This window comes from Scyliorhinus canicula, chromosome 3 (assembly GCF_902713615.1).
Source record: "Scyliorhinus canicula chromosome 3, sScyCan1.1, whole genome shotgun sequence".
Lineage (NCBI taxonomy): Eukaryota > Metazoa > Chordata > Chondrichthyes > Carcharhiniformes > Scyliorhinidae > Scyliorhinus > Scyliorhinus canicula.
The window spans coordinates 82,649,546-82,926,073 of NC_052148.1; the positions used below are offsets into that span (position 1 = coordinate 82,649,546).

Here is a 276,528-nt window from a genome sequence, read left to right on the forward strand (position 1 = left end):
CAGCCCTATGTCTCAGCCACCTGCTCATGGTGACAGGTCCACAAGCAATTGAAATCTACAATACCTTCGCTTTTGATAGAAAAGAGGAAAGCAAGAGCTATGATGAGGTGATGAAGTGCTTTGATCGGCATTGCTCTCCGAAAAAAATTAAACATTTGAAAAATATATTATCCGTACACGTACCCAGAAACCTGGCAAATCTTTCGACAGTTTTGTAACCGACTTGAGGCTGAAGGCCTTGTCCTGCAACTTCAGTGATCTAAAATCATTGATAACACGCGACAAAATAGTACTTAGCATATTGAACGATAAATTCCGTGAGAGATTGTTAAGGGAAGAAGACTGAAATTGGAAAATACGATTAAGATTTGCCATGCGAGTGAGTTGGCTACACAGCAAATCAGAACACTAATTTTTAAACATTTTGGTGCCAACATGGAGGAAGACACCAGCACCATGAGCACTGTAATGCAGGTCAATGAGAAACGTTGTCTCAGTGCAGGCGGCCATTTTAAGCAGTCAATGGGAGCCGCCATCTTGTCAGAAACGTGGCAACCGACATGGCCCACGGTAATGTCCAGCATGCGGAAAAGTATGTCCCAGGTGTGGCTGTTCAAATCATTTTACGAAACAATGTTTTTCGCGTCCTGCATTGGACCAAATCAGATCAGTTGATGAGATGCTTCAGGACGAACAGTTCTTGATTAATTTCATATCACCCAAGGATCAGAAGAGCCTGGCCATAAAAAGTGAAGAAGTCCTTCCGAAAAGTCTGGACGATAGTAAGGACAAACCTGATACCATCAAAACCACATGGAAAACCTTATTGTGGATGAATGACACATTGGTAAAATGCGACCTCGACTTGGGAACAAGGGCCAACACCCGGTGGGGCACGGGTATGCCCACCCATGCCCATCCCATTGATAGGTCGGCTGGGGTTCCCATGAGAGTGGCCTAGGGAGGGAAGCCATACAACTGGTGGTGCTCTGCACATGCACAGGACACAGTGGGCAGCCAGCGTTGTGCGCAGCCAAATGGCTGCACTTCAGACCACGGAAATGGCAGTCCATGCCCGGCCACCCTGATCCTGGGGAGGAACCCCTAACCCACGGCCCGTCTCCAGGTTGATCCCCGCTACTCTCCGTGACACTGACAGGCGCCTCCAGCCAGCAGCACAGCCGTCAGCCCACCATTGCAAGTTTGGAAACTTTTCTTACCTCCTCTCTCTCCCTCAGCAGCCATGGCACCCAGTCCTCGCTTTTAAATACCTGTAGTAAACCACACGTTTACTCTAACTGCACGATTAGTTCACAACAGGACAGGCAGAAAACGTGGTTAAGAACGCCTATGGGAGTCTTGCCTTTATTAATCGAGGTATTGAAATAAGAGGAGGGAGGTTATGCTGGTGCTGTATAAAACAGTGGCCAGGCCCCAGCTGGAGTACTGTGTACAGTTCTGGTCACCGCACTATAGAAAGGAAATGATTGTACTAGAGTGGGTGCAGCGGAGATTCACCAGGATGTTACCTGGGCTGGATCACTTCAGCTTTCAAGAGAGACTGGATAGGTTGGGGTGGTTTTCCCTGGAGCTGAGAAGGCTGAGGGGGGGGACCTGATTGAGGTGTACAAAATTATTGCAGACTGCTGTGATGCAGTCATTCATACCTCCTCTGGAGGTATCTTTTGTTTCTTTATGATAGTCGCTGCCTTTAGCCTTAGTACCATTTAGTGAGGGCCACGAAGAATCCAGCACAAGTACACACACACCTTCCTTGCTGCTCACTCTCCTCCCTCTCTCCCACTCATTGGGGAAGCTCATACTCCCAAAGGATTGTGGGATTGCCATTAGTCCCCAGCCAGTGGTAAGCAGGCAGGTTATAACATCCCTCCCCCCAAAGTCCAAGGCATCCACCGAAGACCCTGAAGGAGGGCGCCAAACTCGTTTTGCCGTAGGCCGGACACCATTTGAACAAGACACTGGATCGGGCGGCGTGTAACGAGACGGAGAACGGCACTTCCCTGATGAACGGCATAACGGTTGTACATCCACATCCCGTGGGCCTGAGGATTCCCCCTCTGAGGCGTCTTGTGTCCACATCTCGGAGTCGGAGTCCGCTGCCTCCGTGATCTCGGCGTCTCTATCTCTGCGCGGTTCTGCAATGACCTGCGCAGGCTTTGAGTGCAGCAGCAGAGGTAGATTGTGAGGATACTTTCCACTGTGTCTGGAGAAATGAGCTCCGGGGGCAGGGAATCTTTGGAAGGGATGGTCTTCACCCCTCCAGAACCTGTTTGGAGGATGTGTTGCCACTGCAGCCGCAAATGGTGCAACCAGTCCCGACCCAACAGGGCGGGCCTGTGGCAGAGCATCACGATAAGTGGGAAACGCCCCTCCTGGCGTCCATAAACAACAGGGGTCATCGTAGTTCCTGCAATGTCCAATGGTTCCCCTGTATAGGTAGCCAACCTGGCCTGTGTGTCGGTTAATGGAAGGGTCTGTATACCCTGCTTGATGCGGTCGAATGCCCTCTGGGAGATCACGGAGACGGCTGTGCCAGTGTCCAACTCCATCTCAAGCGGGTGAACATTGACCCGTACTGTCACCTTAATGGGGGCCACACGGAGCTGCCACACAATGCGGCTGCAGACAGCCGTCCTCCATCTCCAGGTCCTCGGGGGTAGTCGCCGCAGGTTCATCCAAATGGAAGGTACGGCCCCTGGCTGGCCCCAGTTTCTGTTGGAACAGCTGGTTCCAGCTTTCCAGCGCAGCGTCAAAAACATCCAAATGTCCATACAGAGGCATAGTGTAATAGAAAACAACTTCCAACCTGTATCCAACAAAAATCCAGGAAGGTGGCTTCAGCAGTGTAGACAGCTATTCACTTTAACCCTCATCGCCAGTTTTGTGAGTTTTGTTGGAACAGGCCCCAAGGACCAACGTCCGCGATGGGGTCGGCGCCCACAAGTCTGACATGGAAATGGCTCCTCATCCATTGCTTTTGGAGAAGGCTCTCTTTGGGGAGGAACATCCGACGGCCACTGGCGTCGATCCGGACTTCGCCTCGCCCAAGGTACCGCAGGGGTGCGGGGGGGATGCTTTCGGATGGACGGGGTTGCACCCCAAGGCATGCACCTCCATTCCCTGTAGCTCCTGCACTCCCCGTTCTGCACTCTCTCGGGACAATACTATTTGAATGGCCTGCTGAAAAGTCAATGTTGGTTCAGCTAACAATTTTCTCTAGGTGGCCACATTGTTAATACCGCAAACCAAACGGTTGCATAACATTTCTAACAAGGTATCACCATAGTCACAGTACTCCGCAATCCTGCGTAGCCTGGATAGAAAATCGGCAAGGGATTCCCCTGGGGTCCTCTCAGCAGTATTACTCCGGTAACGCTATCGTGGACGGGGTTGGGTTAAAATATTGCCCCACTAAGTTCATCAAACATTTTGGTGTCCGGCGCAGCTGGGTACGCAAGGCTCCCAATCACCCCAAACGTATGTGGGCCGTAGGCGGTGAGCAATTTGACCACCTGGCACTCATTTTCAGTGATGTTGTTTGCCCAGAAATATTAACACATCTGTTGTGCGTACTGATTCCAGCTTTCCAGCGCAGCGTCGAAAACATCCAAATGTCCATACAGAGTCATGGTGTAATAGAAAACAACTTCCAACCTGTATCCAACAAAAATCCAGGAAGGTGGCTTCAGCTAGTCACTTTAACCCTCATCGCCAGTTCTGTGAAGGCCACAAAGAATCCAGCACGAGTTGAAGGATAGAAAGAAATGACATTTATTTACAATAACATATACACACAACAGCAGCACAAACTCCTTGCTGCTCACTCTCCTCTAGCCAGTTCCAAACTGGTCAGCTTTATTTATGCAGGGAATCTGCTAATGATTTCTCCGCCCCCCTCATTGGGGAAGCTCAAAGCTCATACTCCCTAAGGATTGTGGGATTGCCATTAGTCCCCAGCCAGTGGTAAGCAGGGAGGTTATAACATGTAAATATTGTTCATTTACAATGGAAAGATGTGGTGATATGCATAAGCAATCATATAAATATTAATAGACATGACCTCCAACCGCAAGTGGCAGTAAAGAACAACCACGTGACACTGTTACCTCAGGGAGACTTGAGCTATCGTAGTAGAGTGGCATTTGTTGTAGCTCTTAGATAATAGTAATTTATTGTTAGTAGATTTTGATAGTTTTCTTATTATTGTCTTACCCATGTTGTTTAACAATAAACATTTAACTACTCACAAACTAGACGCTCTCTCGTGCACTAATTCCGTCTGGCCAAGCACCAGAATATAACATCTCCCATCGCTTTACCCCTTATCTCCCAGTCTCCCACCCCCTTCTCTCTTATTCCTCTCTGCCATTCTCTACTTCCGAACCTCCACCACCACGACCTCTCACCCCCTCTCGCGAAAGTCCTACCCCCGCCACCCGGCGCATGCTCAGCCTCACGCGTCACGGTGGAGGGTTGTGTGACCTGTGACCTTTGGTCCCGTGACTCTGCGGAGCGTCCGCGGGTGCTCGGCCGGGAGCGGCGGTTCAGGATGGCGGAAGCGGTGCGGCCGAAAAAATCTAGGCAGGCAGCGAAAGCGCAGGTAAGTCAGAAGGAGAAGCGGCAGAGGCTCGGGCGGAAGGGAATGATAATTTATTAACGCAGTCCTTGCTGCGGCGGGGATAGCTGTCAGGAATCGAGAGAGAGAGAGAAGCCGGCAGAGTGTGTATCTGTGTAGGAGCTCCCTCTGCATTAGCTGCTCGTCTTCCTGCAAACAATCGGGTATTTTCTTCCCACGGAGTCTCACTGACATCTCGTCACCTTTGACTTAACATTGATAGAAATCCTACTCCAAGAAAAGGCTCTGTATTTGAATAGAAGAAGCCACACATTTGACACGATTAATTAAAACCGTTCAGTGATTTAATTTCACACCGCTCTGGCTGTCCCCTTGCCACATCTGATTATTCGCCGCTGTTGTTTACATATACAGCACGTCGGTATTCGCAAAGAAATACACAATTCCCCATTTCTCTTAAAACGCAAAGTCACTTGATGTTTTTTTTCTTGGGTGAAGCGGAAACTTGTGACTGCAGAATGTATGCAAGGGCACAGTGAGATAAGAGGCTGAATAAACAAGGAAAGTGAAACTGTGTTGAAAGCGGCCTAACTTCCAATGTTTTCTTGGAATTTCAGGACAAAAAGAAAAAAGTTACCACAGAAATCAAGAAAAATGAAAGGTCAAAACCTGAGTCTGACCAGGAATCGGTTTCTGGTGTTATTACAAAAATAGGACTTTCTTCATCCAGTTTTACTACTGTTGACAAGAGCCAAAACGAAGAAACTATTTTAAAACCTGATGAGGTGGGCCAAAGTGAAGATCAGCAATTGCTTCCAGATTTGCTCGTAACTGAGATGACTGTAGAAAATACTCAAGAATCCAAATCATATGTAGAAGCAGTATCCATTGCAATTGTTGAATCTAAAACTGATTCAAAACAGCATGTTGGGTTAGACAATAAAGATCAACAGATTCATGTGGATCAAACAAAAAAAACAAACTCTCACCATAGCCAATGCAATAATACTGTGCCTGAAATTCCAGAGGCTAATGAACTATCTTACTCTCGTAAGACTGATATTGGTCAAAACGAAGAAAATTTGAATGCTGAACCTGCTGTTTACAGTGCTTCGGACCAAATGTCATTGCACTCCAGCAGTATTTCTTCACAGAAAGTAACAGTTGATTTGAAGAAAAAGGAGGTCACAAGGAGGAAAGACAGTAAAAACCCTGCTATTTTAATACTGGATGATCACGAGAAGGAGACTGTTGATATGAAACTGCATGATATCATAGCAGATCTTCCTGTACAGTTGACCATAGAAAGGCTATACCCTGATTTACCATTGGAGTTCACGGAAAGTCCTGAAACTGCATTTACTGAGCAGGTTTCACTTCCTTGCAGAACCCTGTATCCAGCAATTCCACGTGGAGTTGCTCCATTTACAAAGGAAGAACTGAAAATGTTTGCATTAGGTTCATGGCTTGAAAATGTTGATACATACACTGAAGAATTTCTTTCTGTGGCCAATCAGGATAAAAATGATCTTTTTGAACTTCTTATGAACTATGGGCGATGTAGAAAACAACTTCTGCTGGCTGAAGCAGAATTGGAGACAATGACATGTGATTACAAGAGTATCAAAACGAGGCTGTGGACATTCAAGGAAGAGCAACTGACTATCCAGGTCAGTTTTTGTTTTTAGTTTTGCTCAATTGGTCTTGTACTTACTCTTATAAATAGAACAAATGCATTTGTGATGTCTATTGCGATTGACAGAAACAGCATTGTCTTTATAAAAGCAAATTACTGCGTATGCTAGAATCTGAACCAAAAACAGAAAATGCTAGAAAATCTCAGCAGTTCTGACAGCATCTGTGGAGAGAAAATAAAGATAACATTTCGAGTCTGGATGACTTCATCAGAGCTGGAGAGAGCTGGAAATAGGATGAGATTTATACTGTAGAGGGGGAGTGAGGGGTGGTGGATAGAGGGCCAGCGATAGGTGCAGGCTTGGGAGAGATTGACAAAGATGTCATAGACAAAAAGACAAAGGGAATGTAAATGGTGGTGATCAAGGCTAAGAAGGATGCTGATAGCGTTGCATTAAGAGATCAGAATGTGGGGACTTATGGTGGCGGCTATGAGGGAGTAAGTCGCATGTTTGGTGGCTCCCGCTCTGGCCGGACTTTTGGACCTTTTTCCCTGACTTTTTCGTGGTTTTGAGTTTTGGCTTTGAAGGCGCAGACAATCAGACTCTGGTCCCACACAGTGGTGCATGGAATGGATCACCCCAAGGGACCAAAAAGGAAGTAATAAAAAGATAAGCAAGGGCTGGATGGAGGTGGCCGCTGAAGACAACATGGCTAATGTTCGGACCCCTGCTGCGACGGCCCATCCATCAACGGAGGAGCTGATGCAGGTCATCCAGGAGGGCTTTGCCAGATAGAAACAGGACTGCCTTGACCTGATAAAGGAGTTGATCGATCGGCTGGAGCGCAGGCTGGGTGCCCAGGATTGGACGATTCAAAAGTTGGAGAAAGCGCTGGCGGCCAGGAGGAGCACCAAACGGTGGTCGAACTAGAGGTGGGGATGCTGAGGATCAGCAAAAGAGGCTGCTGGAAAAGGTGGAAGCTCTGGTAAACAGTGCTCGCCGGCAGAACTTCAGAATTGTCGGTCTCCCTGAGGGGGCTGATACTGGCGTGTTTGTAGTGAATATGTTCCAGAAGCTTCTGGGGGAGGGGGCTTTTCCCCGACCGTTGGAGCTGGACACGGCATACAGAACGATGGCGAGGAAGCCGCAGCCGGGGGACCCCTCAAGGGCGATGGTGGTCCGGTTCAACAGATTTTTGGATAAAGAGTGTGTTCTCCAGTGGGTCAAGCGTACTAGGAGCTGCAAATGGGACGATAGTATATTGCGGGTCTATTAGGATCTGAGTGTGGAGGTGGCCAGAAGGAGGGCAGGCTTCAGGCAAGTGAAGGAGATCCTGTTTAAGAAGAAGGTGAAATTTGGGCTCCTCTATCTAGCGCGTCTTTGGGTTACGCATGGGGACCAGCACCATTATTTCGAGTCGCCCGAAGACACGATGGACTTTGTCAAGAAGAAGGGACTGGCGCAGAACTGAACTTTTTGGTTTTAAGTTGTAACTTTTCTGAGCGATTGTAGATATGTTTTGATTGTCGTTGTTCTTCTGCTTTTTAAGTTTGGGCGAAGATGGGGCAGTAAACGTTATTCGGTTTCTAAGGTTTTCGGTGTTTTGATAGGTTGGCTGGGTGGGGGCTTTTTACTTTATATTACTCTGATTTGCACTATTTGAGGGGTTCTTTGTGGGGTTTTCTGTCTGTTTTGGGTTGTCTCCTATGGTAATTGGGAGATTGTTCGGTCTCGGTTTGATGAGGGAAGTGGGAGGGGAGTAGGGAACAATAGGTGGGAGACTTCTTGGCACCGTAGGCTAGGGTCACCAGGCTAGCTGGGTGAGCTAGTCTACGGAAGCAGAGCGGGGGGGTGTGTATATGTTCAATATAGGGCAGGGGTTACGTTACAAGGTGGTGTTGCTGGGGGGAGGGGCGGAGTTACACTGCTGACGAGGGAGGGACTTGGGTTTTGGGACAGAGAGGAGGTCAGGGGTGGGGGCTGCCGCCAGGAGGCTGGCCGGTGGAGGCGCAGCACATGGGCTGGGGGCGGGCCCAGGAAAGGGGATGGCTGATCGGCGGAGGGGGGGAGCGCAGTTTCCCCCCAACCAGGCTGATCACCTGGAATGTTACAGGGTTGAATGGGCCTGTGAAGAGGGCACGGGTTTTCGCGCATCTGAGGGCTCTGAAGGCGGACGTGGTGATGTTGCAGGAGACACATCTGAAAGTAGCGGATCAAGTTTTGCTAAGGAAGGGTTGGGTCAGTCAGGACTTTCATTCGGGCTGGACACCAAGCCTAGAGGGGTGGCAATTTTAATCAATAAGCAGGTGCAATTCCAGGTGGGCAGTATAGTCTTGGACGGGGGGGTGGTGCGTTATGTCATGGTGAGTGGTATGCTGGAGGGGAGGAAGGTAGTCTTTGTCAACATGTACGCGCCGCACTGGGACGATGTAGAATTCATAAAGAGGGTACTGAGGAAGATACCGGACCTGGACTCTCACAAGTTGATGATGGGAGGGGATTTTAATACGGTCATCGACCCCGGCCTGGACCAGTTGTGTTCGAAAACAGGGAGGGTGTCAGCAATTGCAAAGGAACTGATAGGTTCATGGAGCAGATGGGGGGGCGTCGACCCATGGAGGTTTCGGCAGCCGACGGGGAGGGAGTTCTCTTTTTATTCGCATGTGCATAAGGTTTACTCCCAGATTGATTTTTTTCATTTTGAGCAGGGATCTGCCGGCGGGGGTGGTGGACACGGGATATTTGGCCATCACTATTTTGGATCATGCCCCACATTGGGTTGAACTGCAGGTTAGTGAGGAGAGCTTCCAGCGCCCGCAGTGGAGATTGGGCATGGGCTTGTTGGCAGACGAGGCGGTGTGCGGGAGGGTGAGGAAGTGCATGCAGAACTACCTGCAGGTCAACGACACGAGGAAAAGTCTCATCAGCGGTGGTCTGGGAGGCGCTGAAAGCAGTGGTGAGAGGGGAGCTGATTTCGATCCAAGCTCTCAGTGACAGGACGGATAGGGCAGAGACGGACCAACTGGTTAAGGAGATTCTACAGATAGATAGGAGGTATGCGGCAACCTCGGGGGTGGAACTGTTGCGGGAACGTCGGAGGCTGCAGGTGGAGTTTGGGGTGTTGTCCACTGCAGTGGAGCAGCTTAGAAAGGTGAGGGGGACATTTTATGAACATGGGGAGAGGCCAGCAGAATGCTGGCACAGCAGCTTAGGAAGAGGGAAGCGGCCAGGGGAATAGAAAAGGTGGTTGATGGGGATGGGAATCTGGTCGGGGACTCGGTTGGGCGAAACAGGACGTTCAGGGACTTGTACAGCAGACTCTATCGCTCGGAACCCCCCATGGGGTCCGAGGGGATGAGACGCTTTTTGGACGGACTGACCTTCCTAAGGGTGGGCAGGGAGCTGGTGGACGGACTAGGGGCTCCGATCAGGGCCGAAGAAATAGCTGAGGGCTTGAAGGCAATGCAGTCGAGTAAAGCCCCGGGACTGGACGGGTACCCGGTGGAATTCTACAAGAAATTCTCGGGGATACTTGGGCTGTTGCTGGTCAAGGTTTTCAATGAGGCGAGGGATAGAGGGGTGCTGCCCCTGACGATGTCACAGGCCACTATTTTGTTAATATTGAAGCGGAACAAGAACCCGGAGCTATGTGGGTCTTATAGGCCGATCTCACTGCTTAATGTGGAAGCCAAGCTGCTGGCCAAAGTTTTGGCCTCCAGGATTGAAGATTGTGTGCCAGATGTGATTACGGAGGATCAAACCGGATTTGTCAAGGGTAGGCAGTTGGTGGCCAATATAAGGAGGCTGCTCAAAGTGATTTTGATGCCCCTGGAGAGTAGGGAGGTTGAGGTAGTTGTGGCCATGGATGCGGAGAAGGGGTTCAACCGGGTGGAGTGGGACTATTTGAGATCCGTAAGGGCTTTATTGACTGGGTCAGGCTGTTGTACCAGGCCCAGGATGGGCTAGTGTAAGGACGAATAGAACAACCTCGGACTATTTTAGGCTGCACCGGGGGACAAGACAGGCAGGCCCCTTCTCCCCACTCCTGTTTGCGTTAGCTATAGAGCAGCTGGCAATTGCTCTGAGAGCTTCAAGGGGCTGGTTGGGGGGGGGTGGAACATAGGGTCTCGCTGTATGCGGACGCCTGCTCTTATGTGTAGCAGATCCAGGGGCAGGAATGGGTGAGATCATGGCGATTTGGGGGGAATTTGGGCGGTTTTCAGGATACAAACTGAATATGACAAAGAGCGAGATGTTTGTAGTCCAGGCAAGAGGTCAGGAGGGTCGGCTGGGGGAGCTAGCGTTTAGGTTCGTGGGGGACAATTTTAGGTACCATGGGATACAAGTGGTGCGCGACTGGGGCCGGTTACATAAGTTGAACTTGTCCCAGTTGGTCGAGCAGATGAGGGGCGAGTTCCGGAGATTTGATGCGCTACTGCTGTCGCTGGCTGAGAGGATGCAGACGGTTAAGATGATGGTCCTACCGAGGTTTTTATTTGCCTCCCAATTTTCAGCCCACGGTCTTTTTTTAAGAGGATTAACAAAATCATTTTGGGCTTTGTCTGGGCGGGTAAGTCCCCACGGGTGAAGAAGGCGATGCTCGAGAGGAATGGGGGGGGGCTTGCCCTGCCAAACTTCAGTAATTACTACTGGGCGGCCAATATTACTATGATAAGGAAGTGGGTGGTGGGGGCGGGATTGGTTTGGGAGCAGATGGAGGCAGCTTCATGTAAGGATACCAGGGTACCAGCTTGCGGGCGTTGATAACGGCACCTCTGCCATTCCCGTCGGTGAGATATTCCACCAGTACCATGGTGGTGGTAGCCCTGAGGATCTGGGGTCAGTGGAGGAGGTACATTGGAGCAGTGGGAGCATCGGTCTGGTCCCCATTATGTGACAACCACCGTTTGCCCCAGGGAACCTGGACGGGGGGTTTCGAGTATGGCGCAGGGCGGGAATTGAGAGGATGGGGGACCTATTCCTGGAGGGGAGCTTCCCTAGCTTGAGGGTGCTGGCGGAGAAGTTTGGGTTGGCAAGAGGGAACGACTTCATATATTTACAGGTGCGGGACCTTCTGCGCCGGCAGGTATCATCCTTCCCACTCCTGGCACTAAGGGGGGATCCAGGATAGGTTAGTGTCGAGGGGATGGGTGGGGGAGGGGAGTGTCTCGGACATCTACAAAGAACCAATGGGGGCGGAGGAGACAGAGACCGAAGAGCTGAAGCGTAAATGGGAGGAGGAGCTTGGGGGAGAGGTGGAGGACGGCTTGGGGCGGACGCATTGAGCAGAGTCAATGCGATCGCTACCTGCGCAAGGCTCAGCTTCATCCAATTCACATGACAGTGGCCCGGATGAGCGATTCTTTGGGGTGGAAGACAGGTGTGTAAAATGTGCGGGCGGACCAGTGAACCATGTCCACATGTTCTGGGTGTGTCCAAAACTTAGGGGATATTGGCAGGGGTTTGCGGCCGTCATGTCCAGAGAATTGAAAACTAGGGTGCCAATGAGTCCAGAGGTGACAATTTTCGGGGTGTCGGAAGATCCGGGAGTCCAAGAGGAAAAGGAGGCAGGAGTTCTGGTCTTTGCCCCCTGGTAGCCCTGAGATGGATATTATTAGCTTGGAGGGACTCGAAGCCTCCGAAGTCGGATGCCTGGTTAACCGACATGGCGAGTTTTCTCGGCCTGGAGAAGATTAAGTTCGCCTTGAGAGGGTCAGTGTTCGGGTTCGCCCGGAGGTGGCAACCATTCATCGACTTCTTTGTGGAGAATTAATCGTCAGCTAGGGTAGCGTAAAATAGAGGGTTAAATAGGCGGGTCTTGAAGGGATGGGTGTCAGTGTTTGCACTATGTTTATTGTTCTTTGTACACTGTTTTTTGTACTGTTGTTGCGTGTAAAGCCAAAAATACCTTATTAAAATTGTTTGTTTACAAAAAGGAGATCAGAATGTGTTAATGACAGAACAAAGGTAAGCAGCGTGTCAAAGGACAACATGGAATTGGATGGGGGGACGGCAAAACAAGATGGAAGGTGTGATGAAAATGAGGATGGAAAAATAAATCAATGAAAGAAATAAAAATAAATTGATAGAAAAAAAAATGTGAAGGTGGAGGAGAGAATTCACAGTCTGAAGTTGCTGAAGTCAATTTTAAGTCCGGATGGCTGTAACGTGCCTAAGGGAAGATGAGGTGCTGTTCCTCCGGTTTGCCTCACTGGAACATTGCAACAGGTCAAGGATGAACATGTGGACATGAGAGCAGGATGGTGTGTTGAAATGACAAGTGACAGCATGTTCTGAAAAGTGGTTACCCAGTCTGCGTTTTGTTTTTCCAATGTATAGAAAAGCACATTGGGAACAACAAGTGCAATAGACCAGATTGAAGGAAGCACTGCCTCATCTGAAAAGAGTGCTTAACCGTTGGATAGTGAGCAGGGAGGAAGGAAAGGGGCAAATGTTGCACCTTCTGTGATTGCATGAGAAGGTGCAATGGGAAGAAGCTGTGAGGTGTTGGAAGAGTGGACCAGGGTATTGCAGAGGAAATGGTCCCTGCGGAATGCTGATAGGGAATGAGGGGTAGAAGTTTGGTGGTGGCATCGTGTTGGATGGCGGAACTGGCAGATGATTCTTTGAATGTGGAGGCTAGTGGAGTGAATAGTGATGACAATGGGGACCCTATCCTGATTGTGGGAGGGAGGAGAAGGGGTGAGAGCAGAGGTGCAGGAGACGGGTCAGACAAGGTTGAGAGTACTGTCAATCACAGTGGGTGGGAAACCACGATTAAGAAAGAATGACATGGCAGCACAGTTTTGGAAAGTGACATCATCAGACCTGATGCAATGGAGGTGAAGGAACTGAGAGAATGGGATGGAGTCCTTCAAAGATATAGGGTGTAAAGAGTCGCTATGGGAATATGTGGGCTTGTAATGGATACTGGTGGGCTGTCTATCCCAGAATTTGTATTAAGTTCTATGCTTGGTCCATCTGTTGTGGTCCATCTGTTGTATTATAGTCAAAGTTGCCTGTCTAGGTTGTATAATCACCTGGTTTATGCTGGAATCGATACGTGAAAACAACAAAATCTGAAGTTTGTTCCGTTGCTTGGACTGCAGATAGTGAGACTGAAAGAATAACTTTCAAAACCAATAACAACGCAATTGAAGCACATCTAGAGTCACTGGTTGGAGGTCTTTTTATAAAATGACCTGGATAAGAAGTACAGCTTATTTTCATAGAAGAATCATAGACTCCTTAGGAGTCTATCGGGTCTGCACTGACCCTTCGAATAAGCACACTGCCCTTTACGAGTATTTGTCCTGTCCTATCCCCGTAATCCTATAACCTAACCTGCACATCCCTGGACACTAAGGGGCAATTTCGCATGGCTGGTCTGCACATCTTTTGGACTTCTGGAGGAGGAAACTGGAGCACCCGGAGGAAACCCATACAGACATGGGGAGAACGTACAAAGTTCACACACAGTCACCCGAGGCCGGAATTGAACTCGGGTCCCTGGTGCTGTGAGGCAGCAGTGCTAACCACTGCCACCGTTTTTGTGTTTTTAACTTTCTGTTGTTGCTTTACCATGTCATTCTGTTGCCCCTTCTTTGGGACTGGAGTTATTATCCAGGATCTATATATCTATCGATCAATCAATCTTTTGTCTCATTCTTTCTTTAATAATGGTGGCAAGAGAGAATTCCACAAATTTGGGAATAATATCAAATTAAAAAATAAGCAAACTGCCCCCTCCCTTGGCCCATATGCTGCTGAAATGCTCATCAATGCCGTTGATATCTCCAGGCTCAAATATTCCAATGCTGTCTTGATCAATCTCCCAATATCCCTCCTCCGTCAATTTCAGCTGGTGCACAACTTGCTATTTCTTATCATGTTGTAAGCCCCATTTGCGCACTATTCCATCCGCATTGAACCAATGTGCCTCCCAGACCTCCATCATCATAAATTCAAAATGATAATCCATATTTAAATCCTCCATGGACTTGATTTTCCCGATCTTTGTAACCTACTTTGGCATTGCAACATACCCTTCCCGGAACCAAACTTCTCCGTTTCCTTATTTCCAATTTGTGTATTTATTCTTTCCTTTCTAATGAAATCCAATACTTATCTTGGTTTCGAATCAGCAGTCGCAGTTGGGAACCGGTTAGCCACAGAATATCTGCATATGTCCCGGCCTGGAACTAACCCCACATCAGCAAATATTTTTTAAACCTAGTTTGGGCCTTTCATGCATGTGTCGGTCTAGAGAGGGTTGCTTACATGCAAGTTAGTTTTTTTTTACTTTAGGCCAGGAACTGGCTACAAACACGTACAGAAGGCAAAGAAGTGAAACAGTATGAAACTGCAGGTCAGATGACCAGGAACCAGAACACAATTCAAGAGTAGGTGTCCCGGGGCTGGACACAGGGAGGAGGACAGGGGAGAGGGTTATGGAGAAGGACCTGAACCAAGCAGTGGGGCAGAAAGAGTTCCCAGGAGAGAGTCCCAGGCAGAGACAAAGACTAATCCAAGATCGATCCCATTGAGTCGAGATAAATGGCAGGAGCGGAAACAAAGGCCCCAGATTAAAGAAAGTTCTGTGGGGAACAGACTTGAACAAAATTGGCTTGAGAGAAGCCCTGACGGTCCGAGAGGGCAGCCGAAGGTTGGTATCTCCATGCTGTGGGCCATAAAGACAAAAGGTATCCCATTGAAGCAGTGGTGTTTTGCTTGGCATAGCCGAAGATCTGAAAGTATGCTTGGAGGGTGAAGCTTAATTGTAGTCCTATGCAGGGGAAAGGAATCTGAAGAGATGGATGATCGTCAAAGCTGTCCAAGTAGGAGAAACATTTGAAAAGAATTCCAGGGTGAGATCATATCTGACTGGAAACCTCATGAGAAGGACAAAGTTTTGATGAGACTGCTTGGCTCACAATATGGCAAATGTCTGGGTGGGAAACCATGGAACCTGCTTTGGTTGCAACTGTATTTACTTTTGAGTGTGGTGTGTTTGACTACAGAGTGCCGATTGTTTTACATGTAACTTGTATTAACCTGAACGTTACTGTAGGGTAGATTTTGACTTGATTTATTGTCACATGTACTGAAGTACAGTGAAAAATATTGTTTTCCATACAATTCATACTATACATGAAAAGAATACCTAGGACGTGCATAAATGCACAATGTAAATACATAGACACAGGCACCGGGTGAAGCATACGGAGTGTAGTACAATTCAGTAGAGAAGAGGTGTGAAAAGATCAGTTCAATCCATAAGAGGGTCATTCAGGAGTCTGGTAACAGTGGGGAAGAAACTGTTTTTGAATCTGTTGGTGAGTGTTCTCAGCCTTTTGAATCTCCTGCCCAGTGGAAGAGAAAATAACCTGGTTCGGAGGGGTATTTGATTATGTTGCCCCTTTCCCAAGGCAGCGGGAGGTGTAGATGGAGTCAGTGGATGGGAGGCAGGTTCGCGTGATGGACTGGGCTGTGTTCACGACTCTGTAGTTTCTTACAGTCTTGGGCCGAGCAGTTATCATACCCGGCTGTGATGTAGCCAGATACGATGCTTTCTGTGGTACATCTGTAAACATTGGTGAGGGTCAATGTGGACGTATTATAAATTGTATCTGAAGTTGTATGTGTCTGTAAACATATTGCCGAGGTAAAAAAAATAGTGTGGCTTGAATCATTCTCTTGTGTTTGTATTGAAATCTTTCCAACCTTTCTGTCTGGTGTAATATAGCTCATTTTTCTTGTTTCAATAAATGTTTTATTCTTTGTATTAAAAGTTCATCAGACTCCTGTGAATTTGTTCAGTAACTTCGCTCCACAGTTTCTGTAAACAATAGTTAGGGTCTGTCAAGCCAGGTTTCTCTCTGGGATCTGACTTATCCGGTGTTAACTTCAGTTGGTATCGTAACGCCTTTCCCCATCATTGGCTGTTGAGCTCTTAGTTTTTTAGATGCTCATAATTTCCTCCACCTTTGAATGTTTTAAGATCCTCCTTAAAACTCATGGTCTTCTCCAAACTTGTGATCACTTCTGATAGATCTTTCTTTGGCTTGGCATTCAATTTTTTCTTGTGAATGTGGAATTAATTTATTGGAATCTTTCTTTTCTTTCCATCAAAGACACTACAAATTTCAAAATCGATGTTCATATAATAGGATGCAGATTAACAATGTAAAATGACGGTAGGGTAATTAACTTTTTTCTTTCTTGGAGGTAGGGTAAAGCTGGCAAAACTGCATTTACTGCCGTTTCCTAATGGCCCTGAGTAGTTGCTGATAGACTTTCTTTAAGTGCTGTAGTCTTAAAGTAGTAACTATGCTTCCAATATAATGTTAAGTGGGGAATTCTGGAATATCAACCTCACTGGTGAAGAAATAATGATATGTTTCAAAATCGGATTCAGATGTTGAAGTCAGCATTCATACAATATTTTTGCCGTTGTCCTTGATGGTAGAATTCATCAGGAGGAGGATGTTGTCAAAGTAGCCTTCCTGCAGTGCATCCTGTTAATAATACATAACACAGCCACAGTGCACTGGTAACTGATGGGATGGATGCGAGTTAAGTGACAGATGTGCTGGCCCAAGTGAAATGCTCTGTTGTGAATGGTTCAGTTACGTGAACCCATGCATTTGAGTGGTGAGTCTTCGTCATCCTCCTGACTTGAGCTTTGTAAATAATGGAGAGGCTTTTAGTTGAGCTACTCGACACAGTGCCCAGCTTCTACCATGTTGTTGTATCCGCAGTCTTGACATGCTGTTTCAATTAAGCTTCTGGTCAGTTGTGATTTGATGTTGGTGAGGATGGACCTCGTGATGGTGGTATCATTAAGGTCAGAGAAACACTTGGGCTTTCTGTTATCTGTGATGGCTGTTAGCTGACACTTGGATGCTGTGAATGTATCACGTGTAAACCCAGGCCCGGTCGTTACCCAGTTGCTGCTGGTGTAGGCTGCTTCGTTAATAGAATAATTGTGAATGGAGCAGCACAATTGAATTGTCAAGTTATACCTCCGCTTCCAACTTTATGATGAAAAAAACGAATTGATGAAGTAGCTGAAATGGTTGGGTTAAGGATGCTTCCTTAAAGAACTCTTGTGGTGATATCCTGGGGTTGCAATTGTTGCCTCTGGCAACCACAACCCCTTTTTTGTAGCAAGTCATATTTTTGCGGCCTGTTATGAATCCAGCTGGGGAGGTTTTGAGGTTTGACCCCCATTGAATTCAGTTTTGCTAATGTTTAGTGCTGTATTTGGTGAATGCTGCTCTGATTTTGACACAGCTACTCTCATTTTTTCCTCTGGAATTCAGCTTTTACATTCACGCCCAGATCAAGGCTTCAATGAGCTACGTAGCATTGATTCTGAAGGAACCTTACTGGATATTGGCAAATGGATACTCTTTGACGGCACTATTGATGATTTCTTCATCACTTTTCTGATGATTGGAGTAAGCTTATCTATTCACATACTGATCATAGAATCCATACAGTACAGAAGGAGGCCATGTGGCTCATAGAGTGTACCGACTCTTTGAAAGAGCATCCTACTTAAGTCCACACTTCCACTCTATCCCAGTAACCCTACCTAACCTTTTGGAAACTAAGGGGCAATTTAGCATGGCCAATCCACCTAACCTGCACATCTTTGGTCTGTGGGAGGAAACCAGAGCACCCGGACGAAACCCAAATAGACACGGGAGAAAAGGCAAACTCCCGACTTGCGGTGGCGGCCATGAAGTGTAAGGTCGCACATTTGGCAGCTCCCGCTCATGGTGGTCTTTTTGTGGCTTTTCCGCTGGATTGTTGCAGGAATTTTGTGAAGTAAGGGTGTAGTATCAAGAACAGAAGGAGGGAACCCCTAGTTTATGGAGCTGCGCCCCAGGAAAAATCGGAAAAGGAGGAATGAGACATTGATGGCGAGTGAGGGCCAGATTTCAAGTGTGGCAATGGCGGATGTACAGGGTTTGGCCCCGCCAGCTCAGTGGGCGACGGACCAGTTGGTGAGCTTCTTGAATGAGAAGTTCTCCCAACAACGTAAGAGTGTGCGGAGGACCTGGCCTCCTAATCCACCTAATCGAGGTGGTGGACTCGATTAGGGCGGTGGTTGGCCGCATGTAGGCGAGACTGACGACCCAGGGACAAGCGATCCCGAGGTTGGAGGAGCAGGCGGGGGAGCATGAGGAGCAGTCCACCTTGATGGCAGCTGAGGTCAGGATCCTGCAGGACCAGCGGAAGCGATTGTTGGAGAAGGTGGAAGACCTGGAGAACCGTTCTCTGAGGCAGAAATCCGGGTTGTGGGTCTGCCGGAGGGAAAGAAGGATCGGATGCTGGTGCTATAAGTTAAATATGGGTAAGAGTGAGGTGTTCACGCTCCAGACATGGGGGCAGGAGAGAAGACTGAGGGAGTTACCGTTTAAAGTGGTTGGGAAGAGTTTTAGGTACCTGGGGATCCAGGTGGCTCGGGACTGGGGTCAGCTCCATAAGTTAAATCTGGGCAGGGTAGTCGAGCAAATGAAAGGAGACTTCCGTAGGTGTGACATGCTCCCGCTGTCATTGGCGGGGTGGGTACAGACTGAAGATGACAGTCCTCCCGAGGTTGCTGTTTGTTTTCAATGTCTTCCAATTTTTATCCCGAAGGCTTTTTTCAGGAAGATGAATGCGGCAATCTCGGATTTTGAATGGGCTGGTAAGACCCCGAGGGTGAAGAAAGTACTTTTGGAACGGGGGCGCAGGGAGGGGGGGCTTGGCCCTTCCAAATTTTATTAACTATTACTGGGCCACCAACATATCGATGGTTAGGCAGTGGGGGGAGGGGTCAGTGTGGGAGCGAGTGGAGGCGGCATCTTGCAAGGATACGAGTTTGGAGCCTTTACTAACGGCGTTCCTGCCATTCTCGCCAGCTCGGTACTCCACAAGCCCGGTGGTGGTGGTAGCCCCGAGGGTGTAAGGACAATGTGGACAGCACATGAGACTGGAGGGGACGTCAGTGTGGTCACTGATCTGTGATAATCACCGGTTTGTTCTGGGGTGACTGGACGGGGGATTTTGGAGGTGGCAGCAGGCAGGGATTGAGAGATATGTGGATCTCTTCATTGAGGAGGGCTTACCGAGCTTGCAGACATGAGAGTAGGAGTTTGAGTTGTTGGGTGGAAACGGATTTCGGTACCTGCAGGTACGGGACTTTGGCCGGAGGCAGGTTCCAAGCTTTCCTCACCTCCCCCTAAGGGGACTACAGGATAAGGTGATGTCAAAAACAACGGGAGGGTGACTCCGAGTCCAGAAATGGCAATATTTGGGGGATTGGAGGATCTGGGGAGGGGGGGGGGGGGGTGTGGTATTGTGCGAAGCAAATAATGGCATGATGGGAAAACTAGTCAAATCATCTTGGTAAAATTGAATTTAAACTGACTTCACATAACCTAAGGCACAAATACAAGCAGGCCAAGGTCAACTTGGCCTGAGAACTGGCTAACTCTAAAAACTCGGATAAGGCACGTTCGTCGTGAGATCAGAGCAGTCTAAATACATACCAAGCTAAAAAACTGTCTCTTCCTGTACTTAAACAAATTTGTCCATTTCTTAAAACAAAGACAAGATAATGATATGAGACCCAGTCCCCTAAATGTCAGCAAGGTGACGCCATTGTAATGATTATTACTTATGTTTTACTTTCGATCAAATTCCTGACCAAGCTGTATTCATGTTATCTTGATCCTATAATGTATAAAAATTGTCTTATTCTTCTGTGAGATTGCAGACTTGGGACGGACCCAGCAGTTTGTACTTGACTGCCTTCCGACTTCAAGTCTCAGCCATACTGCTAGCAGTTCTAATTCGTAAAAAAAGCTTAGTTTTGCTTACCTAATGAATCATGTTTGAATCTTTCTATCACAGTCTAGAAGCGGGGAAAATATTGATCACGACGGGGGTCCGGGGGGGGTTGGCCTTTGCCCCCCGGATGGCCCGGAGATAGATTTTGCTGGGTTGAAGGGACTCGGAGCCTCCAAAGTCAGGAGTGTGGGTTAGTGACATGGCAGGGTTTCTCAAGCTGGAAAAGATTAAGTTTGTCTTGAGAGGTTCAATTCAAGGGTTTACTCGGAGGTGACAGCCGATCATCGACTTTTTTAAGGAAAACTGAACGTCAGCAGAAAGAGGGGGAGAAAAATGAGAGGTATGGCAGTGTAAAATAAGCAACAGGGAATCTAGGGGTAGTTAGGAGCTAGGACAGGGGCGAGTTGGTTATGTTATTGTAATATTGTTGCGCGTGTCTCCCGCTAGGCTGGTTAGAATGTTAATTTGTCAAATTGTGAAAATTACAAATGCTTCAATAAAATGTGTTCTTAAAACAAAAAGGAAGTGCAAACTCCCAAGTCACCCAAGGTGGGAATTGGACCCGGGTCCTTGGCGCTGAGGCAGCTGTGCTAACCACTTGTGCCACCCCAGATGTGGGATATATATAATTCCAACCATTGTAAATCATTGCTATCACCTGCACGTTTAGTGTATAAACCATCGTAGTTAGTGGGAGCAGTTAATGGGGTGATAATCGTCCGATTAGGTTCATCCTTTTTTTAAACCAATGATGTATAACTGGACAATTTTATTTGTTGTTTAGATTCCATCTCCAGAGATCTCGAATAGGGGCTATAATTAGGACAGTCACCAGAGGCTTCAATTTTCCTTACTATAGTGCAAATTCTCTTTTCATTACCTGTGTCAATGAATTTCAGGCTGTCACTTGTCTTTCCAGACATAAAACCATCAAAAGTCTGCTCTTACAGCTGTACATCTTCCAGAAACTCCACCAGCTAGCTCTGATGTACAGGTTCTGAGCCATCGCTGGCATTTTATCAGGATAACATTTGTTCTGTCCCATGCACTCAAAAAGCTCTTAATGTCGAGTGGAAAGTTCGAAAGCATATCACACAAAGCTGAGGTGTGGGAGTGACAATATGGAAGAACTCAACCTGGTTTACATAAACTTTAGTAAGCTGCTCCAAAAACAATAAAGCCTTTAGTCTGACATTGAAAATTTAATCGAGGTCTGAGTATGAATTAGAATTCCAATGTAATATATGTACGTATTTAAAGTGTTCTGTATTTCTAAAATGAATTAGGTTGTCACCCAAATAATTGGGTATCTTTCCATTTTTAGACTACTGACCCAAAGTATTTCCTAGTATGTTAAAATTATTGTAATTTTCACGCTGGCTCAAAGACTGCATAAAGTACTCCCAACCCAGAATTCCAGTTCTTTAAATGGATGCAAACAATGTAAAATTGGCAAGAGTTGGGATATTGCTTTCTATTTTTCTATTTCCAAATCTAATATGCTAGCCTTTGGATTTATTCTTAACAGTCATTGAACCAAGCATCTTTAAAAGCTTCAACTTTTACTTCTGTCCTGACAGAGCTTTGAGGAATAAAAATTAGGTTTGACAGAGCTAAGAAAAAACAATGATCCCAATTCCCATGGCAGTATGCCAAGCCACCTTATTGCTTGTTACTAAGCTCCAGCTGTCTTCTCCCTGTTCTGTTAGAACAAATGTGAACACCTGTTGAAGATTGTGGAAAAGTGCCTAGGTATGTCCTATACACACAAAGCAGGACAAGCCCAACCCAGCTAATTACCAGCCCATCTGTCTACTCTCAATCATCAATAAACTAATGGAAGGTGCTATCAAGCAGTATTTGCTTTGCAATAACTTGCTCATTGATGCTCAGTTTGGGTGCTACCCGAGCCACTTGGCTCCTGACCTCATTACAGCCTTGGATCAAATATGGACAAAAGAGTGAAATTCCAGAGATGAGGTGAGCATGGCTGTCCATGACATAAAGGCAGCATTTCACTTGAGTGTGGCACCAAGGAATCCTAGCAGAACTAGAGTCAATGGAATCGGGAGTAATACCCAGCACAAAGGAAAATGGTTGTGGTTGGTGGAGGTCGTACATTTCAGTTCCTCGGGGTAGTGGTCTAGGCCCAACCATCGTCGGCTGTTTCAACAATGACCTTCTATCCATCCTAAGGTCAGAAGTGGAATGCACCATGTTCACCATTCACAGCTCAGATGCAGAAGCCATCCATGTCCAAATGCAGCAAGATCTAGACAATATTCAGGCTTGAGTTGACAAGTGGCAACTAACATTTGCGCCACATGTGTGCCAGGCTGACCATCTCCGCATGAACTAAAGGCAGCCAGCCCTTGTAAAATCATGCCCTAGCAAGAATCAAGAGAAAATTAACAGAAACATTTGGAAGATAATTCAATTTTAATGGGGAAGTAGGGCATGAAAGATATTTTAAAGGCACCAACTATTTTCCAAAAGAGTGTCCGTTGCAGCTGTCAGGTGAATTTATAGAACTGGAAACAGCAATGGATTCTGTCTTTAGAAGCCAAGTACTTGAAGTTAACACATAAGTATCATCTATCAAGGTGACTTTACTGCCTCTCAATAACATGTTTGTCAAAGTGGTGCAGCCACTGTTCAAATAGAGCATCAATCATACATGCCTTCTAGTCTGCCAATTATGAACAGAGTAACAAAAGCATCAGAGGGTTATGGAATTTTGCATCACCCTCAGGCTTAGCTTTTCCCTAATTGCATTTGCACAGTGTGATAAGTCGCTATTTTCCATTTCTCTGCCATAGATATTTTTGATGAAGATTGGCATTCTTCTTGGGTACAGCTTTTACAAGGAGCCAGCTTCATTACCAATAAATATGGGTTTGTGCTGCTAACAAAATTAAAGTTTATGTGTTACGTTGTTGATTCTGAGGAATGTTGCTTGCCTCCCGAATGTGGAGTTGGGTTTGATTGCATTCTGTTTTTTGAAGTAGATGATCCATGATGCAGAATTGAACTTGGGTCCAAATTCTTCAGCTTCCTTCTGAAAATGAAATGAAAATGAAATGAAAATCGCTTATTGTCATGAGTAGACTTCAATGACGTTACTGTGAAAAGCCCCTAGTCGCCACATTCCGGCGCCTGTCCGGGGAGGCTGTTACGGGAAGGCTTCTACAAGCCAATGTAGAATTACCCAGGAAGGTTAACTATTTATAGACCCCAACTATTTCCAATTTTTCAAGCTGAGGGAAGCTTACTGCACCACAGGAGTGATAACACTGACTAATAGATTTTGTTTTATGATAAAACAAACTTTAATTTAAACATAAAATTAACCACTAACATCTTTACAGTTAACATTTACAACAGCTCTTGGATTGGATTTGTTTATTGTCATGTGTACCAAGGTACAGTGAAAAGTATTTTTCTGCGAGCTGCTCAACAGATCATGAAGTACATGGGAAGAAAAGGGAATAAAGGAAAATACATAATAGGGCAACACAAGGTATACAATGTAACTACATAAGCATTGGCATCGGATGAAGCATACAGGGCGTAGTGTTAATGAGGTCAGTCCATAAGAAGGTCATTTAGCAGTCTGGTGACAGTGGGGAAGAAGCTGTTTTTGAGTCTGTTTGTGCGTGTTCTCAGACTTCTGTATCTCCTGCCCGATGGAAGAAGTTGGAACAGTGTGTAAGCCGGGTGGGGGGACCTTTGATTATACTGCCTGCTTTCCCCAGGCAGCGGGAGGTGTAGATGGAGTCAATGGATGGGAGGCAGGTTTGTGTGATGGACTGGGCGGTATTCACGACTCTGTTCTTGCGGTCCTGGGCCGAGCAGTTGCCATACCAGGCTGTGATGCAGCCCGATAGGATGCTTTCTATGGTGCATCTGTGAAAGTTGGTAAGGATTAATGTGGACATGCTGAATTTCCTTAGTTTTCTGAGGAAGTATAGGCGCTGTTGTGCTTTCTTGGTGGTAGTGTCGACGTGGGTGGACCAGGACAGATTTTTGGAGATGTGCACCCCTAGGAATTTGAAACTACCAACCATCTGCACCTCGGCCCCATTGATGCTGGCAGGGGTGTGTACAGTACTTTGCTTCCTGAAGTGAATAACAAGCTCTTTAGTTTTGCTGGCATTGAGGGAGAGATTGTTGTCGCTACACCACGCCACTAGGTTCTCTATCTCCCTCCTGTATTCTGACTCGTCGTTATTCGAGATCTGGCCCACTATGGTCGTATCGTCAGCAAACTTGTAGTGGAGTTGGAACCAGGTTTTGCCTCACAGTCATGTGTGTACAGGGGATAGAGTAGGGGGCTAAGTACGCAGCCTTGTGGGGCCCCGGTATTGAGGACTATTGTGGAGCAGGTGTTGTTGTTCATTCTTACTGATTGTGGTCTGTTGGTCAGAAAATCGAGGATCTAGTTGCAGAGTGGGGAGCCAAGTCCTAGGTTTTGGAGCTTTGATATGAGCTTGGCTGGGATTATGGTGTTGAAGGCGGAGCTGTAGTCAATAAATAGGTGGATTGGAAATTGGCAAACGTGATACCACTGTTTAAAAAAGGAGGTAGGCAGAGAGCGGGTAATTATAGGCCAGTGAGCTTAACTTCGGTAGTAGGGAAGATGCTGGAATCATCAAGGAAGAAATTGCGAGGCATCTGGATAGAAATTGTCCCATTGGGCAGACGCAGCATGGGTTCGTAAAGGGCAGGTCATGCCTAACTAATTTAGTGGAATTTTTTGAGGACATTGCCAGTGCAGTAGATAACGGGGAGCCGATGGATGTGGTATATCTGGATTTCCAGAAAGCCTTTGACAAGGTGCCACACAAAAGGTTGCTGCATAAGATAAAGATGCATGGCATTAAGGGTAAAGTAGTAGCATGGATAGAGGATTGGTTAATTAATAGAAAGCAAAGAGTGGGGATTAATGGGTGTTTCTTTGGTTGGCAATCAGTAGCTAGTGGTGTCCCTCAGGGATCAGTGTTGGGCCCACAATTGTTCACAATTTACATTGATGATTTGGAGTTGGGGACCAAGGGCAATGTGTCCAAGTTTGCAGATGACACGAAGATGAGTGGTAAAGCGAAAAGTGCAGAGGATACTGGAAGTCTGCAGAGGGATTTGGATAGGTTAAGTGAATGGACTAGGGTCTGGCAGATGGAATACAACGTTGACAAATGTGAGGTTATCCATTTTGGTAGGAATAACAGCAAACGGGATTATTATTTAAATGATTTTAATGCTGCTCTGCAGAGAGACCTGGGTGTGCTAGTGCATGAGTCGCAAAAAGTTGGTTTACGGGTGCAACAGGTGATTAAGAAGGCAAATGGAAATTTGTCCTTCATTGCTGGAGGGATGGAGTTTAAGATGAGGGAGGTTATGCTGCAATTGTATAAGGTGTTGGTGAGGCCACACCTGGAGTATTGTGTTCAGTTTTGGTCTCCTTACTTGAGAAAGGATGTACTGGCACTGGAGGGTGTGCAGAGGAGATTCACTAGGTTAATCCCAGAGCTGAAGGGGTTGGATTACGAGGAGAGGTTGAGTAGACTGGGACTGTACTCGTTGGAATTTAGAAGGATGAGGGGGGATCTTATAGAAACATATAAAATTATGAAGGGAATAGATAGGATAGTTGCGGGCAGGTTGTTTCCACTGGTGGGTGAAAGCAGAACTAGGGGGCATAGCCTCAAAACAAGGGGAAGTAGATTTAGGACTGAGTTTCGGAGGAACTTCTTCACCCAAAGTGTTGTGAATCTATGGAATTCCTTGCCCAGTGAAACAGTCGAGGCTCCTTCATTAAATGTTTTTAAGATAAAGATAGTTTTTTGAAGAATAAAGGGATTAAGGGTTGTGGTGTTCGGGCCGGAAAGTGCAGTTAGAACATAGAACATAGAACATAGAACGATACAGCGCAGTACAGGCCCTTCGGCCCACGATGTTGCACCGACATGGGAAGTCAAAAACTAAAGGCCATCTAACCTACACTATGCCATTATCATCCATATGCTTATCCAATAAACTTTTAAATGCCCTCAATGTTGGCGAGTTCACTACTGTTGCAGGTAGGGCATTCCACGGCCTCACCACTCTTTGCGTAAAAAACCCACCTCTGACGTCTGTCCTATATCTATTACCCCTCAATTTAAGGCTATGTCCCCTCGTGCTAGCCACCTCCATCCGCGGGAGAAGGCTCTCATTGTCCACCCTGTCTAACCCTCTGATCATTTTGTATGCCTCTATTAAGTCACCTCTTAACCTTCTCTCTAACGAAAACAACCTCAAGTCCATCAGCCTTTCCTCATAAGATTTTCCTTCCATACCAGGCAACATCCTGGTAAATCTCCTCTGCACCCGTTCCAAAGCTTCCACGTCCTTCCTATAATGAGGCGACCAGAACTGTACGCAATACTCCAAATGCAGCCGCACCAGAGTTTTGTACAGCTGCAACATGACCTCATGGCTCCGGAACTCAATCCCTCTACCAATAAAGGCCAACACACCATAGGCCTTCTTCACAACCCTATCAACCTGGGTGGCAACTTTCAGGGATCTATGTACATGGACACCGAGATCCCTCTGCTCATCCACACTGCTAAGAATTTTACCATTAGCCAAATATTCCGCATTCCTGTTATTCTTTCCAAAGTGAATCACCTCACACTTCTCTACATTAAACTCCATTTGCCACCTCTCAGCCCAGCTCTGCAGCTTATCTATGTCCCTCTGTAACCTGCAACATCCTTCCACACTGTCTACAACTCCACCGACTTTAGTGTCGTCTGCAAATTTATTCACCCAACCTTCTGTGCCCTCCTCTAGGTCATTTATAAAAATGACAAACAGCAACGGCCCCAGAACAGATCCACTCGTAACTGAACTCCATTCTGAACATTTCCCATCAACCACCACCCTCTGTCTTCTTTCAACTAGCCAATTTCTGATCCACATCTCTAAATCACCCTCAATCCCCAGCCTCCGTATTTTCTGCAATAGACGACCGTGGGGAACCTTATCAAATGCTTTACTGAAGTCCATATACACCACATCAACTGCTCTACCCTCGTCTACCTGTTCAGTCACCTTCTCAAAGAACTCAATAAGGTTTGTGAGGCATGACCTACCCTTCACAAAACCATGCTGACTATCCCTAATCATATTATTCCTATCTAGATGATTATGAATTGTATCTCTTATAATCCTCTCCAAGACTTTACCCACAACAGACGTGAGGCTCACCGGCCTATAGTTACCGGGGTTATCTCTACTCCCCTTCTTGAACAAAAGGACCACATTTGCTATCCTCCAGTCCTCTGACACTATTCCTGTAGCCAATGATGACATAAAAATCAAAGCCAAAGGCTCAGCAATCTCTTCCCTGGCTTCCCAGAGAATCCTAGGATAAATCCCATCAGGCCCCGGGGACTTATCTATTTTCACCTTGTCCAAAATTGCCAATACTTCTTCCCTACGCACCTCAATGCCATCTATTCTAATAGCCTGTGTCTCAGCATTCTCCTCCACAACATTATCTTTTTCCTGAGTGAATACTGACGAAAAGTATTCATTTAGTATCTCGCTTATCTCCTCAGCCTCCACACACAACTTCCCACCACTGTCCTTGACTGGCCCTACTCTTACCCTAGTCATTCTTTTATTCCTGACATACCTATAGAAAGCTTTTGGGTTTTCCTTGATCCTACCTGCCAAAGACTTCTCATGTCCCCTCCTTGCTCGTCTTAGCTCTCTCTTTAGATCCTTCCTCGCTTCCTTGTAACTATCAAGCGCCCCAACTGAAACTTCACGCCTCATCTTCACATAGGCCTCCTTCTTCCTCTTAACAAGAGATTCCACTTCTTTGGTAAACCACGGTTCCCTCGCTCGACCCCTTCCTCCCTGCCTGACTGGTACGTACTTATCAAGAACATGCAATAGCTGTTCCTTGAACAAGCTCCACATATCCAGTGTGCCCAACCCTTGCAGCCTACTTCTCCAACCAACACATCCTAAGTCATGTCTAATGGCATCATAATTGCCCTTCCCTCAGCCAAAACTCTTGCCCTGCGGGGTATACTTATCCCTTTCCATCACTAACGTAAAGGTCACTGAATTGTGGTCACTGTTTCCAAAGTGCTCACCTACCTCCAGATCTAACACCTGGCCTGGTTCATTACCCAAAACCAAATCCAATGTGGCCTCGCCTCTTGTTGGCCTGTAAACATATTGTGTCAGGAAACCCTCCTGCACACATTGTACAAAGAACAACTCATCTAATGTACTCGAACTATATCTTTTCCAGTCAATATTTGGAAAGTTAAAGTCTCCCATAACAACTACCCTGTTACTTTCGCTCTTTTCCAGAATCATCTTCGCCATCCTTTCCTCTACATCCCTAGAACTATTAGGTGGCCTATAGAAAACTCCCAACAGGGTGACCTCTCCTTTCCTGTTTCTAACCTCAGCCCATACTACCTCGGAAGAAGAGTCCCCATCTTGCATCCTTTCCGCCACCGTAATACTGTCCTTGACGAGCAGCGCCACACCTCTCCCTCTTTTGCCCCCTTCTCTGAGCTTACTAAAACACCTAAACCCCGGAACCTGCAACAACCATTCCTGTCCCTGCTCTATCCATGTCTCTGAAATAGCCACAACATCGAAGTCCCAGGTACCAACCCATGCTGCCAGTTCCCCTACCTTATTTCGTATACTCCTGGCATTGAAGTAGACACACTTCAAACCACCTACCTGAACACTGGCACCCTCCTGCGAAGTCAAATCTGTGCTCCTGACCTCTATACTCTCAATCTCCCGTACCCCAAAACTACAATCCAGGTTCCCATGCCCCTGCTGAATTAGTTTAAACCCCCCCAAAGAGCACTAACAAATCTCCCCCCCAGGATATTGGTGCCCCTCAGGTTCAGATGTAGACCATCCTGTCTATAGAGGTCCCACCTTCCCCAGAAAGAGCCCCAGTTATCCAGAAATCTGAATCCCTCCCGCCTGCACCATCCCTGTAGCCACGTGTTTAATTGCTCTCTCTCCCTATTCCTCATCTCACTATCACGTGGCACGGGCAACAACCCAGAGATAACAACTCTGTTTGTTCTCGCTCTGAGCTTCCATCCTAGCTCCCTAAAGGCCTGCCTGACATCCTTTTCCCCTTTCCTACCTATGTCGTTAGTGCCAATGTGGACTACGACTTGGGGCTGCTCCCCCTCCCCCTTAAGGACCCGGAAAACACGATCCGAGACATCACGTACCCTTGCACCTGGGAGGCAACATACCAAACGTGAGTCTCTCTCGCTCCCACAAAATCTCCTATCTGTGCCCCTGACTATTGAGTCCCCAATTACTAATGTTCTACTCCTTTCCCCCCTTCCCTTCTGAGCAACAGGACAGACTCCGTGCCAGAGGCCTGTACCCCATGGCTTACCCCTGGTAAGTCCCCCCCCCCAACAAGTATCCAAAACGGTATACTTGTTACTCAGGGGAAAGACTGCAGGGGGTCCCTGCACTGACTGCTTCTTCCCAGTCCCTCTTATAGTTACCCATCTATCTCCAGTCTTTGATGTAACTACTTCCCTGAAGCTCCTATCTATGACCCCCTCTGCCTCCCGAATGATCCGAAGTTCATCCAGCTCAAGCTCCAGGTCCCTAACACGGTTTTTGAGGAGCTGGAGTTGGGTGCACTTCCCACAGATGAAATCAGCAGGGACACTGACGGCGTCCCTCACCTCAACATTGAGTTGAGTCCACAAAAGATCAGCCATGATCTCATTGAATGGTGGAGCAGGCTCGAGGGGCCAGATGGCCTACTCCTGCTCTATGTTCTTATGTCTGATGTAGGAGTCCTTGTTTTCAAGATGCTCTAGGGATGAGTATAGGGCCAGGGAAATGGCGTCTGATGTGGATCGGTTGCAAGAGAGATGTTCTCTCTTGGCATCTCGGACGGCTTTGCGGAGGCCATACCTCATTGGAATGATAAGGTCAAGGTCGTTTGCCTTGAGCGCCTCCGATCTGTCCTTCAGTAGGGAGTCAACTCGCGATTGAGCCATGGTTTCTGGTTGGGGAACGTATGTACTGTTTTCATTGGCACGCAGTCGTCCACACATTTGCTGATGAAGTCTGTGACGGTGATGGCATACTCATTTAAGTTGGTCGCTGAGTTCTTAAATATGGACCAGTCCACTGTCTCTAAGCAATCACGTAAGAGCTCTTCTATCTCCTCGGACCAGCACTGCACAACCTTCTTCGCTGGATTCTGCCGCTTGAGTTTCTGCTTGTATGCCGGGAGAAGGAACATTGTCTTTGGTCTGATTTCCCAAAGTGCGGTCGGGGGATGGAACGGTAGGCGTGGTATGGCAAGTATGGCAAGTAGCAGTGGTCAAGAGTGTTGTCACCCCTGGTGGGACAGGAGATGTGCTGGTGGAATTTTGGCAGTACACTCTTGAGGTTGGCCTTGTTGACGTCTCCGGCCACGATGAACAAGGCCTCCGGGTGTTCTGTTTCGTAGTTGTTTATAACTGTGTATAGTTCTTAACTTTAACTTAACTTTTAACTCTTTTTTAACTCTTTAACTTAACTTACGTTAAAGTTTCTTTTTTCAGTTCCTAAACCCACCACTGTACTCCAATTAACCAAACCAATATAGTTCAAATACTACTTATGAATAAAGTTAACAACCAGGTTTTTTATGTGCTTTTCTCTGCACAGGATCTTAGGAGATGGAACATTTCAGAACCAAAACTGAATCACCCTCTGGTCAGATCAAAATCCGAGGCAGAGCTAACATTTTCAGACATTTCTGTACCCAAAATAAGGCATTCTTCTATCTCCTCCCACAAGATGTTCCATGACCTGTTTAGCTAGGACCAGACACAGTACCCCATATAAATTATCTACACCCCGGTTGTCCTTTAAACATCAACAATATTCCACTAGCTGTAAACAAGTAAATAGTTCTCAAATCTATATTATCAGAACATTTCACCTACAAAATCAACGATTACCTCACTTCTGCGACCTCTTAATCACAACTTCAGCAGGTATACTGTCTGTATGCATCTTAATCCAAGTTTTAATATCATTACTGGAAACAAAAAATGGATTATATTCATCACACAGGAGATTCGGTGAAGGAAATGTGCTGAGCAGACGCACAATGTGTTGCTGCTCCTGAAAACGTGAAATTATATTGAATTGGATTTGATTTTTTGTCACGTGTACCAAGGTCACGTGAACCATTTGTCACAGACAATTCGTTCCATACATGAAAAAAACATAGGACATACAATAAATACACAGTCGGGTGAAGCAAAAGGAGTGTAGTACGGCTCAGTAGAGAAGATGCATGGAGAGATCAGTTTAGTCCATAAGCGGGTCATTCAGGAGTCTGGTAACAGCGGAGAAGAAGCGGTTTTTTAACCTATTAGTGCGTGTTCTCAGTCTTTTGTATCTCCTGCCCGATGGAAGAGAGAATAACCCGGGTGGGAGGGGTCTTTGATTATGCTGCCCCTTTCCCAAGGCAGCGGGAGGTGCAGACAGAATCAACAGATGGGAGGCGGGTTAGCGTGATGGACTGGGCTATGTTCACGGCTCTGTAGCTTCTTCCGGGCTTGGGCTGAGTGTTGCCATACCAGGCTGTGATGCAGCCAGATAAGTTGCTTTCTATGGTGCACCTGTAAAAATTGTTAAGCGTCAATGTGGATTTGCTAGTTTTCCTTAGTTTCCTAGTGAAGTTGAGGTGCTGTTGTGCTTTCTTGATGATAGAGTCGATGTGGATGGACCAGGACAGATTGTTGGTGATGTGCACACCTAGGAATTTGAAGGTGTTAACAATCTCTACCTCAGAACCATTGATGCAGACGGGTGTGTACGATACTTCGCTTCCTGAAGTCAATGACCAGTTCCTTAGTTTTGCTGACATTAAGGGAGAGATTGTTATTGTTACACCATGTTCTCTATCTCCCTCCTGTACTCTGACTCATCGTTGTTTGCGATCCGACCCACTACGGTCATGTCATCAGCAAAATTGTAGATGGAGTTGGAGCCAAATTTCGCCACACAGTCATGTGTGTATATATAGGGAGTATAGTAGGGGACTAATTACGTAACGTTACGGGGCCCCGGTATTGAGGACTATCGTGGAGGTGGTATTGTTGTTTAACCTTACTGATTGTGGTCCATGGGTCAGGAAGTCAAGGATACAGTTGCTGAGGGAGGAGCCAAGTCTTAGGTTTTGGAGCTTTGATATGAGCTTGGTTGGTATTATGGTGTTGAAGGCGAAGCCTGGAAAGAAGGAACGAAGAGATGGCAAGCGGGCGGGTGGCAAGACCCGGCCACACCTAAATGAGAAGGACCGCCAGGCCGCATGAGGGCACCACCCTGACTAATGGATAGAGGGAGTTCCTTACACAGGAACTCTAGGATCCAAAGGAGGCCATTAAGATGGGTTGAGGACAACGGCAAGGTGGCGGATGCACTGATTATCCTGCAGGCAACACTGGAAAAGTTGGAAAGGCGGCTGGAGACTCAGAACGCAACGATTAGGGAGCTGGAGAAGGCCTCGACCGACCAGAGTGACCAGATTGCTGCAGTAGAGACGGAAATGACAAGGTTGATGGCGATGCAAGATACACGGGGGGGGGGCTCGTGGACCTCGAAAATTGGTCACAACGCTAGAACCTCTGCAAAGTGTGCCTACCGGAGGGAACCGAGGGTAGGAACCGCACAGTGTATGTAGGCCAGATGTAACCTGGTGGGAAGGGAACAACTGAGGGCCATCATCGCAAAACTGCACCTCAAGACCGGGAAAGGATTGTGAACTGGGTAAGACGGGCAAGGTCCTGCAACTGGGAGGGTCACTCAATCCGGGGGTCACTAGATCAGCGGGTGTGTGTGGGGCGGGTGGCGGCACATCTCCTGTTGGTGGAAGGGTACCAGGTGATGAGGGGTGGGCAGGGGGGGGTAAGAGCACTACAAATGGGGTGTAAATGGGGGGGGGGGGGTAAGGGAGACAGACTGGGGGGGGAGGTAGCATAAGGACAGGGGAAGAGCTCCAAGCTGGCTACGACAAATCACATATGGCAGCAAGGAAGACAAAGGCACCACAAACAGCCGCTTTGGAGAGTCCCAAGCAAAGGGAAACCCCGGAGTACAAGGGCTCACCCACAAGGCATATAAATCATTGGCAGCCATTTTGGATGACTCCCTAACAAAGGGAAACTCCGCAGTGCAGGTACGCTTCACAAGGTAAGTATAGTTAGTCTCACAAATTAGGGGACTTAACGGCCCAGTGAAAAGATCCAGAGTCTTCACTCACCTGAAAAGTATGAAAGCCGACATAGTCTTCCTCCAAGCGACACAGCTGAGGGAGAAGGAGCGACTGCGGGTAAGGAAGGGGTGAGTGGGACAGATGTACAATTCATGCCATGGGACGAGATTTAGGGGGATGGCCATACTGCTCAATAAGAGCACAGCGTTTACAGTGACTAGGACGGTTACAGACCATGGTGGATGTTAAGTCATGGAAGGGGATTAGTGGTCCTCTTAAACGTGTACACCCAACTGGGAGGATATGGAATTTGTGAAAAAGACCATGGCAGAAATCCCCGACATAGACACACACTGACACATCATGGGGGGGGGGGGGGGGGGGGGGGGGGGGGGGGGGTCTTTAATCGTGTACAAATCCCACAGGCAGAGAGATAAAACCCTAAAGCGGGGGCGGGGGGGGGAGGGGGGGAATCAAACAAGGCGAAGGAACTAGTCACGTTCATGTAACAGATGGCGGTATTGGACCCATTGAGTTTCACACATCCAGGGGAGGAGGAGTTCGCCTTCTCCCAGAAACACAGGGTCAACCCCAGGGTCGACTTTTTTTGTAGTGGGGAAATCGGTGGTTCCGGGGTAGTAGGAGCGGAATACTCCGCAATTGTAATCTCTGACCACGCTCCACATTACATGGATGGGAGGTTGGACACGGCAGTCCTTGCCAATAAGGCATTTTGCGAAATGATATCACAAGACCATAGACGGGTACGTTAACAACAATGGTCTCACCCTCCAAGTTCTGGGAGGCACTGAAGGCAGTCATTAGGGGAGAAATTATGTACAAAGTGCACAGAGATAGGAAGGAGAGGGCGGCTAGGCAACAATTGGTCTACTCCAAACTGCAGGTGGACCAATGGTACTCATCGTAGAGCTACTGGCAGAGATGAAAAAGATACAAATGGACTTTGATCTGCTCCCCATGAGGAAAGCAGTGCACCTTTCATTTCATTTTTCATTTCAACTCCGCCAGACACAGGGGACCTTTTACGAGTATGGAAATAAAGCCAACCGCATGTTGGCCCACCAGCGGAAAAAGCAGGCAGCCTCAAGGGAAGTAGAGCAGATTAAAACAACAGTGGCAGGCTGGTAGCTGAGTCGGAAAAGGTCAACAAGGCCTTTGAGGCCTTCTGCTGTACATCTCAGAGCCCCCCGAGGGAGACTCCGGGATGAAGCGGTTTCTCGGATATGCCAGTTTTGGGGGAAGATAGGAGACGAAGTCTGGAAGCACCGTTAGAATTGGGGGAAGTCATGGAGAGTATCAACTCCATGCAGACGAGAAGGCGTCGGGGCCAGATGGATTCCTAGTGGACCTCTGCAAAAAAAAATTAGAGCCAGCATTGGCCCCACACTTGCGTGAGATGTTCATAGACTGGCTAGTAAGGGCTCCCTTCCTACCAACACGAGCACAAGCTTCAATATCGTTGATGCTCAAAAAAGATACCTTCCTACCAACACTAGCATAAGCTTTAATATCGCGGATACCCAAAAAAGTCAAAGACCCGACTGATGTGGATGCAAAAATCCGAGCAAAAACCTCAGGCTGGGCAGTTGGAGAGCTGCGTACCAGAGGTAGCGTGGAGGACCAGATGGGCTTTGTCAAGGACAGGGAGCTAACAGTGAAAATCAGGCGCCTGCTGAACGTGATAATGACCCCATCTGGGGAGAGAACACCAGAAGTGATCATCTCCTTGGATGCATAAAAGGCCTTCGACAGAGTCGAGTGGAAGCACCTCTTGGAGGTACTGTAACGGTTTAGGCGTGGATCAGGGTTCACCGCTTGGGTGAAACTACTGTACAGAGTTCCCATGATGAATGTACAGACAAACACCTCCAGCTCTAAATACTTCCAGCTGCACAGAGGCAAAAGGCAGGGATGCCTGCTGTCCCCGCTGCTGGTTGCCCTGGCAATCAAGCCACTGGTTATTGCCCTCAGAACGGCAAAAGGCTGGAGAGGTATCCAGAGGGGACAGAGAGCATACAGACAAATCCAAGTTCCAAAAAGAGGGTCTGACAAAGGAAAAGAAGCATGGGAGGCCTAGCCCTCCCAAACCTACAGTTCAACCACTGGGCGGCCACAGCAGAAAGAATGAAGGGATGGGTGAAGGAACTGGGAACGGAATTAGTGAGGATTGAGAAGAGTTCCTGCATAGGGACGTCCCTCCGAGCCCGAGTCACGACCGCACTCCCATCCCCTCTGACCAAGCACTCAAGAAGCCCAGTGGTGGTGGCCACGCTCCGAACGTGGTATCAAATGAAGCAACACTTAGGCCTAACCGAAATAAACACAATGGCTCCCATCTGTAACAACCACAGGTTCACGGTCGCAACTTTGAATGCCACCTTCAAAAGGTGGAAACAGGACGAGGAGACAAGGTTAGTGACATGTATACAGATGACAGACTAGCAAGCCTGGAGGAACTCATGGGATAGTTCCAACTACGTTAAGGAAATAAAATGAGATATATACAGGTCAGAAACTTACTCTGTAGGGAATCAATGCCAGGACACTCGCTAGTTGAGGAACTGTTGGAAGCGGGAGAACTGTGGGGACCTGTACGGGCAACTGTGGAGGAGCTACGCTCCCCCCCTGCATAAGACGAGGGGAAAATGGGAGGAAGGACTAGGCATAGAAGTATGGTGTTCTCTGGATTGAAGCACTACAGAGGGCAAACTCCACCTCCACGTGTGCAGAGCTGAGCCTATTACAGCGAAAAGTGGTGGGACAATGCCCTCTCCTTTGCCTCCCTAATCACTTGCAAGAACCCAGCTTGGCTGGCGATCAGCAGCACAACCCAAAGCTACAGATTGGCTGCCCGACCTGGCAGAATTCTTCGAACTGGAGAAGATAAAGTTCACCATCTGTGGAAGCCCTTCACCAACTTGATCCAAGATCTGTTCGTAGTCAGCAACCAGTAGAGCAGGAGGGGGGGGTGAGACAGACGAGTAATGGAACATGACGGAAAAGGAAGGGGCAGAGAGGGAAGGGAGCAGCAGAAGAAGGAGGTAAGGGTCGGGGGGGGGGGGGGGGGGGGGGAGTGTTAATACACGCTTGGGCCAACACTGGGGAGGGTAGCCGAGGCAAATTGGCCAATTGAAGTCTACAGGCCACAGATGGTGGTGGGGGGGGGGGGGGGGGGGGGGGGGGGGAAACAAGTGGAGATGTAAATATTTATAGTGATCTTTGTTTGCTTTTCTTTCTTGCTCAAGGGTTTAATCACACTTTTGTAAATTTTAATCTTTCCATGGTTGCTTTTGCTTGACACTATCTGCGGTAATGAAACGCGTAATTTAATACACAAACTGAAATGTATAACATAAAATGTGAAAACCAATAAAAACATTTTTTTTGAAAAAGCATTCATCTCACACTTTTCAACCCACAGGTCACCATCAATGAATTTGTCTTAGGACTTTGTTTGTGGACTCTGGATCTCTCATGAACCAATATTTATTTTCTCCATGGTCTCTGTACCATAAAAACCTTCTTTTCTGTATCCCTTTGTTTGTTATATGACTGTGGAGGGGGAAGTTGCAGACCCTCCTATACACAGTTTCTGAATGTGTGCAATAAACTAACCTTCTGAGTTAATCCTACCTCGCATTTGCTTTGAGGTTATTGGTGGAAATCGGATCACACTAACCCACAGGTTGGGAAACATGCCACAGCTTATTTAACAAAAAAATCTAAACACCTCTACGGATGGGGTGCTGAGAAGAAAAATTAGTGCTGTTAGAATTGAACTTCCTCCAGTCCATAACAAAAAGGAGGGAGTGTCCACAATAGTGCACATGGTCTTTGCAATTATGCTCAAGGATTAAATGGCTTCTTTTGGTACACTATTAATGTTCATATGTATTTGACTTTAAAAAAAATACATTCTGTACTGGTATTGTATAATTCCACTGTTACTTTATGGAAGTCGACGCCTTCTGACTTCCTCTGTTGTTAACATCACCTTGTGTTTTTTTTTCATTTATAGGGAGTTTGTGCTGATCAATCAAAAGTTACAGCCTATCATAGATTTCAGGTTGTGGAGATGGACAATTTGGTTCTTGGAGAGCTGCAAAGGATTTTGGATATTAAGGCGGATCACTTGCATCAAACGCTGGCTTTACATGCCTATACCTCAGTGCTTTCTCGTCTACAGGTGGAATCTTACATATTCAGGTTGTTGAACAGCTCTTCAGCATTTAGAGCGGTAGCAGTTCTGCAAAGACGAGGTTTGTATACCATGAATCAATAGCTCACGTAGATTTTCAGTGAAGTGAAGGGTTTACACCAGAATGCTAACCTGTCCTTTCACTTAAGGCAGGTGCTGTGCATTTTAACTATTTTTTATCTTTATTTTTCTAGATTTCCAGTTTTTTTTTTTATTGACACTTGATAAAATCTACCAAATTCCTTTGAAAACAAAAAGAGTAAAGGCTAAATTAATAAGTCGATGCACACTTGGTTTTAATCCATTCAGAGTTTTTCAATCAGCACTAAATCTTAAAAGTGTACCTCCTCCGATTGTCTGATTGTACTGATTTTAAGACAAGAATTCTCTGTGAAGAAGAATAAAATCCTGGAAATGAGAAATAAAAATAGAAATTCTGGAATTGAATGGGGTCAACCAACATCTGAAACAAAGATGGAGTCAATCCATCTTTGTAACCGGTTCCAGCTCTGCAATCTTCCCATAACTTTCTGTTCTTGGCCTCATGCACCCTTCATTCCATCATTGCCATCAGCAGTTGGTAGAATTCCCCCCTACTTTTGTTGGTATTTGTGTTGAGGTGCCATTTTAATGTCAGCAGTTGATGTCTTGCTGTTAAAGGTTATTAGCAACAATAGATCCACTTTGGATAGGAATTATTTTTTAGAATTCTATCATCTATCCATACGTGATATATTGCCTTAATATATTGGATACAGTCAAGCATATGTACACTCATGGAAATCCTAAGTTTAGTGAATATAGAATAAAACCCATTGTCAGTTTTGCGATGGAATTTACCTTTTAAATACGATTTTATCTTTAATTTGAAATAATAAATATGGTGAAAATGCAATTTTGCATTACCAGTACTTTTTTTTTCAAATTATGACTAACAGCCAAGTAACATCCTCACAGATTCCTTATTTCGAACAGATGTTCAAGAAGTGGATTGCAGCCATTCAGACCTGCAACTTTTAAAAGAAAGTATCAGTGTGCTCTTCACTTTTACCCGAAGAACAAATGAAGATAGTAAATTCCACAGTGACATTCTTCTCTGGCTACAAAAATTGGTATGGAATTATAATACTGAACTTTAAAATGTCTGTTAGATAATTATAGTCTTGCTGTGGATGAATTTAATGCTTCAGTTTCTTCCTCCTTCTACTCTCGTACACCACTGGACACTAGCAATACTAATTGTATGCAATGCTCAACATTTGATATCCATTTCTTTGACCTAGGCTAGTCTCACACTTAATTGTTAAATACTCATCACCATTAGAAAAATATATATATCTAATTTGTTTATTGTGTTGCAAGACTGCCGTTTTGTGGAGAAAAAACAAAAACTGAGGAAATAACTTTCCATTGGAACCACAATAGTGGGGAAAAAATCCTATCTCCACTGTATTAAAACTATTGAAAGCATCGCAAATGTGCAGTTCAATTAGATCATCGCTGTACTTCAGCTCCATTTAACTCTCCTTGTTCCTTCACCCTTGATACCCTTAAGCAACAAAAATCTGCCTCAGTTTTGAAAATTTCATTGACCCAATATCCTTTTAGCGAAAGGCGTTTTGAATTTGAGTAGAAGAAGCAACTTCTTGATTTCACTCTTTGCTCCCTTATATCTCCATTTGCTTCAGAGGAAATAATTCTCTGATTCTACACAATTAAATCCCTTTTATGATTTTCTTGCTTGCATCACCCCTCAACTTTCTAAAATGTGAGAGAACAAAAATCAGTTTTATGCAGACTAGTGTCATAATTTAACCCTATGGGGCATGATACCATTCTGTTGAATCTGTGCTGTAAACCTTCCAAGGCTGATGTATGTTCCTTGGTGCCCAAAATTTAATGCTGCACATCCAAAGCGTTCTAATCAAAATTCTACGGTCGAGGCATCACTTCCTAACTTTTATATTCGAGCTCACTTACAAGAAAGAGCAACATCCCATTAACCTTTTTTAAAATCTCTGTTACTATGTTCTGGCTTTCAGTAATTTATACACATGGACAACTAAATTCCATTGCTCCTCTGCAGCTCCTAATCTCATTGAATTTCATTTGTCATGATTTTGATGACTCATTCAATCGGTTAATGCTGAATTCCTCCTTCCATCCATACAACTTTACTACACTTCCTAATGTAGTGTATTATGCAAACTTGGATGTGGAATTCTTTATTCCTTCATCCAAATCATTACGATGTGTGATCAAATTCTGAGGCCCCAGAAGAGATTCTGGAAAACAGGTGGCTTCCGTTTTACAGGTGTAAACAATTAGAAAAGTTACTTTTTTGTGACATTTTTTCCTTCATTCTAGCAGTGATTTATAGAAATCACCTTGTCTTACTATCTGTACTACAAAGCTATTTGTTAATTAATAATAATTAATCCTTTTAGGTTGCTGTGTTACACAGAGTTGGCTCCGCTGTTGACCACCTCTTTCTTCTGAATCATATCCTTAGATGCCCAGCTGGTGTGAGCAAATGGGCAGCCCCATTTGTAAAGGTATGAATTTACTCACTGCATGAAAATATTGCAACCTTGCTTTTGTTTTAATGTAATATTCAAAGAAAATGATGCTTTTTCAATTTCTGTAATGTTTTGATGATTCTAGTTTGTGATAAAAATAATACCAGAAATATCTAGCAGTACAGATTTGATGATTTGCCAATTTGAATACTTTTTAAAAACTGATACACAATAATGTACATTTTGAAATTCAGCATGCTGTATAATTTGTAGCTGCTTCAGGGTGTTGTTCAAATGTTGCTGAGGGTTTTCTTGATCCATGAACAAATCTCTGGAGACTGCCACAGCACAGCAGGTGACGCCCTCTATAATTTGCTTTAGTAATTGAGTCTACTGATTGTAGTCAATTCTTGCTTATTTGCCTATTTGCACAATATTTAAGGAGTCGTTTTTTTAATTCAAAACTGCTGGTAATTTTTTGTTTCAAATCCAGAGCTGTTCTACATAGATTACATACATAGAACGTACAGTGCAGAAGGAGGTCATTCAGCCTATCGAGTCTACACTGACCCGCTTAAGCCCTCACTTCTACCATATTCCCGTAACCCAATAACCCCTCCTAACCTTTTTTGGACACAAAGGGCAATTTAGCATGGCCAATCCACCTAACCCTCACATCTTTGGACTGTGGGAGGAAACCGGAGGAAACCCACGCAGACATAGGGAGAAGATGCAGACTCCGCACAAACAGTGACCCAGCGGGGAATGTCACGTCATGTCATTCAGCTGACAATAGTGTATGCAGTAGAATATGGAGTATAGAGGTTGATAGAGTCTAGTCATTTGGTAGTTATGGTAGATAAAGGAAGAGAACAAAGATTGGTAATCTAAAGGCCTGGACTAATAATCCAGAGAACATGATGAATTCAAATTCCACTGTGGGAATTTGAGTTCAGTTTATAACAAAAAGCTCTGGATATTAAAACAACTGATCAGTAAAAATGAACGCAAAGACAAAGCTGCTAAATTGTATTATAAACCCGAGTGGTTCATTAGTATTCTTTAAGGGAAGGAAGCCTGACATCCTTCTGTCAATCCTTCAATCAGCTGCAGTCTGTGTCAGAATTAGCAGTAGGCGGAGAGGTTAGCATGCCAGTCATCCCAAGGAAACTAATATTGAATCAGGGTCAAGGCCTCACCAAAATTAATTCAAGAAAAATAATGGTACTGAAGAATAACAGACCCCCAAGGACAGATGGTTTTCAACCCAGGGTTTTAAGGGAAGTAGGTGAGAACATTGCAGATATACTAATTATAATCTCCTGATGTTCTCTTGATTCGGGAATTGTTCCTTTGGATTTGAAAATTGCACAGCTCACTTCCCTATTTAAGAAAGGCGAGAGAGAGAAACCAGGGAATTATCAAACAGTTAGCTTAAAATTACTTGAGTCTAAGAATAGCCTGATGAAACAACTTGAAATTTTCAGCTGCTAGATCGTGCCTGCCAAATCGAATTGAATATTTTAAAGAGGTGACTAGAGTGGTGGATAAAAGAAAATCTATGAATATTATTTATATGGACTTCCAGAAGGCATTTGGTTAAGTACCTTATAAGAGATTGTTAATTGAATTGGAATGGCAGGCAAATAATTAAACTGGTTCAAAAATTGGCTGAACGACAGGGGACAGTCGGTGATGATTGGCAGAATATGACTCGTGATAATCTCATGAGCATCTGAGGCTTTGTCTATTCCGTATTAACAACTTAGATTATGAGATGGAGAGATATCAAAGTTTGCCGATGACTAATCGGTGAAATTGTACAGAGTGCAGATGGAACCATATTAATACTTGTAATTTTAGGTTCAGTGAATGGGCAAAAACTGTACCAAATAGATGTCAGTATTGGCAAATGTGAAGTCATTCACTTTCGACCTAAAAAGGATAGACTAGGTTTTGAAATGGTGAAAAGCTATTGCAATAGTCCAAGATGTTAAGAAGTCAAAATACATAGATTATTAAAATGTCATAAATAGGTACAGAAAACAATCAAAAAGGTTGGTGAAATGCTGATATAAAAACAAATAATGTAGATACTGGAAGTCGGAAATAAAACAGAAAATGCTGAAAATATCCAGATCAGGCAGGTGACGGAAGATTAAAGATCATTAACCTGAAACATTAACTCTCCCTCTCTCTCCACATAATTGTCTAATCTGCTAAGTATTTTCAGCATTTTCTATTTTCATTTTATAATAGAATGTTGGCCCTGATATCTAGAAGAATGGAAATCAAGGAGGTGGGGCTTAGATAACAATGGAGTATTATGAGCAGTTCTGGGCACCAGATATTAGGAAGGAATGCACAATGGACTTAACAGAACGATAGCTAAACCCCAAAGGTTCAGGAGAAGCTACACCAACTAATCTATGGAATTTTTAAAGTTAACGGGTGAATTTGTTGAAATTTTCAAGATATTAAGGACAATTGATCGGGTAGACAGAAACTCCTGCTGGGAAGTAAGGTTAGGATGAGGTTAGGCCAGTCAAGGACAGTACTGGGAACTTGTGCATGGAGTCAGAAGAAATAGGAGGGGCATTGAATGAATACTTTTCTTCAGTGTTCACCAAGGAGAGGGGCCACATTTTTGAGGATGAGTGTGATGCAGGTGGGTAGACTGGAGGAGGTAGATGTTCTGAGGAAGGATGTGTTAGCAATTTTTAAAAACCTTAGGGTCGACAAGTCCCCTGGGCCAGATGGGATATATGTAAGGATTCTTTGAGAGGCAAGGGATGAGATTGCAGAGCCTTTGGCTTTGATCTTTGGGCCCTCACTGTCCACTGGCTATCACATAGAAGGCAGAGGGTGGTGGTGGATGGAAAATTTTCAGACTGGAGACCAGTTACCAGCGGTGTACCACAGGGATCAGTGCTGGGTCCTCTGCTATTTGTGATTTTTATCAATGACTTGGAGGAGGGGGCTGAAGGGTGGGTCAGTAAATTTGCTGATGACACCAAGATTGGTGGAGTAGTGGATGAGGTGGAGGGCTGTGGTAGGCTGCAAAGAGACATTGATAGGATGCAGAGCTGGGCCGAAAAATGCCAGGTGGAGTTTAACCCTGATAAGTGTGAGGTGATTCATTTTGGTAGAAAAAATTTGAAGGCGGATTACACGGTCAACGGCGGGGTTCTGAGGATTGTGGAGGAACAGAGAGATCTTGGGGTTCATGTCCACAGATCTCTGAAGGTTGCCACTCAAGTGAATAGAGCCGTGAAGAAGGTTTATAGTGTGTTAGCGTTTATTAACAGGGGGCTTGAGTTTAAGAGCCGCGGAGTTATGCTGCAACTGTACATGACCCTGGTGAGACCACATTTGGAATATTGTGTGGAGTTCTGGTCACCTCGCTATTGGAAAGATGTGGAAGCATTGGAAAGGGTGCAAAGGAGATTTACCAGGATGCTGCCTGGCTTGCAGGATAGGTCTTATGAGGAAAGATTGAGGGAGCTCGGGCTTTTCTCTTTGGAGCGGAGGAGGATGAGAGGCGACTTAATAGAGGTTTATAAGATGATGAGGGGGATATTTAGAGTGGACGTTCAGAGACTATTTCCTCGGGTGGATGTAGCTGCTACAAGTGAGCATAACTATAAGATTCAGGGTGGGAGATATAGGAGGGATGTCCGAGGTAGGTTCTTTACTCAGAGTGGTTAGGGTGTGGAATGGAATGCCTGCTGTGATAGTGGAGTCGGACACTTTAGGAACTTTCAAGCGGTTATTGGATAGGCACATGAAGCACACCAGAATGACAGGGAGTGGGCTAGCTTGATCTTGGTTTCGGACAATGCTTGGCACAACATCAAAGGCCAAAGGGCCTGTTCTGTACCGTTCTATGATGTGGAGATGCCGGCATTGGACTGGGGTGAGCACAGTGAGATGCCTTACAACACCAGGTTAAAGTCCAGCATGTTTGTTTAAACACTAGCTTTCGGAGCACTGCTCCTTCCTGATTCACCTGAGGAAGGAGCAGTGCTCCGAAAGCTAGTGTTTGAAACAAACATGTTGGACTTTAACCTGCTGTTGTAAGACTTCTTACTGTCCTGTACTGTTCTATGTTCTATATTAAGTCTAGGAAAAGGTGCAAGGCCTAAAAATTAGAGCCAGACCTTTCAGGGAGCACTTATACACATGGAGGCTGGCAGAAGTATAGAACGGCCATTCCTTAAGCAGCAATTACTGCTGAATAAATTATTAGTTTTAAATCAGAGATTGGTAGATTTTCTGCCCTTGTACATGCAGCAGGTTTGGAAGGTGCTGTTGAAGGAGCCTTGGCGAGTTGATCCTGGGCAACTTATGTATGGTACACGCTGGATCCAGTTTAGGCTCCGCTGACATGGAAACTGATTAGTAAAGTCTTAAAATTTCTAATTCAAGTAGCTTCATTTGCACTGTTTCATCATTTTACTCCACATTAAGTCAGTCATTCTGTGTTGAAAGAATATTTGTTGCAGACTTCCAGTGGCAGCCATGGAGGAGTAGGTCACACATTTGATAACTCCCGTCTGTAACGGAGTTTTGGACCTTTTCCCCCATTTTCTTTCTGATTTATGGGATAAATCGGTGAAGAGTGAGACAGTAAGGAAAAATCCCCTTCCAGTGTATGCGGAATTGGACCAGAAGTGGGCGTGTGGGACGACAAAGTCCTATAAGGGAGACGCAAGTAGAGCTGGTAACACGGGACAGCATGGCGGGGCAGCAGGGCCGTGGGGAGAAGACACAGTGGTCGCTGGAGCAGCTGGTGAAGTTTTTCGAGGATTGCTTTGCCAAGCTGAAGAAGGACACACTGGACGCGATTAAGGCTTCGATTGATCAAGTGATTCAGAATCAGGAAACCCACGGGAGAGCGATCCAGGCGATGGAACAAAAGTTGTCCGAGCACGAGGAGTATAGAACCATGCTGGAAAGCAAGGTGGGGACAATGAACGACCGCCAGAAAAGAATGCAGGAGAAGCTGGAGGACCTGGAGAATAGGTCCAGGAGGCAGAATCTCAGAATTGTTAGCCTCCTTGAAGGCAGTGAGGGATCGGATGCGAGGGCCTACGTGACGGACATGCTGGAGAGGTTGATGGGGACTGAGGTGTTCCCTCGGCCCCTGGAATTGGACAGAGCGCACAGAGCCCTCGCGAGGTAGTCCAGAGCGAACGAGCCGCAGAGGGCCATGGTGGTACATTTTCACCGTTTCATGGACAAGGAACACATTTTGAGGTGGGCCAAGAAAGAACGGAGCAGCAAGTGGGAGAACTGTGAGTTGCACATCTATCAGGACCTGGAAGCGGATTTGGCCAAGAGGCGAGCAGGGTCCAATCGTGCAAAAATGACCCTCTTTAAGAAGGGCGTGAAGTTCGGGATGCTGTACCCAGCCTGTCTGTGGGTCACACATGAGGAACAGGACTTCTACTTTGAAATGCCAGGCGAAGTATGGACCTCTATTAAAGAAATGAAGCTGGAGGTGAATTAAAAGACACTTAAGTCTTGGAGAAGTACTGTGGCGGGGATTTGTGGTGCTGGATTATATCAATTTAAGTAGCTCTATGTGGTTGCTTTGTCTTGCGGGGACCTTGTTGGGGGGGATGGGCTTTGAATTTGGTTCTGCTTTTTGGGTGACTGTTTTTTCACTGTTTTTTCTGATGTTTGTTTACTGGGGAATGTGATGCTTTTAAAATGTTTATTCATTTGGGGGGGGGGGAGAGAGAAGAAAACAATAGGGAGACAGACTGCTTGGTGCCAGGGGTGGGAGCTACCGAGTCAGCATGGGTCAGCTGACTCTCAAACGCAGGGAGGGGTGAGAAGGTGTTAAGCTGGAGCTTGACTTGGGGGATTGGGTTTCTAATGTTTTGCTTGGTGGGCGGGGTGCTGCTTTGCTGACAGGGGAGGAACTGTTACTAGGGGACAAATGAGAGGTCGGGAACGGCGGCAGCCTGAGTGGGGACTCGAGGAAGCGGAGGGCGCAAGCTTGAGGCTGGCCTAAAAAGGGTGATGGCTCGTCTGCAGGGGAGGGGGGGGGTTTGGAAGCCCCCTGTCCAGGTTGATCACATGGAACGTGAGAGGACTGAATGGGCCTGTCAAGAGGGCTCGCGTGTTCGCGCATTTGAAGGAACTGAAGACAGACATGGCAATGCTACAAGAGACACACCTAAAGGTTACAGACCAGATGAGATTGAGGAAGCAGTGGGTTAGCAAGTGTTCCACTCATGGCTATCTTGATTAGCAAACAAGTGGCATTCAATGCAGGGTAGAATCATGTTAGACAAGGGGGGGGGAAGGTACATAATGGTGAGTGGGAAGCTGGAAGGGGTGCAATTGGTACTTGTGAACATATATGCTCCGAATTGGGATGACGTGGAATTTATGAGGCGGATGTTAGGTAAGATCCCAGACTTAGAGTAACCTGATCATGGGAGGGGACTTCAATACAGTCATTGAATTGGACTGGTCAAAATCCAGGACAGGGAAGAGGCCGGCTGCGGCAAAGGAATTGAAGGGTTTTATGGAACAGATGGGTGGAGTAGACCCATGGAGGTTTGCACGGCCGAGAACAAAGGTGTTTTCCTTTTTTTCACAAGCCCACAAGGTATACTCTCGCATCGGCTTTTTTGTTCTGAGCAGGACGTTAATACCGAAGGTGGTGGATACTGAGTACTCGGCAATTGCAGTGTTGGACCATGCCCCGCATTGGGTGGATCTACGGGTTAGCGTGGCGAGAGGGCAACGCCCGCTGTGGAGGCTGGATGTGGGGTTGCTAACGATCGAAGCGATCTGTGGGCGGGTTAACAAGTCCATCCTGAACTACCTGGAAACAAATGATATGGGGGAGGACTCAGCGACGGTCTGGGAAGCTTTGAAGGCAGTAGTCAGAGGGGAATTAATCTTGATACGGGCCCACAGAGAAAAGACTGAATGGGCTGAGAGGGACAGGTTAGTTGAGGAGATACTCGGAGGCCCCGGACGCAGGGCTACTTATGGAGCGGCGGAGGTTCCAGGTGGAGTTTGGGCTGTTGACCACAGGGAAAGCAGTGGAACAGTTGAGGAAGGCAAGGGGGGGGGGGCCGATCTGAATACGGGGAAAATGCAAGCAGAATGTTGCGCACCAGCTCAGGAAAAGAGTGGCCAGGGAGATAAGTAAAGAGTAGAGGTGGGAATACTGGACCCAGCAAGGTGAACGAGGTGTTTAAGGACTTTTAGAGTAAATTATATGAGTCGGAGCCCCCGCTGGGGTGGAGGGGATGAGGCAGTTTCTGGATCATTTGATGTTCCCGAGGGTGGAGGAGGACCTGGTGGAGGGGTTGGGAGTCCCAATTGAGATTGAGGAAATAATCAAGGGGCTGGAGAGCGTGCAGTCGGGCAAGGCCCTGGGGCCTGACAGCTATCCGGTGGAATTCTGTAAGAAGTTTTCGGAGATATTGAGCCCACTGCTGGTGAGGACATTTAACGAAGCAAGAGAGAAGGGAGTCCTTCCTCCAACAATATCGCAGGCCTCGGTTTCATTGATCCTGAAACGGGATAAGGATCTGGAGCAATGTGGGTCATAGAGGCCGATTTCTCTACTGAATGTGGATGCCAAACTGCTGGCTAAGGTACTGGCCACAAGGATAGAGCACTGTGTCCCGGGGGTGATAAGGGAAGACCAGACGGGATTTGTTAAGGGCAGGCAACTCAAGGCCAATGTTTGAAGGCTTCTAAATGTTATTATGATGCCCTCAGAAGGAAATGGAGTGGTAGTGGTGGTAGCGATGTATGCGGAGAAGGCTTTTGATCGGGTGGAGTGGAACTGCCTGTGAGAGGCGCTGGGATGGTTTGGGTTTGGTGAGGGCTTTATTGACTGGGTGCGGTTGCTCTAACTGGCACCAGTAGCGAGTGTGCATACGAACAGGCTGAGGTCGGGGTATTTTAAACTACATCGAGGGACGAGGCAAGGGTGCCCCCTCTCCCCGTTACTGTTTGCTCTGGCCATAGAGCCATTGGCCATGGCGTTAAGAGCCTCTAGGATCTGGAAAGGGCTGGCTTGGGAAGAAAAGAGCACTGGTCTTGCTCTACGCAGTTAACATGCTCTTGTACATTTTGGACCCATTGGAATGGATGGGGGAAGTAATGCGAATCTTGGGGGAATTTGGCAAATTTTGGGGGTATAAATTGAATGTGGGGAAAAACGAGGGGCGAAATTCTCCCCCCCCCACGACGGGTGGGAGAATAGCGGGAGGGCCTTCCCGACTTTTTTGACGCCCTCCCGCTATTCTCCCCCCCCCCCGCCGAAATCCCGACACGAATCGCTGCCGCCGTTTTTTTACGGCCGGCAGCGATTCACAGCTGTTAGAAGGGCCGAAGTCCCAGCCCTTTACGACCTTTTTACGAACGGCAAACACACCTGGTCCTGCCGTTCGTAAAAACGTCGTGACCACCTGGAAAAAAATAACCATGGCACCGATTGGCACGGCAGTACCACGGCCGTGCCAAGGGTGCCATGGGCCCGCGATCGGTGGGCACCGATCGCGGGCAGCGGGCCCGATGCCCGCGCACTATTTGTCCTTCCGCCGCCCCGCAGTATCAATACGCGGGGCGGCTGAGGGGCAACCCGGACCGCGCATGCGCGGGTTTCGCGCAAAAGCGCGATGACGTCATCCGCGCATGCGCGGGTGGAGTCTTCCCACCTGCGCATGCGCGGCTGACGTCATATGACGCGTCAGCCGGCGCTAAGTCCGACAAGCGGGTTTAACGATTTTCGTTAAGCCCGACTTGTCGGAGCCTCCGACGTCGGGCTGCTAGCCCCGACGGGGGACCAGAATCGGTCCCCCGTCGGGAAGGGGCGCGATGCCGTAAAACCCGCCCGGGTTTTACGGCAGTTTGACGATTTCTCCCGTTTTGGGAGAATTTCGCCCGAGATGTTTGCGATCCTGGCAAGAGGACAGGAGAAGAGACTGGAGAACTGCCGCTTACAATGGTAGGGAAGAGCTTTCGATATCTGGGAATCCAGTTGGCCTGGGAATGGGAGGCACTGCACAAGTTAAACCTATCCTGGTTGGTAGAACAAATGGAAGGGGACTTTAAGAGATGGGACATGTTCCCGTTATCACTGGCGGGCAGGGTACAGACCGTGAAAATGACGGTCCTCCCCAGATTTCTGTTTGTCTTTCAGTGCCTCCCATCTTCATCCCAAAGGCCTTTTTCAAGCGGGTGAATAAGATTAGGGCTTTGTATGGGCGAGTAAAACCCCGCGAGTGAAGAAAGTGTTGCTGGAGCGCAGTCAGGGGGAGGGTGGGTCGGCGCTGCCGAACTTCTGCAATTACTACTGGGCGGCTAATATAGCCATGATTAGGATGTGGGGGAGGGGTTGGCATGGGAGCGGATGGAGGTGGCGTCATGTAAAGATACCAGTTTGGGAGCGCTGGTAACGGCACCTCTGCCGTTCTCACCGGCCCGATACTCCACAAGTCCAGTGGTAGTGGCGGTCCTGAGGATCTGTGGGCAGTGGAGGAGATGTAAGAGAGAGGAGGGAGCATCGAATTGGACCCCGATTTATAATAACCACAGGTTTGTACCGGGTAGGCGAGATAGCGGGTTCCGGAGTGAGCAGGAATTAGAAGGATGGGGGATCTATTTACAGACGGGAGTTTTCCTAGCCTGTAAGCTTTGGAGGATAAATTTAAATTGCCAGCAGGGAATGGTTTTAGGTATTTGCAGGTGCGAAAGTTCCTGAGAAAACAGGTGCCGGCCTTTCTGCTGCTGCCGCCACAGGGGATACATGATAGAGTAGTTTCCAGTACCTGGGTGGGAGAGGGGAAGGTATCGGATATTTACCAGGAGCTTTCGGAGGCAGAGCTTAAGAGAAAGTGGGAGGACGAGCTAGGAGGCGAGATAGAGGCGGGGCTATGGGCAGATGTCCTAAGCAGGGTTAATATCTCCTTATCCTCAAGCCAGGCTTGGCCTGATACAATTTAAGGTAGTCCACCGGGCACATATGACAGCAGCTAGGATGAGTAAGTTCTTTGGGGTTGAGGATAGGTGTGCGAGGTGCGTGGGAAGCCCAGCAAATCATGTCCACATGTTTTGGGCATGCGCAAAGCTGAGAGGGTTTTGACAGGATTTTGCTGAGGCAATGTCCACGGTGCTAAAAACACAGGTGGTGCCAAGTCCGGAGGTACCGATCTTTGGAGTGTTGGGAGATCCGGGAGTTCAGGGGGCGAAAGAGGCCGACGTCTTGGCCTTTGCCTCCCTGGTAGCCCGGAGACGGACCTTGTTAATGTGGAGGAACTCGAAGCCCCCAAGTGCAGAGATCTGGGTTAGTGACATGGCTGGGTTTCTCAGTCTCGAGAAAATAAAGTTCTCCTTAAGAGGGTCAATGTTCGGGTTCACCCGGAAGTGGCAGCCGTTCGTCGACTTTCTCGGGGAAAATTAAAATGTCAGCAGATGCAGTATTCCAAGGGGGGGGGAACGGGCGGATTGTTGTATGGTTGAGGTGTGTGAAGATTGGGCTGGGTGGGGGGGGAAATGTTTATTTTACCATGTTGATGTCATTGTTTATGTTACCGTTATAAAAATTTTCAAATACCTAAAATATTATTTTAAAAAAAGAATATTTGTTGCAGATAATAACACCTTTCCCAGATATTTCTCACACTAGCAATTCATATCATATGCAAGGAAACATTCTCAGTCCAAATCAATACCTGATTTAAATTTTTTGAAAATAGATTTGGTTTAGTGAGTCCTATAGTGTCAGCAATCAAATACCTATGCTTTTTACCTTGTCAAACAGGTTGAGGTGAGAGTGACTGCCCTTGACATCAAGGCAGAATTCCACTCTGTGGTACCCACGAGACCTCGTAAAACTGAAGTCATTGGGTATCAGGGGAGAGCCAGCATGAGGAGAAATTCTCCAGTAGTTGGAGTCACACAAAGGAAAGTAATTGTTGTTGGAGGCTAATTATCCTGGCCCCAGGACATTGCTGCAGGAGTCTGCAGGGCAGAGACCTTGCCCCAATAATCTTCAGTTGCTCAGTCATATGTCAGAAGCGAAGCTGTTTGCACAAAGTCCAGCTCCATTCAAAATTCTTCAAATAATGAAATAGGCCATATTGCTGTGCCAAAATCCTGGAGCTCTCTTCTTACAGTGTTCTGGGATCACATTTGTCACATGGCAGCATTTCAAGAACATAGCGTTATCACCTTCTCCAAGGAACAGGATGGACAATAAATGTCTAGTGAAGCCCACGCCCCAAGATAGCATTTTATAAAATAAGTTTCAAAAAGGTATAAACTTTGGAAGTACTTTGTGGGATTTTCAGACTAAAATCTTAATGTATTTGTTTTACATTCCTTTCTCTAATCTTTCAGTAGTTTTTTTCACCTTTACATAAAAAATTAAGGGGAATGATAAGCTAAGCATTTGCACCTATTATCCTACAGCAGTTTCAAAGCACTTTATGACATTTATCGCAACACATCTCAGTACACAAAAATGTTAGAAAATGCCTTCCTTTTATTGGAGGGAATTTCTGAATGCCATCATCAATCATGCCACTACTTCATTTAGTGATGGGCAACATGCTGAGCTCTTAGAGTAGGTATTTTTAATACCCTTGTATAACTATATTTTGTGGCCAGACTTGAGAGATTCTGCCTCATAAAATATTTAATGTATTCAGTCTTGAGTCACAGCATTCGCTGGTGCTATTTCTTGACGCTCACCCAAGTCTATTTTTTCTGCATTTCAGATATCAGTGTTCGATAATCCTTCGGGTATCTTTCTCTTTATGCAAGCCCTAGCCTTACTTCTGTCACCTATCAAGTAAGTATCACCGCCTTTGTTCCAATTTAAGGTTTCTTTAGTATTTTTGTTTTACTTCCATTCCTTGCCAATGCACTGGCACCCTATCTGCGAGAGCATCAATACCATTTGATATGCCATTCACCGGACAATTCATGACAACAACCTACTTCCCTTACCAGCTGAGGTTATTCATGAAGGCCCGTCTTCTCAACCTTGCCCCTCGTCTGAAGTGTGTTGATCCTCAGGTTAAAGCATCACTAGTCAGCTCTCAAAGGGGAAAGCAGCCTATGGTCATCTGGGATTTAAATTAAATTATGGTACGAGCATTGAATTAACTACCCTTTAGAGAAGTATCTAACTCTACTACCATTATAATGCAGAAATTAAGTACTCAGTACTTGTGGAATCATTCCTATTATTTATTAATTCATGGAATGTGAGTGTCGCTGACTATTCCAACTTTTATTGCCCATCACTAATTGCCCTTGACAAGGTGATGAGATGCTGCCTGCTTGAGCTGCTTCAGTATATGTGGTGCAGGTACACTCACAGTATTGCTAGGGAATTGAGGATTTTGACCCAGTCGTAGTGAAGAAATGGTGGTATATTTCCAAGTCAGGACAGGGTGTGGTTTGGAGGGCAACTTGTAAATGGTGATGTTCGCATGTAACTGTTGCCCTTGTCCTCTCAATGGTAGAGGTTGCAGATTTGGCAGGTGCACTTGAAGGAAATTCAAATCATGATATTGGGTATGGAAATTCACACATGGGTATTGTAACTTGATCAAGGGTTAACGCTAGCAACCCAGAGCTCATGGTTTAACTCCCAGCATTGTAAGATTGAAATCAATAACTGGTCATTTGTGAACTATCTGTATTGGATTGTTGTAGAAATCCAACTGGGTTAGACCTACACCCCCTGGCCAACATAAGACATCTGTTTGGCATCTAAGGATGGGGAATAAATGCTACATTGCCACTACCACCCACAGGATTAAAATAAACAATTACATTAAGTCTTTTGGGAACAACCTACTATCTATTAATGGCAGTGAATATTGAACTTTCTTTCTGAGTTGCCTTCATATTTCAAATTTTAGCAAATCCCACTGAAGCTTCTCCTTCAAACTTAGAGTCAGAACGTTTTAAGCACAGAAAAGAGGCCCTTTGGCCTAACATGTCTGTGCTGATCATCAAACATTTACCTATTCTAATCCCATTTTCCAGCACTTCGTCCGTAGCCTTGCATGATATGGCATTTTGAGTTCCCATTTCAATGCTTATTAAATGCTATGAGGGTTTCCGCCTCTACCACCTTTTCAGGCAGTGAGATCCAGATTCCCACCACCGCCTCGGAGTAAACATTTTTCCTCAAGTGCCCTCTAAATCTCATGCCACTAAACCGTAACTCTATGTCCCCTGGCTATTGACTTATCTACTAAAGGGAAAGGTTTCTTCCTATCTTTTGTCATTTATAATCTATACACTTCAATCGGTACCCCCCTCAGCTTTCTCTGCTCTAAGGAAAACAACCCCAGCCTCTCTTCATAGTTGAAATTCTCCAGCCCAGGCAACTTCCTGGTGAATCACCTCTGCACCCTTTCTAGTGCATCACATCCTATAGTGTGATGACCAGACCTGCACACCATGCTCTAGCTGTGATCTAAAGAGCACTTTATGCAGCTCCAACATGGCCTCTCTTATATTCTGTGCCTTTGCTAATAATGGCAAATATCCAACGTGCCTTCTTAACCGCCGTATCGACCTGTCCTGCTGCCTTCATGGATCTATGGGCATGCACCCCAAATTCTCTCTGGTACTCTATATGTCCTACCATTCATTATGGCTTGTTAGGTGCTAATTCTAGCAATAAATTGAAGAAGGAGTAATTTTCCTTGGAGAGGGATGCTATATGTAGTTTCCAGAAAGATTACCTTTATACTGTTGCACATAGCCTTCCTTTAATTGGAAGGAATTTCTGAATGCCATCATCAATCATGCCACTCCTTCATTTATTGATGGGCAATATGCTGAGCTCTTAGGTATTTTTAATACCCTTGTATAACTCTATTTTGTGGCCAGACTTGAGAGATTCTGCCTCATAAAATATTTAATGTTGTATTCAGTCTTGAGTCACAGCATTCACTGGTGCTATTTCTTGACGCTCACCAAATCTATTAAGTCTTCTCGCTGAATTACTTTAAAACAAAACAAAAATAAAAGGAGGACATATTAGTCTTAATTAATTTAAGAGTTTCTGTTTGGTCATTGTCTGTGCAGAGTTAGCACGTTCTCCCCGTTCTGCATGGATTTCTTCCGGGTGCTCCAGTTTCCTCCCACAAGTCCTGAAAAGACGTGCTAATTAGGTGAATTGGACATTCTGAATTCTCCCTCTGTGTACCCAAACAGGAGAGTGGCGACTAGGGGCTTTTCACAGTAACTTCATTGCAGTGTTAATGTAAGCCTACTTGTGACAATAATAGAGATTATTATTATCTGCAATTCTATTTAAGATGCAGGCTGGGAATAAGGATGTAATTTTACAGTCATTGTTTTCAAATCATCTTAGGCATCGGCCTGAGTTTCTGATCAATATGAAACCCAGTGACAAAAAGTCACCTCCAGCTATGCCAGAAGGCAAAGACATACAGAACTGGACCTTGGTGGATGAAGCTGGTGAAGAGGTATTTACTTTTTTAAATCCTAGAAGCCATGACTGTAGATTGTTACACAACCACAAACTTTTCTATTAAACTCAATATTGAAAAATAGAAAACCTGTACATTGTGAATTCATTTGGCTAAAAAATTACTGAGTAAATTGTGAAGTCCGTGATCTCCCTCTGCCATTATTAAGATAATAAAATAACTTTGCTGTTTTAATCAAAGTCGCTGATTTGATTTATTTTATTTGAGTCACAATGGTGGAACTGAGTTGGGAGATTGTTCATCCGGATGAGGATTATAAATGCATTTTAATTTTATGGGTCCTAACTATAAAATCAGGAGAGAAGTCTAATAGAAACTAAATAATATATTTGAACTGAAACTAGTGGCTTGAAATGTTTGTTGTGACTTCCGGTGGCGGCGATGACGTAGGAAGCCGCACGTTTGGGAGCTCCCGTTTCAAACGGACTTTTCGGCTCTTTTTAGAGCCCAAAACGGAATTTTTTCGACGTCTCCCGGTGGGAGAAGGTGTGCTGATCGACTTTCTCCGCATTTCATGACTCGAACTCGGAGTGGAAAGGGGGAAAAAACGGCGGCAGCTCCCCAGAAAAAACGGGGGAAGGAATCCAAGATGGCGGTAGGCAGAACACCAGAGGAGTGGAAGCAGTGGCCCCAGGAGCAGCAAGCAGCTCTCCTGCGCTGTTTTGCAGATTTCAAGGCTGAGGTGCTGAGCTCTCTGCAGGAAACGAATAAAAAGCTCTCAGAGATTCAGACGACCCAGGGTGCTGCCATCAAGGTGTTGCAGACGCAGGCCACTGAACGAGAGGAGGATGCCGTGGTCCTCGTGAGTAAGGTGGAGGGGCACGAGGCACTCCAGAAGAAGTGGCAGGACCGCTTTGAGGAGCTTGATCACTGCATGAGGTGGAAAAATCTGCGGATCTTGGGCCTTGCGGAGGGGCTGAAGGGGTTGGATCTGACAACCTACGTGGCTACGATGCTGAACTCGCTAGTGGGGGCCGGATCTTTCCATCTGTCCCTGGAGCTGGAGGGAGCCCACAGGGTACTGGCCAGGAGGCCGAAGGAGAATGAACCCCCGCGTGCGGTGCTGGTGAGGTTCCACCGGTTCAGTGATCGGGAGCGTGTGCTGCGCTGGGCCAAGAAGGTGAAGAGCAGCAACTGGGAGAATGGGGTAGTATGGATCTACCAGGATTGGAGTGCGGAGGTGGCTAAGCGGCGGTCCGGGTTTAATCGGACGAAAGAGGTGCTCTACAAGAAGAAGATAAAGTTCGGAATGTTGCAGCCTGCATTATTATTTTGATTCCCCGGAGGAGGCGTGGGCCTTCGTGCGGACGGAGAAACTGGACTCGAACTAGGGATTGGGGGTTGCGGGTCGGTTGTAATACTTTATTGCTGGATTCTGCTGTTGCTGTGTTCTCTTTTTCTGTACTTTTGTAATTTTGATATGGTTATTAATTGGGGTGTTCTGTTTTTTGTTGTGGGGCATTGTTTGAGTTTTGTATCTTGCGGGGAGGGTTGGGGGGGTTTGTTGTATTCTATGTCAGGTTGGGGGTATGGAGTGGGGCTGGTATTTGGGCGCTGCGTCAGAAGGGTGTGGTGGGGCAGTGCGAAAGCGCGGGCTTTCCTCTGGTTTCCCGCGTTGCGGGGTTGGGGGGGTGGAGACGGGGGGGCCTTAACTGGTTCTTCCCCGCGCTGGAGTGGTGCCTGGAGGAGGGATAGGATGGGGGATGATCCCACTTTGGGAGGGGTCGGGTTTTTGGCGGGAGTTTCTGGGGTCAGCAGAAGTTAGCTGACCCACGGAAGTACAATGGAGGACGGTTCGCGGCTAAGAGGGTTCCTAGCCTGGGGGGGGGGGAATACCGGGTTGCTGTTGGCAGGGTCAGGAAGGAGCTGGTGGGGGCCGGGGGGACAGAGGTGAGGTGTTGTCGCTGTGGGACTGGGTCGGGCGGGGGGTGCTGGCCTGGGGCGGGCAGTCGACGGGCTATGGCTAGTCGACGGGGGAGGGGGTCAGGACGCCCTCTGATCCGGTTGGTCACCTGGAATGCGAGAGGATTGAATGGGCCGGTGAAGCGGTCGAGGGTACTTTCTCATCTGAGGGGGCTAAAGGCAGATGTGGGAATGCTTCAGGAGACCCACCTGAAGGTGGCGGACCAGGTCCGTCTGAGGAAGGGGTGGGTGGGGCAGGTTTTCCACTCTGGGTTGGATGTGAAGAACCGGGGAGTGGCGATTCTGGTGGGGGAAAATGTGTCGTTTGAGGCATCTGAATTGGTGGCGGATAAGGGGGGTATGTATGTTATGGTTAGGGGCAGGCTACAAGGAGAGAAGGTGGTACTTGCTAGTGTGTATGCCCCAAATTGGGACGATGCGGGCTTTATGAGGCGTATGCTGGGACGGGTGCCAGATCTAGAGGCGGGAGGTCTGATTATGGGGGGGGGGGACTTCAATACGGTGTTGGATCCTTCACTGGATCGGTCCAGCTCTAGGACGGGTAGGAGGCCGGCGGTGGCCAAGGTACTGAGAGGGTTTATGGACCAGATGGGAGGGGTGAATCCATGGAGGTTTGTGAGGCCGAGGGCACGGGAGTACTCTTTCTTCTCCCACGTACATAGGGTCTATTCTCGGATAGACTTCTTCATGGTGAGTAGGGGACTGATTCCGAGAGTGGAGGAGGCCAAATATTCGGCCATTGCAATCTCCGAACACGCTCCGCATTGGATAGAGTTGGAGATGGGGGAGGTGCGGGACCAGCGCCCGTTGTGGCGGTTGGATGTGGGGTTGTTGGCGGAGGAGGAGGTGTGTAGGAGGGTCCGGGCAAGTATTGAGGGGTACCTCGAGGTGAATGATACGGGGGAGGTCCAGGTGGGGATGGTCTGGGAAGCCCTGAAGGCAGTGATTTGTGGGGAGCTGATTTCCATCCGGGCACACAGGGAGAGGAGTGAGAGGGATAGACTGGTGGGAAAGATGCTGGAGGTAGACAGGAGGTACGCAGAGGCACCAGAGGAGGGACTGTTGGGGGAGAGGCGCAGCCTACAGGCTAAATTTGATTGCTGACCACGAGAAATGCGGAGGCACAGTGGAGGAAGGCACAAGGGGCAGTGTACGAACATGGTGAAAAGGCGAGTGGGATGCTGACTTATCAGCTCCGCAAGCGGGATGAGAGACGAGTGGGAATGTGGTGCGGAAGGGGGTAGAGGTGAATGAGGTCTTCAAGGACTTTTACGGGGAACTGTACCGGTCGGAGCCAACGGTGGAGAGGAGGGGAATGGAGAGGTTCCTCGACGGGCTTTCTTTCCCGAAGGTGCAGGAGGAGCAGGTGGAGGGGTTGGGGGTGCCGATTGAGCTGGAGGAGCTAGTTAAGCGGATCGGGCAGATGCAGTCAGGGAAGGCGCCAGGGCCGGATGGGTTCCCGGTGGAATTTTATAAAAAGTTTGTGGACCTAGTGGGCCCCTTGCTGGTGCGGACACTTAAAGAAGCGTGGGAAGGGGGAACTTTGCCCCCGATGATGTCGCGGGCACTGATTTCATTAATCTTAAAGAGGGACAAGGACCCCCAGCAGTGTGGTTCATACAGGCCCATATCTCTCCTTAATGTGGATGCCAAGGTGCTGGCAAAAATCCTGGCCACCAGGATAGAGGACTGTGTGCCATGGGTTGTACACGAGGACCAGACAGGGGGCGAAATTCTCCGACCCCACGCAGGGTCGGAGAATCGGCCGGCTGCGGCGTTAATCCCGCTCCCGCCGGGTTTTTTATTCTCCCAGCGGCCAAAAACCGACGTTGTGCAAATCCCGCCGGCAGCCTCTGAAAACAGCTGGCGCCGGCGGGATGTCATTGATTTTTTACTTTGAACAAATCTCCGGCCCGGATGGGCCGAAGTCCCGCCGACGTGGCCACGGGTCACGTCGGCGAAAAACAGAGTAGCTTTAAAACATGGTTGACGCCGTTCAGTGTCCGAGGGCAATTGGGGGGGGGTGCAGCGTTAGGGGGGGGGTGCGGCGTTAGGGGGGGGTGCGGCGTTAGGGGGGGGTGCGGCGTTAGGGGGGGGTGCGGCGTTAGGGGGGGGTGCGGCGTTTGGGGGGGGTGCGGCGTTAGGGGGGGGTGTGGCGTTGGGGGGGTGCGGCGTTAGAGGGGGGGTGCGGCGTTAGGGGGGGTGGTGCGGCGTTAGGGGGGGCGACGTTAGGGGGGGTACCGGCGTTGAGTGAGGGGGGCGGCGTTGGAGGGGGGGGGGGGGGGGGTTGGGGTAGGGGGCAGCGGCGTGCAGAGGGGGCGACGGTGCGTTGGCCCCAGCCATCCGTCGCCCCCCCCTCTGCACGCCGCTGCCCCCTACCCCAACCCCCCCTCACCACCCCTACCCCCTCCAACGCCGCCCCCCGCATCTCTCAACGCCGGTACCCCAACCCTCCTCTCAACGCAGGTAACCCCCCCTCCTCTCCTCTCCTCTCAAATCAACGCCGCAACCGCCCCCCCTCTCCTCTCAACTCAACACCGTAACCCCCTCCTCCCCCCCTCCTCTCAACGCCGCAACCCCCTCCCCCCCTCTCCTCTCAACGCCCCAACCCCCTCCCCCCCTCTCCACTCAACGCCGCAACCCCCTCTCCCCCCCCCCTCCTCTCAACGCAGGTAACCCCCTTCACCCCCTCCTCTCAACGCCGCAAACCCCTTCTCCCCCCCTCCTCTCAACGCAGGTAACCCCCTTCCCCCCCTCCTCTCAACGCAGGTAACCCCCCTCTCCCCTCTCCTCTCAACCCGACGCCGCAACCGCCCCCCTCCCTCCCTCCCTCTCCCCCTCTCAACTCCCCACCCCCCCCCCCTCCCCCCACAAACGCCGGGTCTCTCTCTTCTCCTCTCCCCCCCCCCCCCCCCCAAAACGCCGGGTCTCTCCCTTCTCTCCCCCCCCCCCCCCCCAACGCCGGGTCTCTCCCTTCTCCTCCCTCCCCCCCCCCCCAAACGCCGGGTCTCTTCTTTCTCCTTCCCCCCCCCCCCCCCCCCCAACCCCAACGCCGGGTCTCTCTCTCCCCACCACACAAACGCCGGGACTCGCCACTTCCGCAGCGGGTGAAACTGACGCGTATCGCGTCAGTCCGCTGCTGGCCCTTTCGGGAACGGAGATTACCGGCTTAAAAGAAGGCCCGGACGCCGGAGTCATCCGCACCGCTTTTACCCGCCGGAAATGGGCGTCACGTCGGTCTGCGGAGAATTTCGCCCAGGGTTTGTGAAGGGTAGGCAGCTGAACACGAATGTGCGGAGATTGTTGAACGTCATCATGATGCCGGCGATTGAGGGGGAGGCTGAGATAGTGGTGGCGCTGGATGCAGAGAAGGCCTTCGATAGAGTGGAGTGGGGGTACTTATGGGAGGTGTTGGGGAGGTTTGGATTTGGTGAAGGGTTTATTAGATGGGTGAGGCTGCTATATGAGGCCCCGATGGCGTGTGTGGCCATGAATGGGAGGAGGTCGGAGTACTTCCGGCTTTACCGAGGGACCAGGCAGGGTTGCCCCCTGTCCCCCTTGTTGTTTGCATTGGCAATCGAGCCGTTGGCGATGGCGTTGAGGGATTCGGGGAGGTGGGGAGGAACATAGGGTGTTGTTGTATGCCGATGACCTGTTACTGTATGTGGCGAACCCGGTGGGAGGGATGCCGGGGGTGATGGAGCTGCTAGCTGAGTTTGGGACCTTTTCAGGCTATAAACTAAATTTAGGCAAGAGTGAGGTGTTTGTGGTGCACCCTGGAGACCAGGAGGAAGGAATTGGTAGGCTCCCGCTTAGGAGGGCAGTGGAGAGTTTTAGGTACCTGGGGCATAATTTCACCAGGCTTGTGGATCAGATGGAGGAGGAGTTCAAGAGGTGGGACATGCTGCCATTGTTGGCGGGGAGGGTGCAGTCCGTCAAAATGACGATGCTTCCGAGGTTCTTGTTCCTCTTTCAGTGCCTGCCCATCTTCATCCCCAGGGCCTTCTTTAGGAGAGTGACTAGCAGTATTTTGAGCTTTGTGTGGGCACATGAGACTCCGAGAGTGAAGAGGGTTTACCTGGAGCGAGGGAGGGTTAGAGGCGGGCTGGCGCTGCCCAACCTTTTGGGGTACTATTGGGCGGCCAATGTGTCAGTGGTGCGTAAATAGGTGATTGGGGGGGGGGGGGGGGGGGGACCCGTGGAAAAGAATGGAGATGGCGTCATCTAGAGGTACGAGCCTGGGTGCCTTGGCAACAGTGCTGTTGCCGCTCTCTCCTAAGAGGTATACCACGAGCCCGGTGGTGGCAGCGACCCTAAGAATCTGGGGACAGTGGAGACGGCATAGGGGGGGAAACAGGGGGCTCGATGGAGGCTCCATTGGGTGGAAATCATCAGTTCATCCCGGGGAACAATGATGGGGGATTTAGGGGGTGGCAAAGGGTGGGCATCAGAAATGTTTGTTGTGATAGATGCTGGAGGATTTCTTTTTAACATTGCATTAATCCTTGAATTTTAGGTAAATTACCTAAAATTAGGCAGCAGTGTACAATGGGAGCAGAGTCCCAGGATAAGTGGTCAGTCATTTAGAACTCAATTGAGAAATCTCTTCACTCAAACGTTTGTGTAATTCTCTAGCCCAGAGGGTTGTGGATGCTCTATTGTTGCACGTATTCAAGGTTTTGGTGATCAGTGAATCAAGGAATATGTGGAGTGGGCCGTAAAATCTAGGCAGAAGGTCAGCCCTGATTGTATTGAATGGCAGAGCAGGTCTGAGGGTTAATATGGTCTATTCCTGTTCCTATTTCTAATATTTGTCTGTAACAGCGTTAGTCTCAAAATGCTATTTTAGATCCATCTAAATAAAAGTCACCAGTGCTTTATTATCAGCCTTTTACGGTTGATTATTTTTTAAGGGTGCCATTGTTGTGTAAACACATGTGGTCGCTAGCAGGATCTCTCAAACTGCATATGAGGTAAATGACCAGTTAATTATTTATGTTGGGTGATTAAAAAGGAATGGTGAAAGAACGCTCCTCTTCAAGTTGTGCTGTTGGATCTGTTAGACCTGTATGTGATCAGTCAAATTATTTTTGACTTCAGATGGTCTTATTCTTATGTCTTATTCTTTCACATTCATAAAACCTACTAATCCTGAATGAATGCATGGGTAATGGGTTGGTGTTTAGAACTTAGAAGGTTGGCATTAGAGAAGACGGGATTTCATGGTGTTACGATCAGCCGAGGTGGTGTCGAATGGCTCCCCTCTTTTCCCTCTCGTGGATTGATTGTAACAGGTTTTGCCTAAAATGGCCATATTTCCCAAATTATTGAGTGTTCACATGCTGCAACCATAAAGGACATGATCAGACAAATTTTCTTGAGTTTTTAAAAAGAAAGGGGATAGTTTTTATTGCACTTAACCCAGTCAAAGTGATCTGGTCCTGTTTTCCAAGTTTATGTTTAATGATGTGTCACCATTCAGTTAAGTACCCAGGTGATTGGACCCTTTGCTAATGGAATAGATGATCCCCATTTTTATTGGGGCAGCTGTTCAGATAGGTTGTTTTAATTTCAAAAAAAAAACTCCGACATTCACACTTGAAGTTCATACATGCAGATAGATTAACAGAGTGGGAAGGATCGATTGAATAATTTAGAGTCCAGTAAAATTAATGGGGAATATGACTCTTGAAGGTTGGTAATTTAACTCACTTCAGGCTGAATTCTGCAGGCCTGCTGCGTTTGGCATAAAGGTGGTTTAAAGTTGGAGATGGACGATTTATCCGTTCTAGAAACAACAGTACTGGGTTGAGTTATTTTTAAAATCTCTCTATGCCACCTGGATAGTCAAAATCAGCAGACAGTTCAAAATTTACAAGTTAGATGGAGAGAGGGAGAGAGAAAAAAGGAACTCATTCAGAATCTTGTTCCTTCAGTGAATCAGTTACTTGTCTAGTTTCTGCAGGGTAAGCATGTGATTAAAAGACACAAGTCAGCTTGTCACATGATTTATCTCCAACTGTCCAATGATCTAAATAAGGTCATGGCTAGTGTATTCCAAAAGTAACTTTTTTTAGACTTTGTATGGGAATTCCTTGATCAACCTAGTCCCATTGTCCAAGTTTATGTCGAATGATTTGTCACCATCCAGTTGACTAACCAGGTGATTGAACCCTTTGCTATTAGAATAGATAATCCCTATTTTTCTTGGGTCAGCTGTTCAGATAGGTTGTCTTCATTTCAATGGGTTTTGGAATGTAGAAAGTACAGTGATGAAAATGTGTAGCCATTATTGACTATGGTCCCAAATCTCTGGAATGTGGTTTTAGTCTTTTAAGAAGAAATCAGTCCAGGGTATCCAGCCAATACATTCAATAATATATTTTTCATATAAAGCATGTTTTCACAACAATGGAGGGGTAGTTTAAGCGAAAATGGGTGCAGAGAAATAAGAGATGTTGGGAATTGATATGGATCAGTAGAAATTTAAGTGAGATTTGGAATCACCCAAGAATGGGAAATCACACATGGCAGAGTTAAATGAGAAAAGAAGGGAGGATATTTTGGTTGGGAAATGGCCAGGGAATTTTATGCCGTAAATGATGAGAGTGCATCATTTCCTCAGTACTAAACTGCAGTGTAAACCGAGACTATGTTCTCAAGTCTCTGGAGTGAGGTTTAAACCAATGTCTTTCTGAGTAATATGTGAGTGCTATCATTGAGCCAAAATGGTTGCTTAAGAAGAAAAGGAAGTACTTCATACAGTCAGGCCAAGGTTTCCCTCATCCAACATCATTAAAACTAGGTTAACTGGCCATTCCTTTGCTGTTTGTGGGACCTTCGTCTATGAAATGCCAACTTTAAAAATAATTGATTGGCTGTGAACCATGTTCAACATCCGAGGGAGTGATAAATACAACTTTTTGGCACGTTTTGTTATCCGTTAGCTTATTCCTATGCTTAAAATCTGATTATAAAATGTTCTAAAAATGTCCTAAATTTTATTCATTTATAACTGTTTATGTACAGTTCTGAGTATAAGAGGGTAATAGGAATGATATACTGAGACATTGCAAAGACTGGGTGATGTGTACTACAAGAGTGAAAGGAATTCAAACACATTTGACAGTGAAGTATTTGGAATAGTTTATTAAATTTGTATGTAATTATCAGTTTATATTGATTCTTGATCTAGGATGAAGATCCTGACACCAGCTGGCTACTACTCTCCGAGGATGACTTGGTTACCCTTTTGTCGCAGTTTCCTTTCGATGAACTGTTTAAGCAATTACTTGGGATAACTGTAAAAGGTAACACTTTCTCTTCTAGACTTGCAGGTTTTGTAGAGCTAAGTTGTAAGGTCTTACAATCATGAGCATTATGCCAGGCAAAGCACAATATATAATTCCGTTACTTTGGCGGGGGGCGGGGGGGGGGGGGGGGGGGGTGGGGAGAGATTCTGGAAGTTCCCTTAGAGGTAGAACATTAAAACCTTATAACACATACAGCATCAGTTCACCAATATTAATCCAGGAAGCAGGAACTAAAGTCATAAGGAGCAACTTGCGACTTGTAGGATTTTTTTTTCAAAAGCAGAGGTGGCTATTTCAGGGCTTTATAAAAGTCTGAAGAGGTGATTACTGATCTAGATGGGGAATCCGTGATGAGGTGATCATAAATTTAAAATCATCACTAAGAGTAATACAAAGGTAAGAAATTTCCTCACAGCTAGCTGGAGCATGGTATGACAAAGAGTGTAGTTAGTTGAGGCAGACATTTTCTCTTTTTGAGAATGTTGGATCAGTGTTTGAAATCAAGGACGGTACAGGGCAGTTGGGGTAGAGGTTGGTGAGATTAGTTTTGGATTACTCTTGCAAAAAGCCAGAGTTGACATAGTGGGCTAAAGGTTATCCTTCTGTGATTCTTTTGAAAAAATATCTTGGCAGTATTTTGCATCTGCTGCTATGTCCCTTTCACAGTTATTTCTGCTCCCTTTACAAACATTTTTATTCACGCATTCTTAAGGAATTTAGCATTTCCTATGTAGAAGTTGTTTATTTATGTATTCTTTCACGGGATGTGGACATCGCTGGCTAGATCAGAATTTATTGCCCAACCCTAATTGCCCTTGAGAAGGTAATGGTGAGCCGCCACCTTGAACCACTGCAATCCAGGAACACCGATAGTGCTGTTGGGGAGGGAATTCCAGGATCTTGACAATATAAGACCAGAGACAGTTCCAAGTCAGGATGTTATGTGGCTTGGAGGGAACTTGCCCTGAGCATGTTGCAGTGTTGTCTTGGGACTGGGATGTTTTGCCTCTCAACAACCACAACCATCTTCGTTTGCACTAGGTATGACTCCAACCAGTGGAGAGCTTTTCCTCTGATTCCTGTTTGCGTCCTGATTCCTGGGGCTCCATTCGTCAAAAGCCCCCTAGATGTCAAGGGGCAGTCACTCTCATCTGACCTCTGGAGTTCAATTCTTTTCTCCATCTTTGGACCATGACTGTAATATGGTCAACTGCTGAGTGTCACTTGCAGAACCCAAACTTAACATCAGTGATTAGGTTATTGCTTTGTAAGTGCTGCTTGATAGCACTGATGCCGACGACTTGCATCAATTTGCTGGTGATCAAGAATGGACTGATTGGGAAAGTAATTGGCCAGATTGGATTTGTCCTGCCTTTTGTAAACTAGACGTACCTGGGCAATTTTCACATTGTCAGGTGGGTGCCAATAGTTATACCTATTGTGGAGTAATCTACAAAGAGAAAATTAGTTATCATGAATATCGCTAGGGGACAATGTAATTGGAAATGTAAACTTACACCAAATGTCATGATATTTCAACTTCAATGCATTGATTCAGATAAAAGAAAGCAACAACTCCTTTTTGACATTATATAATTGAAATGATTTAATCACATGCTGTGCAGTGACTGTACAATGAGCTTGGGAGAATTAAAAAAATAGAATCCCTTCAGAGCAGAAGGAGGCCAGTTGGGCCATTGAGTTCCACACCGACCCTCAGAAAGAGCACCCTACCTAGACCCAGTCCCCACACTTTCTCTGTAACCCTATAAACCCCACCGAACCTTTGGACAAAGGACAATGTAGCTTGGAAAATCCACTTAACTTGCACATCTTTGGACTGTGGGAGGAAACCAGAGCATCCGATGGAAACCCACATAGACACAGAGAATGTGAAAACTCCATACAAGGCTGGAATTAAATCTGGGTCCCTGATGCTGTGAGGCAGTAATGCTAATCGCTGTGCCACTGTAGCATACTAGTTATTGCATCAATATAATGTGAATGTTTAATAAAGGCAATGTTGATTTATGATATTTGACAAAAAAGGTTTTCACCTGCTTTCATGTTGACCAGGTGAATACAAGCCTGAAAATACCACTTGTGATCAGATGATGAAGATAATTGGATTTGCATCCTCGTTGGTAGACCTTCTGGCTGTGGGATTGGAAACTTTTAACAGGGTACGATACAGGCAGTTTGTGAAAAGGATTGGTCAGATGATCAGGTGAGATAAAGGTGATATACCTGTTATACTTGACAAAATATCATTTTTTTCAATTGTATTTGCAATATGCAGTATATATTGTTCATGCCTTTAACTTACCAAAATATCCTCTGTAAAGAACAATATTGTGAAACCAGAGGAAATATTAAAAAGTAAAAGCAGAACATGCTGAAAATAGCACGTCAGGCAGTATCTGCGGAGAGGCCAACAGAGTTGATGTTTAAAATCAATGCTCTTGTCAAAAAGGAATGGTTTGCACTTACATGACACCTTTCATGACCGCAGAACTTCCCAAAGTGCTTTATAGCCAATGCAGTAGATTTGAAATGTCAGCACCAATTACATAGGTACAAAAAAGATTGAGGTCCTGAATAAATATTTTATGGAGCCAGGTGAAACTTTGAAAAAAGGACTTCAAAGGTAGCAATCTATGAATGGTGTCTAGTAATTGACCCCTCTACCCTGGGAAAAAGTCTCTGACTATCCACTCTGTCTATGCCCATCATAAATTTGTAGACGTCTTATCAGGTCGCCCCTCAACTTCCTTCGTTCCAGTGAGAACAAACCAAGTTTAGTCAACCTCTCCTCCTAGCTAATGCCATACCAGGCAGCATCCTGGTAAATCTCTTCTGCACCCTCTCAAAAGCCTCCAGATCCTTCTGGTAGTGTGGCGACCAGAATTGAACACAATACTCCAAGTGTGGCCTAACTAAGGTTCTATACAGCTGCAACATGACTTGCCAATTTTTATACTCCATGCCCTGGCCAATGCAGGCAGCATGCCGTATGCCTTCTTGACTACCTTCTCCACCTGTGTTGTCCCTTTCAGTGACCTGTGGATCTGTACACCAAGATCTCTCTGACTCTTGAGGGTTCTACCATTCACTGTATATTCCCTACCTGTATTAGACCTTCCAAAATGCTTTACCTCACATTTGTCTGGATTAAACTCGATCTGCCATCTCACCGCCCAAGTCCCCAAACGATCTAAATCCTGCTGTATTCCCTGACAGTCCTCATCGCTATCCGCAATTCCACCAACCTTTGTGTCGTCCACAAACTTACTAATCAGACCAGTTACATTTTCCTCCAAATCATTTATATATATATATATATATATATTACGACCAGCAAAGGTCCCAGCACTGATCCCTGCGGAACACCACTAGTCACAGCCCTCCAATCAGAAAAGCACCCTTCCATTGCTACTCTCTGCCTTCTTTGACCTAGCCAGTTCTGTATCCATCTTGCCAGCTCACCTCTGATCCCATGTGACTTCACCATTTGTACCAGTCTTCCATGAGGGACCTTGTCAAAGGCCTTACTGATGTTCATATAGACAACATCCACTGCCCTACCTGAATCAATCATCTTTGTGACTTCCTCGAAAAACTATCAAGTTAGTGAGACACTGCCTCCCCTTCACAAAACCGTGCTGCCTCTCGCTAATACGACCACTTGCTTCCAAATGTGAGTAGATCTTGTTTCAAAGAATTCTCTCCAGTAATTTCTCTACTACTGATGTAAGGCTTACCAGCCTGTAGTTCCCTGGACTATCCCTTCTTAAACAAAGGAACAACATTGGCTATTCTCCAGTCCTCCGGGACATTACCTGAAGACCATGAGGAGCCAAAGATTTCTGTCAAGGCCTCAGCAATTTCCTCTCTTGCCTCCTTCAGTATTCTGGGGTAGATCCCATCAGGCCTTGGGGACTTATCCACCGTAATATTTTTCAAGATGCCCAACATCTTGTCCTTTTGGATCTCAATGTGACCCAGGTTATCTACACACCCTTCTCTTGACTCAACATCCACCAATTCCTTCTCTTTGGTGAATACTGATGCAAAGTATTCATTTAGTACCTCGCCCATTTCCCTTGGCTCCACGCATAGATTCCCTCCCCTGTCCTTCAGTGGGCCAACCCTTTCCCTGGCTACCCTCTTGCTTTTTATGTACGTGTATAAAGCCGTGGGATTTTCCTTAACCCTATTTGCCAGTGATGAGACCGATGCAAGCTGGACAGGTTGCACCTCGACAGATCCACTATCGATATCTTCGATCAATATCCTCATTGATGTTTTGCTAATTCTGTTGTGGAGCATTCAAATTAGCCTGGCAATGGGGTGGAAACCGCAAAGTAGATTCAGAAGGGAGAGAAGAAAAGTTGGTAATGGAAGACAAAACTAACAAGCATACTTGGAAAACAGAAGAAAAAAAAGACTAGAAAATAGACAGCAAAGGAGTTCGACCATACTAAATGGTAGATACTTCAATGTAAGAGTCTAAGGAAGTAGGCAGATGGGCTGAGAGCGCAGCATGGCACATGGGAATATGATATCACTATTACTTAGGCATGGTTGGAAGAAGCTCAGGAATGGTAGCTCATGGCTTTCAGGCAAGATAGAGGGCGATAAAAAATTAATGACTGGGGAAGATTCACATTATTGATTATAGTCGTGAGGAAAGATGACATGGTGAAAGATCATCAAATCTGGCCACATGAGTTAAAATTCAGAGTACAAAAGGGACAATCTACCTACTGGGAGTTTACTATAGATCCCCAAAAAGTAATTGAGAGATGCAACATATTTCATGGAGCAGACGGGATGGGCTGAATGGCCTCTTTCTTTCCCACAACATTTCTATGGAGAAAATTTGGGGGCAGCACGGTAGCATGGTGGTTAGCATCAATGCTTCACAGCTCCATGGTCCCAGGTTCGATTCCCGGCTGGGTCACTGTCTGTGTGGAGTCTGCACGTCCTCCCCGTGTGTGCGTGGGTTTCCTCCGGGTGCTCCGGTTTCCTCCCACAGTCCAAAGATGTGCGGGTTAGGTGGATTGACCAGGCTAAATTGCCCTTAGTGTCCTAAAAAATAAGGTTAATGGGGGTTGTTGGGTTACTGGTATAGGGTGGATACGTGGGCTTGAGTAGGGTGATCATTGCTCGGCACAACATCGAGGGCCGAAGGGCCTGTTCTGTGCTGTACTGTTCTAAAAGAAAAAAATAGGTAGTTAAAACAATGGATCATAATGGTGGGGAATTTCATATCATAATTCTATCATAACTGGGATAGTATTATTCTGAAAGGCACAGAGAGAGCAGAATTCATAGAATGCATTCAGGAAAAACCTTTTTTGCCAATACATAGCAAGCTGAACAAGAAAAGGTGATTATGGACTTGGATTTAGGGAATGAAACTGGGCTGGAAACTGTGTTTTAGTGGACGTTATGATAATTCAGTTAGAGTGGCTATGGAAAAGGTCAAAGATAGACCAGGAATAAAAGTTCTCAATTGGGGAAGAACTAATTTTACTGATCGTGGCTTCAACGCCACTTTCCTGCCTGTCCCTCATAACCCTCAACTACCTTGTCAGTCAAAAATCTGTCTAGCGCAGCCTTAAATATATTCATTAACCCAGCCTCCACAGCTATCTATATAGAGTATTCTAAAGACTAACCACCCCCTGAGAGGAGAAATTCCTCCTAATCTCGGTCTTACATGGAGGACCCCTTTTATTTTTAAACTATGTTTCCTAGTTCCGGATTCCCCTTCGATTGAAAACATCTTCTCAGCATCTCCCTTCCAAGCCCACTCGGAATTTTACATATTTTAATAAGATGACCTTTCATTCTTCTAAAAACCAATGAGTATAGGCCAAACTGTTCAAACTTTCCTAATAAGATAATAGTTTCATCCCAGAAATCCATCTTGCAAAACTTCACTGAATTGCTTCCAATGCAAGTATCTCCCCAGCCTTAAATAAGATCAGAACTGTTCACAAGTACTCTGATTGGCCAAGGTATTGACATGAAGAAAGAATGGGAACTATAGGCACCCAAGCTCTCCGGTAATTCAAAAAAGTACAAGGCTTGAATATATTCCTTTCATTTGCAGAGAATGAATCTGTGTATGTCGCTTTTAACAAGCATAGAACATAGAACATACAGTGCAGAAGGAGGCCATTCGGCCCATCGAGTCTGCACCAACCCACTTAACCTCACTTCCTCCCTATCCCTGTAACCCAATAACCCCTTCTTGGTCACAAAGGGTAATTTATCATGGCCAATCCACCTAACCTGCACGTCTTTGGAATGTGGGAGGAAACCGGAGGAAACCCACGCAGACACAGAGAGAACATGCAGACTCCGCATAGACAGTGACCCAGCAGGGAATCGAACCTGGGACCCTGGCGCTGTGAAGCCGCAGTGCTAATCACTTGTGCTACTGTGCTGCCATAAATAAGCCACATTGCAAGCAACGCACATTATCTTAAATTAGTTGTTAGTGTAGCTATTAGCGCAGTCAGGATTGTTCAACAAGTGTTGCCCGATCACAGAATCCCCTTTAATAATAGACGATTTAGACTTCCGGTGGCAGCATGTGAGAGATGATTGCAGGCAGCTCCGAACAGCATCCATACTTTTCTTGGCCCTTTTGCCTGATTTTTCAGGGGATTTTTAAAGGAAAACGCTTCTGATTGTTAGGTACAGGATTCAAACAACAAATAAATGGGGATAGAAGGAAGGAAAAAGACCACAGAAGACAACTCCTCGATGAACTCGGAAGCCCCACACAGCTCCTTGATAGACAAAATGGCGAAGGCAGCATTTTTGACGACGGCCACCCGATCACGGCAGACATGCTATTGGGGTGATAAGGGAATTTGAGAAATGCTTTGGCATGCGATGGGAGGCAATGTCAGAAACTTGACAGAAACAGCCGACATAGTAAAGAAACTGGACGAGGTCTGGAGGGAATGGAGAAGGCCCTGATGATGCAAGGTGAGCAGCTTGCATTGTGGGAGGCCGAGATGACGGCGATGATCAATGTAAACAAACAATTGAAGGCTAAGGTCGACAAGAAGACAGAAGCTCCGAGACATGGGGTTGCCAGACGGGTTGGAGGGGCCGATGCCCACTAAATACCTGTCGTAGATGGTTTGGAAAATGATGGACGAGAAGGGTCCGCGTCCCCTCTGGAGCTGGACAGGGCCTATCGAACACTACAGCAGAAGCCCAGGCCGAACGAGCCACCTCAAGCACTTAATGTTCGCTTCCACAGCTTTAGGGAGGAGAGAGTCCTGAAGTGGGCCAAAGAAGTGGGAGTCCATTATCAAGTATTTTATAGTGCAGCATTTAGCGTTCAGATGGGAAGGAAACCTCATAATTTACCAGCATGTAGGAGCTGAGCTGGCGAGAAAGCGAACGGTCTTTTATAAGATTAAGGCTGCTCCGTACAAGAAAGGTGTTTGGATCGGGGGGGGAATATCAGCAAGGATATGGGTCACACATGAGTCCATAGATTATTATTTTGAGACACCGGTGGAGGCAGATGCCTACATTGTAAAGCACTGACTCGGGTCTAGTTAAATGTATTGGATGAGTGTATTGGCAAGGCTCGAGATGCTGCAATTCTGGTTAGTAAAAGAATCCCTCTATCGGTCACTAGGATCATTACAGACACTAATGGGTGATACGTGGTGGTTAGTGGGTGGTTGGTAGCTACATTGGTGGTGATGGTGAATATCTATTCCCCTAACTGGGACGATGCCTAACGCTGGTAATAGGGAAGTTGTGGGAGTCCATTATCAAGTATTTTATAGTGCAGCATTTGGCAAGCAGTGGTGTGATCAGACAAAGTCAGCATGGATTTATGAAAGGGCAATCATGCTTGACAAATCTATTGGAATTCTTTGAAGATGTAACTACTAGAGTTGACCAGGGAGACCCTGTAGATATGGTTTATTTAGACTTTCAGAAGGCTTTCGGAAAGGTCTCACATAGCAGATTATAAGTAAAGTTAAAGCGCATGGATTGCGGGCATGGATTGAGATGGATAGAGAGCAGATTAGCAGACAGAAAGCAAAAAGTTGGAATCAATGGGTCTTTTTCTAATTGGCAGGCAGTGACTAGTGGGGTACCGTAATGATGTGTGCTAGGGCCCTAACTGTTCACATTATAGATTAATGATTTAGACGAGGGAACTAAATGTTGTATTTTCAAATTTGCAGATGATGCAAAGTTGGGTGGGAGGGTGAACTGAAGAGGATGCAGAGATGCTTCAGCAGGATTTGGACAGGCTGAGTGAGTGGGCATATGCATGGCAAATGCAGTATAATGTGGCTAAATGTGAGGTTATCCACTTTGGTAGCAAAAGAAGGAAGGCAGATTATTATTTGTATGGGTGTAAATTGAGAGAAGTGGATACTCAGTCGTCGAAGGTAAGTGCGCAGGTACAGCAGGCAGTAAAGAAGACGAATGGTATGTTGGACTTCGAAGATTTGAGTATAGGAATAGGGATGTTTTACTGCAATTGTAGTGAAAGCCACACCTGGAGTATTGTGTACAGTTTTGGTATCCTTATCTAATGAAATGAAATGAAAATCGCTTATTGTCACGAGTAGGCTTCAAATGAAGTTACTGTGAAAAGCCCCTAGTCGCCACATTCCGGCGCCTATTCGGGGAGGCTGTTACAGGAGTGCAGTGAAGATTTATCAGACTGCTTCCAGGGATGGTGGGACTGTCATATGAGGCGAGACTAAATTGGTTAGGATTTTATTCTTTGGAGTCTCGAAGAGTGAGGGGGATTTCCTAGAAACGAAAAAATTAACCGGATTAGAGACAGTAGATTCGGAAACAATGTTCCCAATTGTGGGGAAGTCCAGAACTACGGGTCATAGTTTGAGGATAAGGGGTAAACCTTTTGGGATTGAGGTGAGGAGAAATCTCTTCATCCAGAGAGTGGTTAATCTGTGAAATTCACTACCACAAAAAGTAGTTGAGGTGGAAACATTGTATGATTTCAAGAAGGAATTAGACATAGCTCTTGGGGCTAAAGGGATATGGGGGGAAGGCAGGATCAGTGTATTGAATTTGATGATCAGTCTTGATCATAATGAATGGTGGAGCAGGCTCGAAGGGCCGAATGGCCTGCTCCCACTTCTATTTTCTATGTATGATGTGGTATTTGTAAAAAGTCTGTTGGGGTCCATCCCAGACCTGAATATGCATCAACTGGCTCTGGGTGGAGTTCAATTGTGTGCTAGATCCTAAAATGGACCGGTCCAAGCCCAAATTAGGAATTAAGGAGTTTTCGTTCTTTATGCATGTACATTGAGTATACTCCAGGATTGATTTCTTTCTAATGGCTAAGTCCCTGCTCCCTTGGGTAAAATGCTCTGAATATTTGGCAATGGCTTAACCGTCACGGCTTAACCTGATTAACCTCAAAGTGGTACAGTAAATGGCACATGTCATAATCATCAAATTGTGAGATGATGCATTTTGTCAGGCCTAACAAGGCAAGAGAATACACAATAAGCAGTAGGATGCTGGGAATCACAGAGGATCAGCGGGACCTCGGTGTGCGTTTCTAAAGATCCCTGAAGGCAACAGAACAGGTAGGTAAGATGGGTAAGAAGGCATGTGGGAAACATACCTTTCTTGGACGAGGCACAGAATATAACTGTAGGGAGGTTATGGTGAAACTATATAAAACGCTCATTAAGTCACAATTAGAGTTCTGTCACCACACTGGAGGAAAGATGTAATCGCACTAGAAAGGGTGCAGAGGAGATTCATGAGGACGTTGCCTAGGCTGGAGCGTTTCAGCTATGAATAGAGACAGGTTAGGCTGAGGTTGTTTTACAATAATAGTCTTTATTGTCACAATTAGGTTTACATTAACGCTGCAATGAAGTTACTGTGAAAAGCCTCTAGTCGCCACATTCCAGCGCCTGTTCGGGTACACAAGAGGGAGAATTTAGAATGTCCAAATTACCCCAAAAATTTAGAATGTCCAAAAAACGGCACATCTTTCGGGACTTGTGGGAGGGAACCGGAGCACCCCACGCAGACACAGGCAGAATGTGCAGACTCCGCACAGACGTGGCCCAAGCCGTGAATTGAACCTGGAGCTGTGAAGCATCTGTGCTACCCTAGCGATAGCATAGTTTTGTGAAGGGGAGGCCATGTCTCACTCACTCTATCGAGTTTTTTGAGGAAGTAACTAATATGATGGATGAAGGAAGGGCAGTGGATGTTGTCTACATGGACTTCTGTAAAGCATTTGACAAGGTCACTCCTGGCAGACTGGTACAAAAGGTGAAGTCACAGAAGATCAGAGGCGAACTGGCTTGGTCATGGCAGGCAGAGGGTAGCTGTGGAAGGGTGTTTTTCTGAATGGAAGGCTGTGACTAGTGGTGTTCCACAGGAATCAGTGCTGGGACCTTTGTTGTTCGTAGTGTATATAAACAATTTAGAGGAAAACGTAGCTGGTTTGATTAGGTTTACGGATGACACAAAGATTGGTGGTGTTGCGGATGGTGAAGAGGATTGTCAGAGGATACAGCAGGATACAGGTCGGTCGGAGACTTGGGCAGAAAAATGGAAGATGGAGTTTAATCCGGACAAATGTGAGGTAATGCATTTTGAAAGGTCTAATGCAGGTGGAGTTATACAGTAAATGGCAGAACCCTTCGGACTATTGACAGGCAGAGAGATCTGGACGTACATGTCCACAGATCACAAAGCGGCAACGCAGGTGGATAAGGTAGTCAAAAAGGCAAACGGCAAGCTTGCTTTCATTGGTCGGAGTATTGATTATAAAAAAATTGGCAAGTCATGCTGTACAGAATTCTAGGCCACATTTGGAATATTGCATACAATTCTGGTCGCCACACTACCAGAAGGATATGGATGCTTTGGAGAGGGTACAGAAGAGGTTTACCAGGATGCTGCCTGGTCTGGAGGATATTAGCTATGAGGTGAGGTTGGATAAACTTGGATTATTTTTGCTAGAACGACAGAGGTTGAGAGGCGACCTGATAGACGTTTACAAAATTATGAGTGGCACGGACAGAGTGGATAATCAGACACTTTTCCCCAGAGTGGAAAAGTCAATTATTAGGTGACACGCTAGTTTTTTTACCGAGTGGTGAGTACCTGGAACGTGCTGCTAGCGGAGATGGTGGAATTTGATACGATCGTGGCATTGAAGCGGCATTTTGCTGAATGCATGAATAGGGTGGGAATAGAGGGATACGGACCCCTGGAAGTGCAGAAGGTTTTAGTTTGGACAGGCATCATGATCGGCGCAGGTTTGTAGGGCCGAAGGGCATGTTTCTGTACTGTATTCTTTGTTCTTATAACTCTGGACACAAGTTTCCTTTGGCTCTTGTTCTGGAGAGTTGTAGCATCTTTTTTAAGAAGATAAAGGATAATCCAAGTAACGATAAATCAGTTATTTAATTGTACGCTATCTCATCAGCTTCAATATTAATTGACCACTGCAATCCGGAAGGAGTACTTAAAAAAATTTTAAATGGTAACACGTCTCCAAACTTATTAAACCAATCTGATAGGCTGGGACCTCTTGAGTGAGGGGAAGACGTCCCGGCTACAGCCAATTAAAGCTGCATGGAGCATGCAGCCATTATTAGCTGGGATACGTTTCCCACCAATTTTTCAGGTGGCGATGTGGGAAACTCTGCCATCCAAAAAAAATACTGTCCCAGCTGCCTGTAGGTAGGAGAGACTAAGGCAAAGCAACATTACAGTTTGTTTAGATAATCATTTCTCAGTTTTAAGCCATTTGTTGTGTTTCTAAATTGATTACTAGGAGGACAGTTTGTTACATAAGTGACCACTGGGCTCAGTATGTCACTTTCCACAAAGAACATGGAATCAGGATGAATCACCAGTTTTACTCTTTAGAAAAGCTGCAAGTGGAATTTGACGAACTCTTTCTTCGGGCAGTACTCCACGTGTTAAAAGCCAAAAGGTATGTTGATACCAAAATTAATGTATATTCAGATGAACAGTTTGCACTTGAGAACTAATCTATTTTAAAGTTGTCTTTGAATTTGCTTGATTGCTTTTTATAAAGGCAATATCTTAGTTACATGTTTAATTGTGTGCCTATATACCATCTGATTCACTTAAGCTCATGTGCGCTCACGTTTGTGTTAAGACAGGAAACAATTATCTGATTGAATCAGCCTGTCACATACAACACTATCATTAGAAACATTAGGTCTCCAAATACTTCCTGTCTTTAAAACTCCCCATGTGTTGCAAGAAAGTGCTACATTGTAGCAGTTCAAGCAGGCAGCTCACAATCACCTTCTCGAGGACAATTGGGGATGGGTAATAAATGCTGGCCCAGCCAGTGGCACTCTTCCCATGAATGAATAAAAAAAAGCCATAAACCGGAATTAAACTTGCCACGGAAAGCTTAGGATGGTATTTCACTCCATAAGGACTCTTGATGGTGAAATTACAGCCTGTTGTCACTTATCGATTTTGTCAATGCCAATATTTATAATGCAAACCGCCATTATAAACTGTTACCACCGTCCTCTTATGCAATTTGACCATCTAGGAATATATCTTTTCCCAATTAATTTCTCAATTCTTTCTGAAATTTTAATATTGGTTCCTTTTTTTCTCTGTAACTGAATAGTTTTTCAACAAAAATTCAAAACAATTATATATTTCACTACAACACAGTTTACCCCCTAAATAGTTTTTTCATTCCATCTTTAAAGGTGTTACTGGAAGTTGTCTCCCCAAAAAGCAGAGATTTAGACTTCATTGCATTGTGTAGCATTTTCTGGGGAAAAAAGCAAGGTAAAGGTACTTCCTATTATTAGTCTGTAAAAAGAAATGGCATGATAGTGCAATGGCATGAGCTGTAAATCGCCACAAATTAAATTGTGCAACTCTGTTCTTAGCCTTGTAAAAATGAAATCTCAAGGCGACCTGGTGTGGCGACTAGGGGATTTTCACAGTAACCTCATTGCAATGTTAATGTAAGCCTACTTGTGATGCTAATAAAGATTATTATTATTAATTTTCCCTGTGTTCCAATTCCACATGATGTTATAACTGGATGGGAGATCCCAGAATGGAACTCTGGCTCAAAAAAACCATAACTTTTTCTTTTTCTTTTATAAAACGTGGAGAAACAGAGTCACAGGATCACTAATTAGTTTTAACAACAAGAAAAAAACATTTATTAAACATGAACAATTTAAATTCTGCTGCAATACACTTTTACCCCCTCATCTTAAATACACTCAGATTTTAAGATTGACACAGATTACAAAGTACAGCATAAACTACAATGATCCCATTAATACAGTCCCTTTTAAGCGCACGGATTGGCTGTGGTCAAATACACATAGCTGCTCTGATTCAAATTAGAGTCTGTGGATTTTTTACTCAGATTCCCTCCCCCAGATAATTGTCACGTAGGAGTTTCTGGTCTGATTCAAATTAGAGGCTGTGGATTTTTTACTCAGATTCCCTCCCCCAGATAATTGTCACGTGGGAGTTTCCAAACTCCAGTCCCGAAGCACGCTTTAAAATCTTTCATCATAAAAATACTTTCCCTCAGCAGTTTGCAAGCTGAAATCCAGGTTTTACAAATTACTCTTTTAAACAAAGCATCTGCTTCACCTTTAACAGCAATTCCAGTCCAGGATTTGCACCACCCCCTTTAGAATTTCTTCTCCTTAAAGGCTTTTACACAGACTCCGAGGGACAGCCACCCATATCCACAATTATTACAAATAATGTCTCCCAAACTGTAGTAATTTCTCACACAACGATGCTTTTTTAACTCTCCCTGACTTTACTGAATAATACCCTGTTCTGGTTCCCAATTTCCTCCTTTCCTCTGTTTTCCTAATACCTGTAAGTTTAAAAAAACTGCAGGACTGGCACCATAAAAATGAATTGAACACTTAGCAGAAAGTTAGGGCTGGCATTTCACAGCATAAGGACACTTATAATGGTGAGATTAATGTTTCTACAATGCCACACAACCTTGGTAGCCCAGAAAGGGAACAGTTGAAGCTTTGGAGTCTTATTCCTGCAGGTAATAATTTGTTCTGAGTGGTTATTTGTGTTCATAATTTTATTTATTAAAATAATATGTATCTCATTTCTCTTTCTCCAACCTATCTTTCCCGTGCCTTATTTCTCCATCTATATCTAATTTGATATGGAGATGCCTGCGTTGGACTGGGGTGGGCACAGTTAAAATTCTTACAACGCCAGTTTAAAGCTTTCGGAGTGTAGCTCCTACATCAGCTCCGAAAGCTAGTGATTCCAAATAAACCTGTTGTACTTTAACCTGGCTTGTTACTGTATCTAATTTGACACTCTAATTTATACTGTTTCCCTTTTGTTCAATTTGTTTCTTCGCTTACCCTTAAATTTCAGTAGTTAAAGAAAGACTTGTATTATACAGCACTTTTACAATTTTGGATGTGACGTAGCACATTACAGTTTTTTGACGTGTATTCACTGTTTGCAATATAGGAAACATGGCAACTAATTTTACACGCAGGTAGAATAATCACCAGATCCTTATAGTGCTGTAAGTTGAAAGATGATCATTGATCCTAGGAGATCAGGGTTACAATTTGAAACTTTTGCGTTTTCCTGATAGAATGAAACACGGACTTGCATTACTATAGTAGTATCCCAAAATGCTTGACAGCCAATTAGGCACTTTTGAGGTGTAGTTACTTTTGTAATGTAGGAAACACAAAAATGTAGGAAACACAGCAATCAATTTGCAAACAGCAAACTCCCACAAGCAGCGATGAGGTGATAACCAGAGAATCTGTTTTTGTGATGTTGATTGAGGCATGAATATTATCCAGGACACCAGGAATAAATCGTCTGCTGTTCAAAATAATGCCATTGAATATTTTACAGCTGCCTGAAAGGACAGATAGGGTGTTGGTTTAATGCCTCATCTGAAAGACAACAACTCCCGCAGTGTAATACTCCCAGTACTGCAGTGTAGTGTCAGCCTAAATCTTTGTGCTCAAGTCTCTAAAATGGGACTCAAACTAAGGTCCAATATGATCTTGGTACCTCGAGTGAGGTAAGAATAGCTTTACAACCTGAGAAAAGTGGCTGTAGATCTCAATTGTTATGATCCTAGAACAGACTCTGAAGTTTTTGGTGAAATCCAATTAGGGGCCAGTAATCTTTTGTTTGAAGTAGATAACGTTTGAGATTCAAGACACTTGCTAAGATAATAAAGCCACAAGATTCCAACCTTTTTGAACAAACAAAGAAAACTTCACAAGACAAGTTGGAAAAATGATTTGCAATCTTTAATATTCTGAGTTAATGTGAAGCAAACGTGAATTAACAGGCAATGTGGTAAAACAAATCACACTACACAATAAATGACAAATGCAACCCAGGCACATTCCACGGATTAGTCAGGAAACACGGTGAGTCAACCAATCTTATCAATTTCTCTCGCAATGAATTCCAGCTTTCACATTTGAAGGTCTAGCCTGAGAATTATCTCCAAACGTTGCTGAGACTTGAACTGCCTTCATGACTGCATATCTTGTAGGGTTTCAGTCTCTTCTGCCGAGACTCCATTCTGTGGAGTCCCAAGACTATATTCCAGCACCAACTTACAGGCACAACTTCAGCTCTTCGATACACCAGGCAGAACACTACCTCTCCACAGGGTTACCTTCACATGATGGCTCACAACACAGAGTCACGAACCTTCTGCCTTCTCAGATCTTCAGGGTTTCACCTGACCCCTCACTACTTAAAATCTGTTGACTGCAACCCTTTTTCTGCTCTTTCTTTGCTCCTCTCTCTTTCTCCTTAACTGGGAATTTTCTATGCCCCTCTCCCTGTCACCTATCTGGGATGCCCTTTGGGACCACTCCCTGTCTGGGACTCTTTTCTGATTATAGCATCCCACTCCTGGGACACCTGATTGGGGTTTCACGCCATTTTCTTTTTACACTGACGGTGGGCCTATCCTTGGCCTGAAGAACTATAAAACACCATTAAAATATGTGTGCACACCACAGATATATAAGCTATTGTTTCAAATGTAATAAGTGTTGCATTTAAATTATAGTAAGTGGAATTTTTAGTTTTCAGTTGCAGATTAGAATGTAAAAAGATGTTTTTCTAAAAGGCTAATGCTAAAGGTCCACAATTCAATCTCCTCTAGAATCTAATTTTATTTAATAGGACAGTTTGTGGAATAAACATAATTCTTTACTAATTGTATCTTACACAAAAGAGTTCATCAATGACTTCCCTTCCCTTCCCATCCTAAGGTCAGAAATGGAGATTTTCGCAGATGACTGCACAATGTTCAGTGCCATTCGCGACTCCTCAGATAATGAAGCAGTCCATGTCCAAATACACCAAGACCTGGACAATATCCAGGCTTGGGCTGATAAGTGGCAAGTTACATTCATGCCACACAAGTGCCAGATAATGACCAACTCCTACAAGAGAAGATCTTACCATCGCCCCTTGACATTCAATGGCATTACCATTGCTGAATCCCCACAATCGACATCCTGGGGGTTACTATTGATCAGAAACTGAACTAGGCTAGCCATATTGTGGCCACCAGAGCTGGTCAGAGGCTAGGAATCCTATTGTGAGTAACCAACCTGCTGACCCTCCCTAAAGCCAGTTCACCATCGACAATTGACAAGTCAGGAGTATAATGGATGAGTGCAGCTCCAACGGCACTTAAGAAGCACAACACCATCCAGAACAATGCAGCCCGCTTGATTGCTACCCCTTCCACAAGCATTCAATCCCTCCACCACTGATGAGCAGTAGCAGTTGTGTGTACCATTTTCAAGATGCACTGCAGTAACTCGCCAAGGTTCCTTAGGCAGCAGCTTCCAAACCCACAACCAGTACTATCTAGAAGGAGATGGGCAGCAGATACTTGGGAACACCCCCAGCTAGAAGTTTTCCTCTAAGTCACTCGCTCCTTAGACTTAGAAATATATCGCAGTCAGAATCCTAGAACGCCTTCCCTAACTGCACTGTGGGTGTACCTACACCTTAGGAACTGCAGCGGTTCAAGAAGACAGCTCACCACCGCTTCTGAAAAGCAACTATGGATGGGAAACTAATGTTGGCCTGGCCAATTAAACCCACATCCCACAAAAATGTAATTTTAAAAAAAATTTTGAAAATTGGTATTTGTTTCTTAATTCGTGGAATTTACTGCATGTCCCATTTGGCCTAGCTTCACATTCTGTGACACAATAGTGACTTCCATATCCTGAATCAAAGAAGTGTTTAGTTGGCAACTATATCCTTTGTTTTACAACTGATCTGAGAGGGGTTAGTTAATATTACATGCTCGGACCCAGGCGTCAATAAGTCGGGTATGCTTGCATTTTCTTTGAGCTGGGACATTACTTTGTGAAATCTGCTCAGAAAAGATGCCACGTTAAGCTGTTAGTCATGGTTAACTCTGATAGTGAGCGCTGGATTTTGATATCTAGAAAAGCAAGTTGATTGACTCCTCGGTCCTTACATTATGCTGAAAACAGATGCTTGTTGTATAGCTGTTGAGGAACTTTTATCAGATTAAGGACAGCAGTTGCTGAAAAGTTTTAACAAAATGATATACATAAATGTGTTGTCTATATCCAGATGTTGATGCCTGCTGTGGTTAGATTGTAGTTAAATGGATTAACCACATCAATTTAAGGTATACAATAACAAATATAAAAACAGAATGCTGGAAATGCTCATCCGGTCAGGCAGTATCTGTCGAGGAGAAGCCAAGTAAATGCATCAGATCAATGACCTTTGTCAGAACCGGAGGGAGTTGGGGACATGACATTTCCCCATGCAGGGGGGGCACGGTAGCATAGTGGTTAGCACAATTGCTTCACAGCTCCAGGTCCCAGGTTCGATTCCCAGCTTGAGTCACTGTCTGTGCGGAGTCTGCACGTTCTCCCCATGTCTGGTGAGCTGCCTACTTGAATTGCTACAGTCCATTTGGTACAGGTAACCCAACATTGCTGTTAGGAAGGAAGTGTCAGGATTTTGATCTGATCCTTCAAGGTGATAGAGATTGTCATTGTCTCTTGCAGTCTGCTGCCACCATATATATTAATAGTTTTGATGTAGAACTCAAGGGAATTCTCTGTATCCTTTCTATGCTGAGCCAAGATATTGAGAAAGGCAAGGGATCCAGTTGAACACAGTTACATTAGCAACAACTATATACAGCACTGCACAGGCCTTGATCCAGCCTATGTGCTAACAGTTACAAAGGTTGATTACTTAACTATATGCCTGAGACACAAAGTGCACATGGGTGGGTCGGTTAATTCAGTTGGCTGGAGGATTGGTTCGTGATGCAGAGCGACACCAACAGCGTGTGTTCAATTCCTTTACCGGCTGAAGTTATTCATGAAGGCCTGCCTTCTCAACCTAGCCCCTTGTCTGAAGGGTGGTGACCCTCGCCATCATCAGTCAGTTCTCTCTCTCAAGAAAAAAGGAGAGTGCAGCCTATAGTCCTCAGGGACTATGGCGACTTTCATTTCACATGAAGTCTTACTGATACAGAGTCACAGACTGCATGAGCATCTCCAGTAGGGATCACAAACAATAGTGAACATCCCTCCACAGACCTGTGGTTTCTACACCTGGACTCATTTCCGTTCTCTAGACTGGATAACAAAGTGTATAAGGCAGAGGTGGGCAAACTACGGCCCGCGGGCCAAAGGTCTTTATGTGGCCCACCAAGTCATTTTAAAAAAAATTTGTGAATTTCTGAATGTGGCCCTTGCACGGAAAAGTTTGCCCACCCCTGGTATAAGGGATAATGGTAGCTCTGTGAAGATTGTATAGATGCAAGTGAAGATTGTATGCTTTCTCTTGGGCAATTGAAGCCATTATTTGTGTGTGTTTCTCTAATAGCTAGGATTGGAGAATCTAGGGCAGCACGGTGGCGCAGTGGTTAGCACTGCTGCCTCACGGCGCCGAGGACCCGGGTTCGATCCCGGCTCTGGGTCACTGTCCATGTGGAGTTTGCATATTCTACCCGTGTTTGCATGTATTTCGCCCCCACAATCCAAAGATGTGCAGGGTAGGTGGATTGGCCACGCTAAATTGCCCCTTAATTTGGAAAAAAAGAATTGGGTACTCCAAAAAATTTTTAAAAGGATTGGAGAATCTTAAACATGATTTTATATGTTGGGCATCTAGCTGTCTTAAACAATCAAAATGTATGTAAAATGCCAATTCTTTTAAGAAAAAAAACTAATTTTCCTTTATTCCAACAGGTTGGGAATTTGGCTTTTCATGTCTGAAATGCCATTCGAAACCTTATCAATTGATATGATATGGAAACTCTTCTATATTCTGCATTGTGCAGAAAGTGAAAACATTGAGGGGTTGTGTGCTCGTCTACATTTTAATGAGTGCAAGGACAAACTTAAAGGTACTGAAATAACACTTTTCATCTATAGATATCCACATAATTAAAAGTAATAATGTTGATTTATTGGAATTATGTTATTTCTGACAGGATTAAAATTAACATGAGTTGGAAATTGATTAGGCGATAGGAGACATCAGTGAATAAATTTTGATATTTTAGATCTAGTCTTTCATTAGAACTTTGTGAATATAACCTCAAGTATGGTGTGCAGGATCTTTAATCTGTCAGTTTTGGAGTATTAAAATAATTCATTAGTATTGTAGTCTGTTGGTTATGGTAATGGACTAGCAACACAATGTTTTGAGTTGAAATCCTGGTGCGGCAAGTTATGAAATTAAATTCAATAAGTATTGTCATTTGTGGTCTAACACAGGCGGCACGGTAGCACAGTGGTTAGTACTGTTGCTTCACGGCACCAGGGTCCCAAGCTCGATTCCCAGCTTGGGTCACTGTCTGTGCGGAGTCTGCACATTCTCCCTGTGTCTGTGTGGGTTTCCTCCGGGTGGTCTGGTTTCCTCCAACAAGTCCCGAAAGACGTGCTGTTAGGTAATTTGGACATTCTGAATTCTTCCTCTATAAACCCAAACAGCGCAGAATGTGGTGACCAGGGGCTTTTCACAGTAACTTCATTGCAGTGTTCATGTAAGCCTACTTGTGACAATAAAGATTATTATTATAGCACCAGAGTACATGAACATAAAGCCTGCTGATTATCGTGAAATCTCTAATATCCTTCACAAAATCCTTCACCCCTACTTGGCCTAGTCTGCATATTTCTCGATTCCCAAACTTTTGGTACTCTCACACCATATTAATTGGCAGATTCCCCAAAAACAAAAATTAAGTTGAAGATAAAGCTCAAATAGATTAATGTGAGCTTTTCCTGGCATATTAGCACAGTGGTTAGCACTGTTGCATCACAGCACCAGGATCCCAGGTTCAATTCTCGGCTTGGGTCACTCTCTCTGGAGAGTCTGCACGTTCTCCCCGTGTCTGCATGGGTTTCCTCTGGGTGCTCCAGTTTCCTCTCACAAGTCCAGAAAGACATGCTTGTTAGGTGAATTGGACATTCTGAATTCTCCCTCAGTGTTCCCGAACAGGCGCCAGAGTGTGGAGACTAGGGAATTTTCACAGTAACCTCATTGCAGTGTTAATGTAAAGTCTACTTGTGATACTAATAAAGATTATTACTATTATTCATTTAGAAACAAAGAAAACGCCCCAGTTTCTCAACAGTTTGAGAGATAGACCCTTTGAAGTAGAGTAGGTATGATTTTTATTGGAAGTTGTTAGTAGTTTGGTTGCAAGAGAAAAGCAATTTAAAAACCTGGGGCTGAATTCTCTGCAGGCAGGATGCTCTGTTTTGCCGGCAGCCCGGAGTTTTCCTGACGGTGTGGGGCTGCCCCACCCCATTGATCAGCTGGCGTAACGGAGCATCTCGCCGGCGTAGTGAAACAGAAATGTGGTGCAGTGGGGCAGAGAATCCAACTCCCGGTATCTGGTCCAAGCCATTAAATTTGCACAAATTTAGATATTTTAAATGTAAAAATCTGTATTGTCACAAGTAGGTTTACATTAACACTGCAATGAAGTTACTGTGAAAAGCCCCGAGTAGCCACATTCCGGCGCATGTTCGGGTACACAGAGGGAGAATTTAGAATTCTCAGCTGGTACGGGAATTGGGCCCACACTGCTGGCCTTGTTCTGCATCACAAACCAGCTGTCTAGCCCACTGAGCTAAATTAGCCCTGCTTTCAATTTTTACTGCTTCCAATTTATTTTAAAGTGGGCTTCTTCCAATTTATAAGACAGTCCATGTGTTAAAAGCTTCTACTTTGTGCAATTCTTGGAAACACGTTACATTACTTTGTCTCTAATTTAATGCAGATCCTGAGCATAAACAAATGTTTGAGAAATGTCTGTCCAACATTACCAACTCAGAAGGAATATGCCTTCTCACTACATTTGCACATATGACCCAACCAAAGCAAGGAAATGTGGATCAAGAGTTTGTGAAGACAGTTGCTTTAGAAATATATGAGGTATGCACATTATCAAGAAATTTAAATAATGTAACTTCTGTTACAATAGTATTTGCTTTGAAATATAAGGGACAATAACTTAAGCTCATGTTTGACTTTAGCACTGAAGTACTAAAAATAGCTTTAATGAACATAAAGATGTAATGATTAATATGGTTCATACAACTATTCAATGCTGATGGCTAAGGATAATCAAAATGATTATTATTTATAGTATTTAGTTTATAAACCTAACTTGATGTATATCTGAACGTGCTGTCTCTGAATACTCAGAATGCTCAAATATCTTGTTCACTATCACTTATCTTCATTGATCATGAATAGCACTGTCAAAGACCGGGATTTTCCCTATACATTTTGGGACCTCAACATTGGTTAATCGGGGTAAGGGGCCCAGACTGTATGGGAAACAGTCATCTGGCAGTGACTTACCAGAACTGGCCAATTAATGGCCAGAGAGTGGGTTCACCGCCCAATGAAGGATGATGGGCAGGCTCACAAAACTGAGGGTCAATAAGTACCTCAAGACGGAGGTGCCCTTTCTCCAACTTCTCAAACTTTTAAACGAAAGAGGAACTCTGTAGCTGGGCCACCATTGTAGAAAGGCATCCCGCCCACAGAAGGAAGCCTGTGGCTACAGCTGAAGTTACATAGGTCGGTCGGGCCTCAAAGCCTGCCTGGAATGCTGGCCTGTTGCTGCAAAGTTAGCTCCAGGCAACTGCCTTGTCCCGGACACCTCCGGGACCCATCTCTGACAATAGCACTTAAGTACCATTTAAGTAGCTCAGTTGGCTACCTACTGCTTGCGGGCTCTACTGCTCCACATCCTGCCCAGAGAAAAATGATCTGGGGGCAGCATAATGCCTGCAAACCAGCATCCTGACCGGAGGCAACAATTTGTGTGCCTGCCTGCTTCTGTGCCAGTCCCCATTGGGAGCTAAAAATCCCACCCAAATGTTAGAATGTACCTTGGACCCTATTTAATATTTTTAAAAGCTTTTAGTTCCCTGTCGGTTCAGTGTTGCAATTCATTTATGATCCCAGGTTTGATTCCTAATTTATGTTGAAGCTCTTGCAGTCTGGATAGAAATGGAATGAATTGAACCTTGGTGTCTTCAAACTAAGTAAAGAGGAAAAAAGAAGTGTATGTACTGTGTTATTTTACAAACAGTACAGTTCTCCTGATCTTTGAAAGCTCATTAATTTGCTATATGTGCAATATAGTATGCTGTTCATTTTAAATTAAACACATTTATTTGATTTAGTCTGATGGAAGAGTGAAGATATATTATTTAAATGGATAGCTTAGAACAGGATATTGGAAAATTATAATGGATACATATTAGCTTATCCTCTATATATTGCAATTTTTTTTTTAAATGCACAATGCAGGAACACAAATATTTGAGAATGGGTGTGTAATTGGCAAATGAGCTTCCATATAGATCTGTAGGAGGTAACTCTTGGTCGGAAGAATAAGAAGGACACATGCTTCTTGAAATGGCGTAGAGGATCAAAGGGAGTAGAGATCACCAAAAGTAGCAACTCCATTTAGAAAAAAAAGTAAGCAACTCCATGGAGCTTATTTCTGGCAGGATAGAGTTGACAAGATTAGGAGTTATGCTCAACTTGTGTAGAATTTTGGTTTGGCTACATTTGGTATACTGTGAATAATTCTGGTTTGTATATTATAATAAGGATATAAAGGTATTGGACACGATGCAAAAAATATTTGCTGGAACAATATCAGAACTATGAGGTTATACTTATCAGGAAAGATTCAATAGACTGGGCCCTTGCCTCTAGAAAAGACTACAGGGTGTTGTAATAAAGGTTTTAAAATGGTTGAATAAAGTAGATGTGGCGAAGATGATTTCACTTGTAGGAGAAACCTAAACTATATGTGAAAGGCACTAATAAATCCAAAAGAGAATTCAGGAGAAATTTATTTCTCCAGCGAGTGGTTACATTGTGAAATTCACTACTAGAGGGAATAATTGAAGTGGAAAACATGGATGCATTCAAGAGAAAGCTAGATAAACACATGAGGGAGAAAGGAATAAGAGGATATGTTAGATGAAGAAAACTCAGGTGGAGTATAAACAAGTTAGGCAGAATGGCCTGTTCTTATATGCTGTAAATACTTTGTTTAAATGAATTGTAGTCCTCTCCTTTTCAAGAAATTTCTCTGAATCAAGGATGACTTGCTTGATGGATTCTGAGATTACTGTAAATCCAATGCACAATCTTGAGACTGCTACATGCAGGCTACCTGGTGTATGGAGAGTCAGGTAAATAAATTATTAGGAAGTTTGTTGGCTTTCTCTGCTGCCTCGATTTCACCTCTGCATATTCCCGATTAAGTCTCTCGATGTCATTCCGGTGTGGACCATGGAGTAAGTGGTCACACACAAGGCAGCTCCTGCCCAAGGTTACAGAAAAGAGCTCTTTTTTTAATCAATACGGGGTGGAATTTTGATGAAAAGACGTGGGTGAATGTTGGAAGAGTACTTTCCCCCAGGAATGGTATGTCTCTTAGTTACAGTGAAAGATTTGGCTGAAGCTGCAGCAAAGGCAAAAGCCTCTTCCAACATACAGGCGGGGGAAGGGCGAGCTTAAAGGCCTTTATTAAAGCTAAATTCTAGCAGCAGAGGGAACAACTGTGAAAAGATCTCGCCAAGGCCATTGAAGAAGCGGTGACGAGACTTCCGGTGGCGGCCATGGAGGAGTAGGTCGCGCATTCGGCTGCTCCCATCTGGAACCGACACTCGGACATTTTTCAGGAGTTTCCATGGACTTTTTGGAGCAGATTGGTGAAGCAAACACTGCCAAAAAGATTCCCTCTCTGTTGTATGGATAGCTGGACCAGGAGTGGCCGGGTGAAGCGTTTAAGTCCCAGCAGACAGGAGCGGGCACCGAGGCACGGCATGGCGGCCGGTATAGACCAGGGTCCATGGGCGCAGTGGGCACAGGAGCAACAGGAGTTCCTTCGGGGCTGTTTTGCCGATCTTAATAAGGACATGCTGGCCCTGATGAAGTCATCAATAGACCAAATGATCGCAACTCAGGCAACACAAGGGAAAGCGATTAAGGAGATGGAGAAAAAGCTATCCGACCATGAGTATGAGTTGATTGTATTGGCCCTTAAGGTGGAGGCACAGGATGACCTCCACAAGAAGTGGCAGGAGAGGCCGGAGGCCTAAAAAACAGGTCCAGGAGACAGAACTTGAGAATTGTGGGCCTCCCCGAAGGTGTGGAGGGGTCGGATGCGGGAACATTTGTGTCCAAGATGCTGGAGACGCTGATAGGGACGGGGGTATTCCCTCGACCTCGAGCTGGACGAGGCGCACAGCGCCCTCGCAAGGAAGCCCGAGGCGAATGGACCGCCGAAGGCCATGGTGGTGAGATTTCATCATTTCTCGGACAAGGAACTTGTCTTATGGTGGGCAAAAAAAGAACAGAGCAGCAGGTGGGAGAACAGCGTGATACGCAACTACCAGGACCTTGGTGCGGAGCTGGCCAAGAGGCGAGCTGGATTCAACCGGGTGAAGGTGACCTTCTTCAGCAAGGACGTGCAATTTGGGATGCTACACCCAGCGAGGTAACAGCATCACTATTTTGAGACGCCGGATGAGGCGTGGTCATGCGTCAAACAAGAAAAGCTGGACTCTAATTAAAGGACAGTTAAGCTTTGGTGGAATGCGGCGGTCGGGCTGGGTAACACGGTACAGTTTCTAATATAAGATTGTATGCAATGTTGGGTGCGTGTAAAGGCTGTGGTGGTGGCTGGAGGGGGCCCTGTACTTAGTGCGAATTTTCAGGAAGTTGGAGCCTTGGTTCAACAAGTGTCTCCTCATGGGGCAAAGTTAGTGTCTCTGTTTATTTTTTGTTTCTTATTACCATTTACTCACTGGGGCTGGAGAAGTAGTTTAATTGGTTATTCATGTGGGGAAAAAGGTCCGGACAATGAGGCGACAGTCTGATCGGTGCCAGGGGCGGGCACTGCCAGGGTCAGCATGGGTCAGCTAACTCTCGAGAGCGTAGTTGGGGGTGAGCAAGTGCCCAGCTGGTGCTCGGCGGGGGGGTTTTGGGTCGTGGGGTTGTTGGGGAGGGGGGGATGCTACTTTGCTTAGAGGAGGTATCAATTTAGGGGTACCAATTGAGGGTCGGGGCGGCGGCTCCCTGTGGTGACGCTCGAGGAAGTGAAGGGCGCAGGCTCGAGGGGGGGGTTCGCCCCCCCCCCCCCCCGTCGAGGCTGATCACGTGGAATGTGAGGGGTTTGAATGGGCCGGTCAAAAGAGCGCGCGTGTTCGCACATCTAAGGGGCTTAAAGGCAGACGTAGCAATGCTTCAGGAGACCCATTTAAAGCTCGCAGATCACACGAGATTGAGAAAGGGATGGGTAGGCCAGGTGTTCCATTCAGGGTTGGATTCGAAGACCAGGCAGGTAGCAATTCTGATCCGTAAGGGTGTGGCATTCGTGGCTGGGAGAATTGTTGCAGATAAGGGGGGCAGGTATATAATGGTGAGTGAAAAGTGGGAGGGGGTCCGGGTGGTGTTTGTGAACGTCTATGCTCCGAATTGGGATGATGTGGAATTTATAAGACGCATGCTAGACAAAATCCCGGACTTAGAGTCTCAGCACCTGATCATGGGGGGAGACTTTAACACAGTCATCGACCCCGAGCTGGACCGGTCGAAGTCCAGGACAGGGAAGTGACCAGCAGTGGCTAAGGAACTGAAGGGTTTTATGGAGCAGATTGGGGGGGTGGATCCCTGGAGGTTCGTGCGGCCGAGAGCGAGGGAGTTCTCTTTTTTTTTCTCCCGCGTTCATAAGGTTTATTCCCGCATGGACTTCTTTGTCTTGAGCAGGGCATTAATCCCAAAGGTGGCGGGGACAGAATACTCAGCAATCACAGTCTCGGACCATGCCCTGCACTAGGTGGACCTGCGGCTTAGTGAGGAGAGCGCCCACTCTGGAGACTGGATGTGGGGCTGCTGGCGGACGAAGAGGTTTGCGGGCGGTTAGCAGGAACACCCAGGATTACCTGGAAACAAACGATACGGGTGAGGTAGCAGCGGCAACAGTCTGGGAGGCTCTGAAGGCAGTTGTCAGAGGGGAACTCATCTCAATTCGATCCCATAGGGAAAAGAGAGAAAGAGCCGAGAGGGAGAGACTGGTGGAGGACATACTCCGAATGGACAGGAGATACGTGGAGGCCCCCGAGGCGGGGCTACTGAGGGAGCGGCGGAGTCTGCAGGCGGAGTTTGAACTGCTGACCACATTGAAAGCGGTAGCATAGCTGAGGAAGGCAAGGTGGGCAGTCTATGAGTATGGGAAGAAAGCGAGTAGAATGCTGGCACACCAACTGCGAAAGAGGGAGCAGCCAGGGAAATCAGGGGAGTAAAGAATAAGGAGGGTAACACGGGGGGCGGGTGAACAAAGTCTTTAAGGAATTCCATAGTAAGCTATACGAGTCGGAGCCCCCGACGTGAGCGGAAGGGTTGAGGCAATTTTTGGACCAGTTGAGGTTTCCAAAGGTGGAAGAAGACCTGGTGAAGGGGCTGGGGGCCCCGATTGAATTGGAGGAGATTGTGAAGGGTATAGAGGGCATGCAATCGGGTAAAGCCCCGGGGCCGGACAATTACCAGGTAGAATTCTACTAGAAATTTTTGGAAATATTGAGTCCACTCCTGATGAGGACCTTTAATGAGGCCAGAGAGAAAAGACCCCTCCCCCCAACAATGGCACAGGCTTTGATCTCACTCATTCTTAAACGAGGGAAGGACCCGGAACATTGCAGGTCATACAGGCCGATTTCGCTTTTAAACGTGGATGCCAAATTGCTAGCTAAGGTTCTGGCCACAAGAATTGAGGGGTGATAGAGGAAGACCATACTGGGTTTGTTAAAGGCAGACAACTCAATACCAATGTCCGGAGACTTTTGAATATTATTATGATGCCCTCAGAAGGAGGGGAGGCGGAGGTGATAACAGCGATGGACGCAGAGAAAGCCTTTGACCGGGTGGAGTGGGAGTACCTCTGAGAAACGCTGGGGAGGTTCGGGTTTGGTGAGGGCTTTATTGGCTGGGTGAAATTGCTGTACCAGGCACCTGTAGCAAGTGTATGTACAAACCGGCTGAGGCCGGGGTACTTCGAGCTTCACCGGGAACAAGACAGGGGTGTCCCCTTTCGCCGTTACTATTTGCCCTAGCTATAGAACCACTAGCTATGGCGCTGAGAGCCTCGAGGAACTGGCGGGGACTGGTTCGGGGGGGGATGGAACATCGGGTCTCGTTATACGTGGATGATTTGCTCCTGTACATTTCGGACCCTGTGGAAGGGATGGGGCAGGTTATGCGGATCCTGAGGGATTTTGGCAGCTTTTCAGGGTACAAACTGAACATGGGAAAGAGCGAGTTGTTTGTGATCCAGGCCAAGGGGCAGGAGGAGAGACTGAAAAAGCTGCCGCTCAGGATGGTGGAAGTTTTCATTAACTGGGTATACAGGTGGCCAGGAAATCGAATGCCCTGCACAGGCTCAACCTGACCCGGTTGGTGGAGCAGATGGAAGGGGACTTTAAAAGGTGGGACATGCTCCCGCTGTCACTGGCAGGGAGGGTGCACACCGTGAAAATTACTGTCCTCCCCAGATTTTTGTTTGTCTTTCAGTGCCTCCCCATCTTCATCCCTAAGGCCTTTTTTAAGCGGGTGAGTAGGATAATTACGGGCTTTTGTGGGCGAATAAGACTCCGCGAATAAGGAGATCGCTGTTGGAGCGCAGTCGGGGAGGGGGGGGGATGGGGGTTTGGGCAGCCTGGGAGCAGCTGGAGGCGGCGTCATGTAAAGGTACTAGTCTGGGAGCTTTGATAACAGTTCCTCTGCCATTCTCGCCGACCTGTTACTCCACAGGTCCGGTGGTGGTGCCGACACTGCGGATCTGGGGACAGTGGAGGAGGTACAAGAGGGTGGAGGGAACGTCGGTCTGGACCCTGATATGCAACAATCAGAGGTTTGTCCCGGGTAGGATGGGTGGTGGGTTCCAGAGCTGGGAGAGGGCAGGCATCCGAAGGATGGGAGACCTGTTCATAGACGGAAGCTTTCCCAGTTTGAAGGCACTAGAGGACAAATTTAATCTGCCGCCAGGAAATGCCTTTAAGTATCTGCAAGTACTAGCCTTCCTTAAAAAACAGATAGCGGCCTTTCCGACGCTGCTGCCGCTGAGGATACAGGACAGGATGGTCTCCGGCACCTGGGTGAGGGAGGGGAGGGTGTTGGATAGCTACCAGGAACTACAGGAGGCGGAGGAACCCCAGTGGAGGAGCTCAAGGGCAAGTGGGTGGAGGAGCTAGGTGAGGAGTTGGAAGCGGGTCTGTGGGCAGAGGCCCTGGGCAGGGTTAATTCCTCCTCATCATGTGCCAGGCTCAGTTTAATTCAGAATGTCCAATTCATCTAACAGCACGTCTTTCGGAACTTGTGGGAGGAAACCGGAGCACCCAGAGGAAATCCACGCAGACACAGGGAGAACGTGCAGACTCCACACAAACAGTGACCCAAGCCGGAATCGTACTTGGGACCCTGGCGCTGTGAAGCGACAGTGCTAACCACTGTGCTACCGTGCTGCCCATCATGGAGTAGGCAGAGTATGGTGACAAATTTGAGGAGGATACTCCATAAGCCTAAATTGGGTTGGATTGAGTACATGCTTTTAAGGCTTGTAATTAAAAGTGACACTGTGGTAGGCAGAAAAAGCAACAAGAGGAACTAACCATAGGAACGAAATTGCATTGTTGAGCAATTCAATGTACTGTTAGAAACTAGATAGCGGCAGCACAGTAGTACAGTGGTTAGCAAAGTGTTTCACAGCTCCAGGGGTTCGATTCCCGGCTTGGGTCACTGTCTGTGCAGAGTCTGCACATTCTCCCCGTGTCTGCGTGGGTTTCCTCCGGGTGCTCCAGTTTCCTGCCACAGTCCAAAGATGTGCAGGTTAGGTGAATTGGCCATGCAAAATTGTCCTTAGTGTCCAAAAGGGTTCGGTGGGGTTACTGAGTTATGAGGATAGGGTGGAGGTGTGGGCTTGGGTAAGGTGCTCTTTCCAAGAGCCGGTGCAGACTCGATGAGCCAAATGGCCGCCTTCTGCAGTATAAGTTCTATGCTATGAGATATAGTTTAAGTGGGGCCAGCATGGTGCCACACTAAATTGCCCCTTTGTGTCCAAAAGGATAGGTAGGGTTAGGGGGATAGGACGTGGGTCTGGATAGGGCACTCTTTCAGAGTGTGGGTGAAGACTCAATGGGCCAAATGGCCTCCCGCACTGTAGAAATTCTATCATTCTGATTCTGTAAGTAAGTTATGTGTGTATTTGTGTGTGTGAGGAATAAACTACAGCTTTAAGTTTTCATTTAATTTATATTTCTGTATTTGTGTATTAAGAAAGGGAGAACCTGAGTTCACCATAGAATGATGCCTGTATGTCTGTGGGTTTGTTTGTATACCTGCTGTATTGTAATGAGGTTCTGTGACTCTGGAAATAGAGAGCTGTTATCAAAGCGGTATTGGTTTAGGGAAGTTAAAACAAAATAGAAAAAAACGAGATTGTTACCCAGCAACTGGGGACCCACAGGGAAACTGAAAGCAGTATTAGTTCAGTTGGAAGGAGCTGGATGGTAGAGGACACTGCGGAAAGCAGATTCCCAAGAGAACCAAAGTCCCAGAAACTAGGGACTGGGACAAAGCAAAAGTCTCAGAAGACACTTAAGTCAGAGAACAAGAACAGAAATTTGAACAAGATTCCGTTCCGTGAAGTTGAAGTAAGGAGCAGAGGACAAAGCTCCAAATTAAAGAGAGGAAGCTGCAAGGAGCAGAATCAAGAGAAAGTGGGCGGGTGAGAAGCCAGAAGACCGAAGCAGACAGCCAGAAGCTTTAATAAGGCCTGTGCGGCAGTGGTTTCTGTTGGCACAGCTAAGTATCGGAGAGTGTGTGGAAGGCGCAGCTTGAATGTATGTGGCGATCCAGGGGAATGGAATATCGGAATCCGAGATCGACACAGTGGTGGTGGATCCTTGTGGAAGATATTCAAGTAAAAGTACAGTTTTGGAGGAAATCCCAAGGCGAGTTCTTCGAGAGTGGAGATTGGAAACCCAAGTTAAAAGATGGAGCTTCTGGGAGACCACCTGTGGTGACAAGCATCTGAGGGGAGTTGATGAGCAATCCATAGAAGTTGCTTTGGGCTGGCATCTGTGACTTAGTTTCAGACTGTGAACATGAGAATATAAGATAGACTTTTGTAACATGTGTGTTACTCTTGTGAATGTATTTATCTGTAAAAGGTATAGTTGAGGGTAAGGAATAATATAGTTTGTCTTTTCTTGTTTAACAAATGTTTATTCTCCTATTAAAAGTTGATCAGCAGTCTCCTGCTCAGTAGCTGCCCTCCACATTTCTAAACAATCAAAGTTAGGATAGATCAAGCCAGGTTCTGTTGCTCGTTCTGGGTGAATGTGCTTAACACTCAATTTGGCTCTGTTCCGTTACTTAACTTTGGAGTCGCCAGGTATCATTAAGATACCGCCACAAGTTTCAAGGTCAAGTTCAAAGCAATAAATCCATACACCAATTAGTAAGTTCAAACAAGAGACGTTTATTATATTACAGTAATCTACTAATCATGCATATAAAACAATAAGACTAGGCTAATCCTACCACTAATAGACCAAATACTTATCTGGATAAGGGGACTGCCGGATCAGGGAACAACGGTCTCTAGCTTTGTCCTGGGTCCGCAGGCTTCCAGTAGTTATGGACTAAAGGGGGTCAGGAGTGTCTACTCTCGTAGCGTGCGTTGTGACACTTGTTGGCGGCTGCTGTCCAGACCTCTCCTCCTCAAGGTTCTTCTGCTGCAACGGTGTTCTGCTGGGAGGGCTGGCTGGTCAAGGAGAGGCTGGCAGAGAGAGAGAGAGCTGGGGTCGGGGGTCTCTGTCTTATACTCCTCTCAGGGTCTGGGCGGACCCTCTATACACTCGCAATCGATTGGGTCTCTTCCCAATCGATTGATTTGAATTCCCCAATAACGGGGCGGTACCTCGATCACTGGGCGGTTCTTGGGACTTATTGTTTTGGACTTCCTTTGGCGCCAAAAAGTGTGGCCTTCCATTTAATGTATCGATTTGTGTTTAACTTGTTTCCATTGCATCTGGGGATCGCCCGGTATCGCCTCATTAGTATGCTAACTGTTTTCTTTTCATAGTGCTGTCTGGTTTCTGCAGCAGCCAGAACTGGTTTCTGCAGTAGTCTGAATATACAAGCGCTTTGCAAGCTGCTTACTTTTACAACATGTCCAATTTCCCTGCATTCCTTGCAGTCTTCCATTTTGTGTTGGGCAGTGGTCACCCCAGGTGGCTACAGTTCCACTCTGGGATCTGACTTGTCCAGTCAACTGGGATTATAACGGTACACATAAGAGAGATTATTTTACAATAGTCCTTACTATGACCATGATGCTTGTTTTAACTTAATATTTTTGAAAATTGTAAATGTAGCAGTGTAAATATAGCAGTACAGAAATACTATCATCACCACCACCTTGGAATTGCCCAACTAGGATAATGGACTATTGTAATACATATCCTGGTGTGTGTTTATAAATTTACCCAATTGTTTTGATCCCACACAGGTAGCTTACGTAAGTCTTTGCACCAGAGAAAACTTTTCCAAGGTTGGCCGTGAACTTTTGGCCACAATTTCAACTGTTCATCCTGATATAATCTCTATACTTCTGGATCGCATCCGAGAAACCATTGAAAAAGTTGGAATGGTATGTACTGTTTTAACTTTGGATAAACTGCCAAAATTTGTTCATAAACTAGTTGATTAATTTTATTTAAGAAATTGAATTGACCTCTGCAGCCCACATTAACAATGTGAGCTTCTACTACCTGGATAAATGCAATTAGTTTTTATTATGAGGCGGGAAAGCATTAACTGTTTTTTGCTGCAACAATTTGCACCTTTAGCACGGTAAAATGGCCCAAGACGCCTTACAGAAACATTGTATAATGTGGGAAAATGTGAAATTGTTCCTTTTGGAAGGGAGGACAAAAGAACAGAGTATTATTTAAATGGAGGAAAACCTGCAGAAAGCTGCAACACAAAGGGGCTTGGGGAACCTGTGCATGAAAAACCAAGCAGGCACACAGGTGCAACAGGTAATCAGGAAGGCTAATGGAATGTTGGCCCTTATTTCAAGGGGTTTGGGGTATAAGAGTTGGGAAGTCTTGCTGCAACTACACAAGGTACTGATGAGACCACAGGAGCGATTTAATGGAATCGTTTCTAAATATCATTTGGGATGGGTTTTCTGGGAGTTTCCCACCAGCAAGTATCCCACCACTACCTATCGCCACTTAGTCACTTTTTTGGTCCCTGGGGAGTTTCTCACTGGTTTAGCCCACACTTCAAATTGTTTTCATCACTGGGGAGTTGAACTCAGATCGTACCTCCATTTTGAAAGGGTGCCCCGATCTCTAAGTGAGTTTGTGGGTCTCCCACACCCCCCACCCATAGGCAATGTCACACCCACACACATTAGCATTACCCACACCCCACCAAGTGAGGACACCCTGCTCTTCGGGCTGTCCCCCACAGCCCTTATAGGTCTCCCCCTTCCAGACTCCCACCCTTCAACCTCCCAGAGGCCCTACTTACCTGCCTTCCACCCCCCCCCCCCCCCCCGGACCCTTCAAACCACGCCCCCCAACCCTACTTTTATGGCCATGGTCCCCCTCGTACCCTGGCCCTTGCACCTTGGTAGTGCTCCTTCCGGCTTGACAGTGCCACCCGATCACCTTGGCAGTGCGAGAGTGGCAGTGTCAAGGTGCCCGCATTACAGGGGACGGCCCGGGGGCCAACCTGCCCTACCTCAAACCACCCAGGGACCTCCGATGGCCCACGAGACCCCTGGGTCCCATTCGCCTAATTCACGCTTTTCTGGACCAGTACTGAACGGTGCCCGGCTGCAGTCTTCCTGGGGCTGTTGATAGATCCGGAGAGGCCGGTATATACCAGGTTAGTAGGCCATAAGTAGGTTTAAGGACAACTTAATGCGAGCGCCTTACAGGACCTGGGTAGATTCTGTGAGGCATTGTGGCTGCGGGAAGCCCATGGGAGACTTCATCTGGGATCAAACAGCCACGTCGCGTACCCAGTGGGGTGCGACATGGCCGGTAGATCATGGCCCACATCTTTTTGCTCCCCTTATTTAAGGAAAGATATTATTTTACTGGATTTAAGAATCCATGCCCTTCTCAATCGGTGATCTGAGCAGATTATGTATCCTGAGGAGGACTGGTTCCTTCTGACTCTTCCTTGAGGTTGGTGTTTTTCCTCTGGGTCAGCCCTTTTTTAAAAGTTGTTATAATGGGAGGATATGAGTGGTTGGTTTAGTTAATCCGTGGCTGGACTGTTTAGGAGAGGTTGTTCTTCGTATCCTTCCTGTGATGGCGAACGGTGCTGGGTGATGGTCACTATTTTTAGATCAGTCCGTTCATTCTTCTCTTAGGGTTTTTTTTCTTCCTTTCTTCATCTGGGTGAACAGGGTGCTATTACTAATCCTGGTCCGGTGGTCAGGGAGGTTCCCCAGGTTGTACCGGGGAGGAGGGAATTGCCCCCCTCCCAGGGTGCCCAATTGATGGGTGTCTTAGTAATTCTTCTTCTTCAGAGCTCTGCGCGGCATAGGTTGGAGAGGTGCAGGTCCAGCTGGGATATGGGTGTTGGGGTGTACTGAAGGTACTGGGGGTATTGATTCCTGTGTGTCGGGAGGTGCTGGACTAAGCCAGTTTCGGTGCTCTGGCTGACCACCTGGAGCTTGGGATGTTCCTTCTTAAAGATGCCTATTAGAAACGTTCTGAGAGGCTGGGTTTTGCTTCTTCGGTGTACCTGGGTCGAGGGTTGAGCTGAGTTCTGTATTTTGGTTGATATCCTGTTGCCCCCCCCACTGTGGGTGGGTCGCTTTCTTGGTTGAATGAGCAGCTTGGTCTCTTCCTCAGTGATGGGTGGTCGGCATACGCCAGGGAAATATGGAACCCAAGTTGGGCCCTGTTCCTTTGTTATCCTGTAGTTTACTTATGGTAGCTCTAACTCTTTTTTTCCCCTCTTTTTTGAGAGGCTCTGAAGGCTTGATCATAATCAGAACATGTTGTTGTTGGTCCTCTCTGTACAAATGTATCGGAAAATGTTGGTTCTGTACTGGGCCTAAGACTGGGGTTAAGTTATGCTGTGTGGTATATATGTAACTCCCCTTTAGAACTGGGGTTTTTGTGTATTTTCTTTGTTTTCTTTTGTAAGAGCAGGTATAAAGAATCCATGATTGGTTCCTACATGGGTGCAGACAGGGCTGGTAACTGAGGAGAGGAAGCTGTGGTATGTCATTTTTGCCTTTGGTGCTGCTAGAGTTGAAGGAGATATTGGGTGTGCCCGAACATGATGTGGAAAATTTAGCCTAGGAATTGTGAGCAGACATGTTGTGGGAGGGTGTGCACCGTTTTATCATGTTCTCATCCTGTTTCTCCTTTGGTCTCTGATGGGGCTTATTGAGGCACTTAGCCATGTCTAATGATTGTATTGAGCCAGTTTTAATGTTGTACTGAGGTACATTTAGCCCCTTTTCTCCTTGATACTGTAATGTGTTTATTTTGTAATTTTGTTGTGTTATTTACAAAACTATAACATCCTATTACATATGCTTCCTAAAAATAAAATTTAGCAGCACTTGAAATTGGCTGGTGATAACTATTATAGTATATATGTGTTTCAAAATATATTGCTAACATTTTTATTTTAACTTTTTTTATTTCTTTTCACAAAGTCAAAGCAAATTACACATCCTCTGACATTATTTCTGCAGTTAATGGCATAATACGTATTCCCACTTTGGAAATGTTAATGCCATTTCCAATGCTATTCTAGATCGTTTCTATTGGGAACGTGTTACTACAATTTTCATCACTGAGAGATAGATCTCAAAATGGAATAAGAAATCAAAATGCTACAGGGCAACATAATATAGTCATTTTGAAGAGTCTGTGAAATTGAAATAGCAAATTGAGGTGGTTAAGCAGCAAAATATGCATCGTGGGAATATGAGTGTAGGAGAGGTATAACATTAGATTTTATGATTTGCGCACCATGAACGGCTTTGTACAACTTAAACACAAAGTAAGCATTTGGGCACAGAAATGGATGTGAATGGGATCTACATCCTAATATCTATCTTGAAAACAATATTTAAACGTTATTTCTTTTGAGAGACAGAAAATCAAGAATTTTTTTGTTGCAGGTTTCTCTATATCTATTTAAAGAACTTCCCCTGCACCAGTGGAAAATCAGCTCAACTGAAATGGATGTAATTCGTGAATGGCTTCTGAACTACAATTTATCCACTGTGGAGAACAAATTAGCTTGCATCATACTTGAAGGACTGAACTGGGGGCTTGATGAACAGGTATGTTATAAGATTGTAAGTGGGTGGCATGGTGGCACAGATTCACAACACCAGGAACCCAGGTTCGATTCTGACCTTGGGTTACTGTCTGTGTGGTGTTTGCACTTTCTCCCAGTGTCTGCGTGGGTTTCTTCCAGGTGCCCCGGTTTCCTCGAACAGTCCAAAGATGTGGAGGTTAAGTGGATTAGCCATGCCAAATTACCTTTTAGTGTCCAATGGTTAGGTGCGGTTATGGGGATGAGGCAGGGACGTGAGGTGCTCTTTCGGACAGTCAGTGTTGCATCGAATGGCTTCCTTTTGCACTGGAGGGCTTCTATTATTTGCAAAGTGGCAAAAGTAACATTCCATTAGCAGCTTACCAAAGCTTTATCACTCCTTCATATATTATATTCTGTCAAGGTAGTTTGTTTAAGCTGGCCCACACCTCTAACACCAGGAATAATAATTGCTAAAACTAATCACAGATTACAGTCATAGAGTTAAATTATTGTTTGGTCTGGAAACTTTTCACATGAGACTATTTTATAAGTTCAGGTTGTAGCTTGGGTGCACCTAACATTTAAGAGAACTTTACACATGTAACTGAGTTTATATCCGAGATGTGTTCATCAACGACTACACTTCAAAAAAGCATTTCATTGGCTGTAAAGCATTTTGAGACATCTGGTGAACGTGGAAAGTTCTGTGCAGAATCAAAATTCAGAGCTCCAGCGTCCCAGGTTCGATTCCCGGCTTGGGCCACTGTCTGTGCGGAGTCTGCACATTCTCCCCGTGTCTGTAGGTTTCCTCTGGGTGCTTCAGTTTCCTCCCAAAGTCCAAAGATGTACAGGTTAGGTGGATTGGTCATGCTAAATTGCCCTTAGTGTCCAAAAAGATTATGTGAGGTTACTGGGTTTCGGGGATAGGGTGGAGGTGTGGGCTTGAGTAGATGCAGACTCATTGGGCCGAATGGCCTCCTTCTGCACTGTAAATTCCATGATTCACTGACAAACTTTTAACTATTTCTTGATTTACAATTTTGCTGTTTTTTTTTATAAATGTCTCTTTAATTTTTTATTTTTATAAATTTAGAGTACCCAATTAATCTTTTCCAATTAAGGGGCAATTTAGAGTGGTCAATCCACCTACTCTGCACATCTTTGGGTTGTGGGGGCGAAACCCACGCAAACACGGGGAGAATGTGCAAACTCCACACAGACAGTGACCCAGAGCCGGGATCGAACCTGGGACCTCGGCGCCGTAAGGCAACAGGGCTAACCCACTGCGCCACCGTGCTGCCCCATGTCTCTTTAATTTTAGGTAAAATGCCCAACAACAAGCTTGGTCCTTAAAAGGGAACAAGGTGCAAAGTTCTCACACCTGTAGACAATTGTATAAATAATTTTGCTGACTGGGTGTACTGTTGATCTCCAAGTCTTACAGGGAGGTGTTAGGAATGTCAAATGTATGGCAGCATGGTGGCGTAGTGGTTAGCACTGATGCCTCACAGTGCTGAGGACCCGGGTTCAATCCCAGCCCCGGGTCACTCTCTGTGTGGAGTTTGCACATTCCCCCCGTGCCTGCGTGGATCTTATCCCCATAACCCAAAGATGCACAGAGTAGGTGGATTGACCATGCAAAATTGCCCCTGAATTGGAAAAAAAAGAGTTGGCCACTTTAAAATTTGAAAAGAAGGAATGTCAAATTTATGAAGGCTCGTATTTTAAACTGACTTTTGAATTCCATAATAGAATGGATTTGGGAGTCTGGAAGATAACTAATTGGCATTTCAACCTGGACACAAGTCCCCTGTGATTCACAAGACACTGCAGATGGGCTTTGAGAGGGAAAAATTAAATAGCAAGCCACTGTAATATTGGCTTACAGGGTTTCTTAAGATCTCACTGAACCTTCTAGAGTGACCCAAGATAACCTGCAAGCATTAGAGAGAGAGAGTGCAGGATAATAAAGGTACCCAGCCTGGCACCCGAAGCAGAGCAATCGTTGACCCTACTGTTCACCATGCAGAACACAGATGAGAGCTTATGCTCAGATTGAACAGTTCAAGTTTGTGAGGATATGAAGGAAGCTGGAAGATTCACCTAGCTTGGACTGCAAATAAGGAATCTCCAGTGTAACCCGCACAGTGAAAAATCAGCTCTGGAATTAGAAGTTAGTTTGTTATATACAGCACAGAAGGAGGCCATTCGGCTCATCATGGCCCACAGACTCACAAAAGAACTACTCAGTTAGTCCCATTCTCCAGCCCAATCTCCATAGCTCTCTAAATTCATCCCTTAATACCAGCTGGAAAAGGAAAAAGGAAACAGAGTATAGCTTTTCAACTGATTCCAGGAGAATAAAATTATATCCAAGGCACAAGATTATTGGCCATGTTTAAAGTAACATGGGGAAACCTTTCTGTAGTTTAGAGTATAAGTTGCCCAAAAAATAATGTTTAGCCATGTTACCTTTAGCTTACTTGTTCAGTCAGCATCTTAAAATCGGAATTCTTGTCATGTGATCCTTCCAGTCAAGTCACTGGAAATTCAAATATCTTTTTATTGTTAGTTATCGGTCTCTACCAGGATAATAACAACATTATAGTATATAATTAGCAATGTGTAATTCTGCTTCTAAAGTGAATATTTTAAGCTTCAAATGCCACAAAGTCTAATTACAGTTATTTTGAAACCTCTGTTCAGTCAGAAATTAATTGCTTTTCAGGACTTTTGGTTAAGACTGTATTTTTTTAAGTGTGTTTGGTAAAGCCGGCCAGAGGATTCAGACACTCGGACGTTCTATGAACAAAATAAAACACCAAGTTTATTTACTTTTCCTTTCCCTTTTTTCTCATAATGAACTTTTTAATATTCCAGCAAAGTCTCACTTGGAAATATAGTTCTAAAGTAGATTCTTAGATACAGTTCTTATTTGAAATAGCAAGAAAATCCAGAGTGCAAAAAGCCATGCAACTCCACATGAAGACCATGGCTATTCCCTCCTACTTGGTTACTGAAGTTATTTTTTCATAAATACCTATTTTTCTGAGCTCTTCTTGGTTGCGGGATTAGTAGGGATGGGTGTGAAGCAGGGAAAGTTAACCGATACTGATAAATATGCTTAGTAACCTTCAGTCAAGCTTCCCAATAGACACAAACCAACTTCCTCTTCTGGGAATTTATTCCACATATCCTCCACTCTGGGTTTTTTCTAACCTCTAATCTTGATCAACGCTTGTAAATTTTGTAGTCGTGAACTCCAGGCCTGTGCTTATTTGAAGATCTATAATCGTGTTTTCACTCAGTCTTTTCTCTTTTATTCATAAATTCGTTTTTGGAGGCCTTGGATTATTCTGGATTTCCTCCTGTAGCCCCTTTATATTGTGAACACATCTATGGGCACGATCAAAGCCGTACATTGTACCACAGATCTGATTTACCATTGAGTTGTATGTTGCTAATGATCAGACCTTTGTCTTTTCTCTTTTTGACTTGTGTCAGTGGAGACTTATTCATGCAACATTTGTGTTTACTCTTCCTGCATGTACCATTCTACATGTGTCAACATTCAAATCTATTTCCTATAGTTCAGTATATCTGCATAATAGATCCAAGTCTCTCAAGCTTGGCTCCCCTCATCATGTACTTGTAGAATATTTGCCATCAGTAAATTTAATAGTACTACTGGAGATGTCTTATTCCATATTGTCATGTAAGAGTCCCGTTAAGAAATGTGTGTTTCTCAAATGGCAGCAGTGATGTCAGAGTGTGGGTGAAGCTGGGCTGTCTTTCTGTCTTTCACTTTCATTTTGAGCTGAAGAGCTGCTTTGTGGCTCTGTTTTAGTTTCGTTTTAGATTTGGAGAATCTGCAATCGCAGCAAGATGTGTATGAATCTCTGCCATTTGGCTCAAACACTCTTGTTTTATTTGTCCTTCACATCCAAAATAATCCCAATCATATGTAATTGCTTCATTTTCGTCTTCCTTTATTCCTTTTTCCTTCCAACCTATCCTTAAATATCTAGATCATTGTGTTTCCTATTCTATAAGCCTTAATATTACTTTCTAGCTTCACTTGAGAAACTTTGTAAAACAGCTTTTGAAAATTCAAGTAAATTATATCTGCTGAATTACCCTCAACCGCTTGTGGCCGAAGAACAGGTACAATTCCAGGTGACACACTTCCTCAACTGTCAGAGAAGAGAAAATAAGCTCAAGATCTACAGTGCATTCAGTAAACATCAGCTATAGCATGAAGGGAACACATGTATACATCGGTAGAATTAATTTGTTTTTAGGTCATAATATGAGAAACTGGACACATAGTCAAGGATAGCAATTTATGCTGCGAAACCTTGAAACATATACATGGACAGCACTAGCTCACAGCTTTGGTTTCAACGGATAAGACCATCAGACACAGGAGCAGAATTAGGCCACTCGGCCCATCGAGTCTGCTCCGCAATTCAATCATGGCTGATATTTTTCTCATCCCCATTCTCCTGCATTCTCCCCATAACCCCTGATCCCCTTATTGATTAAGAACCTATCTATCTCTGTCTTAAAGGCACTCAGTGATTTTGTCTCCACAGCCTCCTGCGGCAAAGTGTTCCATAGATTCACTACCCTTTGGCTGTAGAAATTCCTCATCTCTGTTTTAAAGGATCGTCCCTTTAGTCTGAGATGGTGTCCTCTTGTTCTAGTTTTTCCTACAAGTGGAAACATCCTCTCCACATCCACTCTATCCAGGCCTAGCAGTATCCTGTAAATTTCAATAAGATCCCCCCCTCATCGTTCTAAACTCCAACGAGTACAGACCCAGAGTCCTCAACCGTTCCTCATATGACTAGCTGTTCATTTCAGGGATCATTCTTGTGAGCCTCCTCTGGACCCTTTCCAAGACCAGCACATCCTTCCTTAGATATGGGGTCCAAAACTGCACACAATACTCCAAATGGAGTCTGACCAGAGCCTAATACAGCCTCAGAAGTACCTCCCTAGTCTTGTATTTTAGCCCTCTTGACATGAATGCTAACATTGCATTCGCCTTCTTAACTGCCAGCTGCACCTGCACGTTAACTTTAAGAGAATCGTGAACAAGGACTCCCAAGTCCCTTTGTGCTTCTGATTTCCTCAGCAATTCCCCATTTAGAAAATAATCTATGCCTAAATGCCTCCTTCCAAAGTGCATAACCTCACACTTTTCCACATTGTATTTCATTTGCCACTTCTTTGCACATGCTCCTAGCCTGTCCAAATCCTTCTGGAGTCCCCTTGCTTCCTCAATACTACCTGTCCCTCTACAGATCTTTGTATCAGCTATAAACTTAGCAACAGTGCCTTCAGTTCCTTCTTCCAAATCATTAATGTATATTGTGAAAAGTTTTGGTCCCAGCACAGACCCCTGAGGCACACCACTAGTCACCGGCTGGCATCCTGAAAAAAAACCCTTTATCCCCACTCTGTCTTCTGCCAGTCAGCTAATCCTCTATCCATGCCAGGATCTTAGCCTTAACACCATGGGCTCTTAACTTATTTAACAATCTCCGCTGGGCCTGAGGAGCTGATCCCTGCAGTGAGCGGGCGGCACGGGCCCTGAGGCACCGGTTAAAGGGGATGGCAGCACTGTCGGCCGATTAAAGGGCAGGTTTGGAGTCTCACGCAGCCTGTTGACATGGGGTCTCTTGGTCACAGGCCGGTCACCCTGAGACAAAGTGACGCCAGTGACCACTTTGGGCAGTGGAGCTGGGCTTTCTCCCTCACTGCTGCTCTCAGTCACACTGGCAGCCTGACCACTCACTGGGTCAGCAACAAACTGATGGAGGGGAACCAGAGTTACAGGAGCGAGGAGACTTTGGCAAACTTGGAGCGGCAGATCTATGCTTTTGAAGGCAGTTATTTGGAAGATACCCAGATGTATGGGAATATAATTCGTGGATGGGATCGTTACTTAACCAATCAGAAAAATACCAACAGTAAGAATGATCGAAGGAACAGGAAGTTTAAAGAAGCCGAGCGTCTCTTTAGCAAGTCCTCCGTTACTTCAGTGGCAGCAGTGAGTGCTTTGACTGGTGTCCAAGACCAGATGGTAGAAAAACGTGAACCAGGCAGTGGGACAGAAAGTGACAATTCACCAGACTTCCAGAATCAGGAGAACGAGCTGAACCAGGAGGACACCGAGGAACTGGACGGGTCACACCTGCAGGGAGTGAAGCCACAGAAAGCAGCCTCTTCCACATCGTCCGGCAGCCATCACGGGAGCCACAAGAAACGGAAAAACAAAAATCGACACAGGATTGATATCAAGCTGAATAAAAAACCAAGAACTGATTACTAAAGAGTCTTTTGCCAGTTACAGTTGTCAAGATCAGGGTTTCAAGGACATGGACATACAGCAGCATTAAAACCAGTTTGCTCCAGATGTTCGCAGTAATTTTTTTTACAGGACCTGATACCACAGCAAAGCAACTGTGCCTGAGCCTGGTGTTTGAGGCCACCTTGCATCTTTCCATGCTGCATTTGACCTGTGTTCAATTGAATGTCATTGTATGGTTACGGTCCAATAGTTTGTTTATTTATACAAGCACAGCAAGCACTGGGTTTTATAGTCAGTTGGGTTGGAGGGGATGGGGGGGTGGGGGGGTGGAATTAATTGGTCGCTTTTAAGTCTGTTGTGACTCTGTTTGACCATTTGATGTTACCAGTGGCATTATGTAAGATATTCTACATAAAATGTGAAGTGTTTTTCATTTGCTAAAGTTCGATTTTAGATCTCTTGTTGGAACTTCCTGAAATACTAGTGATGCCACCATCACAGTTTCACTTTTTGAGTACGAATGGCAAATTTTTTTTTCCTTGTCCTGAACTTCATTTAAAACATTTTCTTCTGTGCTGGATTGGTGTCTTGATGGATTTGATATGCAGGCAGAATGCACTCATTTGGTGTCAAAGCCTGGTACAATTCTGGGAGAAAGTGAGTGTGTGTAAAGATCAGAAGGCTGTAATCTCCAAATATTTCTAAATGGACTCAATGGAGTTAGATTTAATAGCAACATGTGGTTTTATTTTTTGAACCCATTATATTTTGTTGTGCTTTTATTATTGTATGTATAAATATTACCTTTTAATTTGTACAATTCTGACTTTTGTTTTTTGGATAAATGGCTTTATTATTTTTTTTAAGAGGAAAAAAAAAAAACTTATTTAACAATCTCCTATGTGGCACCTTGTCAAAGGCCTTCTGGAAATCTAAAAAAATCACGTCCACTGATTCTCCTTTGTCTTGGTTCTCCTTTGTCTAACTTCCTTGTTACCTTCTCAAAGAGCTCTAACAGATTTGTCAGACACAGATTTGACAAAGTCGTGCTGACTCAGTCCTATTTTACCATGCACTTCCAAGTACTTTGCGACCTCATCTTTAATAACGGACTCTAAAATCTTACCAATGTTGAACAGACCTGGTTTGTGCCACGCATAAAGTAACACCAAGGCCTTTTAAGTTCTTTTCAAACTGAGTTCTTTTTCAAGGGCACTTTAGAAGAATTTACAATGGTATTGTCTCTCCTTATCTATTAAGAAGAATGAGAAGCAAACTTATTGAGACATATGGGATTCTCAGGGGTGCTTGACAGGGTAGATGCTGAGAGGACGTTTCCCCTTGTGGGAGAGTCTAGTACCAGAGGGCATAATCCCAGAATAAGGAGTCGCCCATTTAAAGCAGAGATGAGGAATTGTTTTCTGTCAGAGGGTAGTGAATCTGTGGAATGAGCTATAGGGGCTAGGTTGTTAAGTATGTTAAAGACAGATTTTTAATCAGTCAGGGAATCGAGGGTCATCGGGATAAGGCAAGATAGTGGATTGAGGATTATATCAGATCAGTCATGATATTACTGAATGGAGGAGCAGACTCGATGGGTCGAATGGCCTACTTCTCCCACGCCTTATCTTTCTTAGAATTTAACTCAGCAAATTGGAAAAGCAGACTTTGAAAAGCTATATCCCTCTATTAGAAGTTTTAAATCACTTTTATAAAAAAAATGGAAACAACTTGAGATCAACAGGAAAGATATTAAGGACATACTTAAAAACATGATGACCAGATATCAGACTCACAACGCGAATATCATAGAATTTACAGTGCAGAAGGAGGCCATTCGGCCCATCAAGTCTGCACCGGCTCCTGAAAAGAATATAATGAAACCATTTTAATAAATAACAGTGAATAATAAGGACACATCTAAAGGAGGAGTTAATCAAAGAGGCAGCACCCATTGCTGCTAAAGAATGTGTAATCTGGCTAAGAAATGTTCCAGCTTCCTTTCGGAATATTCGAGATATTGTAGAAGGTGACTGAGAACCCCTTTAATATTTCCCTGGTTGTCGAGGGGTTGGATATTGTAAAGTAGACAGCTTTTGTATCCAACTATCCAACAACTGATTCACTCGGTGATTCAGGTAACATACTTTGAATATTGATGGCATCATTAATTAATATTGGCTGTTGAATTGTATTTTTATTGGATTCGGTATTAGAACTAAGACTAGGACTAAGATTATGTTTTTTATCTTATATAGTCATTAACATTGAGATGTACTTATCCACTTTAAAATTCACTGCGTGCTAAATAGTACCGTAATAAAGTTATAAATAAGTTGGTAAAGTATAACGTCTCTGTAGTCTCCTGCATGCAGTATTAGAGCCCACCTCTCTTGTATTTTCTTAAAGTGGGAAGATATAATTTTTGAAGAGCAACCCCTGGACCCATATAATATCTGAGTAGTTATAACTGGGCCAATAAATTATTTAACAGCTTTCTATAAAAAGGTAATGGGCTGGATTCTCTGCACCCTCGTGCCGAAATCGCGTCCAGCGCGGGGGCCATGTTCCTGCATGAAATCGGGACTGGCACTGGTTCACCAGGCCCCAAAAAGCAGCCTACTCGGAGTGCGCTGCCTGGGGCCATTGCCAGTGGCCTGCTCCGCCCCCGACTGGCTGAAATCCCGATGGCATGGGACTAATGTGCTCCAGCCGGTCGGGATACTCACGTGGCAGCTGCGGACTCAGTCCGCGGCCACTCTGGTTGGGAGCGGGCGAATCGAAGGCCGGGGGGGCCATATCGGGAGCCGGTGAATGATCGTGCGGGGGTTGAGGGTCGGGCGCTCGGCCGATCGGGGGGGTCTCCGTGGTCTGTATCCGCCATGGAGCACGGCGCGGCCGCTGGAGGCCGCCGTCATGCGCATGAGCGGTCTCCAACCTGAATGTGCGGGGGCCTTTATCTGCAGCAAAAGCTGCGAGATCTATTCCGGGTCCCTGTGAGCCCCCAGCAGGGCTGGGAATTCATGTCCCTTTGATCCAGGATTTTCAGGTGCAAAACACTACCATTTTGACGCTCGCGTGGGGACATGGTCCCAATAATGGAGAATTCAGCCCAAGATTTCTGAACAGTTGCCTTCCTTGGGAAGGCGTTGTTCACTTTTCTCAGACACAAATAAGTGTCCGTGCGAAGTGGCTGCCTTGAACTCAGGTGAGGGTGAGGGATTGCTCCTCATCTAGAGTAATCCATAGAGCTATAAGCCACTTCAATAGAGGGCCTTTAACATAATATATTAATTCAAATTATACCCAGAAAGTAGGATGCAAAGAATAATATTCAGATTAATGAACATGAGAGTAAACATAAATCCCTAAACCCTGTACATTTAACAATATATCTGAGTTAATACTTTATTTTCCAGCAATCAACCCTCGCTCTTGACCCTTGCCTTCACACCGAAGTGGCATTGATGGTTCTAGAAGTATATCAGAAGTACCTCACTGACAAACCTTACAGTGGATTCATCTCTGAAAGCATAAAGCAGGTAACATGCTAGGTGGATAATGTTTTATGATATAACATGTAAAACGTTTTTTTTCTCTTGGCTTAATTATTAAAACAAAATGCTTTGACTTCCATAAGAGTTAATATCCATCATGTATACGCTGATTGCAAAGCCTGTCAAATACAAGAAATGTACTGTTATTAATTTTGTAAATGGATGTCAACATTAATCAATTGGGAAGCACAGAGTCATCCGAGAACCAAGTGCTTCATGAACTGGAAGCTAAGTCGGGAATTTGATGCAAATGAGAATTGGACGTAGATGGGGAAGGGGGTTCTGATTTTTCTGTTATTTTACCAAGAATAGCTGGTGAGTGCCCATTTCTCATTTGCAAGGGAGGAGGTTGTGAAATTCCTGGGGCGGGATTCTCTCAGCCCACGCCGGTTTGGAGAATCGCTGGGCTGGGTGTGAATCGCACGACGCCCGACTCCAGTCCGCCAATACTCCAGTGACTGGAAAATCGGCGCGGCTCCGGTTGGGGGCCACCGGCAATTCTCCGCCTGGAATTGGCCGAGTTGCCGCCAAAAAAGCCCGAGTCCCACCGGCGCTGTTCACATCTGTCTTACCCGGTGGGGCCTCTCCGTCCATCCTGTTGGGGGCGGCCTGATGGGGGGAGGGTGTCCGACCCTGGGGAGGCCTCCACCATGGCCTGGCCTGCGATCGTGGCCTACCGATCGGTGGGCCGGCTTCTCCTGGTGGGGGCATCTTTTGCTCCGCGCCGGCCCTACGGCATGTTGCGTCAGGGCCAGTGCAGAGAAGGAAGATGCCGCGCATTCCCTCCGGTCGGAGCTCGCATGCGGAAACCCGCAGCGCCAATTTGACGCCGGTATTGGCAGTTGGAGTGGCATGGACCGCTCCAGTGCCGTGCTGACCTTCTGTAGGGCAGAGGATCGATACACTTAGCAGTCCAATGACACCGTCGTTAAACTCTCCAGTTTTTATGACGCCGTCAACACTGCTGTCAGGACTTCCGGTTGCGGCTATGCCTGGGTAGGTCGCACGTTCGGCAGCTCCCGCCGTGAACGGACTTTTGGGCCCTTTTAGGGAGCCCCAGCGGCACTTGGTCGACGATTCCCGGTGTGGGAAGACGGCAGTAAGGCTCCCCAGTACTGTATGGAGTGGACCAGGAACGGCGTGGTCTAAAAAGGGGCACGAGAGAAGAGAGGAGAACGGGCGTAAAAAAGCAAGATGGCGGCGGGCGGAGAACAGGCAGCGTGGGCTCAATGGTCGCGGGAGCAGCAAGAGTTTCTAAGAAGCTGCTTTGCGGAATTGAAGGCAGAGATGTTGGCCCCTATGAAGGCGTCGATCGAAAGGCTGGTAGAGACCCAGAGGATGCAGGGGACAGCGTTTAAAGAGGTGCAACAGAAGGCCTCTGATAATAAGGACGAGATCCTGGGCCTGGCGGTGCTCCATAAAAAGTGGCAATAGAAATTCGAGGATCTGGAGAACAGGTCGAGAAGGAAGAATTTGCGGATTCTGGGTCTCCCTGAAGGTGTGGAGGGGTCGGATGCTGGGGCGTACATAGCTACGATGCTGAGCACGCTGATGGGCTCGGGAGCCTTCCCGAGGCCCTTGGAGCTGGATGGGGCGCACAGAGTCCTGGCGAGGAGACCGAGGGCGACTGAGCCGCCGAGAGCTGTGGTGGTGAGGTTTAACCGTTTCACTGACAGGGAATGCGTCTTGAGATGGGCGCAGCAGGTGGGAGAATGCTGAAATTCACATTTACCAGGACTGGAGTACAGAGCTGGCCAAGAAGAGGGCAGGATTCAATTGGGCCAAGGCGGTTCTCTACGGAAAGGGGGTGAGGTTTTGGCTGTTGCAGCCCGCGCGACTGTAGGTCACTTATCAGGACCGTCACCACTATTTTGATACGTCGGACGAGGCGTGGACCTTTATCAAAAATGAAAAGCTGGACTAAAATTAGTGGTCTGTAGCATGCTTTGAGGGATGTTGTGGAGTGGGAGAGGGTGATATTTGTGTGTTCTTTCTGTGTGTATGCTGGTTTGGGATGGGTTGTTCCCCGCGTTCAGTGGGGTGGAGAGGGGCCAGGGACCCTGTGCCTCTGGGGATTGGGGTGAGGTCGCAGGAGAATGGGGCTGCGCCATAGGGGGCGGGGTCGGCCCGGACAGGGAGGGCGGGTTTCTTTTCTCATGGAAAGGGAGGGGGCGGTGCCGGACGGAGGGGCAGTACTGGATTGGAGTCCACATTGGTTTGCGGGGGTGGGTGGGGGAGACTTGGGCTTTGAGGGGGAATTCTACGGGGATCGGTGGCAGAGGCGGGAGCAGCCAGGGTCAGCAGGAGTCAGCTGAATTACGGGAGTGCAATGGGGGGAGCACGGGGATTAAGCAATTGCTTGGCCGGGGGGGGGGGGGGGGGGGGGGGGGGGGGCTGCTATTGGGTTGCTGCTGTACTGACTGAGGGGGAGCTGGAAATAATAGCGAAAGTCGGGGTGGGGAGCCTCCGCCTGGGGGGCTGGATAGTGCGGGAGGCGTGCGCACGTGGCTGGCCCAAAAAAGGAGATGGCTAGTCAGCGCGGGGGGGGGGTTAGTCCCCCGGTCCAGCTGCTCACGTGGAATGTGAGAGGCCTAAATGCTAAATGGGCCGGTCAACAGGGCCTGGGTATTTGCGCACTTAAGGGGACTGAAGGCAGACGTAACCATGTTACAGAAGACGCACCTGAAAGTTGCAGATCAGACCAGGCTGAGGAAGGGATGGGTAGGGCAGGTCTTTCACTCCGGGTTGGACGCGAAGAACGGGGGTAGCAATTTTGGTGAGCAAGTGGGTGACTTTCGAGGCGGTGGGCATTGTGGCGGATAAAGGGGGCCGTTATGTGATGGTGAGTGGTAGGCTGCAGGGGGCCCGGGTGGTGGTGGTGAATGTATATGCCCCAAATTGGGACGATGCAGGGTTCATGAAGCGGATGCTAAGCCGGATCCCGGATTTGGAGGTGGGGAACCTGATTAGGGGGAGGGGGGATTTCAACATGGTACTGGACCCGGCAAAGGATCCGTCTAGGTCGGGTAAGAGGCTGACTGCGGCCAAGGTTCTGAGGGGGTTTATGGATCAGATGGGCGGAGTGGATCCATGGAGATTTGCTAGGCCAGGGGCAAGGGAGTTCCCCTTCTTTTCCCATGTGCACAAGGCCTATTCACGGATAGACTTTTTCGTGGTGAGCAGGGCACTGATCCCGAGAGTAGAGGGGGCGGAGTATTCGGCCATTGCGATTTCAGATCACGCCCCGCACTGGGTGGAGCTGGAGTTGGGAGAAGAGAGGGGCCAGCGCCCGTTGTGGCACATGGGCGTGGGATTGTTGGCGGATGAGGAGGTCTGTGGGCGGATCCGGGGGTGTATACAGAGGTATATGGAGGCCAATGACAATGGGGAGGTCTCAGTGAGTGTGGTCTGGGAGGCGCTGAAGGCGGTGGTTAGAGGGGAGCTGATCTCCATCAGGGCTCACAGAGAAAAGAGGGATAGGAGGGAGAGGGATAGATTGGTAGGAGAGATACTTAGGGTGGATAGGAAGTATGCGGAATCCCCCGAGGAGGGGCTGCTGAAGGAGCGCCGGAGCCTCCAAATGGAGTTCGCCTTGCTGACTACGGGGAAAGCTGAGGCCCAGTGGAGGAAGCTACAAGGAGCAGCGTATGAAATGGGGAGAAGGCGAGTCGGATGCTGGCGCATCAGCTGCTGAGGAAGGAGACGGCTAGGGAAATTGGGGGAATCAAGGACAAGGGAGGGAATATGGTGCGGAGTCCAGCCAAAATAAATGAGGTCTTCAGGGACTTCTATGAGAACTTGTATAAATCAGAGCTCCCGGAGGGGGTTGGGATGCGGCGGTTCCTGGACCAATTGCGGTTTCCAAGGGTGGAGGAGGAGCAGGTAGAGGGCTTGGGGGCCCCGATTGGGATGGAGGAGCTGGTTAAGGGGTTGGGGCATATGCAGGTGGGCAAGGCTCCGGGACCGGATGGGTTTCCGATTGAATTCTATAGGAAGTTCTCGGAACTGTTGGCTGCATTGCTGTTGAGAACTTTTAACGAGGCGAGAGAAAAAGGAACTCTTCCCTCGACTATGTCGCGAGCTCTGATCTCGCTTATTCTCAAGCGGGACAAAAACCCGCTGCGTTGTGGTTCGTATAGGTCGATTTCCTGGCCAGTAGGATTGAGGATTATGTCCCGGGAGTGATACATGAGGATCAGACGGGATTTGTGAAGGGTAAGCAGTTGAATGAAAATGTGCGGAGGCTCCTGAATGTGATTATGAGGCCCTCGGAGGGGGGGGGGGGGGGGGGGGTAGAGATGGTGGCGGCTATGGATGCGGAGACGGCCTTCGACCGGGTGGAGTGGGAGTACTTGTGGGAGGTGCTGGTTAGGTTTAGGTTTGGGGAGGAGTTCATAGGGTGGGTTAAATTGTTATACCAGGCCCCGGTGGCCAGTGTGTCGACGAACCGGTTGAGGTCAGAGTACTTTAGACTATACCGTGGAACGAGGCAGGGGTGCCCCCTATCCCCCCCTGCTGTTTGCCTTGGTGATTGAGCCATTGGCCATGGCGCTGAGGGAATCTAGAATCTGGAGGGGTTTGGTCCCGGTGGCGGAGGAGCACCGCGTCTCACTATATGCGGATGATCTGCTTCTATATATTACACATCCGGTGGAGGGGATGGGGGAGGTTATGCAGACCCTTAGGGAGTTTGGAAATTTCTCGGGGTATAAGCTTAATGTTGGGAAGAGCGAGCTCTTTGTGGTGCATGCACGGGGCCAGGAAAAGAGGTTGGAGGAGCTTCTGCTCAAGATGGTGGAGAGACGTTTTCGGTATTTGGGTATTCAGGTGGCCAAGAGTTGGGGGGTCTTGCATAAGCTCAATCTGGCGCAGCTGGTGGACCAGATGAAGGAGGACTTTAGGAGGTGGGACATGCTACCGCTCTCCCTAGCAGGTAGGGTGCAGTCTGTCAAGATGATGGTCCTCCCTAGATTCTTGTTCGTGTTTCAGTGCCTGCCCATCCGCATCCTTAAGGCCTTTTTCAAGCGCGTGAGCAAGTGTATTATGGGATTTGTGTGGGCTAATAAGACCCTGAGGGTTAAGAGACTGTTCTTGGAACGTAGTCCGGGGGGGGGGTTGGCGCTGCCGAATCTGTGCAGCTACTACTGGGCAGCAAACGTGTCGATGATTCAGAAGTGGATGATGGAGGGGGAGGGGGCGGCATGGAAAAGACTAGAGGCGGCGTCTTATGTAGATACTAGCCTGGGGGCACTAGTGACGGCACCATTGCCGCTTTAACCGACGTGGTATACCACGAGCCCGGTGGTGATGGTGACGTTGAGGATTTGGGGGCAATGGAGGTGGCACAGGGTTGAGATGGGGTCTCAGTTTGGTCCCCGATACGAAATGACCATAGGTTTGTTCCGGGCAGGATAGATGGTGGATTCCGAAGCTGGCACCGGGCGGGAATTAGAAGGCTGGGAGATTTATTCATTGACGGGACTTTTGCCAGTTTTAGGGCACTGGAGGAGAAATTTGGGTTACCCCCGGAAAAAGCCTTCAGGTACATGTAAGTTTGGGCGTTTGTCAGGAAGCAGGTAGGAGAATTTCCATTGCTGCCTGCCCGAAGGATACAGGACAGGGTGATTTCAGGTGTGTGGGTCGGAGAGGGTAAGATCTCGGAGATATACCAGGAGCTGCAGGAGGCGGAGGAAGCCTCGGTGGAGGAGCTAAAGGGCAAATGGGAAGCACACCACCATATTCTGAAGGACAATTAGGGCCCAGTCAGCGACATTCTCATGCCGTGAAAAAATGATAAAAACAAATTAACTAATCAAATAAATAAATTAGGTCAGACATGCCAGGGATGCTGGTGTGCCATGACTGCAACATATGGAAATCTGTGAATGCATTGTAGACCCAGGTGATCATACCTGTGGAAAGCTTTTTGCAATTTGAAGGTTGCTAGGCTGGAGTCTGAGTTGCAGACATTGTGGAGAATCAAACAGACAGAACGTTAGCTGGACACTTTGTTCCAGGAGGCATTCATGCACTTATGTTAAGTAGAATTTTACACTTGATCAATTATGAATGACAAGAGGTTGTGAGTCAGGCAGTTATGGGAAGAAAGCATGAAGTGATAGAGGTGCCTCATCCCTTGACATTGGCCAACCGTTACAAGGTATTTTCTAGCTGTGTGTATGAGAACAAGCACTGCAGGGTGGATGAACAAACTGACTATAGCACCATGGTGCAGGATGTTATGCTGTAGTAGTGACAGGGACAGTATTAAGACCATAAGACATAGGAGCAGAATTAGGACATGCGGTCCATCAAGTCTGCTCCGCCATTCAATCATGACTGATATTTTCTCATCCCCATTCTCCTGCCTTCTCCCCATAACCCTTGATCCCCTTATTAAGCAAGAACCTATCTAACTCTGTCTTAAAGACACTGAATGATTTGGCCTCCACAGCCTTCTGCGGTAAAGAGTCCCACAGATTCACCACCCTCTGGCTGAAAAAATTCCTCCTCATCTGAGTTTTAAAGGATCGTCCCTCATATGACCGTTCCTCATATGACAAGTTCTTCATTCCAGGGATCATTAATGTGAACCTCCTCTGGACCATTTCCAAGGCCAGCACATGCTTCCTTAGATATGGGGCCCAAAACTGCTCACAAGACTCCCAATGCTGTTGACCAGAGCCTTATACAGCCTCAGAAGTATATCCTTGGTCCTGTATTCTAGCCCTCTTGACATGAATGCTAACATTGCATTTGCCTTCTTAACTGCCGACTGAACCTGCACATTAACCTTAAGAGAATCGTGAACAAGGAATCCCAAGTCCCTATGTGCTTCTGATTTCCTCATTTCCCCATTTAGAAAATAGTCTGTGCCTAAATTCCTCCTTCCAAAGTGCATAACGCACACTTTTCCACATTGTCTTTCATTTGCCACTTCATTGCCCACTCTTCTAGCTTGTCCAAATCTTTCTGCAGCCCCCTTGCTTCCTCAATATTACCTGTCCCTCTATAGATCTTTGTATCATCTGCAAACTTAGCAACAGTGCCTTCAGTTCCTTCTTCCAGATCATTTATTGTCGGGGATATATGCTGTTCTCTGCTCTCACAACCAGGATCCAACTGATTCAATTGTCATGGCCCATGTAAAAGCCAATAATATAGGTGCAAGTAGGGAATGATTTTCTACTGAGGAAACTTAAGGAGTTAGGGTCCAAAATAAAATACAGAACCTCAAGGTTCTGTCCCCTAATTATTACCTGACCCACGAGCCAATTGGTATAAGGTCATGCAGATTAGAAAATTAACCATAATCACCTAAAGAGCGAAGTGGGAAGAAGGGGTTTCAATTCATGGGGCACAGACACCTGGACTCATGAAAGAGAGTTGTACTGTTAGGATGGGTACTACAGTATTTAAACAAATTGTATAATCATACAGGATTTTAAACTGATCGGGCAAAGAGTTCAGGTGAAAGGCCAAAGAGAAAAGTCGAGATAATGGAACAGCGTAGTAAAGTAAAGATAAGCAGAGTATTACAGGAAGGGACAGAGTTTAACGATAGTGCATCAGCGAATAAGACCCAGGCAAAATATAGCTGTATAAAAATAAAATTAAAGGCTCTTTATCTGAATGTATGAAACATCCACAATAAAGTAGATGAACTAATAGAACAAATAGAGATAAATCTTTAGATTTAACCACCAATTCAGAGACGTAGTTGCAATGTTAGGAATTAAATATTCCGAGATCCACAATAGGCAGAATTTTCGTCCTCCCGCAGCATGTTTTGTGCCCATCATTGGCAGGCAGTGGGATCTTCCCATCCTGCTGCTGTCAAATTATCTTCCCATTAGTTTGCACCCTCGGCCGCCAGGAAGCCTGTGGCAGGGTGTCACCGCTGGCAGGACCGGAAGATTCTGGCGGGGAGCCGCCAGAACATTTCGGCCCACTTTTTGACACGACAGATGGGATGAAAGGAGAAGGTGAGCCCTGATTGTACATATGACATAAGGGCATAGCACAAAAGGATCTTGCCTCAGGCGATTGGGAAGGTAGACTCTGTATATGTGAAGGTTAGGTATTATGGAGGTCAGGAAATGCTGGTGGGAGTAGTTTATTGTCCTTGAACAGCAGTTACACTGTTAGGCAGAGCATTAAACAAAAACCTATTGGAGCATAGAACAAAAGTAATGAAATCAATTATGGGAGACTTTAATCTTTATATAGAGTGAGTGAATCAAATTGACAAAGGTGGCCTGGGAAATTAGTTTCTGGAATGCTTACCGGATGGCAGCATGGTGGCACAGTGGTTAGCACTGCAGCCTCACAGGGTCCCGGGTTCAATTCCGGCCTCGGGTAACTGTTGTGTTTGCTCTTTCTCCCCGTGTCTGCATGGGTTTCCTCCGGGTGTTCTGGTTTCCTCTCGCAGTCAAAAGATGTGCAGGTTAGGTGGATTGTCCATGCTAAATTGCCCCTATTAAAGTTATTTTAGATCGAGTATGATGCGATGAGGTAGAGTTAACTTTTAATGATTTCCCACATTTCCTAGATTCTATAACTATACCAGCAGATTGGAAGTTGCCAAATGTTGTACCACAATTCAAGAAACGATAAAGAGAGAAAATGCAAGCCACCTAGTCTGACATCAGTCATTGGACAAGTGATGGATTATATATTAAGGAAGTCTCAACAATAGAGTAAGAAAATCATAGTATGATCAGACAAGGTCAACATTATTTTATGGAAACTAAATAGCGTTTGGCAATTTTATTACAGTTTTTTGAGGATGCAAACTTGAATTTCCAGAAATTATTCGAGAAGGTACCACATAAAAAGGTTCATATTCAAAAGGACCCAAAGTGTGGGTAATATATTATAATGGATAAAGGATTGGATATTGGGCAGGAAACAAAGAGCAGGGGGAAACGGGTATTTTCAAGTTGGTAGGAAATAACTTGTTGATAGGTGCTGAGACCTCAACTATTTACAATCTTTGGTGTACTACTCTTTCTCTTCATCTAAGTTTTATGACGATTATAAACTAGCTGGAAATGCAAGCTGTGAGCAGGACACAAAGTGGCTGCAAAGAGATATAAACAGGTTGAGTGATTGGGTAACAAGTTGGCAGATGGAATATTAGATTAGAAAGGCAGGATATTTTTAAAAGGTGTGAAAAATGTAAATATTGATGTTCAGAGGGACTGGATGTGCACGTGCAAGGAACATAGAAAGCCAGTATGCAGGTACAGCAAGCAGTTAGGAAAACAAACGGCACGTTAGTCTTCATTGTGAGGAGAATGGAGTACAAGAATAAAGGAGTCCTGCTGCAGGGCTTTGGTGAAGCACCTGGAGCACTGTGTAGTTTTGGTCTCCATATTTACGGATGGATACTTGCATTGGAGGGGTTACAATGAAGGTTCACCAAGTTGGTCCCTGGGTTGAGCGGGTTCGACTTTGATGAGAAGCTGAGTAAATTGGGTCTATAGTTTCTGTGGTTTAGAGAACCAAAGGTGATCTCATAGAAGATACTGAAGTGATTTGCCAGGTAGACACTGAGAGGTTGTTTCCCCTGACTGGAGAATCTGAAATAGGGGTCCGCAGTATCAGGATAAGGGGCTGATCATTTAGGACTGAAATGAGAAGAGGTTTCTTCACGCAAAGGGTTGTGAATCTTTGGAATTTCCTACATCAGAAGGTTGTGGATGCTCCATCGTTGAATTTTAGCTTGGCCAATCCACCTAACCTGCACATCTTTGGACTGTGAGGAAACCGGATCACCCGGAGGAAACCCACGTAGACACGGAGAGAACGTGCAGACTCCACACAGACAGGGACCCAAGCCGGGAATCGAATCTGGGACCCTGGTGCTGTGAAGCAACCATGCTAACCACTGTGTTACCTTGCTGCCCTTAGTCTTTCAAGAGACTAAGTTCTCCCGCCGGAGTGGAATAGCTCCTGGCGTTAGGAGCAGTCCCCAGGACCGATTCTCGCCCCCTTACCATGCACATTTATGCATGGTGGAGAGCTCACAGGATTCTGTCAGAATCTCAGTATTGGGTTGCCATTTAGAGTAATACACACAACAACACGTTGCATTAGCCGGTGAAAAAGAGGAAGTCAAAGCACTTAGCTGCTTTTGATGTGGTGAAGGGCTGTCAATCATAGCAAGCATGTTTCTAAATATTGTGGTTAGCATCAAAGCAGGGTAATGGAGATGCAGTCAAGCATGAAGGGAAATATCAATGAACAATCCACCAAGCAGCTGTCTCTGGAGTAATAAAACTGTCAGTCATTGGCTAATGAAATGTATTGCCTTGTGAAATTGAAAGGAAGATCCAAATTTCAAAGACTGTCAAGGGATTTCAAACCCTTTGAAGTGTACTGGGCTTTCAGGAAGCCTGGCACTCGTAACAGCGGTTGCTTAGAACATTTCTGTCTGAGGCAGCAGATGTTAGGAAAGGGTAAATGAAATCGGAGTGATTTTGTTAACCTCCTGCTTGGATTGCTTTCAATGAAAAAAATGAAAATCGCTTATTGTCACAAGTAGACTTCAATGAAGTTACTGTGAAAAGCCCCTAGTCGCCACATTCTGGCGCCTGTTCGGGGAGGCTGTTACGGGAATCGAACCGTGCTGCTGGCCTGCTTTCAAAGCCAGTGATTTAGCCCAGTGTGCTAAACAGCCCCAGGGGGGAGTCTCTGTTGAGGATCTGATGGGAAGGGCTGGGCCACCGTGTCAGGATCACGTTTGAAAATACTTGCACAAGGCCACACCCTCGTGAATCCCTGCAGAGGGAGGGGGAATCATGGGTATGTGGAGAATCGGGCTTCCAGCCCATTAATCGGATACAAATGGGTTCCCATTTGCATCTTCTCGCCAGTGGGGGACCAGAGCATCAGAACAGGATTGGTGTTTTTTAGCCAAAAGCTCGATTCTCCACTGGATTGGGAACCCCGCGGCGAATCCACCCCATGGTCTCTTCGGAAGTCTAGGCGTATGGGGAGTGGGTGGGAAAGGAGTCGAAGCTGAAGATCAACCAGGATTATATTAAATGGCAGAGCAGGCTTGATTGGCTGCATGGTCTGCTCCTGTTCCCTATTTTGGACAAATGAAAATGAAAATCGCTTATTGTCACGAGTCGGCTTCAATGAAGTTACTGTGAAAAGCCCCTAGTCGCCACATTCCGGCGCCTGTCCGGGGAGGCTGGTACTGGAATGAATGCTCAGGATACAGAGGTTATAGGGGGTTTTCCTTATGAATATTCTACTTGTTTTTATTTTCCTGATTTCTAGCCTTGTGTTAAAGTCAAGTAGGGGAGAAGAATCAATTCAAATTTTTCCAAATTGCATAGGATTTCAGACTGTTTTGGTGAGACTGGTGGTGTAGTTCAAAATTGATTTATCTTTATTCGCTTTTAAAACAAAGAAATATCTAGCCATTTGTGAACGTTGATTTTTTTCCATCTGCATTTTTCTTGGAGGGTACTCATAACTTCCTTGTTTTTGTACTTTTATACCTCTACGAATGAAGTCCAGAATCTTGTATACCCTATTAACTAACCGCTTTCTCACCTGCCAAGCCAGTTTCAATGATTTGTACACCTGTCCCAATTCCTTCTGTTCTTGTACCCCCTTTAGAATTGCATCCTTTATTTTATCTTGTCCCTCATTTTTCTTGCAAAAAAAAAATTCCTTCACCCTTCTCTGCATTAAATTTAATGTGCTATGTGGCCACCCTTTCCATTAGCCTGCCGGTCTCCTTGAAGCATATCATTATGCTCTTCACAGTTCACAGTATTTCCAAGTTTATGGTCATCAATATATGTCAATAAAAGCAGGGGCCCTGGTACACCTCCCTCAAAAACCCCATAATATTTCCCATGATATACCTTACTCATTAACAGGATGTCCGCAGTCTGCACATCCTCCCCGTGTGTGCGTGGGTTTCCTCCGGGTGCTCCGGTTTCCTCCCACAATCCAAAGATGTGCAGGTTAGGTGGATTGGCCATGATAAATTGCCCTTAGTGTCCAAAATTGCACTTGGGTTGGGTGGGGTTACTGGGTTATGGGGATAGGGTGGAGGTGTTGCCCTTTGGTAGGGTGCTCTTTCCAAGAGACTCAATGGGCCGAATGGCCTCCTTCTGCTCTGTAAAGAAAATTCTATGATTAAAAACAGCTGTTCACCGCTACTCTGTTTCTTATCATTCAGCCTACTTACTATTAATGCTACTACTCAATGGACTTCAACTTTACTGATAGCCTATTATGTAACAAATTATCAATCCATTTTTCTGGGCATTCATCATCACCATATCAATGGCTTACCCTCATCAATTGGCTATTACTAATCAAAAAACTGTTCAGTTTAGATTGTCCAACAAAGATAGACTTTGTTGTTGGAGATGATGATTATCTAGCACTTGTGTGGTAAGAATGTCACTGATCAGCCCCAACCTGAATAATATGTTGCCCACTGGCATGATTGCTTCATATTTGAGGAATTGTGAGTGGAACTAAATACTCTGCAATCATCAGCAAGCATTCCCACTCTGACCTTACCTCAGAGGGAAGATTATTGCGGAAGCAGCTGAGATTGCACAGGCCTTGATCACTGCCCTGAGAAACCTCTGCAGTAATGTTTTCTTGAGTTGAGGTGATTTGATTCCAAATGCAGTCACACTTATCTCACCTCTGGAATTCAACTATTTTGTTCATATTTGGACCAACGATGTAATGAGGTCTGGAGACAAGTAGTTGTGGAGGAGCCTAAATTGCACATCAGCGAGCAGATTATAGTGAGTAAGTGCCATTTGATAGCACTGTCAATGAGAGTTTCCACAACTTTACTGATGGTGCAGAATAGACTGGGAGTAAATGGCCAGATGGAATTCACCTTGCTTTTTGTGGACAAGTTATGCCTGGAAAATTTTCCACATTGGCAAGTAGATGCTACCGTTGCAGCTGTATTGGAACAGCTTGGCTAGAGACATTACTAGTTGTAGAGTCTTCAACACTACTGCTGGGATGTTGTAAGTGCCCATTGCCTTTCTTGTATCCAGTGACTCAGCCAATTCAGTATCATTCAGGATTAATTGAATTTGCTGAAGACTGGCATTAGTGATTCTGGGAACCGCAAGAAGAGACTGAGATAGATCATCCACTCGGCACTTCTGACTGAAATCTTTTGAACTGCCATCATTGAGGGTCAGGATGACCATAGCGCCTCCTATTCCAATTAGTTATTTAATTGTCCACCACCGTTCACGATTGGACAGGGGCAGCACGGTAGCACAGTGGGCAGTACTTGTTGCTTCACAGCTCCAGGGTCCCAGGTTCGATTCCCGGCTTGGGTCACTGTCTGTGTGGAGTCTTCACAATCTCCCCGTGTCCGCGTGGGTTTCCTCCGGGTGCTCCGGTTTCCTCCCACAAGTCCTGAAATACATGCTATTAGGTAATTTGGACATTCTGAATTCTCCCTCTGTGTATCCGAACAGGCGGAGTCATGTGACAACTCGTGGCATTTAATAGTAACTTCATTGCAGTGTTAATGTAAGCATACTTGTGACAATAAAGATTATTATTATTATATGGCAGGACTTAATCAGAAATTTCATCTGATCCATAGGATATTAGACTTTGTAGCAGTTTTATAAAACTGAGTGATTTGCTCAAGCAGTTAGGAATCAGTTGCGTACTGTGCATCTGAAGTCACATAGAGGCCGAACGGATAAGAATGGCAAATTTCCTTCCCTGAAAGCAATTAATGAAGACAGTTTACAAGTTTCATGATCATCTGATGTTGGTTTTTTATTCCAGATTTGTTTTATTAACTGAATTTAAATTCTCCAGCTTCAATTACAAGATGATTTTTCAAAAATAGCCTTGAAGTATATTATACCTTTCCTAGACACAATACTATCTAAACTTTCACATGTACTTCAATAATTCAGTATAATCAGTAAACTAATATCATCAGTCAGACTTGTAGTATGGCTCACTTACGAGTGCTGGAAGCTACATATATTCACACACAGGGCCCTGTCCTTTGCAAACTAAACAAAAGCTTGGAGTACAGCCATTCCCTGGTCCATTCCTATGACAATTCCTTGACTGATCAAAGTCAACCTGCCTGGTTTGAATTAAGTCATAGCTAGGCAGTTAACTGTTCCCTGGTGTATTCTCCATTGCAGTGCCTCTACTAGTTAGAGCCCTTTTGCCAACTGAACAGCACCCTCTTTCTCATACTGTATAAATTATTGTTCCCTTTAGATTTGATATTCTTGCAAATCTGTCCCAATCAACAGCATGTATGTTTTTCAGCAAAACTTCTGTTAATAAAGATTTTGTGATTATTAAACTTTTAAAGTATTCTGCTTATCTATATCCATATTAACTTTTTTGATCCTTTGTTTCATTTTAGGTGTCATATTTGGCTAACGTTGTTCGCCTGAATCAGACCCCTGAAGCCTTATTTAATCACTGGGCATGGGAATTGGTTGTCAGATTGAAGCTGCACAATAATCATTCATGCAACGACGAGGGTTGGCCACCTATTAACAACGCTTTTACTGCACCCGAAATGAATGAATCACCTACCCTCCATCCTCTTTCTAAAGCTGTAAGAGCTGGCATTCCTATTGGTTGTTATCTTGCGCTGTCAATAACATCAATAGGTCACAGGTATAATGCACACTGAGTATGTCATATTAAAGAGTAGAACTAACTATACCTTTTTAAAAATATAGTAACTACAAAGAACTGTTAACATTCTTCCTTAATACTCCAGTGAATACAGTTGCTATGCCATTCAACATGAGAGGTTAAAAGATTTTCATGTCCAGAGATACACACACACTTTTGGACACAATGGTAGGGCTCGGCTGGTTAGGGACAACAAATGTGGGGACATTTATGGATGACTCATGGGAAAGGTCAGGACCCCACTGGACGAGACCAGATGGAAATGGGGGAGAGGAGCTGGGCATGCCGATAAGGGGAGGACTCTGGAGCGAGGCTCTGGACAGGATCAACTCCACCTCCTCTTACGCTGGGCGAAGTCTGATGCAGCTCAAGGTAGTGCACAGGACACACCTCACTAAGACACGAATAAGGGGTTTCTTCCAGGAGGTGGAGGATAAATGCAAGCGGTGTCAGTGGGGCCTGGCCAACCACACCCACTTGTTCTGGTCCTGCCCCGGAATCGGGTAGTTCTGGGTTGCCTTTTTTGAGGCCAGTTCCAGGGTTGTGGGGGTCGCGATGGAGCTGTGCCCATCTGTGGCGGCCCTTGGGGGTCAGAGCATGCAGAGCTCTACATCAGTGGGTGGGGGGGGGGGGGGAGGAGCAGATGCTTTGACTTTCACCTCATTGATTGGCAGCCAGAGACTTCTGCTAGGTTGGAATTCGGCAACGCCACCCAGGACCTGAGTTGCTCTCAGACCAGGCAATGTTCCTGAGACTAGAGAAGATCAAATTCTCAATCAGAGGATCCGAGGAGAGATTCCACGGTACAAGGAAGAAGTTCACAAACCTCTGAGGACGTGTGCGGTGGGGGGGGGGGGGGGGGGGGGGGGGCGCAGATAGGAGGGGGGGGGGTGCAAGGAGCGCCGCCGGATGAAAGGGAGCTCACGCACAGCAGCAGAGGTCAGACGGGGAGGAATTCCACTCAGCAGAGGGGAAACAGACCTCTCCCACAAATGGAAAACCAAGAGGGCGGACCATCCGAACCTCCCTCAAAAACTCCGTGGGGGAACAGGTCTCCTTCTCTCTCCCCCCCCCCCCCCCCCCCCCACCCCCACCAAGAGGGCGGACCATCCGAACCTCCCTCAAAAACTCCGTGGGGGGACAGGTCTCCTTCTCTCTCTCCCCCCCCATCAAAATGAGTGTAAATATAAATAAAGAGTTCTGGCATTGATTCTAAATATAAATGTAAATAAGAGAATGAGAGTACGGGAACCTGGGTCACAGGGAAAGTGGCAACCTATGGTTCAGATGTTTATGAAGTTGCTGTTGCTTGGTTTCTTCTTTTGTGTTCTTGCCAATGGCTCTGAACCTTGTGTATAAATCTTGTGACCTAAATGTTAGAAATCCCAATAAAATTATTAAGAAAAAAAGATTTTCACGTGATCACTATTCTCCCCCTCCTCTGGTATCTGTAATACTGCAGCACTGAAATCCTCTTTAATTATTTTTTTTTGTCTGTCACTGTTGTACCGTGTTTGAGAATTCTTTGCTGCAGGATTTATTTCATTTATCATTATTCCTTCACCTTTTTCAATTTTCTCAATTTGTTGCTCTGACTCCAAAGGCAATAATCCAACCTGGAGTATGATTCCATTGGCAACAATGAAACTCTACAGGCTGGACTTTACATATTTGTAAGGGAGGGGTGTTGGGGTAAGGGGGCTCGTATAATAAAGCGTGTGGCCTTCTCGCCGCCTTTCTGCCTACCTTTGAGCTTTCCACATTACAGTGGCTGGAGAAGGTTTAGATCTATTGAGTCACTTGAGTGGCCAAATTCTATAGGCAGGGGAAAAGAGGCAAAGTAACAGCTTGGCTGTTTTCAATATGCGGGCTGCTCTCTGGCTGGAAGGCGGGATATCATTTTTGATATTTGGGTGGGGGGAGGGGGGGGGGGGTAGCTGTGTCCATAACCCCAGGATTATACTCCTCCTCCTTGTCCTTTCAAACCAGGCTCTGCCCACCCCTCTCCCCCACTCACTGTGGTCTGCCATCCAAAATCTCAGACTTAAACTTTTAAGTCTGAACTCCATCAGTCTTCTTCCTCAAGGACTGCCTGTAGTTTGAGCAGCAGCCACCACTCAGTACTAGTGTTTCTGGGGCTACATATTGGCTGGCAGCTCACTGGAGCAGGATACCTTCCCAGATGGGGGGGGGGGGGGAAATGTCCCACTATGGAACAATTAAAGCTGCTTCTAGCACCATATCACTGTGGCAGCCAGGTTTTGGATGGGCATGCTGACGAATGCCTTTCAGTTGTAGTGGGGAGTGGGAATATGGCGACCTCTAAAATCCATCTGTGAATCTGGGCAGCAAAATGGCAATCGTGGAATCAAGTATGATTTCATACTCCCCTGACATTGACATATGTACTGTTTATTGGATACTACATGCAATCAGGTTGTTTATTTTTCCTTTACAGCCTTTGTAGACTTTGGAGTGAAGTTCTAAACTGTGAAAGCAGCTGCACATAGAATGACATAGCTGTAACATCCTTTTATGCATTCATATATCATGAATTATGGCCACTAATAGACATGGTTGTGTCCAATTAAGACACCAACTGCAAATGATAGTAGGTGACTTACCTAATTGTTAAGTCTGACATTTGTTGGGGAACAAAAACAATACAATGGCTTTCACCTCCAGAGCAATATGTTAACACTTATTTGATTACGGACAGCACGGTAGCACAGTGGTTAGTGTTGCTTCACAGCGCCAGGGTCCCAGGCTCGAGTCCCGGCTTGGATCACTCTCTGTGTAGAATCTGCAAGTTCTCCCCGTGTCTGCGTGGGTTTCCTTCTGGTTCTCCGGTTTCCTCCTACAAATCTCCTGTTAGGTGAATTGGGCATTCTGAATTATCCCTCTGTGTACCCGAACAGGTGCCAGAATATGGCGAATAGGGGATTTTCACAGTAACTTCACTGCAATGTTAATGTCAGCCTACTTGTGACAATAAATATTATTATTAGATTATTATTATGCCACTTTACCCTGGACCTGTTGTTAATTATTACACCATGTACCAAATGAAGGGGTTTGAATGGTAACTTTATATACTGATTGTTTGATTCAAAGATATAAAGTCAGTGTTATGACCTTCTGAATTTGTTTCTGTATAAAATTTATTTCAGCGTTGACAAATTCTGCTCAGAAGGCATACCTTTGCTGGGTGTCCTAGTACAATCAAAACATCTTAAAGCAGTAGTCCATGTGTTGGATAAGATCTTGCCACTCTTCTACCCATGTCAGTATTATCTTCTGAAAAATGAACAGTTAAGTAGAACCTATCTTACTTTCCACTGAAAGTAATAGACTTGCATTCATTAGAATATATTTCTTGTTCATAGTCATGGCTATTGATGTTAGAAGGCATGCCAGCCAGTTTGTAACTTTAGAAATTAACTGATGTATCCTACTGATTTTAGGTGTTTAATTTCCTTAAGTTACTAATTTTAATGCATAGGTTAATATTGCATTAAATTCTTATTTGAGTCATTTAACCAGCTTAATTTAGCTACTGTCTAACTATTGTCACAAAGTTACTTGACCTTCATCAACAAACTTGGAGAAGTATGCTATCGCAAACAAAATTGTTTTAATTTGTTCAATGAATTATCTGAACTAACATTTGTACCATTTAGCTGATTGTTATTTGATATCCTGAATTGTTGACATCTGAGCAAATCCTTATATTGGCCCCAGGTTAATTGGTAAAATAACAATTTTGCATAAATTATAATTTTTTCTATTTTAACTGAATTCCAGCAAACTAAGTAATTGACCTGATTGACTTAATGAAAATTAGGCAATATTGGTTATTTACACATATTTTAGACCTCTGTATCATGAACGCTGCATGTTCTTAAACACTAAAGTAAGCCTGCTGCACTTTTTATGTGACTGGTAGGCGGATTGCAGTTACATTATCGCATTAAAAGTCAAAGGGCGGAAAAAGACCAGCTGCTCCATCAATCCTGACTTGTTACACGGCAAAGTGCGCCAGCTCATTTGTTGGTAGCCTTCATGATATGCCAATTAATCTGTTATAATGTACTTTCTGTCTCAATTCCCAGCAGATTTTCACAGTAACTTCATTACAGTGTTAATGTAAGCCTACTTGTGATACTAATAAAGATTATTATTATGATTAGGCAACTTAATATTAAGCAAATTGCAAAACTCATCATTTGTTTCTTCCTCCACCGTAGGTTTATAATATGTCTGCAGCTTTTTCTTCAGACTGACAGTGGTGTGCTTCAGGGAGTGACTCAACAGGTGACCCAGAAAGTAGCACAACATTTGACTGGGATCAGCTATGGAGAAAACATTAAATTGTTAAACAGTATGATCCAGGTAAAAAGAAACATTAGTTATAAAGGGTGAATACAAAGGAATAATCATCCATAAGAAATAATAAACTTACATTAATATGGTACATTTCAATGACCTCCAGATGTTCCAAATCATTTTGCAGCCAACAAAGTATTTTTGTTTCCCTTTTGTTGTAATTGCCATTGAACTGAGTAGTCTTCTAGGCCAAGCCATTTGAGAAGAGCATTTAAGAATCAACCACATGTCAACCAGATGACATATTTCCTTCCTTAAAGGACGTTAGTGAACCAAATGGGATTTAACAACAGTCGACAATGGTTTCATGGTCATTATTAGACTTCTATTCCCATATTTTAATTGAATTCAAATTTCACCATCCACTGTGGTGGAATTCAAACTTGGGTCCCCAGAGCAATATCCAGTGAAAATACCATTACGCCACTGCCTCCCCTCTGTTGCCATAGATACGTGTAAGTACTGCCACTTTGAACTAGTGATTACTATTGTGATAGTAATGATAATGAAACTGTCAGTATTTGTCTCTAAAATGGGCAGCAACATCCAAACTTGATGTGGACATTAAAATGCAGAAATCCCAAAGTTGCTGCCAGTTCTCCAAATGTTGTGCAGTCCCCCAGACTGCAATCATTTGGAATTCACTAAAGTGATGACAAGTTACTCTTTTACGCTACTAGTCTTGCTGTAAAACCTTGACTAAGAACACACACATGACCACCAAGGGACAAATCACAGAATTGTTATTGCACAAAAGGAGGCCGTTCGGGCCATTGTGTCTGCACTAGCTCTCTAAATGAACAGTATGACTAAGTACCATTCCCCTGCCTATTCCCCGTACCCCTGCACATTTTTTCTATTCAAATTATCATTGAATGCCCTCTTGAGTCATCTCACATGATGGTCGGCTCCCAAAATGAAAAGCATGAAAAGGTTGCATCTTGTTGAATGGTGTGAAACTGATGGTTTTTAATGGCATTATAAGTTCATTATAACTACTGGGAAAACTCTCTGGCTCTGGGGAATTAAATATTTGTGGGTTATCAAATGCCTTCATTATGTCAAAGAAATCCATATATTTAATTTTTTTTAAGTTTGTATTATGTCAGTAAACCCAGGCAATAATTCACTGTTTAACATAGAATATACTCTCATGTTAAGATCTGAATGACGGAGCACACAAAGCTTCTCTCGCAGCTTTGGCCTTTTGAATCTTTTTCTTCTCTCTCTCTTTCTCTCTCCCTTGTCCCTTGTTTTAATCTTGTCTCTGGATTATCTTGCTCTCCATCATGCAAAAATCAAAATGAGGGAGCAGGATACTCCATTGGCTGATGGTGAAATCGGGAAACACAATTGGGCGGAGAATAGATTCCGACGCCAAAATCGCGGCAGGCATGATTTGACGCCAAATTGCAATTCTCTGTCACTTCGACAGCGGTGTGAATGCGGTCCGGAACGCACGTATAGTAAACATCGTTAGCAGGCCTGACCCGGTATTCTCCAGGGTCTCTGCAATTCTCCACCTCTGATGGGCCGAGTTCCCGATAGCACGGTTCTCTTGTGCTTTTAAAAGTAGTGACACCGACGTCTTCGCTGGGAAGGAAGAGAGGGGAGGAGGTACGGAAAGTGTCCAACATCACAATGTTCCTCCTGCAGAATGTTTGAGGTGAGGGACGCCGTCAGTGTCCCTGCTGATTTCATCTGTGGGAAGTGCACCCAACTCCAGCTCCTCAAAAACCGTGTTAGGGACCTGGAGCTTGAGCTGGATGAACTTCGGATCATTCGGGAGGCAGAGGGGGTCATAGATAGGAGCTTCAGGGAAGTAGTTACATCAAAGACTGGAGATAGATGGGTAACTATAAGAGGGACTGGGAAGAAGCAGTCAGTGCAGGGACCCCCTGCAGTCTTTCCCCTGAGTAACAAGTATACCGTTTTGGATACTTGTTGGGGGGGGGGACTTACCAGGGGTAAGCCATGGGGTACAGGCCTCTGGCACGGAGTCTGTCCCTGTTGCTCAGAAGGGAAGGGGGGAAAGGAGTAGAACATTAGTAATTGGGGACTCTATAGTCAGGGGCACAGATAGGAGATTTTGTGGGAGCGAGAGAGACTCGCGTTTGGTATGTTGCCTCCCAGGTGCAAGGGTACGTGATGTCTCGGATCGTGTTTTCCGGGTCCTTAAGGGGGAGGGGGAGCAGCCCCAAGTCGTAGTCCACATTGGCACTAACGACATAGGTAGGAAAGGGGACAAGGATGTCAGGCAGGCCTTTAGGGAGCTAGGATGGAAGCTCAGAGCGAGAACAAACATAGTTGTTATCTCTGGGTTGTTGCCCATGCCACGTGATAGTGAGATGAGGAATAGGGAGAGAGAGCAATTAAACACGTGGCTACTGGGATGGTGCAGGCGGGAGGGATTCAGATTTCTGGATAACTGGGGCTCTTTCTGGGGAAGGTGGGACCTCTATAGACAGGATGGTCTACATCTGAACCTGAGGGGCACCAATATCCTGGGGGGGAGATTTGTTAGTGCTCTTTGGGGGGGGTTTAAACTAATTCAGCAGGGGCATGGGAACCTGGATTGTAGTTTTGGGGTACGGGAGATTGAGAGTATAGAGGTCAGGAGCACAGATTTGACTTCGCAGGAGGGTGCCAGTGTTCAGGTAGGTGGTTTGAAGTGTGTCTACTTCAATGCCAGGAGTATACGAAATAAGGTAGGGGAACTGGCAGCATGGGTTGGTACCTGGGACTTCGATGTTGTGGCCATTTCAGAGACATGGATAGAGCAGGGACAGGAATGGTTGTTGCAGGTTCCGGGGTTTAGGTGTTTTAGTAAGCTCAGAGAAGGGGGCAAAAGAGGGGGAGGTGTGGCGCTGCTAGTCAAGGACAGTATTACGGTGGCGGAAAGGATGCTAGATGGGGACTCTTCTTCCGAGGTAGTATGGGCTGAGGTTAGAAACAGGAAAGGAGAGGTCACCCTGTTGGGAGTTTTCTATAGGCCACCTAATAGTTCTAGGGATGTAGAGGAAAGGATGGCGAAGATGATTCTGGAAAAGAGCGAAAGTAACAGGGTAGTTGTTATGGGAGACTTTAACTTTCCCAATATTGACTGGAAAAGATATAGTTAGAGTACATTAGATGGGTCGTTCTTTGTACAATGTGTGCAGGAGGGTTTCCTGACACAGTATGTTGACAGGCCAACAAGAGGTGAGGCCACATTGGATTTGGTTTTGGGTAATGAACCAGGCCAGGTGTTAGATCTGGAGGTAGGTGAGCACTTTGGAAACAGTGACCACAATTCGGTGACCTTTACGTTAGTGATGGAAAGGGATAAGTATACCTCGCAGGGCAAGAGTTATAGCTGGGGGAAGGGCAATTATGATGCCATTAGACATGGCTTAAGATGTGTAGGTTGGAGAAGTAGGCTGCAAGGGTTGGGCACACTGGATATGTGGAGCTTGTTCAAGGAACAGCTATTGCATGTTCTTGATAAGTACGTACCAGTCAGGCAGGGAGGAAGGGGTCGAGCGAGGGAACCGTGGTTTACCAAAGAAGTGGAATCTCTTGTTAAGAGGAAGAAGGAGGCCTATGTGAAGATGAGGCATGAAGTTTCAGTTGGGGCGCTTGATAGTTACAAGGAAGCGAGGAAGGATCTAAAGAGAGAGCTAAGACGAGCAAGGAGGGGACATGAGAAGTCTTTGGCAGGTAGGATCAAGGAAAACCCAAAAGCTTTCTATAGGTATGTCAGGAATAAAAGAATGACTAGGGTAAGAGTAGGGCCAGTCAAGGACAGTGGTGGGAAGATGTGTGTGGAGGCTGAGGAGATAAGCGAGATACTAAATGAATACTTTTCGTCAGTATTCACTCAAGAAAAAGATAATATTGTGGAGGAGAATGCTGAGACCCAGGCTATTAGAATGGCAGTGAGGTGCGTAGGGAAGAAGTGTTGGCAATTCTGGACAAGGTGAAAATAGATAAGTCCCCGGGGCCTGATGGGATTTATCCTAGGATTCTCTGGGAAGCCAGGGAAGAGATTGCTGAGCCTTTGGCTTTGATTTTTAGGTCATCATTGGCTACAGGAATAGTGCCAGAGGACTGGAGGATAGCAAATGTGGTCCCTTTGTTTAAGAAGGGGAGTAGAGATAACCCCGGTAACTATAGGCCGGTGAGCCTAACGTCTGTGGTGGGTAAAGTCTTGGAGAGGATTATAAAAGATACGATTTATAATCATCTAGATAGGAATAATATGATTAGGGATAGTCAGCATGGTTTTGTGAAGGGTAGGTCATGCCTCACAAACCTTATCGAGTTCTTTGAGAAGGTGACTGAACAGGTAGACGAGGGTAGAGCAGTTGATGTGGTGTATATGGATTTCAGTAAAGCGTTTGATAAGGTTCCCCACGGTCGGCTATTGCAGAAAATACGGAGGCTGGGGATTGAGGGTGATTTAGAGATGTGGATCAGAAATTGGCTAGTTGAAAGAAGACAGAGGGTGGTGGTTGATGGCAAATGTTCAGAATGGAGTTCAGTTACGAGTGGCGTACCACAAGGATCTGTTCTGGGGCCGTTGCTGTTTGTCATTTTTATAAATGACCTAGAGGAGGGCGCAGAAGGATGGGTGAGTAAATTTGCAGACGACACTAAAGTCGGTGGAGTTGTAGACAGTGCGGAAGGATGTTGCAGGTTACAGAGGGACATAGATAAGCTGCAGAGCTGGGCTGAGAGGTGGCAAATGGAGTTTAATGTGGAGATGTGTGAGGTGATTCACTTTGGAAAGAATAACAGGAATGCGGAATATTTGGCTAATGGTAAAATTCTTGGTAGTGTGGATGAGCAGAGGGATCTCAGTGTCCATGTACATAGATCCCTGAAAGTTGCCACCCAGGTTGATAGGGTTGTGAAGAAGGCCTATGGTGTGTTGGCCTTTATTGGTAGAGGGATTGAGTTCCGGAGCCATGAGGTCATGTTGCAGTTGTACAAAACTCTAGTACAGCCGCATTTGGAGTATTGCGTACAGTTCTGGTTGCCTCATTATAGGAAGGACGTGGAAGCTTTGGAACGGGTGCAGAGGAGATTTACCAGGATGTTGCCTGGTATGGAGGGAAAATCTTATGAGGAAAGGCTGATGGACTTGAGGTTGTTTTCGTTAGAGAGAAGAAGGTTAAGAGGTGACTTAATAGAGGCATACAAAATGATCAGAGGGTTAGATAGGGTGGACAGCGAGAGCCTTCTCCCGCGGATGGAGGTGGCTAGCACGAGGGGACATAGCCTTAAATTGAGGGGTAATAGATATAGGACAGAGGTCAGAGGTGGGTTTTTTACGCAAAGAGTGGTGAGGCCGTGGAATGCCCTACCTGCAACAGTAGTGAACTCGCCAACATTGAGGGCATTTAAAAGTTTATTGGATAAGCATATGGATGATAAGGGCATAGTGTAGGTTAGATGGCCTTTAGTTTTTTTCCATGTCGGTGCAACATCGAGGGCCGAAGGGCCTGTACTGCACTGTATCGTTCTATGTTCTATCACCATAGTTTGCTGACAGTTGTGCTGCTGGCCAGGGGGCTCCTGCCAGGGCCGGGGGGTTGTGGCACGGGGTGGCCAGGAGGTGGGTTGTGGGGTCGGGCGGATGGGCATGGAACACCGTTACCGCAGCTGGAAAGGCAGCCATGCAGCTGCACAAGCTACTGACGGTGCGCTGTGAACTTAGGGACATGGGTCATATAGACATCCCCAGGCCACCCCATAGGTGCCCTTGGCCCCAGCCAACCTATCGGCTGGAGCGGCGCGCTCCTGCACAACCAATGCCATCTTGTTGGCTGAGATGAGTGTGTGGGGCAATTTTAATGTGCATATGCGGCTTTAACTTATTAGCCTCCTAAGTGTCAATCACGGACCCGGTGAATCCTTCACTGTTTTTCATTGGAATCGATTGTGTTTCACATGGTACCGTGCTGGTCCCTCCACAGACGCTGAATCAGTCCAGGTTTGGCGCAAGTTTTCCTGACGTGAAAGTCCATGAATCCTGCCCCTGCACCAACACTTAGTCTCCGGGATGGAGAATCCAGGCCAAGGTCTTTTTTTTATTCTGGCTGTTATCCAATTAACCCTTCCCTCACCCAATCATCATCAGCTCTATGTGTGAGGAACATTTTGTTTTTTTCCAAATAAGGGGCAATTTAGCATGGCCAATCCCCCTACCCTGCACATCTTTGGGTTGTGGGGGTGAAACCCATGCAGACACGGAGAGAGTGTGCAAACTCCACATGGACAGTGACCTGGGATCAGGTTCGAACCTGGATCCTTGTGAGTAAACTTTTCTTGACCAACCAGGCATAGTTTACGTGGCTGTTGATAACCTAACATATTTATGTAAATAATGTATTTTGTATGTCCAACAGTGTATCAATGATTTTACATGCCATGGTTCCTTATCTGGTAGAGAGAGTGACATCTACTTTCTAATCTCATACGAGCATTTTTTCACAAAAAGCCGTCAAGGTCGTGCCCTTTTGCTGTTCGTATTCTCTTTATACTTGACACAAACTTAGAATCCCTCAAAAATGGCATCCCTCAAAAATAGCATCCCTCTATGCTATGCCCAATTACTAGGTTTTCACACTTTACTAACCTACAAAGGAGAGTATCAAATAAAGTGAAGTGTTCGTAAACTACAAGGTTCGATGTTAGTTTCTAATAATACAGGTGGATTTTAACAATTGGTATTCTTGTTGGGAACCTAATAGTCATATTTCTTTGAGGGCAGCTTTCTTCTGGGTCAGCAGTGTCCATTGCCATCTCTATGATTTCTCCCAGATACATTTCTTTGGCTTCATAAAACATAATAAAGATTATTATATACACCTTACAACAATGTTTGTTGTTAACACAATTGGCTGTGCTCACCTAATAATACGTAGCAACACACTGTGTCCAAGATTACATAAATCAGCATAACTATTTACGAATGCATTCCTTGTATAGCTGACTAATTAATAGTTTTGAACAGCATATGCTGTGGATACAAGAGCAGGTAAGAGGCTGGGTATTCTATGGCTGGTGATTTGTCTCCTAATACCCCAAAGGCTGGGATTTTTCGGAGGTGGCTTACCATTGGCCACCGGCGACACCAAAAGATCCCACTGAAGTCTGTGGCCATTTGTGTTGCCCAATGGCCGCATCACCAGGGAACCTGCTGCAAAAAATCGTCTTTATTGGGGCTGGAAGATAGCGGGCAGGGCCAGAAAACCCTGCCCGACGTATTTCTACTATCTTAACGGGTACAGGTCAGGAATGATAAAGTATTCTACTTGCCTGCTCTAGTGCAGCTTTAGCAACATGCAAAGCTTAACACGATGCAGGACAAAACAGCTCACTTGATTGACACCTCAGTCTCCACCTTGAATATTCTATCCCTTCACTACTGAAGCACTGTGGCTGCAGTGTATACTATCTATATGATGTACTGCAACAACTCTTGAAACTAGGCTTCTTCATCAGCACCTTCCAAAGCCATAACCTCTACCATGTAGCGGGGTGAAGGCAGTAGGTCCATGGGAATATTGACACCTGCAAGATCCCCTCCCAGTCACACACCATCCTGACTTGAATCAAAATTCTATCTCTAATGTTACGATACCCTGGGCGAGTGCGGGGTCAATTCCAGCCCCACAGTCCCAACACAAATGAATTAACCAATAATTTGTATATTTTCCAGAGATCTTTAACCTTTGACTGCTCCAATGAGTTACAGGCACCAGATTTATAAGAAAACATTATATAATGGAAATAATGGAACAATGGTCTACTAGTCTAACAATTCTCAAAACCCTGTCCCGACCCCCACCCAGACCCACACACAACAGACACACGATGGAAGTAGGAAAGGTTCAAAAATAGTAAGGATTAAAAGGGCATGAGATATTTGAGGATCTTCGTAGCTGGCGTTGAGGTCTTTGTAGGCGGTGATCACTTCAGAATGTAAGGTGTTGAATCGTCGGTTGGTTTGGATTTTCAAGCTGGGCCATTCAGGCCAAATTCTCAGGCTGTGGGATCACCTCTAGGGACATGCTTAAACTTGTGTTGAGTTGAGCCTTACCCTCAGAAGATGCACTTCAGGTTTGCTCAGTTTCTGATACGTGGTTACCTTCAGCAGACTCGCACCAGCTTGTCTCCATTAAACAGAATATCAGAACAACAGTTTTCACGAGGCCTTCAAGTAGCCTGGTACCTTTAATGGGAGAGGAATTCGGAAAGTTCCCCTATCCCAGCTTTGCCGTCAGGCTTTGAATGCTCACTAACTGCTCTGTGTACCTGAAGGGAGTTCCAGGCAAGATTTGGAGACAATTTCACCCCGTCTGGGAGAGAAAGTCAATAGGATTCTGCTTAGCTCTACAACTCCAAATAAAACAGAAACCAAAAACACAGTCATCCAGCAGGGCATCCCAAAATAAAAAGCACCAATCCACGTCAAGGATCTGCTTAACCCCAGGATTGCAATGGAGTTGATTGATTGCTAGCAATGTCCATCAAAATGACATCACGGGCTATGCCATAGACAACAAGGGGAGACCTGGGCCAGTACATTTGATCAGGAATATTTTTGGTTTGACCAGAGTCTGCAGGTTTTAAAGCAAAACTGCAATGTTGCAGGGACTGGGGTTAAAAGCAAAACAGGAAAGAGACCCATGGTGAGACTGCATTCACCTGCAACAGTTCAAGAAGGGAGCTACCATCAAGGGCAATTAAAGATGGGCAGCAGTTATCTCTTATAACAAGTAAAAGAAAACTGAATGTACTTAAAATCTATTCAGCATCTTGTAGCTAAATTGATGGTTTTGGCATTATTATTCCTTAATCTCTTAAAAACTTCGACAGCACCTTTCAAACCTGTGACGTCTGCCACCTAGAAGGACAACGTAAGATTCATGGGAACACCACCACCTGCAAGCTCCCCTTCAGGCCACACCCCACCCTGGCTTGAAACTATATCACCATACCTTCACTGTGGCTAGTTCAAAAACCTGGAATTCTCTTCCTAACAGCATCATGGATGTTCCAACAACACATGCAGTGGTTCAAAAAGACAGCACATCACCACCTTCTCAAGGGCAATTGGGGATGGGCAGTGAATGCTGACCTAGTCCGCACCACCCACTCCCTATGACAGCATTTTAAAAACTGATCTTTTTATGCTGAGGTAGGTCGGTCTGCCTCCTTCAGGACACTTGCTCAGTTCTGGGGATACCTCAAGTTAGACCCATCCATATTTGTAGTATTTGTTTCTACTTAAGTTACCTGTGTCTATTCCCTGGTGTACCAACATACTTATATTTCTAAGTATTAATCAATACTAATAGATTTCACATTTGTGTGATCCACACTGATGTTTACATAGAATTTACAGTGCCGAAGGAGGCCATTCGGCCCATCGAGTCTGCACCGGCTCCCGGAAAGAGCAACCTACCCAAGGTTAACACCTCCACCCTATCCCCATAACCTAGTAACCCCGCCCAACACTAAGGGCAATTTTGGACACTAAGGGGAATTTATCATGGCCAATCCACCTAACCTGCACATCTTTGGACTGTGGGAGGAAACCGGAGCACCCGGAGGAAACCCACGCACACACGGGGAGGATGTGCAGACTCCGCACAGACAGTGACCCAAGCCGGAATCGAACCTGGGACCCTGGAGCTCTGAAGCGATTGTGCTATCCACAATGCTACCGTGCTACCCCTGATTAAATATCTTAAGCTTGCAAGTTGTAGTCTTAACATATGTTCAGCTTGAAATTCGCTTTCATTTTCTAAACTTGTTTTTAAATGCTTCGTTGGATTTCTCCATATTTTTAATTTTCTGATTTGGGTTCCAAAAGCAAAAAATCTTTTCCATACTTAATTTTACAAAATAAGGATTTTATTTTCATATTCTGTGATCTGGCGATGTTTTCTTAAATTTAGAGTATCCATTTCATTTTTTCCAATTAAGGGGGCAATTTAGCATGGCCAATCGACCTAGCTTGCACATTTTATGGGTTGTGGGGACGAAACCCACGCAAACACAGGGAGAATGTGCAAATTCCACACGTACAGTGACCCAGAGCTGAGATCGAACTTGGGACCTCGGCGCATGAGGCTGCAGTGCTAACCCACTGCGCCACCGTGCTGCCCTCTAGAGATTTTTTTATGTGTGGTGACCAAATGGTAAGTTTTAATCACTTAAAAATGTTATAATGAAAATATTAATCATTTTGCAAAAAAATATATTTTATTAGTTGGTAAACTTTTCTGAAAAGTCGTATGGACTCTAAAGATGTTAACTCTGTTTCTATCTCCACAGATGTTGTAGACCTGCTGAGTTTTTCCAACATTTTGTGTTTTTATTTCAGACTTCCAGCACCCACAGTACTCTGCTTTTATATGATTCAGTTAGAAACTTGTTGAATTTGCAACAGACACCTAACTCATAGCAGCCATCTTAGCCACATTGTAAGTGTCTATTTTTAAAAATAAAAGACTGTTCAGAAGCTTCTATACGAACACAGTCCATGTTTAAAATTAGGAATAAGACATGCCTTCACTCAGCAAAACACCATGGACCCATCTGAAACTCTGGCACTATTTCAAAGAAGAAAGGGGAAGTAGCCCCATGTCCTGGCCAATAATTATCCCTCAATCTACATCATAAAACAGATCATTTGGTCATTTTCACGTTGTTGTTGTGGGAGTTGCTGTGTGCAAATTGGCTGCTGTGTTTCTGACATTACAACAGTGATTACAAAATTACTTCATTGGCTGTAAAGTGCATTAACGCATCTGGTGATCATGAAAGGCACAGTACTTTTGCAAGTCTTTGATGTTACTTGTATGTTAAACTCTATATTCATAAATACAATTAGTCATTGAATTTAGATGTTATGCTCTGAAATAAATTAACTGCCATTCATGTTTACAGACTCATGTCTCTGAGAGCAATAAACCTGGTCGAGTTGGAGCAGCTGCTGTTCTGGAATTCTGGATTCTGGTCTTGACAAGTCAGCAACTGTGGCACAGAGACAAAAGTGTTTTGTTTCTAATGGATAGTCTTTGTAAGGTTGCATTTCTTCATCAACAGGAAGATTGTTTGCAAAAGCCTCTTTACCAACTGCATAAGGTATCTCACAGAAATAAAATTTTCAAGTGAAAACTAGCCTAATATTCTGGAAAGCACACATGTTTTCATGCAAAAGATGAAAAAGTAGCCAAATATCTTTAGAACTATCTTTCTTTGACCATAATTAAGAGTATTGACACTATAAATCAACTTATTCTGAAACGTTTAACATGTGTGTTGACACTTTACATTGCAAAATAACTAATTAACTCAAAGATGGCCTCCATCTTTATTAATTATCATTGATTTGGGAGCATTCATTTAAGATGTCAGTTTGTTTCCCTCCTTTATAAAATTTATAATTATAGTAGTGAAAGCTGCTCGCACATGTACAAGTCCACTTAAGTGTTGTATTGTTTCTTATAAATCTGTAAAGAGATATTCTTATTTATTTGAATAAATGTTTAGACTGCTCTTGGATACCATGGTGATCGTGGATTACTAACTTCATTCATGAGCTGGATGCTATCTGGCAACATAACTCCATCATTCATTGAGGGCAGTGCCACCTCAACTGAGGTACAGTAGAACTTGTTTTCAATATATATAGAAAATATATATATACTATGTGAATATACATGATGTTTTAAAACTCTAATCACATCACTGAGAAGACAGTCAGCTCTGAATCACTATTTCTATTATAATAATCTTTATTAGTGTCACAAGTAGGCGTACATTAACACTGCAATGAAGTTACTGTGAAAACCCCGAGTCGCCACACTACGGCGTCTGTTCAGGTACACAGAGGTGGAATTCGGAATGTCCAATTCTCCTAACATTATTATTGTTTTTAACAACTTGTACATTGTAAATAGGATCCCTCACTGTAGTAGGGATGTTTGATTGTTTAATACAAATGTGAGTATTTGGCTTATAGGTTCAGAAATAAAGCACAGCTACCAATATAAATTCCTCTTACTTGCCCTGGCCTGGCTAATATCCATGAAAATGTGCTACATGTACCTCAGAAACAATACAGTTCATCTGTAATATTTTAAGTTCTTACATCAACATCATATCTAGACCTTAAACCTTTTCCATTCTAAATTCTTATGTCCAAATTTATCAAGGAAACTTCTGAGGTCAAGCTGTAATTACATCCCACGCATTGTGGGGGTGCTGTAGGATTTTGTAATGGCCAAATGTATAACAATACAACACAGAATGGATGACCTTAAAATGGGAACTGTGGAAACGAGAATTATCATCTGGCCTCTCACCAAGGTTCATTAAAGACTGCACTTGGTCCTAATTTTGCATGTGCAGTGACATGAGAGATATTTTTGAATAAATGCCCCATTGGGGCGGTCAGAATTAGATTTGAAAATTTTAAAATTAACAGGCATAAGTATCCTTGAACAAATAATAAATTTTTCCACATAAATATACAAATAGATTTGGAGGCGAATTGAAGACGTGTGTGGGGAGTGCTGCGTGGATGTGTGTGGCATGTGGGTGTCTAATGTGGGGGCAGTCCTTCATCATTACAGCAAAGGAGGGAGAAAAATAGACTGACCACTTCTGCAAAAAACGGTATAGACTCGTGGAAATTGATTTACAACAAGTACATAGTGCCCTCTAGCAATGACGAATCACGAGGCAGCTATCCCACAAAAAACATTTGTTTCTAAGACAGTGTGTCAACAATCTCCTCTTTCCTCCTCCCCCCCCCCCCCCCCCCCCCCCCCAACCACCAAGGACAATCCCACAATAGAACAAGCTGCACCAAAGGAGAAATAGCCACAGCCCTATCACTGTAAATCTTCAAGAACCATCTTTAGATTATTTCTATTTAGAAGCTGTCATTACCAAGACTGCCATTTCAGCAGGTCATACCTGGTTTAACTAATGATCACCATATGAATTTGGGAGAATATGGATTTTAGTCTGTGCAGTGAACACTGCTAAAGCAGGAGCAATGAATTAGAAAATGCGTGTTTGTGTGAATTTATAAATAAGTGGGACAACGAATGGAGAAAATAAATTGAGTGTTTAGCAGATTTCTTCCATAGACCTGCTGGACTTTAAATTTTAGACAGAGCAAAAAAGCAGGTGCTCCTGCATTCATCATTTTTAAGCACCAAATGCAACTGCAGGATATTGTGTCAAAACAATTGGCAGTCTCTTATTTTGTAACATTAACTGTTTAGTATTACAATGCGTGCCCAACTTTTCCTTTAAAAAATCAATTTTTGATAGGTATGGTTTTCTTGGATGATATTCAACATGGAGGCCATCTTTGAAGAAGATTCCCAGCTCCGTAGATATGTGGAACTTGAATTAATTAGCAAACCTTCGGTTACTCCGGATCAAGCCCTGAGGGTATGTATTACAATTTCTTTGTAAATTAATTGTATATATTTCAGCTTAGTGTGTGTCTTCCCCACTGTAAGTGAGTAAAAGACTAATTGGTGTGAATTTGTGTAAGTTAACAAACATCAGTTGACTAAAAAATACTTTTATTGATGGCATAATATTTGGGAGATTGCGGGGGTTGGTGGGGAGTGTGAATGGTAGAGTTGGTTGTGTAGTGGTAATGTCAACAGACTGGCAATCCAGAGGCCAAGGCCCTCTGGTTAGTTTAAATCCTACCATGGCAACTGGTGGTAATTAAATCTAATTGAAAAAATCTAGTCTCAGTGTATCATCGATAATTGTAAAAATGCATCTGGTTCACTAATATCCTTTAGGGGCGGAAATCGTCTATCCTTACTTGGTCTGACCTGTATGTGTCACCAGACCCACAGTAATGTGGTTGACTCTTAACTGCCCTCTGAAATGGCCTAGCAAGCCACTTAGTTCATGGGCAATTAGTTTGGGCAATAAATTGAGGGAAATATTAGAGTCAGACAAGAAATGCTGCCCGACCCACTGATGCCTAAATCCCACGAAAGAATAATGAAGAAAGCAGGATTGACAATATTTATTGGAGACATTCCCAGAAATTATGTCATGTCAAGTACTAGCCATAGGACATTTAGGTGTTTTGTTAAATTTAGACGTGATTTAATTTAATTACATGCAGCCTAATTACTGGATCCCACATTAACCCTTTAAACAGATTTTGTTTGACACCGGTATAACTATCGGGCAGAGACTCTGACACTGAATTGGCAAATAATACCAACGTTTATTGAATATAAACAAAATAAAACAACAATACATTTATCAGTTAGCTAAGAATTTAATAGTGCACTTAACTCTGAACTAAAGACTTATCAACTAACTAATAAAAGGAAAAAAAGTATATTATCAATCAAGCGCGACAGACTTCACATCGGAAAACACCCTTTCCGTCAGCAGGAATTCTGCCCCTGTCTTGGAAAGAAAACGATTGCTGCCCAGATGACAGTTCTGTCGCTGTCCTTGGGACCAGTGTTTCACAACTGATCCCTGCACTGACAGAAACTCCCTTTGCCCTCAAGGGTCTGTCAATCACTCGGTGTATACAATGAAAATGGTTCCTGACACACTCTTTTATTCATAATTCTGACATCACTCCATCTTAGCCCACAGTTGTTGCTGATAGCCAATTGGTCAGTAATGTTGTACTGATTAATTTCATTGGCTCTTGCCATTTGCACACATTGTCTTAAACATAAGACAGTGGATTATTTATAGATGTATTCTTAATCTTGATGCTTCGCAAGTGTCCCATTCCTTAGGCCAGTACTGAACGAGAAGACTGAGTTCTGATAGGGGCTAATATTGGATCGTGAAGACTTTAGTTTCATGGCTGCTGTTACAGCACTTTTAAAGTTTCAAACTTTAATACTAACGTAGGAATATTAGGGTTAGGGTTAAATATAAATATAACCTGACTCTTATTAACTAATTGATCATTAATTATTTATCCTTCAATTACAAGGTAATTGCGGTACTCTCTTAGATAATCAACTGCTGTTAGTCAGTAACTACTTCACAGTACAATGTCGTTAGCATTTTTGTAAAAGGTTAGCAACATTAACATGTCTTCTTTCCTGTTAGTACAAAATGGTAACTTAACCTAGTTGGTTTGTTGCAGAATATGTTTGTAAAAAGCCTTTAAAATAAAATATCAAGTTAAGTAAGCACACTGCACTCTACTAAAATACCATGTCAAATGATGTGACACATCAGTTATGCAAGGCAAATCCAACAACATTTAAAGATTGAGTCCCTGTAGTTGTGAATTATTTGTGGCTTCATGCGAACACCTGTTGTGAAAAGCTCCAAGAAGAAGAAAGCCACCCAAGAGCTGACATAAATGGGAAACCAAAGATCAGTAAATGAAGAAACTATTCTCACCGTTTTTGCACTCACAGACCCCATTCCCTCACTTCCTCCTGCCATCAGTGCCAATATCAAGCCCCACACAATTTCAGGTAACCTTACTGTACCTCCAAATCGACCTACAGTTCTCAGCTTTAATGTTACGGAGTTTTCTTTCCCCAGCATCCATACCTGCAGAGCAATTTTTGGTTTGACTTTAACTTGCTTTACGCAACCTAAACATATAATTTATACTTCTGGTTTTAGAAAAGTGGAGAATTAATGTGTGATCCACATTTATTTTATTCACAGAAGGCCCAAAGCCACTTAAAGTTTCCAGTTGTACCATCCATTCAGCGGCTTATGATCTATCGCTGGGCCCATCAGGCTTTAGCTACTCCTGCAGATCACCCGCTTCTCCCTCTCATCTGGCAGAAATTCTTCTTTCTCTACCTTCACCGGCCTGGGCCAGAGTTTGGGTAACTCAAAATTTTAAAAATTATATTTCTTACTGATTTTTCACGTATGTCATTTCCATTGACCTGTTGAATATCAAAATGGTTTATTTTTGATCTGTATTCATTTAAAATCTTGTATAAGATGCGTATTTCTATTTACAGAGATTATTTCTTCCTGTCACCATTTGTATTGATCCATTGTCAGGATTTTCTTTTGTAAATTTAATCCAACATTTTCTGTTTAATTTTATATTAACTGTTGTGATGGGGAGTTGCAAAGTTTAGTCACTCATTGATGTCTTGATGAACGCATTGCTTTTCCTTAATTGTTTCTTAATTACTTCAGTATTTTTAAAACCTTTTCAAACCTGTTAAAAATGTATACAAACCACCTGTTGCTTTCCCCATTTGGCTACTTTATCTGCCGAGGCCTTGTCTTTTCTTTGAAGCCCATTCCTGTTGCTCCATTCCTGACTATAAAGAAAATGAAGTCTGCTGCTATCTCCTGCAGCCTGGAATTGTGCCACTGCTCTGTGATTTTCAGCTTCAGATTGTCCCTTAGTTAATGATAAATCTGTTACCATTTTTCAAATTAAGACAAAGAGAGGAAGAAAACAGTGCAAATCCAGCATCAGACTTGAGGCACCACAGATATTTTTTTTTTACAATTTCCGTGGCCTTTTAATCTGTTTTTCTACCATTTCTATTTCTAACCTTTTTTCATTACCTAGGTGCTAGAAATTCTTTTTTTATATATCAAGAATTTAAATAATATATATACAAAAGAGAATGTGAATTGAAATGGTGAAATGTATTTTGGAGTAATATCTGTCACTTCTGGAACAGGTAGTGTGTATGTAGTCTCACCAATGTACGAGCTTAATTTTAATTGTGACATATGCACTAGAAAGAAAATACAATAGTTGATTTTTATTTTGGCTTCAGTTTACCTGTAAGTGGCTGTATTGGAAAACGATATTTCCATAGCACTTCGCACTCTAACTTGCTGAAAGAAATGAAAAAGCGTCTTGTTGAAATAGCAGATTTTCATCATGCAGCTAGTAAGGCTGTAAAGATCCAGAAGAATATGGATCACACTGACAACACCTCAACATTGAATGAGAGCACTGGAATTTGCCTGCCTGAATCCATGACATCACCAGAGCTGCACAAAGAATTGCTCAGGTATAAAATTATTTCACTAAATTTGGTTTCCTACCTGAACCTCTTGCCACCATGCACAATAAATAGGAAGCATTCCGCAGAGCTAATGTCGTCTTTTATTCATCTGGTGAGAGGTACACTCCATAAGTCAAAACTAACTCTGTGAGGATATCAGTCCAGGATTGAATGGTGTGTATTGGACAAGATTGAATGTTGAATAAGGGAATATTTATGCAGATGTACACGATTAAAACGAGTGGGTAGGAGGACGGTTGATTTTATGATCTCATTTGTGGACTTTTACATCGTGGAAAGAGGTCCTTTGGCTCATCGTGACCATGCCAACCGTCAAGCAACTAACTATTCTTATTTTAGTAACCAATTACTTTTTCCAATTAAGGGGAAATTTAGCGTGGCCAATCCACCTACCCTGCACATCTTTTTTTCTTTGGGTTGTGGGGATGAGACCCACGCAGACACGGGAGAATACGCAAACTCCATACGGACAATGACCCGGGCTGGGATTGAACCCGGGTTCTTGGCGCCATGAGGTTAACCATTGCAACATCGTGCCGCCCAAGCGCCTAACTATTCTAATCCCATTTTCCAGCATAGTCCGTAGCCTTATATGCAATGGTATTTCAAGTGCTCATCAAAATACTTCTTAAGGGTGGAGGTGTGGGGCTTAAGTGGGGTGCTCTTTCCAAGGGCCGGTGCAGATTTGATGGGCTGAATGTTCTCCTTCTGCACTGTAAATTCTATGGGCGCTATTCTCCGCACTCACGACGGGGCGGAGAATAGCGGGCGACGCAAATTTTTACGGCAACGCTGGTCCGACGCCCTCCCGCTATTTTCCTCCCCCCCCCCCCCCACGCCCGCCCCCCCCCCCTGACACGAATCGCTGCTCGCCGTTTTTTTAAGGCGAGCAGCGATTCTCCCCTGGCCGATGGGCCGATTTCCAAGGCCTTTACGGCCGTTTTCACGATTTTTTATACACCTGCTATACCAGTTTGTGAAAACGGCCGCAAAGTGCCGTTCTGCACAACCATGCCACCGATTGGCACGGCCGCACCACGGCCGTGCCAAGGGTGGCATGGGCCCGCGATCGGTGGGCACCGATCGCGGGCAGCGGGTCCGATTCCCGTGTACTCTTTCTCCCTCCGCGCCCCACAGGATAAGTCCGCGGGGCGGCTGAGGGGCATTACAAACCGCGCATGCGCGGGTCTGACGCATATGTGCGGATGACGTCATCTGCGAATGCGCGGGTTGGAGTCGTCCAATCTGCGCATGCGCGGCTGACATCATATGCATCAGCCGTCGCTAACTTTGGCGCGCGGGCTTAGCGAAATTCGTTAAGCCCGCAATGCCGGAGTTCACGGGGCCGCGATGCTAGCCCCGACCGGGGAGCAGAATCGGGTCCCGGGAGTGGGCGCGGAGGCTGCCGTGAAATACGGCCGGTTTCGTGGCAGCCTTCACAACTCTCCACCTTTGCGGAGAATCGCGCCCTATGTCTATGACTGGGAAAATCAGCGGATTCCAAGAAAATAAATTTGTGGAATGTCTACGAGATATTTTTTATTGAGCAACTTGTGGTAGAGCCCACTAGGGAACAAGCAATTCTGGATTTGGTGATGTATAATGAGGGAGACTAGATTGGGGAATTTACGGTGAAGGAACTCTTAGGGGGCAGTGGCCATAATATGATAGCATGTATCCTGTAGTTTGAGAGGGTGAAGCTGGAATCAGATGTAACATATTACAATTGAGTAAAGGTAGCTACAAAGACATGAGAAAGGAGCTGGTCAGAGTTGATTGGAAGGGGCGCCTAGCAGGGAAGTCAGTGGAACAGCAATGGCAGGAGATTTTGGGGGTTATTCGGAAGGCACAACAGAAATTCATCCCCTGGAGGAGGAAAAATTCAAAGGGGAGGACGAGTCATCCATGGTTGATGGGGGAAGTCAAGGTCAGCATAAAAGCAAAAGAAAAAGCATACAAGGTGAGGAAGCCAGAGAATTGGGAAACCTTTAAAAGTGAACAGAGGACAACTAAAAAAGCAATAAGGGGAGAGATGATGAAATATGAGCGTAAGCTAGCTAGTAATATAAAAGAAGATTGTAAAAGTTGTTATCAATATATAAATTGTAAGTGAGTGGCAAGAATAGACATTAGACCACTGGAAAATGAGTCTGGAGAAGTAGTAATGGGAAACAAAGAAATGGCACAGGAACTGAATAGTTACTTTGCATCAGTCTTCACGATGGAAAACATTGGTGGAATACCAGAATTTCAGGAGAATCAGGGGGCAGAGATGAGTTTAGTGGTCATCACTAAGGAGAAGGTTCTGGCTAAACTGAAAGGTCTGAAGGTGGATAAATCACCTGGACCGGATGGACTACACCCCATGGTTCCAAAGGAGATAGCTGAGGAGATCCTGGAGGCATTGGTGGTGATCTTTCACGAATTACTGGAGGCATGGAGGGACCCAGAGGACTGGGAAATGGCTAATGTAACACCCCTGTTTAAGAAGGGAAGAAGGCAGAAAGCAGGAAATTACAAGCCGGTTAGCCTGACTTTGGTCACGTAAGATTTTAAGAGTCCATTATTAAAGATGAGATTGCGGAGTACTTGGAAGTGCACGGTAAAATAGGACTGGGTCAGCACGGCATTGTCAAGGAGAGGTCATGTCTGACAAATCTATTAGAGGTCTTTGAGGAGGTAACGAGGAGGTTAGACAAAGGAGAACCAGTGGATGTGATCTATTTACATTTCCAGAAAGAAGCTTCAAGTCACAAAAACAACCTTCAACCATCACCTTCTGCTTCCTACCACTCAGCCAGTTTTGGATCCAGTTTGCCAAATAGCCCTGGATCCCATGGGCTCTTATCTTCTTCAACAGCTTCCCATGTGGGACTGAAGGAGATCTACCATGCGGATTTTGTGGCACTTGCGAACACTAAAACTCAGTCGAAATTTGAGTTAAAACTTCTTGCGTGCAAATAAGAATCGTTTATTGCCTCTATTTGATTACAATTGAGAATCACTTAAATCTTATTCTCTAATAAGTCCGGCTAGCAAAAAGGACTTAAAGAGAAGCAACTGGTACACAATTAACTTTAAAAATAACACCGAAATGGTTTCTTGCTTACAGCAAAACAGCTTGCATTTACTTCAAGAGTAAATGCAGAGCCGTTGGCAATGATCTTTTCGTCCTCACTGTCAACAGGGATGGTACCAGGGCATTGGAGAGTAGCGAATGTCGTGCCCCTGTTCAAAAAAGGGAATAGGGATAACCCTGGGACTGACAGGCCAGTTAGTCTTACTTCGGTGGTAGGCAAAGTAATGGAAAGGGTACTAAGGGATAGGATTTCTGAGCATCTGGAAAGACACTGCTTGATTACGGATAGTCAGCACGGATTTGTGAGGGGTAGGTCTTGCCTCACAAGTTTTATTGAATTCTTTGAGGAGGTGGCCAAGCACGTGGATGAAGGTAAAGCAGTGGATGTAGTGTACATGGATTTTAGTAAGGCATTTGATAAGGTTCCCCATGGTAGGCTTCTGCAGAAAGTAAGGAGGCATGGGATAGTGGGAAATTTGGCCAGTTGGATAACGAACTGGCTAACCAATAGAAGTCAGAGAGTGGTGGTGGATGGCAAATATTCAGCCTGGAGCCCAGTTACCAGTGACATACCGCAGGGATCAGTTCTGGGTCCTCTGCTGTTTGTGATTTTCATTAATGACTTGGATGAGGGAATTGAAGGGTGGGTCAGTAAATTTGCAGATGATACGAAGATTGGTGGAGTTGCGGATAGTGAGGAGGGCTGTTGTTGGCTGCAAAGAGTCATAGATAGGATGCAGAGCTGGGCTGAGAAATGGCAGATGGCGTTTAACCCTGACAAGTGTGAGGTTGTCCATTTTGAAAGGACAAATATGAATGCGGAATACAGGGTTAACGGTAGGGTTCTTGGCAATGTAGAGGAGCAGAGAGATCTTGGGGTCTATGTTCATAGATCTTTGAAAGTTGCCACTCCAGTGGATAGAGCTGTGAAGAAGGCCTATGGTGTGCTAGTGTTCATTAGCAGAGGGATTGAGTTTAAGAGCCGTGAGGTGATGATGCAGCTGTACAAAACCTTGGTACGGCCACATTTGGAGTACTGTGTGCAGTTCTGGTCTCCTCATTTTGAGAAGGATGTGGAAGCTTTGGAAAAGGTGCAAAGGAAATTTACCAGGATGTTGCCTGGAATGGAGGTTAGGTCTTACGAGGAAAGGTTGAGGTTGCTAGGCCTTTTCTCATTAGAACAGAAAAGGATGAGGGGCGACTTGATAGAGGTTTATAAGATGATCAGGGGAATAGATAGAGTCAGAGACTTTTTCCCCGGGTGGAACAAACCATTACAAGGGGACATAAATTTAAGGTGAATGGTGGAAGATATAGGGGGGGATGTCAGAGGTAGGTTCTTTAACCAGAGAGTAGTGGGGGCATGGAATGCACTGCCTGTGGAAGTAGTTGAGTCGGAAACATTAGGGACCTTCAAGCGGCTATTGGATAGGTACATGGATTATGGTAGAATAATGGAGTGTAGATTAATTTGTTCTTAAGGGCTGCACGGTAGCATTGTGGATAGCACATCCTCCCTGTGTGTGCGTGGGTTTCCTCCGGCGCCCCAGTTTCCTCCCACAGTCCAAAGATGTGCAGGTTGGGTGGATTGGCCATGATAAATTGCCCTTCGTGTCCAAAATTCTATGATAATCTATGATTAACCTAGGACAAAAGTTCGGCGCAGCATCGTGGGCCGAAGGGCCTGTTCTGTGCTGTATTTCTCTATATTTCTCTATATTTCTCTGAGTTAGAGTGGAAAAGTGAAAGTATAGAGACAGCAAATAGTTTAAATCAAACTATAGATGATTCATGAATAAAGAAGGCAGTACGGACCCTCACGGTTATACAAAATCATATCAGTCTTTAGCCATCTATCTACACCTCTAAGACATCCTAATTGGTTTGGGTTAGAATCAAATGAGTTTAATTTGACAGTTAGCTGGCAATCTTGAATGTGCAACATTAGTTTTAATTGTTTCATGTCTACATTATGTGTATGTTAAGGAATGCGATGTTGTGTTGTTATCATTACCAACTTGAACTGGTCTTTTGCTGACTTAGCTGTTATAACAATAGAGCCTTCATGTTACTGTGTCGTAGCTATGCTGTTGCTATGGAGCCTGCTCTGTCCTTGGACGCTGTCTTGAAAAATATATTCATTAGTTCAGTTAAAGTGTTTGTTTTAATCTCTACTGCTTTTGCATGCATCAGGTTCTTTTTTGTTTCTGTTGTTTTTATGTTGCACTGTCTTGCTAGAATAATGGAACTTAGTAAAGTAAATTATGCTGTGTTTTGCTGTTTTGTAAGCTGTATGTTTTGAGATGACCTGAGGTTATGAGGGTGTTAAAATCCTTAATTTCAAATGGGTAAAACTGGGGCTTAATATTTATCCTTAATAGCTATCTTTTACCTATCAAGTGTATTTGGAAATAATTGACTTCTACAGGGACCTTGTTGAAAGCTTTACTAAAGTCCATGTAGACTACATCAACTGCAGTACCCTCTACACACCTAGTCACCTCCTCAAAAAATTCAGTCAAATTTGTAAGACATGATCTCCCTTTGACAAAGCCATGCTGACTATCCTTGATTAATCCTTGCTTCCCCACGTGGAGATTAATTCTGTCCCTCAAGAGTTTTTCTAGTAGTTTCCTACCACTGATGTTGGAGTCACTGGCCTGTAATTGTCTGGTTTTCCCCTGCTTCTCTTCTTGAATAATGGCATCACATTAGCCGTCCTCTAGTTCTGTGTCACCTCTGCTGTGGCCTGAGAAGATTGGAATTGTTGTCAGTGCCCCTGAAATCTACTGCCTTGCCTCCCACAGCAGCCAGGGAAACATCTCGTCTGGCCCCAGGGATTTGTCCACTTTTAGGCCTGTTAAAATCTCCTCCCTCTCAATGTTAAGCCATTCAAGTAAATCACAATGCGCCTCCCTGATTTCTATCATCCTTCTCCGTAGTGAACACTACCTCTGTTATACCTTGGTATTTCTCCTTCAGGCTATGAACTATCATATTATTTGATTACTTCAGTCTTGTTTAGTTGTGTTCGAGCTGTTCTTTTATATTATTGAGATATTGCACAGAATTATTACTTTGCTGTCCCACAGGGAACAGATGTGAAAGGAAGCTTGAGGGGAGCCCACAATTTGGGATCGGTCCCCAAGGGGCTTTTCACAGTAACTTCATACTTGTGACAATAAAAGATTATTATTATTACTCAGAGGCCCAGCTTGAATCACGGGCTGGGACTTTCTTGGGTAGGGGGCCTATCACTGGAGCCACAGGAGCAAGTAAGCCCACACCAAGGACAAGAGTCAACTCACGTTGGGGGAATATTCAGTGGAGGCAGATTGTGAAATCAGGGGAGTTTTGGGGCTGTTCTTAGTGGAGTTGGGAAAGAGTGAAACAGGGGTAGCCTAAGAAGAACAAGGATCAGGACCTGGTAAAGATTGCATAGCATGGTAGCACAAGTGGATAGCACTGTGGCTTCACAGCTTCAGGGTCCCAGGTTCAATTCCCCGCTGGGTCACTGCCTGAGTGGAGTCTGCACGTTCTCCCTGTGTCTGTGTTGGTTTCCTCCGGGTGCTCCGGTTTCCTCCCACAGTCCAAAGACGTGCAAGTTAGGTGGATTGGCCATAAGAAATTGCCCGAAGTGACCAAAAAGGGTAAGAGAGGTTATTGGGTTACGGGGATAGGATGGAAGTGAGGGCTTAAGTGGGTCAGTGTAGCCTCGATGGGCCGAATGGCCTCCTTCTGCACTGTATGTTCTATGTTAAAATAATTAGAATTCATTTAATTCGACCAAATGTCTGTCTATCAAGTTTTAAGAGATAATGTGGCATGAGAAAATTTCTCTATTTCCATAATATGGTGTGAACGAACCACCTGTGTCTCACCATATTCTCCAAAACTGGGATGTTTGCCCAGTAATGATAACAATGAGTCTATTCTGCAACATGGATAGTCAGTTTGAATACTGTCTTCCTTATGCTCTCAGCATTCTCTGCTGTCATGGCTTAATATATGATTTTTAATAGTATAATGTCACTAAATCATTTCTTCTCTTAAACCTTTATTACCTATAATAAAGTAAGTTTCTATCATTGCCCTTTATTGCTTTAACCTTTTCCAATTCTTCCTTTCTCACTATGGATGTTAAAATCTTTGGCACTGTGGTCTGTCTCTGATAATGTGAAGTTATTTTTCCACTAAAAACATTTAAATTACTATAATTGGGAAACCATAAGATGAGTATTTTTCTGAAAACAGATGCCTAAATGAACATCATCCTGTTGCACAGATAATTAACACTTAGTTCAAAGTTATGCATACATGCCAGTAGTTGGCACAAAACCCAATGAGTGCAAGACAAATGAAATTTGCTCATGCCATAAGATTCAAACTACAAGTGGTAAGGTATGCCAAGGAACTAGGAAATAGAATGGCTGAGAGATATTCTTGTCTTCTTTCACCTGACAAAATTGTATGGGATTGGAAGCATCAAGGACTAGTGAAAATAGAAAACTACAAGCACACTTTCCATAGGTATGCTGCAAAATGGTCACAATTGGAAGTGAAAAATTGGGTAAGAGACACAGGCAGAATGGGATTTCTGTATCTGTGAAGCAAGCAGAGTAGCAATAGAAAATGGGATTGCTGATTTTGACGGGTCAATATCTTGGTGCCACAGATTTATTAAAAGATATGGATTAAACATACTTATTGAACCAGAATAGTGCAGAAGATGCCAGAAAAGACAAAGATGTTTTAATTTCACACATTCGTGATTAATGCAAGGAAAGATGGATTTTTGAACCTGGACCAATGCCTTACCTTGAAAAAGACCATGGACATTTAAAACATTGAAACAATAATGATAAAAAATATTTAGGCTTGAGAAGATCCACTGCACCACTATTTTGGTTCGTGTTCATCTTGGGGATGGATGAATGAAGAATGCAATTATGGCTCAAGACGTTGTGGCCAAAGCATCCAGGTGGCTGCTTTCTTTTTTTTTTAAAAGCCCTATTAGTATGTTAATCTGTCAGTTCCTGACACACATGTTCAGGAGAGCAGATATATAAGAACACCACTAGCAGCAAGTCTACCCCCGCCCCCCAAAAAAAAGCTACAGTCCTTCCTCATGTGGAACTATAACACAGTTCCTTCACTATTGCTGGGTCAAAATCCTGGAACTACTTTCCTTACTTCTTTTCTAAGGGGAGACAGTGACATAGTGGTATTGCCATTAGGCAAGTAATCCAGAGATCCATGGTAATGCTCTGGGTATCTCGGTTCGAATCCCACCATGGTAGGTGATGGAATTCAAAGTTAATAAAAATCTGGAATTAAAAGTCTGATGATGTTGGGTTAGCAGACCAGTCCCCCCTCCCCACCAACATATGTTAGGATAGCAGACGAGAACCCCAAACAAGTTTTTAAAATTTGTAAAACTTAGGAAAGGATACTTCACACCAGGAGTGATGACCCTGACCAATCTTTTATGTTAAAACAAACTTTAATTTAAACATGGAATTAGCTACATTAATATCAAAGAAATAGCTTTACAATTATCAATTAAACCGTTCTTACACACAAGGAAAACTTAAACTTACTATCAACAAGCTGCTACTAACTCCAATTAAGCAATCCAATACAGTTCAAATGCCACTGATAAAGTTAACAAAACTGGTTTTGTTGCTCAGCTGTGTAAAGAAATTTGGATCGAGATCCTTTCAAGAGCAGATTCAGTGGACTTCTGCTCAACCAAACAGCATTTGGCAAAACTGCTGTTTAACTTAAAATCCTTCTGTGTTGTCAGACCTGGCTCTTCCCATTAATACATAATCTGTATCCCACTAAGATGTCACATGACAGGGCAGAACAGTGGTGCAGTGGTTAGCATTGCTGCCTCACAGCGCTGAGGTCCCAGGTTCTATCCCAGCTCTGGGTCACTGTGCATGTGGAGTTTGCACATTCTCCCCGTGTTTGCATGGGTTTCGCCCCGCAGGGTAAGTGGATTGTCCACGCTAAATTGCCCCTTAATTGAAAAGTCAATTGGATACTTTTTAAAAATGTTTTAAAGATGTCACATGACCTGCTTAGCTAGGACTAAATACAACCGCTCATAAATAATCTACACTCCAGAGAATCTCCAGCAATCCTAACACTATCCCATTAGTGCTTTATCTGTAACCAAGTAAGTGGTTGGAATCAATTATGACCTCACCTTTTACAACTCCCTCAATACAGCTTTAGCAAACGCACAGTTTGGATACTATAACCTAGGTTCTTTAATAGTATTACTGAAACAAATATATACCTTAACCCAGGCTTTTAAAAACATGACCGCAACAGATATATAATAATTTCTACATTCATCACATTGAATATGATTAAATTGTTGTTGATTGTGGTTGACTCTTAAATACACATGACCTAGCCAACAAATGTTAGCCAAGCTGGTGACACCCACATGCCGTAAATTAATTTTTTAAAAAGAGCACTGGGTATTCCTACAAATTATGGACTGCAGACCAGGACAATTAGGACAAATAAAAGATATAGCCAATGCCAAAAACAAGGCTGTGGAAATGAAGAAGCAGCTCACTGTGATTCCTGGCAGTCTTGCATGCCTTTGATGATAAACAAGCTGTTTTAATGACTCCAACTCTCAAATTAACAACCAACAGGGTGAATAAAGCAACCTATCATTTCTCAGGTGCGCAAGTCAGTGAGAAATTTGTGGCAAATAGTGAAACAGTCAAGAAATGTAACCTCAGCAATGCCCTAGGTGGCAGTGAAGATGACATGCTCTTTGAACAAAAATGATAAATGTTAATAGATAACCTGTGCGCTGCATTGTTGTTTGTGTTCTGTGATGGCACATACCTGAAATATTTTTCCCTTGTGATTTATTTTTAAAATCCTGGCACATCTTATCAAGATGCCTTTTGAACGCCAAAGAACAGTACAGCACAGAAACAGGCCTTTCAGACAGGGGCTGGTTAAGCACAGTGGGCTAAATAGCTGACTTGTAAAGCAGACCAAGGCCAGCAGTGCGGGTTCAATTCCTGTACCAGCCTTCCCGAACAGGCGGCGGAATGTGGCGACTAGGGGCTTTACACAGTAACTTCATTTGAAGCCTACTTGTGACAATAAGCGATTTTCCTTTCAAGCCTGTACCGGTCATGATACCAACCTTTGCCAAAACCCTCAGCACTACCTTGTGCCGTATCCCTCTATACCCATCTTATCCATGTGTTTCTCAAACACATAGATATTATGATCTGGTAAATACAATAAGCAGCCTATCATGACAAAGTAGAAACTTGGTGCTCAAATATTAATTTTCAGCTGTTTTGAATTTAGAGCAGATTATTTTTCACTGGTTGGGAAGTCTAAGACTAGGTGACATATTCTAAATGTTAGAGCCAGACTGTTCAAGTGAAATTAGGAAACACTTCTGGACACAAGTTAGTATAAGTTTGAACTCTCTTCATAAACAACAGTTGATGCCAGAATTTAAATCTGAGATTGATAGATCATTCATCAAACATGTTCAGGGATTTGTGGCAAATATAGGCATATGGAGTTGGGTCTCAGATCAGCTTTTGAACAGGAATAAATGGCCAACTCTTGTTACTATATTCAAATATTGTGGATTTCTATTCAATTACCATCAGTGAGAGATTACTTGGCAACCTCTCTGATGTTTGTGAAATGTTGCTGATAGGGAGGGACTGTTGTGGTTACATACTTGATGTTATTTACTGTGATTCAAAACCAATTCATTATATGAAGCATTTTGTTCTGGGACATAGATACTACATAAATGCATGTTTATCCTTTGAATAGGCTTTTCCATGTTTTTGCCTTTTGGCTGGACGATATGAATCTGCAAAGGACTGATCTTTATCTACCTTCTCTACCTGTGCAATATGATACACATAGATTGGCAAAGGTCATGCAGAACCAGCAGGTAAATCGTCGTGCTTATCAAGCTTTAATCCAATGAAATCATTAAATAGGAGATATTAAATAAAATTAGGCTAATTGAATGTGATGGTTACAAGACTTTAATGTGACTATTTTCTGTTCATCTAGGATCTTTGGACTGAATATGTTGACAGTGAGCGTATTAAGCATGAATTTCATGAGACATTGAATCTCTGGACCCAGCTCCACTATGAGCCTTTTACAACCTATAGAACATCAAGTGTTAATAACCTTTTTGATTCACTTTTAGGCAAGTATTTCAGAGTACAGATAATTTTTTAAAATTCTTCTATGGGGTGTAGGCGTTGCTGGCTAGGCTAGCACCTGTTGTCTATCCCTAATTGTCCTTGAACTGCTGCAGTCCATGTGCTGTAGATAATGTTAGGAAGAAAGTTCCAGGTTTTTGGCCCAGCAACAGTGAAGGAACAGTGATATAGTTCCAACTCAGGGTGGTGTGTGGCTTGGAGGGGAACCTGCAGATTATGTTATTCCCATGCATCTGCTGCCCTTGCCCTTCTAGATGGGAGATGTTGTGGGTTTGGAAGATACTGTTGAAGAAGCCTTGGTGAGTTGCTGCAGTGCATCTTGTAGATGGTAAACACTGCCACTGTGCATTGGTGCTGGAGGAAGTGAATGATTTAGGTGTGTGTTAGAATGCCAATTAATGGGACTGCATTTTCCTGGATGGTGTTGAGGTTCTTGGAATAATTCTTGTGTTGACTGTTGTTGGAGCTGTACTCATCCTGGAAAGTGGAGAGTACTCCATCACATTCTGACTTGTGCTCTGCAGATGGTGGCCAGGCTTTCGGGAGTCAGAAGATGAGTTAATTGCCTAGTCTTGTAGCCATATCATTTATATGCTTTGTCCAGCACAATTTCTGGTCAACGGCAGCTCCCAGGATAGTGGGTAATTCAGTGATGGCAATTCCATTGCATTTCAAGGGGAGATTGTTGGATTCTCTCTTCTTGAAGATGGTCATTGCCTGGCACTTGTTACTTGCCACTTACCAGCCCAAGCTTGAATGATGTCCAGGTCTTTGATTTTCTTAAGGTTAATGTGCAAGTTCAGTTGGCTGTTAAGAAGACAAATGCAATGTTAGCATTCATGTCAAGAGGGCTAGAATACAATACCAGGGATGTACCTCTGAGGCTGTATAAGACTCTGGTCAGACCCCATTTGGGGTATCGTGAGCAATTTTGGGCCGCGATACTAAGGACGGATGTGCTGGCCTTGGAAAGGGTCCAGAGGAAGTTCACAAGAATGATCCCTGGAATGAAGAACTTGTCGTATGAGGAACGTTTGAGGACTCTGAGTCTGTACTCGTTGGAGTTTAGAAGGATGAGAGGGGACCTTATTGAAACTTACAAGATACTGCGAGGCCTGGCTAGAGTGGAGGTGGAGAGGATATTTCCACTTGTAGGAGAAACTAGAACCAGAGGACACCATCTCAACTAAAGGGCCGATCCTTTAAAAAAGAGATTAGGAGAATTTCTTCAGCCAGTGGCTGGTGAATCTGTGGAACTCTTTGTCGCAGAAGGCTATGGAGGTCAAATCACTGAGTGTCTTTAAGGCAGAGATAGGTAGGTTCTTGATCAATAAGGGGATCAGGGGTTATAGGGAGAAGGCAAGAGAGTGGAGATGAGAAAATATCAGCCATGATTGAATGGTGGAGCAGACTCAATGGGCGAGTGGCCTAATTCTGCTCCGTCTTATGGTCTTGCTGCACGTGGACACTGCTTCAGTATCTGAGGAATCGCAAATGCTACTCAACATAGTGCAATCGTCAGCTAACCTTACCATCTCTCTCACCTTATGATGGAGGGAAGATACTTGAAGGAGCAGCTGAAGATGATTGGGTTTAGGATAATAGTGTTGAGAAATGTAAATATGTACTGTTCATAAAAAGTTGGTCTGAAAAAAAGATGGAAAGATGGTGTATGTGCAATACAACAAGGAGTTGTATTTCTATATAATTTTTGTATGATGATAATCATCTGTTATTTCAAAGAGCAGGAGGAAATTGTGCACGAGCAGTGGATTTTGATTCCAGAATTTGCACCAACTTGAAAAAAGTACCGAGGAAACCGGTTTTAGGAAACTATTTCTCAGACCTGTTTTTATGCAGGGTGTTGAAATTTGGAGACACTTATCACAATTCACAAATTTGTGCAATAATGGCACCTACGATTGTCTAGTCTTACTAGCAAGTATTATAATTTACTATTGTAGCTTTTGCTCCCAGATACTTTTATGATGGTATTTTTATTTCCATTTTAGCAAAAGACAGAATCTTGAACAATCTGAAGACTCATGATGTGCCTGTACCCACTGTGTCCCTACAGTACATGAAAGCTCCTGTTCCAGATATTGTCGAAACTAGTCTGTCAGATAAAAAAGTGGCAATCAAACTTATTCAACAAAATCTAAACATCTTACGACAACAGGCAAAGTAAGTAACTAGCAGCATTAATTAGCCTTTAAAAGGACCTTTTTAAACTTTTCATATTTGAATGAAAAATAAAACGCCCTTGCAACCTGGATTATTCGGTTCAAATTAATGTGAATAAGTCTAATCGAAATGTTTTGTAAATTTATTGATAAATTTGAGAATAGACCGCTCCCTTACATTGGAAACTTGCTCTTGTCACTCCGTTATTTAAGAAAGCTGAGAGAGAAAATTGTAGACTGGTTAGCCCAGCAGCATTTTTTGGTAAATTACTAGAGCCTATAATTAAAGGTAGTAACTGGATACCTTGTAAATGGTCAATTGATGAGAGGGCACCAGCTTGGATTTGTAAAGGGTAGGTCATGCCTGACAAACTTGATTGAATTAAAGTAGTGAACAGGGAAGTCTCTATGGATGTTATTTATATGGACTCCCAGAAGACATTCAGTAATGCCAGCAAAAGACTGTTAGATAAAGTTGAAGCTGATAGTATTGAAATAAATTATTGACCTAGTTAGGAGATTAGCTGAGCAAAAGCAGATATAAAGTGAGGATAATGCTAGGTACTCTTTGGCAAAGAGTTCCAAAGGCCATGGAACAGGGGTGAGTTCTGCTGATCCCTTGCTTCCTCTGCAGTGAGGAGTGCCAACACGTGATGGACCCTTATTGAGCTTGGCCAAACCTTTTGAAACAGCTGGGATATGAGGGTGTCCAGAGGGATGGCTGTTCCCAGGTGTCAAGAAACTCTCTGAGCATTCAAAGGACAAGTGAGCACTCAGCAGTGTGAGCAGCCAGGAGCCTATATGTAACACCAGAGGGGTATGTTTAAAACACAATACTGCAGCAATGGCAGTCTGAACAAAGCCACCTCAATCCCATGGGGGACACTCGCAGTCCATGGACTTGGCACCACGTCATTCCCCACTCCTGACCCCAGCCTTGGATGCTGCACCCCAGAAAGCCTGACAATCTTCGGGGCTTTTTCAGAGATTTTCTAGCCTCCCGTTCCCCCTCTGCAGCCATGGGACCCAGGCCCAACTTGTAAATGCTTGCACTAATTCACGCCTTCGACACCTCCGCCTAAGGAGCCAAGCGCCACTGAGGGATGGAGCATGAAGTGTCCAAGCCATTAATGATATTAAAATCCAGAGCGGCACGTGGCACAGTGGTCAGCACTGCTGTCTATGGCGCTGAGAACCCTGGTTCAAATCCCCGCCATGGGTCACTGTTCGTGTGGCGTTTGCACATTCTCACCGTGTCTGTGGGGGTGAAACCCCCACAACCCAAAGATGTGCAGGTTACGTGGTTTAGCTACAGTAAATTTCCCCTTAATTGGAAAAAAAAAATTAGAATCATAGAATTTACAGTGCAAAAAGGGGCCATTCGGCCCATCGGGTCAGCACCGGCTCTTGGAAAGAGCACACTACTTAAGGCCATGCCTCCACTCTCCCTGGAACCCAGTGACCCCACCTAACCTTTTTTGGACACTTAAAGGCAATTAATCATGGCCAATCCACCTAACCTGCACATATTTGGACTATGGGAGGAAACTGGTGCACCCGGAGGAAATCCACGGGTGCAGACTCCGCACAGTGACCCAAGCCGGGAATCGAACCTGGGACCCTGGAGCTGTGAAGCAACTGTGATAACCACTGTATTATGCTGACCAAGATATTCTTCCTGCAAAATTTCAATTTCTCGCACCTAACCAGTTCTCCCAAAACTCTTGGGGACGGTGAGCCATTCAAACCAGCCAAATCATTACTCAATTTTTAAAAAAATATTCAGAAAAGCTTTTCATTATGTCAAGGTAAAGCAAAACAATAATATATAACATACTCTCTTGCAAAATACAGCCACCCACAACACTCCCTTCCTACCCCAACCGCCCACAAATAAACAAAACTCAAACCCCCCCCACCGAGCAACTGATGGTGACCAATTCCCTGAAAAAGATGAAAGGCTGCCACCTCGAGTAAAATCTTTCCACCAATCCCCTCATACTATACTTAAACCTTCTCAAGATTCAAAAATTTCATCAGATCACTCAGCCAGACAGAAGCACTTGGCAGTGTTGGGGACCTGCGCCCGAGCAGAACTCGCCTCCAGGCTAGTAACGAGGCAAAGGCAAGGACATCTGCCTTCGCCCCAGCACCGGTGAGTCCGATGCACCAAAAATAGCCACCAATGGGTATGACTCCAGCTGAATACTCAGAATCCCCAACATGGTGATGAACATGGAGACCCAGAAGCTCACAAGTTTAGGACAAGACCAAAACATGTGCTTATGGTTCACCGGTCCCCTGGCACAAGAATCACACCTATCCTCCACACCTGAGAAGAAACCACCCATCCATGCCCTGGTGAAGTGCGCCCTGTGCACCACCTTATAATGGATCAAACTGAGCCAAGCACAAGAGGAGATGGAGTTGACCCTGTGAAGAGCCCCACACAACAACACCCCCCCCCCCCCCCCACCCATTCCCGCCAAATGAAAAATCACATCCAATTCACCCTCCCACTTTCTCTTTACTTCCTCCAACGAAGCCTGCTCCGTCGACAGGATCAGGCCATAGATATCTGAAATCCTCCCCTCACCCAACTAGACCAAAGATAGGACCTTATCCAAGAGTGAGAGTAACAATGCCAGGGGTAATCTTATAGCTCAACAGGACGATGTCTGTTCCTGATATTTCATGCTGTTCTCTCCTTGGTGTGAATGGTAATCTATAATTCTGTATGTTGGCATAATACTCTCATCAGTGACCACATTTTCTCATTTATTTGTGCTATTTATTTTCTAATGGTAAATTTGCTGTCTGTAAATCTAACCTTCTGAGGTAAGCAACATATTGCTAAAAGTGACTTGAGGTGTTTCATAAATCATGGAAAAAAGCAGAATAACCTTTTTGGTTCTTCAGAATTGCAGCCCAATGGGAACACCAGCAAATAGGGCTGGACAGTGAGCTTTTAGGCACATTACCGAAATTGTACAGCAACCGGGAGGAGCAAATCACAATGAAACTAGAATGCCGAGGCAGCTCTTTGAATCATGTATGCCAAGGAGCAGCAAAAGTCTCTGTAAAGGTTGGTAATTATTTCCCCATGTGTATGCTACATAAAGTAACAAAAATGCAAAAATAAACATAACCTGATAATTAATTCAATGCTTGAAGAATATTGAGAAAAATTGACCTAATCAATAATGTCGCATTGTGTGACTAGAGTATCTTCTGCTATCTTAGTGCTTATGTCAGGAAACAGGTAGTTTTAAATAATCTATATTTGTATTTTTGGATATTAGAAATAAGGTATAGCTTTAACTAAGTTTAATTTGTAGAAAAAGGTTAAAACTTTATTCATCTGCTGCCTCACGGCGCTGAGGTCCCAGGTTCGATCCCGGCTCTGGGTCACTGTCCGTGTGGAGTTTGCACATTCTCCCCGTGTTTGCGTGGGTTTCACCCCCACAACCCATAGATGTGCGGGGTAGGTGAATTGAACACGCTAAATTGTCCCTTAATTGGAAAAGAATGAATTGGATACACTAAATTTAAAAAAAAAACTTTATTCATGTTTAAAAACCCATCAGCCTGTATCCCCCTTATATCACAGCCTGCACCAAACCCCATAGCCTGCACACAGGCCACCAACTACAGACCCCCAAGTATCTCATGTCCATGCACCTCACCATGTCCTGTGTCCCATCGGAAAAGACGGCCCATAATCGCCAGGAGTACATAGTCTTCAGTATTTCCTTAAATGTGTTATTTACCTTTGATCTCTCTATTGTTTTCAACCAGTCTGTTTAGAAATGCTTTCTTCCCAGAATTGGTTCCATTTATTGCTTTACTTTAGCCCTTAAAAAAGTGACCGTATCTTTACTTACTTGTATCTTATTTTACAAGCTGCATCTATTCCCCTTTGAACTAAAATAATCCATTCAAAACTAAGCCCTGATGGTCTTATGAAAATCCTGATTGAAGTTCCTCTTGGTTGATTACCATATCAAAACCACTTTGCTCTGTTAGATTAGGTTCTTGCAGCCAACTGTCTCTTATTCCAATTATCAGACTCACAACACTCAATAGTTTATTTTCCAGTACATAAATGTGACAATATTAACAAAAGAAAAATATTACGTTTTCTTGTTCTCTTGACACGAATAAACCTTCTCTTAACTGCTCCCAATGCATTTACATCTTTCCTTAAGTAAGGTGACCAATACTGTACACAGCACTCCAAATGCGGTCTCACTAGTGTCCTGTCTAACTGAAGCGCAGCCTCCCGATTTTTGTAATCAATTCCCATCACAATAAGCAATAACATTCTATTAGCTTTCCTAATTGTTTGCCTTACCTGCACACTAGCCTTTTGATTCATGCACTGGGACATCTGAATCTCAGACCTCTGCAATCATTCTCCATTTAGATAATCTTATTTTGTATTCTTCCTGCCAAAATGGAGACTTTTACATTTACCCACATATCCATTTGCCAGATCTTTGCCCATTCACTTAACCTAAGAAGATTTTAAGGAGTATCTTACAGAAGAAGGAGAAAGGATAGGGATAGAGAAATTAAGACTTTGGCATTTGAAGCTGTGGCCGCCAGTGGTGAAGCAATTGAAATTGGATATCATCAAGAATTGGAGGAATATGGATATCTCTGAAGGAAACAGAGAATTGGGGGATGGGGTGTGTCAAGGCCATGTGGAGTTTTGAAAACTGGAAGATATCACTCATTAAGTACTTGGAAATGTAATTGCTGCCATAATGTCATTGGCCCTGGTTAGAAATTACACACCACTGTCACTTGAATTTCAGTAGGAATCAAGAATTGTAATAATTCAAGAGTGCCACTATTTCCAGAAGACCTTTGACAAGGTGCCGCATAGGCTGACGAGAGAAAGCAAGGACAACATAAAAGCTAAAGAAAAAGCATACAAAGTGGCGAGGGTTAGTGGGAAGCCAGAGGATTGGGAAGCCTTTAAAAGCGCGCAGAGGACAACTAAAAAAGCAGTAAGGGGGGAGAAGATGAAGTATGAATGCAAGCTAGCTAGTAATATAAAAGAAGATAGGAAGTGTTTTTTTCAATATATAAAAGGTTAGAGAGAGGCAAAAATAGACCACTGGAAAATGTGGCCGGAGACGTAATAATAGGAAACAAAGAAGTGGTAGACGAACCGAATAGTTACTTTGCATTAGTCTTCACGGTGGAAGACACCAGTGGGATGCCAGAGCTCCAGGAGAACCAGGGGCAGAGTTGAGTGCAATGACCATTACTAAGGAGAAGGTTCTGTGGAACCAGGGGCAGAGTTGAGTGCAATGACCATTACTAAGGAGAAGATTCTGTGGAAACTGAAAGTGGATAAGTCACCTGGACCCGTGGGCTACATCCCAGCGTCTTAAAAGATACAACTGAGGAAATTGTGGAGGCATTGGTGATGATCTTTCAGGAATCACTGGAGGCAGGAAGGGTCCCAGAGGACTGGAATGTGGCTGATGTAACACCACTGTTTAAGAAGGGAGGGAGGCAGAAGATGGGAAATTATAGGCCGGTTAGTCTGACTTCGGTCATTGGTAAGATTTTAGAGTCTGTTATTAACGATGAGATCGCAAAGTACTTGGAAGTGCACGGTAAAATAGGACTGAGGCTTTGTTAAAGGGAGGTTGTGTCTGACAAATCTGTTAGAGCTCTTTGAGGAGGCAACAAGGAAGATAGACAAAGGAGAACTAGTGGACGTGGTTTATTTAGATTTATTTAGGCCTTTGACAAGGTGCCACATAGGAGACTGTTAAATAAGTTAAAAGTCCATGGTGTTCAGGGTAAGATACTGGCATGGATAGAGGATTGGCTGACAGGCAGAGAGTGGGGATAAAGGGGTCTTTTTCAGGATGGCAGCCAGTGACTTGTCGTGTGCATCGGGTCTGTGCTGGGACCACAACTTTTCACAATATACATTAATGATCAGGAAGAAGGAACTGAAGGCACTGTTGCTAAGTTTGCAGATGATACAAAGATCTATAGAGGGACAGGTAGTATTGAGGAAGCAAGGGGGCTGAAGAAGGATTTGGACAAGCTAGGAGAGTGGGCAAAGAAGTCGCAAATGAAATACAATGTAGAAAAGTGTGAGGTGTATGCACTTTGGAAGGAGAATTTAGGCATAGACTATTTTCTAAATGGGGAAATGCTTAGGAAATCAGAAGCACAAAGGGACTTGAGAGTCCTTGTTCACGATTCTCTTAAGGTTAATGTGGAAGGCTCAGTTGGCAGTTAAGAAGGCAAATGCAATGTTAGCATTCATGTCAAGAGGGCTAGAATACAAGACCAGGGAGGTACCTCCGAGGCTGCATAAGGCTCTTTTCAGACCCCATTTGGAGTATTGTGAGCAATTTTGGGCTCCGTACCTAAGGAAGGACGTGCTGGCCTTGGAAAGGGTCCAGAGGAGGTTCACAAGAATGATCCCTGGAATGAAGAACTTGTCGTATGAGGTTGAGGACTCTGGGTCTGTACTCGTTGGAGTTTAGAAGGATGGGGGGGCAATCTTATTGAAACTTAGAAGATACTGCGAGGCCTGGATAGAGTGGACGTGGTGAGGGTGTTTCCACTTGTGGGAGAAACTAGAAGCAGAGGACACCATCTCAGACTAAAGGGACGATCCTTTAAAACAGAGATGAGGAGGAGTTTCTTCAGCCAGAGGGTGGTGAATCTGTGGACCTCTTTGCCGCAGGAGGCTGTGGAGGCCAAATCTTTAAGACAGAGTTAGATAGGTTCTTGATTAATAAGGGTATCAGGGGTTATGGGGAGAAGGCAGGAGAATGGGGATGAGAAAATATCAGCCATGATTAAATGGCGGAGCAGGCTCTCCTATGTCTTATGGTCTTATTTTCAATGAATGTAGTACTGATTAAAGAAAAGAGAAGGAAACATTTATTATCAGTATTTATGCTATGACAGTTCATTAATTAATGCTTGCTATAGCATACAATTGATGTAAAAACTGAATGAAGCATTTTTGTTCAGTTGCCTGAGTTATTGTCCAGTTACTAATTTTGTGTACACATTTGGAAATCGAAGCCACTGTCAAGGAAGTAAATTTAAAGTTCATAATGAATTCATAGATTTTTTAAAAATAAACTATCAAACCTGCTTCAGGACTTCATACTAATTGATTTATTGACTATCTGTGTGGAAAAATATCACTTAAAAAACACATTAAACATCATTAGCTGGTGGTGTACAAACCCAGGGGTCAAAAATGTAAGCTTGTCACTAGTAAATCTAATAGGGACTTCAGATAAAGACTGGAGAGTGGTTAAAATATGGAATGTGCTGCCCCATGAAATATTTGAAATAAATAGCATAAACACTTTGAAGGGAAAGCTAGATTAGTAGATGAGACAGAAAAGAATAGAAGGATACTCTGATAGAGTTAGATGACAAGGTGGGAGGAGGCTTGTATGAAGTATAAACACTGGCATGGATCGTATGGATTGACAGACCTGTCTTTTGTCCTGTTTTACTTGAGTAACATTATGGGATATTAATATCAACACTAGTATATTGCTCAATAGAACTATAATTAAAAATATATGATGGTTAAGCTAACGCATATTTCAGATGTATATGTTTTATTTCAATCATCTTGACAAAATAATTTAAACGAATCAATGAATTTCTGTTCAAATTTCAGTGTAAGGAATTATATGAGAATAATGCCATCAAACAACAACTTGATGCTTTAACTGAAGAGATTAAGCAGTTACAAAACTATGTTGCGAGACCTCCTCCTCAAAACATTGCTGAAGCTGCTGTGCATGTGGAAAATTTTATAACGTAAGTTCGTGATCACAAAAATAAATCTTGTTCTATATTTTATAATGCAAAATGTAAATCTGATATTAGAAATAAAGTTAAATATTGTTTCCTTTAGCTACCTGATGGAACATATCAGTACTTTTTGCAGGCACGTCCTAAGTCTTTCATATAATTTTGTTCACATGGTCAAATGTCAGTTCATTTATTTTACACTTTTTACAATTTTGCTATTGCAGTTTGATGTTGTCTCAACTGTTCTGTAACCACACTACTTTTTAGGCATCACAGCTGACACCACATCATTCTATATATTGTCCCATCTGTTATTGATTTCTACTTTTGATTTTTCTGTAGTGCTGCTTGAAGTTTACTTTCTGATCCATTTTTGTCAACACCTAGTGCAGTAAGATGTAGGAAAATCTCCCTTTCCTCTGCCACAATGTTAAATGTTTTGGACAATAACCCCCCTCCAAATACCCTTCTCTTCTGAAGACTTGGCCTTGACGGTTTGAAGATTCTATGGGTATAGGTTAGCTTCTAATATCTCATCCAAGGTAAGTCATTCCAACCTGGGTTGTTTTTAGCCGAAGTATAGAATCATAGAATCCTTACAGTGTAGAAAGAGGCCATTTGGCCCATCAGGTCGACACCAGCACTTTGAAAGACCACCCTATCTAGGCCCAATTCCCCGCCCTGTAACCCCACCCTAAGGGACAATTTACTATGGCCAATCCACGTAACCTGCACATATTTGGGCTGTGGGAGGAAACCGAAGCACCCGGAGGAAACTCACGCAGACATGAGGAGAAAGTGCAAATTCCACACAGACAGTTACCCGCGGTCGGAATCAAACCCAGGTCCCTGCCGTAAAGCATATGAAGGTACGAATTAGGAGAAGGAAGAGGCCACTCATCCCCTCAAGTCTTCTCCACCATTCAGTAAGATCATGGCTGATCTGATTGTAACAATAATTCCATATTCTTGCTTATCAAGAATCTATCCAGCTTTGCCGTAAAAATATGCAAAGACTCTGCTTCCACTGCCTTTTGAGGAAGATATTTCCAAAGACCACTCAAATAAAAGCAAAGTACTGTGGATGCTGGAAATCTAAAATAAAACCAAAACATGCTCGCTCAACTAGGCAGGTTTGGCAGTCAGAGGCAGATATACATTTTTGGGGGCCCCATGTCACGTCCCGCCCCCAATTACATTGAGCCCCACCCACAATGACGTTGAGCCCCACCCCGAATAACATCAATGCAACCTTGACCCCATAACGGGCTGCTGGTAATAATTTTTGGGAAAGCTGTGAGGCCGATGGATGGTCAAGGCAAGCCAGGTATAAAAGAGACCGCAATCGATCAGAGAGAAATGACTGGTGCCAAAAAAGGCAGTAAATTCAACATGCAAAATCCACAAGAAGAAATAAAATGTTGGTTACTACCCAATCCTCTCACTCGCAGCCCTGCCTGGCTGACCTCTGCTCTGGTTAGTCACCCAACTCCCGCTGGCCGATGCTCCCCAATTCCCTGAGACATGATCTGCGCTTGCCTGGCCTTCTTCGCAACTTCTGCCCGCTGCTCTTCTCACCTCTTGGCTCTCACTCGGGTGGCTAGACCTCGACGACCACATGGGCTCCTGGCTGGTTGCTGCTGCTAGTGCCTGGCATCTGCTCTCTCGTCTTTGCTTCCTGATCTGGTTGCTGCCCAGCCCAGCCCCCTCACTCTGAGCTCTGTCTGACTGGCCTCCGGCTCTGGTTGAGTCTCCCCGCACCCGCTGGCCACTGCTCCCCGATTCCCCAAGACAAGATGCCACCGTTTGCCTGGCCTTCTCAGCTCCCAACTGCTTCTCTACTCACCTCTCGCTCAGGTGGCTTGGCCTCGGCCCTTGACGACTGCATGTGCTCCTGATTGGCTGCTATGCTGCTGACTATCTGGCCTGGCCTGTGCTCTCTTTTGCCCTAGATGCCCGGTCCAGTTGCTGCCCAGCCCTCTCGCATTCCTTTCTGCCTGTCTGGCCTCTGATTCTAGTTGAGTCACCCCACTCCTGCTGGCTGCTACTCCCTGATTCCCCGAGACCTGACACCAGCACTTACCTATCCGCCTTCGCACCTCCCGACTGCTGCTCTGCTCACCTTTTGGCTCTTGGCTAGGCCTCATGCCTCAACCCTCGAAGACCGCATATGCTCCTGGCTGGCTGCTGCTGCTACTGGCATAACTGAGGCCTATGCCATACCCATAGCCACACCTTTCATTTGCAGAAAGTGAGAAACGTTAAAGGAGAAATTGTTGAGTGAGAGAAAGTTCAGCTCGGTGGAGGAGAGTTGTGGTGGACATAGATTGTTCGGACCTTGGCTTAAGGAAAAAGCGGAGAGCCCAATACCTTCCTTGTGGGGGTGGAGGTGTTAGAGGGTTTGGATGTCCATAGTGAAGAGGAGGCAGTTAGGGCAGGGAAACTGGAAATTGTTGATATGGCATTGGGCATCAGAGAAATCATGAATATAGGTGGGAAGAGACGAGGCAGTGGGTGTGAGAATGGAGTCAAGATTGGAAGAAATGAATTCAGTGGGGCAGGAACAGGCTGATATAGAACAAAGAAAAGTACAGCACAGGAACAGGCCCTTCGGCCCTCCAAGCCTGTGCTGACCATGCTGTCCGTCTAAACTAAAATCTTCTACACTTCCTGGGTTCGTATTCCTCTCTTCCCATCCTATTCGTGTATTTGTCAAGATGCCCCTTAAATGTCACTATCTTCCCTGCATCCACCACCTCCTCCGGCAGCGAGTTCCAGGCACCCACTACCCTCTGTGTAAAAAAAAAAAAAAAAAACTTGCCTCATACATCTCCTCTAAACCTTGCCCCTCGCACCGTAAACCTATGCCGCCTAGTAATTGACCCCTCTACCCTGGGAAAAAGCCTCTGACTATCCACTTTGTCTATGCCCCTCATAATTATGTAGACCTCTGTCAGGTCGCCCCTCAACCTCCGTCGTTCCAGTGAGAACAAACCGAGTTTATGCCCTCCATACCAGGCAACATCCTGGCAAATCTCTTCTGCACCCTCTCTAAAGCCTCCACATCCTTCTGGTAGTGTGGCGACCAGAATTGAACACTATATTCCCAAGTGTGGCCTAACTAAGGTCTACCAGGGCAGCCCTGTTTGTGGATTTTGTGAAGGAGGTAGAAGTGGGCTGTGCAGGGCTGGGGGACTGAGGTTTGAAACTGGAGGGAAGATTTCCGCAGGAGATGAGGCAGGTGACAGTCCTGGTAACAATGGCTTGGTGTTCGGTGGTGGGTTTATGGTCCAGGGTGAGGTAGGAGGAAGTGTCTGAAAGTTGGCGCTCAGTCTCTGCAAGGTAATGGTCACCATGCCAGACAGTACCAGCACAACCCTAGTCACCAGGTTTGATAAAGTCAGTGTTGAACTTGAGAGATCGGAGTGCAGAAAGTTCAGAAGGAAGCAGATTGGAATGGAGAAGAGGCGTAGAGACATTAAGATGGTCACGGTTGCGCTAATAGTTCACAATAAAAAGACAAAGAGCAGTAGGAGACCAGAGGGGAGGGGTCCAGGTAGAGGGAACAGACTGAAAGCGGGTGAAAACGATCCATTGAATGGGGGATCGACTCCTGCCCAAAGAAGTGAGCACAGAGACAAATGCAACGGAAGAAGAGTTCAGCGTTATACAAGGCCCAAAATTCATTGAGGTGAGGACGTAAGGGAATGAAATTGAGTAATTTGCTGAGCGCAGAACATTCAGCATCAGAAAGGAAAAGGTCAGAGAGTATAGTGAATACAAGGCAATTTGTTATGGGCCAGGGTTTAGAGAACTCCAAAGTACATCATGGAGATCACCTGACCCACGACTTTTACTATATTGTGGTATGGGGAACATGCGGCCCACTCTACAGGTGTGGCGCAGCAGAAATTTAAAAGTAATTTTTAAAGCAAAACAATGTTTATTCTATGAACTCAGTTAACCTTTCTAAAACATACAGTGAATATCTTGGCGCCCATCAATTCAAATATACCCCCCAAAGAATACAACACTCTTAAGTAATCCTCAAACTTTCCTTTTAACATCCATAAGATAAAAATCCTTTTTACAGAAGCACATCAGGTTTAAAATCGCTACTGAGAGCAGTTATCACTCTGAATTCAACAAATGATCTAGAGATAGCCTTTAGATGGCAGCTAGATCTAAATTACACCCTCTTTGGCTGGCTTCAGCTCCAACACTACAACGAAACCAAAAAAAAACAACACACCCAAGCTTTTCTTCAAAGCAAAACTAAAAAGCAGAGCCAGAGCTCAGCTCCACCCACACTGACATCATGCAGCCACTTGAACAGACAAACATTTCTTAAGGTGACATTCCCATGACACAAAGGTTGGGATTAGAAGGAGTGGAGTCAGAGGGGTGGAAAAGTGTGGACGGTTCGTGATAGGATTCCCACAGGGCCATCTGTCACTTGTTCTTCATTCCATTCTGCGATCTTATTTATGCCACTATCAGCACTTCATTAATCCTTAATGTTACCACTTCCTTTGTCGTGTGGCCATGGTATCTTTGTCAATCTCTCCTTAGCTCTGACCTATCCTTGACCCCCCCCCCCAACTATATAATCCATTATATTTCGATGCTCTCCGTAGATGCTGCCAGACCTGCTGAGATTATCCAGCATTATCTATTTCCAACGGCACAACCCTGAGATGAAAAAAAATTATCTTCTCTGATTTGAAGGGGCGATTTCTTATTTTTAAACAATGGCCTTCATCTCTGACAAGAGAAAATATCCTCGCCACATCTACCTTGTCAAGACAGTTCAAGATCATATATGTTGGGCAGCACAGTATGATAGTGGTATAATTGCATCACAACTCCAGGGTCCTATGTTCGCTTCCCGGCTTGGGTCACTGTCTGTGCGGAGTCTGCATGTTCTTCCCGTGTCTGCGTGGGTTTCCTCCGGGTGCTCCGGTTTCCTCCCACAGTCCAGAGACGTGCAAGTTAGGTGGATTGGCCATACTAAATTGCCCTTAGTGTCCAAAATTGCCCTTGGTGTTGGATGGGGTTACTGGGTTATGGGGTGTGGGCCTGGGTAGGGTGCTCTTTCCAAGAGCCGGTGCAGACTCGATGGGCCGAATGGCCTCCTCCTGCACTATAAATTCTATATTGTATAACACTGTAAAATTATCTCATTCTTAAATCAAACATGTTTCAATCAAGTCACTTCTCACTCTTCTAAACTCTAGAAGATACAAGCCCAGCCTTTTCAACCTTTCCTCATACCATTCCAGGTATTCGTCTAGTAAACCCTCTCTGAATTGCTTCCAACCTATTTCCACCCTTCCTTAAATAAGGAGACCAATACTGTACACAGTTCCAGATGCAGTCTCACCAATCAAACTTACAATTGCATTGACAGTAGAAAAACAATCCTTTGTCGGTACCTGGATCATCACTAGATCCAGATAAACTGCCCCAAACAATACTGCATTTCCTCTTCCACAGGCGAATTTACCCTTTGGGGTAAAACTAGTACCAAAATTCTCTGAGAGTATCCTCTGAGAGAATTCTCCAACCTCTATTAGTCTGTTCTTCCTCACTAAATTCACGCTTGGAGTCCTCCCTTTATACATGCTAACCCTGCCCACCCCAGCATCATCTGCAGGTAGAGAATTTCCATATGTATGATGACACCAGTCAGTACTACCTCAATACCAGCACCATCTGCGTAATGACCAGCACTGTGCTTGAATGAGCAAGATCATCTTCCAGTTCGAAATCAGCATGACTGACACCATCCTGCCCTAAGCTCTGAAATGTCTTTACTAAACCATCAAACTCTCTTTCCTCCTTTATAAAGCTTCTTAAAATCTACTTGTTAGGATATTGGACCAGACCCCAACTTTTGTGAGGATACCAGACAAAGACCCCAAACAGTTTTTCTATTTGTAAAACTGGAGGAAAGGATACTTCACCCCACTGACCAATAGGTATATTTTATGTTAAAACAAACTTTCATTTAAACACTGAAATAACCACATTAACATCAAATAAATAGATTTTCAATTGTCAGTTAAACAGCTCTTGAATAAAAGGAAAAACTTGAACTTACTATCAACACCTGCTACTAATTCCAATTTGCAACTCAATACAGTTCAAATGCCACTTATAAATAAAGTTAACAGAACAGGTTAGCTGTGTAGAGACTTTTGGAGAGAGATCCTTTCAAAAGCAGATCCAGTACGCTTCTGCCTCGTCTGACTCAAATACTATAGCAAACTGCTGTTCAACTTAAAATGTTAAAGCAGACTGCAACTCTACAGACAGAAGTGGCCCCTCCTATTAATTACATAATCTGGATTCCATGACCTTTTTAACAAGGACTAAATCCCTCATAAATTATCTACACTCCAGGGAACCATCCAAATTATAAACGATGTTCCATTAGAATGAATGATTATCTCACCTTCTATGACTCTTTAATTACAGATTCCACAGATATGCTACCTGTATGTATTTTAAACCATGGTTTTTCATAACACTACATCAGAATATAAAATACATCAATTTCTTACATTCATCACATCCTGACCAAGCTTTTGATCATCTGTTTTAGTATCTCCTTTCATGGTCCAATGTCAAATCTTGTCTGAAAATCATCTTGTGGAGCACCCTGGAGCATGCGTCTATGTTAGAAGTACATTACAAATGCAAGTTCTCATAGAATCATAGAATTTACGTGCAGAAGAAAGCCATTCGACCCATCGCCACTACGCTGTTGCTGCCGGCCTCTTTTCCTACCATTCTACCAGGAAGTCAAGGAAAGGCTGCCACCGCCTAAAGAACCCCTGTACTGATCCCCTCAGGGCAAATTTCACCCTCTCCAATTTGATGAACCCCGCCATATCATTGATCCAGGCCTCCACACTTGGGAGCCTCGCATCCTTCCATTGAAGCAAAATCCTCCTCTGGGCTACTAGGGACGCAAAGGCCAGAACACCGGCCTCTTTCGCCTCCTGCACTCCACTGCAACCTCAAAAATTGCGAGTCCCCAGCCTGGCTCGACCCTAGATCCTACCACCCTCGACACCGTCCTTGCTACCGCCTTCCAAAATTCCCCCAGTGCTGGGCATGCCCAGAACATATGGGCATGGTTCACTGGGCTCCCCGAACACCTAGCACACCTGTCTTCGCCCCCGAAAAACCTACTGATCCTCGTCCCGGTCATGTGGGCCCTATGTAGCACCTTGAACTATATGAGGCTAAGCCTCGCAGAGGAAGAGGAGGATTTCACTCTTTTCAGGGCATCCGCCCTCGTCCCCTCCTCAATCTCCTCACCCAGCTCCTCTTCCCATTTACCCTTCAGCTCCTCCACCGAGGCCTCATCCACCTCCTGCATGACGTGGTACACATCCAAAATCCTCCCTCCTCCAACCCACACCACCGAGAGCACCCGTACCCCACGTGGGGGCAGCAGAGGGAACCCCTCCACCTGCCGCCTGGCAAACGCCCTAACCTGCATGTACCTAAACATGTTCCCCGGGGGAGCCCAAACTTCCCCTCTAACTCACCCAGGCTCGCAAACCTCCCATCCACAAACAGGTCCCTCAACCTCCTAATACCTACCCTGTGCCAGCCAAGAAACCCGCCACCGATGCTCCCTGGTACAAACCGGTGGTTCCCCCGTATTGGGGACTCCATCGAGCCCCCCACCTCCCCCCAATGCCGTCTCCATTGTCCCCAGATTTTGAGGGTGGCCGCCACCACCGGGCTCGTGGTATACCTCGTTGGAGGGAGCGGCAGCACCTCCAGGCTCGTGTCCACACAGGACGCCATCTCCATCCTCTTCCATGCTGCCCCTTCCCCGTCCATTACCCACTTACGCACCATCGCTGTGTTGGCAGCCCAATAGTACCCACAGAGGTTGGGCAACGCCAGCCCCCCCCATCCCTGCCCCACTCCAAAAACACCCTTCTCACCCTTGGAGTTCCATGCGCCCATACAAATCCCGTAATACTCCTGTTGACCCTCCTAAAAAAGGCCTTCGGGATAAGGATGGGGAGGCACTGGAACAGGAACAAAAACCTCGGGAGCACCGTCATCTCGACTGACTGCACCCTGCCCGCCAGCGACAGCGGCAACATGTCCCATCTTTTAAACTCCTCCTCCATTTGCTCCACCAGCCTAGTGAGGTTAAGTTTGTGTAGGGCCCCCCAGCTCCTAGTTCCTGGACTCCCATGTACCTAAAGCTCCTCCCTGCCCTTTTCAGTGGGAGCCTACCAATCCCCTCTTGATCCCCCGGGTGCACGACGAACAGCTCACTCTTACCCAGGTTGAGCTTGTACCCTGAAAAGCCCCCAAATTCCCTAAGAATCTTCATCACCTCCGGCATTCCTCCCACTGGGTCCGCCACATATAGCAACAAGTCATCTGCGTATAGTGACACTCGGTGCTCCTCCCCACCCCGCACTAGACCCCTCCAATTCCTCGACTCCCTCAACGCCATGGCCAGGGGCTCAATTGCCAATGCAAAGAGCAAGGGGGACATGGGACACCCCTGTCTCATCCCCCGGTACAACCAAAAGTACTCCGATCTCCTCCTGTTCGTGGCTACACTCACCATTGGGGCCTCATATTTATTTTATTTTTTTTTATGTTACACCAAACCATTTTTCCCTAACCTCCCCCTTTCAGCATTCCGAAGGGACGACTTCCTCTATGATACCCTGGTCCACTCCTCACTCATGCCCAATATCCCTTCCCTTACCTATAGCACCCTCCTATGCAAGCGTAGGAGATGCAACACCTATTTTACCTGCTGCCTCACTCAGTCCAATACCTCATACACGCCTAGATAAATTGCGATTTACTTGTACTTTCAATTTAGTATACAGCTAAGTCCCATCTTTCATTACTTGCTTTTTCGCGATTTCACTTACCTGCACATTGCACTTTCTGCATCGCCCATTAGGTGAACAGTGTTCGCTCGGCCACGTTTTTTCTCCTACTCTCTTTTCCTGGGGCTTTTGGCTGGTCCTTGGGAAGAAGCTTCCTGACACACTGGCAACACAATAGCTCATCTTCTTACCTGCACTCTTTTTTTTTAAAAGAAAGAGGCAGTCGGGCATTTTGTTTGGTCAAATAATTATTATTCAGAGAGCTGAAGTGCAGCCCAAACAATTTTGCAATCTTCACCAATGTACTGTATTGCTCAAAGGTTCCCCCACCTGTTATATACAGGTATTGCACCACAATTTGCTGGAACCTATTTAATTGAGTCCCATTGAAAAGCAAGTTCCTTTTTCATGATTTTGCCGTTTGTGATGTTTTGTAGGTACGTAACCTTTGCGAGCAGCGGATACTATACCTTATTCTCTACTCTCCCTCTGGTCTCTTCTACATTGGAGAGATCAAACACACACTGGGTGACCGCTTTAAGAAACACCTCCATTCAGTCTGCAAGTGTGACCGTGAGCTACCGGTTGCCTGTAATTTTTAATTCTCCATCTTGCCGCATTCTGGCCTTACTGTCCTTGGCCTGTTACAGTGTTCCAATGAAACGCAACACAAGGACACAGAACAACATCTTATCTTTCGACTGGGTGCTTTACAGCCTTCTGAACTGAACCCTTGAGTTCAACAATTTTAAATCATAACCTCTGCCCCTATTTTGCTTCATGTTTCTTTGCTGGTTTGTTTTGTTTCGCCTGTTTCTCTTTCCTATATTTGCCACTCAGGCAGCAGCTATCATTTCGTTCATACCTTCTCTAGACGTGTCTTTTATTTATTTACTTGTCCCTTTAGAATTCATTTTGGGCTTGCACTATAAAATATTTTGTCATTTTATCTTTCGTGCCCCCCACCCTATCAGACCTTCATTTTTTGTTCTTCCCATTGTCATCCCATTTCACTTAACCTATTGCATTTTTGTTTTTTCCCCAATTCTCATGAAAGGAATGCTAAGTATTTCCAGCATTTTTTATGTTTATTTTGAATTTTCAGCATGTACAACAGTTTGCTTTTATTCTAATTTATTTTCACCTTCAATTTCATTCTTCGAGTGATTCAATTTATCAATTAGTGGGAAGTTTTTACTGTATATACATGTGTGTGCGTCCAACTTGTGTAATGTGTGTGTGTGTGTGCATAATGCACGTGTATTTAAACTTTTGTTACCTGTCGCATTCTTAAGATTTCTTATGCGTCGTCATGCTTTACTTACTTTCCTCATTCACATTATGATTGCTTCCAGGGCCTTGGTAAATGCCTTCAAGCAACATCATACAGAAACTTTCCAGAAAGTGGGCATTGCCTTGTTCTATGAGATTGTGTCTTTTGTCTGTGATGAAACACAGCGACATCCACCAACAAGGCAGTTCTTTACATCATGTATTGAAATTCTTGGACAGGTATAACTATTGTTTTCTAATATTACAAATATCTAAAACAATTTTTAAAAATAATTTTGCCATCACAGTCTAGATCAGCATTTATGGTCCATCCCTAATTGTCCTTGAGAAGATGGATGGTGATGGGGAGGAAGTTCCAGGATTTTGACGATATATTTCCAAATCGGAGTGGTGAGGGACTTGGTGGGGAACCTCCAGGTGGTGAGATTCCCAGGTATCTGCTGCTCTCGTCATTCTAGATGGTAGTGGTCGTGGGTTGAGAATATGCTGCCAGCAGAACCTTGGTGAATTCCTGCAGTGCATCTTGTAGATGGCACGCACGGCTGCCACTGTTCACTGGTGGTGGAGGGATTGAATATTTGTAGAAGAGAGAGCAATCCAGTGAGCTGCTTTGTCCTGGATGGTGTCGAGCTGCTTGAGTGTTGTTGGAGCTGCACTCATCCAGGTAAGTGGAGAGTAATCCATTCCATTCCTGACTTGTGCCTTGTAGTGGTGGACAGACTTTGGGGAGTCAGGAGATGAGTTACACACCGCACGATTCCTAGCCTTTGACTTGCTCCTGTAGTCATGGTATTTATGGCTGATCCAATTCCGTTTCTAGTCAATGGTAAACCCCAGGATGTTGATAGTCGGGGATTCAGCGATGGTAATGCCATTGAACGTCATGGGGTGATGGTTAGATCCTCTCTTGTTGGAGATGGTCACTGCATGGCATTTGTGCGGTGCGAATGTAACTTGCCACTTGTCAGCCCAGACCTGAACATTGTCTAAGTCTTGCTGCATTTAGACAGGGAATGCTTCAGTCTCTGAGGAATCTCAAATGGTGCTGAACATTGTGCCATCATCAGCGAACATCCCTACTTCTGACCTTATGATGGAAGGAAGGTCATTAATGAAACAGCTGAAGATGGTTGGGCCTCTGACACTACCTGGTGGAACTCCTGAATTGATGTCCTTGAGCTGAGTTGATTGACTTCCAACCACCACAATCATCTTCACTGGGAATCATTTTGGTATATTTAATAAATGCAATATATTTGGGTATTTATTCTGTCCCACATTTTGTCCTGAGATTACTCGCTCACAACTGAGGTGTAATTCTAAGGAGCCATGTGTGTGAATCTAAAATATTGATCTCAATCCTTTAGTGAACCCCTTGAGGCAAACTTAATTTTCTCTAGCCTAAGAAACCCTGCCATGTCACTGACCCAAACCCCCGATTTTGGAGTCTCCAAGTCCCTCCATTCCAGCAAAATCCATCTCCGGGACACCAGGGAGGAAAAGGCCAAAACGCCGGCCTCTCTCCTCCCGTGGGCTCCTGGATCTTCCGACACTTCAAATATTGCCATCTGAAGGGAGTCACCCTCCCTTCCAGGACCTCTGACATGACATCTGAAAACCCTGCCAAAATCCCCTCAACCTCGGACACGGCCAAAACATTTGTACATGGTTCGCAGGACTTTCCCCACAGGGCTCACACCTGTCTTCCTAATCAATGTTTTGACTGAGTAAATTCAAGGTTACTTGAAGTCTAACACTGAGCAGAATCCATTGTTAGGATTTCTAATTTTCTCAACTTGAATCATTGAATAGCTTTTTATTGCATATCTTAAATTATACTTACTGATTCCATAATTTGATTATTAAATCTTCAGTTGGTACAATAGCATTTCAAATTTTTTAATAATTGAAGGCTAATCTGAATACTCTTCCCTCTGTGATTTGTTCAGGTTTTTCTTAGTTGTGCTAAAACTGAAAGCAAAACGGTGTTGAAAAAAGTTCTTCAGAATAGGAGACTATGCAATCTTTTGTCACCATACTTCACTCCAAATATATCTCCGGACGAATTTGTGAGTCTTTATGAGGAAGTTGTCAAGGTCCTCCACACAGATAGTGGGGATGTCATCTTCATGTTATTAACAAAGGTAAAATTGTTATTTTTTAAAACTGTAGAAATCTGGCTAGTTTCATCCTTGTTGTCCCTGTTCATTATCTAACCATTTTGTATTTACTCTTTCACTGAATCAAAACTTTACCAAAGCTGAAGGGTTCAATGTCAGTGCTATGGTACTCTGTCTGCTTTCTTTTAGTTGTCATATCTAAATTTCATGTTTTATTTTTGGGATGTCGATGACACTGGCAGGAAATGCATTTATTGTGTCCATAATTGTTTTTAGGAGGTTACCGTGGGTCTTTTTGCAGTCCCAAGATGATGCTCTTCCCAAATGTTGTTTGGTACAGAATTCTGGGATATGTACTGAGCACACTGAAATTGATTGTGTTCTGAGCATATTGCTGCTTTTGTCCTTTTCAGTACTAGAAGTCACAGGAGAGGAAGATACTATCAAAATAACCTTCATAATTTGCTGCAATGCATCTTGTAGATTGATAGTACATACTGCAGTCATAGTACACCTGTGATGGATGGGGTAAATGTTGAACTACATGGCAGGGTCAGTGTTCAAGCAAAGTATTGAATTTGCAGTTATATTTGCACTTCTCTTTTATTTTGAAGATTGATATTATTGTGGTTTCCCATTCTACTCTTTGAATTTTGTTAAACAACCTTTACATCATTATCATAACTCTGCTGTTATTTCTCTGAGCCTTCTTGTTTCAAATTATTAATAGAAACCTATACTTCATTTTCCAAGAAATCCAACGTCAACTTACATTTGTGCAGGAGGTAGTTTCTCCAGAACTGATTCATCCACCTTGCCCCATACATTGTGTGTATTTCTTCAAAACATTCCTCCCACCAATTGCTTCTTGCCTGTTTGTCCTCAATTACCTGACCATTTTGGTCTTTCACTGGAGCCATTTTGAGTTTGTAAGATTCACTTGTCTTTCAATACAGCTGGAGGAGCTCTGTCTCTTTCTCTGCACCGATCATTTATTGTTGTCTTTTAATTTTATTTCTCTAGTTAGTCGATTGTCTTCTGAACTTTGTGCAAAGTTTATCTCTACAACATCTTTGTACAATTTACTGATGTTGGGTTCTTGAAATTTGTCTAGATTCCAGATTTTTCTTCTAAATGCTTTACACACGATTCTCATTCTTAACTTTATCTTATGAACTGAACCAACATTGGCATGACAGAACATTGATTTAAATTTTCTAATTACATAGTTGAAAATGATCATATTTCTTCCCCCTTGGTTGACAACCAAGTCCAGTGTTCTTTCAAATGAAAACAGAAAATGCTGGATAAACACAGCCGTTCTGGCAGCATCTGAGGAGAGAGAAACACAGTTAACATTTCAAGTTCATATGACCCTTCTACAGAACTGGTTTCCTTGCAATGTTTTTCACTTTCCTTGATAGAGACGTGTGTTCACACTAACAGACAGTTACACATGATAGAAAGTAATTGTTTTCCTCACCAAATCCCAGCTGTCATCGAGTCCTCCTCTTTGAGCATTTTCTGGTCTAGAATAGTCACAGGAAGGAGGTCATTTGGCCTGTTCTATTCGTGTTAGCTCTCTAAATTCTACTCCACTAACCCCACTCCACTGTCTTCCCCCATAGCACTCTAATTATTGCTCTTTAGATAATTAGCCAATTCACTTTTGAAAGCCACAATTGAACCTACACTCTCAGTCATGGCATTCCAGATCCTAACCATTCATTCCTTGAAAAGGTTTTTCCTCATCGTGGCCTGGATTCTCTGCCCTGTGACACCAGAAACTCGGTTCCCGATCCGGCGGAGAATTGGGCTTCTGACCGAAATAGAGGTTCGCGCTAGGTGCCAAACTGACCACTCTGCTCCGGCCTACCACTGGCAGCGAGATCGGGGTTCCTACCCGTGAGCCAGTGAGAGGATGCAGATAGGTCCTAATGATCCATTTGCATACACTTAGCGGGTCCGGCAACAGAGTCTCCGGTCCTCTGGGCCGGGAATCACGCGGGCAAGGTCAGTACTGGTATTTACCAGTGTGGCCCTGATGTGGTAGACCACATGGTGGGCCAAGGGGGTAACTCCTTAAGGCAGTTGCCCACAAAGTCCATCTGAGGGCCATCCTGAACCCCTCTCCTAGCAGACCCCACGCCCAGAGACTCCTAAAACAGGAGACCCTCCCCTCAGAGACCACCTAACAAAAGGGAACCACCCCCACCCCCCCAAGACCCCTTGAATAGAGGGAACCCCCCTGAGATCCCTGTTCCAGGGCAACCCCCCCCACCCCAGAGACCTAACTAGAGGGACCCCCTTACCCCCAAAATAAAGGGACCTCTCCACAGGCCCGTCTGGAAATAGGACCCCTGCCTGGAAGCTAGAGAGCTGTCCAGACGGGGGAGTGAAAAATAATATTGTTGTTACACTCACCTGGACATGCACCTGCTGACTCAGACAGAGGAAACACCACGTGTCCATTCCTGGGAAGAGAAAAGCAGGTGACCTGTGTTTAAACCCTTCAGATTCTTTAGCTGAAAGCCATTCATTCATTTCTCTTAGTGGGCTGTGATTGACAACTTCCAGAAACAAAACTGTCAGCCTTACTTCATACACCTCCCTTCATGGATGTGAAACGCTGAAATGCTGTAACCACAATGTTTCCAAACATCAACCACTTCAAAGAGAGTTAAGGGGATTCCAATCCCTTCGCGCTTGAGTGATTTTTGAAGTGCTGGGCTGGAAATTGACAGCACTTAGCTCCCTTTGAATTTGCATGGTGAGTGACACTGAATTGCTTCCTGGGGAGCGCAAGTCAGTTCCAATTCACCTCCGGCGGAAGAACATAGGGTGGGATTCACCTCCGGCGGAAGAACATAGGGTGGGATTCTCCGCCGGCGGGATTCTGTTTTGCCGGTGCCTGGGGGTTACCCGACAGCATGAGGCTGCCCCACAATGGGAAACCCCATTGACCGACCGGCGTAATGGAAAATCCCGCCAACAGGTCGAGGAAGAAATGTGGTAGGGCGGGGCGGAGAATCCAACCCATAGTCTCCCAAATAGTCTCCCAAATGGAGAATCCCAGCCCTTGTCTCTAGTTCTTTTACCAATCACCTTAACTTGGTTCTCTCTGGTTCTTGACCTTTCCACCAGTGGGAACAGCAGCTTATCTTTATCTACAATGTCCAGATCCCTTCTGATTCTGATGCTGCCCGTACAATGATGTCAGGCAGGGAGCTCTTGGATTTTGATCAAGCAATGAGGTACTGCACCTTGTATTCAAGTCACTATGTACATAACATGGAACAGAGTTTGGGATTGATCGTTTTCTCCTGATATACATTGCCATCTGTGTGGATTTTCATACTATTTTCATGCAAAGCATGTGGTTTCTCTCAAAATAGTGATTATGCTCATAAGCAACTTCATGCAGATGTATATATTGATCAAGAATTAGGATCCTATCTTATTGCCAAGATAAAAATTGACTTCTGTTTTTATATTGCAGTTTGACCTTATGCTGTGGATGAATTCTACCAAGCCAATTATGTCCGAACGGACTCGGCTATTGGAGATAATTCATATGGCCCTCACTCTGTGTGGCTTCCAACCAGTGGAAGAAGTTCAAATGGCTTTTAACATTTTTTGCAAACACTGGATGTATGTTCTACAGTATCAATTCCCTGATCACTATAGTGGCTTCCTCAGACTTCTGATGCAGAGTAAGTTCTTTATTAGCAGGACTTTTCACATATATGTACGGTGACATTTTAAAGTGGTAAACCTGAATGATTTAGATTTGTTTATCCAGTTGAGTTGTCAAACCCAGATCACTTTTGTCTGATTGAATTGTTTGAATGTCATTGGGATTTTGCCTCATAGGTAAGCTCTGTTGAGACACAATTAATATTTTGCTTCTATTTGTCAAGTTGTTACTCAAATATATGTCATGAGAAGTATGAAATATTGGAAAATTAATATTCATTTTGCTTGGAAATATTTTCCTGTTTAAGTATTTTTTTGCATCCCTGCTGTTACATTATAGATTGCACTGAACGGTTGCCCCAGCATAGAAACTATACAACTCAATTAGCCGCAAAAATCATGTTTTTGCATATATTCAGTGTATTGTCATGTGAGAGTACCTTTAAGAAATGTGGGTTTATAAAATAGCTGTAGTGGATGTACCTTTAAGAAATGGGTGTTTATTAGATCACTGCAGTGATGTCAGAGAGTGGGTGGAGCTAGGCTATCTTGTCTGCTTTTACTTTCGCTTTGGGCTCGCAGCTACTGTGTGCGTTTAGTTTTGTTTTGCAGAGCTGGATAGCTGCAGTCACAGCAAGAAGGTGTATTAGTCTGTCTGCAATCTAAAGACTGTCTCCAGATCCTTTCATGATTTTAAAACAATACCTGTTTCTGTAGAGAAGTTAAACCTGATGTCTTTCTGTAAAAAGGGTTTTTTTATCTTATGAATGTTGCAAGGAAAGATTGAGAGTTACTTACAGAGTACTGTATTCTTTGGGGGATTTATTGGTGTTGATAGTTGTTAAGATGTTTACTGTGGGTTTATAAAGTGTTAACTGGTTTCATAAATAAATATTGTTTTAATTTAAAAGTACTGTAGATCTCTATTGCATCACACCTGCAAAGTCGGCCCGTGTGCTTCCCATAACCACAATCTATTAAAAGTTGTGGGTCAGGTGAACTGCATGATACACTTTGGGGTTCTTTAAACCCTGGCCCATATTAGTATAAGTCGGCCTCATTTTCAGCCAAGGCATGATATACTCGTATTCGTAGTCAGCCTCAATTTTTCACCCCACAAATGGATGTTTTACTTACCTGTATCTTATAACTTTGTGAGAGGGATCAAGCACATGATACAGGGTTCATTGTGAAGATGCGCAGGAGTTTAACACATGCCCACACAGGACAGACCCCGCATAGCGATTGATAAAGATGGTGACCACCTGCACCCATGCTGACAGTTCACTTCCATATCAGGCTATTGGAGTGAATTTTCAAGGCTTTAGAAGTTGACTTGCACGCTGCTATCGGCAGAAGCTCGTCATCTATTTGTTTAATGGATGTAAGAAAAATAATTAACACAGGATAATGCTGAATTGGAAGAGCTTTTGCATAAATAAATGTTGTCCACTTTTCTTTTTCTTTGGCTAAGGCTCTTCAGAACAAAGGTTGAACCCTGATTGCTGGAAGGTTGCTTTGAAAACATTAAATTGTACCTCTGAAAATGAACATGAGCCCAGAATTGCAAGATGTACAGAAACCCAACGTTCTCAAAAGATTAGCCTGTCATTTGAACAGGTAATACAAAGTTTACCACCAATTCAAACCTGAGAATAGCACTTCAGACTATTCAGATTTATGAGATTGTTTCTGGAGTTTCTTGGTTTGTTTTTTATTTCAAGTATTCTTAAACTATTCTCTCCCTATTTTTCTTTCTTGAGTTCACATTTATTTTAATTCCATCTTTCTTCCCTCTACTTATATTCTACATCTTTGACCCTTTAAATTCTGACTCATTCTGTGTTTTCTTTTATCTCCTTTTTAACTCTCAACTTAAGTCTTAAGCCTCGCAACTTTCATCACCATGTTTGTTCTTGGTCATTTCCTGTTTCCATGCATCAGCCCATTCTTAATTCATCACTGTTGCTGCAATATTGATCCTATTCAGTAATATATTGTTGAGTTGGAGTTTAGAATAGTACCAGAACCAAATTTCGTCAATATTTTCAAGTACCTTTCTTTGACTGCACTTAAAACATAATGGAGGATTGGTAAGCAAGTTTCTAAATCTTCAGTAATAAATCAAAATAAAATAAGGTTTAATGGCTCAGCAATTAGCCATTGGAGAGGTAGGATGTTCAAACCTACAGTTAGCTTGAAGTTTCATATTCCAGTAATAAAATTAGGACGGAAGCTAGGTATCTCATGTGAAGAAGAAGGTTAAGGTAAATCACTCTGTGTCATTCTTTAGCTCCTAGTGGCCAATTCCAAAGTACGTCGGCAGTGCCCTCGGATTATAATTGAGTGGCGCATGACTTGAGGAAAACTGAAAAAGTAACCCTTCCCTAAAAGATTTCTTCAGTTCTTAAATTAAATTGGGGTAAAAAGTTGTTTGGGCTGAAAAGAACCTTCCAGTTATATTATGATTGATCCGTACCTCTGCTCCGTTTACCTGCCTTTTTTCTTCACGCTTACTCATCAAAGATCTATTGATCTCAGTCTTGGAAATGGCATTTAACTGGGCATACAAAGCCTTTTAGTAGAGTGAATTCCAGACTACCGAATGCCTTGTGTGAAATAGTGTTTTGTGATTTCTCTCCCAATTTTAAGTTTTGAAGAGAGGTTTGGTTAATCTTATTTAATTTTCAGGTAAAGTAGAGTTAGAGTAACCGATAGGAAAAGTTTAGAGGAGATGTGCGAGCCAAGTTTTTTTACACGGAGGGTAGTGAGTGCCTAGAACGCACTGCCAGATGAGCTGGTGGGAGCAGATACGATAGCGGTGTTTAAGAGAATAGGATCAGAATAGAGGGATATGGACCCCGGAAGTGCAAAGATTTTAGTTTAGAGAGGCATCATGATCGGCATAGGCTTGGAGAACTCAAGGGCCTGTTCCTGTGCCGTGTAGTGTTCTTTGTAGCACAGGATTATATGCAGAGTAAAGGGGTTAATTGCCTGGAGCAAGCAGACACAACTCAGCCCTCATGTTTTAAAAGTTGTACATTCTAAGTTTCATAGGCTGCATTATAAATTTTCAGGTGCACAGCAAGAGGGTTTAATTGCAGCGTGATAAGTTAGGCAGTTTTCATTAGTTTCAGCACATTTACATCTGAAACTAAATAATTTACTTCCTCTGTTTCATTCCACACTGGCAGAAAAGGCAACTTTCCATCGATTAATAAGATGAAAATCTTTCATCTCGTACAGCTTATCTGTATGTCAGGAATATTTTAAATATATTGACAGAGAACATCATAAGCCCAAAGTGACTGTCTCTCATGCTGATCAAGGGTTAGTGTCTCTAAGCAGCACAATAGCGCAGTGGGTTAGCCCTGCTGCCTCACGGCACCGAGGTCCCGTGTTTGTGTGGGTTTCGCCCCCACAACCCAAAAGATGTGCGGGGTAGATAGATTGGCCGTGCTAAATTGCCCCTTAATTAGAAAAAATGAATTGGATACTCTAAATTTAAAAAAAAAGAGTTAGTGTCTCTGATTGTTTGGGGCATATTGACCAACCATGATATACCCCACATTTTAAAAAACGTAGTGAAGAATTTACAGTTATGCTTTATGCACTTCTTAGAACAGTAACAATTGCTTGTAATTGTTTTATTTTAGTTAGAAGTGGAGAGACAGAGCTCTGTGATTTTTACACAAGCCACTGCATATAGCAGCCATATTGTGTTCGCACAACATGCCCACTGAACCAGTGGGACTATAGCACAAAAGTCTTCAAATACAAGTATGAATAACCAAAATGATCGGTTTCTAACAAATGGCTTACCAGTATTGCAAAACCTGATGATGCTGGCAGATGCATGATTGGCATTTTCCTCGGACATTAGCATGATTGTATTAGTATTGATCAGTGGTTTGTTATACTGGTTATACTGGTAACTCACGCTTCATCACAAGTTACATCCTTGTAATATCCTGGATCACTGTATGAAGTATGCTCATCAGCACAATGAAGGAAAATGACAAATATCTCAAGTGATACTACAGAAGTGAATTTTGCCAATACCAGTTGGGAGTGCAATTATGCATGAATTTGGATATTTGGTACAGATAATTGGATAAATAAAAATACCCATGTTCCTACCAAAGTATTGCCCTATCAAAGAATTCTCAACTAAATTGATCTGGTAGTTTCAACCTTTGATGCCCGAACATTTGGTGTTGTGTCCTTCAGCAGTATTTGCATCTCTGTTTCAATTGTGAGTCTGTTAATCAAGCACATCAGCCAGTCGAGGTAGGGAAAAATAGTTTCCAAAGGGTCCCTCTCGGTGTAGTCTCAAATGCGTTGCCAAGAAGTAATATGCATTGAGTTATCCATGTTCTGAATCCTCCTGTTTTAAGCTGAGTAATGCAATGTGGGTCTCAAACCAACTTGGGATGAGAAAAGCGGATTCAAAATTCAAGACACTCCACCACCCTAACTTACTCGACAGAGAGGAACCTAAAGTTTCTTTAACAAAATTTCATTTTAAGCACTGGTTTTGGTGATTACTTTTTATATCTAAGCATTTTCAGATATAATTTGTTAGAAAAATACATATTATGAACAGAAAGTAGTTTTGAACTTTATTTCACCATACAGGTGCTGGAGACCATTCAATGGCTTTCTGATTTCTTCTTCAAACTGCGTCTTTCAAAACCAGATCTAAGGAGTTTTGGTCTGTTTTCAAAGTGGACGCCATACATGAATGAAGTGAAGAAATTGTTGATGTTTCTTGCTAGGTCTCTTATTGATTCTGAGGTAACCAAACTTGCCCAAGGACCTCCGGCCGGCAGCAAAAATGTAGCAGGTATTAACCAAAGGAAAGGATTAATGAATCAGCTTTGATCCTTCATTAGTAAAAGCTGCCCTGTACTTTCGCGTTCTGAATACAATGTTAAGGTAAAATGTTAAGTGTTAATACTGGTATTGCGAATTGTACATATTACTTTGGAGTGAGGATTCATTGTTATGATTGCCTGATGCTGTAATCATTTTTAAATTAAACATTTGATCAATGAGTGTAAAACAGGATCCCCAAATTTCATATGATTTAAGAATTCTACCAGATATTTCTGAAAGGGAATTGTTTACTCCCAAGAAAGTGAGTCCATTTTTATCTCTGTTGAAAATGACCACAATGACATTTAAAATATCAATTGACTCCTTGTTTAATCGGCACAAATTCGAATACAGTGGGTGGAATTTTCCCAAAAAGGCAAAGTGCCAGGTTCTGACTGAAAAGGGGCTTGTTTCTCTATAGAGATTTTCCGTCGAGATCTTCCCACGCTTAGCCATTTTTTAGAGGTTGGGGGCTTCGTAATTGTCAGGAACGAAGGAACGAAGCCTAAAGACACGAGCAAGTCCAGCTCCAAAAAGGGCACCCAATCTCAAATTGAATTTAAAGACTCCCACCACCCGCAGTTAGTGATCATCGGCATCGGGGCCCTCCCAATGGGTCGCCCTATAGGTCCCGCCCCTTTCAGGCCTATCCCTTGGCACTGCCGTGGTCCCGGGGGAAGTTCCAGGACATTTCCCTGCCATGTCCATGACGGGGCTTCAATGGCATCTGGGGCCCCAGTGTGGTCATCACGTCTGGTCTCTATTTTTATGTTCAAGTTTCTGGAAGAACCGCAGCCCTCTAACTCAGGCAAAAATGTTACCAACTGGCTTTGCAAGGGCTGGTACAGACTCAATGGGCTGAATGGCCTCCTGCACTGTAGGGATTCTATGATTCTACTCTAGTCTATGTCTGACACAGTAGAACAATTTGGTGTGTTAGGATTAGAGAAACTACTCAATATTGAAATACAGTATTGACTATTTCATAAGAGTATATTGCTCAATTTATGGATTTCCCCAAGCTGCTTTCTTCCTGAGGGCAACAAATTCAGCTGTGATTGAGAACACTTCAAAGAATGGTGATAATAATTTATCACTCTGTTTAACTGTTGCATGGGTGGACTATATGATTGGCCATTTAGAAGACACAATATAAAATCTATATTATTGCATCATTGTAAATTGAGTGGGCAAAATATGGTACTTTAGAATGGTTCCTTTCATCTAGATAACAAACAGGAATCGAAGAGGTCCACTGTTCCAGGTGTATTTAATCTAGCTCCATTTTTCCAACATTAATGATTTGGGATCATTTCATTGTAGGTTTGCAAATGGTATATTCAAAACTGCTGGGACTTTTCCGGCCATGGCTACTGGTGCTAAATACAGAAGAAGCAAGGTAACTATTTTTGTAAATATAATAATATTAATCGTTATTATTGTCATAAATCAGCTTACATTAACACTGCAATGAAGTTACTGTGAAAATCTCCTAGTCACCACACTCGCGGCGCCTGTTCGGGAACACTGAGGGAGAATTCAGAATGTCTAAATTACCTAACAAGCACGTCTTTTGGGACTTGTGGGAGGAAACCAAAGCACCCAGAGGAAACCCACGCAGACACAGAGAACGTGCAGACTGCACAGACAGTGACCCAAGCTAGGAATCGAACATAAGACAGTGGACTGTGAAGCAACAGTGCTAACCACTGTGCTACCGTGCCGCCCATATGTGGAGATGCCGGCGTTGGACTGGGGTGAGCACAGTAAGAAGTCTTGCAACACCAGGTTAAAGTCCAACAGGTTTTTTTGGAATCACTAGCTTTTGGAGTGCAGCTCCTTTATCAAGTGTAACACATAAGGCAAAACAACAATTTGATTTTCATATTCAAATATGGAAGTAATCAAACCTCCAACATTTGTAAAGTTATTATGGCAAAAGAGGATTGTGATCTTGAACAAAACAAAATGTGTTTTGTTTTGTACACACCCATCCACAAACATTCACTCCTTCCACCACCGAGGAACTGTGGCAGAAGAATATACCATCTGCAAGGTGAACTGCAGGAACAAACCAAGACTCCTTAGGCAACACCTACGAAACCCACACCCGCTACCGGCTAGAAGGATGAAAGCATGGAAATACCATAATCTGGGAAGTTCCCCTCTCAGTTATTCACCATCTTTGAAATATATCACTGTTCCTTCACTGTTGCTGAGTCAAAATCCTGGAGCTCCCTCCCTCACAGCTCTGTAGGATGTACCAATGCCACTTCAACAGTTCAAAAAGGTAGCTCACTACCACATCCTTAAGGACAATTGGAGTTGGACAATAAATGCTTCCAGCAATGCCCACATCCCATAAATGAATTTTAAATTACCTGTGATTCCTGTTGTACCAAGCAGGATTATTATTGCAACAACACCTCATCAGTAGGGTAAAATTAGCTTGTTGCACAATGGACTAAACACAGCTCACATTCCCTACAAGATAATGACCAGTCCAACACATCTTAAAATCCTATCCTTTGCCTCTTTCCCATTCACCTCCACCAACAGCTGGAAGGCACTGATGTACTTGTCACTTGAGTTGATTTGTTCAGCAGCTTCTGCCACTTTCCTCCTTTCCCCTAGCCCGCTGGGTCAAACTTCCCAGAAACTCCCACTCACTGACTTAACTCTTAACTCTAATCTTTCTCTAGTTTCTTTTCATCTCTTCTCATGCCCTCTCTAACCACATCTTTGTCCACAGAATCCACCTTCTATTCCCTTGACTGTTTCCAACAAAATGCTGACCATCCAACTTCCCTGTTGGCCCCTGTGTTAGTTCAAGTATGCCATCTATATCCCAATGCTGGAAAAACTCACCTTTCACCTCTGTACTTGCAAAATAATGCCCCATTCCAACCTCCATTATCTCTCAAATGTTCTGAAATGCTTTCTTCCCTCCGAAATCGCTGTCCATCTTCCCCAGAACACCACGTTTGAATCGCTGCAATCAGATTTCTGCCCCTGTCGCAGTAACTGAAACAGTCCTCATCAAAGTCAGAAATTACATTCTATGTGACTGTGACTATGGTAAACTATCCCCCTTCATCCTTCTTGGCCAGCCTTTTGACATGGTTGACCACACCATCCTCCACCAACGCTTCTCCATTATAGAGTTGAGTGTGGCTGCTCTCTCCTGGTTCCACTTCTACTGATCAAATTGTAGGCAGAGAATCACCAATTACAGCTTCTCTTCCCAGTCACACGTCCTTGTCTCTGAATTCCTAAGTAGATCTATCCTTGGTTCCCTCGTATTTCTCATCTAGATGCTTCCCACTCAGCAACATCGTGAAACATGTCAGGCTCCACATGTAACATCAAGCTGTACCCTATGACCACCACTCTCATATCCCACGCACCAACTGTCTCCTCTGATCTGACATACAACACTGGACAGGCAGAAATGTCTTGCACCAGATATTGGGGAGACCAAAGTCTTTGTTGCCGATTACAAAATCTGTCCCAGAGGAGCAGGAGTAAGTTATCCGGCCCATCGAGCCATCTCCACCATTCTGGGCTGATCATCTATCTCTATTCCCTCTTTCCCCACTATCTCTATATCCTTTTATGTCATTGGTATACGGATGCACTTTCGCACTATCGATCCTGCCTAAATCTCTCGTGATCTTAATGTTCAATCTTTTCTGGAAAACAATGCAAGATTCTTCAATCTATCCATATAACTGAAGTCTCCCATCCCTGGGATCATTCTCATAAATCTTTTCTGGACCCAGTCTAAAGCCTTCACACCCAAAAATGCAGTGCCCAGAATTGAACACCACACAGCAGATGAAGCCAGAACAAGTGTTTTATTAATGTTAGCAATAGCATCCTTGTTTTCTCCTCTAATAATCACATGATTGTGAATGATCATTTTATCGCAGATTTGATTTTATTTCTGTTTATAAAGCCTAGGATCCCTGGCATTTTTAACAACTTTCTCAACCTAAACTGCAACCTTTTTTGCATATATAACACCACGTTCCTCTGCTCCTGCACCCCCTCTGGAATTGTATCCTTTATTTTTTCCAGCTTCTCCTCAGTCTTCCTCCCAAAATATATCACTTCACTCTCTTTGCGTTGAATTTCATCTGCAATTCCACTGGGCTGTTTTTGTCCTCTTGCAGTCCCCCTCACAGTTCACAACAAAATGTTGTCATTTTCAAAGGTTGAAATTGTGCCTTTTAAACCCAAGGTCATTAATGTAGATCAAGAAACGCTCTAATCATTGTACCAAACCCCTGGGGAATGCCAAATACGTCTCCAACCCTAAAAACAACTTCTTCACTATTCCCTGTTTCCTGTCACTCAGTCATTCTGCCATTGTCCCTCTTATTCCATCTTATTCAACTTTGGCATTTTATCAAACACCTTTTGAAGGTCTGTGTACACCACATCAGTTGCATTACCTCCATCTACCCCTGTCACCTTATCAAAAACACAATCTATTTAGTTAAAAACAATTTTCTTTAAATGAGTGCTGGTTTTCCTTAATTAATCCATATTTGTCCAAGCGACAATTTTGTCCTGCATTATCATTTCTAAAAGTTTTCCCCACTACCAAGGAAAAAGTTGTTCTTTTTGAACAAGGCAGTAACATTTGAAATACTCCAATTCTGCCACCACCCCGATATCGAAGTAAGATTGAAATATCATGGCCAGTGCCTCTGCAACTTCTACCTTGCTTCCCTCTGTACCCTTAGATGTATACCACCAGGTCCACTTTAAGAACAGCCTGCCTTTCAAATACCTCCTTTTTATCAATTTGTAGTCTATCCAGTGTCTCAATATTCGTCTGCAGTATGACTTTAGCAGCATCCTGTTCCTTGGTAAAGACAGACACAAAATTTAGTACCCTAGCCATGTCCTCTATCTCAATACATAGATCCCCTTTTTAGTCCCTAATTGGCCTCATCCCTTCTCTCTCTACCTTTTGCTTATTATAAGTACTTATCAAAATATTTTACGTTCCCACTGATGACAGTTGCTAGCCTCTTCTATGTTAAATGCAGGTTGTTGTTGCTTCCCCTAATTCTACTACTAACATGATTTTGAATGATCATTTTATCTCAGACTACAATTTTTGATTGTGATTTTGATTATGTTTAGTTGAGCATTCCAATGTTTTAACTTACAGCAATAACCGTTCATATCCTTGGCTAGAGATTGACACTCCAGTAGCATCTGGCATGGTGAAGTTATTTACTAAAAGTGTTGATTATCTGCATCAAAGTTTTAAAGGTAAGCTCTGATTTAATTAAGCAGGTCCTTCAATTCTGGAAAAACAGATGGATTTTGAGAAATATGCAATTATGATCAGATGTTGTAGAATGGTGGATATAAAATGATGATTGTATCAAAATAATTAATGTTAATCCCAGGTGCAAGTAACTCAGTACAATAACGTTTAAGAGAAAGTATTTTCATTTATATAGCATTATCAGACAATCCCAAAGTGCTTGCTCACCCATTAAATTTCTCCTTACCTCAGTGTCCCGGCTAAAACCTCACTCTATTTTTATAATATATACATCTATATATCAGTGTGGCTAATCTAGCAAATATTTAAAATTGGAGAAAGGCTTTACAATATCAGGGACTGGTTTAGCACACTGGGCTAAATCACTGGATTTTAAAGCAGACCAAGGCAGACCAGCAGCACGGTTCAATTCCCGTACCAGCCTCCCTGAACAGGCGCTGGAATGTGGTGACTAGGGGCTTTTCACAGTAACTTCATTGAAGCCTACTTGTGACAATAAATAATTTTCATTTCATTTCAATGATTGAAGCCTTGCTGACTATGACTCAAATACTAGGAATTTCCTGGCAATCATAATCGCTATAATCATGTAACCCTTAACAGCCCTGTGGTTGCAGAGACCAAATTCCAAAATGATTACACAAAGACAATTTATATTTTGATGGCCAGAACCAGCCAATAGAGATCACCTGCCTGATGGGACAAAGGACCCTGAACACAAACACAAGAAATAGAACAAGGAGAAGGCCACCAGGCCCTTCAAGCCTCCACCGCCATTTAACACGATGACAGCTGATCTATGCCGGCCTCAACTCCTTTTCTGTGCCATTTCCCCTTAGCCCTCTATTCCTCAATCTATCAAATGTTTATCCACCTCCACTTTAAATACTTATAATGATTCAGCCTCCACCACCCTCTGCCGCAGAGAATTCCAGAGATTCACCACCTTCTGTGAGAAGAAATTTCTGTGCACCTTAGTTTTAAATGACTGGCCCTTTATCGTTTAGCCATGCCCTCTTGTTCGAGACTCTCCCACTAGTAAAAACATCTCATCATCTGTTCTGTCAAGCCACCTCAAGATCTTGCATGTTTGAATAAGGTCACCCCTCACCCTTCTAAACTCCAAGGAATACAGACCCAGACTATTTAGTCTCTCTTGATCAGACAATTCTCTCATCCCAGGAATTAGCCTGATTAATTTCCTTTGGACTGCCTCTGATATCCACAGTATTCCAGGTGAGGCATCACCAATGCCCTGTGCAATTGCAACACATCCTCTCTATTTTTAAACTCCAACCCCTTTGCAGTAAAGGCCAAAATACTGTTCGCTTTCTTAACTAACTGTTGGACCTGTCTGCGAGCTTTATGTGATTCATGCACTAGAACACCTAGATTCCTCTGTACTTCACTCACACAGTGTCTCTCCATTCAGATAAACTGCCTTTTGATTCTTCCTACTGAAGTGTGTGACCTCACATTCCCCACATTAAACTCCATTTGCTAGGCTTTTACTCAATCACCCAATCTATCTATATCCCATTCAGAATCACAATATCTTCAACACAATATGCCCTTCCACATATTTTCGTACCATTGGCAAATTTGGAATCCTTACATCTGTTAGACCATAAGACATAAGAGCAGAATTAGGCCACTCGACCCATTGAGACTGCTCCGCCATTCAATCATGGCTGATATTTTTCTCATCTCCATTCTACTGCCTTCTCCCAATAACCCCTGATCCCTTTATTAATCAAGAACCTATCTATCTCTGTCGTAAATACACTGATTTGGCTGCCACAGCCTTCTGTGGCAAAGAATTCATCAGATTCAACACCTGGCTGAAGAAATTTCTCCTCATTTCTGTTTTAAAGGATCGTACCTTTAGCCGGAGGTTGTGCCCTCTGGTCCTCGTTTTTCCTACTAGCGGAAACATCCTCTCCATGTCCACTCTATCCAGAGATCCTGTAAGTTTCAATAAGATCCCTCCTCATTCTTGTAAACTCCAAAAAGTACAGACCCAGAGTCCTCAATCGTTCCTCATATGACCAGCTCTTAATTCCAGGGATCATTCTTGTGAACCTCCTCTGGACCCTTTCTTTCCTCCAAGTCATTGATATACATAGTGAACAATTACAGGCCAAGAACTGATCCCTGTGGTACTGCACTAGTTACATCCTTCCACTCTGAAGAGAACACATTTATTCCAACTCTATTTTCTATGTGGCAGCCAGTTTTCAATCCATGCTAACATACTTCCTCCAATTTCATGGGCTTTTACTTAATGCACCTTGTCAAATGCCTGTTGAAAATCTAACTGCACCACATCTACAGGTTCCCCTCTGTCTACTCTCCCTGTTACATCCTCAAATAATTCAAGAAAATTTGTCAAACATGATTTATCTTTCATTTAGCTATGTCGACTAGGTTTGATTGTATTCGGCATTTCTAATGATTAACTATTTCCGCTTTGATTATTGACTCCAGCATCTTACCAATAATAGATGTTAAACTAACAGGCCTATAATTCCCTGCTTTCTGCCTTTCTCCCCTTTTGAACAAGGGAGTCGCATTGGGTGTTTTCCAATCTTCCTGTACCCTCCTAGAATTTAACAAGTTAGGAAAAATTTCAACCAGTGGGTCCACTATCTCTACAGCGCTTCTATTAAAACTCTAGCGTGCAGTTCAAAAGGTCCTGATGGCTTGTCTGCCTTTAGCCCCATGAGTTACTCTACTATTCTATCCCCCCTCGAGACGGACAGTCTACCGACATTGCCGTCACCAACTGCGTCATGCCTTGGGCACCTCCACTAATGCCGCTGACGTTGTACCAGACTCTCCACTGTGGTCGCCACCCCAGCAGTGTTGGCCTCGGTGCCATGCATGTCTGTGACATTTCCATTTTCGTAGCCTCTGGGACTCTTCCCGGGACCCACTTTTACCAACTGTCATACCGTTGGCCGACGTTCTCGATCCATGTCAGCTGACCTTCGTGACACACCAATACTGCTTACCTTTAATGCGGCAGATGAGCCTGCTTGTTCCTCACAATCTCACGTACTTCATCATTCAATGTTTCTGCGAAGGAGTTCAGCTGATGACTTAAATTCTCACTGCATCCCTTGAAAAAACTCAAGAGGTTTGTCCTCGACCTTGGCATGCCTTTGAAGATTTGAGGGTTTAAACTTTCATTTGCCAGCACTTCCCTGCACATAACACACATGGGCTTTGCATCCTGATTTGCATTGGCACAATTAAAGCCATACAACAAGAAATCGTCCTTTTCCTGCTTTGTTCCAGATTTCAGTTTCTTCTCGGGGGCTGGTTTAGCATAGTGGGCTAAATAGCTGGCTTGTAATGCAGAACAATGCCAGCAGTGCGGGTTCAATTCCCGTATCGGCCTCCCCGAACAGGCGTCGGAATGTGACGACTAGGGGCTTTTCACAGTAACTTCATTGAAGCTTACTCGTGACAATGAGTTATTATTATTATTAATTGTTTGTTTACCAGAGGCCATGGTGCTCTGGATACAGCTCACACCAGAACTGCTTTGTCCTACCATGGACTCTCCTGTGAAGCTGTTGTGAGATCCTGGCCGATTTGTGCCTCGGGTCCTCTCTTCCTTATTACAAAATAATCCGTCTTTAGTTCTTCACACAGTCCTGTTGCTTGCTGGCAACTACAAAATGGCACCAGTGTACATGCTGGGTGCGTGACCTCTCTGCCGCTGCCTCTGGCGGAATGACTCCAGAGAGGACATTCTGAATTTTAACTTTGAAACTTTATTTCCAATACCTGATGTTTCAGTTTTACTACTGAAAATTAAAACAATTTCAGTTGAACAATGTGCATCCTTACATTTACACACAAGTTGTTTTAAATATATCCCTATTTCTTTAGAAATTTAAACAAGTATAGAAGAAAGTGCAATCTTGTTTTTGCTTCTACGACTTTAGACAAAATGAAGTCACTTGCAAACACATAAAATGTCACAATATTACTGGTTCAACTACATTGCACTATCCAAACATCCAAGTAATCTCATTTCTCACCAAAAGCACTTCCTGGTTTCCAGAAAGTGGAGACACAAAGTTTTCCTCTAGAGTTGACATGTATCAGCCGTATTGACTGGCCTCATTTGATCAGTATTCATCACCGACAAACCTGGCCTGGCTTATCCCTCACTGTCCAGTAGCAATATCCACCCCAGTCACAAACTGCTGACCATTTCCCAACCAGTACTTCAAGTCGTGGGAGTGCAAGCGTACGTTGTGCCTGCCATTGAACAGCTTGGCCACGCAGTCGCAGACTGCTGATCGGTGGCGGGGACAAGTCGAACAGCATGCAGAGCACTAGCACCAAGCGGAGCTCCAAGCTGGCGCCACCACTGTTAGCATTGCACACCCATGTGGACGCCCAACAGTCCCAGTCCCCGTCCCCAACCCCCCCACGCACATGCGGTGACCAGAACGCAGCCCAGCCTCGCCCTGCCCAGCCTCCTCAAACGCCACAACCAATTGGGGAATCTCCGTGTCTGCATGGGTTTCCTCTTGGTGCTCCGGTTTCTTCCCACAAGTCCCAATAGACGTGCTTGTTAGGTGCATTGGACATTCTGAATTCTTCCTCCGTGTACCCGAACAGGGGCCATAGTGTAGCTTCGCTGGAGTGTTAAGCCTACTTGTGACATTAATAAAGATTATTATTATTCTTCAGGGTTTGTTCCTCAAAGATGGTCAGGAAGGATTCTAATATCTGGCACCCCGCCGCCAGTCTGAGCCCTGTCCTGATGATTGTGGAACACAGAGGGCATTGTTAGCCGCACGCATGGGTCTGCGCAGGGGAGGGGGCTCTGGGGGGGGAGTAGAGAAAGGTTTAGGGAGGGGGCAGCATGGGCGGGCCAGGACACGGCACGGTGCTGGGTGAAGGTGGTGTCAGGTGCAAGCTCGTCTGTGGGGATGGCCTGTCCCAAATCAACCATACAGCCCCGTGTAGGTTGTTGACCTCCTTACGGCACTGGGTGCAGATCCTCCTGGTCACGCTTCCCGAGCTGATGGCAGCTGCCACTTCCTTCCAGGGGGCACTGGCTGCCCTGTGGCTCACCCTCTGGGTCCCTTGGGGACACAGGACATCCTCCTGACTTTGGCTGCTTCTAAGAGCCTCCCCAGGTCTGTATCCCAGAATCGTGGGGCCACTCCTCGTGTCGCCATGGATGCGAGCTGAGTGGGGTTGGCTGTGCAAGTGCAGAGTGCTGCTTGACCTTGTTAGCAGGGGGTTGGTGATTGCGGTCCCGGTGAATCGGCCGGCAAGCATTCACTTGCGGCGTGAAGCCTGTGCGGCCTCCTTAAGTGGATCAATCACGCCAGTTCTCGCTCGCTGCCACACTTCGAATCCTTTTGGAAGAATCACGCCCAATGTTTTGAGTCTGGATGACTCTTTGTCAAAGCTAGAACAGAGTCTTCCAAACTCAAAATGTTAGTTCCATTCTCTCTCCGCAAATGCTGTCAGACCTGCAGGGATTGTCCAGCATTTTCTGTTTTTGCTACGTTATCTCTGTATCTATTGTCATGTGAGAGTCCCTTTAAGAAAAGTGTGTTTTATCAAATAGCTGCAGTGATGTCATTGTGTGGGTGGAGCTGGAATGTGATTCTGTCTTTTACTTTTCTTTTGAGCTGGAAGCTACTGTGTGTCATAGTTTCATTTTCAGTTGAAAGCTGTATTCAGACGGCAAGGATGTTGGAGTCTCTCTCTATGTTAAAAAGGTGTTCAGATCACTTGATAATTTATAAGTGATACCTGCTTTCTGTAGAGATTTCAAACCTGCTGCCTTTGTTAAAAAGGGTATTTTGACTTATGGATGTTGTTAGGAAAGTTATTAAGGTATCAAGTTATTATACTGTAGAGTATTGTATAGAACATAGAACAGTACAGTACAGCACAGCACAGAACAGGCCCTTCGGCCCTCGATGTTGTGCCGAGCCATGATCACCCTACTCAAACCTACGTATCCACCCTGTACCCGTAACCCAACAACCCCCCCCCCCCTTAACCTTACTTTTTAGGACACTACGGGCAATTTAGCATGGCCAATCCACCTAACCCGCACATCTTTGGACTGTGGGAGGAAACCGGAGCACCCGGAGGAAACCCACGCACACACGGGGAGGACGTGCAGACTCCGCACAGACAGTGACCCAGCCGGGAATCGAACCTGGGATCCTGGAGCTGTGAAGCATTTATGCTAACCACTATGCTACCGTGCTGCCCCATCTGTGGGGATTTGTAGTTGACAAACTGTTTACTGTATGTTTGTAAAGTGTTAACTGAATTCATAGAATAAACATTGTTTTATTTTTTAAATACTTAAGGTCTCTGTTGCATAACACCTGGAGAGTGGATCCTTGTGCTCCCCATAACCAAAATCTATTAAAAGTTGTAGGTCAGGTGAACTCCATGATATACTTTGGTGTTCTCTGAACCCTGGCCCATAGCACTATACCGTAAGGAAAGCCACCCCTACTGGAGAAGTGGCTTATCCAGCATCTCTCTTCAGCCTGCTGACTCTGTAAAAGAATACGCCATTGGACTTTATTCTGAACTTGTGTGAAACAATAATTGTTATCTACTCTGTGGTCATTGCCCTGTACCCCTTTCTTTCCCTTATCCCTGTTTTATTCTCTGAATGTGCTGGAGGCTATGTAGCAAAACTCCTTTCTGCGTAACGTTTGCAGTGGTGTTATTAATAAGATTGAATCACACCAAATTGTTAGGTGAATTAAACATTCTGAATTCTCCCTCAGAGTACCCCAACAGGCGCCAGAATGTGGCAACTAGGGAATTTTCATTATAACTTCATTGCAGTGTTAATGTAAGCCTATTTGTGACACTAATAAAGATGATTAGATTATAAACTGTAGGATTGGGAAATATACCACTGCTTACAAAGGGGGAAATCAAACCTGAAAACACCTTTCTGTTTAGGTACGGGTCGTGACAGGAGAAATCCAATCTATTTAAACTCCCTGCTGTTTGTAACATCGGTCTTAAATGGGAAACTCTTAATTTTTAAACTTTAAAAAGGGGTACGAGGGTGGTGTGAGAAAATGGTGTTGAGGTAAATAATTAAAGCCATGACCCATTTGAATGGTGGAGCAGGTTCAAGGAGCCAACTGCCTTGCTCCTGATCCTGTTTCCTATGTTCCTATGCAGTCTAACACAACACTTGTCTCCTCTTATACCCAGTTCCTTTTGCATTAAACACAAAGATTCGATGTGCCTTCCTAATCACTTGCTGCACCTACATACCAACTTTTGGTCATCATAGACGAGGACACTTAAATCCTTCAACTTGCAGTCTCTCCATTCAAATTGTATATTGCTTTTCTGTTCTTCCTGCTGAAGTGTACAAATTCACATTTTCCCATATTGTACTCCACCTGCCAATGTTTTGTCCTTATGTACCCTATGTAAATCCCTCTGTAGATTTGTTATCTCCTCTTGACCACTTGCTTATCTGCCTTTCTTTGTGTCCGCAGCAAATTTAGCTGCCAACATTGATATAGATTGTAAATAGTTGAGGCCCCAATACTGACCCTGAGGCATTCCAATAGTCACAGTTTGCCAACCCGAAAATTACTAATTTTTCCCTACTCTCTGCTCCTTGTTAGTTAACTAATATGTTACCCTGTACACCATGAGCTCTTATTTTGAGTAGTAACATTTGATGTGGCACCTTATCAAATGATTTTGGAAATGCAAGTACACAACATCTACAGGTTCCCCTTTATTCACATTGCCCGTTATGTCCTCAAGGACTCTTATAAATTATTGAAATATGATATCCCTTATACAAAACCATGTCGACTCTTCCTGATTGTATTCTGATTATATTTTCATGTCTTGCTATAACTTATTTGATGATGGATTCTAGCATTTCCCTATGACAGAATTTAGGCTAACGGACCTATAGTTTGCTGCTTTCTGCCTTCCTCTCAATCTGCTAGAATATGTGTCATAAAAATGAAGCAACAATAAGTTTCTCTTTACTATTTTTGCCTTAGCAGGAAATAGTTAACATCATAGCTGTTGTTATTTTCTTCATTATACACCATATTTTATTTTCCACTCTTTTCCTTACAGGTAGACTAATTCCTGGCCAGCGAAGTGCTCTATGGTTCCATTTGATGCATTATTGTGAAACCTGCACTGTACCCAAAATGCCAGAGTATATCCTGTATACTTACCATTCAGAATATTCCAACCTGCCATGGAAAGAGTTATATCCTGATCAAGCCTTAATGGACGAGTTCTTTAAAGTAGGTGACTTTGTGAAAAGTTGTTCCCTGCAACTTAAAGTTTATTCAACTCACTTTTGCTATAACTATGATTTTACAGATTCTGAGTATATCAATATTTATGTCTTGCTGCTTTGTTGGATGTACAATGAAGCCGACTTAAATGAACAGCTGACAAAACACTTTAAATTTCCATCCACAAATTCGCTTTGTCTTTTCCGATTACAGACTTTCCTGGTAAATGAATAAAACATGGCATTATTTGCAATCATCTGCATTTAATGACATATTAGGCAGGGTCAGCATGAAAGTGCAAAGTGACCTAAATTAGGTTTCAAGTGCACGTATGTGAACATAGGCAATGTGGTAAATAAGGAACTGCATGTGCAGGTAGTGGTTTTGGGAATATGATCTTGTGGTAATAAGAGATCTGGCTGAAAAAAGGACAGGACGGAGTATGCGGTATTAAATATTCCTTGATATATGGTGTTCAGGAAAGATAGGAATGGAAAGAAAGGAGGAACAGTGGGATGGATCAATGATAGAATTGATTTGATTACAACTGATAAATATTCGTGGTACTATTATAGGACTGGGTATATTCTATATGTCACCAACTAAAGGGAAAGAAATTGTAAGGAAGATACTGAGGGGTGAAAAACCTTTACAGTGGTTAGAGTGGAGGATGTTAATTATCCTGATAGACTGCATATATAAATTCTGTAAAAGACAGAGAGGAAAAGAAGTTGAGACAAGTCTCCATTATTACCACACTACCACTCAACTTGCTTGAGATTTTTGATGAAGTAACTGAGAGTTGTTGATGGGAATGAGATTGGTGCAATGTATATGGGCTTCCAAAAGGTCTTTAACAAAATGCCACATAACAGATTTGTTAGAAAAGTTGAAGTTCACGGAATAACAGAGACAGTGCAGCAGGAATATGAAGTTAGCTGACTGACGGGAACAGTAGTGGTGAACAGTTGTTTTAATAAACAAAGACTACAATGGGATGAGGGAGGAGTTGGCTAGGGCAGATTGGGAGCAAAGACTTTGTGGTGGGACAATTGAGGAACAGTGGAGGACTTTCAAGTGCTCAGAAAAAGTATATACCAGTGAAAAGGAAGGACTGTAGAAAAAAGGATAATCAGCGATGGATATATATTTAAGTAAATAAAGGAGGGTATCAAATTGAAAGAAAAGGCATACAAAGTGGCAAAGATTAGTGGGAAATTAGAGGATTGGGAAATCTTTAACGGTCAACAGAAAGCATCGGAAAAAGCTATAAAGAAAATTAAGATAGATTATGTGAGTAAACTAGGTCACAGTATAAAAAGGGATTGCAAAAGTTTCTACAAATATATAAAACGAAAAAGAGTAGGTAAGGTAAACATTGGTACTGCAGAGGATGAGAAGAAGGATTTGATCGGGCAACACGGTGGCAAAGTGGTTAACACAGTTGCCTCACGGCGCCGAGGTCCCATGTTCAATCCTGGCCCTGGGTCACTGTCCTTGTGGAGTTTGTACATTTTCCTTTGTGTGCATGGGTTTTGCCCCCACAGTCCAAAGATGTGCAGGGTGGGTGGATTGGCCACACTAAATTGCCCGTGACGCAGGGACACGATTCTCCGGCGACGCGGCACCAGTCGGGGCGTTGAAAGATGCCCCCATGGCAATTCTCCACGGTCGACCGGCCAAGTTCCCGCCAGCGTGGTTCACGTATGGTTCCACCCGGCGAGAGCTCAGTGTCGCAGCTGCGGTGGCCGTCAATGTGGGAGGGCGTGGGGATCTGTCTCCAGGGGCAGCCTCCACTATGGCCAGGCTCGCGATCGGGGGCCACCGATCGGCGAGCGCACGCAATCCGGGGAGGGGGGGGGGGGCTACCTTCTTCCGCGTCGGCCCGCTGTGTGGCTCCACCATGTTGCGCGGCGCCGGCACGCAAGTGGCCGTGGCGAGCAGTGCAGGGCCGCGTAAGGCTGCTGGAGCAGCACAGAGCACTTCAGCGCCGTTGGGCTCCCTGTGGGTAACAGAATTGCTGGGCCAAGAGGCCCGTTGACACCGGTGTGAAATACTCAGTGTTTACGCCGGCGTCAACACTTTTCAGAGAATCCCGGACAATGTGTCAATTCTGGGCACCATACTTTAGAAAGGATGTGAAGTCAATCGGAAAGAGATTTATGAAAATGTTTCCAGGGATGAGGGGACTTCACTTATATGGATAAAACGAGAGAACTGGACTTCCGGTGGCAGCGATATCCAAATGAGCCGCACATTCGGCGGGCTCTCACTCCGGCGGGGCTTTAGGGGCTGATTCCCCGCGATAGCGGGACCACGGAGCAGTAGGAAGGCGGTCGTGAAAGTACTGAAGAGCGGGCGGCGGCAGAAGAAAAGAGGGAAAAGGGACGAAGACAAGGAGCTGAGGAAACTGACCTGAAACTTAAGATGGCGGACACACGGACCTCGGACTCGGCATTCTAGCAGGCGCTGGATAACATGCTCCAGGTAATGAAAACCAGTTTTGAAGCGTTGAAGCGGGACAGCTTGGACCCACTCCAGAAGGCAGTGGATCAGCTGAATCAGAGGCTGGATGCGCAAGATGTTAAAGTTAAGGAGCTGGGAGAGGTGGTGGAGGAGCAGGCGGATGCGCTGACGGTCGTGGCACTAGATGTTGACGGGCTGAAGGAGCGGCAAAGAAGACTGCTAGACAGAGTGGAGGAGCTGGAGAATAGAGCCCTCAGGAACAATCTGAGGATGGTCGGCCTCCCGGAGGGGGCTGAGGGAGCTGATGCCGCAGCGTTTGTAGCAGACCTGTTGATGCAGCTGATCGGGGCTGAAGCCTTTCCGCGACCGCCGGAGCTGGAGGGGGCACACAGAGTGCAGGCGAGGCGGGGCGGCCGGTTGGACACCCCCACCCGATGGTGATTAGATTCCACAGGTTCGTGGACAAGGAGCGGGTGCTGCGGTAGGCAAAGAGCGCCAGAAGCAGCACGTGGAACAACAGTGTCCTCCATATTTAACAGGACCTAACAGGTGGCTCAGCGGCGAGCAGCCTTTAAACAAGTCAAGGAGGTGCTATTCAAGAAGCACGTGAAGTTTGTTCTGCTGTTCCCGGCTCGTCTATGGGTCACACACCAGGGTCAACACCACTACTTCTCCGAGCCTGAAGAAGCGATGGACTTTGCGAGGGATCAAGGGCTGGTCCCGAAAAGAAGCCCCACGGGTGCGAATTAGGGCCCGAGAACTACTGTATAAAGGTACGCCGAACGGCCTGGACTGCTGTCCAATGGTTTGCTGGGTCAAAGGTGCCAAGCGGAACATTTGGTACTCTTTCCTTTGCTTTTGGACACTGCTTTTTTTTTTCTTTTCTTCCACTTTTTTCTGTTTTCTCCTTTTCGGGCGGATTTTTACTTTTTGTGCGGCTCGCGGAGGACACTGGAGCCGGCACGGTAACGAAGGGGGGCCGGTCAGCGAGGGGGGCTAAGGATGTGGGTTGGGGGGGGGTTTGTTTTATTGATGTCCATGCCTTCCTGTGCCAGGGAGTTTGCTCCAGTGGGTTGGAGAGGGGGATGGGGCGCCGGGGAGTGGGGATGAAGATGGAGAAACAATGGGAATGAGACAGGAGGGCGCCGGAGTGATGAGTCACCGGGCTAGCAGATTGGCTAGTCAAGGGAGTCAGGTGGGGGGGGGGGGGGGGGGGGGGGAGATCATAGCCAGTGGATGGCAGGGGTGAGGGTATCGGGGGATGTTGCTGGGGGGGGGGGGTGTTCTGCTAACGTGGGAGGCATTTGAAATAGGCACTTAAAAGGAGGTTGAGGTTGGAGGCAGCCAAGAGGCGAGCCAAGAATGGCGTGACGCACGGGCCGCTGACCGGCGTTGGGGGGGTGGGTGGGTTGTGCCCACCAACCAGGCTGATCACCTGGAATGTCAGGGGACTGAATGGGCGCTCTGAGGGCGGACGTAATTATGTTGCAGGAGACACATCTGAAAGTGTCTGACCTGACTAGGCTAAGGAAGGGCTGGATTAGCCAGGTCTTCCACTCGGACTTGGACTCGAAGTCCAGGGGGGTAGCAATCATGATCAACAAGCGGATGCAATGTGAGGCGGAGGGCATATCCGCAGACAGGGGGAGGCAGATACCTGATGGTATGGGGCAGACTGGAGGGGAGAAGAGTGGTGCTGGTGAATATATATGCCCCGAACTGGGATGACGTGAACCTCATTAAAAGAGTGCTGGGGAAGATCCCGGACCTGGACTCTCGTCGGCTAATAATGGGGGGGGGGGGGGGACTTTAACATGGTCCTTGATCCGGCTCTGGATCGGTCGTGTCCCAGAACGGGTAGACTCCCAGCAATGGCAAGGGAGCTGAAAGGGTTTATGGAGCAAATGGGGGCAGTGGACCCCTGGAGAGCCAGACAGCCGACAGGAAGGGGCTACTCGTTTTACTCGCACGTCCATAAAGTATACTCTAGGATAGACTTCTTTGTACTAAGCAGGGACTGTATAGGGAAGGTAAAGAACACGGAATATTCGGCAATCACTATCTCGGACCATGCCCCGCACTGGGTAGACCTGCAGATCGGGGGGGCGAACTGCCAATGCCCGCAATGGAGGCTAGACGTGGGACGCTGTCAGAGGAGGGGATCTGTGAGAGGCTTCGGAGGTGTATGCAAAATTACTTGCAGGTGAATGATACGGGGGAGGTCTCAGCGGCGACCCTGTGAGAGGCACTGAAGGCAGTAGTGCGGGGAGAGCTGATCTCAATTGGGGCCCACAGAGCCAAGGCAGACAGGGCAGAGATGGATAGATTAGTCAGGGAAATGGGTTGGATAGATGAAGAGCACGCGGAGTCCCCGGGGGAGGTTTTACTAAGGGAGAGGCAGAGACTACAGGCGGAACTGGGGGCGCTATCCACGAGTAGGGCCGTGGAACAGCTTAGGAAGGCGAGGGCGTGGTGTACGAGCATGGAGAAAAGGCTAGCAGACTGTTAACGCAGCAACTCGGGAAGAGGGAGGCGGCCAGGGAAATAAGTAGAGTGATGGATGGGGAGGGGCGCAGAGTGGAGGACCCAGCAGGATTGAACATAAGAACTAGGAGCAGGAGTAGGCCATCTGGCCCCTCGAGCCTGCTCCGCCATTCAATGAGATCATGGCTGATCTTTTGTGGACTCAGCTCCACTTTCCGGCCTGAACACCATAACCCTTAATCCCTTTATTCTTCAAAAAACTATCTATCTTTACCTTAAAAACATTTAATGAAGGCGCTTCAACTGCTTCACTGGGCAAGGAATTCCATAGATTCACAACCCTTTGGGTGAAGAAGTTCCTCCTAAACTCAGTCCTAAATCTACTTCCCCTTATTTTGAGGCTATGTCCCCTAGTTGTGCTTTCACCTGCCAGTGGAAACAACCTGCCCGCATCTATCCTATCTATTCCCTTCTTAATTTTAAATGTTTCTATAAGATCCCCCCATATCCTTCTAAATTCCAACGAGTACAGTCCCAGTCTACTCAACCTCTCCTCGTAATCCAACCCCTTCAGCTCTGGGATTAACCTAGTGAATCTCCTCTGCACACCCTCCAGTGCCAGTACGTCCTTTCTCAAGTAAGGAGACCAGAACTGAACACAATACTCCAGGTGTGGCCTCACTAACACCTTATACAATTGCAACATAACCTCCCTCGTCTTAAACTCCATCCCTCCAGCAATGAAGGACAAAATTCCATTTGCCGCCGTAATCACCTGTTGCACCTGTAAACCAACTTTCTGTGACTCATGCACCAATAAGGTATTCCGGGACTTCTATCGCAAGCTGTATACTTCAGAGCGGCCGGAAGAACCGGAGGAGATGAAAAGGTTTCTGGACGGGTTAACATTCCCAACAGTAGGTGGGGGGCGAGTGGATGAGCTGGGTGCCCCGATTAGAGTGGAGGAGGTATTGGGGGGCCTAAAGGCCATGCAGGCGGGGAAGTCCCCGGGGCCGGATGGATACCCAGTAGAGTTTTATAGGAAGTTCTCTGAGCTGGTGGGCCCGGTCTTGACGAGGGTCTTCAATGAGGCAAGGGACAGAGGGACCCTGCCGCCGACGATGTCACAAGCCACTATATCACTGATTTTGAAGCAGGGTAAAGACCCGGAGAGGTGCGGGTCCTACAGGCCAATCTCCCTGATTAATGTTGATACCAAGCGCCTGGCAAAGGTACTGGTGGTTAGAATTGAGAACTGCGTACCGGAGGTGATTGGGGAGGACCAAACTGGGTTCGTGAAAGGTAGGCAGCTGTCGGCCAACTTGAGAAGATTACTTAATGTGATAATGATGCCCCCAGCGGGCAGGGAGGTGGAGGTAGTGGTGGCGATGGACGCTGAGAAGGCCTTCGACCGGGTGGAGTGGGACTATCTATGGGAGGTGCTCGGACGGTTTGGGTTCGGGGAGGGACTGGTGAATTGGATCAAATTATTATATCAGGCAACAAAGGCCAGTGTCAGGACAAACCGAGAAGTGTCAGAGTACTTTAGGCTGTATCGTGGGACCAGACAGGGCTGCCCGCTCTCCCCACTGCTGTTTGTGCTGGCCATAGAGCCGCTGGCGATTGCGCTGAGAGCCGCAGAGGGATGGAAGGGGATGGTGAGGGGCGGGGTAGAACATAGGGTCTCTCTTTATGCGGACGACCTGCTCCTGTACGTGTCGGACCCAGTGGCCGGGATGGGAAGTATATTGGGAATGTTGAGGAAGTTCAGCCAGTTCTCAGGATACAAATAGAATATGGCCAAGAGTGAAATGTTTGTGGTACAGGCAAGGGGCCAGGAGAACAGACTGAGAGGGCTACCATTTAGGCTGGTTGGGGAAAGTTTCTGGTACTTGGGGATTCAGGTGGCGCGAGACTGGGGCAGGCTGCACAAGTTAAATTTGGCCAGGGTGGTGGAGCAACTGAAGGGAGAGTTTCAGAGATGGCATGCACTCTCGCTGGCAGGGAGGGTGCAGACTGTAAAGATGACAATCCTCCCTCGATTCCTGTTTATTTTTCAGTGCCTCCCGATCTTTATCCCTCAGTCCTTCTTCAAAAGGGTTAACAAGATGATCATGAGCTTTATCTGGGCGGGAAAATCCGCGCGGGTGAAGAAGTCGATGCTGGAGAGGAACCGCAGTGAGGAAGTGCTGGCTTTGCCGAGTCTGACTAATTATTACTGGGCGGCCAACAACGCTATGATAAGGAAGTGGATGGTGGGTACGGGGTCTATCTGTGAGCGGGTGGAGGCAGCTTCGTGCAGGGGCTCCAGCTTGGCAGCCCTGGTCACGGCTCCCCTACCGCAGCCGCCGGCCAGGTACTCCACCAGCCCGGTAGTGGTGGCGACCCTGCAGATATGGGGCCAGTGGAGGAGGCATGTGGGGGAGATGGGGGCGTCGGTCTGGGCGCCAATCTGCGACAACCATCGGTTTGCCCCCGGGAGTATGGATGGGCGGTTTTGAGCATGGCGGGGGTGGGGAGGGTGGGCGATATGTTCCTGGAAGGGAGCTTTGCGAGTTTGAGGAGCTTGGAGGAGAAATTTGGTCTGGTATGGGGAAATGATTTCAGGTACCTACAGTTGCGGGACTTCGTCCGTAGACAGGTCCCATCCTTCCCACACCTCCCGCCAATGGGGATCCAAGACAGAATAGTCTCTAGGGGGGAAGAAGGGAAGGGTAGAGTCTCTGATATTTATATGGTGCTCATGAAGGAGGAAGGGTCCCAGATGGAGGAGCTGAAACTCAAATGGGAGGAGGAGCTAGGCGGGCAAATGGAGGACGGGCTGTGGTCAGAAGCCCTGAGTAGGGTAAATTCGACCTCAACATGTGCCAGGCTCGGCCTGATTCAATTTAACCCACATGACGGTGGCTCGGATGAGCAAATTCTTTGGGTTAGAGGACAAATGCGCTAGGTGCGCAGGAGGACCAGCGAACCACGTTCACATGTTTTGGGCATGCCCGATGCTTAGGGGTTACTGGGAGGGATTTGCGGGGATCATGTCCCGGGTGCTAAAAACAAGGGTGGCGATGGGTCCAGGGGTGGCAATTTTTTGTGGTTTCGGAAGACCCGGGAGTCCAGGGTGAGAAAGAGGCCAATGTTTTGGCCTTTGCCTCCCTGATAGCCCGGCGACGAATACTATTGGCATGGAGGGACTCAAAGCCCCCGAAGACTGAGTTGTAGCTTACGGACATGTCGAGTTTCCTGGGCATGGAAAAAATTAAGTTTGCCTTGTGGGGATCTGAACAGGGGTTCGCCCGAAGGTGGCAACCATTCATTGACGACTTTGCGGGAGAGTGAGCGTCAGCAGGGGGAGGGGATGGGGGGGAGGGGGTAGCGTAGAGTAGGAGGGAGAAATTGGCGGGTAGTACCGGTGGGAGAGGAGCAGGCTTGTGCAGTAGGTTACGACTGAAGTATTGAATGTAAATGGATGTTTGCACATTTTTGCCTTTTTTGCTTTCTTTCTGTTGATGTCTGTAACTATTTACAATGCCAAAAACTACCTCAATAAAATTGTTTGTTTTAAAAAAAAAGAAAAGAACTATACATACTGGCCGGAATTCTCTGATCATTAGGATTCTCTGTTTCTGTCAGCATCGCACCCCGCCTACAGGTTTCCCGGTGGGGTGGTTTTGATGGGAAATTGCATAAACAAGCGGCAGGAATAGCGAATCCCGCCAAATGGCGCATCACCAAGAAACACACGGCAAATTTCCAGAATCCACAGTAGTTTACTTTAATGAGCAATACATAAACTTACTTGGCAGGGCAATTGTTTATTTAACAGTTTTGCTCTTTTACAAAGGTAGAACAATGGTGCTTTCTGACACTGCTCGTCATGTAAAAATAATCATGTAAAAGTAATAACTGCTTCATTGCTTAAACAATGAAATATAACTCTGCCATTCAGTAGAGAAGATCACTAACCAAAGACTGAGATTGAGAAATATTTGTAATATTAGTACAGAATTTTGCTGCAGAGGAGGTGTTAGGAGCATAAGGGAATTTACTTTTTCCAGATTGTATTTTCTAATTCTTTTGTATGTGGAGATATGATTATAATTGCCAGTGACTCTGTTATGGAGGTCTATTCAACCATTCAATGTTTATATTTAATCTTGGTTTAGTTCTGCATAAATCCGAGAAGAAGACCATGTCTCAGTGATGCTCCTGATGCTATTTTTCAGGTAGAGAGAGGAAGTCCAAAGAGCTGCTTCCTATTTTTGGGAAATTTGCTATGTGAAGTTAACTGGGTTAGTGTTCTTTCTGATGCTCGGAATCCCCAACCACTCTTGCAAACACGGAAGATGGTTGTCTGTTTGTTGTTTATGATGGTTTTTCTGTCAAAAGAAGACAAACTTACAAGTAATCCAGTAAGTAGTTTTTTATTTTCTCCTGAGAAGCTTTCTATCAGGAGGTAATGCAACACATTATTAAAGTAACAGATTGATGAATTCTTTGAGTAACTGAGCATCATTCTGATTTGTTTATTGTATATAAGGCAATTTTCTCAGCTAAAACATAATTTAGAACGCCTATTCTATAATTTATCCAGAAAAGTCATTTTTAAAATGCTAAATTTAAAAGTATAACTTCAAATCTGTATTACATAAATCTGCAGTTGAAGCGCCACAGTCAAATGGGAGATGCAACTATCTATTTGTGCAACTAAAGCTAATAACATAGTACACACTAGTAACAGTCAGTCTCACAAAGCGGCAGAAAGTTAGAGTGCTTTGCTTGCGCAGTCAGGAGACAAAAATTAACAGGTGACATCATCAGAATGCTCTCTCTTAGGCAATTCTGCAGGGTCGAGGATAACTTGCGTCCACTCTAAAAATGAGTTTTCAGGTGCCTGAGGAGTCTCTGTCACAGGTGGGGCAGACAGTGGTTGGAGGAGCAGGTGGGTGGAGTGCCCAAGCTAACACGCATTCCTTTTGCTGTCGGTGCTTGGCTTCAGCTTGCACTTGGTAACAAAAAGCAAGGGGCAGAGTTCTCCATTTCAGAGATGAAGTGCTGACACCGAAACAGAATCGGTGGACTTCTACAACAGCAAAATTGACGTATCTCCCAGAGCAATTCATCAAAGTTAATGGACTAGCACCGGATGCACCACGTGGAATATGATCAATTCCAATGAGAAACAGTGTCGCTTACGCTGCAGTTGGGATTGACACTCAAGAGGTTGTTAAGCTGCAGTCACATATTAGCACCCCAGTCCCCCCACACACACTCATCACAGCCAACAAGATGGCAGCAGGGAGAGCGGCGCCCTGTTCACGGACGCTGAACGTAAGACCCTGCTGGATGCCGTTGGGGAGAGGTGGGCTACCTGAACCCCGTGGTGAGAAGGAGGATGCCCTGCCCCCGATGGGCCGAGATCCCGACAGCGCAGGCCTTGGGTGATCCCGAGCGTGCAGGAACCTGGCGTGCCAGCTGCAGACTGCGTCCAGCATCACCACACTCGGCCGGGATCCGTGCCGCTGGTCGGGAGGGCTTCTGCTAGATCTGGGGGGACTGGTGGGGATTGGCCAGGGGGTGGGCTGTGGAGTCGAGGTTGATGGGTTGTGTTTGCGCACTGCCAACGCCATGTTGTATGGCGCGACAGGTGCAGGTCGTCAGCCGTGCGCATGCGGGACCCGGCCATTCTCCGGCCGTTTCCAGCACAGTCCGCGGGAATTTTACTCGCCGCCAGTGCTAGCCACTCATCGGTACCAGAATCGATGAGGGTTTTGCGCCAATTTTTCAGTCATGAAAGTCCACACATGCTCCGTTGACATTAACATTTTGTCTCCCAAATGGAGAATCCAGCCCGATAGCTATCCTCTAGACAGTCCACCATTCGGCCAATCTGCAAATTTCTCAATCATGCTCCCCACGTTCACGTGCAAATCGTTAATATATAACACAAACAGTAAAGGTCCCAACACTGAGCCCTGTGGAACACCACTTGAAACAACTTTCCAATTGCAAGGGCCGCCATCAACCATTACCCTTTATTTCCTGTTACCTAGCCAACATTTTATCCAGTTTGCCACATGGGCTTTCAATTTCTTGACCAATCTGACGTGTGGGATGTTGCTCAATAGATTTGCAGGATCTTGCGGACGTAACACTGATGTGCTTCTCCAGGGTTTTGCGCTACCTTCTGTACATATCCCATGTCTCCGAGCAATATAGGGGGGTACTCTATCGACCATGAGCTTGGTACCAGATAGATTATGTTGCAGACCCGTGGAGAAAGGAGGAGGATACATTAAGAAGAGAGACAATCTATGCTGCTCATGTTTCTGAAATGTAGGTTTATAATTAACCTTTAAGAACATGGAAAACATCAATTAAATGGTTATAGTATTGTAACTAAAAATTCCAATTTGGTATTTTTGTCCTCCATTCAATATAATGACAGTAGCATAGTAACCTATTATTTCCATTGTGCAATAGATTTGTTTATTTTGTTAGTTTGGTTCACGCATTCGCTACGGGACTTTGTTCCCAATTAATTGAATCACACCTATAGTCTTGCTTATTTAATTGTATTCATAACATAGGTTTTACTAACTGAGCTGTTAATGCTGATCTCTGCAGGAATCCCCGCTACATAGCCTTCTTGGACAATCGAATGCAATACCGTGGCATTTTGTGGATGTTGCATCATATCAAAATGTCATCAGCTACTTCAGTAGCCACTACTCACCCTCTGTTGTAATTTTAAAAATTCCATCAGCTGAATTGATACTGAAGCTTTTAAAAGTCGCTGCGGGTTTTTCTGAAACCTTGGACACACACAGTGTAAGTAGATTCTTAAATAAAAATATTTGTTTAGTCAGGATGACTTATGTTGAAGTTACGTGATGCTTTTCTAATTCATGTCTTTCAGTGATGGCCTTTGAACAATATTCACTGACTAAATACATCTCTGTGCATGTATCTAAAATCAGCTTGTATGTTTATTATGTGTGACATCAAAGCTGCTCAGAAATTAGATACAACCTTTATCGCAATGTGTGATAAATGCAAACTTGTTAGACATGTTGGAAAACAACACTAATGAAATTGAAGTTAAATAATGGCTGTCACTTGCATTGCCCTGGAATCCTTGCAACTATATATGCGGAGAGTTTCTGAATCCACTCTTGCAGAATAACCTCAAATTCTGAAGCAGGACTCTACAATTGATGCATGCATGAGAAGAAACATTGAGCAACTAGTTCAACAGTGAGCACAGAGGGGAGGAAAAATCAGATTGATTTGTTTAGAAGTTATGATTGTGATGCCTGTGCACCGATTATGGTGTTCCATTTCTCTGGTTTGGACATTGTATCGGAAATTGCTAAATATCCTATGTTCACATAACATGTTCTCTCTATGAGGGAGTTGGTTTTCATTTTTATCTCATACTGCTGATTATTTTAGCTGCTAATGTTTTTTTGGGGGTTTCTTTAGGATGCTACACATAAATGCAGGGCATATATCCATCAAGTTGTCCAGTGCCTCATCACTTTGGATCAGAATGCGCAGATAGTCCATGCTCAACTAGAACATGAAATGATAACTCTATTGGATGATATTGTTATCTTTAACCCACCAGGTAAGTGCAGTCAGAAAAGTACTGAGGGGAGTCAGTGGAAATCTAGTTTCTGATTTAGTGATTTAGTGCAAGTCCTATATAATTGAGTTATAGCTTTTATATGTGTTGTAACATTATGTACTGTCTGGTGCTTTTCATTTCGTTATAACAGCTTGAAAACAAGTACACTTAATCATATATTTGTAGAAAATGTAGAACGAGTAAGACACCCACACTCCCAAAGCACCTCCATGTGAAATGGAACAAGAACAGCGTAGAGATGAGCTGCCCAACCACAGATGAGTCAAAGATAGAGAAAGACTGATTGAACCATTCTGACATGTTGATGCCGACATTTATTATCTCTTCCTCCTGCCTCTCCCAATTAATTAAGGAAAGACCTGTTAAATTCCTCTAAGTTGGCCAAAGACAGTCAGAAAGCTACATGATTACTTGTGCCATTATTTACAGATAGCCTTTGATAATTTCAGAAGTCCTTCAGTCTTCAAAAAAACCATTAACCTAGGTGTCTGAACCATTTTGTGATGCAGAAAAGCTTGCACAAATGTATGCTCATGCACAGACGCATATACACTATTTTATTTGAACTAGGAAGGAAAAGAAATGGAGTAGGCCATTCAGCCCCTTAGGTCTAATATATCATTCAGTCAAGTAATTATTTTCAGTTACTCGTTCACAGGATGAGGCACCACACCAAGGCCGACACTAATTAACCATTTTTAATTGCTCTTGATCTACAACTCAAATTAATTTACCCGGCATTGATCCATAGCTCTTGATATCGTTACGCAACAATAAACCTGTGACTTTATATACAATACATCTACCAATCTCAGTCTTAAAATTTTCAATTGATCTAACGCCCACAGACTTTGAGGAAAAAGTCACAGATGTTTGTTTGTATTACAAATATACTTTCAAAAATAGTATTAAAGTGCATTAGAGGTAAGTTAGTCATTCTGCTATTGTATATTTAATTAAACTGATGATTCTCAGTAAAGTTTTCATGAATATTGTTTTTCTTCCATATCCCTTCCACAGATGTGGAGAATCAAATGCGTCACATGGCAATAGCCAGCCTTTTTATGGAAGTACTGATGATATTGAATAATACCAGTGTTACGTCAGCAGAATCACTGCGAGTGAGTTTGCGGTCTTGGATTGAGACAAAGATGTGCTATAATCTTTCATTACCACTACTGACTGCAACTTGTCAAAGTCTGGCATCTGTTAAACACATGGCAGAAACGACTGAAGGGTGCATCATGGCTTATTTCAGGGATGGTAAGAAACATGTGCATGTTTGAGGAGCTGGTTTAATTTTCTTCACCCTTTTATCTAGCTAGATGTGCCTGTAACATTCCAGGATATTGTTTCTATTTGATCTGGAAGATTGAGTTCATAAACCGTTAAGTTCCAGCAAGAAAGAAGCTGTTTTAGTATGTTTAAGACAAACTGGTTGAAAGAACAAATCGGCTATCTCAAAATTGTGTATCAAGGACAGAAGTTCTCATTTAAAATGGTAGCTTTGATTAGACTTAACTATTGCAATGCACTCCTGGCTGCCCTTTCACCATCCATCTTCTGTAAAGGCAAGGTCATCCAAAACTCTGCCCACATCTTAACTCACATCAAATCTTCTTCAACCATTTATCTGTGCAAGGCGTCCAGGTAACTCTCGCCCATCCGGATGTGCCGCAAGGTCTGAAGCTCAGACTCCAGCTCATCAATTCTGAGCCCAAATTCCTCAAGTAACAAACACTCGCTGCATATATGGTCACTGGAGCTCGCAATGGGATCTGCCAGCTCCCACATCATGCAGCTACAGCACATCGCCTGCCCAGTCATTTCTACTTAGTTAATTAATTAGTTTTGTGATGTGTTTTTTTTTAAATTTAGCACAGATTTCCTATCAGCTAATCAGGTCACAGCTTTCCTGTGACGTCAGTTTTTTCAGCTTCAGTGGAATCCCCGATACACCTCGCTCCGATGCTCCGCCCTCCTTGAATCTCCGGCTCCTCCTGCGCTCTTTTAAATCTCAGACTCCTCTCGCAAAGATGTGCAGAATAGATGGATTGGCCATGCTAAATCGCTCCTCAGTGTCCAATGGTTAGGTGGGGTTACAGGAATAGTTTGGGAATGTGAACCTCGGTAGGGTGCTCTTTCAGAAGGTCGGTGCAGACTCGTTGGGCCAAATGACCGCCAGCACTATGGGGATTCTATGATTTTATTTCTGGCCTCTTGTGCATCCCCAGCTTTAATCACTCCATCAGTGACCAAGTCTTCGGTTGTCTAGGCCCCATACTCAGCAATACCCTCCCTACACCTTCCCACATCTCTGTCTCACTTTTTTCTTTAAAACACTCCTTAGAACATACGTCTTTGACCAAGCTTTAGGCTATCTGTCCTAATATCTCCTTGTGTGGCTTGATGTCATTCTTTGTTTTATAAAGCTTCTGTGAAGCACCTTGGGGCATTTTATACATTAAAGATGCGATATAAATATGTTATTGTTGTTCGCACAATTGCTTAATATTTCACCTGGAAATATCTTCTATATGAGTATAAGTTGACTCCATTTATCCATGACACTGCATCTACAATTCCATATAACTGGCCCCAGAATTGTTAGGCTTAATACTGAGAAATATTAATATTGTAATAAAAACAAATGACGGCAAATGCTGGAATCTGAAATAAAAACAGAAAAAACTGGACAATCTCAGCAGGTCCGACAGCATCTGTGGAGAGAAAAGGGAACTAACCTTTCGAGTCTGGATGACTCTGACAAAGCTTTGACAAAGAGTCATCCAGACTTGAAACATTAGCTCCCTTTTCTCTCCACAGATGCTGTCAGATCTGCTGAGATTGTTCAATATTAATATTGTGTAGTTTTAATTTGTCTAAACCTTTAATTTAAAACTTGTATAAAATAATTCTTCCCAAGGAACTTATTTGACAAATTGCCATGATGATTTGTGATTAAATAGATTTTTGATAACAGAAATGTGCATTTTTTTAAACCTAGGAGCATGTCTTGATCAGTATTTTGGATGGGGACCAATCTTGGTATCACTTCAAGTTCCGGAGCTAACTGTAGAAGAATTTATAAAAGACTGCTTGGACTTGGGGAGTTACTTAACACTTTATGTGTACATTCTTCAGCATTTGAACATGGAGCAGACTCTGTCCAATGAAATGAAAATGCTAGTTCTACTTAACAAATGGATAGAGCAAGCCTTTCCCAGGTAATATCGATTAGGTAAGAATAACTTTAGGGAGCTATATATTTTAAATGGTCTAGGAAGAAGTAGCTTTTTCTTAACAATTAGTAATGTAAATAATGTCAGACTGATGAGACAGCATTTTGTTTAATTTGCAGGGAACTTTCAAATCCAGAGCCACAGTTGTGTGAGAAAAAAAATCCAATTCCATGGTTCATTTTAACGGAATAAGTGTGCAACAATAAAGAAAGATAAACAATTTTAAATGATGCAGAGTTTTATCCAGTCTCTCTGAAAAATCTTAAAGCACTTCACAGCATTGAATTAATTGGAATTGCTATGACATGTTGCATAATCAAGTATGACAATAACATTGCACAAGCAGCAATTATATTATTGATTTGTTTTTGGTGACACTGGAGAAATGTAGGCCAGAACACCTGGAGAATTCAGTTCTTTCACTTGTGCCATGGAACCTTTTAAAGAGATGCACGAGTGATATCGTGTTACCATTTAATTGACTATGATTTTTAATAGCACCTCGAAAAGTAACATCTGTGGAGGTTGGGATGTTGTCAAGGGAGGAGAGATACTTAATTCTTGCAGCATCGACAGATTTATTGTTCAGATATGGTCTGGTTGCAGACACCAATAAATATCACCAGTCCTTCTGCTCTTGAAAATGAAATGTCCACAAAGACTTTCAGGATAGTTTCTATAACTTAGCTTTTCAATCTTCCAGTGTTGTCATTTGAATGTTTAAAAGCTGCACTTGCACCAGTAGCGAGTGTGCGTATGCACCGGTTGAGGTCGGGGTATTTTAAGCTACACTGAGGGACGAGACAAGGGTGTCCCCTCTCCCCACTACTGTTTGCTCTGGCCATAGAGCCACTGGCCATGGCGTTAAAACCCCTGAGGAAGCACTTCCGGTGGCGTGGGCGTGCAGGTTGGCCGCAGTGCAAAGAGCTCCCTCCGGTAGCCATGAGTCGTGGCGTTTTCGGGGATTTCCCCGAACTTTAACGCACCCCCCGACTATCGTCGGCCTTTGGGGCCGTCGGGAACAGCCAGTGGGGCCGGTTTAAAAACCGGTGAAGAACCCGAGCAGCGGGGGCGGAGCTACAAGGAGGCCGAGGAGACAGGCCCGAGTCCAGGACACCATGTAAGTGGGGTGTCCCACATCGAATGGCTCCCACCTAGGAGGGAAGATAGAAGGCTGAAACCTGGTACCAGGAGAGTTCTGGATGAGTACAGAGGAGAAAGAAAGAAAGCTGGAAGATTTAAAGAAGTTTGGTGAAGTTTTTTTCCTCCCTTTTTTTTTAAAGAAAGAATAATTCAAATTGATGAAGGACAGAAGGGTGGAGGGAGAGAGAGAAGAGTAAGAAAGTAAAAAACAATAAGCCGCTAAAGGATGCAAAAAGCAGCGTCGAAGAAAGGAGGAAACGCGGGGTCGCCGCTGAAGGAGAAGACGAATAAAAGTGGTAATAGGATGGCAGAAGCCAAACTGCAAAGCGGGGCCACACTATTTACGATGGAGAAGGTGACCGAGGTGATGGCGGTGGAACTGGAAAAACAGTTTGTGAGGCACATGCGGGCCTGGAAAAAGGAGACAGCGGTCACATTGAGGTTACTGGTGGAGGAGGTAATCGCCCCGATGAAGGTGGCGGTGGCAAAGGCATTGGCCGAGGTGAGAGAGCAGGGCGAGAAGATGAAGGAAGTGGAGGAAGCCGTGTCACGACACAGCGACCAGGTCACCTCGATGGGAGATGAGTTGAGGAGGGCTGTGGGGATTAATAGAGGTCTCTGAGCAAAGCTGGAAGACTTGGAAAACCGCTCAAGGTGGCATAATTTGAGAATTGTGGGCCTGCCCGAAGGGACAGAGGGCCCAAGGCCAACAAATTACTTCGCTAAGAAGTTGGCGGAGCTGATGGGGGAGGGTGAGAGCCCCTCCCAGTACGAGCTCGCCCGAGCCCGTCGGTCATTAAGGCCGAAGCCCAAAGTGAACGAGCCGCCAAGGGCAGTAATTATCTGCTTCCATAAGTTTTGCATGAAGGAGAAGGTATTAAACTGGGTGAAGCAGAAGTGGGAGGTACTGTGGGATGGTACTACGGTCCGGATCTACCAGGACTTGACGGTGGAGTTGGCAAAAAGACGAGCGGCGTTTGGGCGAGTGAAGGCGATGTTGTACAAGAAGGGGGTACGATTTGGTATGGTGTTACCCAGCGAGGTTGAGGGTAACGTATAACGGCAAAGACTTTTATTTTGAGACAGCGGATGCGGCTGAGGCGTTCGTGAAGGCAGAAGGCTTGGGACAGACATGAAGAGCGGAACTGCATGAGAGACTATGGACTGTTTGAACAGCCAGAAAATGTATTAATGTTATAACTTTCTTTTTACGGATTTGTATTGTAATCTACTTCTCTTTGCATTGTTATAGAGTTTAAGTTAATGGTGGATTGATGGGCGCTGTGTGTTGCGATGGTTAAATGTTATGTTAGTGAATTGTATGGGTTGGATTGTTGGGTTTGGTTTTTTTTTTCTCTGGGGCTGGGTGAACGGGGATGATATGTCTTGGCGGGGGGAGCCACCCGCACTAGCTAGCTAAAGTCAGCTAATGAACGGAGGAGAGAGGAGAGGAGGGCTGCGGACATTGGAGCCTGGATAGCAGGCGTCAATGGGCCTATGAGGCGAGCGAGAGGGGGGGGGGAAGGGTTGAATGCTGGGGGATGTTGTTTCAGGGGGAAAGGTAGGGTTAGGGTTTCGGGAGGGGGGGGAGGGGTTCGATGTTAACAATGGACAGGGGCGGGTCAGGCTTATGGGCCAGGGCCCGGCGGTATGTTGATGGTGGATAAGAAAGGTGGGGGGGTGAGAGACCCCCAATAAGGATAGTCACATGGAACGTGAGAGGGCTAGGAGGTCCGGTCAAGAGTGCGTGCGCATCTTAAAAGTCTGAAAACCGATGTAGCAATGCTGCAGGAGACTCACTTGAGGGTGAAGGATCAGGTGAGACTTAAAAAGGGCTGGGTTAGCCAAGTGTTTCACTCTGGATTTGATGGAAGAGCTCGAGGGGTAGCGGTGTTGGTCAGCAAAAGGGTACGCTTCCAGATGGAGAAGGCAGATCAGGGGGGTAGATATGTGATTGTGGCAGGGGCGCTGGACGGGAGATTAGTGGCGCTGGTAAGTGTATACGGTCACAACTGGGACGATGTGGGATTTGCGAGGAAGGTGTTTGGAGCCATTCCTGACTTGGACACACACGAGCTGATTGTGGGGGGGGACTGGAACCTGGTGCAGGAGCCAAGGTTGGACAGATCACGGCCGCACTCGCTGGTCCCATCGGGGGGGCAAAGGCGCTAGCTGGGCTAATGGTGGAAATGGGAGGGCTGGACCCTTGGAGGTTCCTGCACCCAGGGGAACGGGAGTACTCGTTTTTCTCAGCAGTCCATAGGGTATACTCGGGGATTGACTTTTTTGTGGTGGGAAAGTCTTTGCTGGCGGGAGTCAAGGGGTCGGAATACTCTGCAATTGCTGTGGCAGATCACGCGCCACACTGGGTGGATATGGTGCTGGAGAAGGGGTGGAAACTGGATGTGGGGCTTTTGGGGAACCAAGTATTCTGTGAAAAAATTGAAAAGGTAATTAAGGAATACGTAAGATTAAACTGTACGGATGAGGTGTCAATGGCAGTCGTCTGGGAGGCTCTAAAGGCGGTAGTGAGGGGTGAGGTGATTTTGTTTAAGGCCAGGGTGGACAAAGAGGCTACTAGATGAGATGTTGGAGGCAGATAGGAGTTATGCGGAGGATGGGGACCCAGCGATGCTGGGAAAGAGGAAGGAACTACAGGCGAGCTTCGACCGACTATCCACCAGGAAGGCGGTGCGCCAACTGAGACGAGCGAGGGGTGCAGTTTATGAACATGGAGACAAGGCAGGGCATATGTTAGCAGGTCAGCTCCGGAGGGAGGCAGAAGCAAGGGAAATTCTTCAGGTAAGGGATAGAGCCGGGAAGTTGGTGGCTCCGGAGATGATTAACAAGGTTTTTGAGGAATTCTATGAGAGGTTGTACAGGTCAGAGCCACCCGGGGGAGACCGTGAGATGCTGGAATTTCTAGATGGGTTGGAGTACCCGAGGCTAGGGGAGGGAGACAGGGCTACATTAGAAGAAGCAATACTGGAGTAGGAGATAAAAGACGCGATTGGGAGGATGCAGTCGGGGAAGGTGGCAGGGCCGGACGGGTTTCCGGTGGAATATTATTTAAAATGTAAGGATAAGTTGGCACCCCTGATGGTAGGGATGTTTGAAGAGGCAATAGGGAAGGGAGTGCTGCCGCAAACCTTGGGGCAGGCATCGATTTCACTGTTGCTTAAAAAGGATAAGGATCCGACGGAGTGTGGGTCGTATAGGCCCATATCACTCCTTAATGTGGCGCAACGGTATTGGCGAAGGTACTGGCGGGTAGGCTGGAGGGGTGCCTCCCGAAGATGATAGGTGAGGATCAGACAGGGTTCGTGAAAGGGAGTGAAGTTAAAACTCACCACTATTCTTAGAATTCCCCCTATACCAAAAAAAGGTTGATATTCTAAATGGTGAACAGGGATTCTCACTCCCTGACTCCAGTGCAGGCTTCTGTGAGTGCTATTCAGGTCAAACTATCTTTTCAAGTTATCCCCCGGTATAACCCATACCTTCACCGAAGAATTTCACCTACTTACCCCTTAATAGCATTGATGTCCTGGGTCCTGCGTTATTAAGGAAGTGAAGTAAGCTAATAACCACTTTTTCAGGTTAAGTTATTTTTATTATTATATTTTTTCTTTTAAAAGCTGCAAACACTTTCTTTACAGAAAGGAAAAAAGATCTTGCTTCTGGCTGCTTCAGGCCCACCTTGGCAATCGATCTTCTTAAAATCTGGTCTTCTTGAGTTGTATTCGCTTGTGAACTCGGTTGCTGTGTCCTGTTCTTCCCATGCACCGAGCTGTGAGAGCTGGCTCTGCTAGCTATCTCTAAGCTGACTCTGACTCCTGTTTAAATTCTAGTCTTCCTTAGATGTATAACTGTTTAAACTCGGCTGCTTGCCTTGTCTTTCCCATGACCGAGCTCTCTCTCTCTCTCTCTCTGAGTTCTCCTCCCCTTCTCTCCTGTTGCTGGTTTCCTCCTGTCCTCTGTCCTTGTTGCTGCTGCTCCCTGGGTTTATATTCTCTTTCTGAGAGTTATTAAGTTTTAACGACTTTATTGTAAATGGGCTTGTTTCACTTTGATAGTTTAAAAGTATCTTTGATGTAAACATCTTACTACAACTAATTATTCATTTTGGGCATATCGTCTCCTCTCAGATCTGATTAAAAAATGCTTTGGTTTCAATAGTTAACTTTTATTTCTGTAATTTCGAATCGTTTAATTTTCCAATTGTCCCCAGCTCATAACTTTGCCTTTGATTTTGACTTACATGATGTTTCTCGTAGACAGGTCGTCTCCAATTTTCTTTTAATTGTCCTGATGTTCATAGAATTTTACACTTTAAAATTGACACCAAATTTGACTGAGTATCTTCCATCCTTTCCAGCTGTTTACTAAGAGAGTTTATTTCAATTAAGGTGTGAAACTTTGCTTTTAGCGATATGCTAAAATTTAACTTGGTTATGACTTGAAAGACTTGCCTGTTTTAAACATTCGTCACTTAATGCAATTGAAACTCTCATCCATGTTTTTTCAGATGCTTCCTGAGATAGTTACATTCCATGAAGGTGTGAGCCATTGTTTTAGCTTACCACATGAGACTGGTGTGTTTGATTAGCCTGCTTGTGAGCAAGAATCTGCATTTTACAACCCTGCTCTTTGAAGCTGCTATGAAACTTTTGTGGGATCTTTCCCTGTACCCTCTCAAACCAGATATTGCCAGACTTCCATGTTTCAAATGACACATTTTTCTGTATTTTCAAGAACAGGAGGCAACTGTTTTTGAATATTAGGAGGGTTTTGAACGTCGTTATGGCACCGGCGGAAGGGAACAGTTGGTGGTGGCACTGGATGCTGAGAAGGCGTTTGATCGGGTAGAATGGGGGTACCTGATGGCAGTGCTGGAGCGGTTTGGGATTGGACCAAGATTTGTGAACTGGGTAAAGTTATATAAGGAGCCGAAGGCGAGTGTCCACACGAACAATATCAGTTCGAGATACTTTTTTCTCCACCGTGGGACGAGGCAGGGATGTCCTATGTCCCCCCCCCCCCCCCCCCCTGCTGTTTGCGCTTGCGATTGAGCCGTTGGCCATCGCATTAAGAAGTTCGGGAGCATGGAAAGGAATAGCGAGGGGGGGGGGATAGAGCATAGGGTGTCCTTGTATGCCGACGACTTGCTGCTGTATGTGTCGGAGCCGAGTGCGTCGATAGGAGAAATTTTGGAGTTGCTACAGGTATTTGGGTCTTTCTCGGGGTACAAGCTGAACTTGGACTAGAGTGAGTATTTTGTGGTGTCTCAGCCGGGGGTGGGGGGGCTGCCTTTCCGTAGGGCAGGGACCCACTTTAGGTATTTGGGGGTGGGGAAGGCTTCGCAGATACAACATCACTAGTTTGGCGGGAAGAGTGAAAGCCGATCTGGCAAGGTGGGATGGTCTCCCTCTGTCACTGGCGCGTCGGGTGCAGGCGGTTAAAATGAATGTGTTGTCGTGATTTCTGTTTATTTTTCGATGCCTACCGATTTTCCTGCCATAGTCTTTTTTCAGGGAGATTGAGGGAAGCATATATGTTTATATGTTTATATGGGGAGGGAAGGTGGCCAGAGTGAGGAAGGTGCTGCTACAGAGGGGAAGGCAGGCAGGAGGTTTGGGTCTCCCAAACCTGATGTATGACTACTGGGCAGCTAATGTGGAGAAGGTGCGGAGCTGGGTCAGAGGGGTTGATTCCCAGTGGGTCAGAATGGAGGAGAGTTTGTGCAGGGGGTCGGGGCTGAAGGCACTAGCAACGGCCCCGCTCCCGATAGCTCCGGGGAAATACTCAGGGAGTCCGGTAGTAATAACTTCATTGAAAATCTGGAGGCAGTTTCGCCAACACTTCGGGTTGGGGGCAGGGTCAAGGGAAATGCCGATTCGGGAGAACCACAGATTTGAGCCAGGGAGGTGGGACGGAAGCTTTCGGAAATGGGAAGAGATGGGGATTAACTCCAAAAGATTTGTTTCTTCGGGGTCGATTTGCAGGATTGAGGGAGCTGGAAGCGAAGTATGGGCTGGAGTAGGGAGAAGTGTTTAGGTATATGCAGGTTCGGGACTTTGCCAGGAAGGAGATACAGAGTTTCCCGGAGGAACCGGCCTCCACCTTTCTGGAGGAGGTGCTGGCGGCAAGGGGACTGGAGAAGGGGACAGTGTCAGCGGTATACGGAGCTATGTTGGAAAAGGATAAGGCACCACTGGAGGGGTTCAAAGCGAAGTGGGAGGAAGAGTTGGGAGAGGTTATAGAGGAGGGGGTCTGGTGTGAGGTGCTCCGGAGAGTGAATGTCTCCACCTTGTGTGCGAGGTTGGGGCTGATACAGCTGAAGGTGGTGTACAGGGCGCACCTCACGAGGGCCGGGATGAGCCGATTCTTTGAAGGGGTAGAAGATGTGTGTGAGCGTTGTTGGGGGGAGGCCCGCTAATCACGTTCATATGTTTTGGTTCTGTCCAAAGTGTGGGGAGTACTGGAAGGAGGTGTTTAGGGTAATTTCCAAGGTGGTGCATGTGAAGCTGGACCCGGGTCCCGGAGAGGCCATATTCGGGGTGTCGGACCAGCCAGGGCTGGAAACGGGTGCGGAGACACATATCATAGCTTTCGCTCGTTGATCGAGCAGTGATAATGGCATCTCTTCCCTTCTCGCCGGCCCAATACTCCACAAGTCCGGCAGTGGTGGCAGCTCTGAGAATCTGGGGGCAGTGGAAGAGATAAAAGAGAGTGGAGGGAGCATCGGTTTGGACCCTGATTTATAATAACCACCAATTTGTACCAGGTAGGCTGGATGGTGGGTTCTGGAGATGGCAAAGGGTAGGAATTAGGAGGATGGGGGATCTATTTATAAACAGGAGCTTCCCCAGCTTGAAAGCCTTGGAGGATAAATTTGAATTGCCAGCAGGGAATGGGTTTAGGTATCTGCAGGTACGAGACCTCTTGAGAAGGCAGGTACCAGCCTTCCTGCTGCTGCCGCCACGGGGGATACAGGACAGAGTGGTCTCCAGTACATGGGTGGGAGAGGGGAAGGTATCAGATATCTACCAGGAACTTTTGGAATCAGAGGAAACTCCAATGGAGGAGCTTACGGGCAAGTGGGAAGACGAGCTGGGGGAGAGCAGGGTTAACACATTCTCATCATGTGCCAGGTTTAGCTTGATCCAGTTCAAGGTAGTCCACCGGGCACACATGACGGCTGTCCGGATGAGCAAGTTTTTTGGGGTCGAGGACAGGTGTGCGAGGTGCGCAGGAAGCCCAACAAATCATGTCCACATGTTTTGGGCATGCCCGAAGCTTAGGGTTTTGGCAGGGTTTCGCTACGGCGATGTCCACGGTACTCAAAACATGGGGGGTGCTGACTCCAGAGGTGGCTATCTTTGGAGTGTCAGAAGAGCCTGGAGTCCAGGGGGCAAAAAAGGCCGACGTCTTGGCCTTTACCTCCCTGACGGAGACGGATCTTATTAATGTGGAGGGACTCGAAGCCCCCAAGGGCAGAGACCTGGGTTAGTGACATGGCTGGGTTTCTCAGTCTCGAGAAAATAAAGTTTGCCTTAAGAGGGTCAATGTTAGGGTTCACCCGGAGGTGGCAACCGTCCGTCGACTTTCTCAGGGAAAATTAAAATGTCAGCAGAAGCAGCATTCCAAATTGCTTGGTGGGGGGCAGACTGTTGTTTTATGGTTGAGGTGTGTGAACATTGTGATGAGGTGAAAATGTTTAATGTACCATGTTTATGTCGCTGTTGTTATTATAAGAATTGCAAATACCCTAATAAAAAATAGTTCTTTTAAAAAAAACTGCACTTTCAATCTGTTTACTTATTATTCCCACTGTCAAATGGCTAATAGAGTAGAAACCATTTAATATTGCTGATCCTGAGCTTCAACTCCGTTTTCCCATCCATTCCCCATATCCCTTAATGCCCCTAGAGACCAAATATCTGCCTTAAAGTATTCAATGATGGAACAGAAAATTCCAAAGATTCACAATCCTTTGAGTGAAGAATTTCTCCTCATCTCAGTCCTATATGATCAGGCCCTTATCCTGAGACTGTATCCCCCGTGTTTTAGATTCCCGACTAGTGGAAATAATCACAACGTCTACTCTATCAAGTCCCCTCAGAATCATGTAGGTTTCAATTAGATTGCCACTCATTTTTCTAAACTCTAGAGAATATAAACCCAATGTACTCGATCTCTCTTCATAGGACATCCCCCTATTCCGGGGACTAGGGAGGCTGTACCACCTCCAATGCAAATATATCCTTTCCCAAATGTGGATCCCAAAACTGAGCACGTTATTCCATATGTGGTCTCACCAAAACTCTACAATTAAAGCATTGTGTACAAGTGAGCTGAAAACATACACAATTTATCAATCTGAGCAACATCGGTTTGTTTCCAGGAGTATGTTAACACTCAATAATTGATAGTGCCAAAATTTAATTGAAGGTGGATTTGTTTTAATACAAATAAAATTTGCCATTCAACACTTTAGGACTTGTGATTTAATCTGGTGGATATTCATGTGAGATTGTGCTTTCTGCTGAAAGTTAACATTGCTGCACATTTCTTTCTCAAACAGCAATACAAATGATGAGGCTAAGTTGTTCCTATGGTGGCACAAAGTATTGGAGTTGACGTTAATCCAACTTAAACAGAAGGATGTAACTGCATTGGAATTTTTAATGAGGATTCTAAATGCATTTCAAATGAGACAAAATCATTTGGCAGAGGAGAAACTATCTGCTGGAATTCTGGGAGCTATTGGTCTTGGAAGGAAGTCTCCCCTCTCAAACAGGTGGGGAATTTTCTGTGAAGTCTAGCAAAAACAAATAGTTTTCAGTCTAATTTTGATTTTCACTCTGTTTCAACAACTGATTTATAAATTAATATGATTCTTTCAGACTTCCAAAGATCGCAATATCAGTCTTAATTTCTCATGTTCAGAAATTATTTTTTCATACTTAACTCCTGTGTAAGCCACTTTTTTGGCAAGCTGTGTTCAAAATCTGACATTTTATTAAAATACATATTTCATCAAAATTTTCTAATGTCTAATGCACGGCACACTAAATACGAAGAGCTTTTTAAGGAGCTTCACACGGAAGCAGCAACATCTGCTTTTGCATGGTGTTTTTTTTAAGATTATTTTCCTAAATTAATGGGATTTCAAACTGGTCCATTTTATGTCATTGATTTATAGAATTCATAATAGCTATGAAATACATTAGGTGAAAACAATAGTTGATTAGGATTGTAAATTAAAATGCAATTTGGGAGTCACAGGGTTCAGATGAGTCAGTAAACTACTCGGGCAACAGTTGCATATTTTTATATTATAACACAAGCCCACACTAAGTATTTTCAGCATTTTTCATTTTCAATGCCGCACTTGTTTCTTTCTGGTTATAATAAAGGTGGCTAGCATCTTCCACTCTACAGTGAGTTAAAATAGGAAGGTGCAATGATTCTTTGCTGGAATATGATGTGGGGCTTACAAATATACAAGTAGAAAATGCTCACCAGCGGGATTGGGGGCGACAAACATCTGGGTTGTTGTTGAAAAAAGAGATATGCTATTAAAGCTCTTCATTTAACTCATCAGAACAACTCACAAGTAATATCAGTAGTAAAGGGAACAAGTTTAATCCCGCAGAATGACTTTGATGCATCCCAATTTCAACATCACATTTGCACGGTGAGTAAATGGCCAGGGCCCTTTCTACAAGATTGCCGATGAGGTAATATTATATATTCATACACAGGACCCTGTTCATTGCAGACACAAGGAGCACATCCGTGCATTGTGCCTTTTTTTAGCTAAACAAAAGCTTGCAAGTCACACATTCCCCTGGTTCATTCTTCATGGCAATGCCTTGACTAATCCAAGTTGACCTGCCTAGTTTGAATTTGAACAAATCTTGGCAGTTAAGTGTTTCCTGTTGCATTCTCCATGGCAATGCCTCTACCAATCAGAATCCATTTGCCAACTAATCAGCACTCTCATGCAGTATAAACTGTTATTAAATAGACTGTTGGTATTTCTTGCAAGCTGGCCTGATTGGTGGGGTGCAAGACCAAAAGCTTCACTAGCATGTCTCTTTTTTCAGCAACATAGATTATATAGCAAGGCTATCAACCTGAGATGTCAGCTCAGTTTCTCTCCTCATAGATGCTGATTATTTCCAACATTTTCTGTTTCATTTCAGAATTACAGCATAAGCAGTTTTTGCTTTCAAGTATATTCATTACTTTCTTTACACATCCATTTACTTGATATTGAGATTTGCAACCTTTCCTGTACGATTTATTTCAGTCCTGTTTTCATGCCGGCCGGTATTCAGATTTCCAATTGTTTGTCTCTATAGATTTCGAGTGGTAGCACGAAGCATGTCAGCATTCCTATTGGTTCAGCTTCCTCCAGAGAATCGCATTCGAATAAAGCCTGGCACAGAACTGCATCTATCTCCCAAAGCACAGCAGGTATTGAGAACTTACACTATGGGTTCAATGCTGGATATATTTTCAGAAATTAATTACAGCTAAAGAAGACCATTCAACTTCAACCTGCATGAATATGCATGTTGCCCATTCTTCCTTCTTAACTACAGAGCTTCACATTCTTTATGTTGAATTTAAGCTATCGTTAATCTGCCCACAAACATACTTATTTTCCCCAACTCGTTCTAATTCCTGAGTTGCTTCCTTTGATTCTATTGCCCATCTTAGTTTGACACCTGTGGTAAACCACTGTTGCACCTATATTAGGTGATGTTAAGGACGTACTGGTACTGGAGGGTGTGCAGAGGAGATTCACTAGGTTAATCCCAGAACTGAAGGGGTTGGATTACGAGGAGAGGTTGAGTAGACTGGGACTGTACTTGTTGGAATTTAGAAGGATGAGGGGGAATCTTATAGAAACATTTAAAATTATGAAGGGAATAGTTAGGATAGATGCGGGCAGGTTGTTTCCACTGGCGGGTGAAAGCAGAACTAGGGGACATAGCCTCAAAATAAGGGGAAGTAGATTTTGGACTGAGTTTAGGAGGAACCTCTTCACCCAAAGGGTTGTGAATCTATGGAATTCCTTGCCCAGTGAAGCAGTTGAGGCTCCTTCATTAAATGTTTTTAAGGTAAAGATAGATTGTTTTTTGAAGAATAAAGGGATTAAGGGTTATGGTGTTCGGGCCGGAAAGTGGAGCTGAGTCCACAAAAGATCAGCCATGATCTCATTGAATGGCGGAGCAGGCTCGAGGGGCCAGATGGCCTACTCCTGCTCCTAGTTCTTATGTTCTTATGTATGTTAGGACCTGTACTACAGGTATGTCGGTAGTCCCTGGAGTATAAATTTGTGTGTCCTCCATGCTACAGCCATTTCGCCAGCTGCTGTGGGAGGCCACACATCTCAGAGCAATAAAGCCTCAGTTGTATTCAACTCTCGTCTTTGTGCAATTGATCGTGCATCAATTTATTGCTCTAAGATTTTCAAAAGATGGATCTCCGTATCAAGCCAGATCGCTTACAGCTGGATCCGCAATCAAGCAATGCTAAAAGGGACATTCAGCATTGGCTAGCTTGTTTTGAGGCGTACATCAACTCGGCGCCAAGCCCTGTCTCGGAGGCTCAGAAAATACAGATTATACTCAAGGTTGAACTCCAACATCTTTCTGCTGATCTGGACGCGCCAAACTACGCCAAATTCATGACGCTTCTCAAAGAAAATTACGATCAGAAGATGAACACGCTCTTCGCCAGGCACGTACTCGCCACTCGCTCTCAACTCCCTGGTGAGTCCATAGAAGACTTTTGGCGGGCCCTAATCCCACTCGTCCGGGACTGTGACTGTCAGGCCATTACGGCCACGGAACATTCAAACCTCCTTATGCGGGACGCTTTTGTTACGGGGATTGGGTTGGACCTCATACGCCGGCGACTGTTAGAAGGGGCCACGCTCGATCTCACAGAGACAAAGGAGCTAGCGCTCTCTTTGACGGTCGCCTCAAGCAACATTCAGTCCTACACCCCCAGCCGCGTGGCCCACCCATCCTACGCATCGTGGATCCCACAGCCTGCCGCCCCAGCAGGGGCCTTACCCAGCCAATATGCCTGCGCCATGCGCCAGCCAGTGAACCCCGGGGTCCCCGATGTTACTTTTGCAGCCAGCAGAAACACCCCCCACCAACGCTGCCTGGCCCGCGCTGTCCTTTGTAAGGCTTGCGATAAGAAGGGGCACTTCGCCGCGGTGTGCCAGGCCCGTGCAGGCGCCGCTATCGCCCCCATCCCCCTCGTTTACGGACAGTGCGCGCCTCCATCTTCACCTCCCCAGTCCATGCACGGCCAGTGGGCGCCGCCATCTTCTCCCGCTCAGACCATGCGCGGCCAGGCGCCGCCATCTTCTCCCCCTCAGACCAAGCGCGGCCAGTGGGCGCCGCCCATCTTGGTCAACCCCCGCCACGTACGGCACATGGGCACCGCCAGCGTTCCAGGACCTGTGCCCCCCCCCCCCCCCCCCCCACGGGCTCCCCATCATCCGACACCAGCTACGACCGACCACGACTCGCCTCAGTGACCATCGACCAGTATCGTCCGCACAACCTGGCTACCGCATCGACCAGCGTGAAAATCAACGGACACGTGACCTCTTGCCTGCTGGACTCCGGGAGCACCGAAAACTTCATCCACCCGGATATGGTAAGGCGCTGCTCCCTAGCGGTACACCCCGCCAACCAAAGTATCTCCCTGGCCTCCGGATCCCATTCCGTGGCGATCCGGAGGTACTGTACGGTCACACTCACGGTCCAGGGCGTAGAATTCAGCGGCTTCTGCCTCTACATCCTCCCTAACCTCTACGCTGCCCTACTACTCGGCCTGGACTTGCAGTGCAACCTCCAGAGCCTAACCCTGAAATTCGACGGGCCCCTACCACCCCTTACTGTGTGCGGCCTCGCGACCCTAAAGGTCGATCCGCCTTCTCTCTTCACAAATCTAACCCTGAATTGCAAACCCTTCGTCACCAGGAGCAGACGGTACAGCACCCAGGACAGGACCCCCACTGCCCCAAGGCCCTCAAACGCTGCCTGGGGTTCTTTTCATACTACGCCCTGTGGGTCCCAAACTATGCGGACAAGGCCCACCCACTCATACAGCCCACCCATTTTCCCCTGACGGCCGAGGCACAACAGGCCTTCGCCCGTATCAGAGCCGATATCGCCAAGGCCGGGATGCACGCAGTAGACGAGACACTGCCCTTTCAAGTAGAGAGCGACGCATCAGACGTTGCCCTAGCCGCCACCCTCAAGCAGGCAGGCAGACCCGTGGCATTCTTTTCCCGCACCCTTCATGCCTCAGAAATTCGGCACACATCCGTCGAAAAAGAGGCCCAAACTGTCGTTGAAGCTATGCGGCATTGAAGGCATTACCTGGCCGGCAGGAGATTCACTCTCCTCACTGACCAACGGTCGGTAGCCTTCATGTTCAATAACACACAGCGGGGCAAGATCAAGAATGATAATATCTTGAGGTGGAGGATCGAGCTCTCCACCTACAATTATGAGATTTTGTATCGCCCCAGCAAGATCAACGAGCCCCCAGACGCCCTATCCCGAGGTACATGTGCCAGCGCACAAGTAGACCGACTCCGGGCCCTGCACGACAGCCTTTGTCACCCGGGAGTCACACGGTTGTACCATTTTATAAAGGCCCGCAATCTGCCCTACTCCGTCGAGGGAGTACGGACAATCACCAGGGACTGCCGGGTCTGTGCGGAGTGCAAGCCGCACTTCTACCGGCCGGACCATGCATGCCTGGTGAAGGCCTCTCGCCCCTTTGAGCGCCTCAGCGTGGATTTCAAAGGGCCCCTCCCCTCCACCGACCTTTACGCATACTTTCTCCGTGTGGTCGATGAGTACTCCAGATTCCCCATCGCCATCCCATGCCCCAACATGACGTCTGCCACCGTCATCAAAGCCCTCCACACAATCTTCGCTCTGTTCGGCTTCCCCGCTTTCATCCACAGTGACGGGACCTCATTCATGAGTGATGAGCTACTTCAGTTCCTGCTCAGCAGGGGTATCGCCTCCAGCAGGACGACAAGCTATAACCCCCAGGGAAACGGACAGGTAGAGAGGGAGAATGGGACGGTATGGAGGGCCGTCCAACTCGCCCTAAGGTCCAGGAACCTCCCGGCCTCCCGCTGGCAAGAGGTCCTCCCTGATGCACTACACTCCATTCGGTCACTGCTGTGTACCGCCACTAACAACACACCCCATGAATGTCTTTTTGCCTTCCTCAGGAAGTCCACATCTGGGGTCTCGCTCCCGACTTGGCTTGCAGCTCCAGGACCCGTCCTGCTCCATAGGCACATCCGACTCCACAAGGCCGACCCGTTGGTGGAGAGGGTGCAATTGCTCCATGAAAACCCCCAGTATGCCTACGTGGCGTACCCCGACGGCCACCAGGATACTGTCTCCCTCAGGGACCTGGCACCAGCAGGTTCCACACACACACACACCTCTCTGGCCCGGCGCCACCCTCCCCTCCCTCGATGCTCCCAGCAGCAACCCCCCCCCCAGGACCATCCGTCCTCCCCCTGTCCATGCCCGAGGATGAAGAGGATTTTGGCACGCTCCCGGAGTCACCGAAGATCAGACCGCCATCGCCGCCACCACTGCGTCGCACCCAGCAGCACATCAAGGCCCCGGACCGGTTAAACCTCTAACTGGTCCACTGCACTTCAAAAGACATTTTTCTTCTCTCCAATATTGTAAATGTATAACTCATTTGTTGTATATAGTTCTCCACCACCCCGCCAGACTCAATTTTAACAGGAGTTGAATGTGGTAAACCACTGTTGCACCTATATTAGGTGATGTATGGTCGGACCTGTACTACAGGTACGTCGGTCGTCCCTGGAGTATAAATGTGTGTGTCCTCCATGCTGCAGCCATTTCGCCACCTGTGTGGGATGCCACACATCTTGGAGCAATAAAGCCTCAGTTGTATACAACTCTCATGTTGGACTGGGCTGTGTTCACCACTCTGTAGTTTTTTTCGGTCTTGGGTTGAGCAGTCACCATACCAGGCTGCGATGCAGCCAGATAGGATGCTTTCTATGGTGCAGCTGTAAAAGCTGATGAGAGTCAATGTGGACATGCCAAATTCCCTTACTTTCCTGAGGAAGTATAAGCGTTGTGCTTTCTTGGTCGTAGCATCGGCGTAGGATGACCAGGGCAGACTGTTGATGGTGTGAACATCTAGGAATTTGAAGCTATCTACCATCTCCACCTCGGCCCCATTGATACAGACGGGTTTATACGATACTTTGCTTCCAGAAGTCAATGACCAGCTCTTTCGTTTTCCTAACATTGAGGGAGAGATTATTATTGTTGTTACACTGCTCCACTGGGTTTCTCTATCTCCTTTCTGTATTCTGACTCATCATTGTTCGAGATCCAACCCACTATGGTTGTGTCTTCAGCAAACATGTAGATGGAGTTGGAGCCGAAGTTTGCCAGTCGTGTGTGTATAGGGAGTATAGTAGGTGGCTAAGTACGCAGCCTTGCGGAGCTCCGGTATTGAGGACTATCGTGAGGAAGTGTTGTTTATCCTTACTGATTGTGGTCTATGGGTTAGGAAGTCGAGGATCCAGTTGCAGAGGGAGGAGCCAAGTCCTAGGTTTTGGAGCTTTGACATGAGCTTGGCTGGGATTATGGTGTTGAAGGCGGAGCTGTAGTCAATAAATAGGAGTCTGACATAGGAGTCCTTGTTGTCAAGATGTTCCAGGGATCAGTGTAGGGCTAGAGAGATGGCGTCTGCTGTGGACCGGTTAGTGGTGGTATGCGAATTGCAGTGGACCTAGGCTCTCTGGGAGTATGGAGTTGATGTGTCTCATGACCAACCTCTCAAAGCACTTTATAATGATCACTGTCAAGGCCACTGGAGGGTAGTCGTTGAGGCACATTTCTTGGTTCATCTTTGGCACCACTATGATTATGGTCATCTTGAAGCAGGTGGGAACCTTGGAAAGGATTAGGGAGAGATTGAAGATGTTCCCGAACACATCTGCCAGCTGGTCCGCGCAGTATCTGAATGCATGACCATGGACCCCATCAGAACCCGTCGGTTTTCGAGGGTTCACTTTCAAGAAGGCCGACCTGACTTCGAAAGCTGTGACGGTGGGTGGGTATGGGTGTGTCCAAGTTTGCTGGGACAATTGACAGCGAATTGATGGTTTCCTGCTCGAACCGAGCATAGATTGCATTGAGTTCATCAGGGAGAGGTGCGCTGCTGCCGGTGATTCTACTCGGTTTCGCTTTGTAGCCCGATATTTTGTTTAAGCCTTGCCACAACCGACGAGAGTCTATGACTCTAGCTTAGTCTGATACTGTCTCTTGGCATCTTGGGGGATTTTGCCCCCACAAACCAAAGATGTGCCTGGTAGGTAGATTGACCATGCTAAATTGCCCCTTAATTGGAAAAAAGTAATTGGGTACTCTTTTTAAAAAAAAAACATTTTAAGTCCCTTGAGTGAGACTTGAACACAGAATCTTCTGACTCAGGTGAGAATGCCACCACTAAACAGGGGTGCACCTGTTCCAGCGATAGTATGCCCATAGACTTCTGCAAGCAAAAGGTTTTATTTGAGTTCTAGATTGAATGCATCAGCCATTGAAGGCATTTTTATTTTTCATGCTCCTTGATGACCAGTTCAGCATTTTATTACACAAAATATGTTCACTGGTTCCTCCAAAAAACTTCAAATATTTCTAATTACTATATCATGGGCAATTATTCCCAATTATGAATACATTGTTCTGTACTTTTTTAAATGCAAAGTAAAATTTTAAAAATTTCCTTGTATTTCAGGCACTGAATGGACTAGAATCAATGTCATTGAGTAAGCAGTATGCAGATTATCAAGAAGAGATTTCTCAGGCTACAGTGTTTATCAAGAACCCAAACTATTGTATTTTGGATGGCAACAAGCTATTAGCTGTTCTTATTAGTTTCCTTTATCCTGACACACATTATCTAGACATTATCCGTTAATATTTTGCCAGAGCAAAATCTGAGGATAGAGTCTAATATTCTCATTAATACTGCAAGAAAAATTGAGAATGTCTCCAATGAAATGATTTGAACTAAATTACTACATCCTTTAATGAATCAATTATCAAGTAATCATTGGATTATTTTGGATCATGACATAATGTGAGCCATTTACAAAATGCTTTAAAAAATGAACAGAACTACCTTTGTTAAATAACATCAGTCTGCTGTTTGTGTGTTTACTCTTTGTTTTTATACAATCTGATGTGAATTATCAGTTTGTGTTGCAAAAATATGTACAGTAATTAAATAATATTGTTGATAAAGTACATTCTACATCCTAGGTCATCAATTTTGAGATTGATCAAGTAAATAAGTAGCACACATTTCCTCGTGTTTGCGTGGGTTTCGCCCCCACAACCCAAAGATGTGCAGGATAGGTGGATTGGCCACACTAAATTGTCCTTTAAGTGGAAAAATGAATTGGGTACTCTTTATAAAAAAATAAAAAAATATTTTTAAGTAAATAAGTAGCTCTTTTGAAAATATTTTTCAATATTTTAATTAATATAAAATACTGAATATGATTTTCCTCACAAATATTCAAGCTCCTTCTCCATTGCTATTACTCATGGAACAAATATAACACAATCATCCTTAGAACCAACAACAACTTGCATTCATATGCCATTCTTAATATAATAAAATGTCCTAAGGAGCTTCACAGGAGCATCATCAAACAGAATTAGACACGAAGCCCTAAAACATATTTGAGAAGATGACCAAAAACCTGTTCAAAGAGTTAGGTTTTAAGGAGGATCTTAAACAGAAAGAGATTGAGAGGGAATTCTTGAGCGTAGGCTTTTGACAGATCAAGACACAACTGCCAGTTTTGAAGCCATTAAGTTCCTGGAAGCACAAGAGGCTAGAATTTGCGAAGTGCAGTTAGCAACTGGGAGGTGTATGGGGCTTGAGGTGGTTACAGAGATAGGGAGTGGCGAGATCACAAACTGAGTTGCAAACAAGGTTAAGAATTTTAAAAATCAAGGTGTTGCTCAGTCAGAGCATTATATAGGTCTGCAGTGCACTGGCAGGAACCAAATCAGCATAAAGGAAGGTGGTTGTGGTTATTGGATGCTAATCTTTTCAGCTGCAAGATATCACTGCAGGAATTCATTTAATAAGATCCTTTCAATATTCAGGCTAGGGCTAGTAGGTGGCAGGTAACATTTGTATCACACAAGTGGCATATAATGACCATCTCTAACAAGAAAACATCTAACCGCTTCCCCCCGATATTCAATACCTTTGTCGAATTCCCCCTACCAACATCATGGCAGTCACTATTGACTTTACTGGACTAACCACGTAAATACTGTGACTGTAATAGCAGTCAGAAATTTAGTATTCTGTGGCAAGTAGCTCATCTCCTGACTTCCCATCTACAGGGCACAGATCAAGAATGTGATGAAGTATTCCCTACTTGCCTCGATGAATGCAATTCAAGCAACACTTGAAGCTTATTTCCATCCAAGATAAAGAAACTCATTTGATTGGTAACAAATTCACCATGGTGCATCATGCCTGTAATATTCCAAACCCGTGACATAAACCACCTATAACAAAAGGACAGAACAACACTACCTGAATGTTTCCCTCCAAGTCATAACCATTTTGACTTGGAAATATATCACTCTTCATTTATGGCAGGGTCAAAATCCTGGAGCTTCCAACAGCACTGTGGATTTACCTACACCACATGAACTGCAGTAATTCAAGGAGGCCTACCACCACCTTCTCAAGCACATTAAGAAGTCTTACAACACCAGGTTAAAGTCCAACAGGTTTGTTTCAAACACTAGCTTTCGGAGCACTGCTTCCTCAGGTGAGCACTGCTTCTCAAGAACAATTAGGGATGAGCAACATATATTGGCCTTGCCCTGTGATGACGGTATTCCATGAATGAATAAATAAATAAACTGGAGCAAGTAGGGTGGCACAGTGGTTAGAACTGATGCCTCACAGCTCCAGGGACCCGGGTTCGATTCCAGCCTAGGGTGACTGTGTGGAGTTTGCACTTTCTCTTACTGGGTTACGAGGATAGAGTAGAGGTGTGGGTTTAGGTAGGATGCTCTTTCAAGGGCCCGTGTAGACTCGATGGGCCAAATGGCCTCCTGGCAGCAGAGGATTTGGTGGGTTGAAGCTTATGGAAGGTGGGGGTTGTGAAGCCAAACAGAAATGACTTGGAGCACTCGACTCTAAAAATAACCAATCACTTAACTAACCCATTCTTAAATGTTCATGTTATACCTGCTTCACACACTAATTCTGCTTGTGCCTTGTGACCCTCTGCATAAAGAAACAAAACTTCTGTTCTTTGTGTATGATCTTACAATTATTCTTACATCCTTGTTCTAGAACCACTAGAAACAGAAAATGAGACTCTGTCTCATCCCTTCATAATTTTAAATGCTTCTGTCAGGCATTTTGATTTTGTTAAAGACAAGTGTTATGTTTGATGGAAGGTCTTTTTTTGCAAGGAATAAACAATTTACATTTTGTTATATATTTATATTTCAGCAAATAAACTGTACAGAATATCTTGCTGCTGTTGGCTCTTGGCAGTCTTAATTCAGTTAGTGACTCAGGGTGCCGAGGACCTGTGTTCGATCCTGGCCCTGGGTCGCTGTCCGTGTGGAGTTTGCACATTCTCCCCATATCACGTGGATCTCGACACAAAACCCAAAAAGAAGTGCAGAGTAGGTGGATTGGCCACACTAAATTTCCCCTTAATTGGAAAATTTGAAAAATAATAAATTTAGTTTAGTGACCCGTTAAGTTTCTTCCTTACTGATGCATCGGGCGGGACCTAAAGTATTGAAACACATAAACTATCAATTTTTGTTCTCAACAATTATACACAATGTTATTATTTCAGTTACTTGAAGTGGAATTCTGTAGTTAAGTATCATTAGTCTTGAAATTATGCTGTGGGAATATCAACATGAATATTTAATACATTCACATGGAATTCTTGTGTTTGCTATTGTGAGATTTGAAATAATTTATTTTAAACTGAGCATCTTTAAGTAGCACCTTAAAATTAACTTGTAACAACTGCCATAAAGGACCTTTGTATAAGTGCCTTTACATTTCATATGTAAGCACATGATGCAAGTAAATTAACATTGTAATGTATATTTTAATTTTAGCTAATGTTTCATTTTTGTTACATTAGGCAACTGATGCTGTTCAGATTATTTGACAAAAAAAGTTGTGACATCATAGGTGGCATATAATTTCCAAATTCACAATAGTACCATCTATATAACCCTAATAAAATCAAGGACTTTTGTTATTACATAAATAATGTGAGTGACAAACAGTGGAATTTCCCTGCATATCTAGCAGAGAAAATTACCTAATATTAGCTAAACAATACTTTTTTCTATTTAAATGATAGATATGTTCAAATTATTTAATTAAGTCAAATTATTGAAAGCACATCTTGGATGCTATTAATGAGGAAACAAGTGCTCATAATTGCACTAGGATCTCACCTAGAATATAATAAATGTAACCATTGTTACAGGAACCAGTTGTTAATGCAGCTCCAGAACATACAACATTCCCCATTTTTGATGTCAAACTAATTAATGTAGGCAAGTATTTTGTGTCACCAACATATGTTTAAAAATATCTAAATAGCTGAATAAATTTGATTTTTTTCTTTAAATGGCAGTACTGTTCAAATGATTTAATTAATGTATGACTCAAGTTATTGAAAGCATATCTTGGATGCTGCTGTTAGTGATGTAATGCTGTGCACTTTATAGAAATTAATAAAATTGAAGTTCAACTGAAATCCAGTGGTACCTTGCAGAATGTGATGGATTTCACGTGCTCTCTTCAAACATTCAACTTCATAGTCAAATTTTTGACATTGGTAAAATTTAATGGAAGTATGCTACCAGGCTGGTGTTTGATGTGTGTCAGATAAGATTCAATAATATTTGAAACATACAATATAGTCCATCTAAACCAGCTCTTTCTGTAAAATAGAGTACTTTCAGTCCTTATGAAATTGAAAGTATATATGTAAGATCTACATTGACAGTAGCCAGTTTATCAAGTGCAATTTTATCTGAGCGCTCCCCCAGAGAGGTTTTGCTGTACTTAAGCTTGTAGCCAACTGCAAAGGACCATGGGAATTATGGCTAACCCAGAACTCAGACAGATTCTGTGTATTTAAAAAGCAGATAGCTAGACCTGATTAAAACCCCCGCTCGTTTGCATTCTAATGGCCCATTTCCCCAGAACAATAGGACTGCACTCAAGAAACCGATACTGCCAAGGTCAATGACCGCTAAGGACCCGGCCAGCCACCAAAGCACCCGCCCCTTTTTTGGCCAAAATCGAAGGCAGTGATCAAAGCCTGTCAAATTATTGGGTCCAAGATTAAGGACCGCCCCAAAGAGCGCAAAATCTCAAAGGGATAAAAGGGGACATAGCCATGTGTTTGGCCTCTTTAGGATCCGCCCTGTGCCAGCCCAACTGCAGCTTAACGACCAGTCAGCCAATTCCAAGACCAACGATCGCTACCTGACGGATGAGCCCAGCAGAGACAGAGCCCCTTCTTCAAACCAGCCACGTGAGATCAAGATAAAGGCCTTATCAATCTAAACAGTGCCGGTCGCCCTGAAGTTAAGTGTAGGTTATTGTAGCCGATAGGTTTAGTTTAACTTGTACTATATTGTGCGTGCATGTCAAAGTAACCCTTGTGTGTAAATAAACCATCTTTGAACTTGAACTGACTAACTGGTGGTCATTTGTCCGATATACGGGAAAGCCTTGTGATTCAGTAAGAGGAATAGAAACACCCGCAGTATTGGCGACACTGTTGGGACATTACATCATATCATAAATAGAGCCTCATTATTAAAAGAGCAACATTATTGGTTGACTCTGGTGAGATAGTATTCCGATTAGCAACAAGCTGCGTTATAGTCCTTTGTGTCCTTAAACTCTGAAACATAGTTGTTAATTTACAATACGTAGGTAGATACAATGATGATTCCGTTCTAAATGTATTGCTGCATTTCAAATGTTTATAAATAATTGGGGGTTTTTTCTAATTCCCTTACTAAACTAAGCTGTTTAAATATCAATATCTTAAACATGGTTTTAGAATTATTTTTCAGTTGCCTTTCACACAGTGTAGGTAATCTTTCAAATCCACTACAGGATCATTTATAGGAAAGTTAAAACCATGGCCGGAATTCTCTGGCTGTTTCCTGGCGGCGGGATTCTCTGATCTTGCTGGCCGCAGACCCCCGCTTGCGGTTTCCTGGCAACGTTGGGTGTTGTCAGTGGGAATTCCTATTGACAGCAGCTGGAACAGCAGGAATGACGCGCCGCCTCCCCCTGCCAAGAAACACGCGGCTGGGGGACTGGAGAGTCCAGCCCCATGTATTCTCCAACTAACCATAAGCAACACCTCAAGAGATCTGCTTGTAACAAATGGAACATCTTGGGCAGGATTCTCCATTTCTGAGACCAAGTGTTGACACCAACGGAGTATCCGTGGACTTTTACGACAGAAAATCCGGCACCGCACCTAGACCACTTCCTCTACCGTTGAGGGACTAGCACTGGTACTGTATGGAACACAATCGATTCAAATGAAAAACGGTGCGGGAATCGCCGGGTCTATGATCGACACTCGGGAGGCTGACAAGCTGCAGCCGCACATACACATCACACTCCCTACACACACTCATCCCAGCCAAAAAGATGACACTAGTTGTGCTGAAGCGTGCCCCTACAGCTGAAGGGTCGGCTGGGCCAGAGGCCACCCAGGGGCGTGCCCTGGGAGAACACCTATATGACCCGTGGCACTGGGTTCAAAGTGGTCTGTTAGCAGTGTACGCAACTGCATAGCTGCCTTGCCGACTGCAGCAATGGTGTTCCCTGCCTGTCCACCCTGACCCCACAGCCCATCTCCTGGCCATTCCCCACTACTCACCCCAGCCCTGGCAGAACTATGGCGAAGTTGGACACCACCTGTACCCCCCTCCCTCAGCGACCGCCACGCTATTTTCACGATTTTCAAAAGCACAAGTGAACCACTCCACCAGGAACTCAGTCCATCGGAAGCGGAGAATCGCAGAGGCCCTGGAGAATACTGGGTCGGGCCCGCTAATGATATCCAAACGTGTCTACTCTATGTGTGTTCCGGAATGCATTGACGCCACTTTCAAGGTGCTGGAGCATTGCGATTTGGTGTCAAATTGCCGACTGCCTCCATTTTGGCGTTGGAACCAATTCTCCGTCCAATCGCCTTTCCCGATTTCGGCGTTGGCTGACAGAGAATCCTACGCCAGATTTTCCCAAATCTGATCCTTATGTCTTTATTGTGTTTTAATTAAAAACTTAATTATTTAATTCAATTCATTATTTTTCTTTTATATATTTTTTTAAACTTACCGCCAGTTTGTTACTATTACTATTTTCAACCTTAGAAATCGAATACTACTTACCAGGTACTCCTCAACCAGCTAGCCTCTTCCCCTGTAGTGGAATAAGAATCAATTCTTAAAGGGCGAAAAAGTTAGAAAAAGCAAAGGAGCACCTCCATCTCCTCCTCACCTAACTCGCTACTCATTCAATTCCCAGCACTGTAGTTCCGAGTCACTCTGAGAGTCCTATATTTATACGCTCTGAAACTAAAGAGCCAGCTGATCCCAAGGACCGAAAAAACTGATTAAGCTATTTTCCTTAATTCCGACATAGAATATACATTCGGCCCATCGAGTCAGCACCGACCTACTTAAGCCCTCACTTCCACCCTATCCCCATAAACCCCTCCTAACATTTTTTTGTCACTAATTGCAATTTACCATGGCCAATCCACCTAAGCTGCACGTCTTTGCACTGTAGGAGGAATCCGGAGCACCCGGAGGAAACCCACACCGACACGGGATGAACGTGCAGACTAGACTCCGCACAGACAGTGACCCAGCGGGGATTCGAACCAGAGACCCTGGCGCTGTGAAGCCACAGTGCTAGCCACTTGTGCTACCGTGCTGCCCACTAACTTCATTAACTATTAACTAACTTCAAATACTTTCCTGTAGAGAGCTTGGATATCCCTGCTTAAGATGGAATGAAATTTAGAATTTTAGCAGTAATAAATAGAAACAAAATTAGAATTTTAAGAAAAGATTAAAATTCCCTCACTCACCCAACTCCCAAAACGCTCGTTCAAAGTCACACTCCAGTGCCATGTTTTTTTTGATTTGTTACTGCAAGAGACCACCTTTGGGGTTATTGTCTCTGCAGCATAAATTAAGATTCTAATTCCAGGATCTGATCGAGGAGGATGAGGAACAACTCAAAATATGATTGTCAACATGAGTCCCAGAAGCCTGGGTGGCATGGTAGCAGTGGTTAACACTGCTGCCTCACGGCACCAGGGACCTGGGTTCTATTCTGCCATTTTGTGACTGTGTGGCGTCTGCATGTTCTTCCTATGTCTGCAGGGGTTTCTTCCGAGTGCAAAAGTTTCCTCCCACTGTCCTAAAATGTGTAGGTTATGTGGATTGGCCATGCTAAATTGCCCCTTAGGTGGGATTACTGGGTTATGGAGAAACGGTGGGGGCATGGGCCTGGTGGAGTGCTCTTTCGGATGGTTGGTGCAGACTCGAAGGACCGAATGGCCTCTCTTCTGCCCTGTTGTGATTCTAAGCCTGAATACATCACATTAACCTGCCAACAAACATCTGTTGTGGGAGACATCTTATTCCTCCACATGGCAAAGGCTATTGATAGATGTGCATTCATGTGACAGGGAAATTTTTTTTTAATATATTGACGTTTTATATAATAACACTAATATTGCAAACAATCAACCAACAAAGATGTAAAGGTATAATGTCAAAAAGTTACAAACAAATCCCCAATCAAAAACACAAACTAAAACTTAAATACTAAACCCCCTAACAAGTTGACAGTATCTAGATCCTTAAAAAAATAAATAAATGGTTTCCATCTAAGGTAGAACTTCCCCACAGAACCCCTGATGGTATATTTAAGTTTTGCTAAGTGCAGGAATGTCATTAAATCGCCCAGCCACTTGGCAAAATGGGAAACCTCCAGCTAAGCATCATTCGCCTCCGGCCTAACAGTGAGGCAAAGGCGACAACAACAGCCCCTACCCCAGAGTGAAATACCAGTACGTCTGACATCCCAAATGTGGTTAACAATGGACATGGCTCCAGGACCACCTGAAGAATCTCCGATATAGTGTCGAAAAATGAAACCTAGAAGCTGGCAAGTTTGGGACAGGACCAAAACACACGTGTGTGGTTAGCTGGCGCCAGTGAACAACGATCAGATTTGTCCTCCACGTTTTGGAAAAAGCTACTCATCCTCACCCTGGTCAAGTGCGTTGGGTATTATACTTTGAACTGAGCCAGGCATAAGAGGATGTGGAGTTCACCTTGTAGAGGGCTTCCCTCCAAGCCTCATCCATAAGCCAGAACCTATCTCTCTTCCATCTCACCTCACTCCATCCAATGAGGTGGGATCTGACAAGAGAATGTAGCCATACAGATCTGAAGTAGACTCCCTTGCCAGGCTGAGCCGAGGAGAAAATCCTCTTCAACAAGGAAGGGCAGGACCAAAAGAAAGGAAGGAAAAACTGAATGAGAAAATTCACGAATCTGAAAATAACGAAAGAGGCTAGAATTGGGGAACTGAAATTTGTCAGCCAGCTCTTTAAAACTGGCGAATCTCCCCTCTACAGATAGGCCCCTAAAAGAAATCTTGAGGTGTGCCAAAACTGTTCCCAAATCCTGAGGGAGGAGATCACCACTGGAATTGAGGAAAATCTAGCAGGAGAGCAGGGCTGTGATACAGGAATCATGGCATGAAGATTAGAGCATCCATTTTGCCCCAAATCGAGTCAGGGTCACTAATCCACTGCAGAATCTTTTGGATGTTGGCAGCCCAACTGTAACACAAAAAATTTGGGAGAGCCAAGCCTCCCACCCGTCAGTCTCTCTGGAGCAGAACTCTATGGGTTCTGGGACACTTGCCTGCCCAAATGAAAGTAGAAGTCAATTTGTTAACCTTAATAAAAAAGGGAATTTCAGCAAAAAAAAGGGATGCATTGAAAGAAAAATTAAACCTGAGAAGTACATTAATCCTACCTGCCAGAGACAGAGGGAGGTTGAGGGAGATCGTCCAGTAGAGGTGGCAGAAGAGGATTCTGGGAGAAGTCAACTCAGTCACTTTGACCAGCAGGTAAGTGATTGGCTGGTGACTGATTAGTAGTTTTTCTTTTTTTTTTTGCTTCTTCTCTTGGCATTGTAGTTGTTGTTGTAAGTTAACTCAAGGATTAAGTCATGGCAGCAGATCCCAGACCTATGTCATGTTTCTCTTGTGCGATGAGGGAATTTAGGGACCCTTCCAGTGTCCTTGGCTCCTTCATGTTCAAGAAGTGTGTCCAACAGCAGCTCCTGTTAGACCGTTGACGGCCCTGGAACTGCAGATGGATTCACTTTGGAACATCCACGATGCTGAAGAAGTCATGGATAGCACGTTCAGTGAGTTGGTCACACCGCAGTTAAAAATTATTGAGGGAGATAGGAAATGGGTGACCACCAGACAGAGGAAGAGTAGCCAGGTTTATGGCACTGTGGCTGGCTCTGCTCTGCAAGAGGGCTGTAAAAAGAGTGGCAGAGCTATAGTGATAGGGAACTCAATGGTAAGAGGAATAGACAGGCGTTTTTGCGGTTGAAAAGGAGATTCCAGGTTGGTATGTTGCCTCCCTGGTGCAAGGGTCAAGAATGGCTTGGAGTGGCTGGAGGACATTCTGGAGGGGGAGCAACCAGCTGTCATGGTGCATATAGGCACCAACGATATAGGTAAAAAACGTGATAGGTCCCTAAATGGTCAGCGGGAAATTGAGGAGCGAATATGTAAGGAGATTACACATAGCTGCAAGAAAAATAGGGTGGTAATAATTGGGGACTTTAACTTTCCAACATTGACTGCGACAGCCACAGGGTTAGGGGCTTGGATGGAGCGAAATTTGTCGAGTGTATTCAGGAGGATTTTCTCATTCAGTATGTGGATGGCCCGATTAGAGAGGGGGCAAAACCTGACCTCCTCTTGGGAAATAACGAAGGGCAGGTGACAGGCGTGTTAATGAGGGATCACTTTTGGCTCAGTGACCACATTCCATTTGTTTTAAGATAGCTATGGAAGGGCAGCACGGTGGCGCAGTGGGTTAGCCCTGCTGCCTCTCAGCGCCGAGGTCCCAGGTTCGATCCCGGCACTGGGTCACTGTCCGTGTGGAGTTTGCACATTCTCCCCGTATTTGCGTGGGTTTCGCCCCCCACAACCCAAAGATGAGCAGGTTAGGTGGATTGGCCACATTAAATTGCCCCTTAATTGGAAAAAAATTAACTGGGTACACTAAATTTATTTTTTAAAAGATAGCTATGGAGAATGATAGGTCTGGTGCAAAAGTTAAAATTCTAAATTGGGGCAACGCCAATTTTGATGGTATTAGGCAGGAACTTTCAAAAGTTGATTGGGGGTGTCTGTTGGCAGGCAAAGGGACGGCTGGTAAGTGGCAGGCTTTCGGGGACTTCCAGTGTCGGGCATGGTGTGAGTGGTCACGCATTTGGCAGCTCCTGTTTTTTGGGGCCTTTTCACCGTTTGTAGGGTGGCTGTTTTGTACAAAAGAGGTGTCGGGCTCACTGGAGAAATGTTTGACTCCACTGGTGGGGCAGGTGAATGGATCCACGGACCAGAGGTGGGTCGAGATGAAGAGAGCAGTTGGAGCAAGAGGACCTTTGTGCAACACAGGTCAAGATGGCGGAGGGTAAATGGTCTGCCTTGTCTTCCCAATGGAAGATGTAGCAGCTGGTGGACCTTTTAACTGAAACGTTTAGCCCACATAGGAGTGAGGCCCAGGAGGACCTAGCCAAGGCGGTGGAGCCATTAAAAGTGGGAAGTGACCGGGTGAAGCAGAGGCTGGAGCTCCAGGGCTAGGCTATTCAGAAAGTGGAGGAGGCGGTGAGGGAGTAAGAGGAGCAGCTTGCCTCGTTGGCGGCCGAGATAGGTGTGATGCATGAGACTTAGCAGCGGATAAAGGAGATGGTGGAGGTCCTGGAGAACTGTTCACGGTGGCAGAACATAAGAATTGGGGGGATGCCTGAAGGCATCAAGGAAGCAGATGCTGGGCGCGTATGTTGCCAAGATGTTGGAGACATTGATGGGGGAGGGAGCCTTTGACTGGCCCCTGGAGATCGACTGAGCGCACAGAACCCTGATGAGGAAGCCGCAGGTGAAGGAGCCACTGAAGGCGATGGTGGTGCATCTTCACCGGTTCCTGGACAAGGAGAAGATACTGAAATGGGCGAGGCAGATGAGTAGGTGTACCTGGGAGTGGAGCGAGCTTCGGGTGTACCAGGACCTGGACGCGGACCTGACGAAGAGGAGAACCGGGTTTAATCGGGTAAAGGCTGCCCTCTTTAAAAGGGGGTGAAGTTTGGGATGTTGTACCCGGCCCGCCTCTGGATGACCTTTAATAGCTGATAGCTGCTGTTTAAGGTTGTGGGGGCGAGCTTCAGGAATCTGGGCATCCAGCTGGCGCGTGGATGACAACAATTACATAAAACTGAATTTGGCCCGGTTGGTGGAGCAAATGAAGGGGGAGTTTAAGAAGTAGGACGTGCTCCCGCTGTTAGTGGTGGGGCGGGTGCAGTCCATGAAGATAACAGTTCTCCCGAGGTTTTTATTCTGTTTTAGAACCTTCCGATTTTTATTTCAAAGCCCCTTTTTAGGAAGGTCAATACATTGATCTTGGGGTTTGTGCGGACAGGAAAAGCCCCTCGGGTGAAGAAGGTCCTGCTGGAGAGGACGGGGGGGGGGGGGGGAGGGAGGGCTGGCCCTGCCAAACTTAATGAACTATTACTGGGCAGCAAATATAGGAAAGGAAGTGGGTAGAAGGGGAGGAGGAGGTATGGGAGCGGATGGAGGCAGCCTCATGTAAGGGCACTGTGGTCGTCACCACTGTTGCATATATATCAGTATATTACGGTAAGGCTCCTGTACTACAGGTACGGGGGTAGATCCCTGCCTGCTGGCTCCGCCCAGTAGGCGGAGTATAAATATGTGGGCTCTCCAAGCTGCAGCCATTTTGGCAGCAGCTGCGGGAGGATACTCATCTCTGCGTAATAAAGCCTCGATTACACTCTACTCTCATCTCGTAATTGGTAGTGCATCAATTTATTACGCAGAGATTTTACAACGATGGATCTCCGCATCAAGCCTGATCGCCTGCAGCTGCACCCTCAAGCAAACAACGCCAAGTCGGCCTTCGCACATTGGTTAGCTTGCTTTGAAGCATACATTGGATCTGCGACAGAACCACCCTCAGAGGCATAGAAGCTCCAGATCCTGTATACACGGCTAAGCTCCAATATCTTCCCCTCATCCGGGACACGCCTACCTACGCTGAGACCATGGCGCTACTGAAGGAGAACTGCACTCAGCAGACCAACAAAATCTACGCCACGCATCTCCTGTCCACGCGGCATCAATTCCCTGGTGAGTCTGTGGAAGATTTCTGGTGTGCCCTGCACGCCCTTGCAAGGGACTGCGATTGCCAGGCCGTTTCGCATGTAGAACATTCTGAACTCCTAATTAGGGACGCTTTCGTTAGGGGCATAGGGTCGGTGTACATCCGCCACGCCTCTTAGAAGGGTCTACCCTCGACCTTGCGGCGACCAAGAAACTCGCAATCTCACTCACAGTCACCTCCCGCAATGTACAGGCGTACGCCCCCGACCGCACGCCCCCCCCCCCCCTTCTGGACATCATGGACCCTGCCAGCGAACACCCCCAGCCAACCCCAAGCCTGCGCCATGCGGCAGCCAACCAACCCCGGGGGACCCAAGTGCTACTTCTGCGGACAGACAAAACACCCCCCAGCAGCGCTGCCCGGCGTGAAGAGCGCTCTGCAAGGCCTGTGGCAAGAAAGGACATTTCGCTGCTGTGTGCCAGGCCCGCTCGATCGCCGTTCTAACCAGACCCATTGTCCCTGTACCCCCCCCCCACGTGCGACACGTGGGTGCCGCCATCTTCCTCAACTCAGACCTCGTGCAGCCCTTGGGCGCCGCCACCTTCCTCGCCTCAGACCACGTGCGGCCCGTGGGCGCCGCCATCTTGCTTGCCTCAGAACACGTGTGGCCCGTGGGCGCCGCCATCTTCCCCACCTCAGGACCCCTGCTCGTCGGGCACCTCATCGGGCCGCTCATCGCCTGCAACCGCCACCAACCAGCCAGGGGCCTTCCAACACCAGCCGCGTCTCGCCTCCATTGTGATCGACCAGTCCCGAACGCACAACCTCGCGACCGCATCGACGACAGTGAAGGTCGATGGGCACAAGACATCATGCCTCCTGGACTCCGGGAGCACTAAGAGTTTCATCCACCCCGATACAGTAAGGTACTGCTCCCTCACGGTACACCCCATTAACCAGAAAATTTCCCTGACCTCCGGATCGCACTCCGTTGCGATCCGGGGGTACTGCACTACCACCCTCACCATCCAGGGCGTAGAGTTCAGCGGCTTCCGGTTCTACGTCCTCCCCAACCTCTGCGCTGCCTTGCTACTCGGCCAGACTTCCAGTGCAACCTCCAGAGTCTAACCCTGAAATTTGGCGGGCCCCTACCACCCCTTACTGTCTGCGGTCTCACGACCCTTAAGGTCGACCCGCTTCTCTACTTGCAAACCTCACCCCAGATTGCAAACCCGTCGCCACCAGGAGCAGACGGTACAGCGCCCAGGACAGGACCTTCATCAGGTCTGAGGTCCAGCGGCTGCTACGGGAAGGTATTATCAAGGCCAGCAACAGCCCCTGGAGAGCCCAAGTGGTAGTTGTGAAAACTGGGGAGAAAAACAGGATGGTCGTTGACTACAGTCAGACCATCAATCGGTACACGCAGCTCGACGCGTACTTCCTCCCACGCATATCTGGTATGGTCAATCAGATTGCACAGTACCGGGTCTTCTCGACAGTGGACCTGGAATCTGCCTACCACCAGCTCCCCATTCGCAAGGCGGACCGCCGGAAACCGCGTTTGAAGCGGACGGCCGCCTTTACCACTTCCTTAGGATTCCCTTCGGCGTCACTAATGGGGTCTCGGTCTTCCAACGGAAGATGGACCAAATGGTTGACCGGTACGGATTGTGGGCCACCTTCCCTTACCTGGATAACGTCACCATCTGCGGCCACAACCAGCAGGACCACGACGCTAACCTTTCTAAATTCCTCCACACCGCCAAACTCCTCAACCTAACGTGCAACAAGGAGAAGTGCGTGTTCAGCACTAACCGATTAGCCATCCTCAGCTATGTGGATCAAAATGGAGTTCTAGGGCCCGACCCCGATCGCATGCACGCCCTCATGGAACTCCCCCTTCCCCACTGCCCCAAGGCCCTCAAACGATGTTTGTTCTCATACTACGCCCAGTGGGTCATTAACTATGCGGACAAGGCCGCCCACTCATTCTCTCCACCGTTTTTCCACTGACGGCCGAGGCTCACCAGGCCTTCAACCGTATCAAGGCCGACTTCGCCAAGGCCGCAGTGCACGGTGTCGACGAGAATCTCCATTTCCAAGTCGAGAGCGATGCATCAGACGTCGCTCTGGCCGCCACCCTCAACCAGGCAGGCAGGCCCGTGGCATTCTTTCCACGCACCCTCCATGCCTCTGAAATTCGGCACTCCTCCGTCAAGAAGAAGGCCAAGCCATCGTTGAAGCTGTGCGACATTGGAGGCATTACCTGGCCGGCAGGAGATTTACTCTCCTCACTGACCAACAGTCAGTTGCCTTCATGTTCAACAACACGTAGCAGGACAAGATCAAAAATGATGAGATCTTGAGGTGGAGGATCGAGCTCTCCACCGACAATTATGAGATTTTGTATCGCCCCGGTAAGCTCAACGAGCCCCCCGATGACCTATCCCGAGGTACATGTGCCAGTGCACAAGTGGACCGACTCCGGACCCTGCATGACGATCTCTGTCACCCAGGGGTCACCCGGTTTTTTCACTTCATAAAGGCCCGCAATCTGCCCTACTCCATTGAGGAGGTCAGGGCTATCACCAGAGACTGCCAGGTCTGCGCGGAGTGTAAAATGTACTTCTACCGGCCAGACCGAACGCACCTGGTGAAGGCCTCATGCCCCTTTGAACGCCTCAGCATGGATTTCAAAGGGCCCTTCCCCTCCACCAACCGAAGCAAGTACTTTCTTAACGTGGTTGACGAATACTCCAGATTCCCCTTTGCCATCCCATGCCTACGTCCACAGCAACCGGGGATCCTCTTATGAACGATGAGCTGCGACAGTACCTGCTCAGCAAGGGCATTGCCTTGAGCAGGACGACCAGCTACAACCCCCGGGGAAATGGGCAGGTGGAGAGGGAGAATGAGACGGTCTGGAAGGCCGTCCAGCTGGCCCTACAGTCGAGGAATCTCCCAGCCTCCCGCTGGCAGGAGGTCCTTCGCGACGCCCTTCACTCCATTCGGTCGCTCCTTTGCACTGCGACTAATGAAACCCCCCATGAACGTCCCTTTGCCTTCACCAGGTAGTCCACCTCCGGGATTTCGCTCCCAAAGTGGCTGGCAGTTCCAGGACCCGTTCTCCTCCACAAGCACGTACAGCTGCTCCATGCGAACCCGGAGTACGCCTACGTGGCATACCCCGACGGCCGCCAAGACACAGTCTCCCTCAGGGACTTGGCGCCAGCTGGGTCCCTATACCCCCCCCCCCCCCCGCCCCGGCGCCACCCTTCCTCCCCCCCAGCGCACCTCACCACAGCCTCCACTCCAGGGTGATCTGTCCTCCCCTTGGTCCCACCCGGGGATGAAGATGAGGTTGACACGCTCCCGGAGTCACCGGCAACCAAACCGATGCCTGTGTCGCCACCGAGACTGCGGCGCTCGCAACGAAGGATCAAAGTGCCCGATCGTCTGAATTTGTAAACTTTTCCTAAAATGGTAACATATGCCTTCCACCACCCCCGCTGGACTCTTTTTTTAAACAGTGGGTGAATGTGGTCATCACCACGGTTGTGTAGATATATCGCATACGAGGTGTATTACGGTAAGGCTCCTGTACTACAGGTACGGGGGTAGATCCCTGCCTACTGGCTCCACCCAGTAGGCGGAGTATAAATGTGTGGGACTCCGAGCTGCAGCCATTTCGGCAGCAGCTGCGGGAGGCTACACATCTCTGCGTAATAAAGCCTCGATTACACTCTACTCGCGTCTCGCCGTAATTGATAGTGCATCAGGCACTAGCTTGGGAGCGCTGTTGATGGCGCCTCTGCTGTTTTCGCCGGTCAGGTACTCCACAAGTCCGGGAGTGGTGGCGGCCCTGAGGGTGTGGGGACAGTGGGTGCAGCACCTGAGGGTGAAGGGGGCCTCGGTTTCGGCTCCGATTTGTGGAAATCACAGGTTTGTTCCAGGGTGGCTGGACGCGGGATTCTGGAGGTGGCAGTGGGCGTGAATTGAGCGGTTTGTGGAGGGCAACTTTTCGAACTTGGAGTGGTTTGCAGAGGAATATGAGCTGCCCAGCAGGAATGGGTTCCGGTACTTGAAGATGAGGGACTATGTGAGGAAGCAGGCGCCACCATTTCCTGACCTGCCACATCCGGGGTTGCAGGACAAAGTGGTGTCAAAAGCAGGGGTTCAATAGGAGAAGTTAAGCAGAAGTCAGAGGAAGAGCTGGGGAGGGTGCTGGACTGGGTTATGGGAGGAGGCTCTGAGGAGGATGAATGCGTCCTCTTCAGGAGCTAGGCTTAGCCTCATCCAATTTAAATAAGTTCACAGGGCGCATATGATGGTGGCCAGAATGAGCAGGTTTTTTGAGGGGGTGGAGGATAGGCATGGGTGGTGCGCAGGAGGGTTCGCGAACCATGTCCACATGTTTTGGGCCTCTCCAAAGCTAGAGGGATTTTGGCGGGGGTTCGCTGATGTGATGTCTGAGGTGCTGAGGGTGGTTCCAAGTCCAGAAGTGGCAATTTCTGGAGTTTTGGAAGACCCAGGAGTTCAGGGGGTGAGAGATGGCGGCGATTTGGCCCTTGCCTCTTTTGTAGCCCGGAGACGGATCTTGTTGGGATGGAGGAACTCGGGGCCGCTGAGCCTGGGGTGTGGGTGAATGACTATGAGTTTGCGTGGGACTGTACTGCCCCATACAGTGAAGGGAACGGAGGCAGACAGACAAAATGGATACAGGGCTGAACCAGCCTGGGAAAGGGAGTCATCTTATTGGCAGGGTGGGCCAAGGGACAGAACGAGAGATAAGGGTTGGCAGCAGGATAGACATAGGTTTTGGCGGGCGTGGAACAGGCTAAGAAATCAAGATGGCACCGCAGGCAGCCACTTTGGAGGGTCCTGAGCAAAGGGAAACCCCGAAGTGCAGGGGCACACCCAGCCGGTGTACACACAGTTGGCGGCCATGTTGAGTGCCCCCTGGATAAAGGGAAACCCCGGAGCACAGGGGCCCAACCTCATGGGGAGAACCGTGACCGCGGCCATTTTTGACGGTCCCCAAAGAAAGGGAAACCCCGGAGGTCGGGGGTGCGTCCACCAGGTAAGTACGGTTGATCTCGCAGGAATGGGGGACAGAAAGCCCCCCCATCAGGATAGTCACCTGAGAAGCCTGACATAATCTACCAGGAGACACACCTGAGGCAGAAGGACAGACTGCTGGTAAGAAAGCGCTGGGTGGGACAGACGTACCATGCATGCTATGGGACGAGGGCTAGGAGAGTAGCCATACTGATCAGTAAGAGGACTAGATTTACAGAGACCAGGATGGTTATGGACCAAGGGGGATGGTACGTCATGGTCAGTGGTGTCCTAGGTGGGGCACCAGTAGTTCTGGTGAATGTGTACGCTCCCAACTGGGACGACACAGACTTTATAAAAAAGACAATTGCAGAAATCATCGACATTGACACACACCAACTGACAATCGGGGGGGCGAATTTAACTGCGTACAAGACCGGCTGACTGACCGCTTGAACCCCAGAACGGGGATCAAAGCAGGCATGGCTAAGGAACTGGCAATATTTATGGAACACATTGGGGCGGTGGACCCATGTGAAAGAGCGCGAGGAGAGCGGCGGAGATACACAGTAAAAGAGCGGGAGGAGAGCGACGGAGATACAGAGTGAAAGAGCGCGAGGAGAGCGACGGGGACAAAGAGTGAAAGAGCGCGAGGAGAGCGACAGAGACACAGTGAAGGAGAGCGACGGAGACACAGAGTGAAAGAGCGCGAGGAGAGCAACAGAAACACAGTGAAAGAGCGCGAGGAGAACAACGGAGATACAGAGTGAAAGAGTGCGAGGAGAGCGACAGAGACACAGTGAAGGAGAGCGACGGAGATACAGAGTGAAAGAGCGCGAGGAGAGCGACAGAGACACAGTGAAAGAGCGCGAGGAGAACAACGGAGATACAGAGTGAAAGAGCGCGAGGAGAGCGACAGAGACACAGTGAAGGAGAGCGACGGAGATACAGAGTGAAAGAGCGCGAGGAGAGCGACAGAGATACAGTGAAAGAGCGCGAGGAGAGCGACGGAGACACAGAGTGAAAGATCGCGAGGAGAGCGACAGAAGGACAGTGAATGAGTGCGAGGAGAGCAGCGGGGATACAGAGTGAAAGAGCGCGAGGAGAGTGACGGAGATACAGAGTGAAAGAGCGCGAGGAGAGTGACGGAGATACAGAGTGAAAGAGCGCGAGGAGAGCGGCGGAGACACAGTGAAAGAGTGCGAGGAGAGCGACAGAGACACAGTGAAAGAGCGCGAGGAGAGCGACAGAGACACAGAGTGAAAGAGCATGAGGAGAGCGACAGAGACACAGTGAAAGAGTTCGAGGAGAGCGGCGGGGATACAGAGTGAAAGAGTGCGAGGAGAGCGACTGGGATACAGTGAAAGAGCGCGAGGAGGGCAACGGGGACACAGTGAAAGAGCGCGAGGAGAGCGACTGGGACACAGTGAAAGAGCGCGAGGAGAGCGACGGAGACAGAGTGAAAGAGCGCGAGGAGAGCGACTGGGACACAGTGAAAGAGCGCGAGGAGAGCGACTGAGACACAGTGAAAGAGCGCGAGGAGAGCGACGGAGATGCACAGTGAAAAAGCGCGAGGAGAGCGACGGAGATGCACAGTGAAAGAGCGCGAGGAGAACGACGGAGATACAGAGTGAAAGAGCGCGAGGAGAGCGACGGAGATGCACAATGAAAGAGCGCGAGGAGAGCGACGTAGACCCAAAGGGAAAGAGCGTGAGGAGAGCGACAGCGACCCAGAGGGAAAGAGCGCGAGGAGATCGACGGAGATACAGAGTGAAAGAGCGCGAGGAGAGTGGCGGGGACACAGGAAAGAGAGCGAGGAGAGTGGTGGGGACACAGTGAAAGAGCGCGAGGAGTGCGGCGGGGACACAGTGAGAGAGCGCGAGGAGAGTGTCGGAGACACAGAGGGAAAGAGCGCGAGGAGAGCGGCAGGGATACACAGTGAAAAAGCGCGAGGAGAGCGACGGAGACACAGAGTGAAAGACGCGAGTATAGCGACGGAGACACAGTGAAAGGCGCTAGGAGAGCGATGGAGACACAGAGTGAAAGAGCGCGAGGAGAGCGGCGGAGATACACAGGGAAAGAGCAGGAGGAGAGCGACGGAGACACAGAGTGAAAGAGCGCGAGGAGAGCGACGGAGACAGAGTGAAAGAGCGCGAGGAGAGCGACTGGGACACAGTGAAAGAGCGCGAAGAGAGCGACGGAGAAACAGTGAAAGAGCGCGAAGAGAGCGACGGAGATGCACAGTGAAAGAGCGCGAGGAGAACGACGGAGATACAGAGTGAAAGAGCGCGAGGAAAGCGACAGAGACCCAGAAGGAAAGAGCGCGAGGAGAGCGACGGAGACCCAGAAGGAAAGAGCGTGAGGCGAGCGACGGAGACGCAGAGGGAAAGAGCGCGAGGAGAGCGACGGAGACACAGTGAAAGAGCACAAGGAGAGCGACGGAGATGCACAGTGAAAGAGCGCGAGGAGAGCGACGGAGATGCACAGTGAAAGAGCGCGAGGAGAGCGATGGGGACACAGAGGGAAAGAGCGCGAGGAGAGCGACGGAGACACAGTGAAAGAACGCGAGGAGAGCAATGGAGACCCAGAGGGAAAGAGCGCGAGGAGAGCGACGGAGATACAGAGTGAAAGAGCGCGAGGAGAGCGACGGAGACACAGTGAAAGAGAGCGAGGAGAGTGGCGGGGACACAGGAAAGAGCGCGAGGAGAGCGACAGAGATACATAGTGAAAGAGCGCAAGGAGAGCGACGGAAATACAGAGTGAAAGAGCGCGAGGAGAGCGGCGGAGACACAGAGGGAAAGAGAGCGAGGAGAGTGGTGGGGACACAGTGAAAGAGCGCGAGGCGAGATACAGAGATACACAGTGAAAGAGCGCAAGGAGAGCGACGGAAATACAGAGTGAAAGAGCGCGAGGAGAGCGGCGGAGATACAGAGTGAAAGAGCGCGAGGAGAGCGACGGAGACAGAGTGAAAGAGCGCGAGGAGAGCGACGGAGATACACAGGGAAAGAGCGCGAGGAGAGCGATGGAGATACAGAGTGAAAGAGCGCGAGGAGAGCGACGGGATACAGAGGGAAAGAGCGCGAGGAGAGCGATGGAGATACACAGGGAAAGAGCGCGAGGAGAGCGACGGAGACACAGTGAAAGAGCGCGAGGAGAGCGACGGAGATGCACAGTGAAAGAGCGCGAGGAGAACGACGGACATACAAAGTGAAAGAGCACGAGGAGAGCGACGGGAACACAGTGAAAGAGGACGAGGAGAGCGACGGAGAAACAGTGAAAGAGCGCAAGTTGAGCGGCGGAGATACACAGTGAAAGAACATGAGGAGAGCGACGGAGATACAGTGAAAGAGCGCGAATAGAGCGGCGGAACACAGAGTGAAAGAGCGCGAGGAGAACGATGGAGATACAGAGGGAAAGAGCATGAGGAGTGCGATGGAGATACACCGTAAAGGACCCGAGGAGAGCAACGGAGACACAGTGAAAGAGCGCGAGGAGAGCGGTGGAGATATAGAGTGAAAGAGCGCGAGGAGAGCGAATGAGATACACAGTGAACGAGCACGAGAAGTGCGGCGGAGATTACACAGTGAACGAGGCGAGGAGAGCGACGGAGACACAGTGAAAGAGTGCGAGGAGAGCGATGGAGATACAGAGTGAAAGAGAGCGAGGAGAGCGACGGGGACAAAGAGTGAAAGAGCGCGAGGAGAGCGACAGAGACACAGTGAAGGAGAGCGACGGAGACACAGAGTGAAAGAGCGCGAGGAGAGCAACAGAAACACAGTGAAAGAGCGCGAGGAGAACAACGGAGATACAGAGTGAAAGAGCGCGAGGAGAGCGACAGAGATACAGTGAAAGAGCGCGAGGAGAGCGGCGGAGACACAGTGAAAGAGTGCGAGGAGAGTGACGGAGATACAGAGTGAAAGAGTGCGAGGAGAGCGACAGAAACACAGTGAAAGAGCGCGAGGAGAGCGACAGAGACACAGAGTGAAAGAGCATGAGGAGAGCGACAGAGACACAGTGAAAGAGCGCGAGGAGAGCGACAGAGACACAGTGAAAGAGTTCGAGGAGAGCAGCGGGGATACAGAGTGAAAGAGTGCGAGGAGAGCGACTGGGATACAGTGAAAGAGCGCGAGGAGGGCAACGGGGACACAGTGAAAGAGCGCGAGGAGAGCGACTGGGATACAGTGAAAGAGCGCGAGGAGAGCGACGGAGACAGAGTGAAAGAGCGCGAGGAGAGCGACTGGGACACAGTGAAAGAGCGCGAGGAGAGCGACTGAGACACAGTGAAAGAGCGCGAGGAGAGCGACGGAGATGCACAGTGAAAGAGCGCGAGGAGAACGACGGAGATACAGAGTGAAAGAGCGCGGGGAGAGCGACGGAGACACAGTGAAAGAGCGCGAGGAGAGCGACGGAGATGCACAGTGAAAGAGCGCGAGGAGAGCGACGTAGACCCAAAGGGAAAGAGCGTGAGGAGAGCGACAGCGACCCAGAGGGAAAGAGCGCGAGGAGATCGACGGAGATACAGAGTGAAAGAGCGCGAGGAGAGTGGCGGGGACACAGGAAAGAGAGCGAGGAGAGTGGTGGGGACACAGTGAAAGAGCGCGAGGAGTGCGGCGGGGACACAGTGAGAGAGCGCGAGGAGAGTGGCGGAGACACAGAGGGAAAGAGCGCGAGGAGAGCGGCGGGGATACACAGTGAAAAAGCGCGAGGAGAGCGACGGAGACACAGAGTGAAAGACGCGAGTATAGCGACGGAGACACAGTGAAAGGCGCTAGGAGAGCGATGGAGACACAGAGTGAAAGAGCGCGAGGGGAGCGGCGGAGATACACAGGGAAAGAGCAGGAGGAGAGCGACGGAGACACAGAGTGAAAGAGCGCGAGGAGAGCGACGAAGACAGAGTGAAAGAGCGCGAGGAGAGCGACTGGGACACAGTGAAAGAGCGCGAAGAGAGCGACGGAGAAACAGTCAAAGAGCGCGAAGAGAGCGACGGAGATGCACAGTGAAAGAGCGCGAGGAGAGCGGCGGAGATACACAGGGAAAGAGCAGGAGGAGAGCGACGGAGACACAGAGTGAAAGAGCGCGAGGAGAGCGACGGAGACAGAGTGAAAGAGCACGAGGAGAGCGACTGGGACACAGTGAAAGAGCGCGAAGAGAGCGACGGAGAAACAGTGAAAGAGCGCGAAGAGAGCGACGGAGATGCACAGTGAAAGAGCGCGAGGAGAACGACGGAGATACAGAGTGAAAGAGCGCGAGGAAAGCGACGGAGATGCACAGTGAAAGAGCGCGAGGAGAGCGACGGAGACCCAGAAGGAAAGAGCGTGAGGAGAGCGACGGAGACGCAGAGGGAAAGAGCGCGAGGAGAGCGACGGAGACACAGTGAAAGAGCACAAGGAGAGCGACGGAGATGCACAGTGAAAGAGCGCGAGGAGAGCGACGGAGATGCACAGTGAAAGAGCGCGAGGAGAGCGATGGGGACACAGAGGGAAAGAGCGCGAGGAGAGCGACGGAGACACAGTGAAAGAACGCGAGGAGAGCAATGGAGACCCAGAGGGAAAGAGCGCGAGGAGAGCGACGGAGATACAGAGTGAAAGAGCGCGAGGAGAGCGACGGAGACACAGTGAAAGAGAGCGAGGAGAGTGGCGGGGACACAGGAAAGAGCGCGAGGAGAGCGACAGAGATACACAGTGAAAGAGCGCAAGGAGAGCGACGGAAATACAGAGTGAAAGAGCGCGAGGAGAGCGGCGGAGACACAGAGGGAAAGAGAGCGAGGAGAGTGGTGGGGACACAGTGAAAGAGCGCGAGGCGAGATACAGAGATACACAGTGAAAGAGCGCAAGGAGAGCGACGGAAATACAGAGTGAAAGAGCGCGAGGAGAGCGGCGGAGATACAGAGTGAAAGAGCGCGAGGAGAGCGGCGGGGACACAGTGAAAGAGCGCGAGGAGAGCGGCGGAGATACAGAGTGAAAGAGCGCGAGGAGAGCGACGGAGATACACAGGGAAAGAGCGCGAGGAGAGCGATGGAGATACAGAGTGAAAGAGCGCGAGGAGAGCGACGGGATACAGAGGGAAAGAGCGCGAGGAGAGCGATGGAGATACACAGGGAAAGAGCGCGAGGAGAGCGACGGAGACACAGTGAAAGAGCGCGAGGAGAGCGACGGAGATGCACAGTGAAAGAGCGCGAGGAGAACGACGGACATACAAAGTGAAAGAGCACGAGGAGAGCGACGGGGACACAGTGAAAGAGCACGAGGAGAGCGACGGAGAAACAGTGAAAGAGCGCAAGTTGAGCGGCGGAGATACACAGTGAAAGAACATGAGGAGAGCGACGGAGATACAGTGAAAGAGCGCGAATAGAGCGGCGGAACACAGAGTGAAAGAGCGCGAGGAGAACGATGGAGATACAGAGGGAAAGAGCATGAGGAGTGCGATGGAGATACACCGTAAAGGACCCGAGGAGAGCAACGGAGACACAGTGAAAGAGCGCGAGGAGAGCGGTGGAGATATAGAGTGAAAGAGCGCGAGGAGAGCGAATGAGATACACAGTGAACGAGCACGAGAAGTGCGGCGGAGATTACACAGTGAACGAGGCGAGGAGAGCGACGGAGACACAGTGAAAGAGTGCGAGGAGAGCGATGGAGATACAGAGTGAAAAGGCGCGAGGAGAGCGACGGAGATACACGGTGAAAGAGCGCGAGGAGAGCGACGGAGACACAGAGTGAAAGAGCGCGAGGAGAGCGACGGAGACACAGAGTGAAAGAGCGCGAGGAGAGCGATGGGGACACAGTGAAAGAGCGCGAGGAGAGCGACGGAGACACAGAGTGAAAGAGCGCGAGGAGAGCGACGGAAATACAGAGTGAAAGAGCGCGAGGAGAGCGACGGAGATACACAGTGAAAGAGCGCGAGGACAGCGCGTGGCACAGGGAAAGAGCGCGAGGAGAGCGACAGAGATACACAGTGAAAGAGCGCGAGGAGAGCGACGGGGACACAGAGGGAAAGAGCGCGAGGACAGCGCGTGGACACAGGGAAAGAGCACGAGGAGAGCAACGGGGACACAGAGGGAAAGAGCGCGAGGAGAGCGATGGGGACACAGTGAATGAGCGCGAGGAGAGCGATGGAGATACACAGTGAAAAAGCGCGAGGAGAGCGACGAAGATACACAGTGAAAAAGCGCGAGGAGAGCGACGGAGATACACAGTGAAAGAGCGCGAGGAGAGCGACGGAGATACACAGGGAAAGAGCGCGAGGAGAGCGACGGAGACACAGAGTGAAAGAGCGCGAGGAGAGCTATGGGGACACAGTGAAAGAGCGCGAGGAGAGCGGCTGAGACACAGAGTGAAAGAGCGCGAGGAGAGCGATGGAGATACAGAGGGAAAGAGCGCGAGGAGAGCGATGGAGATAGAGAGTGAAAGGGCGCGAGGAGAGCGGCAGAGATACACAGTGAAAGAGCGTGAGGAGAGCGGCAGAGATACACAGTGAAAGAGCGTGAGGAGAGCGGCAGAGATACACAGTGAACGAACGTGAGGAGAGCGACGGAGATACAGAGTGAAAGTGCGCGAGGAGAGCGATGGAGACACAGTGAAAGAGCACAACGAGAGCTACAGAGATACAGAGTGAAAGGGCGCGAGGAGAGCGGCGGAGATACACAGTGAAAGAACGTGAGGAGAGCAACGGAGATACAGAGTGAAAGTGCGCGAGGAGAGCGGCGGAGATACAGTGAAAGAGCGATGGAGACACAGTGAAAGAGCACGACGAGAGCGACGGAGATACAGAGTGAAAGAGCGCGAGGAGTGCTTCAGATGTTGCCCTCACTGCCACTCTAAACCTGGCAGGCAGACCCGTGGCATTCTTTTCCCGCACCCTTCATGCCTCTGAAATTCGGCACTCATCCGTCGAAAAAGAGGCCCAAGCTATCGTTGAAGCTGTGCGGCATTGGAGGCATTACCTGGCCAGCAGGAGATTCACTCTCCTCACTGACCAACGGTCGGTAGCCTTCATGTTCAACAACACACAGCGGGGCAAGATCAAAAATGATAAAATCTTGCGGTGGAGAATCGAGCTCTCCACCTATGATTACGAGATTTTGTATCACCCCGGCAAACTCAACGAGCCCCCCGACGCCCTTTCCCGAGGTACATGTGCTAGCGCACAAGTAGACCGACTCCGGGCCCTGCATGACAGCCTTTGTCACACGGGGATCACATGACTGTACTACCTCATCAAAGCTCGCAATCTGCCCTTCTCCGTCGAGGAAGTACAGGCAGTCACCAGAGACTGCCAGGTCTGTGCGGAGTGCAAGCCCCACTTCTACCGGCCAGACCGCGCGCGCCTGGTGAAAGCCTCTCGCCTCTTTGAACGCCTCAGCGTGGATTTCAAAGGGCCCCTCCCCTCCACTGACCGCAACACATATATCCTCAGTGTGGTCGATGAATACTCCAGGTTCCCCTTCGCCATCCCATGCCTCGATATGATGTCTGCCACCGTCATCAAGGCCTTGAACACAATCTTCGCTCTGTTCGGATTCCCCGCCTACATCCACAGTGACAGGGGATCCTCATTCATTAGTGATGAGCTGCGTCAGTTCCTGCTCAGCAGGGGTATCGCCTCCAGCAGAACGACCAGCTACAACCCCCGGGGAAACAGGCAGGTAGAGAGGGAGACGGTACAGTTTGGAGGCCGTCCAGCTGGCCCTACGGTCCAGAAACCTCCCAGCCTCCCGCTGGCAGGAGGTCCTCCCTGATGCACTACACTCCATACGGTCACTACTGTGCACCGCCACAAACAATACATCCCATGAACGTGTTTTTACCTTCCCTAGGAAGTCCACAAACGGGGTGTCGCTCCCGACTTGGTTCGCAGCTCCAGGACCGGTTCTTCTACGTAGGCACGTCCGACTCCACAAGGCGGACCCCTTGATCGTGCATCACAGAGGTAGGACGCGCACCCACTCTCCCTAGCAGGGAGAGTGCAGATGATCAAAATGAACGTGCTGCCGAGATTCCTCGTTCTGTTTAGATCCATATCAATCTTCATCCCCAAGGCCTTCTTCCAAAACGTAGACAGCTTAATCAAGGCGTTTGTGTGGGAGGGGTAAGAATCCAAGAGTCCCCAAACCAGCATTGCAAAGGAGGAAAATTAAGGGAGGCCTGGCACTACCTGCAACACTACCACTGGGCAGCAACTGCGGAGAGAGTGAGGGGATGGGTACACGAACCCAACTCCGAGTGGGTATGGTTGGAGGAGGTCTCATGCAGGGGGGTGACCCTCCGGGCGCCAGCCATGGCAGCACTCCCATCCCCCCGACAGAATACACATCCAGCCCAGTAGTAGTTGCCACACTGTGGCCTGCCCCAAGCTTGTTGGGTTCTGGACATCCTTTTCAGAGGCAATGTCCAAGTTTGTGGGGGTGAGGGCAGAGCCAAACCCAAAAGTGGCAATCTTCGGGGTATCAGTTCAGCTAGAGCTACACATGGGGAAGAAGGCTGACGCCCTAGCTTTTGTTTCCCTAATCACACGCCGGAGAATCCTGCTCGGCTGACGATCAGCAGCACCACGCACAGCTGCAGACTGGCTGGCAAACCTGGCGGAATTTCTCCACTTGGTGAAGATCAAATACACCATTCGAGGGTCGGAGGAAGGCTTCCTTAAAGCATGGGGCAATTTGTTGAACTGTTCCAAGACCTGTTCGAGGACAACAGTGAGTCGGGAAAAAGTGACAGATGGGAGAAGACAGACAGGAACACATAACTCTGGGGGGAGGGAAAGGAGGAGGAAACTCGGGGGAACTTGATGAATGTGCAGCGTGTGACCATTTGATGCCCACCATGCGCATTTGCGCCCAGGCAATGTGCACAATGTCTTCATCCTGGTACACTCGACAATTCCTGATGTGTTTGAGATGACCCCTCCCGGCTGGGGTCCGACATCCACCTGATGTACTGAAGGAGCTGTGTGGTGCGCACCAGAGGGTGTCCCAGGAGCCTGGCCACTAAAGTGCCCAGTCGAGGTGAGTGTCTCTGAGATGGTGGAGGGTGTTGGAGACAGCTGTGACAGGAAATCTATGTCATCCCCGGACTCGGGTTTCTTGGGTCTTCCGTCGAGGGCTCCCGTCCGTGCTGCTGTCCTTTTTTTTAATAATATATTTTTATTGGTACTTTCAATTTTTACACAGTTGCACTTTGTGTTTAATATTTACAGTACGTGTGGTTCTTATACACATCTTGGTATCTTCTGTCTTGGTATGCCTTCCCCCCTTCCCTCCCCCCCCCCCCCCCCCCCCCCTCCCTCCTTGGTATCCTCCCTTTTCGTTCAAGGTGGACTGCCCCCTAGAACATAGAACATAGAACGATACAGCGCAGTACAGGCCCTTCGGCCCTCGATGTTGCACCGACATGGAAAAATACTAAAGGCCATCTAACCTACACTATGCCCTTATCATCCATATGCTTATCCAATAAAATTTTTAATGCCCTCAATGTTGGCGAGTTCACTACTGTTGCAGGTAGGGCATTCCACGGCCTCACCACTCTTTGAGTAAAAAACCCACCTCTGACCTCTGTCCTATATCTATTACCCCTCAATTTAAGGCTATGTCCCCTCGTGCTAGCCACCTCCATCCGCGGGAGAAGACTCTCGCTGTCCACCCTATCTAACCCTCTGATCATTTTGTATGCCTCTATTAAGTCCCCTGGCTCCTGATCTCCCCTTCCCCCCCCCTTCTTCCCTTTGTGCTTTCTGCTAGGTCTGCCTTGGGGGGGGGGGGGGGGGGGGGGGGGGGGGGTCTTCCGCCCCCTCCCTCTGTGCTGCTCCCCTCAGTTCCCCCGAGTTTCCTCCTCCTTTTCCTCCCCCCATCCCCCCAGAGTTATGTGTTCCTGTCTGTCTTCTCCCATCTGTCACTTTTTCCCGACTTGCTGTTGGCCCCGTCAATCAACCCCTGGACCCGGGCATCTCAGCGAGGGCGGGGAACCCCGTTGCCCGGGCATCCTGGTGGGCTCAGTCCACATTGAAATTGATGTATTGTGCCAACTGGGCATATAGTGCCTCTGTGATGGTGCAGATGCACCTGCGCTATCTGCATCTGTGCATCGAACTCTGTGAGATCCCAGACAGATCCCCACTCAGCGCCTGGAAGGACCCTATTTCGGAAAGATTCAGGGCAACCGTCATCTTGACGGCCACCAGGAGCGGGTTTCCTTCACCATTCCCCCACGGTGCCAGATGCACTTTGATCTGGCAGATATCTCGCACCGTCTCCCTGCTCAGCCGGAATCTTCGACGGCATACCCGGTTGGCAGCTCCTCGAACATCGGGCATTGCCGGTAAACGTGGGACCTCATGTGGTGCCTCCTTTGCACCTCCTCCTCCTCAGCTTGTTGGACAGCTGGCTGTCCTTTCCGGGCGGCTGCCTCCTGTTCTTCTGCCACATTCTACGCTGCTGCAGCTTCCTCCTCCTCGAGCAGCTCCAGCTCATACAGCCGTAGGGCATCCCTCAGGCCTGCGGTGTCTAGCAGGAAGGCCACCATTGCTGGTTGAACTCCAATATCCATTGCCTTCAGGGGGTGAAAGACCGACATGTTAGCATATGCATAAACCCGTGCCCAACAAGGTCCAATGGGCTACATGGTACCCCCAGTTGGCACTGCAGACTATGACCCCGCATATCCCTCCCCATCCTCACACCCCTGGCCCCATCAGTGCCCGGCACCTTGGGGGCCTCTGGCCCTGGCACCGGTCCTGACTGCCTGGGGTACCATCGGCTGGCGCTGCCCTTGCCAACTGTATGCTCTGCAGCCCCTGCCTGCCGCCCCTGTAGGGACTACTGTGGGCGTAGCCTTTGGGCGGGTCACATGATGGTGGCGGAGAATCGAGGAGACCCTGGAGAATACTAGATTGTGCCAACGGTATTTACTGTACATGCATTCTGGAATGCATTGACGCCGCAAGGTGACCGAGAATTCCAATTGGCGTGAAATCGGCACCCGCGTCAGTACCGATTCTCCAGCCAAATCGCATTCCTGATTCTGCCGTTAGCCGATGGAGAATCCCGCCCAATATTTCACAGCGATTGGTGCTGGAGGTCCCAGGTTTTCGCTCTACCTATAAAGCGTCTCTCCTTTGGAAAAGTGAATAACCAAGTATCAGATGATGCTAAGCAAAGTGAACAGAACAAATAGATTAGATAAAGTAAATGAGTAGAATAGTAGATCTGATTGAATGTAATAAACTGCCATCCACACAAATTCAGTGATTCTCCGCCTCATTGATTTTTGGGAACAGATGTCGTATTAGATCTTCTGGATTTCCCCAAACTTAAGTCACCAGGTTGGCACCTACCCCAAACATTGGTTAGGTAAAATTTAATCTGTTTCACGTATATGTTGCGATTTCCAGATGTGTATATTATTGTGTCGGCAAATATTGAACCACCTCAACAGCCATAATGAGATGCACAGCTGTGTTTTAGTATGATTAGTCTCGATAATAATATAAACATTTAATTACCATGTATATTTTATAATGGTGTTCCCATTCCTCAGTGAAACCTTTTTTAAAGCTGTATTTTGAGATTAGTTAAAAGCATATATCTCTTAATTCCAGAAATACAAAACATTCTCCATTACCATCCCCATCCGTCCAGCTCCCCATCTCCACTAATTTCAATCCTTCCATTGGTATATTCATTTTCTTTACAACAAAATGCAATTCCTGCAGCATTCTTCATACAACTGATGACAATGATGGTTGATCTGAAACAGGAGTAGGAATAGGAGTCTTGCTGCTGTTATACTTGGTGAGGCCACACCTTGTGCAGTTTTGGTCTCCTAGTTTGAGGAAACACATTCTTGCCATTGAGGGTGTCCAGCGAAGGTTCACCAGACTAATTCCCAGGATGGCAGGACCGACATATGAAGAAAGACTGGAGAAAGTGGGCTTGTCCTCACTGGAATTTAGAAGAATGAGAGGGGATCTCATAGGAACATAGGAAATCCTGACTAGATTGGACAGGCTAGATGTGGGAAGAATGTTCCCGATGTTGGGGACTTCCAGAACTAGGGGTCACAGTCTAAGAATAAAGGGTAAATAGAACATAGAACAGTACAGCACAGTACAGGCCCTTCAGTCCACAATGTTGTGCCGACCATTTATCCTAATCTAAGATCAACCTAACCTACACCCCTTCAATTTACTGCTGTCCATGTGCCTGTCTAAGAGTCGCTTAAATGTCCCTAATGACTCTGACTCCACCACCTCTGCTGGCAGTGCATTCCACACACACACCACTTTCTGTGTAAAGATCCTACCTCTGACATCACCCCTATACCTTCCTCCAATGACCTTAAAATTATGTCCCTCGTGACAGTCATTTCCACCCTGGGGAAAAGTCTCTGGCTATCCACTCTATCCATGCCTCTCAACACCATGTACACCTCTATCAAGTCACCTCTCTGCCTTCTTCACTCCAGTGAGAAAAGCCCTAGCTCCCTCAAGCTTTCTTTATTAGACATGCTCTCCAGCCCAGGCAGCATCCTGGTAAATCTCCTCTGTACCCTCTCCAAAGCATCTACATCCTTCCGATAATGAGGCGACCAGAACTGGACACACTATTCCAAGTGTGGTCTAACTAGAGTTTTATCAAGCTGCAGCAAAACCTCGCGGCTCTTAAACTCAATCCCCCTGTTAATGAAAGCCAACACACCATACGCCTTCTTAACAACCCTATCAACCTGGTTGGCAACTTTGAGGGATCTATGTACGTGGACCCCAAGATCCCTCTGTTCCTCCACACTTCCAAGAATCCTGCCTTTAACCCTGTATTCAGCATTCAAATTCGACCTTCCAAAATGAATCACTTCACATGTATCGAGGTTGAACTCCATCAGCCACTTCTCAGCATCCTGTCAACATCCTGATGTAACCTGCAACAACCGTCAACACTATCTACAACTCCCCCCAACCTTTGTGTCCTCGGCAAACTTACTAACCCACCCTTCCACTTCCTCGTCCAAGTCATTTATAAAAACCACAAAGAGCAGAGGTCCCAGAACAGATCCTTGCGGGACACCACTAGTCACCGACCTCCAGGCGAAATACTTTCCATCCATTACCACTCGCTGTCTTCTTTCAGCAAATTCTGTATCCAGACAGCTAAATTACCCTGTATCCCATGCCCAACTTTCTGAATGAGCCTACCATGGGGAACCTTATCAAATGCCTTACTGAAATCCATATACACCACATCCACTGCCCGACCTTCATCAATATGGCTCGTCACATCCTCAAAGTATTCAGTGAGGCATGACCTGCCCTTCACAAAGCCATGCTGACTGTCTTTAATCAAACTATGTTTTTCTAAATAATCATAAATCCTATCTCTCAGAATCCTTTCCAATATTTTGCTCACCACAGACGTAAGACTGATAGGTCTGGAATTCCCAGGGATTTCCCTATTCCTTTTCTTAAACAGGGGATCAACATTCGCCTCCCTCCAATCATCCGGTAGTACTCCAGTGGAGAGTGAGGACGCAAAGATCATCGGCAATGGCACAGCAATCTCCTCCTTCGCTTCCCTTAGTAACCTTGGTATATCCCGTCAGGCCAAGGGGACTTATCTATCCTGATGCTTTTCAAGATTTCCAGCACATCCTCCTTCTTAATATTAACATGTTCGAGTCTATTAACCTGGTTCACACTGTTCTCATGAGCAACAAGGTCCCTCTCTCCAGTAAATACTGAAGCAAAGTAATCAATTAGGACCTCCCACATCTCCTCAGACTCGAGGCACAAGTTCCCTCCACCAGCCCTGATCGGCCCTACTCTCACTCTGATCTTCCTCTTATTTCTCACATAAGTGTAGAACGCCTTGGGGTTTTCCCTAATCCTTCCCGCCAGGGCATTTTCATGCTTCCTTCTAGCTCTCCTCAGTCCATTTTTGAGTTCCTTCCTGGCTACCTTGTAACCCTCTAGAGCCGAGTCAGATCCTTGCTTCCTCAACCTTACGTAGGCTTCCTTCTTCCTCTTGACTAGAAGCTCCACTTCTCTTGTCATCCAAGGCCCCTTCACCTTACCATTTCTTCCTTGTCTCAGTGGAACAAAACTATTCAGCACTCGCAGCAAGTGGTCCTTAAACAATCCCCACATTACTGTTGTGCATTTCCCCAAGAATAATTGTTCCCACTTTATGCTCCTCGGCTCCTGTCTATTAGCAGTATAATTTCCCCTCCCACAATTAAATACCTTCCGATACTGTGTGTTTCTGTCCCTTTCCATGACTATGGTAAAGGTCAAGGAGTTGTGGTCACTGTCACCAAAATGCTCTCCCACCGAGACATCTGACACCTGGCCTGGTTCTTTGCCGAGCACCAAGTCCAATATGGCTTCCCCCTAGTCGGCCTAGCTACATATTGAGTCAGGAATCCTTCCTGTACACACCTGACAAAATCTGTTTCATCCAAACCATTTACACTAAGGAGGTTCCAGTCAATATTAGGGAAGTTGAAGTCACCCATGGCAACAACTCTGTTACTTCTGAACTTTTCCAAGATCTGCTGCCCAATCTGTTCCTCTAGCTCTCTGCTGCTATTGGGGTGTCTACAGAAAACTCCCAATAAAGTGACTGCTCCTTTCTTGTTTCTGACTTCCACCCACACTGACTCAGTAGACAAACCCTCCTCAACTACCTCCTTTTCTGCAGCTGTGGTGCACTCCCTAATTAACAGTGCCACTCTGCCTCCTCTTTTACCTCCCTCCCTATTCTTCTGAAAACACCTAAACCCCGGAACATGTAACAACCATTCCTGCTCCTGTGAAATCTGTAATGGCCACAACATCGTAGTTCCAAGTACTGATCCATGCTCTAAGTTCATTTCCCTTATTCCTGACACTCCTTGCATTGAAACAGACACACTTTAACCCATATCAACTGTCTATCCTTCCTCACAGACTTGCTGCATACTATTTCAGCCTGTTCAACAGCTACCCTATCCTCTGATCCATAGCTGTGGTTCCCATCCCCCTGTCAAACTAGTTTAAACCCTCCCGAAGAGCTCTAGCAAACCTCCCACCCAGCATATTGGTGCCCCTCCAGTTTAGGTGCAATCCATCCTTCATGTACAGGTCCCACCTTCCCCAGAAGATATCCCAGTGATCCACATATCTGAAGCCTTCCCTCCTGCACCAGCCCTGTAGCCACGTGTTCAGCTGCACTCGCTCTCTGTTCCTTGCCTCACCTGCACATGGCAACGGTAGCAATCCTGAGATCACTACTCTGCTTGTCCTGCTCTTTAGCTTCCAACCAAACTCCCTAAAATCACTTTTTAGATCTCAACCCTTTTCTTAGCTATGTCGTTAGTGCCTATGGGCACCACAACTTCTGGTTGCTCACCCTCCCCCTTAAGAATCCTGTAGACTCGATCCGCGACATCCCTGGCCCTGGCACCCGGGAGGCAACGAACCTTCCGGGAGACTCGCTCGCGACCACAGAATCTCCTATCCATTGAAATGAAATTAAAATGAAAATCGCTTATTAAGAACAAAGAACAAAGAAAATTACAGCACAGGAACAGGCCCTTCGGCCCTCCCAGCCTGCGTCGATCCAGATCCTTTATCTAAACCTGTCTCCTATTTTCCAAGGTCTACTTCCCTCTGTTCCCGCCCGTTCATATACCTGTCTAGATGCATCATAAATGATGCTATCGTGCCCGCCTCTACCACCTCCGCTGGTAAAGCGTTCCAGGCACCCACCACCCTCTGCGTAAAAAACTTTCCACGCACATCTCCCTTAAACTTTCCCCCTCTCACCTTGAAATCGTGACCCCTTGTAATTGACACCCCCAATCTTGGAAAAAGCTTGTTGCTATCCACCCTGTCCATACCGCTCATAATTCTGTAGACTTCAATCAGGTCCCCCCTCAACCTCCGTCTTTCCAACGAAAACAATCCTAATCTACTCAACCTTTCTTCATAGCTAGCACCCTCCATACCAGGCAACATCCTGGTGAACCTCCTCTGCACCTTCTCTAAAGCATCCACATCTTTCTGGTAATGTGGCGACCAGAACTGAATGCAGTATTCCAAATGTGGCCTAACGAAAGTCCTATACAACTGTAACATGACCTGCCGACTCTTGTACTCAATACCCCGTCCGATGAAGGCAAGCATGCTGTATGCCTTCTTGACCACTCTTTCGACCTGCGTTGCCACCTTCAGGGTACAATGGACCTGAACTCCCAGATCTCTCTGCACATCAATTTTCCCCAAGACCCTTCCATTGACCATATAGTCCGCTCTTGAATTTGATCTTCCAAAATACATCACCTCGCATTTGCCTGGATTGAACTCCATCTGCCATTTCTCTGCCCAACTCTCCAATCTATCTATATTTTGTTGTATTCTCTGACAGTCCTCCTCGCTATCTGCAACTCCACCAATCTTAGTATCATCTGCAAACTTGCTAATCAGACCACCTATACCTTCCTCCAGGTCATTTATGTAGATCACAAACAACAGTGGTCCGAGCATGGATCCCTGTGGAACACCACTAGTCACCCTTCTCCATTTTGAGACACTCCCTTCCACCACTACTCTCTGTCTCCTGTTGCCCAGCCAGTTCTTTATCCATCTAGCTAGTACACCCTGAACCCCATACGACTTCACTTTTTCCATCAAGCTGCCATGGGAAACCTTATCAAACGCCTTACTGAAGTCCATATATATGACATCTACAGCCCTTTCCTCATCAATTAACTTTGTCACTTCCTCAAAGAATTCTATTAGGTTTGTAAGACATGACCTTCCCTGCACAAAACCATGCTGCCTATCACTGATAAGTCTATTTTCTTCCAGATGTGAATAGATCCTATCCCTCAGTATCTTCTCCAACAGTTTGCCTACCACTGACGTCAAACTCACAGTTCTATAATTCCCTGGATTATCCCTGCTACCCTTCTTAAACAAAGGGACAACATTAGCAATTCTCCAGTCCTCCGGGACCTCACCCGTGCTCAAGGATGCTGCAAAGATATCTGTTAAAGCCCCAGCTATTTCGACCCTCGCTTCCCTCAGTAACCTGGGATAGATCCCATCCGGTCCTGGGGACTTGCCCACCTTAATGTCTTTTAGAATACCCAAAACTTCCCCCTTCCGTATGACAACTTGACCTAGAGTATTTAAACATCCATCCCTAGCCTCAACATCCGTCTTGTCCCTCTCCTTTGTGAATACCGATGCAAAGTACTCATTAAGAATCTCACCCATTTCCTCTGATTCCACACATAAATTCCCTCTTTTGTCTTTGATTGGGCCAATCCTTTCTCTAGTTACCCTCTTGCTCCTTACATACGAATAAAAGGCTTTGGGATTTTCCTTAACCCTGTTAGCCAAAGATATTTCATGACCCCTTTTAGCCCTCTTTATTGCGCGTTTGAGATTCGTCCTACTTTCCCGATATTCCTCCAAAGCTTCATCAGTTTTGAGTTGCCTCGATCCTATGTATGCTTCCTTTTTCATCTTAGCTAGTCTCACAATTTCACCCGTCATCCATGGTTCCCTAATCTTGCCATTTCTATCTTTCATTTTCACAGGAACATGTCTGTCCTCCACTCTAATCAACCTTTCCTTAAAAGACTCCCACATTTCAAATGTGGATTTACCCTTAAACAGCTGCTCCCAAACCACATTCCCTAGCTCTTGCCAAATTTTGTTATACTCTGCCTTTCCCCAATTTAGTACTCTTCCTTTCGGATCACTCTTGTCCTTTTCCATGAGTATTCTAAAACTCACGGAATTGTGATCGCTATTCCCAAAGTAATCACCGACTGAAACATCAACCACCTGGCCGGGATCATTCCCCAATACCAGGTCCTGTATGGCCCCTTCCTGAGTTGGACTATTTACATACTGCTCTAAAAAACTCTCCAGGATGCTCCTTACAAACTCGGCTCCATCTACGCCTCCAACACTACACAAATCCCATTCAATGTTGGGGAAGTTAAAATCTCCCATCACAACCGCCCTATTGCTCCTACAATTTTCTATAATCTGTCTGCATATTTGTACTTCTACTTCATGCTCGCTTTTGGGAGGCCTGTAGTAAAGTCCCAACAATGTTACTGCACCCTTCCTATTTCTCAGCTCCACCCATATTGCCTCAGTGCTCGAATCCTCCATCGTGCTCTCCTTAATCATAGCTGTGATATCATCTCTGATGAGCAATGCAACTCCTCCACCCCTTCTACCTCCCTCTCTATCCCTCCTGAAGCATCTATACCCTGGGATATTCAGTTGCCAGTCCTGCCCTTCCCTCAACCAAGTCTCAGTAATACCAATAACATCATATTCCCAGGTACTGATCCAAGCCCTAAGTTCATCTGCCTTACCTGCTACACTTCTCGCATTAAAACAAATGCACCTCAGATCACCTGTCCCTTTGCGTTCATCATCTCTTCCCTGTCTACTCTTCCCCTGAGTCACAATGAGTTTATTATCTAGTACCTTACTGGCTTTAGTTGCTGCCTCTTTACTGACCTCTAACTTCCTAATATGGTTCTCATCCCCCTGCCACATTAGTTTAAAACCTCCCCAACAGTGTTAGCAAAAGCACCCCCTAGGACATTGGTTCCAGTCCTGCCCAGGTGTAGACCATCCGGTTTGTAATGGTCCCACCGCCCCCAGAACTGGTTCCAATGTCCCAAAAATCTGAACCCCTCCCTCCTGCACCATCTCTCAAGCCACGTATTCATTCTGACTATTCTTGAATTTCTACTCTGACTGTCCCGTGGCAGTGGTAGCAATCCTGAGATTACTACCTTTGAGGTCCTACTTTTTAACTTATCTCCTAACTCCCTAAATTCTGATTGTAGGACCTCATCCCTTTTTTTACCTATATCGTTGGTGCCTATATGCACCACAACTGGCTGTTCACCCTCCCCCTTCAGTATTGTCACGAGTAGGCTTCAATGAAGTTACTGTGAAAAGCCCCTAGTCGCCACATTCCGGCGCCTGTCCGGGGAGGCTGGTACGGGAATCGAACCGTGCTGTTGGCCTGCTTGGTCTGGTTTAAAAGCCAGCGATTTAGCCAAGTGAGCTAAACCAGCCCCTCTAAACCATTCTAAACCACCAGCTAAACCATTCCCCTAACCATTCTCCTATCACTATTGCTTTTCTATTCTCCCCCCTTCCCTTCTGAGCCACAGAGCAAGACTCAGTGCCAGAGACCTGGCCGCTAGGGCTTTCCCCCGGTAGGTCATCCCTCCCAACAGCATCCAAAATGGTATCCTTGTTTTGAAGGGGAACGGCCACGAGGGATCCCTAAACTGCCTGCCCGGTAAGCTACTCAGGACTGAGATGAGGAAGAACTTCCCTCAGAGAGTTCTGAACTTGTGGAATTCTCATAAAATCCCTACAGTGCAGAAGGCCTTTCAACCCATCAAGTCTGTACCGACCCTTCAAATGAGCACTCCACCCATGTCCACCCACCCCACCCTATCCCTGCAACCCACCTCACCTGCACATCTTTGGACTGTGGGAAGAAACAGGAGCACCTGGAAGAAACCCACGCAGACACAGAGAGAATGTACAAACTCCACACAGACAGTGACCCAAGACCGGAATTGAACCCAGGTCCCTGGCGCTATGAGGTAGCAGTACTAACCACTGTGCCACCGTGTCGCCCCGTGCTTTCTCCCACAGAAAGCTATAGGGGCCAGTTCATTGGATATATTCAGGAGGGAGCTGGACGTGATCCTTGCGGCTAAAGGGATCAAGGAGTATGGAGAGAAAGAGGGAGTGGGATACTGAGTTTGCATCATCAGCCATCATCATATTGAATGGTGGTACAGGCTCAAAGGGTCGAATGGCTTACTCCTACACCTGTTTTCTATGTTTCTTTGATCTGCCCACACACCCCTTGACCAATTGATGCCCTTTAATGGTGGGGGGAGGCCCAGACTAAGTGGCCCTTTTACTGGGTGAGCTGCTGTCGGGCAAGAAGGTGGGGGAAGGGGTGAACTATTTTTTTGGGGAACCATGTAAGCACCAAAGGCATCCCCCAAGGTCTCTCCCTTTAAACCTAACCCTGGTCTCTTAAAGACAGTTTGACCTAGGAGTCATACCAGTATGTATTAGAATTTAATGAGGATGCTTGACAAAACATTGGCCAGATCGCAAACCGGTTTTGAAATTTCAAATATGCTTTTTTTTTTAATAAACTCTTTATTGAAGTATTTTGGGTATTATAACAACAACAAAATAAACAATATATATGAAACTATAAACATAGTGCAAAAGCCATCTCCCTCCCTTACAGGTCCCATCTTTATTAACCCCCTACTCTGAGCTAAACTAACCCTTCCCGCCTTCTGCTGACGTTTAATTTTCCGCGAAGAAGTCGACGAACAGTTGCCACCTCCGGGAGAACCCTAATGGTAACCTTCTTAAGGCGAACTTGATTTTCTACAAACAGAGAAAGCTAGCCATGTCCAATAGCCAGGTCTCTGACTTCGGGGGCTTTGAGTCCCTCCAAGCTCATAGTATCCGTCTCCGGGCTACCAGGGAAGCAAAGGCCAGAACTTTCTCCTCCTGGATTCCCGGGTCTTCCAACACCCCGAAAATCGCCACCTCTGGACTCGGTGCCACCCTTGTTTTTAACACCGTGGACATGACATCCGCAAACCCCTGCCAAAATCCCCTCAGCTTGGGACATGCCCAGAACATGTGGACATGGTTCGCTGGTCCTCCTGCATATTTTGCACATCTGTCTTCCACCCCAAAGAATCTGCTCATCCGGGCCGCTGTCATATGAGCCCGTGAATGACCTTGAATTGTATCAGGCTGAGCCTGGCACATGTTGCGGACGCGTCGACTCTACTCAATGCATCTGCCTATAGACCATCCTCTATCTCTCCTCCCAGCTCCTCCTCCCACTTGCGCTTCAGCTCCTCGGTCTGCGTCTCCTCTAACCCAATAAGTTCCTTGTAAATGTCAGAGACGCTCCCTTCTCCTACCCATCCTCTGAAAACTACCCTGTCCTGAATCCCCCTTAGCGGTAGGAGCGGGAAGGTTGACACCTGTTTACGTAGGAAGTCCCGCACCTGTAGATACCTGAATTTGTTTCCCCTCGCCAACCCAAACTTCTCCTCCAGCGCCCTCATACTCGGAAAGCTCCCCTCTATAATCATATTCCCCCATCCACTCAATCCCTGCTCTCCGCCATATCCGGAACCCCCATCCATACTTCCCGGGGCAAACCGGTGATTATTAAAGATTAGGGACCAGACCAATGCTCCCTCTGCTCCCACAGGTCTCCTCCATTGCCCCCAGACTCTCAAGGCCGTCACCACCTTGGGGCTGGTGGAGTTCTATGCCGGCAGGAACGGCAGAGGCACAGTTACCAACGCCCCTAGACTGGTACCCTTGCATGAAGCCGCCTCCATACGCTCCCATGCCGACCCCTCCCCCACCACCCACTTCCTGATCATGGCTATATTCGCCGTCCAGTAATAGTTACTAAAATTTGGCAGCGCCAGCCCGCCCTCACCCGGCTCCGCTCAAGCACCACCTTCCTTACTCGCGGGGTCTTGCCCGCCCAGGCAACGCCAGTGATCACTTTGTTGACTCATTTAAAAAAGGATCGCGGAATAAAGATGAGGAGACATTGAAACACGAACAGGAATCTCGGGAGGACCGTCATCTTCACCGTCTGCACCCTCCCAACTAATGACAACGGGAGTGCGTCCCATCTCCGAAAATCGTCCTTCATTTGGCCCATTAGTCGGGCCAGATTTAATTTATGCAGCTGGTCCCATTTCCGCACCAATTGAATGCCTAGGTACCTAAAGCTTCCCCCTACTAAACAGCAGCTCCCCCAATCTCTTCTCCTGTCCCCTCGCCTGGACCGCAAACATCTCACCTTTCCCCATATTTAGCTTATACCCCGAAAACCGGCCAAATTCCCCTAGAATCGTCATGATTTCTTCCATCCCCTCTATTGGGTCCAATACATACAGAAGCAGGTCGTCTGTATAAAGTGAGACTCTGTGCTCCACCCCTCCCCCTCCCCCTCCCTCCTCCCCCCCCCCTCCCCCTTCCTCCTCCCCCCCCACCCCCGGATCAGCCTCTTGAG

General features: G+C 45.8%; 2 protein-coding genes across 5 annotated transcripts; both read left to right on the forward strand.

Moving 5' to 3' along the window:
• The first annotated feature begins 4,489 nt into the window (after nt 1-4,489).
• epg5 (ectopic P-granules autophagy protein 5 homolog (C. elegans)) lies at nt 4,490-240,572 on the forward strand. Of its 4 annotated transcripts, none has more exons than XM_038790783.1 (44): nt 4,490-4,621; nt 5,215-6,267; nt 37,407-37,647; nt 38,544-38,698; nt 40,034-40,141; nt 51,868-51,941; nt 54,492-54,606; nt 63,749-63,863; nt 65,943-66,093; nt 75,712-75,873; nt 83,207-83,364; nt 85,252-85,406; nt 96,079-96,219; nt 99,739-99,903; nt 109,620-109,742; nt 124,177-124,436; nt 127,628-127,768; nt 128,705-128,849; nt 139,791-139,988; nt 140,397-140,507; nt 142,191-142,313; nt 144,555-144,721; nt 145,646-145,885; nt 156,822-156,945; nt 157,071-157,212; nt 159,241-159,412; nt 162,331-162,496; nt 167,102-167,244; nt 177,482-177,638; nt 179,369-179,563; nt 183,039-183,252; nt 184,710-184,855; nt 187,874-188,081; nt 189,437-189,512; nt 193,299-193,402; nt 201,558-201,733; nt 210,901-211,086; nt 213,302-213,505; nt 214,160-214,304; nt 215,346-215,588; nt 217,333-217,552; nt 227,298-227,513; nt 229,084-229,198; nt 235,580-240,572. In XM_038790783.1, exons 1-44 carry the CDS (start codon nt 4,571-4,573, stop codon nt 235,760-235,762), a joined length of 7,887 nt encoding a protein of 2,628 aa, XP_038646711.1. In that variant the 5' UTR covers nt 4,490-4,570; the 3' UTR covers nt 235,763-240,572. The 4 variants fall into 4 exon arrangements, with proteins under 4 accessions (XP_038646711.1, XP_038646712.1, XP_038646713.1 ...); XM_038790784.1 differs by having other exon boundaries at nt 144,558-144,721; XM_038790785.1 differs by having other exon boundaries at nt 38,562-38,698.
• Nucleotides 105,514-107,067, forward strand: LOC119962763 (chromatin modification-related protein MEAF6-like). The gene has a single exon (XM_038790794.1). The coding sequence runs from the start codon at nt 105,559-105,561 to the stop codon at nt 106,219-106,221; it is 663 nt and encodes a 220-aa protein (XP_038646722.1). The 5' UTR covers nt 105,514-105,558; the 3' UTR covers nt 106,222-107,067.
• Nucleotides 240,573-276,528: the final 35,956 nt, after the last annotated feature.

Excerpts from the sequence above, each read along its gene's own strand:
- epg5 (XM_038790783.1), top strand. The coding sequence starts at position 4,571 with ATGGCGGAAGCGGTGCGGCCGAAAAAATCTAGGCAGGCAGCGAAAGCG. Across the intron at positions 127,769-128,704 it reads TATCTTCTGAAAAATGAACA|GTTTATAATATGTCTGCAGC; the intron begins GTTAAGTAGAAC and ends CCTCCACCGTAG. Across the intron at positions 215,589-217,332 it reads CATGGCTTATTTCAGGGATG|GAGCATGTCTTGATCAGTAT; the intron begins GTAAGAAACATG and ends TTTTAAACCTAG.
- LOC119962763 (XM_038790794.1), top strand. The coding sequence starts at position 105,559 with ATGGGGTCTCTTGGTCACAGGCCGGTCACCCTGAGACAAAGTGACGCC.